General features: G+C 42.1%; 4 protein-coding genes and 2 long non-coding RNA genes across 10 annotated transcripts in view; 3 read left to right on the forward strand and 3 right to left on the reverse strand.

Annotated features, from left to right (window-relative positions):
- Positions 1-24,019: 24,019 nt before the first annotated feature.
- LOC120399089 lies at positions 24,020-33,826 on the reverse strand. The gene is made up of 4 exons (XR_005594954.1): positions 33,742-33,826; positions 33,091-33,197; positions 26,240-26,389; positions 24,020-24,142 (listed from the first exon to the last, which is right to left on the reverse strand). It is a non-coding gene; the product is annotated as an uncharacterized LOC120399089 (long non-coding RNA).
- Positions 33,827-41,507: 7,681 nt separating this feature from the next.
- On the reverse strand, positions 41,508-164,084 carry LGR5 (leucine rich repeat containing G protein-coupled receptor 5). Of its 4 annotated transcripts, none has more exons than XM_039500073.1 (18): positions 163,707-164,083; positions 108,003-108,074; positions 86,870-86,941; positions 84,659-84,730; positions 74,024-74,239; positions 69,888-69,959; positions 66,888-66,956; positions 63,794-63,865; positions 59,796-59,867; positions 59,621-59,689; positions 59,406-59,477; positions 56,454-56,519; positions 56,153-56,224; positions 55,353-55,424; positions 52,522-52,647; positions 46,670-46,815; positions 44,141-44,224; positions 41,508-42,633 (listed from the first exon to the last, which is right to left on the reverse strand). In XM_039500073.1, the coding sequence occupies exons 1-18, from the start codon at positions 163,922-163,924 to the stop codon at positions 41,543-41,545; spliced, it is 2,733 nt and encodes a 910-aa protein (XP_039356007.1). In that variant the 5' UTR covers positions 163,925-164,083; the 3' UTR covers positions 41,508-41,542. The 4 variants fall into 4 exon arrangements, with proteins under 4 accessions (XP_039356007.1, XP_039356018.1, XP_039356015.1 ...); XM_039500084.1 differs by lacking the exon at positions 163,707-164,083 and adding an exon at positions 120,423-120,450; XM_039500081.1 differs by lacking the exon at positions 66,888-66,956 and having other exon boundaries at positions 163,707-164,084.
- Positions 57,155-59,445, forward strand: LOC120381970. The gene is made up of 3 exons (XR_005588195.1): positions 57,155-57,218; positions 57,496-57,603; positions 58,994-59,445. It is a non-coding gene; the product is annotated as an uncharacterized LOC120381970 (long non-coding RNA).
- LOC120381960 (G2/mitotic-specific cyclin-B2-like) lies at positions 59,876-61,125 on the reverse strand. The gene has a single exon (XM_039500138.1). The coding sequence runs from the start codon at positions 60,857-60,859 to the stop codon at positions 60,353-60,355; it is 507 nt and encodes a 168-aa protein (XP_039356072.1). The 5' UTR covers positions 60,860-61,125; the 3' UTR covers positions 59,876-60,352.
- Positions 164,085-184,044: 19,960 nt separating the features above from the next.
- Positions 184,045-288,358, forward strand: part of TSPAN8 (tetraspanin 8) — a 133,139-nt gene continuing 28,825 nt past the window's right edge. The window contains exon 1 of one of the 2 annotated variants that reach the window (XM_039500122.1): positions 184,045-184,586. The gene's annotated coding sequence lies outside the window, so the exon portion shown is untranslated. Of the gene's footprint in view, positions 184,587-252,750; positions 252,779-288,358 lie in introns of those variants that run through there. The other variant, XM_039500130.1, reaches the window with a different exon arrangement.
- On the forward strand, positions 249,764-251,695 carry LOC120381930 (zinc finger MYM-type protein 1-like). The gene is made up of 2 exons (XM_039500104.1): positions 249,764-251,047; positions 251,327-251,695. Exon 1 carries the CDS (start codon positions 250,095-250,097, stop codon positions 250,821-250,823), a length of 729 nt encoding a protein of 242 aa, XP_039356038.1. The 5' UTR covers positions 249,764-250,094; the 3' UTR covers positions 250,824-251,047; positions 251,327-251,695.

Here is a 288,358-nt window from a genome sequence, read left to right on the forward strand (position 1 = left end):
TTAAACTTTATTAATGAATGATAGCATCCATGGCATTTCTATGTATGCCCTATTTCAGGGAAACACTACTAATGGGAGAATTCTGCGCCAAAAATTAAATTCTGTGCACAATATTTTAAAATTCTGCATAGTTTTTGTCAAAATAACACACTATAATCACGCTGGTTTCAATTATTTAGATAATTTTATTTAAACTACAATACAATGGATGGAGAATGGGAGTGGGGAACACTGGAGGATATCCCCAACCTCCCTTGCCTAATAGTAATGTAGCTAGGCTTGACCCTTTATTTCTACTTATTAGTCAACAAATATATGCAGCCATATATATATATGCTTAGTGTTACATCAGAGGCAACTGAAGAGCAAACGAGGGCCGGACGGGGAATAAAACACAATTTATATTGGCTATTGACCATCTCCAGAAAGGTCAGTAGCAAACAGTTCATGGAGCACATTTTGGTACATTTTTCAGTCCAAAAATTTAGACCAGTTCTAATGCCTAAAGCACCATAAGCATTTATAAGGCCATACTCTCCTTTACACCATTCTGGCCATGTAAAGGAGACTTAACATTTTTACACCCGTGTTGTACTCCTGGGGGAATTCACAAAGACAATGGGAACAATTCATTAAGCAGGCAGGCTGCTACATTTGGCTCTGTCTGAGGGGACAACCTGAACCATGCCTACCTTCTCAGGCATGCCCTGAAGCCCTGCCCCTCCACGCCGAGCGTGCCACAATAGCGAGAGGGAGTGTGTGTGTGTGTGTGATGCACACACACACGACTGCCCATGCCTTCACATACTGCTGGTGGTGATTTACGTCTCTACTGGCTGCTCCGGGTGCCTGAGTTGACCTTCCTGTCCTGCTGGGGAGGGGCATGACTGCTCTTGGGGGGGCTTCCCTTTACTCCCCCCCGCAGAAGTCATTTTTCTGTGGGAAGCAAAGAAGTCTGTGGGGGACATGAACATTTGTATCAATACATAATTCAGCACAATACCGCTACTCTCTAATCTTATTAAAAGTATTGTTCATTACTATGAAAGTTAGCGATTTTGGACTGTATGAGTGCTCATGTTCTTAGGCATGACAGATACTTATTGTCCGTGTTTTGTTACCTTTTTGATATCACACTTCTGTATCTGTGTAGCAGAAAGCCATTTGGCTCACTCTGAGTCCAAAGAAACTTTTTTTTAAGTTTTAAATCTTCCTCAGGAAATGATGTGCTCTGCCTTAAAGGTTTCTTTATATAGTTGGAGATAGGCTGCTTAAAGTTGACTGACTGTCTCCCTTCTGGTCGTCTGTAATTCTTATTTTAATCTATAGTGCTGGTGTATAAATTGCATCTTGGCCCGGTTCTAGTTGGCTGAACACACCTGTAACTTTAATTTTAATGAGAATTACTTGCTTAGAGAAGCAATGACAAAGAAGATGGATACCTTTTAGAGTAGCACAAGCTCATGTGAATTTTCTCTGGCCAGGCTCAAAGAAAAATGCATTGGGTGGTGGTGCTGAATTTCTCTCACTCTTGAAGGCTTCAATGTTTTCATTTGAAATTGAAATTCTAATGTCTTGTCCTGCTATATACATTAGTGTACTAAATAAAAAGTACCATTTAAACAATCACATTTAAGATCTAGTACTAGCTGATTTTAGTACTGCATTTTCCTCTTTTATGCACTATTTCATATTTGTAAGGGAAATATGAAAGGGTTGGTTAACTTCATAAAAGGACATCCTCTTTGCAACATCTCCTCCTCCCCTCCATTTTAAAACAATCACTTCAAATCATGGATTTATATGGCTGGATCATGAGAAAACCAAACTACTCAAAGTACACATTTTATTTATAGAAGCAATTTAAATTGAATAGGTCTAGTGTGTGTCCTGCTTCTTACAACACAGTATGTCTTATAGTGCCTGTACTATAGTTGAAGCTGTGTTAAAATAGCTTGTACTGGAGCAGTACTAACACTGTTAGTGAAGCACAGTGTATGCTGTGATTTCAGTATAACAGGGTTTAGAGATGTTATACTGTTAGTGACCCCTTTATAATGTGGGTAAGCATGGTCTCTACTGTGACTTCTGTAGCAAGGACTATTAAACATGATTCTAGGTAACATTGTTTTATCTCTGGTGTAAACAGGATCTAATTAGGCTCTTAAAATATACTACCTGAGTGAGTGAGATCTAATAACTACAGGGAATGGTCAAATGAATTGGAGAAACTTAATTTTACTTTAACAGGAATATATGTTGCTTAAGATATCTGCCCTTGCCTGCCAGCTGCATGGTCCATCTGTAAAAGTGACTGAAGGCTGATGGTGGTTGTACTAAGTGATTCCATTACATTTAGGCTGAAAAAGTTATAAAACATCATGAAAGAACACTGTTCAGTCTGCCACCCCTGAGAGAGTTATTCTATCAAAAACATATGCACCAATCACTGGACAGGACCTTCATCTCAGTCTCCTTCCTTTCAAAAAGGAAGGCTTCTGTCTGTCTTACCACTATTTTTATTGAAGACTTAAGGGAAGAGAGAGAAAACATTCTGGTTGTGGAGGTGGCATACTGCTCTAATTGCCTCCTTATACTAGGTAACCTTCCCTGTGCTATACTGAAGGCTCCCAGCCAGGTTCTGCTAGAGCTAGGTTCTTGCTGCACCACGCAGAAAGGTAAAGCTTGTACCACATCAAAGAAACAGGAGGGGGGAGTGGAGGGTTTTTTAGATCAGACTATATAACTCTCTTGAGGTAGATTGCTCAATGGCCTTTGGAGGGGAAGAAGAGTCCAAGGCTACCTCCTAAATAGAGCTTCAGCCAATATTTACACAGCTGCTCCTGACACAGTCTCTGTTCCATTAGATAATATCACACCTTTTTGATTCTGTTCCCTAAAGATAGGGCGATTAGCTAGCATGCTATGCTGGAACAGTCTCAGGAACCTAGCAGCCACGGGGGGAAGCCTCTTAACTCCCCTTCCTGAAGCAGGCCAAGTTTCCCTCTTACACTTACACTGTTTATCATGAATGCTTTCCAAACTTTTGTAACGCACACAATTTACGCAGCATTTTACAAAATAGAATGAGACGTGTTCCCTATCGAAGAGGTTACTATTTAGGATGAGATAAAGAACAAGTGCACTGCTTGCTGGTGTCGAGGAGGGTGTGGATGTAGGAGACTATTTCAGGGATAAGGAGCAGTATAAGCAATGTTGGGAAGCGGAGAGGAGATGAAACTGATAGTGGGGGAGAAGCATAAAACAAACTGGAGCACAAAAGTGCAATCTGTTTTTGAACGAGGGAGGAGCTTGTATTCAACCTGGGGATGTAGGAAGTGAAGGAGTGTAAGGGGCATGATGCTGATTGGGATAGATGGGAAAGCAGAGCATTACAGTAACTGAGGTGAGAATGGTTTTAACAATGAGCCCCTCTGGTTCCACTAGTGTAGTAGTTTTCAAACTTTTTTTGTGGCAACTCAATTGAAAATTGTTGATGCCCGTGTCCCAGTGGAGCTGGGGATGAGGAGTTTGGGGTGTAGGAAGGGCTCAGGGCTGGGGCAGAGATTAGGGGTTTGGGGTGCAGGAAGGGGCTCCAGGTTTGGGGGGTCAGGGCTGGGGCAGGATTTGGGGTGTGGGCTTACCTCAGGCAGCTCCCGGTCAGTGGCACAGCAGGGGTGCTAAGGCAGACTTCCTGCCTCTCTTGGCACCGCAGAGCTTGCTGTACCCCGGAAGTGGCCAGCAGCAGGTCTGGCTTCTAGCCGGAGGCGCACAAGTGCCTCTGCGTGGCTCTTGCCCCGCAGGCACTACCCTCCCCCGCTCCTATTGGCCAGTTCCCGGCCAATGGGAGTGCAAAGCCAGTGCTTGGGGTGGGGGCAGTGTGTAGAGTCCTGTGCCCCACCCTCCCCCAATCTAGGAGCCGGATGTGCTGCTGGCCACTTCCGGGATGCAGCGCAGTGTCAGAACAGGTAGGGACTAGCCTGCCTTAGCCGGGCAGCACAGCCGACGGGACTTTTAACAGCCCGGTTGGTGGTGCTGACCAGAGCCTCTGTGACCCAGTGCCTTCCATTCCGTGACCCAGTACTGGGTCGTGACCCACAGTTTGAAAACCACTGCACTAATGAGCTTCAGGGATGCTTATCAGGGCCTCCTATGGCCCCATGGGAGGCCTTAAGAGGCTTTTGGCTGCTTCCTCTCCTTCAATTTCATCCCCATCCCTTTATGTCTCTCATGCTGCCCCACCCCCTGTCCTTTTTTTAGGATGGGAGGAGGGGTCTTGAATCCACATGGCCCTGCTCACCTCCCCTCCCCTTAACAGGACAAAACATGATTGTTAGGGGCTCTCAAGCTTTTTAAGGCCTATGTTAGGTTGAGGACTCCTACTGACTTTGGGTCCTCAATGAGACCATGGCCCAGGAGAGTGGTGGTAGCCACCAGTTAGCAGCCCCCATAGTGAGTCTTAGGAGACTAAGTGTCACTGAGCATTTTGCCCTGATGTAGGCTTACAGGAAAGGGACAAAGGGAAACTTGATTGCCCCATGCCTTTTCTCTTGCTTCCCCCACCCCGTCCCCTGATGATCTCAGGTCTGCACAAAAAGGGCTACCTTTTCTGCAGCCCAGCATCTCCCACAGTTCTGACAGACAGGTTCTTCTTGCCTTTCCATTGCAGCATAGCCTGTGCTGGATACGCACCCTTGCCTGTGTTCAACCTCAACGTTTGCTCTCATGGCAGCAATAAGTGTTGCCGTATGTAGTTACTTTCCTTTGCCAGATTTATTTTCATTTTAATCTGGCATTTAATTTGGCATTTTGGGGAGTAGCCAAAGTTATGGCTGAGGGGTGAAAACATTATCTAAAGTTGTATCTATTTTTCTCTTCCAGCTTTGGATTGGGTAATTGGCAGCATGCTGGCCTTAGCCACCCATATCTGCTCCTGCAGTACCTCTTGTCTGGGACTCCTCTGCCTGCCCTCTTCCCTAAGCAATGACAGAGCTATCATGCAACTACTGGGCTAAATCAAAGCAATATTCTGTAAGCAAGGCAGCATTTATAGGCTGTACAGGAGGCAAATTATGCTCTGCCTGTTCACAGCCTCATGACCCTTACCCTGCCACGGCAGGGTGCTCAGAAGCCACATCTAAAAGGGGAAAAGGCTGTCAATAAAAATGGCTGCAAGAGACCCTCCCCCACCTTGGCCACAACCATGCATGGACCTTGCAAAACAGCCAAAAAAGCACAGGAAACACAAAAGGGAAAGAAAATAAAAAGATATTTCTCCTTGGACTCAGAGTCCACATCCTCTGAGGATGGTGAGCTTTCTGCTTCAGACTCAGAGCAGAACAAAGACAAAAAGCAGCAAAAGTTTTCCCCCCTCCTGCCACATTTGATATTGTGGAGGGAACTGGCTTCTACCTTGCAGCTCCATCCAGGTGGGGTCTTAGCCAACTCCCACCCTTCCTTTGAGGAAGTGAGTGGGGAGGAATGGGAATATCCTAACAAAGGAAAGTGTATAAATACACAGCTAAAATGCAAGGGGCAAAAAATGCCATTGCAGAAATTCCAAAGGTGGATTGTGTCGTGGGGTGTCATTAGCAAAGGGCATGATGATCTTATCCAAAAGAGCTTTCTTAAAGAGATAGCAGATAGAAAGGTGGAAGCCCTCAAAGATTTTGAAGCTTCCTCCGCCACTTTGTGGCCCTAGGTACCAGCTCCTTTTCATGAGTCACAATGTTATGGTTGGATGACCACAAGGCCCAGGATGACAAGGACCATCCAAGCCTCCAGTCTATCCTTTAGAAAATACCCTAATAACAGCTTTCGTTACAGATGCCTCAGTGGAAATGATGAGATTCTTGGCCAGTGCAATGACATGCAGCTCAGCAGCCAGGCAGTGTATCTACCAATGCCCTTTGGGCATCGCTTTGGTTGCCCACTCCAAACCCTGTGCTGATCAATATTCAGAGGTGCTCTCCTGTTTGGAGAGTGCGATAAGATAGTGGCAGATACTAGTGCACCCAGACCAAAGCAATCTTACCTGTCTCCAAACAGTGCCTCAAGAAGGGACTACTAGGCCAACAACAGGCAGAAACATAGGAACCTACTCTGTGGCTGCTCCAGAGCTCAAGCATTCACAGAGGCCAGATTAATCTTTTGTGGGCCCCAGCACCCAGATTGTGGCCCTATCCCCAGTTCTGCCCCAAGTCCCCACCCCTGCTCGGCCTCTTCCCCCAGAGGCCTTGCCTGCGCACTGCCCCAAGGCTTGCCTACCTGCCGCTCCGCCTCAAGGCCACACCAGCTTCTTGCACAGGGGGTGGGGGGCAGAGAGGAGCAAGCACCCACAGCCAGAAAAAAAATTATTTTGTCCATCCTCAACACAGAAGTACCAAAGGAAAGCAGGCCAGTATGTCAGGGGAAATCCTGGACGTGTGGATCAGGCAGCAAAACTAGAAGTGACAGCAACCTCTAAGAGCTCACTATGACAATGATGGTCTGGATCTTCAGCCTGATTTGCATGCAGAATGCAGACTAGCCCACTTCTCAATATACTGGTCTCTATTGACCCTGGACAAGTAGAATCATAGAAATGTAGGGCTGGAAGAATGGGCGGCGGGTGGAGCCCCCCTTCCTCCAGCACCCCTCCCTGCAGCCGGAGCCCTGAGACCTCTGCCCCCCCACACACCTGGAGGCGCCCCAAGCACATCCCCCCCTCAGCCAGAGACCAGAGACCCCCCAGAGACAAAGCCCTGAGCCTGGAGGAGCCCCAGTCCAGTTGAAGCCCTGAGACCCCCCCCACACACAGACACACCTTCCTGGAGGAGCCCCAGGCCAGTGCACTGTGCCTCCCCTCACCAGACCCAAAACGTCCCTGGGGCAAGACACTTTTGCTATGCCCCATGCAGGTTCCGAGGCGGCTGAGGAGGTGGTATTTGCTACTCAGCCTCCTGTGTTCCTCAGTAATCTCTCTGGAATCCAGGGAGATTATTGATGAACCCGGGCAGCTGAATAGCACATAGCACCTCCTCAGCCACCCTGGAACCTGCATGGGGCATAATAAAACAAAACTTGCCCCTTAAACTCTGCAACCAGGGATCCGGTGGCTGCGGCAGGAGCCTCCCCGCAGTGAGCGTCCCCTGGCCTATTATACGTGTTGCTCATGGCTGGAAGGGACTTCGAGAAATCATGCAGTCCAGCCCCCTGCACTGAGGCAGGAACAAGCATAGGCGGCAGGTTTGTATAATTTTTGGTGGTGCCCAAAATGGAGGTGCCCCCACCCACTCCCGCCCTGTAGGCCGGTATAAAATGAAGCTACAATGTGTCGGCACCACAAGATTACAAGGGTCAATTAAAAGTGGAAAGTCAGAAGCAGCACTTGCCTGCTTCAATATACGGTATTATATTTTGTTGCACCTGTTGTGACAAAGTGGGAATGTTCTTAATGTTTTCTCTGAATACTGTGTGGATGCCTCAGTTTCCCCTGCAAGGTGCCAACTGAAGGTATTGGAGACAAAGAGATCGGGTGGCCTCCTTGTCCAGAAGAGACACACAGGCCAGAGAAGGCAGTGTCAGTTTGGAGCTGGCTGGGGAAATGGGTAGAGGCCCAGAACTTGGGTCTAGGCTCCCCACCCTCCAAGATGGTCCTGACTGAGGAGTCCTGTTTTCTGTACCTACAAGCTCTGTTTTAGACTGTGTTCCTGTCGTCTAATAAACCTTCTGTTTTACCGGCTGGCTGAGAGTCACGTCTGACTGCAGAGTTGGGGTGCAGAGACCTCTGGTTGCCCCAGGACCTGCCTGGGCAGACTTGCTGCAGAAAGTGCACCGTGTGGAGGGGCATGCTGAATGCACCGAGGTCAGACCCAGGAAGGTGTAAGCTTCTTGCCCTGGAGACAGTCTGCTCAGAGAGAGGAGGCTTCCCCAGAGTCCTGACTGGCTTTGTATGGAGTAGTTCCAAAGCATCCCAGCATCCCCTTCCACACCATGCGCTTCCCGGAAGTCTGCACAGGCACTGACACTCCCTCCTCTGGCCTTTGTCTCTTTTCCAGGCATTAGGAGGCCTCCTGATCTCTTTGTTCTCCAACACCATCAGTTGGCACCTTGCAGAAGAGTGGCCCAGGCCATCAGTTGCCCGGAGACAGGGTTTCGGCCATTCTCTGTGCAAACGGCATCACACTGGCACTCTAGGGCTCTACAGCAATCACACACCCTTATCCCACCATCTAGATCCTTGAGAAATGCATAGGGGAAACTGAGGCACCCACACAGTATTCAGAGAAAACATTAAGAACATTCCTACTTTGTAATACCTATATACTTTAAAGGGTGTAAAATAATCAAGTATTGTGCTAAACATAATGATACTCCAAACTGACCACCAAATTTAAGTTGCACGTTTTCCCCCTCAAGTGAGGGCTCTGGGGTGGGGCTGGGGATGAGGGGTTCACAGTTCAGGAGGGTGCTCAGGGTTGGGGTGCTGGCTCTGGGGTGGGGCAGGGCTGGGGATAAGGAACTTGGGATGCAGACAGGCTACCCCAGGGCTAGGGCCAGAGAGGACCCCCCCCACCTTACTGGCAGCAGCAAGCTCCAGGGGAGGGACCCCTCCTCGCCCCCCTCCCCCTCGGCAGCACACTCACTCTGCACCACAGTCACTGCACATGCTCCTAGAGACTCTCTCAGGTCCAGAAAGCCCACTCGCCTCCCCTATGGTGGGTACCGGAGGGTGGAGGGGGTTGCCATCACTTGTGGCCTCCCCTGCTGCTGCCTGGGGGTGCCGGGATGGCGGGGGGAGAGAGCTCCCAAGCACGTGTGCGCCTCCTTCCCCCTCCTCTCTCCCTCTTCCCCTCTCCCGGTGCTCCAAGAGGCTGCCTGCCGCTGATCTCTATAGCCTTAGGCAGAAGCAGCACAAACAAGAGAGAGAGGCACTGGCTGTTTTCTTTCAGGCAGGGAAGTTCCAAGGCGGGGGGCAGGGCCAGCTCCAGGCAGGGCCAGGGGAGAAACCCAGCTCCAAATATTGGTGGAGCACAGCCCTCAGCCTTGAATATTCCTGGTGCTTGAGCACCTTGAGCCCATATAACCTGCCGCCCCTGGGAACAAGCATACCTAGACTATCCTTGACAGGTGTTTATCTGTGCTCTTCTTGATCGCCAATGATGGAGATTCCACAACCTATTCCAGTACTTAACCTTTCAAACTATAAGGACAGTTTTCCTCATGCCTAACCTAAATCTCCCTTGCTGCAGATTAAAACCATTACATCTTGTCCTACCTTCAATGAAGATGGAGAACAATTGTTCACCATCCTCTCTGTAACAGCCCTTGACTTATATGAATTGTTGTTAGTCTCTCAGTGCTCTTTTCTGAAAACTAAAGATGCCCAGGTTTTTTAAGGTGAGATTTTTTTATAAACCTTTTATCATTTTTGCTAAACCGCTTCTAAATTTTCTAAACCCTTTATCATTTTTTGCTATTTTTGCTGCTTTTCTCTGGACTCTCTTCAATTTGTCCATATCGTTCCTAAAGTATGGCACCCAAAACTGGACATGCTATTCCAGCTAAGGCCTTGCCAGTGCCAAGTAGAGTAACAATTATCTCCTCTATCTTACATGTGACACTCCTGTTAATATACCCCAGAATAGCATTAGCCTTTTTTCCAGCCGAGTCACATTGTTGGCTCATATTCCATTTGTGGTCCACTGAATCCCCCTCCCCCAGCTCTTTTTCAGAAGTAAGATTGTCTAGCCAGTTATTTCCCATTTTGTAGTTGTGCATTTGATTTTTCCTAAGTGCAGTACTTTGCACTCATCTTTATTGAATTTCATCTTAAATACAGATCAATTCTCCAGTGAATCAAGGTATTTTTGAATTCTAATCCTGACCTGCAAAGTGCTTGCAACCCCTCCCAGCTTGATGTCATCTGCAAATGTTTTGATCATACTCTCCACTCCATTAGCCAAATCTTTAATGAAAATATTGAATAGTACCAGACTCAGGACAAGCCCTGGGGGGACCCCACTAGATATATCCTCCCAGTTTGACCACAAGCTATTGATAACTACTCTGAGTTTTTCAACCAGTTATGCATCCACCTTATAGTAATTTCATCGCAACCACATTGCCCTCTGCTGATGAGACTGTCATGTGGGATGGTGTCAATAGCCTTGCTAAAATCAAGGTATGTCCACAGCAGGGGTCGGCAACCTTTCAGAAGTAGTGTACCGAGTCTTCATTTATTCACTCTAATTTAAGGTTTCGTGTGCCAGTAATACATTTTAACGTTTTTAGACGGTCTCTTTCTATAAGTCTATAATATATAACTAAACTATTGTTGTATGTAAAGTAAATAAGGTTTTTTTTAAAATGTTTAAGAAGCTTCATTTAAAATTAAATTAAAATGCAGAGCCCTCTGGAGCGGTGGCCAGGACCCAGGCAGTGTGAGTGCCACCGAAAATCAGCTTGTGTGCCGCCTTCGGCACGCGTGCCATAGGTTTCCTACGCCTGGTCTATAGCTTCCCCCATATCCACTAGGTTGTAATCCTATCAAATAAGGTTGGTTTGGCATGATTCGTTCTTGGCAAATTTATGTTGGCTATTCTTTATCAATCTATTATCCTCTGGTTGCTTACAGATTGGTTGGTTGACAATTTGTTCCAGTATCTTTCCAGGAATTGAAATTAGGCTGACTGAGCTGTGATTCCCCGAGTCCGCTTTGTTCCCCCTTTTAAAGAGAGGTACTAATCTTACTCTTCTCTAGTCCTCTGGAACCTCACCTGTCTTCCATGAGTTCTCAAAGATTATTACTAATGGATTTGAGCGCGCTTCAGATAATTCCTTACATACATCAGGGTGAATTTTGTCAGACCTTGCCAACTCGAATATATCTAACTTATTTAAATAATCTTTATGTTCTTCTGTCTTGTATTTCTTCCCCCTTGTTGCTAATACTAATTGTGTTGAGCAGCTGGTCAGAATTTACGTTTTTAGTGAAGACTGAAGCAAAATAAGTATTAAATACCTCAGCCGTTGTAGTATTATCTGTTATTACCTCCTCTTCCCTGCTAAGCAGTGCCTTTGTCTAAAATGCGCCTTTGTCTTTCTCTTGCTCCTGACATAGTTATAGACCTTCTTTTTATTGCCTTCTATGTCCCTTGTTAGGTATAATTCATTTTGTGCCTCAGTGTAACAGGGTCAGCATCCACCTCTTGTGAGCATCCCCCTGGTCAAGTGCATGTACCTGCAGTTTCTCAGTTTGCAGTAATGGGGTAGCATCCACCTCTCGTGACCCCGCCCCCCCAAACTGATGGCTTCTTCAGTGGGTCTGCAGTGACTCAGCCTTCCGTCACACACACTGTCTGTACATAAAACAGAACAAACAAACCCGTCTCAGGGTATACAGTCTTTACCTTCCGCCAAGGCTTCCTCCCTGGAGACACTGCCTGCTATAACAGTCCAACAGGGCCTATTGCAGTACCCTCCATTGGTGTGTCCTTTTCAGTATCCCCCCCCACCTCCCCACGCCCCTGGGGTTCAATCTTTAACCAGACCAACAGGGCCCATCACAGGACCCTCACTTGATCTGGCTAGGTTCTGGGCTCAGCTCTTGCTTGGTCCCCTCAACCAGCCTGGAGATCCTTCTTAACTCCCCTGATCTTCAGCTGCCCTCCCTGGGCTCAGCCCTGCCCACACTGAGCTATCCATGGTCCTGCCGCTCTTCCAGCCAACCAGGAACCCAGTCCTCTCTCTTCCAGCTTCAGGCAGCAACTTACTGCTCTCTCGCTGCTGCTTCTTTTTATATAGCCCTCCTGGCCTCTCATTAGCTGCTCTAGCAGTCCATCTAGGCTGCCTGGAGGACTTCTCCTCTGCTCTTTTCTGAGGTCAGGTGAGGCTGGGCCACGAAGCCTCCAGCAGGGGCCTCTGGACCTAATCCACCATCACACTTAGCATTTCTGATTTTATCCCTTGCATATGCTTTTGTACTCATCTTTTTCAATTTGCTCATGTTTGGCAGGATTCACTTTTGATTTTCAGGTGACTAAAGAGTTTCTGATGGAGCCATAATGGTTTCTTGCTTCTTCCTATCTTTCCTTTGCATCAGGGTAGTTGCTGCTGTGCCTTTACAATTGTCTGTTGAAGAAACTGCTGGCTCTCCTGAACTTCTTTTTCCCTTAGATTTTCTTTCTATGGGCCTTTACCTAGCAGTTCTCTGAGTGTCTTAAAGACTTCTTTTTTAAAGTCCATTGTCCTTATTTGTCTGCCCTCACTCCTTCCGTTCCTTAGAATCATGACATTTATCATTTCACAGTCACTTTTACCCAAGTAGTGAATTTCAGTTACTCCCTTGAACTTAGGGCTCCCCTCCTATTCCATCTTCATCCAATCACCCACCTCGAGCAACCCTATTAACCCCAAGCTGATGCTCAATGAGATCTCACACCTCCGGGATGGAGAAGGAATAGAATGATTTCCTCATAAGAAAGGGCTAAACTCCATATTCTTCATCATCCATAAGCATACGGGAGGGGGGGGTGTCTATGTCAGAGCCATCCTGGACTTCACATGGCTCAACAAATGGATGAAGAAAACAAGATTTCAGATGGAGACCCTGGACTCAGTGTAGCCTCTGTATCCTAAGGGGATTTCCTTACCTCAGCCTTACCTCAGTGACCTAGCAGTTTTTATCTACATATTCCCATACATCCATGTCATCATCATCTACTGATATTTGCATATGGCACGATGTGCTACCAGTACAAAACTCCTGTTCTTTGGCCTTTCAATCAGCTCCCAGAATCTTTACAATGTTTTGATTAAAGTCCCCAACCAAAAAAAAACAAAACAAAAAAACAAAAACCAACCTGCGCACAGTGCCACAATGCAGACACAGGGGTTGCTTCAAACATACAGGTTAGTAGTAAATACCAATAAAAACCTCCCTAAGCTAAAAGTATGGCCTGTGATGAACTATATAACTGACTAGGAGAACATGATCAGGCAGAGCAGGAATTTGAACCGCCACCTCTGGGCTGTTGGCTTTTTTGGGAGGGTGATTTCTCTCTGCTTTGCTGAAAAAAATTTCAAAAGGTGTCAGCTTCGTTCTAATGTTGAACAAAAACAATTGTCAAAACCTTGAATTTTTTCATGAAACGGACTTCCTGTTTTCCGGCCATCCCTAGTGACAAGCCTTCCTAGTAGCTGGCTTATACTTTGTTGTGTATATTGGTAAGAAATAACATTTGTTTACTGACTAAAGTATACCACCTACTGTCTAAGATTAGCAAGGCTGATATTTAAGTAGTAAATTCCTGTGTTTGTTTTCTAAACACCAATAGTCTGTATTTAACTATTTGAGGGCACCAAGCCCTATGGCCTTATTATTGGGCATCTGAACATGACCAGCTCGCCCAGCCACACCAGGTCACTGCATGAAATGAATGTTCCTGATATGATATACAGCAGTGAAATTGTTGCTATTGAAGACTTCATAATGGATTTCTCTGTGTTGGTGCTGGAAAGTCATGTCTTGCCTAGCAACTATTTTAGAAAGGACAACTTTCCCTGCTCTGTGGTGTGGCAGGAGTTGGGGGTGACTAGGGCTAGGAACTTGGAGGTTGCCAGAGCTAGGACTGAAGGAATTTGCAGGGGAAAAAGGCAGGATTCTTGAGGAGCAGAGAAGCCAATCAGCTGACTGGCCCCAGCAAAACTGGACTAGGAGATCAATTTGGTCAGAGGGCATGGGTTGGAAAGATCACAAGAGTTGAGCCAATGGGCTGACCTGGTTGAAGGGAGCAGATTGGCAGGCCTGGAAAAGAATGAAGTGGACAAAAAGGCCTTTTTGTTATGTAATTCTGAGTACTGGAGACCTGACAAGATAGTAAAGTCTGATCAGCTTTGCTGGACGTAATGGCTGACTCATAAGGCTATGTAAATGCATTGCCACTGATTTCCAGAAATCCTCATGTCACTTTTAGGTGCAGAAGGGTCAGTTAGGCTTCCAAGTCAGGATTCAATTGACCTGAACGTAAGCACACTTGTCTTGGTAGTTTGCATGGCAAAACAGCGCATTGGCTGTGCTATTTGTGTAATGAGGAGCACCAGATACGTCTCTTCCTTTAAATAATACTTAAATTCTAGACAACAAACATTGCAGAAAAATTCTAACTCCTCAGATTTTCTGTGCCAGAAGATCCTGTTGTCCCCAGTGACTAGATAAGCCAGCTGGCATTTCTCTAGCTATCTATAAGGTAACTTATCTACAGTAATGATTCCAAGGAACCCAAGATCAAAATTTGGCCTTAACAGGGTTGTAGACTTTAACTGCTACTTTTTCATTACCTTATATAATAAATTCATATAATGAAATTTGTTGCTGCTGTAAGTCATTTTAACTGTCTTACCTGACTACTTGGCAATAAAGTGGTATGCGTCTTGTAACTGAAAATGAGCCTTGTTAAGTTGCTGGCAATGAATTATCTGTGAGACTGTTTGCTTTCAGTTAAAGGGAGCATAAAACCTAATCATGAAATTGTCAGTGCTGCACCTGGAGGCCTGGAAGAAGTAACTTCATTGTGGCCCTGGCAAAGAGTTGGCTTAGTACCAGCTAAATGTGAATTTATGGTAAGGATGGGTGCCTAGTGCAGCAGATGACAACATTCTTGAGTGATTTGCTCAGCTTCAAGGTGCGTGAGCTGAGCAAATTGCTACATTTTCCATGTGAAGGCCACTGCATCTAGGAGTAGAGCCCTGCACGGATACAAAATTTGTATCCATATCCGATCCGCAAACATGGTCCGTGGATATCCGCAGATTTGCAGGGCTCTATCTATGAGGAGGGCAATCTCTCCACTTTGGCATGGAGTTCCCTGCTGACTTTTAGGCAGTATCCTCTTCCTCTGACACATGTAATGAGTTTGTCATGCCTTCATATTCTCTCTCTTGCCCTTTTGCAACCAGGCTGACATAATTTAGCTAATGAGAAAGCTGGGTGGGTGGACACTTGGGGAACTTCCAAGAGAGCATCTCAAGGGAATAGCCAGTTTCCTCCCTTGGACTAGACCAGGAAACTGTGCAGGGTTGGTATTTTGGAGGAAGTGAGTTAGTTATGTAGGGGCCATACTTTCTTCAATCCCTTCCTCATCTCCAGCCACCAGAAGTCTCCTGCAGCATGTCTACCTTTCCTGTGAGCTCTCACCACTACTGAGGCTCCTCTGCCACCCTGTTCAAGCTCTCAGCGAACTTCCTCTTCTAATTAAAAAGACAGCAATGTTAGTGCAGCCGTCACCATCCTGAGTGACTTGGCTACAGCAGGAATGTCATAGGCAAAGGGCCACCACCAGCACCCATATTGGTCACATGTCTGTAGGGGCAGCTCTGTAAGACAAAGCTCTTTGTCTTGGTGGCTCCTGTCAGGGCAGCTAGGAAGAGGAGATGAGAAGTCTTCACCAGCTCCTGAATTCCCCTGCTAGACAGCTTGTTATGGTTTTAAAGACACAGCATCAACAATTTGTACTACTGTAGGAATAATGCCATAGTCTCTTGGGCCTGGATGTGATAGAGTCAGTGGACTAGACCACATAGCTGGACCCAGGAGGTGGAGGCTGTAGACCGAAAGAGTTACTCAACCCATAGAGAGCGAGTGCTAACACATTCTATGTCAAAAGAGCTCCCAGAACAGGGAAAAGCTAGGGCTAAGCACCCATTATATGGATTAGGGCCTTAGGTCCCATACATTAGGTTTGGAACAGCTTTTCATAACTGCTTTAGTGTAGCAGAGCACTGGGGTTGGCCAGCTAGTGTGGGCTTTCCCCAATGTGTTTTTTATCCCCAGTTGGTAGCCTGCCATGGAGGGTCGCGCATGGAGTTCTTGTACACCATTGCAGTTCAGTTCCCATCAATCCACCCAGGCTGTGACGTCAACACATATTGCATTAATGAGCATCTCCTGTACTGAAGGTGCCCCCCCCCCTTTCACTTCTTAATTATCCCTAAGGCTCTGGGTATAACTTTGCTCCATCTTTGGTTAAAGGCCACTTCAATAAGGCTTTTAAGTGATTGATTTCAATAAAGAGGGGAAAACAAACCAAAAGTTTTAAGATTGGGTTATTGAGATCCCTACAGTATGGGTGTCTAATGGTAGCTGAAGGTCTTTCCTTGAATTATATGGTTCCTTCAGGACACTCCTGTGTAGGCTACTGCATGGCAGGATGCTCGTGAAGGCCGGTCTAGCTCACAAGGGAGGCAGTAGATTATATAAAATCCAACATAGACCCTACTGCTATAAATTCTCTCTAAAGGAGAGGTACAGTTATTTCTTCCAGCCATTTGTCTTTCTGCTTGATAGAAAGGCCTATTCACATTCCTTAAAGCATTTTTCAACCATGCAGCTGGCCTTTCAGCTCCAGCAAAATGATGTCAAATCTTCTGCTGAAATACCAGAGACTTTTGTGACAAACTTTGGAAGTGGTGCAAAGCCAAACACTGACTATGGGTATGCAAATGTTTACTCAGTCCTGCAAAGGACGTCCATTTCCCGTTTCGCATCAGGAGCAAAAATGCTGTTCTAGGGTCTGACTATTTTTCCCATTTGGTGGAAGGCAAAGGGTATCAGGCTGTTGCAATAAGGGCGGTGGGGGGGAGTACAAGACAGTGCTCATACAGCATGCTCATGCTAGCCCTATCAGTAGAGTAGCCTTGGCCGTAATACTAGAAAGATCCGGTCCAGTGTTTTTGTAGTTGTAAGATGCCATTGTAATCTGATCAAAAAGCTGTCAAACTCTCTGGTGGTGGTGGGGGGGGGGGGGGAATGGGAGAATTGCATTATAAATAGCATAACTTTGGATTTGTAATTACCTTACAGGAGCGGGAAAATGACTACTGGAATTAATCCAAAATGTAAACAGCCAACATATTTGTTTGCAGTTATCACAGGAGTGAGGCAATGACTATAAAATTCAAACAGACACATAAAATGCATGTTTACATCCTTTATTCAGGAAACTTCTCTAAGAGCACTATGTTCAGTAGTTTTTGAAGGCCTTGTGCCAGGGCTTATCAGATCAACTGAGATCAAAGTTTAGGTTAGATTATTGTATTTGTACATCTTTCTGGTTTTTTTCATCCCCTCGGATTAAATCTTCCACAGGCTTTACTTTGTGAACTAGAGTAGCGAAAAACATTTATTTCAGTTTGATTTACTCTGACCAATTGGAAAGAGGGGTGGAGTGTGCAGAGAGAGAGTGTGGGGGGGGCTGATTCTGATCTAAATTACATGGGTGTAAATCCAAAGTAATTTCACTGAATTCAGTGAATAAGCAGTAAAGTTTCTTGGTTTACAACAACGTAAATAAGATCAGAATTTGTGCACATGTATTTGTTTAGCGGATTGAGCATGGGATTTGGGGTCAGCAAACCTTGATTCTATTCCCACCGCTCCTGCTGACTTTCCATGTGACCTTGTACAAGTGATATTAGCCTCTCTGTGTTAACCCATCGGAAACCTAGGAATGAGAATATGTACTCACCAAAGTAAAATGCTTTGAGGTCTATGGGTGAAAAGTGCTGTGTTGTTATTGGATTTTAGCCTTCCTGACTCTTACCTCCTATTCAAAGCATTCACCTCTTTTGCTCCAGGGACTCTGAAACTGTCAGATATCAAATTAAACTTCAGCCATTTCAGAACTGTATTGATCAAAGAAGAAATGCACGAGCAGCTTTGTGGAGTGAGGGAGAAGGTATTTACCTAGTGAACAATCTATTTTATCATGTGGTAAGACAAACTGATGGAAACAGCAAATCCTCACCAAGGACCAGGTTCAACAGAGCACTTAACCATGTGCTTAACTTTCAGCATAGGCTTAAATCCTATTTACTTGAATGGACTGTAAGCATGTGCTTAAGTGCTTTGATGAAGAGGGATGGTTTGCTGAGTTGGGCCCCAAAAAGGAAAGCCCAAAATGGTTCATAATAGCATTAAAAGTATAGAGGGCCAGGTGGCGGCTCATGACTGGTCAAATAATGACTTCTTCCAGCCCGCCTAATTGGCCATGACCTTAGAATTACCTCTGTGGATTTCAAAAGCATGGCCATTGCAATATCAAGACAAGGTAAGAATGCTACATTTCTAATCAGATGTCTGGTAATACTCCCTCACAAGTGCCCTCTTATGTCTGTCATCTGTCATGCAAATTCTGTTTCTGGTCATATTACACCCCAAAAGTCCCACATGGGCAAATTTTCTCTTAATGACACCTCCCCCAACCGCCCCCCAAAACCAAACCAGAAAACCAAACAAAAATCCCACGTTCCCTTTCACTTATTACAAGGTCAGTAAACTACTTTTGTAAAAGTCTCATTTCATGTAAAAAGTTCTTTATTCATTATTTAAGTTGTGATGGTTTAATTTTAGAAAGGGTCCGTCTTCCAGATTCCACTGATCGCTGGCTAGGATCAGCATGGGCTGGGCTAAACTCTTGAGTCATAAATATGAAACTTTTAAATTTCTTCCTTATGACAAAGGTATTCAGGAGGGAAAACCTGAATGACATGAAAGTAGAAGTTTGCCAGGGAGCTCATGGGGTGAACTAGAGCTGAACAATCTTTTTCTAATTATCCTAACAAAGCTGCATTATCAGGCACTCTCAGTATTCCATTGGGAAAGAAAGTTATGTTAATAGAAAACAATAATATTTGATCTTCCGTACGTCAAAGCACTTTTATGACTCTGCTCTCTTTATGAAAGCTTTGTGGTGTAAAAATGTTAGTTTGTGGACAATGTATCTGTTACTTATTTATTTAAAAAGTCCTCTAGTGTATTTTATGAGGTTCTGGGTTTGACAAGATATGCTTTATTCTATCACACTTTAACAGCTTTTAAAAACTTTATAGTTCATTTCTTTCTAGAAATGCCAGAGATTCTATTGGGGGAAAAGCCCTCTGTACCACTTTATCCCTTGTGATGTGGGATGAAGGGCTTTGGACATGCCTTTTCCAGTGGAGTGAATTTCACCCTGTATGAATTCTATGTATTCTTCTTCTCGTCTTTTAATTAGGATCAGTTGTCTCTTGTTTTATACTTAAATGGTAAGCTGTCTAGGGGCAGGGACTGTCTTTTTGTCCTGTGTTTGTACAGCAAGTAGCACAACAGTGTACTGGAAAAGTGAGAGCCTTTAAAAATTGGAAGTCAAATCCGACTGAGGAAAACAGAAAAGAACAAAAATTTGAAGAGCAACTAGCAAAAGACAAACTAAACAGCAATTTTTAAAAGTACATCAAAAACAGGAAGCCTGCCAATCAGTGGGACCACTGGATGATCAAGGTGCTAAAGGAGGACTCTAGGGAGATAAGGCCATAGCAGAGAAGCTAAATGAATTCTTTGCACTGGTCTTTGTTGATGTAAGGCGATTCCCACACATGAGCCATTCTTTTTAGGACGGACCCATGCATCCGACGAAGTGGGTATTCACCCACGAAAGCTCATGCTCCAAAACATCTGTTAGTCTATAAGATGCCACAGGCCTCTGCCTCTTTTTAGGTGACAACTCTGAGGAACTGTCCCAGATTGAGGTGCCAATAAATGAGGCTAGGAACAAACTGATAAATTGAACACTAGTGAGTCACCAGGAGCAGATGGTATTCAAATATGAAATTGCAGAATTACTAACTTTGGCATGTAAGCTATTGCTTAACTCAGCCTCTGTACCAGTTGACTGGAGGATAACCAATGTAACATTGATTTTTAAAAAAGGCTCCAGGGATAATCGCTGCAATTACAATACAGTAAACCTAACTTCAGTACTAGGCAAATTGGTTGAAACTATAGTAAAGAACAAGCTCATCAGATACATAGTTGAACACAATACATTGGGGAAGAGTCAACATGGTTTTTATAAAGGGAAATCATGTCTCACCAATTATAATTCTTTGAGGGGGGTCAGCAAACATGTGGACAAGGGTGATCCAGTGGATATAGTGTACTTGGACTTTCAGAAAGCCATTGATAAGGACCCACACCAAAAGCTCTGAAGCAAAGTAAGCAGTTATGGGATAAGAGGGAAGGTCCTCTTATGGATCAATAACTGGTTAAAAAGATAGAAAGCAAAGGATCAGAATAATCAGTTTTCACAATGAAGAGGGGGTAAATAATGGGTTTCCCCAAGGACCTCCTCTACTGGGACCAGTGCTGTTCAACAGAGTCATAAATGCTCTGGAAAAGGAAATAAATAGTGGTATGGCAAAGTATACTGACCATACAAAATTACTCAAAATAGTTGAGTTCAGAGTTGACTGCAAACAGTTACAAAGGGATCTCACAAAACTGGGTGACTTGGCAACAGAATGGCAGATTAAATTCATTGCTGATAATTAAGACTACAATTTGGTCATGGAGGTTGCAGAAGTTACAGAATTCGGGACTTACGCAGACCTCCATGACTTCAGCCCGCCGCAGCTGGGAGCTGCACTGTACCCCCACCTCCCATGGTGGCCAGGAGCTGTGGGGACCCTGCCACTGGAGTGGTAGAGGTCCCCCGCAGCTCCCCAGTCCCCGTGTGTGCAGGGTGGAATCCCCCGGAGCTCCCCAGATGCTGCCGCTGGTGGTGGAGGAATCCCCCACAGCTTCCAGATTTCAAGCCTCCGCGGGGTGCGGGTGTGTGGAATCCCCTGAAGCTCCCCAGTCCCTGTGGGCAGGGGGAGAATCCCCCACAATTCCCCAGTCCTTGTGGATGTGGAGGATCCCTGCAGCTCCCTAGCTGCTGCAAGCTTCACAGCAACCTCTGCAGCCCCCGGGTGAGGGATCCCCCACAGCTCCCCAGCCACCACAGGCGGGGGTCCCTCCCAGCTCGCAGCCACAGCAGGGCAGGGCGCTCGACCCTCCTCCTTCCCCATTTTGTCATGCACAGTTTTAGTAAGAGTCAGGGACAGCTCACAGCTTTTGTGAATTTTTGTTAATTGCCCGTGACCCATCTGTGGCTTTTACTAAAAATAACCATGACAAAATTTTGTAGCCTTATTGATAAGTGAACAGTAATGCACAATGGAAAACAATCCCAGCTACACATACATTATTCTGTATTAGTTTTTACCACTCAAAGAGAGCTTGGAGTCACTGTGGATAATTTGCTGAAAACAGAGTGTTAGGAACCATTAGGAAAGGGATAGATAATAAGACAGAAAATATCATACTGCCACTATATAAATCCATGGTACCTTGAATACTGGCTGCTCCCCTCAAAAAAAGATATTAGAATTGGTAAAAGTACAGAGAAGGGCACGGGACAACTTCCAAATGAGGATATTTTAAAAACTGGGACTGTTCAGCTTAGAAAAGAGATGACCCAGGGGCAATATGACAGGTCTATAAAATCATAAATGCAGATGAGAAAAGTGTTATTTATCTCTTCATATAACACAAGAACCAGGGTTAGCCCAATGAAATTAACAGATAGCATGTTTAAAACAAACGTAAGAAAGGACTTCTTCCCACAAAGCACACTCAACCTGTGGGATTCATTTCCAAGGTCTGTTTTGAAGGCTAAAAGTATAACTGGGTGTAAAGGTATAAGTTCATGGTGGATTGGTCCATCAACCACTGTTAGCCAAAATGGTCACGGGTGCAACACCAGACTCTATGTATCGCTAACCCTCTGGTTACCAGAAGCTGGAACTGGTGACAGGCTACAGATGACGCATCTGGCCCAGCCACTGCTGGAAGACAGGATACTGGGCTAGACAGATCGTTGTTCTGACCCAGTATGGTCATTCTTCTGGTACCAAACTCATGGCAAACGAAAGAGGAACTTGCTACTGTCATAAGCTCTTCAGGGTCTGGAACTAGTGGTTTTATGTGTTTGTAAAGTGGTATACAAAGCAGTGGTGCTAAAAAATTCTGTCTCAGTAGGACAGGGTTTAAGCTTGTTTCTGAACCAAATGTTAGCCAATTCATAGGGGTGGAAAGGAAGAGATTAGGGAAATCTATTTGTGTGCCTCAGATTTTATATTTTAGCTACTATATTGGTGTAGACTGAAGCTGAGAGAATAGCATGTGGAATTTCTGAATTCTGAGTTGTTTTTCAGCTCATCCAGTTCCCATCCCTGCTCACTACATTTATGTAAAGGGGATTGTCTTTGCATAAATTCTTCATGTCATAGAAGATTAGGGTTGGAAGGGACCTCAGAAGGTCATCTAGTCCAACCCGCTGCTCAAAGCAGGACCAATCCCCAGACAGATTTTTACCCCAGTTCCCTAAATGGCCCCCTCAAGGATTGAACTCACAATCCTGGGTTTAGCAAGCCAGTGCTCAAACCACTGAGCTATCCCTCCCTGATGCTAACAAGAATATTGAAATGTGAATTTTCTTTGTGCTGGAAGTGCATGCCCTCTGTTCACAGAGCTTTGGTCATCCAGGCAGGGAGCAGAAACATATGATTTAGCGACCAATCACACACCAGGAATACAGACTAATCAAAGATATAGTTAAAGCAAATACTTCCTGAAAAACCCAGAGACCGTAATATGGTTGCATAAAGTATTTGAACCTTTATGAATACATTTGTAAAAAAAATCAAACTATGTTTGCACATACAACTCAAACAGAAAAAAGGATACATTGTTCAGTGTGAGTTCTCTCAGTTCTAGTTCAAACATGTTACTTATTTTATCTGTTTTTTCGGACATGAATGTGTAAAATTACAGAAATTAGAGAAAAGCCAGACTAGATCATCCAACCTCACCACTTATCAATGCAGGACTGTTCCCTGCTGTCAGTCCAGTACAGCATTAGACAATGCATTGTCAGCCTAGTTTCAAATATGCTTAGCTTGGGTACTTCCCTGGGAAAACTGTTTCACAGCCTAGCAGATCTCATTATCAGAAAGTGATTCTGCTATTTAGACTGAATAGGCAATGGGTTAATTTCATCCTACTGCTCCTGTCACTTATGGTCTCTCCTTGCTGTTTACACCTTTAAATCATTTGCAGAAGGTTATTGTGTTCCCTCTTAATCCATTGCTGATACATATTTAGTACATTTGATGTTTCTTCACAAGTTAGTCCCTCTGAACTCCTGATCCTGGTTGTTGCTGTTCTCTGAACTTCCACTAATTTGGCGCTCTTTCACATAATGAGGTGTCCCAAAACAAATGCAATATTGCAGAGGCAGTCACAGAAGAGCCATATCATAATCCCGCAATGGACAATTATCACTTAAGTTCCTAAATGGTACCCAGTATTATAGAACACCTCATATCCAGAATGTAACTATGCCTGCAGCCTCAAAATTTCAAAGGCCCTTTTTTTGGGCCAATACTTTATTGCATTATGAATGAATGCATATCTAACTTGGTGTCTTCACTATCAGTTTTACCTCTTTCAGAGATACCGTTTCCAGGTTTCTCCATTCAACAGAGTGTCTGCGCTTTGCATTACTTTTCCCACCCCCGATGCATTTATTTGCATTTTCCTTAAAATAATCTCACTGTTATTTTCTGGCAATACTTGTAATCTTACTATGTTCTTTTGCATATCATTTCCCTTGCTGAAGGTCTCCAAGGCTACCAACTATGGACTGCTTAGCCCGCTTGTCAAATAATGAATGGAGATTTTAAATGAGCGGATGTAACCTGTATCCTTGCAATACTCCCTTAATTACCTCTCCTAATACATAGGGTGCTGGTGCTAGGGGTGCTGCCGTGCACCTGGCTTGAAGTGGTTTCCATTCTATAGAGGGTTTACAGTGGCTCTCAGCACCCCCACTATAAATTGTTCCAGCTCCCTTGTCCTAATATGCATTTTAATATGGCTCAATGTAAATGTATACATCTAAGAACAAAGAATGCAGGCCATACTTACGGGGTGGGGGACTCTATCTTGGCAAGCAGTGACTCTGAAAAAAAGAATTGAGGGTCGTGGTGGATATCGTCAGAACATGCGCTCCCAGTGACAAAAAGAGCTAATGGGATCCTCGGATTTGTAAACAGGGTATTCTCAAGTAGCAATAGAGAAATTATTTTATCTCTGTATCTTCCAGCCCTGTGCTAAATACAGTTCCGGTGATCATAATTCAAGGATGTTGGTAGATCGGAGAGGGTTCAGAGAAGAGCCACGAGAATGATTATTGGATTAGAAAACCTGTCTTCCAGTGGTAGGCTCCGGGAGCTCCATCTGTTTAGTTTAACAAAGAGAAGGTTAAGGAGTGACTTGGTCACATTCTGTAAGTACCTACATGGGAAACACATTTGATAACGGGCTCTTTAATCTAGCAGAGACAAGAACAACATGGTCCAATGGCTGGAAGATGAAGCTAAATAAATTCAGACTAGAAACAAGGTGTACATTCTTAACAGTGAGAGTAATTAACCATTGGCAGGGCTGGCTCCAGGCACCAGCATTCCAAGCAGGTGCTTGGGGCAGCAATCTGCAAGGGGCGGCAGTCCGTATGTTTTTGCCCCCAAGCAGCGCGCCGAATTGCTGCCACAGACTTCGGGGGCAGTCCATGTGCCATTAGGGTGGCACGTGCGTTTCCGTGGCGGCGGCAATTCGGCTGCAGTTTCTATGTTCAGCTATCCCCGGTGGCGCAGCTTCTGTCTTCTGGCTGAAGACAGAAGCTGCTGCCGAATTGCCGCCACTGCGGAAACTCGCGTGCCGCCCTAACGGCGCATGGACTGCCCCCACCATCTGCGGCAGCAATTCGGCATGCTGCTTGGGGCAGCAAAAACAGTAGAGCCGGCCCTGACCATTGGAACAATTTACAAAGGGGGATGGTGAATTCTACAGTGCTGGCAAGTTTTAAATCCAGATTGGATGTTTTTCTAAAAAATGTGCTGTAGAAATATAGGGGAAGTCCGATAATCAGACTAGATAATCACAATGGTCCCTTCTAGCCTTGGAATCTATGCATTGGATAAGATGCTGTTCAGGGGCCCTTTTTATGGTCCTTCAGCCAGTTTTCGATCTATGTGATGGTTGTTATCCAATTTGATTAAATTCTGAAAGTCTGATTTTGTAAGATATTCCATCAAATGATTTGCTAACTGCCCAATAATATAGCTACCACATTCCGCCCATCCACTACTTTGTAATTCTATCAAAAAAACAAGCAAATTTCTCTAGTATAACTTGTCCTTTATAAGCTAATGATGATTACTGTTAATGGCTGTTATCCTCGTAGATGTGGAGTGATTTCTCCCCATATCTCTATTATGTGTTAGATTATGTTTCCATAAGCCTCATCTCTATGCCAGTAAAATAATTTCTGGGATCATGTTTGTTTCCTTGTCTATGAATTTGCCTTTCAAACCTCTTCCTGAGATCTATGTAAGGAGGGAAGCTTCCGGGAATTGATCTCATTCTTTGCTCGCAGAGGGAGGTCACCCTTCTCTGCAGTACCATCTCCTATGCTTGATCCCTATGGAAAGCCCTCTTAGGAGCTGAGGATTCAAAACTGTGCAGGAAATGGGCCAGTGGAAGAGTGGGGCAGAGGGAAAATGCACTATTCCATCTCCCCCCTGCCCCCAAAGATCTACAGGTACTTGGAACCAGCAGAAAATTAATTCAGCCTAAGCACATGGACTTTTCCAGCCTATGGGACTTTTCTTTTAAATCACTTAGGTGCTTTTGAAGATCCCAGGGGCAAATTCCAAAGGCACAAATGGCTATTGGGTGCCTAACTCGTACTGACCTCCAATGGGAGTTAGATGCCTAACTGCCATTTATGCCTTTGGAAGTATCACTCACATCCATAGCGCCTGATCTCTGTTAGCAGTTTCTCCTTCTCATAGTTCCTCTCTATTGCAAGAAATAGATCCAGGATGGCTTCTCCCAATTGGACACTCTACTCTGAAACATTGAATTGTCTCCCATGTAACTTTCATCTGATCCATGTTTGACTGTCTTTTGTAACCAATAGAGATCTGGGTAGTTAAGTGGGAATTAAAGTACGTATCCTACCTTTTCAAGTCAAGTGCCTCAAGAGTTGCTTCAGGAATATTTTCTGTTCACGCCTCTTTCACATCTGGTAGTCCGTAACAAATGTACACTGACAGTTTTTCCCCATTGTTTCCCATTAATTGTATCCTTAATTCAAAGAATTTCCTTTTTACACTCCCTATTGTCGTATTACTTATGGACATGTAACATCACTTCCTCTGTGTTTGTATTTTATACATTGCACCTATCTATATTATCATTCCAATTATGAGAATCATCCCAGCAGGTTTCAGTTGTGCCTATTAGATCACAGCCTCCATCAGTTAGTAATACCTTGTGTTCTTCTTGCTTGTTTCCCATACGTATGTTGGTAGACTCTTCTCATTCTTCACCCTATGTGTCAGAATAACTTCCCATCTTCTGTTTTATGTTGGAAGGATATGCTAGATACTTGAGCTAAGAAATTTCCCATTCTCCTCCTTCCTATCAAATTTAAATTACAACATTAAGGAAAAAAGAGCAATAATAAATAACAGTAGAGTATCCACTGCCCTTACTCTTGCTGCAATGTAGTATTGTGCACAATCTACTCTTTGTACTCCACAAACCACCATTGGTGGAGAACCCCTGGAAAATGTGGACCATTTTCCACACCTTGGCAGCCACCTCTCCCCAACAGCCAGCATTGACAGAAATTGAATACAGGATCTGCTCTGCCAGCACACCTTTTGGAAGACTACTGAAATGAGTCTTCAATGATAGGGATCTGCGAACAGGCACTAAGATCTTGACTTACAAGGCAGTTGTCATCCCCACCCTTCTCTATGGGTGAGAGCACTGGGTAACCTACAGGTGACATCTCAAGAGGCTAGAGTGGTTCTAGCAGCACTGCCCCAGGAGGATTCTCAGGATCAGCTGGGAAGACCCAACATACTAACATCAGCCTTCTCTCTGCAGCCAACATCAGCAGTATAGACGCACAGGTCATGAAACACCACTCTGCTGGGCTGTGTACATATGCCTGACACTTGCCTCCCAAAGCAAGTACTCTTCTCTCAGCTAAGTCAGGGAAAAAGGGATTGTGGAAGGCAGCAGAAGCACTTCAAAGACATACTGAAAGTACATCTTAAAAAGTGAGGCATTAACCCAACAAAGTGGGAGGACTCGGTGTGGAACAGAACACAGCGGCACCACACCATAGACCAAGCCACAGCTCACTTTGAGGAAAAAAGATGTGCTCATGAGACAGAGAAACAACAAAGGAGGAAAGAAAGGGCACAACAATCCAGCCAACAGCTGTGTGTCCTCCAAGATTACACCTGTCACTTCTGTGGGAAAATCTGCAGGGCAAGAATTGGGCTCCTCAGCCACTTAAAAACCCACCAATGAGAACCCCCCTTGGCAGACATCATCCTCCCATTGAGGGACAGCCAAAAGAAGAAGATACCCGATACCTTTGAAGGCAATATAAATAAAGGTAAATTAACCAGGGTGTACTAGTGAAAAATAGCTTAATACATCAGAGCCAAGATTTTCAAAGCTGGGTGTCTAAAGTTATGCTATTAACTCTATTTAAGCACCTAAATAAGTGGCATGATTTTCAATAGTACTGAGCAACCCTGCATCCACTGAAGTCACTGATGCATTGTCGCTAGTGGTGTTATCTCCAAAGATGTTCATTTGAAGCACAAATTGAATGTGAAGAGCGAGTGCAAAGACGACTTGAGTGAAGTGAATATGGCTGAAGTGAGCCCCACCTGTTTATACAGCTCTCATTTTCCTTTGCCGACTTCCTAGATATTGAGGCAAAACGCAATGATGGTATTAAGCTCTCTCTTTATCTCAGAGCACGGACAACTCAAAACTGAAAGCAAACTTCTGGTTTTGATTGTTACATGGATTTAGCTGCTTTTTTCCTGTTTTGGGTAAACTATCTTAAAGGATGTTGCCTTGTTTGTTGGTAGGCACTACCTTTAATATAAAGTGCATTGGGTAGAGGAAGTGACCCTGGTTCTGCTGTACCTCTGAAAGCCTTCTGTTCTTGCTGCCATACTGATTAACATGAGGGGGGAAAGGACACAGCGCCAGGCATTCTGACAGAGTAAAGGGCATGCAGATAGATAATTTCTCATCAAACAATACAGATGAAGCCTGTGAGATTCAAATTCTTTGTGAAATTAATGTTGGACCACTGGGACCTTAATCCCAGTGTGCTGACTGGTTGGCTAGCCATCCTTAAAACTCTCAGCTTGGTGGTGTAAACAATAAAAAAAGCCTCACCCTCAGAAACAGGAGAACAATTCTGTAAGGAATAGCTTACATGTATAGGGTTACGTTATATTAGCTGCATTAAATTACACGGAAGCTTGGTGATTAAGACTCCAATCGACTTTGCATAAGGGAACCCTACTGGCTGCAGTGGTGCTCTGTTTGGGCTCAGGGATCTGCAAGAGCAGAGCTTAATAGCTAGGGCCCTATCAAATTCATGGTCCATTTTTGTAAGTTTCACCATCATAACATTTACAATTTTTTGAATTTCATGGTTTCAGATATTTAAATCTTAAATTCCATAGCGTTTTAACAATGAATACACATTTTTATATTTTGCTGTTTTAAAAATAAGTCCTTAAGACTCAGCATTTCTCAAACTGGGGGTCTCAACCAAAAAGGGGGGTCACAAAGCTATTGTAGTGGGGGGTCACAGTATTGCCACCCTTACTTCTATGCTGCCTTCAGAGCTGGGCGGCCGGAGAGCTGCAGCTGCTGACCAGGCACCCAGCTCTGAAGGCTGCACCCCCACCAGCAGCAGTGCAGAGGTAAGGGTGGCATGGTATGGTGGCAGTAATATTGTCACCCTTACTTCTGCATTGCTGCTCATGGTGGCGCCGCCTTCAGAGCTGGATGCCTGGCAAGCAGCCACTGTGCTCCAGCTGCCCAGCTCTGAAGGATAGGGTAAAGTACACAAAAGACCAGATTTCATGGGGAGACTAGATTTCATGGTCCATGATGCATTTTTCAGGGCCATGAATTCGGCAGGGCCCTACTAATAGCTAAGCCATCATGAATGGTATCATTTGTACTATTACGCTGGGGATTTGGTGAAATCCTGTTAACCCTGGCGGATGTAATAGCTGCCCTTTATTCAGAATAAATGTAAAAACCAAACAATTAAGCCCCTTTATGAAATAGATAGCTGAAACAATAGAAGCCACCACGCAAAATACAGGGCACATGCAAGTCTACTCAGGAATTTGAGTGATGTGAGCAGAAGGATTTCACTGGGGACTGAGTTCAAATGGCAAGGACTGGGTATTGTTGGATGGAACTATGTATGTGAGAGAGAAGTGGCAAAAACCATGGAATCTCACAAAGAAGGCAGCAAGGAAGCAACAGAGGCAGCCAGAGAAGCACTTGTAATGTGATCCTGAGTGGAGTGGGGGGAGAGCTTTTAGGCAGAGTGCTGGCTGAAAAGAGGCTTGAATCTGTGAGCAAAGAAACTGTCTCTTGTTTGATTCCTTTTGTGTTGAGGGGAATAGGACTTTGTACATTAGCAGGACTAGAACAAAGAAAGAAATACCTGACTCCATTATCAATTTATCACCCTATTGGAAACAACCCGCAAGACCTGAATGTTGGCTAACTGCTGAGGTCAAAAGGGGAAACAGCACCCTTTAAACCAAGTTTTGGCCAACAAGAAAGTTATTACAGTGTGTAAACTATTTTGGGGAAGTTCTATGGCTTATGTTATACAGGAGGTTGGACTAGATCAGAATGTTCTTGTCTGGCCTTTGAATCTATGAATGCATGTATAAGCAGTGGCAGCATCATCTCCATATTAAAGTTGTAACTGACCTCCATTAACAGAGCTCTCTTTGCCTCCTTACAGCTTTAAGCTGGAAAATAGGTGAGGCCTCAAACTTGCTAGATTTACTCTCAAGGCTTTAGGGAATGTTCCTGCAAAGTTTGAAGAAAAAAAAAAAGTATGACAGTTTGAGCCACGGATTTTTAAAATTACCCTGATTTGAACTAAGCAGCAAAGAGTCCTGTGGCACTTTATAGACTAACAGATGTTTTGGAGCATGAGCTCCATGATACAACATGATGGGGGCTAATTTGAACTGTAGAAGCAGCAAAGAATCCTGTGGCACCTTATAGACTAACAGATGTTTTGCAGCATGAGCTTTCGTGGGTGAATACCCACTTCTTCGGATGCAAGCAGTGGAAATTTCCAGGGGCAGGTGTGTATATATAAGCAAGCAAGAAGCAAGCTAGAGATAACGAGGTTAGATCAATCAGGGAGGATGGGGCCCTGTTCCAGCAGCTGAGGTGTGAAAACCAAGATATTGGACTAGAAACTGGTTCTGAAATTGGCAAGCCATTCACAGTCTTTAGGGTTTAGTCCTAAACTGATGGTGTTCAATTTGCAAATGAATTGGAGCTCAGCAGTTTCTCTCTGGAGTCTGGTCCTAAAGTTTTTTTGATGGAGGATGGCCACCTTAAAATCATGATTGATGTGGCCAGGAGGTTGAAGTGTTCTCCTACAGGTTTTTGTATATTGCCATAATCCTAATGTCACCAAATGAAATTTGTGTCAGCATTTATCCTTTTTCTTAGAGACTGTCCAGTTTGGCCGATGTACATAGCAGAGGGGCATTGCTGGCATATGATGGCATATATTACATTGGTGGACGTGCAGGTGAATGAACCGGTGATGGTGTGGCTGATCTGGTTAGGTCCTGTGATGGTGTTGCTGGTGTAGATATGTGGGCAGAGTTGGCATCGAGGTTTGTTGCATGGGTTGGTTCCTGAGCTAGAGTTACTATGGTGCGGTGTGCGGTTGCTGGTGAGAATATGCTTCAGGTTGGCAGGTTGATTTGAACTGTTGGCTTTATCTGTATTTTGGGGCAGAGACTGTCACTGTGTATATAGTGCCTAGCAGAATGGGACAATAACCTGTCTGAGGACTCCAGGTACTATCACAGTATAAATATTATTAATGTTTCCTTGTACTCCTCCATTGGCCTGTCTGTATTCATCTGTTAGAGTGTAAGTCCTTTGGGGGTAGGGGGGCGGGCAGGGACCATCTTTTTGTTCTGTGTTTGTCCAGCCCCAAGCTCAATGGGGCCTTAGTCCATGAGTAGGGCTCCTAGGTGCTGTGATAATAGAAATAATAAACAGGATAATCATTTCCACACTGAGTACCTGACCCTCTCCACCTTCAACAGTTTAGAGACAGACTGTTAAGACCAAAGCAGATTGTGAAGAACTTCAAAAAGATCTCACAAAACTAAGTGATTGGGCAACAAAATGGCAAATGAAATTTAATGTGGATAAATGTAAAGTAATGCACATTGGAAAAAATAACCCCAACTATACATACAATATGATGGGGGCTAATTTAGCTACAACGAGTCAGGAAAAAGATCTTGAAGTCATTGTGGATAGTTCTCTGAAGACATCCATGCAGTGTGCAGAGGCGGTCAAAAAAAGCAAACAGGATGTTAAGAATAATTAAAAAGGGGATAGAGAATAAGACTGAATATCTTATTGCCCTTATATAAATCCATGGTACACCCACATCTCAAATACTGCTTACAGATGTGGTCTCCTCATCTCAAAAAAGATATACTGGCACTAGAAAAGGTTCAGAAAAGGGTAACTAAAATGATTAGCGGTTTGGAGAGGGTCCCATATGAGGAAAGATTAAAGAGGCTAAGACTCTTCAGCTTGGAAAAGAGAAGACTAAGGGGGGATATGATAGAGCAGGGGTCCCAACCCCGTCCCCGCCCGGGGCGGTCGTCCGCTGCCTTTAAAACTGGGGGGGGAACCCCGTGGAGCTTCCCGCAGGCGTGCCTGCGGGAGGAGGTCGAGGCGAGCCTCCCTCGCTCCTCCCTCTGCGGGCGGTCGTCGCTGCGGGCTGGTCGCGCTGCTCAGCTGCTGCTCTGCAGCGCTGCCTCCGAGCTGAAGTGTGGAGCTCGGTGACATGACTGTGGGCCGCATGGTGGACTGGCGCGCTGGTCGCTGCCTCCGCAGCTGCATGAGGCATGACTGCGGCAGAGTCCGCGGGGGGGGGGCCTGGGGGTCCTGGTCTAAACTGGTCCTAAAAGGTAAAAGGACCCCTGTGATAGAGATATATAAATTCATGAGAGATGTGGAGAAAGTGGATAAGGAAAAGTTATTTACTTTTTCCTATAATACAAGAACTAGGGGTCACCAAATGAAATTAATAGGCAGCAGGTTTAAAACAAATAAAAGGAAGTAGTTCTTCATGCAGCGCACAGTCAACTTGTGGAACTCCTTACCTGAGGAGGTTGTGAAGGCTAGGACTATAACAGCGTTTAAAAGGGAACTGGATAAACTCATGGTGGTTAAGTCCATAAATGGCTATTAGCCAGGATGGGTAAGGAATGGTGTCCCTAGCCTCTGTTTGTCAGAGGGTGGAGATGGATGGCAGGAGAGAGATCACTTGATCACTGCCTGTTAGGTTCACTCCCTCTGGGGCACCTGGCATTTGCCACTGTTGGTAGACAGGATACTGGGCTAGATGGACCTTTGGTCTGACCTGGTACGGCCATTCTTATGTAGACTTAAGCTGAAATTAAAATGGGAGGAAACATCATATGAAAAATTTAACAGACTTTTTACACCACTTGTCTCTGAAATGCTAAACTTTTCAGTTTCCCAACCAGCTGTAGCTGAAATACGATGTATAGCACATAATCTTCAGCAGATTTTCCCCTCATTTGGGAAATGATTTGGCTTGCCTTCCTTTTTGACTCTGCACACATCTTTCCCCATGATGACATTACATATTGGTTTATAAAAGTTCAGACATAAGATGTCACAGCGGATCAGCTGTCCCCACAATGCTGTTGCTACCCTTGTGGTTTGCAGTGGGCAGTTTCTTTGTAGAATATTTAATTGAGAGAAATCTGTCAGTATAAAGAGTCTGGGGCCTGGATAGGTAGTTCTGATTAGTATCTGGGAGTCTCCTGAAATCCAATCAGTCCCAAAATGTTGCTGTTTGGAGGCCCAAACCTACAAAGGGTTATGCGCCCTTAATATGGGCAGGGTCCTAGTGACACCTCCCCGCCCCATGAGTAATCAGTTCCTTCCACAGGTGTAACCCTTTGTAGATTTGAGGCATGGGACAGTTTCCTGTCACTGTGAAAGGGCCCACTCACCTCACATGGACACCCCTGCCAGCTGGGTGTGTCTCTGCACCTGCACTCCCTCTGCATTGCTGCATACAGTTAACCATCTCAGACAGGTTTTTCAGTGACTCAGCCCTCTGTATGTGAAACAAACACAAACCAGACCCCCTGCTGGAGTAAGTGATCTAATGGGGCCTATCACAGTACCTTGTTGACAGTGCTTTCATCTACAGAATGTCCTTAGGCTCAGGTTCTCAATCAATCCAACAGGACCTATCATAGTATCCTGGTTATTGCCCCTCCTGGGATAGCTTTCAAAGTGTCTCTTAACCCCTCCTGGGCTTGCTCAAGTATTGTTCCCTGCTCTGATATACAGCAGTGCCCTCAGAGTTTCCTCCCCAGAGACACTTCACTTGGTACCCCAGCTGGGGACACTATTTAAAGGTCAGTCCCCTTCCATTTGCAACTATGTTCAACAATTACTGACCATCTTCCAGGTTGTCAGCCCACCTCCAGGCTACTCTCTTGCTCAGTGTTTTAGCCACTCCAACTGTACTGACAGTGGGCACACCCAAGTCCCCCCCATTTCAAGTCCCAAACGAGAAATCCTTAAGTAGCAGCCCCTTGCTGCTTCTCTTTAACTATCTGCTACTGTTTTTTCCTTGGCCACATCCCCAGTACCTTCTTTACGGCCTGACTCCAGCCAGTACCAATCTGTCCAGCCCCACAGCCAGCCAGAAACACCATCCTTACTTCTCCAGCTCCAGCCAACAAGTGAACTGCTTTGTCCAGCAGCCTCTTTTTATATGAACCTGCTTGTCACTGATTGGCTGCTTCCCTGTAGCCTCTCTAGGCAGCTTGGAGGATTCACCTCTATTGCTCTTTCCTAGGACAGGGTGTGGTAGGACCTTGAGGCCTTTAGTAGGGCCTCAGGGCCAGTTACAGGCAAATATATCAAAATTTTGAAGTCAACTGATAGTGATCTTGCAGTGTAAAATAACTTAATAAGTATACATCCACCCCAGCACCTTTGTTTGGGTTGGGGTGCTGTGGTTTAGGGGTACATCTACACTGCAGCTGGAGGGATAATTTCTAGCTTAGGTAGCTTATAGGCACTAGCTTTGATGGAGCTAGTGTCCTAAGAAAAGCAGTGTAGGTGCATGGCACTTGCAGCAGCACAGGCTAGCTGACTGAATACATACCTAGTGTCTTAGATGGGATTGTACTCAGGTAGCTAGCCTGTGCCACCATTCCTGATATTTTTAGTCCACTATCTTGATCAAAGCTAGTGTGTGTATACAGGGCCTGCTTTATTAACTAAGGGGCCCAATTCGAATACCCGGCGGTGGTCTGGGGCTTTGGCAGCACTTCAACGGCGGGAGATCTGCTCCGGGTCTTCCACGGCACTGAAGGACCCCCTGCCACCGAAATGCCACCGAAGACCCCCAGAGCGGACCCCCCAGCCGCTGAAATGCCGCCAAAGACCCCAGAGTGGACCGCCACCGGGTGAGTAAAGAAAAAAAATTAAAAAGGTGCCTAAGGCATGGGGCCCCGGCGCAGGGCCCTCTTAGGCGCGGGGCCCAATTCCTGGGAATCGGGTGGAATTGTCCTAAAGCCGTCCCTGTGTGTATAGCTACCCAAACTCAAAAGTACACCTCCTGGCTGCAGTGTAGACATACCCTCAGATATGTTCTCACCATTCCAGCAGGGGGCATGAGCTCTTGATTGTCCTCTGTCCCTTTATGTGTTTGCCTACAGACTGATGGTTAAGTGCCAGGAGAAGAGTGGTGAAAGCTCCCTTTGGTAGCAGAGCTCTGCATTGAGCTGATTGATTCTTACCCTAGGATTGCTCACCCATATGAGACGTTGTGCATTTCTTTTACAAAGATGGTGGAAGGCAGGAGGCAGCCCATATCAAAGCTGAGAACACTGTATTACTAACCAAGGCTACAGCTTAAGTAAGTGAAACTTCTGCTTTTATTAGTGAAACCTCCCCAGTCACTGTGTAACTCTGTTAGGTAGAGGGAGGTTCATTTCTAGGGAAAAAGGTCATTTAATTAAATGGAAACACTGCAGATTGTTGCAGGAAAATCTATAGCCAGTCTTGAGAAGGCTGCTGAGATGCAGAGGATCCAATTAAAAACCATATGGGCAGCTGTCAAAACAATGATTACAGATAAATTCTGACTCCAGAGGAAAACTGAGAAGTTTGAAACTGCCTTCAAGTACTAATTATATAAGAGTCTTGAGAATTCCTAAACTGGTTGGAGAAGCTCCTCAGAACATGTATCCAAATTACATAGTGGAAGTCTTAATATTCACAGATGGACATTTTATCCCTTGTTAGTGAAGGCATATTTTTTGCTTGACAAGTGGAAAATGTTGCCACCTGTGAAATGATTATATGGGATTGTTAAGTGGACTCTTAGTCTGTTACTGAGATTTTTTAGAAATTCTGGCTTCAGGCCAGCTCTCAAGAGGAATACTCTTAATGTTTGTTTTTTCCTGTGACCGAGATTGGATCCTTAGATTATTTTGACAGTGCCACAACAAATTGTTTTATGGGGGAGAAGTGCTCATGTTTCCTCGATCTCTGGAGCCACTGAACCAGAAGACTGTGATTCTCGTTATGTGAACAAGATGTTCTTGATGTTGATACTATGTTTTCTCCCATGTATGCTTCCATCTGTTGGGTACATGAATGCTTCGATTTTATTTATTTTTTTAGCATGGATACATTGGCCTTCTTCTTTAAAAGGAGAGCTAATCTAACGCAGCTTGAGACTGCATCAGTCATTACTATTAGAGATTTGGATCAAATTCCTGAGCTTAGTTTAGATAATATAGAACTAGAGCTGAATTAGCTATTTGTTTTTTGAGATGTACTTCGAGAATGGAGGATTTGTTTCTTGAACCTTTGTGCAGATGATATATGTGTATCGCAGAAAGAACTCAGGGTGGTTGTTGCTGTTAGGAGAGATGTTGGCTCGGATCCTCAGCTGGAGTAAATGAGTGCACCTTTATTGAATTTAATGGAGCTATGTCCATTTACATCAGCTGAGGATCTGGGCCATCATTCAACCTGAATGAGGCTGGAAATAGGAACTTGTTTGTTATAGGCCTTGTTTCGTTTGGTTTTTTGTTCTGACTTTTCATGTGTCCTTTTCACTTTCCTGATCTGAAGACTATCTGATTTCTTATAACTGTCAACTATTGATATATTTCTGGCAACATCTACCCTTCAATATAAAATCTTAAACTGATGATTATATGTATGTGCCATACCGCCTTTGTCAGATATTGTTGTCCCAATACTCCAGACAACACAGAGAATATCACTGAACTACTCTCTGACATGTCAAATATTGTAAAGCCAAATGTTCAAAAACAAAAGAGGGATTGTGGATGGTTATAATATTTAGCACTTGCATGTGGTTAAGGGCTGTTTCACAGGATAATACATGTAGGCTACTTGGTTGCAGAATTCAGGATGGAAAGGTACTAGTAGGACAGTAGGAACAAAAATGTAACCAGAGCTTGAGATCAGGGCGGGCTGTAACACATCTTGATGTGCCAGACTCAGCCTAGGTAAGAGCTATGACTGACTTGTGAGTCCTGTGTTTGGGTTTCAATATTGAATCCCACGGTACTTTTCATGCAACATCTTTCTTGGAGCCTCTCCTCACCTTTTTTGTCCTCTCTATCAATGTCCTTTAGGCTCAGTCCTTGTCCCTCTCCTCCTTTCCATGGCTGACTACATCCTCTCTGATGGCTTTCCTTTCCATCTCTGTGCTGACTACCCCACTCTCTTTGTTCAGTCACACATTTGCAACTTTCTCTCAACTCTGCCTGGGTGTCCACCCACCAACTCAAACTTAATACAATCATATTGGGGCTTGAAGTCGGGGAGGCCTGTAGGGGCTACCACTGTATAAATGATTACTAATAATGTGATAAAACTGCAATTCCTCCCTATAATACCCTTTCCTTTGTTAAAACTTTCTTCCTCACTTGCTGAGCTGACCATTTTCATCCCCTCTCTAAATCACTATATTGCCTTCCAATCTCCTACATCAAATTCAAACTCCTCAGCCTCACCTAGGGTGACCAGATGTCCCAATTTTATAGGGATAATCCTGATATTCAGGGCTTTGTCTTATATGGGTGCCTTTTACCCCACATCCCCTGTCCCGATTTTTTTTACACTTGCTACCTGGTCACCCTAGCCTCACCTTCATACTCTGCACAACTCTGCTTCCACCTATGTCTTGTCCCTCGAAGCCCCCTCCTCCTTGGTTCATGCCCTTAGCTCTGCCACCTCAATCCACTTTGTCATGCCTCGGGTTTTTGGCTACTACAAACAATTCTACCTTTTTCTTGTGCCCCCTCCTTCCTGATCCTGTCCCCCACACAACCTGACTCTCTGCCTTCAAAATCCTCCTCAAGCTTCATTTCTCTGTTAGCTTTCCTGGCCAAACTCACTGACATTATCAACACTAGAGTTACTTTTCATTTTTCTATCATTTATGCCTAGCACCTGCAATTCTAAAATCTGATCTTTGTAGCTGCCTTGCACACGGGCCAAGTGCCTGCCAGAATATTCTCAAGCTCCCTAATTCTCTTACTCAGTGTTCTCTCTCTTCTGGTATGTTGGCTTCTTCTGTTCCTTCTTGTCTGTCCTCTTTTCGCTCTTCTGTCATTCTCCTTGTATATCTCTTCTTGCTGCCTGTATTCCACTTTTATTCAGCCCAACATCAATACACCTGAGAAGCCAAGTGTACCCAACTATTTGTGAAGTGGTTCCTAGTTAGAGCTTGGTGAATTAATGTACTTTTTGATATCTGCTGGCAGGTCTGAAAAAAAATCATTCGGAGTTTTTTTTTCTGAATTTTCAGTGAACCAAAAAATTGTTGTTGGAATAAATTGAAATTGACTATGAATTGCCACTATCATGAGAATGAACAGTCATTGAGGCAGGGAGGAGAAAAAGGAAGACTCTACAGTCTGGTAGTTAGGGCACTCACCTGGGATGTGGGTGACAAGTTCAACTCCCTGCCTCACTGTTTGTTTATACAAAGTGGAACAGCTTCAATAGAAGAGACTGTGGGAGCCCCCCCTTCTTATCAGACTATCCCATTGCTCAGTGCATGCTACTGAGAGGCAGGAGACCCCTGTTCAAATTCCAGTCTCAGATCAGGCAGAGGGGGCAATTGAACCTGGGGCTCCCACATCCTAGGTGAGCACCCTACCCACTCGGCTAAAGGTTGTAAAGGAAGTTTCTGCCACCTCCTTTCCCCTCAGCCATTTTGTGAATTCTCCTTGGCTTTTGACAGATGCCTGAAATAAGAATAAAACTCTGGGTCAAAACAAAATGTTTCCTTTTGATATTGCTGATGTTTTCATTTTTCAGTTCCGTCAAAACTTGAAGTTTTGGGCAGCTAAATTATTTGCCAATAATAATAATAAATAATCACCCAACACTGTTGCTAATCACTAGCGTGTGTCCCAGTGCTGGTACATCTTCTGGGGTCCTCCTCCTCCTCAATCAGCCTGACAGTGAATTCAGACGTGCTCTTTATACTGGGCTCTTAGTCCCTGCCACGGTCTCCCTCTTATTCAGTCGTCCGGGCTTTAACCTGCAATGTAACCTGGGCTGCTCAAACCTATGTTTTGTTATTGAAATAGGGGCGGGGTGTGTGTGCATAGTACAGAATAGCTTTGAGCTGTCCCATAGAGGAGAGAATGTAGATATAAGATAGTCCGGGTAAAAGGTTTCTGGCTTCAGCCTGATAGATAAGGGCAAATATTAGGTAAAGAGGCTCGGTCTGTGTTGAAATAAAATACTATTTTAGATTGGTGATGTTCTCCTGGACCCCTAACAAGATAGAAATACCTATAATTTAAGCTCTGGTTAGAACTTCAGGGTACGTGTACACTGCAGTTTTATAGCCCTACAGCCCGAGCCCCATAACCCTGAGACACACTGACACAGGCTAGCTGCGGGAGTTTTACTGCAGTGTAGCTGTACCTCAGAGATCTTATTCTGGTGAACTAGTGCAGACCCTGATTAAATGCCCTTTGGTTTAGTCACAAATTTTATTACAAATTACATATATTTGGAACAACCGATAGAAAAGAAAGTACATAATCTATTTACAATCGCTACACATTTACATATAATATATACAGATGGTGAATTTAGTAAAATATATGAGCAGACAATATAGAAAATATCAGTATGAAGCTGTACATGGCTTATTTTCATGCCCTTTAGTGTGGTTGTATTTTATTGTAGCAATAAATACAGTTCTATATTTACAATTTTTTTTAAAAAGCAAATTAATTTTAACAAGTTAAAATATCTGATCAAAATATTTCAAAAATCGCTTATAAAAATAAAAGACCCATAGTAGCCTTTTGTTTTAGACTTTCTGCAAGCTATGAAAGTTCTGATAAAAGTAACTTGAACTAGTCTTTTGAATTATAACATTATTTTGCTTCTCAAACCATTTTACAAACTTTTTAAATATAGCAAGCCAAGGAGAAATTTCACTGACATTAAACAGTGCAGCATAGAGGGACCCCAGTTAAAATAAAGCTAAATAAACATGATAATAAGTATTGTGCAGTGGTTGACTGATACTCTGTTTAATCCAAAGTGGTTTCAGGAATCATTCTCCAGCTGTATACTGTGCTGCTTCAAAAGCCACAAGAGATAGAGGATTAAGATAAAGCTGGCTGCATAGTTACCAGACATAATTTCTGCATTTGTTCATTTTTTTTTCCAGGATGCACATGTCAGCCAAAGTCAACCGATGCCATCTGTAACTTCAAAACTAAAAAATATTTTTTCTCCATTCACACTGGCATTTCTAGGTGTGTCCGCAGCTCACAACAGATTTTCATCATGAAAATCCATCCTTTGGGTGCCAGGAAGGTACATATGTAACATGAAAATCAGAGACCATCTGTAATTGATCATCTTAATTATTTGGGCTCATCTAAGGTAGGTAATTTTGTCGAAATGCAGTTTTATCCACCTGGAGAGCAGAGTGGCCTTTAAACTAAGAAGCAGGTACTGGACTATTAAACATTGTTGCTCAGAGAATATTAGAAAAAAAACCCAACAAAATCTGGATCCATGCATAGCAATGTCCTATTTGATCTGCTCATGAAAGGAAAAGTGACATCTATGAGAAAATGAGATTGAAAGAACTCCCAAATATAGTTAAGTCAAGGTAAGTGCTAGTCTCAGACGGAAACAATGGGAGCCCATTGCCTGGGACTCTTTAAAGTAGAGAGGGCAAATATCAGGGGGCTTTCCTCTCTAATTGTGATGGTTCTGAGATACACAACTTCATAGGCCTGGATTCAGCAAGGGATTAATAGATTCGCAGAATTTAAGACCAGAAGGGACCATTGTGGTCATCTAGTCTGACCTCCTCTGTAGTACATGCCACAAAACCTCCTGAATTAATTCCTGCTTCGAGTCCAATAATTGTAATTGAACTCAACCATCTCTTGTAGCAAATCATCCAATTATCATTTAATGATTTCCATTGATGGAGAATCCACCACAACCCTTGGTAAATTTTCAACACCCTTTTTGAACTGGACACAGTATTCCAATATTGGTCACATCAGTGCCAAATACAGAGGTAAGCTAACGTCTCTACTCCTACTTGATCCTCCCTTATTTATACATCCAAGGATTGCATTAGCTCTTTTGGCCACAGATATTTTTATGGTTCTAGTTTCATAATCAATATGTTGTGTAGTACCAAGTCAAATGCCTTACAAGAGTAAGTATATTACATCAACACTATTGTCTTTATCAACCAAACTTGCAAACGCATCAAAAATGGTATCAAATGACTTTGACAAGATCTATCTTCCATAAACTTTGTTGGACTTCAATGGGATTGCTCATGTGCTTTAAGTCAGGCACATGCTTAAATACCTTGCTGAATCAAAGCCATAGACAGGCACTTTTAAAAAACAATCATAGCATTAAAAAAGCCCTGAGGGAACTTGACCAACTCCATCTGGGGAGCAACCTGCTCCTAACATTTTAAATTCTGTACCTCAACAAGCTCAATTAATTAAAACAATGGCGATGCCTCCAAGAAAATTCACCTCTTCAATATACTATTTTTGCTCTTGACTGTCAGATGCCTTTTCTGACTGGCATCTCTTTGAGAGAACAACCGAACCAACTGTATACATGCTAGCAGCTTTCAGGCTTCCTCTTCATCCCAAACAAGATTGGTTTTGAGATTTCCTAAACAGGCTGACAGGGTTCATGTGTTGGGACTTCAGCCTGCTGCGTGTTTTCTTTGTTATTAGCTGGTTTGTTTAGATGTGTGTAACAGTAATCAAGAGCACCTTTGACCCCACTCTCCAGCACATGTACACACACCCACTCTTACATTTGGGCTTGAAAAATGTGTAAACATACATACATTTGTTTTTGCCCCTGAAACTAGTGACATGGAACAAATGCTACTGATGAAAGATTACAGCTTTCTGTCGTTTGATAAGGTGATGGCATTAGTGAGTTGCTGGTAGGCACGTCATACGATATGCTGGCACTTGCAAAGGTTACCAGGGCTTGTGTTGAGTCACAGGACTGTTTCTCTACATCGTCTGAATTAACAGAGATCAGACTTGTATGTTTTGATCTGCTCCATAACAAAGTTTGCTTTCTGAGACTTCCCAGATCTTCCTTAAAATGTGGATTGAAGAGGATATAAAGAAGTGGGTTTAGACATGCGGGCAGTGGGACAATCACTAGGAGTATTGATTTAATCACTTCTGGGCTAATAAAAGTGAGGTTTAGTAAGGAGGAAAAAGATAAGAAGGCCACAGGGCAATAGAGAATGCAATTAGTAAAAAGTAACAATGCTATATGCTTGATCATAGAACAGTCCCAAATATTGTCTAGTTCGCTCTTCTCCAAACTACAGTACAGTTTTGTATAGGCAACAGTCATCACCAGAAAGCAAAGAGAGTTTAATAAGACCAATGCTACCATGAAGCCCATAGAGCTGAGTTCCCCAAATGGCAAAGGTAAACAGAGCGGAGACACCCCATATTTGCTCTCACTGAGAAGTGGTAACACTGCAATTATCAAGGCCAACATAAAGCAAAAGAAAATGGCTATTTTCACACTAGCAAGAGAGGATTTTGTTTTAAACTTTGTAGCATACTTTACAGAGAACCCACGTTCGAGTGCTGCCAGGGTAAGGAGGAAAATGGAAGTCTCTGAAGCAAAAATGGACAGAAGGCCAGTGACTTGGCAACCAACTCCGCTTTCCCACCAAGCACCATATTGAGCAAAGCTGCCAAAGGTTAATGCATCCAGGCTGGCCAATACACCACTGGACAGACCCATTAGCATGTTTACAATGGCTATCAGTCCAATTAGAAGTTTTATAGAGGAAATATACAATGGAGATCTGAAGACTGTTGCAGTTAACAGTGCATTGCAAATAAATGCCAAACCCACTATGGTCCACACTCCAATTCTGATTAGCCAACTACCAAACAGATGGTCACATGGTTTGAAGGGGCCTGCAAGGACAAGAAAGAGAAATGGGAAGAGGAAATATGTGAGAGTGAACAAATACTTTGCAACATTTGAAACCCTGCCTAATTTTCATGTCTCTTCTCACCACAGGGAGAAGGAGCATTCACCTTCTCCAGCACCCACTGCTATGCAGTGGCTTCCAACTTTCTTTTGTTGGTGCTTCCCAACAGGGGCGGCTCCAGGCACCAGCGCTCCAAGCACGTGCCTGGGGTGGCAAGCCACGGGGGGCACCCTGCCGGTCTCTGTGAGGACGGCAGTTAGGCAGCTTTCGGCAGCATGCCTGCGGGAGGTCTGCTGGTCCCGCGGATTCAAGGAAAGCTGCTGAATCTGTGGGACCATGGACCTCCCGCAGGCAAGCCACCGAAGGCTGCCTGACGGCCATGCTTGGGGCGGCAAAAAAAGCTAGAGCCGCCCCTGCTTCCCAAAAAGACTGGAGGATGGCATTTCCTGTCTCCAATGTCCATCATGACGCAGAACACTCCGTCCCTTTTTAATGTCCATTCTCTCTCTCTCCCCCTCCCCTGTCTGTTTTCTTGGTGTATTTTTTTTCTTTTCAGTTCTTTTTGCTTTTATTTCCCCCCCACTTCATTTCCTCATGTGAGGAGGAGGCTTCCTGCTGTCTGGGGTGGGAGCTGTGGTGTTCACTAGGGATCTGTGGGTTTAGGCTACATGTGCTCTTCCTATGAGCTGGGTGTTCTGAGAGTAGCTAGGCTCTGAGAGAAGATAAGCCTGGGGTGCTACCTGGGCCTCCCACTATGTAGAGGTAAACTGTGTCCATGGCCAGATACGTTGGGTGCTGGCACTGGAGCAGGGAGAGACTTTCCAGGAGATACCTGCTGCTTTCCATGTAGCAAAGGAAGCATTTAATGGAAGTGTCATCATACAGTGTTTTTCTGTCTCCACTTCTCCTGTCTACAACACCTCAGGTTGGGAAACACTGTTCTAGAGAGGCAATGCTAATATTGAGGAATCATTTGGTAGAGAATGTCTATTCAGGGCAATATAAGTGATATTTGCCTCTGACGCAGACATTAGACCAAACTGCACTATTACAGTAGTTTAAAACTGGAGTAACTCAACTGGCTTCAATGGAATTATTCAAGATTTACACTAGAGTGCCTAAGCACAGAACCTGGTCTATCATCATCTTTTTCTTGATGGACACAGAGACCAATGACTTGAGATCACAGATCTGTTATACCAAAGGGAGGGATAAAACTTATCTGAGGAAACAGAGAGAAACTCTTGGTTTAGCAGTCACAGGAGCCAATGTATAATAGAGATACACTGTTATTGTAGTTAAACAGTTTCACGGGCTTCAATCTTATATTGTAGGCTAATGCAATTCTGTCCCACCAAAATTATTGCAAAATATGGTGCAATTTCATTGAAATGGATCTGAAGTTAATTCTAGGGACAGTTTAGCAGTTCTTTGTTTCAGACCTCAAGGGAAACTTTGTCAGGTCTCCTATTTGCCTGGCAGTTTCATACCTGGAGAGGGTGTGCATTGCACCGAATGATGAGCTTTCAAATCTTCTTCAAAGTCAAGCAGAAAATCCTCAAAGTCATGTTCATCTGTGGGAGAAAATCCCTGAGACTTTAGACTGAGACTAAGTTCCTTAGTGTGAATATAGGGAAATGGCTGTGATGAGTTACTTGAAGGCAGGGGTAGGCAACCTATCGATCGTGTGCCAAAGGCAGCACACGAGCTGATTTCCAGTGGCACTCACATTGCCCGGGTCCTGGTCACCAGTCTGGGCGGTTCTGCATTTTAATTTAATTTAAATGAAGTTTCTTAAACATTGTAAAAACCTTATTTACTTTACATACAACAATAGTTTAGTTATATATTATAGATTTATAGAAAGAGACCTTCTAAAAACGTTAAAATGTATTACTGGCACGGGAAACCTTAAATCAGAGTGAATAAATGAAGATTCGGCACACCACTTCTGAAAGGTTGCCGACCCCTGCTTTAAGGCCTGGTCTTGCTCTCTCTTTGCCTGCAAATTTCCAAGCAACAGCAGACATAGGCCCATTTGGTTTTGTATTACTTGGGGTGGATACATCAAATCACCACTTCTTTGAAAATTATTACAGTTAAAAAGGCATCCCCTTAATTACGTAATTTGCACTAGGATTGCCTGAAAAAATGTTAAATATCAGCTCCAGAGTTATGCCAATTCACTGACAAATAACCCTGGATGTTGTGTTTGTTGTGATCACCCCAACATGTGTCCAATTTGTGCCAGCTTCTGGCTCCATTCTTGTCAGTTTCAGTTCCTGCTGGCTCTAATCCTGGGGGCTTAGATGAAAAAAGATCTTGTCAGATTTGAGCCTTTTGCTTGCTCACAGGAATGGAGATGGGATGGACATCAGCAGGAGGGTGTAATATGCACACGTGTGTCTGCAGTGACAAACCCAGTGCAGCAGGGGAAAAGGGTACAATGAGTCTCTAACCCAGGGATTGGCAACCTTTGGCACGCGGCCCATCAGGGAAATCTGCTGGTGGGCCGGGACAGTTTGTTTACCTACAGCGTCCGCAGGTTCGGCCGATCGCAGCTCCCACTGGCCGCGGTTTGCCATTCCAGGCCAATGGGGGCTGCAGGAAGTGGCACGGGCTGAGGGATGTGCTGGCTTATCACAGCCATTTCCCATTTGAACCATGGCCAATGGAGCTGTGGGGGTGGTGCCTGTGGATGGGGGCCGTGCCTCTGCTTAGGAGCCAGAGGGACATGTTGCAGCTTCCGGAAGCCGCCCGAAGTAAGTGCCGCCCGGAGACTGCACCCCCTCCCCAACCCCATGCCTTAGCCTTGAGCCCCCTCCTGCACCCAAACTCCCTCCCAGAACCTGCATCCCATCCTGCATCCCAACCCCCAGCCCTGAGCCCCCCTGCACCCAAAATCCCTCCCAGACTCCCCTCCCTCCCACCCACAACCCCCTGCCCCCCCCCTCCCCCTCCTCCTCTGCCTCTGACCCCCGCCCCCCGACCCCCCCCGCCACCCCCCCCCGCCCCCCCCCCCCGCCCCCCCGCCCCCACCCCCCCGCCCCCACCGCCCCCCCCCACCCCCACCCCCCACCTCCCCCACCCTCCCCCCCCCAGCCCCTTCCAACCCCCCCCTTCCACCCCCCCCCCCCACCCCCCCGCCCCCCCCCCCCACCCCCCACCCCCCCCCCCCCCCACCCCCCCCCCCCCCCCCCCTCCCCCCCCTCCCTCCCCTCCCTCCCCCCCTCCCCTCCTTCCCCCTCCCCCCAGCCCCCTCCCCTGCAGACCCCCCCCCCAGCCCTCCCCCCTCCCCCCCCCACCCCCCCCCCCTCAACCCCCCCCCCCCCCTCCACCTGACCCCCCCCCCTCCCCCACCTCCTCCCCTCCCTCCCCCCCTGCCCCCCCCCCCCACCTCCCACCACTCCCTCCCCCATCCCCCACCCCTCCCCCGACCCCCCCCCTCGCCTGCCTCCCCACCCCCCCCACCCAGGAGCCTCCACTGCACCCACACTCCAGCCCCCACTCTCAGCTCCCTCCAAGGAGCGAGTGACAGAGGGACGGGGGATGGAGTGAGCGGGGGTCGGGATTCAGAGAAGGGGCGGGGCAAGGGCGTTTGGTTTTGTGCGATTAGAAAATTGGCAATGGCAACCCTTTCCCACTCCCAAGTATGTACTGCTGCTATGAGCAGGGCTTGGTAGCCCAGAACACATGTTGCTACTTTTAAGGCCAACAGCAACTTGTGACAGTCCAGCTCTGAACCATCTTGCTTTGCAAATGCAGGATATCTATTGTGTAGGATGACAGGCCAGCACCATGTCACCCCCTCTGAATTAAAAGGATGATTTTTGCCTCCAGTGTGAGGCTCCATCTTGACAGTGTCCCCTTAAAAGGATATTATAAACACATTCTTGTTTAGACTTTGAGAGCTACATCTCACTACCATAAAATTCAATGGCAAAATTCCCATTGATTTAAGGGAGGTGTCCTGGGTCCTAAAGTAGGTTCCAAAGCCAGAGTGACATTAAACTACTTACCTTGAATGTGTAACATTCCAGAATCTTTCTTATGAAAATCATCAGCACTGCTGTTCTCCTCTTTGTTCCACTGGCTGGAGATTTTGTAGTGGCTTTCACAAGTTCCAAATGCACAGCACTGGTAAGCATAAGGCATTTCTATGACCCTGCACATTAACAAACAAAATATGCAGTTACACTGGTTACAGTACTTTACTTAACGTATTATACCTCATCGCTAATGTTAATATTGAGAAAAATGAACTCAGATAACTGTAACTGAAAGGGAAAATAGCCACACATTTTAAAAAAACCAAAACCTTGTTAATGCAGAGTTTGGCATGCATAGTTAAAGTTACAAAATATTAGAAAATGCAAATGGTTCCGAGACCAATTTTAATTCAGACACATTGCACACATCCTATATATTTTGTTATGGAGATTTTACAACATATTCAGTAATATATTAAGCTGTAGATTTAATAAAGCAGGAACAGATGTGCAATGCAGTTGAATGAATGTTGCTGTCAGAACCATATTTTAATGTCCTGACTTCTAGTGATTTGAACTGTTTTAATTCACTGAGTTTTCTCCATGTAGTTTTCTTAGTTTTTTCTTTTAGAGAGAGAGATCCAAATACCAGAGCTGAATCCTACCTGCGTAACAGGCAAAACCCATATCTCAGTGCACAACCCCCACAAATTTGGGGGAAGTTAAGAGACTGAATTTTGGATGCAGATTAAAATTTCTCCCATCTCCACTGTAAAATAGCTGAAGGGGGTTCCTCTCTGGGCGGAGACCAGGAATGAAGAATTCTAAACTGAATGGTTAATGATTTGGAAAGTTAAGAACATTGTTACCATGGAAACTGTTTTGCTACCTTAATTATCATGCACACATCTGCACACTATCAAGGGGCACTGCCATCCATAACACCTTTCAGTGCACTGGTATTCCTGATATTTAACCAGGTTTTAGTCAATGGGTTTTTCATTCTTTTTACTGTTATACAAATTCCAGGTCTCTTGTACATTTTGAATTCTATTTTGTTTGGACATTCTAGGGCAAATTCTGAAAGGGGTTGAGAAAAACTGTAGGGCTTATACTGTATGGCCCACAAGTAGATGGATAATCTCTGCTAATTACACTGTTACCTTCTGATAGATAAATATTTGATCCAACTCAGTTTCCAGTTGTAACTGGTAATTAACACCTAACAATTAATAACAATAAAAACGTATCACTAAAAATTACTCTAATTAAACATAACATAAATGGAAATAAAATGGGTTCATATCAAATTATCAGGTAAATCTTATCAGATTAATCAAACAACTCAACAGAGCAAACAATTCCTATACAAACTCTAAATAGCAATCTGGGGAGGTGGCCATTTACAAAGCGATCAGCCCAAATCATAGGCCTTACGCCAATCAGAGCTAAACTTTCACTCTAGCCAAAGGCTTGGCAAAAAGGGGGGAACAAACCAAACCCCAAGCTAAAGCTAATATTTAAATTACAAATTAAATGCCAACTAATGAACTACTTGTTCAGATTTCCGTGGTGAGGTGAAAGCAATAGCAATCCTTAAGTCTGTCCCTAATATAAACATTTGCATAAGATATTTTAAAATACTCCAATAAAGTTCAGGATAATAAAGTTTTAATTGAGAACTTTATGTGAAGATAATGATTTCCTACGACTTAAACATAAAATCCCAACTCCATGAAATTTCCAAGTATGTGATCTTTTAAAAAGAGTGAGATTATCCAGTTAAGGCTGCCATTAAATGTTTGAGAAATGACTTCCTTAGGTGCTGTCCTCAACTAACCTCTGTGGGTTTGAACCACAGATACTTCTGCGTGGGCTCATGCATGGGTGCCTGCACACACCCACGCTCTTTCGCTCACTAGCAATCAGTCACCTAGTGGGGTTAAAAAAAGATGCAAGGCTATTGAGTCAGCCCAGAAGTGTCCCTCTGCTGACAAAAAATAGATATGTAAAATAAAAACTCCATCCTTTTGCCAAATGGCTGTTGTGATTCTTGTGGCTTCGTGCAGCTTTGGAAGAGGTTGAGCCTGCTACAGAAAGGATCAGCAGCTGACTAGGACACTTCCTTTATATGCTTGGTGGTGACAAGTCTTCAGATGTTGCTGGATTCCGGCCCCTCTGATGGCCAGTTATGGGGGAAAGACACATAGACCTCAAGCATTGCAATGTTCCATGGCTTCTAGATAAGGTGGCCCAAGCCTTATCAATTACCACTCTTTAAAGGGCATGGCTTCTGTTTCTCTTCCCCTTTGTAGGTCTTCCCAGAATCCCTTTGACAAATGTAAACAAGGCCCTATTTTCCAGAGTTACAATGAGTTTAGATTAACTAATCTCATAAAAATGAAGATCTTCCTCTTCCAATAAATGTTAGTCTGGAAAATCCTGTCCATTAAGCAATTTAAAAAGTACATGGCCAGACGGTCACTTAGTAGATCCAAAAATATTTTGTGACACAGCCAGGATCAATTTCTCCTGAGCTAATAGACAGCTTTTCCTGGTCACAAAGGAACCACTGACTTATCACCTTCTAATGAACCTTCTTCCAAAAACTGTCTAAAAAAAATTCAAAGATAACTCAAAAATGCAAAACAAACATAAACATTGGAACTGACCCACATTACACCACACCAAAAATTCAACTTTATGCTTCACAACAAACACCTGGACCCACTTCCTTTTACTTTAAAGGCAGAATGACTCCATTATGTTAATGGAGAACATAAATCTCTTTTACATCTTTGGGGTTTAGCTGCTGCTGGCAGTTTAACTTTAAACAGGTAAAAAGCTGGCTGAAGATGAGATTTAAACTGTCAAAATAAAATATTTGACTCTTAAAAATTCACAATTTTAGGCAGAATTTGTATACCGGGCCAATTTTGCTTACTGGATCCATGCTCATGGTAAGCCTCCTTTCCTCTGTGAATGGTTTAAGGAGCAGAGAGTCCTTGCAGGGAGAATTCGAGCTTTTCACATTATAAGGTGGGGGATGGTCATGGTCAGTGAATAGGAATGGTAAATTGTGAGTAGTCCAGGGGGGATGGCCAGGGAGTTGTGGGTAATGCCAAACCACTGAACCAAACCCCACAGTGACAGAGGGAAGGAGAAGCGGGCAACGTTTGTTTTCTCCCTGCTATAGTGAACTTGGCTAGGTGATAATTGTTGTGCCATTACTGGAAGTGGAGCTAAGGATTCCACCTCTCAGCCCCAAGATGTTTCTCTATATTCATGAGCAAATGGTCCATTTAGCTGAGCTGTGAGCTCTTTCCACGGATTTGGTCCTTAGCTTTGCAAATGATGTATAACACCACCATTCAGGAAACTTTGTGCTAGTTCTCTGTTCATGTTCAGTGCTTTGAAGAGTCACTTTAAAGCTCTCTGGTGAAATCCTGGCCCCACTGAAGTCAATGGCAAAACTCCAATGGATTTGAATGGGGCCAGGATTTCACCTCTGTTCTTTACTGGCTGCATGCACCTAACTCCTGTTAATGTCAATCAGAGTTAGATATGTTCACTGAAGGAAGAATAGACCCTTCTGGAACTGTTTTTGCAAAAAAAGGGATTATTTGGCACTTCCTCGTGAGTTTATTTAATTTTCATAGATAATTTAGTTGTATTTTCAGCAAAGTACTTGATTTTCATTTAGGAGGAGTGCATCATTTCTAATACACAAAACCATATTTAAAATGAATTAAGTACAGTTATGATTTCAATCAGTCCAGCAATCAGCTACATTAAGACCATTCCATGTCCTCTTTCTTATGTCAGCATGTCATGGCATATGCTGCATTTTCATAATAATCACAGGGTAATTCTGAATTAATGCTTCTATTATATTTAAGATATTTTTCAGAAGTTGGTCTGATCATTTTAGAGAGCTTACCTGTCCCTACATGGAGAAAGAGAGAGAATAAACACAAGGAGAGATGTGCATACACAGCACCCACAAAAGCTAGACAGTGGGCCTGCCCCTGCAAGATGCTGAGCACCTCTGTTGAGTTGAGAATAGTCCTGCAAGGTGCACACCCACTCCAGTGGGTGTTGAGAGCACTCAGCATCTTTTTAGACCTTCATAGATTTTACAGCCAGAAGGGACCATTAGCTCATCTAGTCTGACCACAGCATAGAATTTCACTCAGTTACCCCTGCACTGAGCCTAATAACTTGTCTTTGACTAAAGCATCTCTTCCAGAAAGACATCTAGGCTTGATCTGAAGACTTCAGGAGATGGGGAATCTGTCATTTCCCTTGGTAGTTTATTCCAATAGTTAAACAGGCCTCACTGATAAAATTGAGCCTAATTTGAAATTTCAATCTCTCTGGTTTCAGCCTCCAGCCACTGGTTCTTGTTATGCCTTTCTCCCTTAGACTAAAAAGCCTTTTAGTACCCCATATTTTCCTCACTTACATATTGTAATCAAGTCACATCTCCATTTTCTTTTTGATAAAATGAAGAGATTGAGTTCAAGTCTCCCCATGTAAGGCATTTTCTCCAGCCCTGGGATCATTTTTGTGTTTCTCTTCTGCTCCCTCTTCAATTTTTAAACAATTTGTAAAATATGGACACCAGAATTGTACACAGTATTCTAGTATCAGTCTCACCAATGCCGTATACAGAGGTAAAATCACCTCCTTACTCCTACTGTCTTGTTTATATATCTAAGAATCACATTAGCCCTTTTTGCTATAGCATCATGCTAGGAGCCTATCTTGATCTGCTCATCCACTATGACCCTTAAATCCTTTCCAGAGTCCCTGCTTTCCAAGATATAGTCCCCCTCCTGGAGGATGAAAATTTTGAAGGATGAATATAGTGATGACCTAACAACATACATGCTATTCAATGATTTCATTAAAGAAGAAATGGGACTCTGTATTGCAAATATTCACAGGTGTATAAAATAATAATAATTTATACTTAGTACCTTTCATCTGAGGAGGTCAAAAAACTTGAACATGAAGCAATTAGGCCTCAATCCTGCCAATACTTACACACATGCTTACATTTATTAAGTTCATTGAATAGTCCCAAATATAAGTACCCATGGTAGTAAAGTTAAGCAGGTGTGTAGGTTTTTTCAGGATCGAGCCATTGGCTTACAACATCCCTGTGTATATAATAATTATTACAGATGGGTAAACTGAGGCACAGAGTGAGTTAGGGCCTAATCCTAATCAAAATGAAGTCAGTGGCAAAATTCCCATTAACTTCAAAGGTACAGGATCACACTGTATGTGACTTACTCACCGTCATCCAGAGCTGTGAATAATCACTAAAAACCACTTCTTTCTTATATCACACAGTGTCCAGTCGAAAACATTCTACCAGAATTAAGGGGCTGAACAACAACAACAAATTATTTATTTGAACTTTAAGATTTAACCAAATGATTTGGGAGCAAACTGTTTATTGTTGCTTTAAGTGAGTATTGTCAAGTATTTTGGTACATTACAGAGCATATTTTCTCCTTAGCATCTACTTAGTTCCTATTAAATTTAATGGGAGTTATGTAACCACAGTCAGTGGAAGACGAGCATTAAACTGCTAGCAATATAATTTTAACAGCTTTTGAAATGTATCGCCAGGAAGCAGATGTGGATCATACTAAGCAGCTACTGGGGTTAATATTTCAAAGCCCATTGTAGTTTCTTCAGTTAAAAGTGAGTATAATAAAAGGAGTCTATCATATTTTTATCATATTTGTTTTAGTTTTAATACTGCAGATCAAAGTCTTCCAGTATGAAGCAATGTACATTACACAGTGACACACCTTATATTGCACATGAACACAAATGTGGCTTATTAGTCTTAATGACATACTCACTTGAGTTCTGGAAAATTTTCAGATGATATCAAACTTTGTAGGTCATGATTTCCTGTTAATTTTAAATGAGTTAAACCATGTAGCCCAGTCACAGGAAAAGAAGACAAAAGGTTGGATGACAGATCCCTGCATAATAGCAAATAAAAATCAGCTTACAGAGTTTTTTTTTCAGCACTAGAATTTTTTTTAAATCAATTAATTTAACCTCACCAAAGATTATTAAACCAAATAGGGCCCCAGTCTGCAGAGAAAATCTGCAGCATTTTCACAAATATACACCCATTTTCCCAGCAGAATACATGGCTGGACCATGGTAGCATTTTGCTCAGTAGTACCCACTGTGGGTTAATTATTACCAAGATCTGACTCTGTGCACTCATGGCACCAGTTTTAAAGAACAGGTAATCAATTAAAAATGAATCAACTGTTCTCTGGAACTGTACATTGCCAAGTGAGAGCTAGTTCCCAACTAGAACTAAAGGGAACTCTTTTTAACCCCTTTGAACAGGACCGACTGGTTACTAGGGATTATGAGAACACACGTACTTTTTCTTTAAAACCAAACCAAGCCATCGGAGATTCTAGGTAGAAGCTCCACATGAAGCAGAGAGCGAGTATGAGCTTTAGCAAGAACACTATTTTCTTTCTTCTAATAAACTACCTTGTTCTGTGTTAGAAAGTGAACCTGTGATTATTTACCATTGTCACATGAAAGAAGCTGTCTGGCAGCGATACCATAGACACGGTGTAGTACAGCCATGCGATAGTGCTACTGCAAGGTGCAGTACCTGCTGGTGCCACGGGGGAACTCTTGGTGTGGCTGGAGGACTTAGTGGTTGTAGTACAAACTGCTGGCCTGGGGAGATGGCTGTCAGCAAGGCTTCAGGCTGCAGAAAGGAGCCCATCAGTGTAGGGATTTCAACAGCTAATTCAGGTTATCCCCACAGAGGCAAGTTCTGTGGATTTCAGCACCTATACCAGCCCCATTCTGTCCCTGCTGCCTCTGCCCCTGCTTCTCCAGATCTAGCAATAGATGGGGATGGGTTTTGAGCGACACTGAGTGGGATGGAAAGGGTTAGGGTCTGAGACCAGTGAGATGGAGAGTGGTCTCTGTGGAGCCGGGGTGTGTATGTCTGTTGAGTCTGAGGCAAGTCGGGTGGGGGACAGGTTTGGAGCTACAGTGGGGAGTTCTGAGAGAGTGGTACGCCTGGGGAGGGGGAATGAGACCTGCAAGAGGTTTGAGTTGTGGGAAAGTTGGGGAGGACAGTGTGTGAATGTGAGGGAGTCTCAGCCGAGTGGGGTTAGGTGAGAGGATGGTGGAAGGGGGCTTCTGGGATGAGGGGGTGGGGTTAGAGAAAGAAACTGCGGGGCCTTGAAGAGAGGGGTTCTGAACTGAAGGGGGATGATTGGGGTTGGCAGAGTTGACTGTGGATAAGTGAAGTAATGCGGGGGTGAGTGGCTTGGGTAAGAAAGTAGGGAGGGTAGTAGCTGAACTGGAGTCAGAGAAGAGGCTGTGACTGCCCTTCATGGTACTGTGTCACAGATCTTCCTTTTTCTTCCCATTTCTCCACCATCCTCATTCATTCCCCCACAAATGTCCCTGTTTTTTTTAATTTGGACAACAGGCAGGAAGAAGAGTGGTGGGTCAGAAGCTCACGTAACTGCCGCCACTTTCAAGGATACACGGAATTGTTACTGTCCAGGTGGCTGCTTACTGGAATGTTAGTGGAGATGAGTAGCTCAGACAGAAGTACTGGGTACATGTTTAGCAATATGGGAGATGCCAGCAGCAACATATTTAAATACCAGGGGTGAAATCCTGGTTTTAGTCAAGTGAATGGCAAAACTTTCATTGATTTCAGTAGGGTCAGGATTTCGCTCCAAGTCTTCTGCTACTATTGAACCTCCATCTGACCGTGTTAAAGGACATTTTTCTCTAAGTCTCTCTGATTGTTTGGCAATGTACTGGCTAAAATTACTCAGTGGGATCCCTGATCCATTTCTCAGGCCTCGATCACGCTCTCTTGCCTGGGAAACCCTTAATTGCCAGTGAAAGATGGAGGGGATTGCCTGTAAAAGCAGTGGATCCTGGGAAACCCATGTGAGGCAGCCTTACGGAGGTGCAAGCACTTTGTCCCCAGTGCCCCTCATTATCTCGACTCCTGGGCAGTGTGGCTCCAATGTGGCCATGCTACTAGCACTTCCCTGGCAACCCATTGCCCTGGGGAGTCTCCTTAAAGAAGTATTCCAGGTGCAGTGGGAGGCAGGTGAAAGTCAATAAAGACTTGGAACTAATTGTGAGCGAGGACTGCAATCTGATGCTTAGACCACTAAGCTATTCTGGTGACAGTTACTAATAAAGCATACTTTTGCATCACATTAATATTGCTGAAACAAAGTTAGAGCAGTTAATAAGACAGTGCCCTGTTTAACTGTGATTCAAATTCCTTATTCCTGATGCTGCAAATATTCTAAAAATAACTGAAAACACTGCTGGTCTCAGCTACAAGGGATAAAACCACTAGCACACTGAAAAAAAAGAAAAGAAAAGTGGGGCATGCCGACATGCTCCAAACACCCAGCATCATTAGGGCTAGATAGTTTTCATATACAGTCATGAGTGGAAGTTATTTCCTATAAGATTTATGTGAATGGGGGAGATGTGAAAAAGCAAAAATCTAGAGAGAGTGTTCAGTAGCCCAGAACGATTAGGCCTAGAGTCACAGTCTGTAGAACCAGAATTTCTGCTGACCAGGCCCCCAAATTATAAATAGTGCATGCCTTTGCAACAAAAACTATGAAAAAAATTACTTAAATAAGTAAATACTCACAGTTTGATCAGGGATGGTAAAGAGGAGAATGCGCTGGGGTGAATAACTGCAATTTTGTTCCAAGCTAAATCCCTACAAGAAAAGTGAGTAGAGAATTACATACCCGCTGGATGTATTTGAAAGATTTCAGGCACTTGATTAGGATTCCTAAATATCAAAAAGGTATATGTTACATCCAAATACTTTCAATAGGTTGCTATATTTATTGGGATCATGCATATCTTATAGCGAAATGTCTTTCATCCTGTTTTAAATGTGTTAGAGTCAATTAATTATGAAAATAACACCAGTTTCAAAATGGGCTAATTGCAATCTATATTATAAACAATCTATGGGCTTGATCTTGCAAACATTTACATGAATGATCTGTGCTCAGAACACCACTCCTACTGACTTCAGTGGGAGTGCTCATGTGAGGAAGGACTACTTATGTGACTGAGAATTTGCAGGATTGGGATCAATTTTTTAATACTGTCTTCCATAGGGAAAAAAACACACAGCTTTCTACAGTTGACTGTTGTGTATACATGCAAATAGGTACTAGACCTGACTCAGTACTTTCCCACATCTTCAGAAATGTTTAAGAGTAGCAGCTATTACAGCTATACATTTACAGCTGTGAATTCATTGCTGGAAATGCTCAACTTCAAAATGTTTATTTTACTTTGGCAAATATAACTTAGTGAGCTGAATGATCAAAGTAGAGCAATGGAAACAAATGTTTAGGGGCAGGTACTGTGAAAGTGCAAGCTCCTATGTTTCTGAGAACCAAGGTAAATAGCTATGATGGCTGTACTCACAAAGAGCGCAGGGCAACCAGCTGCTGAAATGTGTCGGCCTTGATTTCATAGATTTCATTATGATGTAAGTCACTACAATGGAAATAAGACACTCATTGGCTTCAAAGAACATAACATTTGGAGAATTTTAGACAGTGTTTATGTGTGTTATGGATCCAGATTTTAAATCAGAAGACACACATGTTGAGGCTACGTCAGACATCACCAAATGTGTCAGCAATAACTGAATTAATGACCTCCAAGCTACTTTGTGTATTTAGATGTACCTTTATAGGCATTTTATGGTTTTTCGCATACTTACATTTTCTGAAGTTTTTTGCAAGCAGTAAAACAGGGTAAATCTTGTAGCAGATTGTAAGACAGATCTCTGCAATAGAGAGGGTATTAAAGAGGTAAAGCTCTATGGTGCTGTGATAAAAAATTAGCATTTTTTCCCATTTGCTATATTTGAGGATTCCCTGGCTCAAATGTAAACTTCTGAGTCTTTCAGAATAGAGATATTGGAAGTACATTTATCTATATTACTGGATTTAGATCACAGACTTAAATGTTCACCAATATTTAACTGTTATACTTATTTTAATTACTTAAAATAATCTACTAAATGAGACTATTTAGATTTTGACAGAGAAGACCCTAAACTTTCTAGTTATAATCATACTGAAATTTAATCAGCTTTCCAGACTACATTTTAAATTAAATAATCTTGCCTGTGACCCTTAGAGCTGCTATATCTTTAGCTGAGGGAAGTGGTTTTTTAAAAAAAAAAAAAAGAGAGAGAGAGAGAGAGAGAAAGAACTAACTTTGAAATCAATCACTACAAAGAAAAAAAAAGCTGAAAAAACTTGAGCCAAAACTCAACAAATTACAGAATAACTGAAACATCTGGACTGATTTATAGTATAATATAACTAATCAAAAACAAGCCAGGGTAATTTGCAGAAATTGTAAAAAGAAGAAAGAAAGAGTAATAGAGCCCCATCCTGTACTCCTTTGCTCAGGGGAAACACACATCAACCTCAGTAGCAGTTTCACCTGTGTAAAGAGTATGGGACTGGACCTATAGGTAGATACAAAACATGTCCTTTGTCTCTGTTTTCTAGCCCCAACCCTAACAATTAATGCAGTAATACATTTTTATGTCTGAGTCTAATTTTTAAAAATTGGGTCATCTCTATGCAATTGCAAATCTGTTTTGCTTTCTTAAAAGACATTTTAATTCTGTTTGCACTTGTTTTGAAGATGGAATTTCAACTATTCATTCTACGCTTGCTTTGTAAAAACAAGTTAAGTATAATGACAGCAGACTTTTGGTTTAGTATCTTACTCTTTACTTTGTGCAGAGGCTACCCTGAGTGTATGCATTCTGTTCTTGCGGGGAAGACAGCCTGAACATGCCCTGTTGACAGATCCTTTATTGTGCTAGTCACATATGCCAGAGGATGATTCAGGTGGGTTGAAGGCTTCTAAACTAATGTGAAGAACAAATGTGGGTATGGAAAAGTAATCTGTGCTTATGTATGTAAACATTATGCCTATCCTACCATATATTCACTTCAGTTTTCTCCTCTTAGAAGGACACTTGTCCTCTTAAAAGAGCACTTGTCAACTTGAATTTTTAAAAATAACTGAAAACATTCCAGTTTTGGATGGAGCACCACAAAACTGTTTCTGAAAAGTCTTTTAAAATGTTTATAAGGGTTTTTCTGTTCCTTTGCTGACATTTATAAGGGTCTTTTCAGCAAGGGAGAAACTGATGATGGTCATGATCCTGCACAGGCTTAGGTGTATGTTTAATTTTCTGCACTGTGATTAGTCCTATTGAGGCCAATCCTCTCAGTGTGGTAAGTTAAAGATGTGCATACGTCTTTGCAGAATCGGGGCCTAACTGATTATACAGCAAAAATAATGAAACTGACTACACACAAATTGCTGTTGAATGCAAAATAAATAAAAGAAAAGAGTGTTCCCTCACCCTCAACACCTTTCAATTATAGTAATCTGAGTAATACTTCTAACTACAAAAGCCACACAATTTTCAGACAGAAATTTTAAAGCATTTTTTTCAATGATTATCAATTTAAATATCACAGTTGCATGAAATTTTGGGTTTTATTTTTTTTTAATCTATTTAAATTGTCATAGTTGCAGGAAATTATGGGAATCTCAGACAATAATTATTTAATGACAGCCTCTAAAAAATTCGCAAGCAGCATTTTTCTCATTTTGCCTATCTGTAAATTTTGATTGTCAGTGGAAATATTTTTTTTCAGTTGCATGAAAATTGATTTTTCCTGACACTTATTGATAAAAAATGAATCATTTCAAGCTTATTTAGAGGTTAGTATGAGCCATACATTGACTGCAACCTATGTACAAAATTTCCATTGTCATCAGTGCAAGCTCTGTGTTTGGGCCTTAATGTTCTGGAAATGAATTTTATAGTCCATTAACTGAAAGTAATTTTTCTGGAAATGTTCACGAAATCCACAGGGGTACTCAAATAATGTGTTATTATTAGTGCTAGTTCACTGTTGGCCAAAAGAACTAATACCAAATACATTCATAGTGATGTAATACTTAAAGTGCTGTTGGCCGATTCACAAAGAAGTAGACAGATTACTTTTGTTAGTGATTAAGCTTACTCTGTGATATACCTGCATGATAAAATAACATATTGGTTTATTAGTATAAAAATTATGCCCCCACATAGCCCAAGAACAGACTGCTTCAAATTTCAGTCAAATAGATATGCCTGGTAGAGAAATAAACTAAAGAGATGTACATAATAAAGATGCATATCTGCAGTCCTTACTCATGTATCTCTCTCCTTCACTTCAGTGGGATATCTGCTTGAGTAATGAATCCAAGATTGGACCATTCTAAAGGAATCTATCATAGAAGAAATAATAAACGCAAATCAAGTCTCAAATCTGTCCTGGATGTCCCCTCTTTTGATGTTTTTAAGGAGTATCATGAGTTGTTTTATGCTTTCCTAAAAATGTATGATATAAAAAATGTTTGTCTCTTTCCTTCATGTAAGGGAAATCCTGATTGACATGTAGATTGTGGGTTACCTGGGGAAGGGACTGTCATCTTTTTACATGTCTGTAGATTATCCAGCACAATTCTACCAGTGGTACCATACAACTGCTAGTTAATCAAAAGTGGATTGTTCCAATATCACAAATCATTTAATTCAGCCCTTACACTCCTGCTTTAACATGGTGTTATCACCCTTACTGAAACGTACAGCACTTGAAGATTAGGTAGCTGATCACAAGCTACTTTGGGAAGAGAGGTGACTTGTGCTCCTGTAAGTGTCCTGTAAAAGTAAACAATACAAAGATTATTTTATTTTACTTAATGCTTACAAAATAAATACGTAATATAAGGATAGATCCTTAAAACAAGTCAAAATCTAAAAAGTATTACTGGGTTGAGTGGGGGTATTTGTCTAACACTTACAAACTTTCCAGACTTGTAGTTCCAGTCAGATCAGGAAACTCAGTTATTTGTGAAGCACTATTTAAAGTCCTAGAGTTAAAAACACGGTATCATTATTGAAAGGAAAGCACAGGACAATTTTAGAAGTGAAATAGTTATTCAAAGACAAAGAGATTTTAAAGAAGTAAAAACATACAGGGTTCTGAGTTCTGGTAAGTGTTGAAAAGCAGACCGTCCCACAAGCTGGATAGGGTTGTCATAGAAATGACTGCAAAAAAAGAAACAGGTATTTTAATATGCAAGATAATACTCTGAATAATTCTAAATAGGCAAAGCACACTACACATGTGGCGGTGAGTTCCATGTGATAAATTGTGTATTTCCTTCAGCTTTGAACATCTCATTTTCATTCTGCCCACTAATCCGTCTTCATCAAGACTATGTTCCAAATACCTAGGTATCTTCTAGCAGCCACCATTTTCTTGGTTTTAAAACTAACCTGCCACAAAAGTGTGTCCTTCTTTATCCCAAATGTAGCATTTGCCTCACAAATTTACACTGGCATGAGGTCCAAGATGACCACTATTCTGTTATGGACCATTGATAGGTTTAAGGTACTAGACTCCTAGAAAAGGGAATTTCATAGAATCATAGAAATGCAGGGCTGGAAGGGACCTCAAGATGCCATCTAGTCCTTCTCTCCATGCTGAGGCAGGACCAAGTATATCTAGACCATCCCAGACAGGTGTTTGCCTAATCTGTTCTTAAAAACATGTAAATATCTTTTACATAGTCACTACAGAGTTGAGGATTTTCCCAATCATCAGCATCAATATCCTCTATGTTGTTAAGCAGCACCTCAGAGAAAACTTGGCATAGGTCCTCTTCTTTCATGGATTCATCTATAGGGGTTGGAGACCGAATCTTTGGAACAATCTCTTCTTTGAGAGTTAAATTCAATGAAGCTGAAGGTTTAGGTTGTGCAGTTACATTTGCTGGTTTAGTAGCGCCTTTTGTAGTTTTTACAGGTACTTTGAAGTTCTCTGTTTTCTTGGCTGCATGTGTTCCTCTGGTTGTAACTTTCTTCCCAATCTTTTCCAAAGCAGCCCTTTTGTTAGTCACTTGACTTTTGGCTTTGTTGTTAAGTCCTGTCATAGCATTCTCCACCCCTCTAGTAATCGCAGCGTGCCAGACCAACGCCATGAGGACGGTAGCTCTTGACTGGTGCTGCACCCCCTGGTTTGAAGTGGTTTCCATCATATACAAAGTTTACAGTTTGGTTCAATGACTCTCAGCACCCCACTGTACAAATTGGTCCAGCACTCCTAACAGGACTCAGCAACCTCCCTCGGTAACCTGTTACAGGACTTAGCTATCTTTACAGTTAGAAAGTTTTTCCTAATATCTAACCTAAATCTCTTTTGCTGCATATTAAGCCTACCTTCAGTGGACATGGAGAACAATTGATCATCGTCCTCTGTAAAACCACCCTTAACAAATTTGAAGACTGTTGTTAGATTCTCCCTCACTCTTCTTTTCTCAAGAGTAAACATGCCCAGTTTTTTTAACCTGTCCTCATAGGTCAGGGTTTCCAAACTTTTTTATCATGTTTGTTACTTCCCTCTGGACTCTCTCCAATTTGTCTACATCTTTCTTAAGGTGCTGAGCCCCAAACTGGCTACAGTACTCCAGCTGAGGCCTCACCAGTACCAACTAGAGCAGAACAATTACCCACTGTCTTATGTACAAAACTCCTGTTACTACACCCTAGAATGATAGTAGCCTTTTTTGCAGCTGCATCACACTGGGGCTCATATTCATTTTGTGATCCACTATAACCTCCAGATCCTCTTCAGCAGTACCACCTCCTAGCCAGTTATTCCCCACTGTAGTTGTCCACTTGATTTTTCTTTCCTAACTGTACTACTTTGCACTTGCATTTACTGAATTTCATCTTGTTGATTTCAGACCAGTTCTCCAGTTTATCAAGGTCTTTTTGAATTCTGATCCTGTCCCCCCAGGTGCTTGCACTCCCCCCACCCCCCGGATGGTGTCAACCACACATTTTATAAATTGGAGAATTGGTAACTATAAGGATAGGTAAGTTCTGGAAAAGGCTTTCAAGGGAGGCTGTGGAATCCCTTTCATTGGAGGTTTTTCAGAACAGATTGTACAAACACTTGTCAGGCACACTCTGGGGTCCTGCCTCAGGAGAAGGGACTGGAGCTGATGACTTCAAGGTCCTTTCCAGCCCTACATTTCTATGACATTAGAGGCTTTACAAATATCTATAAATATAGATATACCTATACCTAGATATACATACACACATATGATAGTTTTACTTTCTTTTGTGATCTGTGCCATTGGACTCCTGATGCTAAGGGAGCCTGACTTTGCATGTGGAGATGTGATAGACCAATGGCTGGTCTGCTCTCATATAGCAATGAATAGGTTTCCATATCTTTCTATTTCAGAAGTCATGAACTGAAAGAATAACCTTCACCCTGTGGAAGTAGAGAAAGAACTGACAGGGATTTGAAGGGGATTTCAAATCCACACAGTCTCCTTATGTGAGCAAGAGTCAGGCTTGCTGTACCCAACCTGAGAGTGAGAAAACTGTTCTTCTCTGACAACCCGCTTCTTGTGTTTGATCTGTGATGGATAGCTGTGTCCAGATGTAGAAGTTATGAGCCAATATAACCTTCAACTATTCCAGATATCTTTCATCTTTATAGCTTGTTCAAAGAACTGTTTTAACTATTGACAAAATTGTCATTTTTTTAAAAAAGTACACATGGTCTCATAAGCTCTGTCCAATAACTTACTAACAAAAGGCATCTCTTAAGGTGAAGGAGGAAGTGTTTCTAGTAACAATGACTTAAATGATATTTGGGGCAAATGCAGATAGGTTTTTTTCTGGCTTGGTTTTGGAAATGATCTATAGGCAAACACAGGGCGAGACTTATAAATGAGGAAGTGTTTTTGTAAAAAAGTAGAGAGATCTGGGACTTAAACAACAGACTACAGGGCTTAGTGACCCCTTTCTGGTAGTTTGAGCTGTCAGACAGGAGAGGATTCTTTCTGCAATGCTATAATATATCAGTATTCTGCTGGTCCTGATAGAGCTTTCCTTAGTAAGCATCAAGGTGAGTATCTATTTTACTTTTTATTTCACAGTTTCTTCTCACTCTTTCTACAGTTGCTAATAAAATCTGTTTTTATTTATCTATCTTGGGTCTCCAGTAACTCCACAGAAGCTTTTTCTCCAGTCTGTCTCAGTTTATTAACAAAATATAGTGCAAATAATCCCTAACTAAAGTCCTCAAACATACTCCATATCAACTCCAGTTCACATAGTTCTTGTTCTCACCATACCCTAATGTCTTCTAGCACAGGCAAGCACCTTATCTGTTCTCTTCCAGCCCTCTACCAGGAACAGCCATCCCAGCCCTGCTTTCAGGGCAGCAGCTCTACTCATCCCATCAAGAATTCCCATGGCCTCTCTACTGTGAATACCCTGGCCAGGGGAGTACCCCTTACTCCCCTGGGCTCTCTCACATTTCTTTCAGGTTTAGTGCTCCAGCAATGAGATCTCAGTAGGTAAGCCCCTCTGCTACTCCCCCTTTCTTCAGCATTCTCTGGCCCTTGGCTCCAGCTTAGAACCAGCAGACATTCTCCTCATCTGTCTCTCCTGCCTTCAGTCCTCCAGCCCCTCAAGGATGCTAGCCAACAAACCCATCTTGCTGCTCTCCTACCTTCAGCTTTCACCCAGGAATCATCTTCTATCTCTGGTAGTTCTCATCTCCTGCCTTTACCCTGACTGACACCCAGAGTTTCTTTCTAACCAGGCCTCTTATAGCACCCAGGTGCTGCCCCCACCCTCTTAATTAGCCAGCTGGGAACACCTGGACTGGAAAAGGACACCTGATCCCAGTTTCATTTAATGGGTCAGCTACCCTGTTATAAGAAATAGCAGCCTGAGTAGAAGGTCAAGGACTATGGAAAGTTATGATTTCTCTCTTCAAGTAATGTGTGAGTACTAAGAGAACTGAATGATCTGAAAGGTAGGAAACCTAATGCACTCACATTATGCTCCTTTACATTGTAGATGAGTTAGAAAACCACACAGAAATACTGTATTTAATTCCACAATTGATATAAAAAGTACCAAAGTAAACTGCTTCCACTTACATGGTTATAAGTGATGGATTACCCACAAATGCATACTCAGGTATTGATTTGATGTTATTACTATGAAATCCCCTGGGGAAAAAAAACAATATTTTATACAATAACAAAAAGTGTGACTATAAGACCTGTGATACATTAAAAAACATTTATTATTTTTGGGCTATTTTCCACAGTAACATAGAACGATTACAATTAATCAAAAACCTCTGTAGCTGCAAGAAACAGTATCTTCAGCTTTCTAGTCAATGTGGCCATCACAATTAGTTGGATTAAGACTGAAAATGGAAAGCATTTCATTCCAATACTTATCCCATAGTATCCTTGTTTCTGGGATGATTTAGATTTATGTGAATGTATAGTGTATATATGAATTTACATGTTGTGTTTATGACATACCATGCATCGAACCTCCCACACTCCTTTCTTTATTGAAGTATGAGAAGAACAAGCTGTACAATGTACTTACTGCCTTCTAGAAAGGAGACAAATTCTTTGTCTCATAATTAATTATTACATTGTACTCATATGAGTAATTCTGCCATTGTTAAAAACAAACTAAGGTTTCAAAATGAACAATGATGATTTGTGTGAGAAACTTTAGTTAGTTCAATCATGAATTATGAAAAGGCTTCTCAGATTAAATTAAAACATTTAGAAAGCCTTGAATTGTTCACAGATGCAAGCACCCTCAGTCATTACTTGTACCAATACCAGATTATCAATTTCACTGAACTAATTGTCTTGCTTGTGTAACTGGGCTAGAAAATCAAGACTCTATACTCCTTTCTATATACCACATGCAATCAAAAATATGTGCCCGTAAACAGTTGGGCTCTAAGCAACAACCAAAACAAAAGACTATTTAATTCAAAACCAATATATAGATTGGCTGAGTGACCTAGACTCTACCAAGCAGGATTCCCCAGATCAATCCTTTGCTCCCTGCATGGCAAAAGTAGCTGAAGAAATGACATTACTACCTCCCAGGGAAAATACTAGTCCCTCATCAATATATAGGTATGTTTGTGTCGTTACCTTAACTCGCAGGGAGAACTACAAGGCAACTTTTGAAGCCCCAGTCCTGCAAGCACTTATGTAGGTGCTTAACTTCACTCCTGTGAGTGGTCCCTTTGATGTCAATGGGGCTACTCATGTGCTTAAAGTTAAGTATGTGCATAAGTATTTGCAGGATTGAGGCCTCAATGTTTGATCCTGTTAGGTGCTGAGCACCTTTAAATCAATGGGAGTTGAGGGTATTCAGTAACCACTCAGAGATACATTGCTGAGCTCTTGGGTCCCAATCCAGCAAAGCACCCAAACACATGCTTAAAGTGAATCAGAGCCTTGGTGCTGTACAATTTCATGCTCCAAACAGGCAGAGACTGAATTTAGGGGACTAAAACACCCTGGCTGAAGCCACACAGTGTGACATTAGGAGATCTGATGCAAAAGAGGCCAAAAATCTGAAGCAAAAAGATGCTACACAACACATATACAGTAAAACCCGCCAAGAGCAACCACTCATGGGAGTTAGCAAAAGTGGTCTTTTATCAGAGGTGGTCTCTCTTTAAAGGTTTGCACACCAGATAGCGGTGTTCCATGGCCTCTGTAAATAGTCACTTGTGACAGGTGGTCTCAGAGGTAGTCATTAAGGCAGGTTTTACTGAAGTTTGTTTCAAATACTTTCTAAGAAATTTACAATTTCAACTTTTTGATGTAGATTTTTATGCCCAGAGAATAATATATTGAAGGGACACCTTGATCATAAAAACTGTGCCCCAGATTCACAGGGCCAGCCAGGATTTGTTTACTGCACATCTGGATATCACCTTTGTGGCTACCCCATCCTGAAGTCAGCAGATGCCACTCCCCCGGAGTTATTGTATCTTATGTCAAGGGGCCATTATGGCAGCTGGGAATAAGGTAGATTAGTAGCCCATAGCCACAATGCCTTCTCTCTGGCCACGTTCCCTATGCCAGAACTGGAGTGTTGGCATAGAAGCTGCAGCGCTAACCCTACATTGCCTAGGGATTCTGAAGGATTTTCCAAGCAGCTTGTTAAATTGGCTTTATATCTGCTTTGTATAGCAACAGCAACCCGAAGCATTCTAAGGGTATGTCTACACTGCAATTAGACACCTGTGGCTGGCCCGTGCCAGCTGGCTTGGGCACAGGGGCTGTTTAATTGTGGTGTACATGTTAGGGCTCAGGCTGGAATCTGGATTCTAGGACCCTGCGACGTGGGAGAGTCCTAGCATACAGGCTCCAGCCTGAGCTGGAATGTCTACACCACAGTTAAACAGCCCCTTAGCCCATGCCCTGTGAGCCTCAGTCAGCTGGCACAGGCAAGCCGAGGGTTTTTAATTTCAGTGTAGACATACCCTTAGTGGCCCAGTGAATCTGTGATCATCTATGTTTTAAAAAATGCCTGCTGGTGCTATCTTTAACATCAAAGATCATTCAAACAGAAAGAATTTAAGAAATCTAATTGACTTGTAACTTCTAGCTGTTTGCTTATTTTGCAATTCAACTAGCTTGCACAATTAATCTAGGATGGTCAGTTTCACCTTTGATTTTAGTCTGTTTTACAAACCACGTCTACGCTTCCAGAAGTTTTCCAGTTTACAACACTGCACATGAATGTTTACACTGAAAAAAAAACCTGTTTAAAATATGGTTAAAAATGACTCCCCTATTTCCCCAAAGTGCATATGAGTGAAAAGAAATTCCTGCTTCTTTTTCCTAGCCCAGGCATTGCCCCTTTTGAAACAAGTCTCACATTTGAAGCTGAAACAGAATTGATAGTGTCCTTTTATTATTATGATATACTGCATTACAAGGGTATAGTTCCAAAAAAGAATGCTCTCTCATAAACTCTTTTCCATACAAAAGAGCATTTGTAACAAGTAAAAGTTATCAAAGGTAAATGTTCTAAATGAAATGCTGAAAATTTCCTTTTATATATGTTGGCATGTTTGCTAACTTTTCCAGGATATAGAAAGTTTTAAAGAGTACTGATAGAAATCATCAGCTTTTCTCAAATAAAAAACATTCTCCGAAGAATCCTCTCTATAAGGTAGAGTTCAGTACTTACAGTTCTTTTAAGTTTGTGAGTGTCCTGATAGCAGTGGGGAATTCATCCAGACTGTTGTAATTTAAATCTCTGCATAAAAACAGATCTCATAATTTAGGTTATACAATGTTTAAGGGATAACAGAATTTGTTGGGATTTGTAAGGATGTATCACCTTTCATGCATTAAATAAAGAAATAGGTCCAAAGGCTAGGGAATCCTCAAAATGTGATGTTTTCTAATAAATACCATCCAATGCGGATCATCATTTTTATTTTTGATCATGGTGCTATTTTTAATTGTTACCAATTTGGAAATGAGAAAATATGGACATTTACAAATGCTACTAAGCCACCTGCTATTTTGTGATCTCTCCTCCCCACCATTCATTTGTAAGCATGAAAGGAAAATCTATCCTTACCTAGGGACAATTTTGCAACTTTTACATATGAAAAATGCCCAAAATATTTCTCTTAAAACTGATTTTTAAAATAAATGCCTGTACTTGTACAGTGAATTGAATCTTACATAGTTCATATGTCACATTATTTAGGTTCAGTTTGCCTCTTTTCCAACTCCCATGTTTATCATGCTTTCATTTTCTTTTCTGACCTGTTTCTTGGCACAGTATGTGAGAACAAGAAAGATAAATATTCAGGAATAGCAAAGGAGAAATATCAATGGAAAAATAGTTATTGGGCGAAACCCCAGCCCCAATGAAGTCAATGGCAAAACTTCTATTGATTTCAATGGGGCAAGGATTTGACCTATTCTGAGATTTTAAGATTGCAGTAAGGTTGACAATATCAATATGGAGTAAAGGAGAAAGAACAACTCCTTACCACACACAAGTCGTAAAAATAATATTTTATTTAGGTTAGCAACCTGGTACTCCATTTTAAGAACTGCTTGTTAGTGAGACATTTCCTCATTTCAGCACGTTCACTAGCCACATGCTTATTCCTGGCCTGGGAAACCCATCCACATCATCTGATAGAAGAATTTGGCCCAAGTATGCAGTTGAAACTAAAATGAAGAAAGGTCTGTTTTGTCAAACTATGCAGCTCCATGAAGCACCGTAGAAGCTTCTGCTTTGTAGAGAATATATTTTTAACAATTTAAATAAGAGATAATTTGACTAAATTAAATAAAAACAATGATTCACATTGGACTTTAACAAAATATCATCATCCTTAATAACACAGGCAGGAAACTGCTGTTGGTAGTCAACAGGGCTTTTCTTCCTGTTTGTAAATCCCTTCAGGCCCTGTGCGTTGATTACACAGATAATGAGCATTTGTAATTTGGTTTGGCCCTCTAGCTGAGTTGGATCTGCCCAGACTGGAAAGAGGATAACCCTGTAACACCCAATGCAGGCCAGGCGATTGGCTATCTTGACGCTAGATTCCAAAACAGCCTCCCCACTGATGGTCGTGCCAACCAATGCAATAATAAACATGACTGTGGCAGGTACCATATTCTCCAAGTTCTCCTCCTCCTTTCCAGGGTCAAAGTTGACATTTATATCTTTTCCCTTTCACACCAGCTAGCCAGGGCTGGAAGGATAACTAAAATCTCTGCTTTTTCCCCCCATTTCAGGACAGTTGCATACTGTTGTGTGTATGTCTTCTTAAAGAACAATCACATTTTCCCTCTTCTGTTCTGGTATTTTATTGAGGGACTTTCTCTCTATGCACAGTGGGTAAAGGTCAAAGCTGTAACATTACAGGGTGCTCTTGACAATAGAAGACTCAAGTTCTAGTAGAGAGGATTAGTTTATCTGATCAAAATTTAAACCCTCAATCCTAGTGGAACTGGAAAGTGAGCACTGCATGGTTTTGTGGATTAAAAAGCAAACCAGCCACTAGGTTTTGATGATGTTTGTATGACATTTGGTTTATTCACTCTGCCTGTGGCACATAAAAGTCTAGTCTCCTGTGGGCAGGAATGCTTTGGTCCAATTTCAGTTGTTGGGTTTAGTGTGCTGGTGCTGTGTGGTTGTGGTGGCTTGTGATATACACCAGGTCAGATTAGATGATATATTGGTCCCTTCTGGCCTGAAACTCTGACTTCTGCATCAGCACCAAAGCCGTTGGGCCTCTTGAAGTGCCCTGGTTGGGTAAAGTTGGTTATGCTCTGTGGTTATGATCTTGGTTGTGGTATAGGAGAGGGAAGGGAATAGATATGCAAGGATTATTGTCCCTTAGGCATTAGTGGGCCAGGGCTCCAAAGCCAAACAGAGGTGGTGATAGCTTTATTTGTGCATGTCTGGAGCAAATTACTTTCCTTTAAACTTTGGAGTTGTTTTCCTGTTTAGTCTTCTTTTCCCAGAATTCTTTTTTTCTTATGCTATTCAGAGAAGCCTTGTGTTCACCTCCTGCACTTTACTGAACTATTGTAGGTGCTATGGTGACTTTATCCCTATAACACAGAAACTTTTCAAGCGAATCCTTTAAAGACTAACAACTGGAGCAATTTTTTAAAAAGAAGAACATGTTTGTACTTGATGCTACCTGGAGCTTTTCCTTTGTTCAAGAGGTCAAAGTATCTGACTGCTTCTGCAACCACACTATGTGGCAGATGCATTCTGCAAACTTAAAAGCTTTTTAGTTACAATGAATTTTTCCTTAACCTCTATCTTTCATCAGCAAAGCTAATTGACATAAACAAACAAATAGCACTATCAAAGCAAGAATAACTATCCCTGAATAGTCATTTGTTATTTTGCGCCTGGTACAGTTTTAAAATGTCATTAAATAATTTATTAATATATGCTGCCTACAAAAAAAGCAGTGTAGTTTTATAGTTGAGAAATAGGATCATTGTGCGCAATCACTGTGTACTGCAGTCATTGTAAACAATCATCCAGAGCCCGTAGCAATTAAGCAAGCCAAAACGCATGTTTGGCTTTTAGCAATTAAACAAGCCAAAAAGCATGTTTGGTATTTTTATTCTTTCAGAATATTAATGAAAACACTGAAAAAAAGGGGAGGGGGAGGAAACAAATAAGAGGTCAACTCACAAAGTCTCTAGGCTGTGGAGCCCATCAAAGCATTTCTTTCCCAGGGAGTAGATTCTATTGTTATGGAGATGTCTGCAGGGGAACATTAAGAGCACAGTCAGGAAAGCACATTGCACACAGTGGAGTTAAGCAAAACATGTTGATGGTTAAATCAAAAGAAACTTATTTTCAGGCATGCACTGATTATATGCAAGTCATGCTTTTTGCAAGAGCGTGTATAGGAGGGCATTTCCCCAACCTCTACCCCCCACTCGCCACCCACCCACCCACGCACCCAGGCTTTGATTTGGTTCCACAGAAAGGTTTTGCTTTTAAACTGCAGAGATTGTGATTCTTTCATTTAATGTATTTGTTTTCTGTCTTCATATTTGTTTTAAAAGTGCCTAGCCTGACGTTCTAATTTTAGACACATGGGGATTAAATGTTCTGAAACTTTAAAAATAGGGTCACTGGTGATTTTAAAAATATATATTTAAATTAGATACAAGGTCTTAAAGTGTTGTGTGGGTTTTGTTTCTGGGTAGGAGGAGTGGGCAGGATGGGAAGCAGGGAAGTGACATGAGGCCTGAGGAAATGTAGTAAGAAACAGATAAATTCACATGACCAAAAGTCAGAATTTCAGTGTGAGTTAGTAAATATAATTGACCTCACTGATGCTACAACTTGACTTCCTCTCTGTTAAACTAGAATAATCAACAAATAATTTCCAGTGGTATGTTATGTAATTTATAGGATTTTCAGTTTGACTTTTTTTGGTAGTGATTGGCTTGAAACAAACCTGCAGATCTGAAAGTTTGGGCCATTCAAAATTCAGCTTAGAATTTTGCTGCTTATGCCTATTTCTAAATGTTTAGATCTTAATAGAGAAATTGCTCTGTGTAGCTTATTAACATAGATGGATGTAACTTAGTGTAATTTCAATGCATTTTTTTAAGAGAATGCTTTTCCAGCTGACTTCTCTCTCCTATTTTACCTTCCTCACTCCTCCCTCATGGTATGAGAGAAACTGTGGGAGTTGTACATAAAAGAAGAGAAGGTCTGTGAATGTGAGAGTCAGACACTATTCTCATCCATGTCTTAACTAAAATACTTCTGTATAAAGCAATCAGAAGCTCTCAATAAATTTTTCAGAACCTACACAAACTGTATTCAGCTATTTATCAACTGACTCTAAAAGATAGAGATTCTGATGTACCAAAAAAAAATTTTTTTTTCTTCTCTAGGAAGAAACCTCAATCATTTTGATCTCAAATACTATATTGACCTTTTAGGCTATAGCAGTATGAAGAATTTGCCCCAAAACTCCAATTAGTTTTGCATCTTTAATGACCACAGGTCCAAGCCTGCTCCCATTGAAGCCAATGTGAGTTCTCCCACTGACTTAAGATTTGCAGAACTGGAGAGAGGGTAGTAAAATGTGTACAGAACCACACTAAGTGATTTGGAGAGACTGGAACAATGGGTGCTGCAGAGAGTTAGGGGTGATTAAATACTAGTAACTCTAAAGTCTTACACCCAGAAACAGGAGATAAACAGCAGATGCAAAACGAGGGGACCTAGCCAAGCAGCAGCACCTATTGCATCAAGTGAAGCTTATTTTCATCGTCTTCTTAATTGTCCGAATGTTACTGAAGTTTCAGCAGGGAGGTGGAGAAATGAGACTGGGAGGAGAGCTGGGGCATGAGAGGAACTCTACCTTAACAAGTGGTTGACAACATGATGAAAAATAACAGGGATCTGGAAGCTCAGCCAAATGACACATACCCATTCTTTTAAAGGTTAAAATCTCATACTGAAACTCAATCTGTACCCACCCAGGCAGAGAGCCAAGTCTGTCCACAAGGTGGTAGATGGAATTCCTTCTGCTTACCCTGTATGGCTTGTACCTTGTACAATTGTATTGCTCACATTCTGCACTTGCTAGAGGTGACAGATCAGCTTTTATGGTTGTGACACTCTGCACCCCATATTTATCATAGTGGTAGGATTATGATGTGATTATGACATAATAATGATGCATCGTGTACAAAATGTGTTATGTGAGGTGTTAATGGAAAATTATGGTTTACTGAATATGATTATCCTATTTGTATGAATGTCTCATGGAGTTATGAATATTGATTGTATCTGTATTTCAGATGTGCTTGCACCTGGGTAACACCCACAAAACTTTACATAAAGCCTAGCCAGCACATCATGAATGGCCTATTCAAGTTGAAAGGCCCATCAAAAAAGACAATGGGACATGGAAGAGGCTTATCCTCACCTGGGGATGCTTCAGTCAGCCTATGGATAATGGCTGCCATGACTCATTGGCGCATGCAAGGGGTCGTGACTAGATCACATGATACTGAACTGCATTTTGGTATCTGTATTTTTCCATAAACTGGGCTGGGAACTTGGCTTGGAATAAGCTATAAAAGGGGGAAATGACATCACCAAGAGGCCTCACTCCCTACACAACAGAACACCTGGAAACACAGACTGAACTGCGGGGAGTGCTGGTCCCAGGCGGGAAAGAAGGAATCTTTTCTGTGTATGGAAGCTTGGTGAACTGTTTGTACTAACAGGGTGAGACATTGCTTGATTCAAATCCTTACTAGTGTATAACACTTAGATTGCGTGTGGTTTGCTTGAAGTGTGTGGGGAATCTGCTCAGGAACAGGGGCTGGGGCATTGTTGTCTTCTCCACATCGAGGGAGGGGCGGACTTAGGGTTACCAGATAGCAATTGTGAAAAACAGGGTGGGGGTGGGGGGTAATAGGCGCCTATATAAGGAAAAGTCCCCCAAAATGGGACTGTCCCTTTAAAAATGGGACATCTGGTCACCCTAGGTGGACTGGGTAAAAAATGTATACTGGTCAGACTTTTGACCAGGGCAAGACGGTACAGCTCTGGGGTTATAGGTTGTGGAGCTGGGAGGGTGGGGGAGCTCACTGGAGTTGTTCCATTGTCATTTTATGAGTGGCTGAGGAGAAGCCTTCATGTAACTGCAGCTGGGTGTGTCAGTGTGAGTACAAGTCCTGGAGAGGACTGTAGCTTGTCACAGCATCACGGGGGGAGGGGGGAAGAGGGAGCCCAGGCTAGTGAGACAGAGGTCTCAGTGATACCCCAGTTCCAGGTTGTACCCCAGTGGGAGGAACCCATCACAATGGTAGCCTATAATAAAGTGCACTGAAATAATCCAATCATAGTGTCCCAAAGGCTTGCATCATGGCTATCGGATCAGCATGTTAGAATATGTTAAAATATATTTAATATCTTGCATGCAATGGTTTCGTGCTGCCTACAAACCATGAATGTCTTTAATAATGACCATGTTTCAGCATATCCTGAAATAAATCCTGAATAATTTTTCTAATAATAGAGCAGAAGTTTTTTCAATGTGGGATAGTCCCAGAAGATCTGAAGATGATTCCTCAGAAACTGGAATTTCTTCCAGGATTTTCTGTGAATTTTGTATCTGTTTTGTTTAGTAATACTGGTAAGGGAACATATCTACTGTTATGTAGATATCTACACAAACTGTCTGTGAAGGGAACTTTCTCAGCTCATACTTGTTAGCATTCTATCCTTCTAGTCCTTTAGAGATTTGAGTTAATTTCCTTTTCCCGCCCTAGCCTCATGTTGTCAATATTGCCCTATAATCTTAAGTAAAAATGTGTACACATGTAAACAGCCTTCCAGTACTATGATTTTATAAATAATAGCTAAGATACAAAAGTCCTTTTTTTTTCAACTTATCTCTTCACTGACATTCTGAAGAGAAGTTTATTTGCCACTAATTCTCTGCATCGTTATAAATAAACATATCTGCAAGTTAAATCTTTACATTATGTGGAGTGGAAAGGTCATTTAATAAGGTTGCAAAAGTTATAGCTTTAAACACAGTGCAAGAATAAAGGGCAAACTTCAGGTTTATAGCCCAAAATATGAATTTAATGCTAAAACTATAACATAAAACAATAGCCCATATTAACCAACCTCAAGGTTTACAGATCATTTCACATTTTTTGGGCAGTCTAGTTTTAAAGTATCTCTTACAAAGCTTAATTTAGACATTGCATCTTGAAATAATTTATTACAAAGAGGCCAAGGTCTTGCAAAAATCATTTTAAAAAATCAGTAAAACTTACAGAACTACCAAACTGGAGAGGTTTCCAAAAGCATAGTCTGGTATGTGATGTATTTTGTTCAATGCCAGTGTCATTGCCTGAAGTGCTGATAAACTCCTAAAAGCTTGCACAGGAATTTCTGTCAAAGAGTTGTCATCCAGCCACAAGTGTCTAAGAGAGACCAAGCCACTGAAGCAGTTGGGTGGCACGTAGTTGATGTGGTTGGCATCCAGACGTCTAAAAAACCAGAAATTTAGAATACTGACTCTGAGAAAAATGTAATGAATCAACACAAGAGACCTAAAAGGATATTTTCAAGTACAGTATGCTCCAAAGTGGGGGTGGGGGGAAGGTTATCACATCCCCTGTTGGTGCTCTGGAGATATCCACATTTTCTTCTACTTTACGTTCTGGTCCTTGAGGCCCCACACCATGGTCAACAGTCTTATGTGACTCCTTTTATGGACTGAAGGGGTCACTTTTGAATGGTGCAGGGCACTCCTCCATGGGCTGAGCAATGAGTTTATTTCTCCTTCTGAGCTCTCAGTCACCTTATGGGATTAAAAACTAGGTAAGAAACTCATTCAGAGAGACTTTCGTTATTTTTATGTCTATGGGTCATGGGATTGCTTCTGCATAACTGAAAGAAGCATTTGACTCTCCATCGTTTTCAGCACCATCTTAGAAGCCTGAAAAGAAAATTTTATTTCTGACTAATTGTATCTATTACATTTTGTGAAATATTGGTTCTTCCTGTGTTTCTAATGAAGGCTGAAGTTAATGTGTCATTTGCAAGGCAGAGATGACTTCCTTTTATTTTGCACCAGCATTACCAATGAGCTGGTTTCATCCATAGGAAAAACTAAAGCAATTTGGTTGCTGCAGAACCAACACAGGGAGAACAACTGCACAACAGACTATTTGTTTTTCTCTAGATTCTACAGGCCTCATTGTGATCTCACACCGGTGTAAATCAGGAATAATCAATGCAGTTTCAAGGGTATAAACAGGTCTGAGATAAGAATCAGGCCCTATATAATCAATGGTTTAAAATTATTTTTATTTTGTGCTCCTGGTAGAGCACAATTGAAAGAACACATCAATTTTCTGAAATGTCAGGGAACATATATGTGATCTGTATGCTTATCATAACTCTTCTATGCTTCTACTTACTTCTAATCTGCTTTAATGACTTTGCACACTTGTTTGCACTACAAAAGTAATTATTTAGCCCTTTTGTTCAGGCTGCCAGTTTACAGGATGTTATTAAAAGGAAGCAGTAGTGAATTTTCAAAAGCATGTTTGAAAACATTACAGAACAAACAGATGCACCCTGAGCGTAAGGAGGTAATCCTTCACAACCTGAACTGGGTCCATTTGAGAGAGGGGAATGAATACTCTTTGTGGCAAGCATACTAATCTCTTTATTAAAGTGCTTCCTCATTTACAGTCATGTAAAATGTCGGGTCCATTGTGTCTCCTAGTCCATAGTACTTCTACCTACTGCATGAGAACCAATAATGAATTCTAAGGCTCCGTGCCAGATTGGCAAATAACTGAGACAAGGTCAGTTGGAACAAATTTATAAAGTTCAGTGTCAAAGCCCTTATACAATTAAATTTTCACTATAATAACTGACATGGCAAGCAGCAGAGACAGAGCTTCCAAAATAACTCAAGGGTCTGTCAACAATGGGTGAGGCTGGAAATGTTTAGAAATACCCATGCTGTACCTCCCCCACTCCCGAGGCAACAACATACTTTGCCTGTGTTTTCAAATAAGGTATAATTTGAGTGAATAGATGGTGTTTCTTTGTGTTTGGTTAGAAGTAAATTTCTTGTCTGCATGATGTCTGTATGTAAACTAAGGAGTTATAGTTGCACTAGTTTGACAGTTACACTGATTAAAGAACGGAGGCTTTATTCAATTTAAATCTGTTACTGTATTGCAATTAACATCTTGTCTCATGTGGGGTCTCAGTTTGCAGCACATGTTGACTCCAAAGGGGCTACATGCACAAGGGTTGCAGGATAGAAGTTAGGTATAGTCAGTTGTTTTAGATGATACAGAAACTATGGATGAAATCCTGGCTGCACTGAAGTTAATGGCAATATTTTGATTTCAGTGGGATCAGGATTTCATCTTCCACATATTTTACAGAAAATTTAGAAATTGAGTTAGTTGAAAGTGTAAATTCCCAAATTTAAATGGTATTGTCCCCTGTATGTGTGTGTATGTAGTCATATTTAATTGTGATTCAAAGCTAGGTGAATTTATTGTTTCAATATATGGCAAAGCAAGAAGCTACTATGACTTATACAGTATGTAATGTAGTTGCAGGACTTACAAGTGCTCTTAAAATGTATGACCAACAAATGTTTCTTTGTCATCTAATCATTTTTTAAAATAAATTCCTGAGTACCATTTTCCTACTTGCAGATAATAAAACATTTCATTATGGTTATGTTTCCTGGCATTATATAAATAATTTATACTGATGTATAAAACATTGAGCAAAATCCTAGTTTTCAGCCAATTTTTTTACTCGTGTTGATCAAAGTTTTGGCACTCTCAAAACTAAACCCATTAACTCATAAACATGACCTTACTTATAATTTAAAATATATCGTTAACATGTGGGCAGTTTAAAAGATCTATTGTATTCCAAAGAAAGCCAACTTAGGGATACAAAAATATTTGATCTCTTCTGATAGGCAGCCTATAAAATGACATCTAGCATGATATTTATCACGAGCTCACTTAAAATGTCCAAAGTAAATGCTTAAATTATGCAGAATGTAGTCCACTGTAGTTGTTTGTACTGTGTATGCTCTGACCATATGTTTTGCAGCTCATGTAAAGCTACTATTCATGAAGAATTCTAAAAGTGGATAAAGTAAAAGAGCTGACTCTCAGATTTAAGAATAAAACACTAATTCCTTCCATAACTATTACTGGTATTCTGGACTATGGTCAGCGTATACAGGATCTGGGCTTAGGCATAGTTTGACTACTATATTTTGGGATGGAAGCTCCAGTCAGGCCAATTGACTGGGGGGGCAAATTCTGTGCCTGCCCAAGGATTGCTGTGGGAGGGGCAATGACTCCCTGGACCTCCCAAACTATGCCCAAGGATCTGGGACAAGATTATAATGGTGTTGGTCCATCACTATAGTTAAGGTTGTGTCACAACTTCTGTTTAAAGATTGACCTTTCTAAGTCCTCTAAAATAAATATGCTTAATTGGATTCCTTTGAAATTTGATATGCCTCAGAAGAGTGCAACTGAGGGGTAATGACCCAAATTTGGGGTAATTTGAGCTAGGGGTTGTAGAAATACAAGCCCCCCACAAAGTAGCCATTTTTTCAAAAAGTTTCTGCGTGGTTTTTGTTTTGTTTTGTTTTTGCACAGAGATAGAGATCACACTACTGATGTGATTTGGGTCAAAATGGTCTAATTCTGTCAAATTTTACCCAAGATAATGCATGGAACCTATAAATATTTGGGGGACCTAACCTGAGAATGGTATTTAAGAAAATGTACAGTTTTTACAATACACATGTGCCAATGCAGACAAATGGCTAGAGCAGTGTTTCTCAAACTGGGGTCCACAGGTCCCACTGATTAGCTCATTGAGAATGGTATCTAAGAACACGTTCACTTCTTCACTTGCATAAATGTAGAGTCTGGAAGAATCACTGTGCACTCGAGGGGGTTTCTCTGCAGTCACTTTATGGAATTGACAGTACACATACCTTGACCACTGAGGGAAAAGAAATGTGTGATGCCAGGATTGCCAATGTGTGGACTGTGGGTGATTCTTGCATCACAAGGTTGCAGAAGTTTGTGGGAGAGCCAGGGTCAAACCATGACATGGGGATTGCTGACTATGGACTGATTTGGGTGGAGATAGGTGGCCTGTGTTGGCATCTGAGTTTGCCCACTCTGCAACATCTAACCAGGGACTTAAGCGGCTGTGATCTGCCAGTCATGGTGGTGATTCACTTGGATGGAAATGATCTGGGCCTTAGGCCTAGTGTGCGGCTCGTACAATGTATGAGAGCAGATCTGGACCACGTCAGAGATTTGTGTCTAGAAGCTGTGATAGTTTTCTCTTCTTTGGCTGAGTGTCCAAAGAATTGCTACAGTGACAATATGAAAACTATTAATACATGTTGGAAGAACATAAATTAAGAAATTGGAAGGCTCATAGCTGACCAGCAAATGTGTACTGTATGGCATAGAAACATTACAGGCTGTTCTCAGGGGTACAGCTATTGGACCAGGGTCAGAGGATATTTCTCTTAAACATAAAACTGTCGTTATTGTGGAACAAAAACCCTGTCTGTGATTCTTCTCACTGGCTGTGCCACAAACTCCACATTGCATGTACCCACTAAAGGGACCAACAAAATCAGTTGCTTAATGGAGGTGGTTTTCCACTAAGGTGAAGCAGAACTACATTCAATGCGCCTGGATCTCTGATGCAATGCAATCTGGTCCTACAGTTGGCTGAACCTGCCCAGGGAGCATCCCCTAGAGTAACGGTGATCTTCCCGTGGCATGTAGCCAGCCTAAGGGTGCTCACATCAGTCTCCCTCCCTTCTGCTAGTGCATCAAAGAAAGGAGGGCTGGTTGGGATGGCCCTGTGCTAAGCGGATCCCTGTTTTATTCCAACCTCTTGTGACTGTCTGCAGCCCAGTGTAAGACAGAGTGATCCTTAGGCTGCTCTAACATTGCACTGGGGGGGCCAACCCAGCACAGACGTGGCAGAATGAGGGGAATGCAAAAGTGATCTTTAAGACAGCTTTGCACGTACACAAATAAGCTTCACCTCATAGACTCATAGACTTTAAGGTCAGAAGGGACCATTATGATAATCTAGTCTGACCTCCTGCACAATGCTGGCCACAGAATCTCACCCACCCACTCCTGTAACAAACCCCTAACCTATGTCTGAGTTATTGAAGTCCTCAAATTGCGGTTTGAAGACCTCAAGCTGCAGAGATTCCTCCAGCAAGTGACCCGTGCCCCACGCTGCAGAGGAAGGCAAAAAACCTCCAGGACCTCTGCCAATCTTCCTTGGAGGAAAATTCCTTCCTGACCCCAAATATGGCAATCAGTTAAACCCTGAGCATGTGGGCAAGACTCGCTAGCCAGCACCCAGGAAAGAATTCTCTGTAGTAACTCAGATCCCACCCCATCTAACATCCCATCACAGGCCATTGGGCATATTTACCTGCTAATAATCAAAGATCAATGAATTGCCAAAATTAGGCCATCCCATCATACCATCCCCTCCATAAACTTGTCAAGCTTAGTCTTCAAATCAGCTGCACGCCAGGATCAGGCTCAATGTGAATGTAGACAACTTTTAAGACTGCATGTTTCCTAGGAAGGATGATTACTTTACAAGTTTCACTGATTATTATATAGTGATAATGTGTCATGGTATGATGAGGAATAAAGTTTAATCATCATTAGATTGGGATCCCTCCTGAGTGGCAACATGGGTAGAGCTTTTCGCATAACATTTTTTCTTGTAGGAAAATGTGGCTTCATCTAAATAAACATTTTCACAAGAAAATGTTTATTTTTGACTACATTTTCCAGTTTTGCATTTGAAGGAATAAAAAATCGAGTTGATATTTCTAAACAATTTCATTTTTTTCCATTTCAAAATGCCAAATCAAACCTCTTTGGATTTTTTCCTTCTTTAAAATATTTCCTTTTTTTTGTTCCAATTCAGAATGGAAACTAATTCTGAAATGTCAAAATATCTGGGGGGATGAAAATTCCATTTCCCATCCAACTCTAGCCACAAATGAATTATAGAAAAAATCCCAGATAATTTCCACTTAAATTTTTATGTGACATCAAACCTGATGATAATGTACCCTGTATATACCAAATAGATAAAAGACAAATAAAAACTATTTAAGAAATGCTTTGGGCAACTTAAAAAAAAAATCTTATTGAAACCTTACTGGTACTATTTTCATATCCTGCATCCTGTAAAGTCAGGATGACTTACAACAATAAATTCAGGAGAGAAGTTTGTTCTGTTTAGTATAGGAACTATCTTTTTATCTTGATCCTCCTCCCACTGAAGACAATAGAAAAACTCCTGTTGAATTTTAGGGGAGCAGGCGTAAATGATCCATATTACCGGGAATGTGTTTCTTTGCTTGTTAATGTCCTTTTATGAATAGTGAGCTATGGGCAAGAAAGCACTGCCTACTATGTCATTGATTTTTTGGCTATTTCCATGGTGGCTGAGCAACCGTAAAGTTACTCATTAATAATGGTGTATAAACATGAGACTAAACAGAGCGTAAAGTTTCATCAAAGTTTCAGAACTTTGTATACAATGCTAAAATAATCAAAAAGTTTCTTCATTATGAATGTAAGATTTTCTTTCCTTTTAATTAATAACATTCATATAAGGAGGTCTGCAAATTCTTTAGTTGTACGTAAACATGTATATTATATCTTGCATTAACATTTTCAGAAACAATTCTTTTCTATTAAAATTTTCCACATCTAAAAATCTCTGGGGCATTAGAACATCTATGCTTATTCAACCCTGTTGAATACCTTTTTGACATCAAGGCAGATGGCAAGAATGGGGATGCCAGAGTCCTGAGCAGTATGCAAACAACTAAGAGCACCAGCTGATGCTCTGTTCTAAAGAAACTTCAGGGTGAATAAGGTAAGATAGACAGCACACAAGTGACGCTGGCAAACACTACAGACAAATATCTTAGTCCTGGCATATCAGTGATAATATTAGTTACATTTAGCCATGATACTTGAAAACAGATTTTCCTTTCTTGGGTGTAACAGAAATGAATGGCAATCTTATTGTTGGGATTAGTATTTCACATTATTTCCCTTCACTTCATACAGTACTTCAGATGAAAATGACAGTACGCTATAAGGCATGATTCTGTAGAATTCAGATGTGAATCCATTATGACTTGGGCACTTCCAGAATGAAAGTGCTTTGATTAGTTCCTTCAAACCCTCATGTGATTCAGAAACACTGAGTTTCACGTAATCATTTGGCTCAAACCTAGGGTAGTCAATGCCTTTAAGAACTGTTGAACTAGTACATCCTCATACTTGACAAGGGAGCTAGAGTCCCTTGTAAAACTGACGAGGATTTTAATATCCTGAGTTTTAAGGATTGTTTTATTTTTATCTTTAATTAAAGAAATAAGGTGTGCATTCTCCATTGGCTTCACATGACAGGTTAACAGTCTTACATTTTTCTCCCCAGATTTTTGTTGTTTAAGGTGAAATAAAGCATATCCTAGTTCTTCAGTATGTACAAACTATTTTGTGCGCTATTGTCAACATCTTATTTTCTAGGATTTTGTATTTTCTAAATATCTTGTGTTGCCTGCAAATATATATATATTTTGCAGGCATCACAAGATATTTACAAAATACAAATCCTAGAAAATAAGGGGTGTGTAATGTGTGTGTATAGCATAGCATTTGGGAAAGGTGAATATTATGATGTGAATATTTGTAACTCAAATTTCAAAAGAACTAAGGCTGCTTCCAATAAGAATGAGGCCAAGTAAGAGAGCAAAGCAATGACTCAGAGCTGAATTGGAACCTCAGTGAAATTACAGGAAAACCTTAGTGCTGGTTTGGGATAATCACAATTTAGGCCCTGATCCTGAAAGCTGCTCTGCAGGGACAGCGTTCTGTGCGTCAACAGAACCGCACTGATTTTAGTGAGGCTGCACATGAGCAGAGGACTCTGCCTCACGGAGCAGTACTTTTTCCAGCAAAGTAAGTCATAATCAGTTAAAGAATTAATTCATACAGTATGCAAGTACTGTGGACTGTACATTTTTAATCCCCTCACTAAATAAAAGTCTATGGTAACTGAAAGATAAAGTGCCACCACCAGCAGGAAAGAAGATCTGCAGAAGGCAACCGAGGCAATTCAGAGTTTAAACAGTAACAAATGCCAGTACCATCAGAAGTTGGATGAAAGTGTGGAAGAAATTGTTGCTTGATTCTCCAATACATTCATTCAGTTTTGGGGATTAAAACATATCTATACACCAGAGGATGGAGGAAAAGACTGTCCTATAATGTATATTTTTATGCATAAATAAATCAATTGCTATTAAACTGGTGCTATGAGTAAGCAGGGAAAAGTTGTAGCTTTTTGTACTAATAAAATGAATTTAGCATTGTCACGTGATCAGCTACACATCGTTTAAGGCAGCAATAGAATTAGCTTGGCTACCCACCCCTAAACATAATATTTTTAGGGTTAAAAAAAAAAAAGGGATGAGAGAGTTGGCACCAACATTCAGCAGTTCACAACTACTCTAGCCTAAGGACTGGGTTAATGAGGCTCACACAAATCATGCCAGACTATAAAGTTAAACATAAATAAATACTAAACCTGGCTATCCTAAAGAAAACTTTGCTTTGGTAAAAGGTTTCTAAGAGCTTTTAACCTTTTAATTACTCTTTTGATAGAACTTCTGTTATTCCAAGGGTTTCAAAAAGTAATTCCTATTGTAAATCAGAAACCAAAGCAAGAGTCACCTTCTGAACAGAAATTACTACACTCTCTGAAACAAAAAACTGAATCTCCGCACACCTTTATCTGACAGGCACAACCCAGTTGGAACAAACAAAAGAATCATGGTTTTCTTTTCCTCAGAGTTCACTCTTGCCAATGATCTTCTTTCAGCTGATAGTAGCTTTTCTGTACAAGCCCTTATCACTCCATCTTCTGTCTGCTACACAGCTGTTTAAAGTTCTTACTGGCCTCTGTCATTCTTTTTTTATTTTAATTCTGTCACCAGATACCAGTCTTTTACACAGACCACATAACCCTATGGTTTTCTTCTTCAGCTTCTTCCTTCCCACCTCAGGGAAAGACATTCTCAACAAAGAATGAGAGATACTGTCATTTTACTTAGAAACGGTGCTGAAAATTCCACAGTCTCTCTCAAAGCAACAAAAAAACCCTTGTTTGCCTGCCTTGTCGTGTTTTAGCCCCGAATACCTATAGAATAATGAGATTTAGCAAGATATGATTTTTATGTTTAGAAGGGGGAAAAATCAAATGTAGTCATTAGACCACAGTTTTCTCATGACTCGCATGAAAATCAAAGGAAAGAAGAATAACCTTAAAAGCATATGCTTGAGATATTTTACACTGTCTCTGGTCAATAAAGAAAAAGGTCGCTGAAGGAAGTAACAATTATTAGATTGCTTTACACTAGCATCTGTAATAAACTTTTTGAAAATACAGAAGCCAAATGTTGTCCAAGACAGACATAAGAATGCATGGGCAATAATATTGCCCAGGATTATGTATATATTATTGAAAGTCACAGAGATGTCATTTTATGTTTGAAATCATTACAAAAAATTTCAGTTTTTTTTTAAATTTTTGTCTGAATTTAGTGTATGCAAAAGATATTCGCTACACTGGAGTCTTCTCTTTATACACAGAACAAGGCTATAGCATAATGTGAGAGAGTTCAAGTTTTTCCACAATACCCCCATCAATATTCTCAACTCTGACCTAAGCCAGTCTATAGCATTGTCTATATGTCCTCCGAGTCCTCATCCTCTCTGCAGACTCCCAGGGAAGTTGCTAATTAGTGCAAACTGTGGTAATGGTTTTTGTGACACTAAATATTTGAATTTTTCTAGTGACTTCCACACGAGGACCTAAAAATTTTACAAAGATTAATTATGCCTCCACCACCGTTGTGAAGAGGATGGGCTTTACACCAATTCTGCAGATGGGAAAAACTGAAGCACTGAGAAGCTGCTGTCTGAATTTTCACATGTCCCCATATGTAAGGCACTTAAGATTTTGAGTGCCCAGCTCTGGCTATCTTGATGTCTTGAGTTCAGCACCCAAAATTAGTCAATACTTTTGAAACTTTAGACTCCAGTTCCTTGCCCAGGTCACAATGGATGTTTGCGGCTAATCTGGAAATAGAATGTTTATCTACTGACCCCCACTCCTGTGTTACCCACAAGACTATCCTTTCTTACTTGTCTACTGGGAACTACCGTAAGACAACTCATATCACTTCACACAAGCCACTAAACAGCCAGCTAACGGTAACTTTTGGTCTCTGGACCTGGGCAATAGTTCTGATAAAATGGAGGCTCACAGACAAGGCTAATATGGTACAGACAAATCATATAAGTGTGGGGACCTGTTTGCCTTGTGTGATTCAAGCATATTACACAAAAGGGAATTAATAGTGTTTTCAGTGTTGTAAAACAAAAATTAATTACAATGTCATTTAGAGATTTAAAAATATATTAAAGGTGTTCTTCAGGAAACCTTAATGATGAGAAAGATCAGCAGTGGTCATGAAAGCAATTTCTATTTCCAATTATACTTGACCGAACAGTAAGTATCACAGTGCAGTGCATCTTTGCTCAGACTTTGAACCATCTTAAGGTACTGTAAAGCAACTGTCACATGAAGTCACTTCTGATGTTTAATTGAAGTATTGGTAGCTGAAAATGAATTCAAAGGGAGTTGGGAAGAAAAAGTTGACCAAATATACTATTTGATAACAACATTACCTTATAAATTATACTACACTATATTACGTTGTTAATGTAACTATCAAGTATACTTACAGAGACTGAAGACTGCGCAAGTTCTGGAGTGCTTCAGTGGGAACCTGCTTTAACTGATTGTTCTGCAGCATTCTTCATTAAAATCCGGAAACAATGTAAGAAAAGGAAATTATTTTACTTTACATACTTTAGGCCAAATTTTGCTCTCTTTCACCCATGAAACTCCAGGAATGGGATTGTATGGGTATTATGGGGTGCAGATTTTGACCGTATCAAATTAAGATGTAATTTACACATCTAGCTAAAAATTACTAAACCACCTTTAAGACTCACATTTTTCATTCTTTCATTAGTGGATTTGTCTTCTCAAGGTGAGCAAATACCTGCAGCATGAACTAACTGTATTAATAGCAGGGCCGGCTCCAGGCACCAGCTTAGCAAGCAGGTGCTTGGGGCGGTCACTCCGGAGAGGTCAATAAAGAAAAAGGTATTTGGTGGCAATTCAGTGGAGGGTCCCTCACTCCCACTAGGAGTGAAGGACCAGCGAAGGACCTCTCGCTGAATTGCCGCAGATCGCGACTGCGGCTTTTTTTTTTTTTTTTTTTTTTTGGCTGCTTGGGGTGGCAAAACCCCTGGAGCCGGCCCTGATTGATAGTAGCATGCTAGCTAAGGGCTGGATTTTCAAAAGCATCAGAGGCAGTTCAGAATACAAAGTCTCACTAGCTTTCAATGGGACTTGTGCTCCTAACTCTTTTCAGGTGCTTATGAACCTGGGCCCCCCAAAAAAACTCAAGTCCCTTCCCATTTCTTACTCAGACAAAATTTCAAAGGTAATGGACCACCTCCTGAGATTCTTACTCAAGAAAACAGTTATTACAGCTAATTGGATTTTTTCTCAGTAAAGACTTTAAAATTTGACCCAGTTTTAAAAATTTAAAAGTTTTGCCTGAGAAAAGATTATAGAATTTGGCTTGGTGAGATTAGTTTTTTTTCCAAGTCTACAGAGGAAGTTGCTCCTTGTTGCACAAAAAAAGGCAATGACCTGAAAAACAATCCATTCTATCTGTCACATCGCCGCCTTCTCAGGGGCTGAAATGCACTTTTCATTTCTTTTGAATTTGATGAAACATTTGGGGCTAGGGTAGGAACAGAGAACTTCCAGAAAAAAACCAAGAAGTGCCAAAGCCAGAGGTCTATGCCTGGGTAAACTCCCACTGTGCAAAAGGGCTTTGCCTGAGTAAAAATGAAGGACTCTATTGTGCTGTTAATGCCCAGCCAACCAGTAAGGGAAAGTGCGGAGGGGAGTGTGACCCGCTCTCCTCTATGTCCAGCCAGAAGCTGAGCTGGTCACTGCAGAAGGGGTAGTGCGGCTTTGGCCCTGTTCCTTCTCGGTCCCCACTATCCCTTGGTAGCCCCAGAGCTCCCTGAGCCAAAGACTGCTATTGTGCCAACTCCTGAGTGGACAGTGGTGAGAGAGTCCTTGTTACCTTCTTCCCACTTACACGTCTTGCAGTGGCTGGGCATCTTCCTGAAGTGAATAGGATCTCTGGATTTGGCTGATACTGAATAGGTGGTTGGCATTTTATTCAAAAAGGGGTAAATTTTGACATCCTTACCCAGGCAAAACTTCCCCTGAAGTTGAGTTAAGTAAATAGAGTGGGATTTGGCTCATAATCCTACTTCTACAACTTTTATTACGTGAAGTATTATACTTCTCAAATGCACACGTTTTTAATAAAAAATAAACACAAAAAGGCAGATAATATTATTTAACTGGGTTTTTTATAGACCCCAGCTTATCCTGAACTGATTACACCCATGAGGATACAAGATTTAGATATGAACGGAGAGCTGTATTTAAATTATGCCTAGTTTGCAGTAATTAATCTATCCAGCTTGCCCCTCAAAAAGCTAAAAGAAAAATTATCCTCAATTTTATCCAACCATTAAAAAAGCCTCTGAAGCTTTTATAGGTGAAGTCGGAACTTTTGTGGACAGTTAAATGATTAACTGGAACAATTTTTGTCTTTGATATTGTACAGTGACATTTAGTTGATGAGCAGGCTGTTTTAGAACTATCTGTGTTTAGGACATTTTCCATATGATAAAGCAAAGATATACAAATGTTAATATGTATCTTCATTCCATCTGAATTGCACAAATGGTCTGATCAAAATATGGAATTTACTTGATCAAATCTTTACATGTTAATTAGTTTCCTGGAGCATTTAGGAAATCAGAAATATATCAACCACCACACAGTTTACTTACAGCACTTTAAGACTGAAAAGGCCAGCAAATGCTCCCCTGGGAATGTATGTCAAGCCATTTCCTGCAAGACGTCTGCAGGGTTTAAAAAAAAAAAAAAGAAAGGAAAAAAAAAGGTGGGGGGGTAAATACATTTCTCTTCATGTGGAATTAATTTGGTTGTTAAAAAGCAACATGAGTATGTTTGAACCACTGATGCCAAAGGCAGTTGTTTAGGAGCCTTGTTTTGTCATCATTAATATACTGTTAAAAAAAATCCTGTAACTGTGTATTCAATTTACTGGCAGCTGGGCTGCAGAGACAAATGCACTTTCACTATAAATCAAGTTTATGGTTTACAATGCACATCTAATTGTTCATACTGTTCTTTTTAAAGAGTAAACAATGTCTAATACTAAAATATAAATAGGCTGACTACCAGAGGTATTATGGAACATTCTAGCTCATATTTTTAGAACTGTGCATGCATAATTTGTGTTCATTTTAATGCAATTGTGCACACAATCACAGTACATGCACACATTAATGATCATGGCTCATTTACAATTGTGCACACAATCACAGTACATGCACACATTAATGATCATGGCTCATTTACCATGACTGCACATGAAGTAATGGGACATGCATCTTTTCCCCAGGCACACGTTTATAAAAATGTGGCCCTCAATGTAATTGCTAAAATTTCTTACAATACTTTCCATTTCTATAGCACCTTCCCTTTTTTGGGGGTGTGTGTGTGTGTATGATGTCTTACAAACTTAAATAAATAAACATCACAAATGCATTTGTCTGCTATTTTTCCAAAAGGAGATGCATTCTTCAGGATGTGCAGAAGAAAGATATCCCATATTTGATGTGAAATAATGGATCTATCATTCATATATGGCCCCCTGCAATATGGTGTCTTAGTATCTCATCATTTTTAAAGTATTTATCCCCACAACATCCCTGAGAGGTAAAAAGTACAGCTGGGCAACTGAGCCTTAAGATAGGCTAAGTATCTTGTCCGATATCACACACTGAGTTTGGGGGGGAGCAGGCATTTGAACACAGCTCTTCAAAGACTCAAGCTAGAGTCCTAACCCACTGGGCCACCCTTCCCCTCAACAGAGTAGGTAAAAGAGAACACTGTAACAAGGACTTGACGACCAATGTTGCAATAAAACTCCATACCAAAGACTCCCATCCAAAAAGGCTCTGCTGAGGTTCATATTTTCTGCGTGAAGTGGAATATTCCCTGTGGTAAAGCTTTAATTGGAAAACCACACCTGTTCAACAGCTCCTGAATAAGGATACCAGCTGTTCAGAGGAGGGAGGGGACAGTTAGTGAAAGATGGGCCATGCCTATTTCATTGGAACACTATGCACCTTTACGGTTGCATTTCAGTAGGATAGTACTTATTTTTCCAGATTCAGACCCTCATTAGACCTTTTTGTGGCAAATTGTACATTTAGTGTCTTGCACTATTTTGAAGTGTAGTAGTTTCAAAAAATGATTTTAAGCAAACAAAAACGTTTGGGATTATAATTCTATTAATATACATTTGTGCCTGTTTGGAGGAAATTAAGGGTGAGTTTAGCTGCTTTTTAGAATATATTTGAGTTGATTCTAATTGGCCCAAGATTTTCTCGGTCAAAGTTCTTTTTTTGCAGAATTCTCTCTGGGAGAAAATGTACCAGAGTAATTTGTCATTTTTCATACAAAGACTTCACGGCCAGCAGAATGAATATTTTAGTCTAATTTGACTTCCTAAGACAAAGAACTTCACCTAGTAATTTCTGCATCAGGACCATGATTTTTAGAAGAACATCTAGCCCTGACTTAAAAACAGCAAGGGAGAAAGAATCTACCACATCCCTAGGTAAATTTTTTCAATGATTAATTATCCTCACAGTTAAAAATGTGTACCTGTTTCTAGTCTGAATTTGTCTAACTTCAGCTTCCAACCACGAGATCACATGATACTTTTGTTCTTTTAGATCAGTGGTGGGCAGCCTGTGGGCTGCACACAGCCCGTCAGGGTAATCTACTGGTGGGCCACAAGACCAGTTTGTTTACATTGACCGTCTGCAGGCACGGCCACCTGCAGCTTCCAGTGGCTGCGGTTCACTGTTCGCCACTCCTGTGGCGCTTCCCGCAGCTCCCTTTGGCCAGGAACAGTGAACTGTGGCCACTGGGAGCTGTGGGCAGCCGTGCCTGCGGACGGTCAATGTAAACCAGCTGTCTTGTGGCCCGCCAGTGGATTACCCTGACAGGCCGTGTGCAGCCCGCGAGGCACAGGTTGCCCACCACTGTTCTAGATTAAACAGCTCTCAATATAGAAATATCTTCCTCATAAAGGAAGCTCCTTGTAGAGCCTGATCAAATCACCTCTTAACTGTGATAAATTAAATAGATTGGGCTTCTTTAGGCTCTCACTGTACAGCAGGTTTTCCAAACATCAAATAATTTTTGTAGCTCTTTTCTGAACCATTTCCAGTTTGTCAACTTCCTTTCTGAAGTGTGGACACGAGAAGTGGACTCAGGATGGTCTCATTAATGCTGTATACAGAGATAATACCACTTCCCTATTCCACCCTTGCTTCTGCAGCCAAGGATCACATTCATCTTATTTGCTACAACATCAGATGGGGAGCTCATATTCAACTGGTTATCTACCATAACCCCTAAATATTTTTCAAAGTCACTGCTTTCCAGAGGAGATACAGTCCTTTCTCTTATAATTGTGGTCTACATTCATTGTGCCTAAATGTGTATCCTTGCATTTGGTGGTGTTAAAATACATGTTTGTTCAAATGAGTATACCTTTCCAAGCAATCCAGGTCAGTTTGCATAATTGTCCCCATCATTATTTACCATTCCACTAATTTTTGTGTCCTCTGCAAACTTTACCAGCAATTATTTTATATTTTCTTTCAGATTATTGTTACAGATGTAGAAAAGCATTGGGTCAAGAATAGATCCCTCCAGAATCCCAATAGAAAGATCCCCCATTGCTTGAGGATTCTCCATTTAGAATTACTTTTTGAGATCTATCAGTTAACCAGTTTTAATCCATTTGATATGGGATGCACTGATTATGTATAGTGCTATTTTTAATCAGAATGTCACATGGGACCAACAGAAGTGTTAAGATTATTATGTCAGCACAGTTACTTTTATCAAGCAAACCTGTGATCACAGCGGTATAGTATATCAAGGTTGTTGGACAGTACTTATTTTTCATAAAAAGATGTTGATTGGAATTAATTATATTACCATCTTCTAATTTTTTACTGATTGTGTCTATACCAGTCTTTCCATGATTTTGCCATGGACTGATGTCAGGCTAACCGTCCTACAGTTTCCCAGGTCATCCCATTTATCCTTTTTAAATTTTGGCAAAACATTAGCTTTTTTTCCAGTCGTCTGGAACTTTCCTAGTGTTCCAAGATTTGTTTAAAATCAACAATACTGGTTCAGTGAGATCCTTGGCCAATTCTTTTAACACTCTTGGGTGAAAGTTATCTGGTCACTTCTGTAGGGCACACTGCAAATGTGGTTGCTCTATTCTTGACAGTTTTTTTTTAATGCTGTCATGTGTTTTTCTACCTGCTATTCCCATCCTACCCCAATCTGGGCACCAAAGGGAAATCAATTCTTTTGTTGCTATCACAGGTAGCTAATCTGTAGGATATTGGTTTTATTCTTCTCTCAGAATAATAAACATGGTCGTTCATGTTGTCTATGTTTAAATTTGAAAGGTTGTATGGTTTTTGATGCATGCATACTTTGCAATTTTAAATAACATATTGACTGCATTTGCACACTTAGGATATGTTTCTCAGACAGTCCACAATGAATTTCCCTGTGTAGTTAGAATTTTTTTTATGCTTCAGCACTGAAGCCAGTGAGTGCATTGTTTCTGGGGTTTTGTTTCCCATTACACTAAGTCATTCAAGTCATGACTTCAGTTGGACTTTGGATGGACTTTGATTAATGATCTGAAACTGGATGGGTAAATACCTCCCTCCCCTACAGAGCTGAGGATGGATGGATTGTCTGCCTCCATGGTGGTGCATTTAGTTAATGATTTCTGAAAGGGGAATGAATGAATTTGTTTATAGTCCTTATATAACCAAACATCTGGCCTCTGTTTGTATATGTTTTTAAATTTAAATTTCGGAAAAGTTGAATTTTTTTTTAGTTCCCACAGTTCCATGATTTGTTGTTTCAGAAATATTACACTAAACAAAAAGAAGACTGAAATATATGACTTCTCCATAATAAAAAGGCAATTAAAAGGAAACAGAGTTACTGCATTTGTTTATTTTTGGAGGCTATTGGTTTAGAATCCCATTTCAGAATCTCACAAATAAAGAACCAGTACTACAATAACTTACACCTCTGTGGCATAATTTCACTCAGATGAGTAGTCTCATACATCTCAATGGGGCTACTCACATAAGTAACCTTCTGCACGTGCTTGAATTTTTGTAGAAGCACAGGTTGAGCTTGTACACTCAGGGTATGTCTACACTGCAATCCCAGGTAGAAATGCTCACACTAGCATGGCAAAATATAGCAGTGTAGATGTGGTGGCAGGGGCTTCATTGCAGGTTGTACAAGTGCACTGGGGACCTACTCGTATTGCTGGAACCAGTGTGTTGACTGTGCACCGCTATTTTTAGTCATGCTAGAGGAGTTATGTCTGTCCAAGCTGCAGTCACACCTCAGATTGCAGTGTATATATATATACACCCTAAAACGCTGATTACTTTTTTAAAAAAAAGTAAAAATTATGTTAAAAAAAACGAAACACTAAGATGATAGAAATGTATATTCCTGCAATTCTGTACTGTTTCAGCACAGTTCTGCACAACTAGCAATCTCAGCTCAGGAAAGGAGTTATAGGGGAATAGGTGAGATAACGGCAGGTGAGGTTTAAGGTGTATTGTCAGAGCTACATAAAAAGACTTGTTTGGTATCTGCTTGGACTATTCCTTGTACATTTATCCTTTTGTACACTTCACTCTTTCTGCAGAGAAACAGCCATGGGAGATGGTGGTTACTGATGCTGGAGTGAGAATGTTCCAGGTTCTGAAAATTGGGTCTTTTTGCTTTTGTTTAACTGGTAACAGGGGCGGCTCTAGGAATTTTGCCGCCCCAAGCAGTCATACCTGCGGGAGGTGCACCGGTGCCGTGGGACCAGCGATCCGTCCGCAGTCATGCCTGAGGGAGGTCCGCTGGACTGGCTCCAGTGGATCTCCTGCAGGCATGACTGCGGAAGGTCCGCCGGAGCCGGCTGCCGCCCTGCCGGCAAAATGCCGTCCCAAGCGTGCGCTTGGCGCGCTGGGGTCTGGAGCCGGCCCTGATTGGTAAAACACTTCTGGAAACTTCAGTAAACAAATAGAAACATTTGCAGTTTTCTTCCCGTCTGTCACAGCTGATTGATGCTACAACTTTATTAAGAGCAAACAAAATTCAGTGTAATTATGCTGCTATTTCCAATATTTTGGCACAAGGTAGGGCCCTTTTATAGTTGAAGAATTTTGATCTCCCAGCACATCCTCAACTCTCTTTAGAGACAATGGAAGTTGAGGATGCTCATCACCTCTTGGAAGAGCTCAGTGCCATGCAGGACCAAGCCTTTGGAACAGAAGTAGAAGGAAAGGCAGTGATCTTTTTGTAAAGGAGCATTTACGCGACGCTAATATGGTAGATGATAACTGTGCATTTTGATAGGATTAGCACAGTGGAATCTTCTTGTATTGGAATGAACAAAGAGGTTCTGAAGGTGCCGAAATCACTAGGAATTAAGGGCACATAGAATTTTGTTGGACGTGCTCAACGCGCCTCAGGATCAAGCATTGTAAAAAGTGTTACTATTAAAGGAGTGAAGGTCCACTGAAATGCACTGAAGTAATTCTGGACTTTCAACTTGCCTCAGTGGAAGTGGAGGTCATTATAAGTCTGTTGTGTTGTTATTTGGCTGTTAAAATATAAGAGCAACAGTCAGACTGGATGTGTTTGTTCAGAGAAATGCCAGTGCATGTTCTTTTATACAGACCAGGCTACAGCTATTTTCATGAGATTTCTAGTAGCTTGCTTTGTACTGTATTTATTCAGTCCAGATTGTATTTGCATATACCATATTGCAACATAGTGTGGTATGCAAGCATATTTGCAACTTGCAATCCTTCTCTGGCTTTCCAAATATACTAGGAGATGGCTATAAATTGTGTTCCTTGAACTACTAGCACTGACTTTAGCTCTTTCCGACCCTGAATTTTAAATTCCATCTGCTAACTGATTTACTGACATCATCCAGGGGATAAGAGAGTAGGGAAGAACATGTGCCAAGGCTAGTGCTATCATGGATTAGGCCATATTTTTCTTTTAAAAAATGAAGAAGATGAACAGGTTACCAGAGTTAATGTCTCAGCTGAATCAGTTTTGAAAGCTATCCATCTTCTCTTGAGAAAGGTGGTTTGACTCCTTTGATGCTAAATTACATACTGTAACTAATACAATCTCCTGGATTGGTAACTGAGAGGAAATAGTAGAGAAGAACCTTAAGGCTTTTTGATTCTGTAAGCAAAAAGTATTAAATGCCCTGATTCGGCAAGGTATTTAAAACATGAACCTAACTTTAAGCATCGGAGCTGTTTCATGGATATCAGATACTGGCATGCCTAAGTAACATTAACAGTTATTCTAATTAATGGTAACTCCTTGCTATATACAAATATAAAATCTACAAAACTTTACTAAAGCATTGATAATCAGCATATTGGTCTGTCTCTCTGGTGTTTGGGACCAGAGGTAATGGAGAGTGTATAGGTAATACTTAATAAAGGTGCAGGGTGAAATTCTGGCCCCACTGAATTCAGTGAAAAAACTCCAATTGACTTCAATAGGGTCAGGATTTTATCTTCCTTATTTAAATCAATCAATTAATTCTCTCTTCTATTGATACCAACACTGAAACATTTATATTCTCTTGTAATACAAAACAGATGTTACAGTAGGACTGGGGGGGGAGGGAGTGTAAATATTAGGTATTACAGCAAAATTGAGATTCTAATTTGTTTTCTAAAATGACTGATTCTACATGTGTAAAAAAAAATTGTTCATACTTCAGGCAGAATTTGCTGATCTTGTTTTTTCTGCTTCTGTCTTGTTTCCTGCCAGCCTTAGGGTAATTAATCACCGAAGGCATTATATTTCTCTTTTTAACTATGATGATGCAAAACCATTTTTTGCTTCTCAAATCAAAGAAAGAAAGATAGCTCTGTCAATATGGATAACCAGTCTGATATTGATCGGACTATTAAATTGAGGCAGCTGCCTGTAATTTAATATCTATTTAATGATTATTCCTAGGCCAATCTCAGTAATAATATTTAATGTGTGAAATTAAAACCATATGGCTATTTGCTCTAAATTTGCTTTCCTTCAAGATGTTTTTGAGAACTTATCTTTCTAGACAAAGTTATGAATTGTTGATAATCATTATCATCATCTCTATTTCATTTTGTCTCATTATGAATTAATCACCTAATTATTATGAAATGATAGATAACATAAGAAAGGACAGTAATGTGGCCTGGAATTCTATGTCATCAAGAAGCTGATTTACACTGAGCTCCTGGAACATAATGTTTAAAACATGCTCTTTCCTTGCAAACAAGGGGCAAGAGTTAGTTGTGTTGCACACACATTTACAGCTACTGTGTTCTTTACTCCACTTACATTTTAGTTGAAAATTCAAATACAGCATGTTTCACTGTAGCAAAGGCCCCAAATGGCTTTTAAAATACACGTGCCAAATTCAAAGCTAGTGTAACTTGAGAAGATCCATTGACTTCAAGCAGTAGGGATGGGAGGAATACGTGATCAGAACACTACACAATCTTTGATCTTGATCTGGCCTTGATCATTGATGTCTGCCAGTTAAGAAACTGGCTCAAAATGTACTATTACTCCCTCCTTCTACAGAGGGGAGGGCATTTCTCTGCACCTGCAATGATAAGACCACTGAAGATAATGGTCTCATGTTTTGCTAAGCTGCCCAAGGCCAGTACTGAGGACAAACTCTGTTTTGCTTTTAACACTATAAAGCCCTGCTCTTTTCAGATGGCTCTAACTATGGCACTCTGCTAGAACAGAAGCCATGTAGCTTCCTCCAGAGCAGACAGCAAGACCAATTGTGAGGAGTACTTGAGTACTCTCAAGTAAGCATCATAATTCTTTCTACCCCAGACTCTAAACTCATCTCCTACATAAGATCCCACAGACCTAGGAAACAAGAGATTCAAGTTTACTTTTATATTTGGACAGTATTATCACTAAACCCCCAGGCCAGCCAATAATCTCTTATGAAACTTCTTATTCTAAGTTTAACACTTAGATGTAACTGGAACAATAAATGCTAGGTCAGACTGATCCAAATCCAGAGTTTTAGTTCTAATTTGTTGGGCTAGCCTTAAAGACTGTACTTCAGATTTCTGAGCACCTATTGTTTTCATCCCAGGTGGCAGTATCACCAGCAGGGGCGGCTCTACAAAGTAGGCTGCCCCAAGCAGCGCGGCCGCGCGCGCGCCGCTTCCCCCCCCCCCCCCGGCGGCCCCCCTCCGGCTCCGGCCCCTGGGGGAGCGGCGGGCGCGTGGGCTCGTGCCCGCCGCGGCCGGCAGCGGCACCGGAGCCCGGCGGGAGGAGCGGACCTGCCTGCGCGGCACCGCGGCAACGAGGGAGCGCGCCGGAGGGGACCCGCGCCCCGCAGCGACTGCGCGCACGGCTCCATCCCCGGCTCCGGCCGCTGCCGCGCATGGCGCGGCATGCGCACCGGAGCTCCCAGGCCCCGCTCCCGCCCCCCCGCCCGCGCCCCGCGCTGCGCCGGCGCCTGCCCCCGCCTGATCACCAGTAACGGAATAATGTATAATGTCAACAGTAGCATAAGTACATTGAAATGTGGTGTACTGTTAAGAAGATAGCTGGACAGAAAAGTGTGGCAATTGTTTTTGTCATTTCCATGCTATGCGCTAAACATGGTGACTGTGTAGGGGAGGGATAGCTCAGAGGTTTGAGCATTGGCCTGCTAAACCCAGAGTTGTGAGTTCAATCCTTGAGGGAGCTATTTGGGGATTGGCCCTGCTTTGAGCAGGGGGTTAGACTAGATGATCTCTTGAGGTACCTTCTAACCCTAATATTCTATGAAAATTCTGGTGCTATGTAGTTGCTATTGCACACTGATGAGTGGCAAAATGAAGCCACAGTGAGGGTATATTAGAGACCCTCCACAGGCACACTGCCAAAGGCAGCCTGCCTGCTGCCCTCACGGTGACCGGCAGAGCACCCCCAGTGGCTTGCCGCCTCAAGCATGTGCTTGGCGTGCTGATGCCTGGAGCCGCCCCTGGCACTGGCACTGCCTCCAGCAGGAATGGTGTGTATGCACTTGTGTTCTGAAGTTCAAAAAAAACTTGTGAAAAATGACTGTTTTTGGATGCCTTTTGCCAAATTTCCAGGCTTGTGAATGTGGGAGATATAAACATGATTTTGGCTGAATTAACAGATACACCTCTACCCCGATATAACACTGTCCTCGGGAGCCAAAAAATCTTACTGCGTTATAGGTGAAACCACATTATATCGAACTTGCTTTGATCCGTCGGAGTGCGCAGCCCCCCCCCCCACCCCCCGGAGCACTGCTTTACCGCATTATATCCAAATTCATGTTATATGAGGCCGCGTTATATCAGGGTAGCAGTGTAATTGTTTTACAGCTACAAGAAAGTAGAAAATTGCACTATTTAAGTATAAAAAATATTCACCTGCCACTGTGCATCCTAATCAGACAACAATCCTGCAGTCCACGTATCTAAACTCCCACTGACATAGAAGGAAGTTAGGTCTGTGAACACACTTAAGTACTGGGTCCGAAATGTGCAAGACTTTGGTTAATTAAATTCAGAGTGCCTCAGGATCTATAGCTGTATAGCTCAATTAACATTTTCCCCATTTATGCAGTGTTGTTGTAGCCATATTGGTCCCAGGATATGAGAGACAAGGTGGGTGAGATAATATCTGTTATTAGATATTATTGGAGCAACTTCTGTTGGTGAGAGAGATAAGCTCTCAAACTTGCACAGAGCTCTTCTTCAGGTCTGTGAAATGTACTTGGAGTGTGACAACTAAATACAAGGTGAATTAGATTGATTCCATTTGCTGTCAGTCCTCACTCTTTACCCATTCGGGTCCCCAGCCAACCCCCTGCTGGGACCTCATACTCCTTCCCCTCAAATGAGGGTTGAAGGGGGAGGGGTTATAAAGGAGGGTGGGGTTGGCTCCCTGCTATACTCGTCATAGGAGCGCTGAACCCCTGCTGTTTCTGCTTCTTTAAAGAATATCTCCTGTAAATCTTTACCAATCCATTTAATCTGATCTCTGTATCCCTTCCATAGAGTACCTGCACTGGACACCTAACCCATGCTTACATAGTGAGTTGCAACCTCATAGCCTCACCCCTCTTTCATATTCATACTAACTAAGCCCCAACCTGCTGTGGGGAAGGCAATCCCACCCCACTCCTCTTGTTGGCCAATCTGGTGGTGAGGGGAAAAAAATCCTTCCCAGAAAGGAGCAATTAGCATAATGCCCACAGCAGAGCAGGTCATAACTTGGTATTTAACTATATCCATGGGGGGCAGGGTGGGTGCTGTTCTATCTGGTCCAGATAAGAGGGCTTTTCCTGCACCTGCATGGACCTAAATAGTCTCCCTTCTTTTCCGGTCATGGGGAGGAGGGGGAATGGGGGGAAGGGTTTCAGCAGTGGGTCACTGTTTCTCTCTGGGGATCTAGGCCTTAAAGGGCCACATCCCTTTTCCTAAAAGCCAGACAATGTCCCTCACCTTTTAAACTACAGGTCATTATCTCTGTTGGTTGCAACATCTAAAAAGGTTTCCTTGTGGCTGATTACAGCCTCTATCTGTTAGTTCATATTGCAATCCACTTCTTTGTGACAATTTCTGGGTAACTGAAGCTGTTAAAGAAATCACATGTTCTGGATAGTAGTACTGACCGAATACCCAAAGTCTGACCGGTGCCAGTCCCTACTAAGCTGGAGGACGCCTACCTCCATTCTCAGATGAGTCCTTCCCTACTGGGGCAGAAGGGAGTGGGGAAAAGCAGCAAATGACAGAGGGTGGGGGGAGGAGTGAATGGGGGGGGGGCTTTGGGGGAAGAGGTGGAGAAGGAGTGGGGCGTTCGGGGGGTTTCTGGCACTCCTGTTGGAGTATCCGGTTTTTAAATATTACAAAGTTGGCAACCCCTAGTTCTAGAAACAGTTTACAAGCAAATATTTGAAACTACACTTTTGCATACGGAGAGGGAGAATATTGCTGCAGCACTAAAGTTGAAAAAAACCTGGAATTCCAAGCTTGTACCCTAAAACACCCAAATTATTACTTGCATCTCTCATCATTTTCTTTCTTACATTCTTGTTCTCTTTTCTTTAGTTATGCTACAGGTGCACAGCAGTACTAGAGTTAATTCTGTGGAATGCTATTTTAATTAACATTCCAACAACAGTGGCGTGTCAGTGTAGACTACTCCTGGAACAGTATGAGCCATTCTGATTTAGTCAGGCACTTGCTCCATTGTTTCTCTTTTTGTTTCCCGGCTTGTCACTGTCAATAGAATAGCCGAAAGGGCAGTTCTGAAGGTTGCCAGTCTGGCATGTCTATATGGAAGAATTTTTTTTTTATTGTTAAATTTTGGTGGTGTCATAGTGACACAGTATTTAGTGTGTGCATCTTCAGTGGCATGATGCAGTTCTTCTAGGCCACTGCTGAACCTAGTCAGCAGGCATTCATCGACAATGTGCGTTATCGTCTGCGTTGGGCCGCAGCTGCACGAAGGGCTGTCATATAGGCCCCACCAATACTGCTTGGCTGCACAGAGACCTTGCCCGGTCCGGAACCTGTTCAACAGGGACCATTGGCGATGGGGCAGGTCAAAACCAGGCGGGCAAATTGTGGGGGTGGCGATGAGGGACTGGTTGGGGATTATAACAAATATCCATTCCTCTCACCAGAGTGTTTCCACCTGAACATCCTGGTGTGGCAGATGAGATCATAATGGGCGACGTGACAGCAAACGTGCAGCTGGTGGTTTAAAAAGGTCATTGTGCAGCTGCAGGCCTGAGTTGGCACATACCATCTCCAGTAACTTGCCAGTGGCAACCTCTCAGCTGATAGAAAAGGAACAATATTGCTCAGCACTGGAAGTCATGGGAGTGGAGTCGGACGCAGGATGCCAGAGATGATACGCATGACAACATGTAACTGTGTATCCACCAGTTTGGTGTGTGATGATGGACTCCATGCTGGTGCACAGTAGAATACAGAATCATAGAATATTAGGATTGGAAGAGACCTCAGGAGGTCATCTAGTCCAATCCCCTGCTCAAAGCAGGACCAACACCAACTAAATCTCCCAGCCAGGGCTTTGTACTCCGCCACCGAATATGAGGTGGCAAGAGCCGACGTTCGCAGAGTTGGAGCACGGGCACCCCATGACGAGCCTGCAAGGTTGCTAAGAAGATTGTTACATATCTTAACTTTAGCTGCTGTCTTCTCCAGGTGGGCATGGTAACTCAGTGTGCGGTCTAAGGTCACACCTAGATAGACTGGTTCTACTTCATGCTTCACCTTCTGACCATTGGGATAAACATTCAGTTCTCAGGTTGCACTAGCGTGATGAAGATGGAACAAACTGGAGACTGTTTTTATGATGCTTGGCTGGAAGCGCCAAGTCTTACAGTAGTCAGCTAACTTCACCATGTCCCGGTTTAAAGTGGCATCAAGCTCATGAAACATCCATGACACAGTGGAAAATTACAACAATAGTAGGTTAGTTCTAGAATCATTAGGCCATCTTGATAGATTATGTGAATAGGAGTTAATATTTGCTTTTGTAGCTTTCATAATTATACTTTGATTGCATGATGTGAATCTTCATCTTATGGTTCATTATGAATAATGAACTAGCGCATTCATTTCTAGTGAGTCAGATTCAGTGCATGCATAAAAACTACCAAAAAAAAAATCGACCTCAATTTCTGCCAATTAGTCCACATTATTATTTGAGCCAATACCCCTCTACTACTTTTATTGAAGTATGGTTAATTTCAAAACGACTGTTGTGCTCTCCTGGGCAAGGACTTTTAGTGCCTCTTTGTCTGTATTAAAACAAGGTTGTGGAGACATTGCCCTGTGTTATCAACAAAGTCTGTCTTATGGAATTTACGATGTGTCACTGGCTGTTTGCCTGCCTGGTGGCAGATATGTCTCATCAATAAACATTTCAAATTAAACACAACAGTATATTCTAAACTGTTCACATCTTTCTATGTAGGGTTATTAAAAGTGAAATCAAATTCCCAGACTACAAGGAGTAGAGCATGTGATCATACATGCAGTGTTACAACTGTATATGAGACAATAAGTTATTTGCAATGAAAATTACTGAGAAACATATAGGCTGATAGAAATTACTCCTGCTTTACAGCAGCATAAGTAAGTCCATTGAAATCAGTGCTGTAAAAGCTGTAAAACCAACACATATGGGAGATCAGAACCAGAACAATATGATTTGAGACCTGTAGACTATATTTGTTCATTTTTTTTTCTCTTTTTGCTTGGCATATTGATTGCAGACTTTTTACACGTATGCCTGTAGTGTTTAAGTCTTCACAGATTCATATTGTGGAAAAGGTCTTTGGCATTTAGGGGCTTGTCCAAAGCTCACTGAAGTAAATGAAAAATAAACAGGGGTTACGTGCACTGTACTTTTATCTGCCAGGTAGTCCCAGATGTCTAATAATACAGTCCTTCTTTTGGTATAGCTGGACAATGACCTCCCTGCACTGAAAGCAGGGGGGCTGCTGTCCAGGCTTGCTGGAGGAAGGCAGTAGTGCTTTATGCCAGGGACGGGGGACAAGGTCAGAAATTGCTGCAAAAAGGTGGTGTTGGTCAGGTTTGCAGCACTGACTCCCCACCCTTGGAATGTAAGGCTGGGAGGCTTTAAAGGTGAAACCTCTGGCATTGGAAACCCCATTCTGCATGCAGCAGGCAAGGCAGCATCCACCCTCCTTACCCCTGAAGTGTGATTAGCAGGTGGGGTTTGAACCTGCTGTGGGCATTGTGCTAGTCACTTCTTTATGGGGGGATGGGAAATAATTTTTCCCCTCACCACCATATTGGTTTCGGTTGACTGTTTTTTTTTCTGCCTTCCCCACAGTGGGTGTTAGGGAACACCTATTACAGTGAGCACAAAAGGTGTAGCAGTCTATATGTCACACCTTATTTGGTAAGTGTGGGGCGGATGCCTCCATAGGGAAGGCATCTAATGACCAGATAAGTAGCCTTATAAAGGACTTAAAAAGGAGGTGCTGATCAATGGAATGGAACGGTGTGGGGTTTGGGACTCATATAATTGGAACAGTAGGGCGCCAACTCCCCTTTCTTATAGCCCACCTTACCCCTCCTACGAGGGGGGCGGGGATGCTAAGGTACTAGCAATGGATTTGCTGCAGGGACCTGGATGGAAAAAAAGCTGGTAAAAGCCCCCCAGATAATCATGGAATAAACATGGGGTTACCTGCAATGTCCACTTTTATCTGCCGGGTAGTCCCAGACCATCTAATAATAAAGTTGCAGCCTGATTAAATCCAAATCAAGTATCTCCTGTCCGTCTTTCGGTATAACTGGACAATGATGCTTTCCAGTTATTTAAATACAAGTAATTCTCAGTAGTGCCCACAATGGGCTTGGTCCTCTAATAGCAAGGGAGGGAAGCAGCATGGTGTAGTACAGTAGGCCCTACACTAGTAGTTAGGAGACCTAAGTTCTGTTCCTGGATCTGCTACTAAGTTTTTTTTTCCTTCTTCCAAGAAGGATGTTGATAAATTGGAGAGAGTTCTCTGGAGAGCCACAAGAATGATTAAAGTGTTAGGAAACTTGCCTCATAATGATAGATTCAAGGAGCTCAATCTATTTAGTTTAACAAAGAGAAGGTTAAGGGGTGACTTGATTGCAGTCTGTAAGTACCTACATGGAGAACAAATATTTAATAATGGGCTTTTCAATCTAGCAGAGAAAGTTATAACACAATCCAATGGCTGAAAGTTGAAGCTATACAAATTCAGACTGGAAATAAGGCATACGTATTTAATGGTGAGAGTAATTAACCACTGGAACAATTTACTAAGGGTCGTGGTGGGTTCTCCATCACTGACAATTTTAAAGTCAAGATTGGATATTTTTCTAAGAGATCCGCTCTCGGAATTATCTTGGGGAAGTTCTATGGCCTGTGCTATGCAGGAGGTCAGACTAGATGATCACAGTGGTCCCTTCTGGTCCTGGAATCTATGATTTTATGAAAAATTAAGCATGTCTGTCCCTACCCCAAAGAGTTTCTAATCCAGATTTTCAAAGGTATAAGGGTCAGGTAGGTGCCCAACTCCCACTCAAAGCCAATGGGAATTGGGCATCTAACTCCCATTTATACTTTTGAAAATCTCTCCCCCAAAAGACAAAACAAACAGAATGAGAGAAGAGAGGAAAGGGGAACAATAAACAAGATGAACAAGTGGTGATTGGTCATGTCCTTATAATTTAGGGTGTAATTTTCGTTTACACAAAGGTCCCTTTGCACCGCTCTGGCAGTGTGAAGGAGCCTTAAAGTAAATGAGAAGCAGGGTCCACATATGTTCCTGATTTTGTATTGTATTTGTGTAATTTTGTATTTCATTACAATATGTTTTTAAAGGCATTTGTGCCTGAAATCTCATGCTTTTCATTGTACATTTTGACTATCACGAAGACAAAATGTCTCAAAGCACACACAAAAGTCACACTCTAAATTCTTCAGTAATAGCTGTAATAATACAGTGGGCAACCTGAAAAACTTCAGAGATGATGGTAAGCCTCTTCAAGATTTTTTTTTTAAGTAATACAGGCTTCAATAAATCACTTTGCACCTGCATGCAGGTTAGAATTAAATGTAAGGTGCCTTTGTCATGTAATTTTGCAAATGGATGTTATTTGAAACTGTCTTACTCTGAAATCATTTTGTAAAAAAAAAAAAAAAAAAAAAAAAATAGAACATCCCTTGGGGTTTGTTTCCTCCGCCCCTGCCTGTTGTTTTGCTAAAAGCACCTGCCTTAAGTTGTACAATAATAGCAGTGTACTAAAAATCACTTGGACTTTTGCCTGTCTGCAGCTTACTTTGCTTAGGAAGAACAATTTTTTCAGTATATGAAAAGAAACTAGATAGGTCTCATTTAACAGTGTTCTATCTAGTTCTGCCATCACTACAGGCTTTCTTCCTTAGTCTTTATAGAGACATTCATTCAGTAAATAAAATAATTTCAGGCAGCATTTTGAAGTTTTGCTCACAATGTCCGTATTTACATACAGTTGTCCATTTTATCCCTTTAAGACACCTGCCTAGGTGGTAATGCACCTACAATTTCATGTTTTGGCCTAGCAACAGATATAATGTTCATACCTTTTTTACATCTTAAGGTAATGTATTGATACATTTATACTAATAGACATTCTGGAATAAATTTTGCCTCAGTTTACATTTTGTGCAACCCCACTGAGATCAGTAAGTGGGTCTCAGGTTACGTCTACGCTACAAGTTTGAGGTGTGATTCCCAGTTTGCATACACATACTTGTGGTAACTTGATAAGAGTGAGTGCAAATATAAATACTAGCATAGCTGCAATAGCACAAGCAGCAATTGCCGAGTACATACCCAGGTAATTCAGGTGGGTTTGTGCTTGGCATGGCTAAGCAGTGCCTCCACTGCCTCTGCTGCTGGGGCTACACTACTATTTGTACTCAGAATAGTTCTCATCAACTTGAGCTAGCATGAGTCTCGTCTACACAAGCAGGGAATCACCCTCCCCCAGATCACAGTGTAGATGTAGCCTCAGTTCTATAGGTGTAAATCCACAGTGTTATTCTGAATTTACACTGGTGTATCTGACATCTGCCTCATACATTTAAGCAAAAAATTAGGCCCAAACAGGCCCATTGTATGTGCAAAGAAATGAACCTTCTCAAAACTCAGCTTTCTGGACAGCATTGTACAGATCAGTTTTCAGAGAAAAACAATGCTTACAAACATTTTGGGGCACATTTCCCCTCCAGAATTTTCACACTTTAGTTAATCAAAACTCTGGGTTAATGAAAGAACCAATTATGTCCCTTAGGGCTGCACTGAAAGAAGATCTGCTCCTGCGGAGTTTCTAAGGGCTTGTCTATACTTACTGGGGGATTGATGAGCAGCGATCAATGCATCGGCCATCAGGTTAGTGGGTCTAGTGAAGACCCACTAAATTGACTGCAGATCACTCTCCTGTCGACTGTTGTACTCCACTGGATTGAGAAGAGTAAGGGGAGTTGACATGAGAGCCTCTTCCATCGATGTTATGTAGTGTGGACCCTGTGGGAAGTAGATCTAAACTATGTCAATTTGAGTTACACTAGTCACGTAACTCAAATTGCATAGCTTAGATAGAATTTCCCCTGTAGTGTAGCAAAGGCCTAAGCTCTGCTTTAGTGGAGAGTCAGGATCCAGCCCTGACGGACAAGGTGAATAATTAATAATAGAATGTACATTCATTCATAGGTCTTGGTTTTGGTTCTAATACAGTTGGTTTAATTTTCTTATTGAACAAAATCTCAACATATTTTGGGTGGTGATGTGTGAGGCAGGATTGCTCAGAACAAGAAACGTTGCAGAGTGGTGTGTTGGGTACGTGACACATACACCCTACCTACCATAACCTTAGCTTGTTGCAGCTCCTTTCCCTCTTCTTATCCAACAGCACACAGCAGGCTCCTCCTCTGCTGTATCCCCTGTCAAACACACACCCCCACACCTCTGGCACCTACAAAATGCTGCTGCTGCTTTCCCTACATCCTCATCTCTTTTTCTGCTTCCTGCCCTGCTGCAATACAGGACAGGCTCCATAATTTTTCTCCTTTTATGTCCCTTCTCTATGCAGACTCCTGCAATCCCAACACACTGTAACTTTCCTAATGACCAATGTCCCTTGCAGAGATCCATACTGACACGTACGTAAATAAAATCTCATTTGCTATCCCAGGCTGCAGATAAGAACTGCTTCTTTTTAATGCTATAAGGTCTACAGTAGCAGATGTCTCTGCTTTCTGCATCACTTCCTATGTGATGGGCAGCAGGGCTCTGTAAACATTCTTAGCTCTGTTTACAGGTTTCTCTAAAAAGACTCTTGTACTTATTTATTGAACAGTTGAAAGTGTTGAAAAGAACACTTTTTAAGCATAGTGAATTCCTATACATAGTGTCTAATCAAAAGCCTGCTGAAGTCAATGGAAAGACACCTACTGACTTCAATGAGCTTTGAATGAGGCTCATAATGAGGTATCCAGTATTAAAGTTTTCAGTGCCAAACAAATAATAAATAAATACATTTGATGACCTCAGTGCCACAATAGTAGGGTTTCAAACAGAGTGGGGCCATTATTGGGATATATTTTAATTTAATATAAATATTTAACTTTTTATAGCTTGGCTAAGAGAATCAGAAAATGATAATAGTATAAATAGCTGCACAGTGTTAGCAGCAAGGAGGAAGTAGAATTATTTAGTTTGGGACAAAGGGTAATAGTAAGAAATTAAGAAGGAAAATGTCAGAAAAGTCTCCTGACAATGTGTGAAATGCATTAATATTGCAGAATAATCTCCCAAAGAGTAATGGAAGCCCCAGTGTTCAGAGCATTGAAATTTAGACTGGAGTGGGAATAATCCTGTATTAGTAAGGAGATAAACTAGATGAGCTAATATGCCATTTACGTGTCTAACTTCTTTGATTCAATATCCTTCATACTGAATTGTCTTCCTAACCAGATATATTACAAGATGTTATTTTTATAACATGTTACTGTGAGACTCATGCAGGAGACTAGTTTTGCAAAGGATCCTTGAGAATTTTGATGTCCCAATGCTAATGAAAACTAGGGATATCTCAGAGGCAGTGTGCTTGGCCTCAGAAAAGGATAACAACTATGCCCCATATGCAGGGGCGGCTCCAGGCACCAGCATGCCAAGCGCATGCTTGGGGCGGCAAGCCGTGGGGGACGCTCTGCCAGTCGCCGCGAGGGTGGCAGGCAGGTTGCCTTCGGTGGCATGCCTGCGGAGGGTCTGCTGGTCCCACAGCTTCGGTGGACCTCCCGCAGGCATGCCGCTGAATCCATGGGAAAAAGAAAGGGCCCCAGAAAAACAAAGAGAATGGTCACCTTTCCACTGGAGTCGTATTCCTTGGTCTGTGATGGTATAAGTCAGTGAACACCCTAACCTGCTACATGGAGAGAATCAGCTTCTGTGTTTACAGGGAAAACGAAAACATTTATTTCTGAGGTGTCTGGAAAAAAGGAAAAGAGTTTGGGGCTGGGAACGGTTAGGAGGATTATGACAGTTTAGAGGAAGTTTGACAAACAGTAACTAAGACACAAAATCTTAAAACAGAGCTTTGGTGGCACAACCCACCTCCTATGTATTTGATATCATAATACTTTGCTGGTGGCAGCACATATGTAGGGGCCACATTATAGTATCATAGTTGATTATTACTTAAAACGGGCAATAAGTAGAAGGAGCAGATGAAGCTGAAAAGATATACTTTGTTTCCATGCAAATGTTACTGGGAAAAAAGCAGAAAACTATTTGTAAATGGAATAGTTTTCAAAGTGATTTACGAGGCGTGTTCTGTTCTTCTGAGCTTTCAGAGGGCAATTCCATTGACCATTAATGCGCACATTGTTTTGCTTTTTGAAAAGCCTGAAGGATGAGGTGGCAGCATATATCTGGCCATTAGTGAGGACACTAATAGTTCTGAAGTAATATTCTAGCTTAAAGGAGTCTGAAAATAGGGTTACTACTATACATTTCCTTTACCTTTAAAATGAATTTTTTTGTGTGGAGGTAACATCATAACTTCCCATTTGGATTTTGTGGTGTATTATCAGTTAAAATCAGTGAAAAAGATGGGGCCCTGGCTTTAGGGATTAATAAAGGAAGATGTCGGGGTAGTTAAGCACTGGCTTACCTAGACAAGTTGTGGAATCTCCATCATTGGAAGTTTTTAAGACTTAATACTTAGTCTTGCCTCAGTGCAGGGGATTGGACTAGATGGCCTGTCAAGGTCCCTTCCACTCCTATATTTCTATGTTTCATCAGGGGCCGATGCCTAAATAGTTCCTTTAATCAACTTTTTAGAGAATTCCTGTAATTGCAAGTGTCAGCCTCTTCCCACAGGGCATATGGTACATTAGCCATTGATTTTCCATCACAGTATGGAATGAGAGGTTGACAATGACTTTTAAGCATAGATCATAATACCCAAGGACATTGCCACATCCAGGTCTCCTGCACACAGGGTGACTTTCACTTATGGTTAGTCATCATCACTTCCAATCCCATTCCTCCTTTGAAGCTGTGTTTGATTAGCTAGTTTTTGCATTGTACATTGTTTTTTTCTTTTACAAAAAGTACTGGATGGCATAACTCTAAGATCTTTGTAGGATTTGGTATTTTACAGTCGGCCTTGAGGGATGCTAAATTTAAGAGTAAGGAAACCGTAATTAAAAGTGATTAGGACAAGAAGCCTTGATGCTATGAAATGTGGACTCAATTGTCCTTGACATAGGCAGAACCAGGCAGCAGGTTTTGATTATAGCTTTACTTGCTATTTTAATAAACATGAGCCAGTATTCAAACTTTTAATATCCTGCTGCTTAACTATTTCCAAAAAGCTATCCAGCTCTTTTACACAGCCCTTGTTTAAAATTTTTAATTTGTTTGGCTCTGTCTCTGCTTAGAGAAGTTGTAGCCTCCTGGTAACTCTCTTTTATAAGTTCATTTCCAGAATCACAAGCAATTGGTTTTTTCAACTAAGTGTTTCCGCATGTGCCAAAAGTGTCAGAGCTGACAGCTTTCCTGCACTGTTTTATCTGGTTCCCACAGTACGTATGAGAGACAAACACAGGAATGTGTCTGGTGCTGATTATGCCCATCAAGGATACAATGATACTTACAGCTCTTCCAGGAAGCGGAGATTGTGCAGGGGGTTTGAGGGCAGCTTAGTGATGTTGTTCATACTGAGATCACTGTAGGGGAAAACAGACAGAGCCTTAGTATGGCATGCCACAAGTGTGGTATCCAGCTGCTCATTCCACACATTTTTAAGTAGTACATTAACAAAAATTAGTTCCTCTGCCATGACTGATGAATCATTATCTAGTTAGCATTTTAAACATTTTTCTTTTTTAAGAAGACAGTTTTGTCAAACAAAATATATGCTGTAGCACATCCACTTTCCAAAGATTCAGGAATGTTTCATTGTGCTCTCTAAATAAGCTGGTGTGCTAAACAATCTTTTTAGTTGAAGTTACTTTAATAAACCACTATACCATATTACCATTTATTTGGAATAATAAAAGGAAAGGAAATACATTTGTTTTAAGACTGTAGCATATTCTTGGGTTACTAAAAGTAGAAAAACTAAGAAATAAGAAATTTGCATTTTTATTGACATTTCATGAATATGGAATATACTGCTTTTGTAATATAACATGATGTACAGTGCTATTGATTTTGTCCTAAGTTACTTTAGGTATCTTGTAAAAATAAATATTTTGATTAAAAGAAATGGAATAAAAAATACATTCCTCTTTTTAACATGCTCCTTTTACAGGTTCTCAAATTGCATTAAATAAGTGAAATGAACCATAAAACAAGAGTGTAATGTGATCCTGCTATGTAGCACACTTCCTGGTGGGGTTCCACAGTAGTTCCTGGCACAGGAAACCACTAGCCTTCTAAACTCTGGTCAGAACTCAATCAATTTCTGTTTTAGGCTAAGTTCCACGTAATTAAATTTTATTCTGTTTTTATTTGTATAGGTTTCTATCAGTCTTTCCCATACTTCTACAGTATCATCAGAGTTGGCATACCACAAGAGTAAATGTAGTAAAATAGACTGCATGATAGAATACAGTAGACAAGATAGGATGACATCCTAAATAGCATGGTTAAAATCAAAACATATTTCAGACCTGTGTATTATATGCAAGTATTTATGCTACCTATTAACCTCCCATTTTAAATAAGTTATTAAAAAGTGCCCCTAATAGTATCTAATTACTTTATATGATTTTTCAATGACTGACTTTTCTTTTCCAGCATCTGGGAGATCCTGAGATAAGCAAATGATCTGAATTTATGTATGTGGACATTTAAAATTCCTATTAATCACCCCCTGTTTCACATTATGGAATAAATGTTTTCAGCCATCAATCTTTTTAATTCAGTATTTGATCTACTGTATTGATGTTTCTCTGAAAATGTACAATTGAAAAATATAGTTGGAGTACAGAATCTAAAATAACAGGGAACTGTTAATATTTCACAACCATTATCAAATCACTCATAGAAGCAGGCCTCTGTGTATTCTCTTTAAAATCAAAGTGATTAATCAGGAAGCAGTTTAGTTATTAATTCACATTTTTACTGTAATATTTCATCACCTAATTCTTTCATGCCATTGGTAGGGGACTACCCTTTCATTCTGGCAAAGGAATAAAAGATTTATTTTGGCAAAGGAACAAAAATATAGATGCTGAAATCCCATCAGTCGAGTGAATTATAGGTTAACGAATAATAAGGTACAAAGCATTATGTTAAGCAAAATCAGTTGGTGCATGCATTTTCTACATAGGTCTTAATGGGATTTTGTAAATAAATATTCTTGCTCATATTTTATATTTTAAAGGCCAAATGCTGATGACACCTGAAAACAGGAGTAATGCATCCTGAAACAGGAGTGTCCATTGGGTATACTACAAAAACAGCTTTAATGTGAGCTCTGGCTAATACAGACCAAACCTAGCTCTCTTGACTAACTGATTCCTCTTAATAGTAGGATTAATCTGCACAGCAGGGATGATACATGTACCACCCCAAGGACCTCACCTATCCTAACTCCTAGGGTGCAGCTAGTAATACCTGTCACAAGCACCCTACAGACTGGCTCGTCTGCAACATCTTAGAGGGTCAGAATATAGGCAAACAGCTTTCATTCCTTGCTCCTGCTGTGGACTGTGGACATGCACCAGAACAGTACAAGTTGCTCCCAATATACACAAACTTTTAGAAATTTCTTTAAAACTACCAGTTAAATAAACATTTTATTCTCTCTCTTTCTGTGTGTATACACACCGCACTGCCCTTCCCTCTTTTCTTAGCTTCTTTGTTTTTACAACATAACACAAAACAAAAATATTTGTCTGCAACAGGACCACAAAATGTTATCCCTAAAATAAGTTTACCCATAGTTAATAGAACAACAGAAATGCATGCCTCATGGAAGCACATTACTTACATGCTTGCCCAATAAAGCCTTACATGGCCAATTTTTCAATAGAATGGAAGTGCTGGTGCCCATCGAAGTCTAGGTCTCTACTGGCATATGCAATTACCCATTTGCAGAGGCAGTTGTGTCTAGAAGCTGGTTACTCCTTTGGGACACTTATACCACTTGTCCAGCCATGCTGGAAGTCAGACAGGAGGCAATGGATGTGGTTTAACTAGGCCACAACTTTATTCACTTAAAATATCTGGGAGTATCTGGTAACAAATTGTACCCTGAAGGTCATCATCATTGCCACATAATCTCCAACCTGGTCCCTGCCATCCCATTCCTGTAATCCCTACTGTTCTGCCCTTGTATGAGGCGAAAGGGGGCTCAGCTCCCCACTGCTCCAGATGTAGAAGCCCCAAGACCCCCTTTTTTAACTCATTTAAAAAGGCTAAAGAAAAAAGAGGGGGTTGGCTCGCCGATGTACAGGATGTAAGAACCCAACCTCCCTTATTCAGCTCCCTTACAGGATGCTTTTCTTCAAATCCTTTTCCAGTCCATTTTATCAGATAATGATATCCCTTCCATATCAAGTACCCACACTGGACATCCACCATAAGTTTTACATACGAAGTTGTGACATTATAACCTAACCCCCCTGCCCACCTCACTGGGTCCCAGACTTACTGTGAAAAAATCCACCATGCCCAACCCAGCTGTTAGGGAAAAATTCCTTCCCAGCCTCCAAGAAAAAGGGCAATTACCATAATGCCCACAGTTGGTCATGAGGGAACTTGGTCCTTTTGCAAATTTCATGGGTGGGTGGGTGTTGCCAGCCTGATCCTGGTAAAAGAGGGCTTCTCTGGGGCTGCGTGGGGTATAAATGCTCCCCCACTCTTCTAGTCAGCAGGAAGGGCCAGTGACCCTCCCCTAAATTGAGCCCAGCTGCTTCCTGCCCTTCCTGTCCATCACTTTCCACTTCCTCCTCATCCCCCCCACACCATTGTAAGGGATGGCCCTTAACGGGGCAACAACTATTTTCCTCCAGCCAGCCGGACAAGGACTTCCATACATGGAGGCTGCGGTGAGCACATTTTGCACATGCACCAGAGCCTCTACACACTGAAAATGTCCCGTATAAAGTCAATATAAAGTCCAATTAGCCTGCTTGCCATTTGGGCTAATTCCTGCCATTATGTGTAGTGATTGCACAACCCTTACTCTTACTGGTGAGCACTTATGCATGAGAGAAGTCCTGTAAAGTCAAAGGGACTACTTATGTGAGTAACAGTTCCATAATTGGGCCTGTCGAGTTAACATAGGCAGCCACAGAAAGTCATATCAGCAATGCTGTAAACTCGTAGAGTTTGGGCAGCCAAACAGAAATTCTCGATAGTGCCCAAAGGGACGAATAAAGGAGGCTCCCAGTTAACCTGCCAGGCTTTGGATCATGTTCCAAGAGGAAATAGACTTCAGGACAAGGAGCATGTCTATCGGTTTAGATAACTGCATTCATGCTCCCTATCAGCACTAAGAGCTAGCTGGTGGACTGTGATCCTATGCATTGCTCCTATTGGGAAAAGTAGTAAAGAGTGTTTTGGATTGTCTTATGGAACTCTGGCCTACACTAGCAGGGTTCTTTTTTCAAAGTGTGCATTTTCTGCCCTCTTCTCCTACCAGTCTCTATGCTAGCTTGTCAGCACCAGGGCAGAATCTGGCTTTTGCGTGAAGAGAAGAGGGAATGGAGGATGCTTGTAAAATAGTATTTTCAATGTCATGATGAAACAAAACTTCAAATTAAAGGACCAAATCCTCAATTGACTTCAACAAAGCTATGGATCTGGCCCAAAATCTATAGCATTTTCCAATTCACACACTTGAAACAAAATAACTAAAGCCACAAGCATTTTTGTTCAAATTTAATAGGCTCTTGCTCGCCATAATGATAAATAAATCGCATAAAAACACACAGTTAAACTTACAAGTATTAGAATCCCACAATCCTTTTAACATATTTTTACAATAGGGAAATATAATGCCATGTATTACCATTAAAACACATGTGCAACTCCCTCTGACATCAGTGGGAATTCTGCCATGAAAATAACTGCTGAAGGCAGTATATGGCTCATAATGTGAATAAATATAACATCAGACAGAAACATTTTTAAATTAACGCACCACTAAATTATGCTAGAGTACTGCAAACGGCAAGAGGTAATTTGAGAGAGAGCGAGAAACAAACAAACAGCAGCAGCCCATCAGTCTGAATTCTCAAACCAGTTATCCAGGACTTGACTAGGAATAGTGACATGTCAGGGAACAAACAATGTCTTTGCAGAAAATACAAAGATTTGCATGAATAATTGCAGAGGCAATGGTACTCATTGCAATGATATCTTTCTTAATTATACCCTGTGCCAGTCTGCCACCAGTGTAGTAATTAAATTACTTCCAAACACATCTGATTTGCTAGGAGTCCCTATAGGCATTGAGTAACATTTTCTGTAGGAAATCCTTCTGAATACTAAGGGCTAAATTTTCAAAAAGGATAGCACTAGAAACCAAATTGTGGTGCAAGTTTGGGCATTTGAGCCTATAACTACCTGATTTGCACACGCAGCCTGGTAGCTGAGAGGCACATGTGCTCAGATATGAACCCATTTTGCAACTACAAAGAGGGAGACTGAGCCTTAGCTCAGCTCAAAATAGACTGCTGAGGATCACCAGGAATGGTAGTCAAATCTCAATCTAATTAATCTAAATTCAAGGGTTTCTTGCCCAGCAGGTGCACTTAAAGTATGAATACATTTTCCTCTTAAATTTTTGAAGACTGTCAGCATTCAAAATGAGCACCAAATTTTCACATGCAATTTCTGTCTCTGAACACTATCAAACAGGATAAATGCATGCTCAGTTAGGATTATTTTGCATGCATTTTGTAATTCAACTGCACAAAGAAACCTTTAAAAAGCTTAATCACAAGTCTGTGATCGCATTCAAAGGCAAACTCTTTCACTGTCACTTCTTTCCAAACTTATGAATTTTCTTTCACTTTTAAAAACTTTTCAGCATTCTCCATATAGCCATCCAAGTATTTGAGAGAAAGGGAAATCCAAATCCTTCCTTTGACTGCTCAGGGTATATCTATACTTTTGAGCTGGGGGTGTGATTCCTAGCTCAAGGAACTATACTTGTGCTAACTTTCATTGAGCTAGAGAGCTAGAGCGTAAATTCAGCAATGCAAGTGATAAAAGGGACTAGCTGCCCCAGCTACATGCCTGTCCAAGACCGTAGGCATGTACTCGGGCCAGCTAGCTCATCCCACCACACGTGCTGCCACAGCTACAGTCTTTTTTCGCACGCTAGCTTGATGAGAGCTAGTATGAGTGCATCTACTCAAGCTGGAAATTACACCTTCCAGCTCAAAGTGTAGGCATACCCTCTGTGTGTGAGTGTGCGCGCGTGCGCACACAGACACACACACGCACACACACAATATAAACTACATGATGCATGATGTGGTAAAAAGGTTTCATTAGCATATGTTTGGGATGGGCACAGTACTCACAGGTAGTGAAGCCATTAGTGAGTTATGAAAGTCACTCACAATGACTGTGGATTAGAATGTTTCTAGTCTACCACACCATCACATTATTGTACATAGGCCACATACTTTACAGCAAAGTTATTCAAGGTCTATTTGTGGTGTCCTTCTAAATCCAAGTGTCTTAGCCATTATTATTAAGTATTTGTAATTACAGTAGAGTCTAGAGGGTCTAGTGAAAAACAAAGTCCCATTGTGCTAGGCACTGTAGAAACACAAAGACATTCCTTGAGTTCAACTGAACGGTTCAGAAGCTGAGGAAAATCTACTATACATTTACAACATCTCTAACCATAATTTTTCTAGATATAAAAATGTCCTCAATTTATTGCCACTTTCAAAGATAGAAGCAAGTGCCATGTATCTTACTAGGAAGTTGAGAACCCACATATTCCATTAATATAAAGTTCCCATTTATAGCAGTGAAAGACCCAGAGTTGTTGTATGTTAGGCTGGTCACTGCTCCAGCACTGAATACATAGGTGCTGGAACTAAGGGTGCTGGGGATGCTGCTGCATCTCCTGGCTTGAAGGGGTTTCCATCATATACAGGGTTTACAGTTTGCTTCAATGGCTCTCAGCACTCCCACTATACAAATTGTTCCAGCGCCCCTGGCTGAATATTACCCATTCTGCATTTCTGGCTAGTAATTAGGGCTGCAGGGAGAGGAATTCCCTTTGTGGAAGGTTATTTTTGAAAAACAATAGCTATTTCAGACTGCACCATAGAAATGGTCAACTTGTCTGTTTAAAGATTCCAGCAGATCTTGAGTGTTCACCAAATCGTGCCATACCTGCAAACATTGCAAGAACAGGTATAGTCCAGGAGCATGGATAAAAATAAAAGTTTTTTTTCCCCCAGATTTCTTTATTTATCATCCCCCTTTAGGCACAATGAAGAATCTCCAGTTACCATACTTAAAACAAGTCGTACCAGAGAATTTAACTTTTTTGCTGGAGTCTGGGAGTTTAACTAGCTTTCAACATATGCTAGAGAAGTCTTTAGTTGGAGGCCAAGCTACTAGTCTATTATTACCTGATATTACTGGGGACAATTAATCTCTGAAGATTGCATTTTAGAAAATAATTTACGTCTATTAAATGAGGGCAAAAATCTATCCTGGGATATATGCATGGCTTCCACTGACTTTTGGAAAACTGTTCATCTGCCATTAGAATATATTTTTAAATGCAGAACATTACAAACTCTTTTTATCCATCACCAGGCTAGTCTAGCGAAACTCAGTATTACAGAGAAAATGCATTTAGCAACTTAGTGATTTTTTACATTTATATCCTGATAAACTTTTTAACAAGTTAAGCCAAAGCATAATTTATATAAATAGTCAAGAGGAAATACTGTTCTTGCTGTTAATTTTTTCCTTGGGCTTTCATTAGCTTAAGATAATGTACTAATGATTATTTTTATGGAAGTCTTTGAAAGATAAAACAGCCTCAGGTCAAAACACTGACAATAAGAGATGGAATACAAACAAGATACAACCCATTCTCAGTGACTAGGAACAGCTACCCAAGCAATCCACTCTCAATTAAATTGGACATTGCCTTATACATGGTAATGATGTTTCCAAGATATTCCCACCTTTTGAACACAGTATTGCTATACTTTTACTATGGGCAGACTATCTTAACAGCTACTTAATACTATGATGGAGTACTTTAATTTCTCAAAATATGCTGGTCTTTAATTCAAATCCATCATCACAGATATTAAAAGTAAGATTAAATATTGTTGTCCAAAGTATTTATTTTTGGTTTGCCAACACTATGGTAATAATACTTAGCTCTTACACAGCACTTTTCATTCATTGACCTCAAAGTGCTTTAAAAGACAGGGTAAGTATAATTATCATTTTGCAGAAGGGGAAACTGAGGCACAGTGGCACCATGCAGGCAGGTTAAAGGCAGGGTAAGAACAAAAGACAAGTCTTCTGTCACTGAGTCCACAGGGAAGGCAATATGCTCCAGTCATACTACACCTCTACCCTGATATAACGTGACCTGATATAACACGAATTCGGATATAACGTGGTAAAGCAGCGCTCTGGGGGGCGGGGCTGTGCGCTCCAGCGGATCAGGGCATCAGCGTGTCTGGCTCTGACACGCTGCTCTGAGCAGCATGTTAAGGGCGCTGGGCCGGGGCCGAGGGGTTGGATAAAGGGCAGAGGGTCTTGGGGGGGCCGTCAGGGGACACGGAGCAGGGGGGAGTCACAGCCTGAGGAGGGGAGCTGCAGTGCAGGGGAATGTCACACAGGCTCGAGCCAGAGCTGAGAAATTGGGGAAGACTGGTCCATGCAGGGAAGTTGCGGGAGAACTGCCCATCCTAGACGGCACCTTGTAGGTGCCCCTGTCCCAGCGCTGGAGGGCTCAGCACACAGCGGGTCCAGCTGGCAAGCTGCCCCCCGCTCACAGCAGCACCAGGCGGGCTCTCTGGGTCCATAACACGCCGCACTACCTGCCCACAGTCAGAGGCTCCATGCGCCCCGGCGGGCATCTAGCCGCAGCGTCCTTACCGGAGACAGGCGGCACGGGGCTCTGCAGAGGAGAAACGGGCTGAGCGCAGGCACACACGGCAGGAGCCATCCGCTGATGGCTCACCCTCCCCTGGCACCACATGGGCACGGGGCAGGGACCAGACGCACACGGGCATCTTGGGTGAGGCTGCCCGCCCTGCTCCCCCTCGCGGGCTCAGCGGCTGGGCTGGGCTGGGCGCGCTCTGTGGACAGGGCAGTGGCCGCCAGGCCAGTTCCCTCTGCCCTGCCCCCGCGGGGCTTGCCCCAGCTGATGTGGTAGAGCAGGTGTGAGCGCTTCCGTGCACCGGCTCCTCGGGTCCAATGCCCGTCCCAGTGCGGCGCATGGCTCGGCATGGGAGTCCTGGGAGTGATTAGGGATGTGGGGGGGTTCTGAGTGGTCAGTCGGAGGAAGAAGTAGGTGGGGGTCAGATAGGGGCAGGGCTATTTGCTGACTATTAATAACGGAGATGCTCAAGGTCAAAGCAAGTTCGATATAACGCAGTTTCACCTATAACACGGTAAGATTTTTTGGCTCTCGAGGACTGCGTTATATCGGGGTAGAGGTGTATTACCAACAGGCATTTAGAATGCAACCTCCCATCATCAATGATAGAGAATTTGGTAATAGTCTTATAGATTATTGACATAAATCTAGCATAACTCTTATTTTAATTACCTCTTTACAGTGTCTTCCAAAATGAGTATGCAAATAAGCAGTGATATTGTATTGCCAAATATTTAAGTACATAACCCCACAGAAGCATAGAAGCAGATCTGATCATATAAATAAGTGTTGTAAGAACTTCCTGACAATTAAATTATAGTATTTATTCTCACAGCTGACTTCACAGTATATCTGCAATGTTTACTGGGGTTCCATTGAAAATCTATGGTAAAAATGTGTTTTTCCACCAAAGGATTCAACCTTAGCATTTGGGAAAATCTTGTTCTAGAATTTAGCAGTTTTGCAGGGAGAAACATTTAATATAGAGATGCAGTACACATCTTGAATACATTGTCTACAGAGATTTTTAGAATAACTAGCAAATGGAAATAGCATAACTACTTCTGCCTTTCTCTACACTGGTAACAGAAACAATCTAAACAAAAAGCTAAATCTTTAAAAATTCAGCCACACTTGCAGTAACAACATTTCAGAATAACCAAAGATCGATAACTGAGCCCATTATATTAGTTTTTTTAATCAATGGAAGGAAGGATATGTAGCATAAGAAGTTGATTTTTTACAGAAGGCTGTTATTCAAGTATTTAAAATGCAAAGTTTGCACAAGAGTTTGCATTAAAATGTATGCTAAAAAGGTAAATGAGACTCGGTTGTTGCATTAGGACAGATCTCATAAGGAGGGATATGTGTGTGCGCCTAACAGGTGAGGGGGGATCTCAGCCTTTCATAGATTTATAGATTCCAAGGCCAGAAGGGGACTACTGTGAGCATACATTCTGACCTCTGTATAACACAGGCCATAGAACGTTCCCCAAATAATTCCTAGAGCAGATCTTTTAGAAAAATACTGAATGTTGATTTAAAAATTGCCACTGACCACAACCTGGGGTAAATTGTTCCAGTGGTTAATACCCCCACTGTTAAAAAATGATGCCTTATTTCTAGTCTGAATTTGCCTAGCTTCAACTTCTAAGGATAATTTAACACCTTTCTCTGCTAGATTGAAGAGCCTATTAGCAATTTTTTGTTTCCCAGGTAGGTACTTATAAGCTGTGATCAAGTCACTCCTCGTTTACCAATACTTTAATCATTATCATGGCTTTTCGCTGGACTCTCTCCAATTAATCAACATCCTTTTTGAACTGTGGACACCAGAACTGGACAAAGTATTCCAACAGCAGTTGCACCAGTGCCAAATACAGAGGTAAAATAACTTCTCTGATCCTACTTGGGATTGGCCTGTTAATGCATCCAAGGATCGCACTAGCACTTCTGGCCACACTGTTGCACACTGGGAACTCATGGTTAGCTGATTATCCACCATGACCCCTAAATATTTTTCAGAATCACTGATTCCCATTCTGTCAGTACAGCCCACAATCTTTATTCCTAGATGTATACACTTATATTTAGCCATATTAAAATGAACAGTGTTTGCTTGTTCCCTGCTTACTAGGTGATCCAGATCACTAAGTATCAGAGACTTGTCCTCTTCACTATGTACCACTCCCCTAATTTTTGTGTCATCTGCAAACTTAATTAGTGATGATTTTATGTTTGCTTCCAGACCATTAGAAATATGTTAAATAGCATAGGGTCAAGAACTGATCCCTGAGGGACCCCATTGGAAACATAGCTGCTTAATGATGATTCTCCATTTACAATTCTATTTTGAGACTTATCGGTTTGCCAGTTTTTAATCCATTTAATGAGTGTTAGGTTACTTTTATATTGTTCTAATTTTTTAATCAAAATGTTGTGTGGTACAAATGAAATGCCTTACAGAAGTCTAAATATATTACCTCAACATTATTACCTTTATCAGCAAAATGTGTAATTTTATCAGGACAAGAGATCAAATTAGTTTGACAGGATCTATTTTCCATAACCCCATTAATTTGCATTAATTATATTACCTTCCTTTAATCCTTCATTAATAGAGGCCTGTATCAGCCGCTACATTATCATTCCTGGGATCAATGTCAGACTGACAGGCCTGTAATTACCTGGGTTATTCCATTTTTAGTATTCCAAAACTTATTGAAAATCAGCATTAATGATCCTGCAAACTCCTCAGCCAGCTCTTTTAAAACACTTGGGTGCAGGTTATTTGGACTTGCTGATTTATACATGTCTAACTTTAGTAGCTGCTGTTTAACACCATCCTTGGGAAGCAGCATGTATTTCCCCGCTACCTGTCCCTGTTCCCAGGACCGGCTCTAGGCACCAGCAAACCAAGCAGTTGCTTGGGGCAGCACAATTCCAGGGGCGGCACTTGCACTCTCAGAGGGTTTTTTTTTTTTTTGCTTGGGGCGGTAAAAAACCTAGAGCCAGCCCTGCCTGTTCCCTCCAGAGATGCTATTTCCAGCAACATCACTTGCCTGGAGTAGATCATGGGCCACATCCTCAGGTAATGTAAATCATTGTAGCTCCATTGAAGCCAATGAGAAGGATCTGGCCCATTGTGGAGATTCTTCGGGAGGGGGGAAGCTACACGAGAAATGCTCTTTACACCCTTTCCCTTGCTTTGTGCCCTCACATAGGGCTAGGCACAGTTGAACCCATCATGTGAATACCACATAACTGATCCAGATAAACCATTCCTATCAAATCAGAACTGAATTTAACACAAAAAAACCCAGAGACAACAATGAGGAGTCTTTGTGGCACCTTAGAGACTAACACATTTATTTGGGCATAAGCTTTCATGGGCTAAAACCCACTTCATCAGATGCATGGAGTGAAAAATACAGTAAGCCCAGTATATATATTACAGCACATGCAAAGATGGGAGTTGCCTTACCAAGTGAGGGGTCAGTGCTAACGAGGCCAATTAAATCAAGGTGGAGGTGGCCTATTGTATTGAATAGGACTCGTTAGCAGTGACCCCCCACTTGGTAAGGCAACTCCCATCTTTTCATATGCTGTAATTTATATACTGCTTATTGTATTTTTCACTCCATGCATCTGATGAAGTGGGTTTTAGCCCACGAAAGCTTATGCCCAAATAAATTTGTTAGTCTCTAAGGTGCCACAAGGACTCCTCGTTGTTTTTGCTGATACAGACGAACACGGCTACCACTCTAAAAACAGAGATATTATAAAACACTTTGATCCAAATTCTGCTTTTCATTACACTCGTCAACAGAGTCGCTGAGGTGCATCCAAGAGCAAACTCTAATTGCAGAAGCTTTGCAATATAGTCATTTTAAACAGCACATATTCTTATACATTGTAGGCATTTTTCTCATATAAATGGGTATCAAAGACTTACTTAAATCTGGACTGTGGAACATTTGTAAAGCAAACACTTCATGCTTGATTAATCTTTTCAGGAAACAATTTTGCCATTCAGTTTAGCCAAGACTCCACTAGAGGGAGCAGAGCAGAACAAATAATTAGAGTAAAAAAGAAAGTAATGATCAAAGATCAGATAAAACACACAGAGTGCTGAATTGATTTGACAAGTACCCTGACATTTTATTTTAGGTGCCAAGATTCTAGCACTCTGCTTTTTCTAAGTATTGAATGCATGATGCTTACTGTCAAAAAATCATCAGTTTCTTTCAGATCTGCTACATGGCTGTTCACTTGACGTTGATAACTCAACGTGGTAAGCAATAATTAACAGGGTATGTTACAAAAATACCGTGGGGCGCAGGGGCGGCTCTATGTATTTTGCCGCCCCAAGCATGGCAGTCAGGTGGTTTTCGGCGGCATGCCTGCGGGAGGTCCGCTGGTAATGCAGATTTGGCGGCATGCCTGCAGGAAGTCTGCTGGTCCCGCGCCTTTGGCGTACCCGCTGCCGAATTGCTGCCGAAACCGCTAGACCGGCGGACCTCCTGCAGACAGGCTGCCAAAGGCAGCCTGACTGCCGTCCTCATGGCGACCAGCAGGCCACCCCCCGTGGCTTGCTGCCCCAAGCACGTGCTTGGTGTGCTGGTGCCTGGAGCCGCCCCTGGTGGGGTGTCAATCATTTATTGTACTTAGCTAATATATTACAAGGCTTAAACAAATAGTGGAATATTGTAACACACAGCAGCAGGCAGAGCTGATTAAGTGAGAAAAGAATGAGATTGGTTCCCAAGTATAATTAATATATATATTTTTTAAATAATATTTATATAATTTGTGTTTCTGCCTTTCTAATTAAAATATACTTCTCAAATAGCACAGAGTCCCTATTTCTCCTGTTCAAATGTATAAAGTGACCTCTAAGAACATAAGAGCATAAGAACAGCCATACTGGGTCAGACAAAAGGTCCATCTAACCCCGTATCCTGTCTTCCGACAGTGGCCAATGCCAGGTGCCCCAGAGGGAATGAACAGAACAGGTAATCATCAAGTGATCTATCCCCTGTTGCCCATTCCCAACTTCTGGCAAACAGAGGCTAGGGACACCATCTTGGCTAATAGCCATTGATGAACCTATCCTCCATGAATTTATCTAGTTCTTTTTGAACCCTGTTATAGTCTTGACCTTCACAACATCCTCTGGCAAAGAGTTCCACATTTTGACTATGCATTGTGTGAAAAAATACTTCCTTTTGTTTGTTTTAAACCTCCTGCCTATTGATTTCATTTGGTGGCCCCTAGTTCTTGTGTTATGTGAAGGAGTAAAAAACACTTCCTTATTTACTTTCTCCACACCAGCCATGATTTTATAGACCTCTATCATATTCCCCCTTAGTTGTCTCTTTTCCAAGCTGAAAAGTCCCAATCTTATTACTCTCTCCTCATACAGAAGCTGTTCCATAACCCTAACAATTTTTGTTGCCGTTTTCTGAACTTTTTAAAGTCCGATATATCTTTTTTGAGATCGGGCAACCACATCTGCATGCAATATTCAAGATGTGGGTGTACCATGGATTTATATACAGGCAATATGATATTTTCTCTCTTATTATCTATCCCTTTCTTAATGATGCCCAACATTCTGTTCGCTTTTTTGACTGCTGCTGCACATTGAGTGGATGATTTCAGAGAACTATCCACAATTACTCCAAGATCTCTTTCTTGAGTGGCAACAGTTAATTTATACCCCATCATTTTATATCTATAGTTGGGATTATGATTTCCAATGTGCATTACTTTGCATTTATCAACACTGAATTTCATCTGCTATTTTGTTGCCCAGTCACCCAGTTTTGAGACATCTCGTTGTAGCTCTTCTCAGTCTGCCTGGTTCTTAACTATCTTGAGTAGTTTTGTATCATCTGCTAATTTTGCCACCTCACTGTTTATCCCTTTTTCCAGATCATTTATGAATATGGTGAATAGGACTGGGCCCAGTACAGACCCCTGGGGGACACCACTATTTATCTCTCTCCATTCTGAAAACTGGCCATTTTATTCCTACCCTTTGTTTCCTATCTTTTAACCAGAACCAATCCATGGGCAGCAGGTGATGGATAGCTCAGTGGTTTGAGTATTGGCTTGCTAAACCCAGGGTTGTGAGCTCAATCCTTGAGGGAGCCATCTAGGGCAAAAATCAGTACTTAGTCCTGCTAGTGAAGGCAGGGGGCTGGCCTCAATGACCATTCAGAGTCCCTTCCAGCTCTATGAGATAGGTATATCTCCATACATTTTTAATTATATTTTATTCCCTATTATCTCATGACTGCTTACTTTGCTTGAGAGTCTTTGGTGAGGGACCTTGTTAAAGGCTTTCTGAAAATCTTAGTACACTGTATCCACTGGATCCCCCTTGTCCTCATGCTTGTTGACCCACTCAAAGAATTCTAGCAGATTGATGATGCATCATTTCCCTTTACAAAAATCATGTTAACTCTTCCCCAACAAATTATGTTCATCTATGGGTCTGACAATGTTCTTTACTATATTTTCAACCAGTTTACCCAGTACTGAAGTCAGGTTTACTGGCCTGTAATTGCTAGGGTTACCTCTGGAGCCCTTTTTTAAAATTTTCATCACATTAGCTATCCTCCAGTCATTTGCTACGGAAGCTGATTACGGATGGCAGTTAGTAGTTCTGCAATTTCACATTTGAGTTCCTTCAGAACTCTTGGTTGAATACCATCTGGTCCTGGTGACTTATTAATGTTTAGTTTATCATTTGTTCCAAAACCTCCTCTAATGACACCTCAATCTGGGACAGTTCCTCAGATTTGTCACCTAAAAAGAATGGCTCAGGTTTGGGAACCTTCCTCACATCCTCAACTGTGAAGACTGATGCAAATAATTCATTTAATTTCTCCACAATGGCCTTATCGTCCTTAAGTGCTCCTTTAGCATCTTGATTGTCCAGTGGTCCCACTGGTTGTTTAGCAGGCTTCCTGCTTCTGATGAATGTAAAAAAAAATTTGCTATTAGTTTTTGGAGTCTTTGGCTAGCTGTTCTTCAAATTCTTTTTTGGCCTCCCTAATTATATTTTTACACTTCATTTGCCAGAGTTTATGCTCCTGTCTATTTTCCTCATTAGAATTTAACCTGCCTCTCACTTCTTCTTTTACTTTGTTGTTTAGCCAGGGTGGCTCTTTTTTGGTTCTCTCATTATATTTTTTAATTTGGGGTACACATTTAAGTTAAGCCTCTATTATGGGGTCTTTAAAAAGATTCCATGTGGCTTGCAGAGATTTCACTTTTGGTGCTGTACCTTTTAATTTCTGTTTAACTAACCCCCTCATTTTTGTTAGGTCCCCTTTCTGAAATAAATGCTACAGTGTTGGTTTGCTGTGGTGTTTTCCCCGCCACAGGAATATTAAATTTAATTATATTATTGTCACTATTATCAAGCAGGAAAACAAATATCCTTTATTATAATGTATAAAGAAGGCTTGAATTTTTTTGTTTGTGTTTTGTGGCTCTTTTTGACATAAGAAATATCACGTCTTATATACTGTATTTTTGACAGGACTGGAGAAATAATAGGCATTCATAAGTGATGAGACAGAGTAAAAATGTATAGATTCTAAAGCCAGAAGGATCACTGTGATGATCTAGTCTGACCTCCTGCATGATACAGGACATAGAATTGTCACAAAATAATTCCTGTTTGAACTGAAGCATAAGTTTTAGAGAAACATCAAACCTTGATTTACAAATTGCCAGTGATGGAGAATCCAGCCACAGCCCTCTGTAAATTGTTTGAAGATTAATTCCCTGCACTATTTAAAAAAGTATGCATTATTTCCAGTCTGAATTTGTCCAGCTTAAACTTCCAGCCATTGTATTGTGTTATACCTTTGTTTGCTAGACTGAAGAGCCCATTATCAAATATTTGTTCATCATGTATGTACTTATAAACTGTAACCAAGTCAACTCTTAACCTTCTCTTTATTAAGCTAAATAAACTGTCTCTCTCACTGTAAGACACGTTTTCCATTTCTGTAATCATTCTTGTAGCTCTTCTCTCAATCCTCTCCAAGTTGTCAATATCTTCTTGAATTATGAGCACCAGAACTGGACCCACTCTTTCTGAAGCAGTTGCGCCAGTGCCAAATACAGAGATAATATTTCCTTCCGACTCCTACCTGAGTCCGCTAAAATTCCTTCCCCTCACAATTTCTCAGGTTTTCAGAAAGTTTAAAACTCTTTGTGTTTTGTTTATTTTTGTTAACATCCATTTCACTCAAGCTCCTGGCAAAGATTTGAGGAAAAAAATTCTTGTGAAAGAACCAACATCTTTGTCCACTTTAGAATCTACGGGCCCAACTCTTGTCTCACATCAAGTTTACAGCAGGTTGAGTCCACTGAATTAATTGGAGCTACTCCTAGTTTCTGCTGCTTTAAATGAGGAGAGAATCCAGCAAGGACAGAATATCTCACAGAATACAAACACTATGAGCTACCCAGAAGAGAATCCAAGATTTGTCTACAAATACCAGAAGGATCAAAACAAAGATCTAAAAGTTGTAAATGACTTGTTTCCTAAATTGCACATTATTGGCCCAATTAACTCTGTCTTCAGTTACACTGGTGACTGGGCCAAATACCAACTGCAAATTATGCACAACACAACTGCATAATATGAGCCAGATTTTGGCTTCAGTTACACCGATACATCCCCAATGACTTCATTGTGGTTGTATGGGTGTAACTGAGAGTAGAATTTGTCCAGCTTGTCTTAAATTAAAAATTAAATTAAATTCTACCTATCTGGCTTTCATGTTGCTATTGCAGCACAATCTGGAAAGCTAAAGAGGGAAATAATTTGGATGGCATTCACTATAGACAAACACATAAAAGTGACACTATCAGGTTTCCAAGCTGAAAGCGTTATCTACAACCTTTCCCCGCTTCAGATCAGGAATTCTAAGTTGGGTGAAATCCTGGTCCTTTTGAAGGCAATGGCAAAACTATCATTGACTTCAATAGGCTCAAGATTTCACCCCTTACATACATAATTCCTATTTTTCTATTTCAAAGGTGCTTTCAATATGATCTTGGCTAGTCTCATTTATATCCTTCCCTTCACCATACTTTCCCTTTTCTCTTATATTAAAACTTCATAATGGGTTTTGTTTAATTTTTAAGAGCTGTTTCTTATTATGTTTTTATTTTATTATATTGTACAGTGTCCTGTGAGTTTCAGCAGGGGGTAGGATGTTTTATATTGCAAACATTATCCTTGTATTCAGGATTATTCAGTTGGCCATCTTTACATAGTGGCTTTGCTGGAATAATTCTTTACACATTCTTCTCTTTATTTTGTGGTCAACTGAACATTTGAAACTTGCCTTCAGACTTATGGCGGCTCAGTCTTGCCATCACACTGCCTGAACAATTTCCACTGATGTCAGTGGATGCTTGTTCTGCTAAATTATGGTAGGCTGTAAGGATCGTCTAGTCTTATGCTGGCCAAGAGCCTATTCGAGCACCTTGTGTATAGGTCAGATGAATCAGAGGTTTTAATACACATCAGAACCAGATTCTTAATCTTACACTGAAAACATTTTAGGCCTTTTCTGCACAGTTTTTGTACCAGTATATCAGTTAGAGAGGTGAATTTTTTTAACCAATATAGTGATACCAGATACTAGTATGGATGCAGTTATTTCAGTATAAGAAACCTTTATATTGACATTGCCATACGAGGAGGGGAATAAGCTATCAGCTATAAAGGTATAGTTGAAGTGATAGAACTTTTGAGTGCAACAAAATACTCCTTAAGTATTCCTATTGAGATCAACAGCCTTGTGGAGTAAGCTGCTATTCAGTGTGAGTTAGGGTGGCAGAATCTGACTCTAAGGGTATGTTTACACAGCAAAGAAAAAACAGCAGCTGGCCTGTGCCAGCTGACGTGGGCTCGTGAGGCTCAGGCTGCAGGGTTGTTCCATGGCTGTGTAGACTTCTGGGCTCAGGGTGAAACCTGGGCTCTAGGACCCAGCTGGGTGGGAGGGTCTCTGAGCTTGGGTTCCAGCCCAAGCCTGAAAGTCTGCAGAGCAGTGAAACAGCGCTGCAAGCCCGAGTCGGCTGGGACTGGGCAGCTGCTGGCTTTTTCTTTACTGTGTAGACATACCCCCTAGGTCAATAGACTGTGTTTGTCTTCTCTTATGCACAGAGTTTATTTAACCCACTTTTTATCAACCTCATTCCTGTGGATGGCAAGCCACCACTTTTTGTGTGGTTCTTAAAATGATCAAAAGGAAAATCTTTCCAGACAGGTAATTAAATGCAGCTGTTCAGTCAAAGCCACCACTATGTCTTCGCTTCAGGTCATAAATATCAGCGTTGTGTCTAGAAACACCAATAGTTTGGTATTTAAGACAAACAAAAATATTTTGCAAATTAAAGCTGTCACTGCCAAATTTTCTATATACATTTACTACATGGCCTCTATGCATAAGCTTCAATTCCCTACTGCACCTGTCTGTTCCATTTCCTTGAACAAATAGTAAAGTGAAATTTCCAAGGCTCCTCCCTCTTCTTCATTTTAGCTGTTCAAAGTGCTTTAAAAATGTAGGTTAATCTCAATAGCCCCATTCTTTTGATGGGGAAACTGAGGCACAGAAACTTGCTACTTGTCACACAACAAGTCATTGTCAGAACTAGGAATAGAATGGAGGGTGAAATCCTAGCTCCTTTGAAGTCAAAGGTAAAACTACCATTGACTGCATTACGGCCAAGATTTCAGCTCAGGAGTCTTGACGCTCCATGCCATGCATTATCTACTGGTTTATATTTCGTCATGCTAAAACAGCAGTTTACAATCTGAGAATTTGTGTCCTAATACTTGTGTGCATCTGCAGATAACGCTATGTGACCTACTTAATGTAGCCTTGTAGAACTGTGTGGAGCCACTTTTTGACACATACTGGCAGCCCTTGTTGTTGTTTTAAATCACTGAGTTAAAGAAGGAATTCAGTTTCATTTTGGTCAGCTGGAGAATGAAAGTCAGGTGGAGCTGACAACATCAACTATTTGAAACTGAAGGCTAAACTCTGGCATGATTTGTGCCACACTGGTAACTAATAAAAGGCTTACCTATCCTTAGGTAAGGGCAGGTAGCACAAATGGGTGCACTAACACCTGACACAAATGCTGCTGACCCCAAAGTTGCCCAAACTAAAATTCTTTAATCAAAAGATAAAGTGATATTTAGTCCAGCAAATCTTTGTCTGAAACTTTTTCTAATTTAATCCGATAACACAGCCATTTTTGAAAGAAGGCTCTGGGGTTTGATGCTGAAATTCAATAATTCAGAGAAAGAGCCAAGGCATAAAAAAGTGTTTAAAAATGGGGTGTGGAAAGAAGGAGACAATTATTTTTAATTAAAAAAAATCTATTTTCAGATGTTTTTCTTTTTCACAAAACATAACATATCAGATAAGCAACCTTTTCACAGAAGCCAAAGTAAAAGAAGATGGATGCCTGCAGTATAAGTAAATGGTAAACAAGTCAGGGAATATTTTCTGGTCAATTTTTCAAATTCAATAAAATCAACAAACTTTTATTTTGCCATTTCCAGCTCCCATATTAAAAATCTATTAGCAGAAAGGCTATTGAAAGGCTGCCCATGAGCAAAAAGGCTTTTTCTGGAAACAGTTCTATTCAGTTCTCATGGCTGAACAAAAGCAGATTGGCACATTCAGTTATATTCAAAATGTCTTTTAAAGGGGCCCTTTTCCACAGCCACGCGTTTCAGGGTCCTATGTGCTGAAGAAAGCCAGTGAAAGATTTGAAGGGGGTAAAAAAAACAAAAACAAAACAACAACAGAGGCTACCATGGAGATCCTTCAAAGTCGTCTTCTTCTATAGTGGGAGGGTTTCCCTTTAAATCCTTTTCAATAGCATATTGATGGCTTTGAAAGCTTAAATGGCATTTGTCAACCATCTGTAAATCTTTAAAACTGTTTTTGCAAATAGCCCAGCTCTGAGTCTCAGCTTTTCCCATTAATCTGTACGTAAGGCAACTGAAGACTTTTTCAGAGCTTAGATAATGCGTGGCTTAAAAGGTCCATTCAGAAGGGAAAGCTTTAGCATTCACCTTGTGTACATAGCCATTTCACCAGTAGTATTCATGGGTTGTTATTTCAACTCTGCATTTGTCCTGCAAACAAGACATTTTGCCATGAAGGCTTGGTAGAGACATTCTTTAGTGAATTGCTGAAACCTAGCTCCTCTATTTGTCATGGCTTGTTATTTTTATCAAGTGTAATCAGTTCAAATAGGAACCCTAGACTGACAACTTTACAATTATGTTATTATAAAAGAGAAAGGTACATTTCTTTTAATGCAACAATGATGCTGATTAAAGTACAACTTGATTGCTTTACATAATGAAACACTGTCTTACATTTCCCTTACTCAGATGCCAGTGGACTGTTCTGTTTTATATTGAATGTAATTAAAAAACCTTTACAATAATCATCATTCATCCACATTTTCTCTTCTTGGCTTATTAAAAGGCAAAAGTCCATAGTATAGTTTAGACATTTACCAGGCTTAATATTTTATAACAGGTTGCATGATTTTTCTATTTTCCAATTTTTACACATCAGAGAAATACATTTTTCTTAAATTCCCACAATCCAAACAAACAGACAAACACCCCTCCTCCCTCTGCCACACACACACACACACACACACACACGCATCTATTAGGGTAGTTCTTACATCCCTTTAATGTTTGTGTTCTCCCCCTTCTCCCTTTCAGGTATTCAGGATTGGTTTCTCCTTCACCATATCTGATTTATCAAAATATTGTCCAGCCAGAGTCCAAAGGATAGTCCTTCAGTTTATTCTGGGGAACTCCATTCCTCTCCTACTCCGTGAACCCATTCTCATCTACAGACAGCCTCTGCCTTCACTGCAAAGGAGGGTGCGCAAGTCCACTCCCCTTGCCCACAGAGGACACTGGATTTCCAGGCAGGAGGCAATCATATGGAAAAAGTAGCTCTGAAGTCAGAGATCTGAGCTATCCCACTTGGAACCTAACATTTTATTAAGTTATAAGTTATTATTAGTTAAATATTGTATTAGAAATATTTATTCATATGAGAAAAGGAGATGAGAGGATGAAAAAAGGAGGAAGTAGAAAATTAAGAAAATGTCAGTGACAATGGGGAAATGGCTAGTGAAAAATGCATCAAACGATCTGAATACGCCAATAGATGACGTCTTTGACGTCGTAAGTTCAGCACCGCTATCGAATAGTAACAATGAGAATTATACAACTTCAGAAATTATTGTTACTATCGACCAGCAATTGGATTGTGAGGTTACAACTTCACCTTCACTATTGATTACTGACAATGATGAGACACTCAACACCTTCGATATCATGACTAAAACTAATGTGAACGGCTGCAATCAGCAACATAATTCCTCTGCAAGGCAAATCATTGAAATCAATTTTAATGATCCACCATCTTGGCCCTGTATAAATGATAAAATAAGATGCCATGAATCAACATCGTAAGATGGAAGAAAATTTTCAGGAGACTGGTTTTTTAAAAAGCTTTTTAATGGTGAAACCGTAGAGCGTAATTGGCTTATTTACTCGGAAACCAGTAAGTCTATTTTTTGTTTTCCATGCATGTTATTCAATCAGCGTTTTACCAAACCTAATATTGCAAATCAGAAAGTAGGATTTAATGATTGGAAAAATTTAAACCGTGTTGTGGAACACGAAAATTCTACCAATCATCATGAAAATTTCTGTAAATGGAAATCCTTACAAAAGAGATTACTAAGCAGAGAATGTGTCGATGATGCACCACAAAAAGCTATTGAAATTGATAAACAAAAATGGAGACAAATTCTAAAAATAATTCTTGATGCCATGATGTTTTGCGCCAAAAACCACTTAGAGAATCATGTAGCAGTATAGAAAACCCTAATTCAGGAATATTTCTTAATCAATTGGAATTTATAAGTCTTATGATGTTCAACTAAAACAGCATATTGTAACTCACAAAAAAGGTTCAGTGAGTTATTTTTTACCAGCTATACAAAATGAATTTATTGGCTTACTAGCAAACCAAGTTTGTAATGAAATTATATCCAAAATAAAAAAAGCTAAATATTATTCTATCCTTCTGGACTGCACATCAGACATATTTCATTGAGAGCAAATGTCCCAGATTGTGAAATATGTGAGAATCGATAACAGAATAGTATCTATAGAAGAAAGTTTCATAGACTTCATTGAAACCAAAGAAAAACCGGGAAGTGGATTAGCTGAAGAAAAAAAATAAAGAAGCTTGAAAATGATGGGTTTGATCTTCAAAATGTGAGAGGCCAAGGCTATGATAATGGCGCAAATATGTCAAGTGTGTACAAAGGTGTCAAAGCTGTCATTTTGCAAAAAAATAAATTCGCGAATTTTGTACCATGTTCAGCCCACTGTCTAAATTTAGTTGGAGTATGTGCAGCTTCCATAAATTCTACTATGGTTTCATTCTTTGCCACTGTGCAAAAGTTATACACATTTTTTTCCTCATTCAACTAGTCGCTGGGATATTTTAATGAGTATGTTAAAGGTATCACTAAAAGGTCATGCTGATACTGGATGGTCATCAAGAGCTAATGCAATTGAAGCCTTAAATTTGCAGATTACAGAAGTGACCAAGGCTCTAAAAAATGTCGCTGTTGCATCGAAATGTCCAGAAGCAGTATCAACAGCTAATAGCCTTCTTAAAAAAATTAATTATGAATTTTTGCGCATGTTATCCATATGGCGCAATATCCTAACACATATTGGCAGTGAATAAAGCCCTACAAGCAAAAGGCATCACTGTTTCTCAGGCTTCTAAAATGATCAACAGATTACCAAATATTTTACAGGAGATGCGTGAAAGTGATAACGATATGGTCAATATTTTTACAGATTGTAAAAAAAGGCTGAAAATATAGAAATACCAGCAGAATTTATTGAATCCAGAAAATGAAAAGTAAAAAGGCAGCAACTTTGAGTGTGCAGACAAATCTTCTAATTTAATCAGCTGAACAATCTTTCAAAGTACAAATAAAAAAACGTATTTGATACCATAATATCACTTAAATTGAGTTAAATTGGAGATATGAAACTTTAAATGAGATCTGATTTCGATTTTCTTTCGGGTGATTCGCTTGTTAAAATGGACACTACTAATCTTCAAAAAGCAGCAGTATATTTAAGTCTCAAATATGACAGCGATTTGAATGCCTCAGAAATTTCGTCAGAGATTCAGAGTTTTAAACATCAGGCATTAGCGTTGTTTCCAAATGTTTCATGCGCAACTAATTTGGACCTTCTCCAGTTAATTCATGAATATAATTTGGCCGAATCTTATCCAAATTTAGAAATTGCATTAAGAATATTTCTCTGCTTGCCAGTAACTGTGGCTTCTTGCGAAAGAAGCTTCGGTAAGCTCAAATTAATTAAAAACTACCTTCAAGAAACCATGGGTCAGGAGAGAATAACAAATATGTCCATCTTGTCAACAGAACATGAAGTAGCGAATAATATTAATTTTGATACAATTATCGATGAATTTGCCTCATTAAAAGCGTGAAAAGTACAATTTTGAAAAATAGTTAATTGTATCTGATATGGTTCTACAGCTAAATTTTATTTGTGATTATTTAAATAGTATGTTACATGCACTATGATGCACACCTTATATGTATTAGTTGATTTTGTACGCGGAACTTATGATTAAAATAAATAAATGTTCTATTATCATTATTATTCTTGTTTACATATTTTTCTTTTTTCTTTTACAAAGTAACCACTATGAAATTATATGGAGGGGGAAGGGCACAATTTTATATTCTTGCCTCGGGCGCAAAAATAGCTAGTTAAGGCTCTCGTGGGAAGGTTTCTTAATGTCAACATGTCAGTTCACTTTATTTGTGGTATGTGTTAAGGTATATTTGATGTCAGTGAGCGGCGAACAGTGGAGGCTAACAGAGGGAATTTGCCTGGGAGTTGGTCTGGGGAGAGCCCACTGAGGCTTTCATCTCGCGGGCTTCTGTGAGTTGCTGCAACAGCTGAGGAAGCTCTTAGAAGGAAGAAATTATGGAAGGTGAGCATTCAGCTGTTGTAACCTGCACAGGTTGTGCCATATTTGTCTTTCTTCCACAGGACAGAAGCGACTTTGTCTGTACAAAGTACAAGCTGGTCTCCATATTGGAAGAGAAGGTTCGAGGTCTGGAGAAACAAGTATCGACCCTGCGTTGCATACGAGAAAATGAAGATTTCCTGGACAGACGTCAGGATATGCTTCTACGGGCACAACGTTCTGAAGAACCGGAGCAGGCTGCGCAGAGGGGACTGAGGGACGATGAAGAAATTTGGCAGCATGTGACCTCCAGAAGAAGAAAGAGGAGCGTCCATGTACCAGCAATGGAGATACAGATGAGCAACCATTTTCATGTTCTCTCCACAGGTACTAATGCGGAGAGTGGACTGGATGATACATCTGAGGGAAGGGAGCAGAAGTAGACTCCACCGATTGGAAGGCATGAGATGCACTGTCCTAGGGATGGGGGTTCCACGACCATTGCTCCCAAAAGGAGGAGGAGGGTGGTGGTGGTTGGGGACTCAGTCATCTATCTGCCACCCCGACCGAGAAAACCGAGAGGTCTTATGCTTGCCAGGAGCTAGGATTCACAATGTGATGAAGAGGCTGCCGAGACTCATCAAGCCCTCGGATCGCTACTCCTTCCTGCTTCTCCATGTGGGCACCAATGATACTGCCAAGAATGACCTTGGGCAGATCACTGCAGACTACGTGGCTCTGGGAAGAAGGATAAAGGAGTTTGAGGCACAAGTGGTGTTCTCGTCCATCTTCCCTATGCAGGGAAAAGGCTTGAGTAGAGATTGAATTGTGGAAGTCAACGAATGGCTACGCAGGTGGTGTCAGAGAGAAGGCTGTGGAGTCTTCGACCATGGGATGGTGTTCCAAGAAGGAGGACTGCTAGGCAGAGACGAGCTCCACCTAACGAAGAGAGGGAAGAGCATCTTCGCAAGCAGGCTGGCTAACCTAGTGAGGAGGGCTTTAAACTAGGTTCACCGGGGGAAGGAGACCAAAGCCTTGAGGTAAGTGGGGAAATGGGATACCGGGAGCAGGAGAGTGCAAGAGGGGAGGACTCCTGTCTCAGACTGAGAAAGCAGGACAATCAGCGAGTTATCTTAAGTGCCTATACACAAATGCAAGAAGTCTTGGAAACAAGCAGGGAGAACTGGAAGTCCTGGCACAGTCAAGTAACTATGATGTGATTGGAATAACAGAGACTTGGTGGGATAACTCACATGACTGGAGTACTGTCATGGATGGATATGAACTGTTCAGGAAGGACAGGCAGGGCAGAAAAGGTGGGGGAGTTCCACCGTATGTAAGAGAGGAGTATGACTGCTCAGAGCTCTGGTTTGAAAATGCAGAAAAACCCGAGTCTCTGGATTAAGTTTAGAAGTGCGAGCAACAAGGGTGATGTCGTGGTGGGAGTCTGCTATAGACCACCAGACCAGGGGGATAAGGTGGACGAGGCTTTCTTCCAGCAACTAGCAGAAGTTACTAGATCGCAGGCCCTGGTTCTCATGGGAGACTTTAATCACCCCGATATCGGCTGGGAGAGCAATACAGTGGTGCACAGACAATCCAGGAAGTTTTTGGAAAATGTAGGGGACAATTTCCTGGTGCAAGTGCTGGAGGAACCAACTAGGGGCAGAGCTCTTCTAGACCTGCTGCTCACAAACTGGGAAGAATTAGTAGGGGAAGCAAAAGTGAATGGGAACCTGGGAGGCAGTGACCATGAGATGGTCGAGTTCAGGATCTTGACACAAAGAAGAAAGGAGAGCAGCAGAATACGGACCCTGGACTTCAGAAAAGCAGACTTTGACTCCCTCAGGGAACTGATGGGCAGGATCCCCTGGGAGAATAACATGAGGGGGAAAGGAGTCCAGGAGAGCTGGCTGTATTTTAAGGAATCCTTATTGATGTTGCAGGAACAAACCATCCCGATGTGTAGAAAGAATAGTAAATATGGCAGGCGACCAGCTTGGCTTAACAATGAAATCCTTGCTGATTTTAAATGCAAAAGAGAAGCTTACAAGAAGTGGAAGATTGAACAAATGACCAGGGAGGAGTATAAAAATATTGCTCAGGCATGCAGGAAATCAGGAAGGCCAAATCACACTTGGAGTTGCAGCTAGCAAGAGATGTTAGGAGTAACAAGAAGGGTTTCTTCAGGTATGTTAGCAACAAGAAGAAAGTCAAGGAAAGCGTGGGCCCCTTACTGAATGAGGGAAGCAACCTAGTAACAGAGGATGTGGAAAAAGCTAATGTACTCAATGGGATAAAAGGAAAGGTCCTTTCATGGATTGAGAACTGGTTAAAGGACAGGGAACAAAGGGTAGGAATTAATGGTAAATTCTCAGAATGGAGAGGGGTAACTAGTGGTGTTACCCAAGGGTCAGTCCTAAGACCAATCCTATTCAATTTATTCATAAATGATCTGGAGAAAGGGGTAAACAGTGAGGTGGCAAAGTTTGCAGATGATACTAAACTACTCAAGATAGTTAAGACCAAAGCAGATTGTGAAGAACTTCAAAAAGATCTCACAAAACTAAGTGATTGGGCAACAAAATGGCAAATGAAATTTAATGTGGATAAATGTAAAGTAATGCACATTGGAAAAAATAACCCCAGCTATACATACAACATGATGGGGGCTAATTTAGCTACAACAAGTCAGGAAAAAGATCTTGGAGTTATCGTGGATAGTTCTCTGAAGATGTCCACGCAGTGTGCAGAGGCGGTCAAAAAAGCAAACAGGATGTTAGGAATCATTAAAAAGGGGATAGAGAATAAGACTGAGAATATATTATTGCCCTTATATAAATCCATGGTACGCCCACATCTCGAATACTGTGTACAGATGTGGTCTCCTCACCTCAAAAAAGATATTCTAGCACTAGAAAAGGTTCAGAAAAGAGCAACTAAAATGATTAGGGGTTTAGAGAGGGTCCCATATGAGGAAAGATTAAAGAGGCTAGGACTCTTCAGTTTGGAAAAGAGAAGACTAAGGGGGGACATGATAGAGGTATATAAAATCATGAGTGATGTTGAGAAAGTGGATAAGGAAAAGTTATTTACTTATTCCCATAATACAAGAACTAGGGGTCACCAAATGAAATTAATAGGCAGCAGGTTTAAAACAAAGAAAAGGAAGTTCTTCTTCACGCAGCGCACAGTCAACTTGTGGAACTCCTTACCTGAGGAGGTTGTGAAGGCTAGGACTATAACAATGTTTAAAAGGGGACTGGATAAATTCATGGTGGCTAAGTCCATAAATGGCTATTAGCCAGGATGGGTAAGAATGGTGTCCCTAGCCTCTGTTCGTCAGAGGATGGAGATGGATGGCAGGAGAGAGATCACTTGATCATTGCCTGTTAGGTTCACTCCCTCAGGGGCACCTGGCATTGGCCACTGTCGGTAGACAGATACTGGGCTAGATGGACCTTTGGTCTGACCCAGTATGGCCTTTCTTATGTTCTTATGTTTTTTTGCCTCTGTCTTCACAAACAAGGTCAGCTCCCATACTGCTGCACTGGGCAGCACAGTATGGGGAGAAAGTGACCAGCCCTCTGTGGAGAAAGAAGTGGTTTGGGACTATTTAGAAAAACTGGACGAGCACAAGTCCCTGGGGCCAGATGCGCTGCCTCCAAGGGTGCTAAAGGAGTTGGCGGATGTGATTGCAGAGCCATTGGCCGTTATCTTTGAAAACTCATGGCGAACGGGGGAGGTCCCAGATGACTGGAAAAAGGCTAATGTGGTGTCCATCTTTAAAAAAGGGAAGAAGGAGGATCTGGGGAACTACAGGCCAGTCAGCCTCACCTCAGTCCCTGGAAAAATCATGGAGCAGGTCCTCAAGGAATCAATTCTGAAGCACTTAGAGGAGAGGAAAGTGATCAGGAACAGTCAGTATGGATTTGCCAAGGGCAAGTCATGCCTGACTAACCTAATTGCCTTCTATGAGGAGATAACTGGGTCTGTGGATGAGGGGAAAGCAGTGGATGTGTTATTCCTTGACTTTAGCAAAGCTTTTGATACGATCTCCCACAGTATTCTTGCTGGCAAGTAAAAGAAGTATGGGCTGGATGAATGGACTATAAGGTGGATAGAAAGCTGGCTAGATTGTCAGACTCAATGGGTAGTGATCAACGGCTCTGTGTCTAGTTGGCAGCCGGTTTCAAGCGGAGTGCCCCAAGAGTCGGTCCTGGGGCCGGTTTTGTTCAATATCTTCATTAATGATCTAGAGAATGGCATGGACTGCACTCTCAGCAAGTTTGCAGATTACACTAAACTGGGAGGAGTGGTAGATATGCTGAAGGGTAGGGATAGGATACAGAGGGACCTAGACAAATTAGAGGATTGGGCCAAAAGAAACCTGATGAGGTTCAACAAGGACAAGTGCAGAGTCCTGCACTTAGGATGGAAGAATCCCATTCACTGTTACAGACTAGGGACCGAATGGCTAGGAAGCAGTTCTGCAGAAAAAGACCTAGAGGTTACAGCGGACAAGAAGCTGGATATGAGTCAACAGTGTGCCCTTGTTGCCAAGAAGGCTAACCGCATTTTGGTCTGTATGAGCAGGGGCATTGCCAGAGGATCGAGGGATGTGAGGCCTATTCGACATTGGTGAGGCCTCATTTGGAGTACTGTGTCCAGTTTTGGGCCCCACACTACAAGAAGGATGTGGAAAAATTGGAAAGAGTCCAGCGGAGGGCAACAAAAGTGATTAGGGGGCTGGAGCACATGACTTATGAGGAGAGGCTGAGGGAACTGGGATTGTTTAGCCTGCAGAAGAGAAGAATGAGGGGGGATTTGATAGATGCTTTCAACTACCTGAAAGGGAGTTCCAAAGAGGATGGATCTAGACTGTTCTCAGTGGTACCTGATGACAGAACAAGGAGTAATGGTCTCAAGTTGCTGTGGGGGAGGTTTAGGTTGGATATTAAGAAAAACTTTTTCACGAGGAGGGTGGTGAAGCACTGGAATGGGTTACCTAGCGAGGTGGTGGAATCTCCTTCCTTAGAGGTTTTTAAGGTCAGGCTTGACAAAGCCCTGGCTGGGATGATTTAGTTGGGAATTGGTCCTGCTTTGAGCAGGGGGTTGGACTAGATGACCTCCTGAGGTCCCTTCCAACCCTGATATTCTATGATTCTAAGTTATCTTAGAGACACGGAATAGGCAGTAAGGACAAAATTTTCAAAAGTTCTTAAAATACCATTGAAAATTAATTGGATGTATGCATCTAAATCACTTAGACACGTTTTGAAAATTTTCCCCTCTGTACACTGGAAAAATGTAAGAGTCTCCTCTGTTGCAGATTATTTTCTAACGTGCAACTGTCATTGTTCCAGGTTTAATCCCATTTTGTTGTCAGAAACCTGAGTGAGTGGTTAGTGGAAATCCTGATTCTCAGATTCTATTCCCAACTCACACACTCACACTCATTCTGTGATCCTGGGTTCGCCTACTTGGCAAGCAGAAACCTGCAGCTAAGTGTGTCAAAGTGTGGACCTACAGACTCGGGATCATGGGGCTCAAGGTATGGTGATAAAAATAGCTGTGTAAATGTTTGAGCTTGGACTGGAGCTTGGGCTTTGGACCGGAGCTCTAGCTGCCATGTAGATGTACCCATGGTGTCTTTCTTTACCCATCAAATCAAGAACACTGGTCTAGTAATATTTATTTCTCAGTGGTGTTGTGAGATGTGTGTCAAACACTGAGATCCACAACGGAATAGCACTATAGAAGTATAAAATACCATTACTAAGGTTGCATTATTGCACAGCCATTACAGGACATGGATTTCTGGATTGACATGAGAGTGTTTTCCTTTCTTTTATATATCCATGGACTTTTAACATTTGGGATTTTTGTTTGTGGGTAGGTGATAGCAGCGGCTGAACCAGTTTTGCTGAAAGCGACAAAGAGTCCTGTGGCACCTTATAGACTAACAGACGTACTGGAGCATAAGCTTTCGTGGGTGAATACTCACTTCATCAGATGCATCTGACGAAGTGAGTATTCACCCACGAAAGCTTATGCTCCAGTACGTCTGTTAGTCTATAAGGTGCCATAGGACTCTTTGTCGCTTTTTACAGATCCAGACTAACACGGCTACCCACCTGACAGTTTTGTTAAGAAACTTGAGAGCTGCTTGGTTGAAACTTGGGGCTGGATGGAAGGAGGCTAAGAGTAAATAGGAACTCTCATAATTAGGGCGAATGTGTTGTTGTTGGGATAGTTACGAATCCTGTAATTTCTCTGTTTTCTAGAAGAAAAATCCTGGGTATAGAAAGCTGGTTTAAAAGGGGTCCATGCCACGCTGAAAGAGAGACAACTGAAGCTCTCTCCCTTCCCTCTTGGGTTTGAGTATCCACAGTTGTGGAGACCCAGGCCAGATCCTTGTCCTGTCTCCCAGTGCTATGGCAAATCGGGTGAAAAGTTAATTTAGCTCAAAGCTGCAGCATACAGCAGCTGTATCTTCCTCAGGGAATATCAAGGAACAATCTTGCACTCCCCAACAGAACAATTAGGGGGGAAACTCTGTGAGGGGAAACTTGTGGAACTTTCTTCCCTTCCCATAGCTGGAGCTTTTGATCTGGCACAAAGTAATTACGCTCAAATCAACTCTTCTTTCTTTAATAATACAGTCGAACCCATTTATCTCGACCTCGGTTAACTTGCCAATCGTATTAAGTCGACGTTTTAGAAGTGGAATCGCCAAACTCCCTCTTTGTCTTATCGGTTTCTCATCAGTTATGTCGATTCTTTAATCTCGCCGAACCCTAATATCTCGAGTACAGAAGAGCGCCGAATTTGCCACTTACTGGTAAACTACTAACTCCGGCGGTGGCCCTGCCCGGCTCCTGCCGCATCCCTCCCCGGCCACGCGACTCCTGCCCTGTCCCCGCGTCCCCAGCCGCGCGACTCCTGCCCTGGCCCCGCGTCCCCGGCCGCCCGGCTCCCGCCCCGCGTCCCCGGCCACCTGGCTCCCCGCGTCCCCGACCCCCCGGCTCCCCAGCCCCAGCCGCCCAGCTTCCCGCGTCCCCAGCCGCCCGCTCACCGGCCGCCCCGCCCTGCGTCCCCAGCCGCCGGCCCCCCGGCCCCCGCTCCCCGCGGCCCTGCCCCACCGGGTCCCCAGCCGCCCGCTCCCCGCGTCCCCAGCCGCCCGGCTCCTCGCCCCTCGCCGCCGCCCGCCCGCCCCGCTTCCCGGTCCCGCCCGCCTGGCCGGCCCGCTGCCGCCCGCCTGCCCCGCTTCCCGGTCCCGCCGCGCCCGCCCATCCGCCCGGCCCGCTTCCCGGTCCCGCCGCCCGCCCGGCCCCACATACCCGGTCCCCGCCGCCTCCCGCCCGGCCCCGCTTCCCCGGTCCCCGGTATCTCAATCATCAGTTATCTCGACGCTTTTTGGCAAACCCCTAGGCCGGCGACATAACAGGGTTCAACTGTAATCATAATATTTTGCCCTTATATAGTGCTTTTTGTCCATAGATCTCAAAACACTTTTAAAAAGGAGGTAAGTATCATTATATAAGTGGAGAAACAGAGGCAAAGCGACTTGCCCAAGGATACCTAGCAGAGCAGTGGCAGAGCTGGAAACACAATCAGGTCTCCTGAGTCCCAGTCCAGTGTGCTCCCCACTAGGTTACACTTATTTATGATTAATGCAAACAATAAGTAAACCCAGGTTTAACACAGATCACTGTGGCATCCTAGTGGAGACTTCACCTTTCCTTTATAGCTTTTCAGTTAGTTTTCACCTCCTGTGACCATGCTCTCATACTGAAGCTAACATAGTTTTGGCAGCTGACATAAATGTGTGTATATTAGGACTGTTGATTAATCACAGTTAACTCACGCGATTAACTCAAAAAATTAATCATGATTAAAAAAATTAATCTTAGTTTTAATCGCACTGTTAAGTAATAGAATACCAAGTGAAATGTATTAGATATTTTGGATGTTTTTCTACATTTTCAAATATATTTATTTCAATTACAACATATAAAACAGAGTACAGTGCCCACTTTATTATTATTTTTGATTATCATTTTTAGAGTGCAAATATTAGTAAACAAAAGAAATAGTATTTTTCAATTCACCTCATACAAGTACTGTAGTGCAATCTCTTTATCGTGAAAGTGCAATTTACAAAATAGATTTTTTTTGTTACATAACTGCACTCAAAAACAAAACAATGTAAAACTGTAGAACCTACAAATCCACTCAGTCCTACTTCTTGTTCAGCCAATCACGAAGACAAACAAGTTTGTTTACATTTACGGGACATAATGCTGCCTGCTTATTACTTACAATGTAACTTGAAAGTGAGAACAGGCTTTCACATGGCACTTTTGTATCCGGCATTATAGGGTATTTATGTGCCAGATATGCTAAACATTCGTGCTTCGGCCATCATTCCAGAAGACATGCTTCCATCCAATGCTCATTTTAAAAAACAACAACACATGTTAATTAAATTTTTGACTGAACTCTTTCGAGAACTATATGTCTTCTGCTCTGTTTTACCCACATTCTGCCATATATTTCATGTTATAACAGTCTCAGATGATGACCAGCACCTGTTTGTTTTAAGAACACATTCACTGCAGATTTGACAAAACTCAAAGAAGGTACCAATGTGAGATTTCTAAAGATAGCTACAATACTCGACCCAAGGGCTAAGAATCTGAAGTGTCTTCCAAAATCTGAGAAGGATGAGGTGTGGAGCATGTTTTCAGAAGTCTTAAAAGAGCAACACTCCAATGCAGAAACTACAGAACCCGAACTATCAAAAAAGAAAATCAACCTTTTGCTGGTGGCATCTATCTCAGATGATGAAAATGAACATGCGGTCTGCACTGCTTTGGACCGTTATTGAGCAGAACCTGTCATCAGCATGGACACATGTCTTCTGGAATGGTGGTTGAAGCATGAAGGGACATATGAATCTTTAGGGCATTTGGCATGTAAATATCTTGTGACGCTGGCTACAACAGTGCCACGGGAATGCCTGTTCTCACTTTCAGGTGACATTGTAAACAAGAAGCTGGCAGCATTATGTCCCGTAAATGTAAACGAACTTGTTTGTCTTTGCGATTGGCTGAACAAGAAGTAGGACTGAGTGGACTTGTAGGTTCTAAAGTTTTACATTGTTTTGTTTTTGAGTGCAGGTTTTTTTACATAATTCTGCATTTGTAAATTCAACTTTCATGATAAAGAGATTGCACTACAGTACTTGCAGTGGGGGAATTGAAAAATACTATTTCTTTTGTTTTTTACAGTCCAAATATTGGTAATAAAAATTAATATAAACTGCACACTGTATACTTTGTTCTGTGTTGTAACTGACATCAATATATTTGAAAATGTAGAAAACATCCAAAAATATTTAAATAAATATAACAAATGTTAAAATCTCAAATCTCCATATTTGAGGAGATAGAAACAAGACTGGAGAATCTGTTGTCTGATAGACTTCAAGGTCAGAAAGGACCATCATGATCATCTAGTCAGACCTCCTGCACATTGCAGGCCCCAGAACCTTATCCAACCACTCCTGTAATAGACCCCTAACTAATCTTTGGCTGAGTTACTGAAGTCCTCCAGTCAGAGGATGATATCATACTGGAACATATTTTTCCAATATGTCTTGCTAGCAGGGGAAATTTATTCTGCAAACTCTGTCAGTGCTTGAAAGTTTTTATTTTTGGAGAGCAATGTCTGTGATATAGAGCATATGCTCCTTTCTATGCATCCACACCATAAAATATTTTTCCACCTATCTATAATGGCTGCTTTTTCCACCCCCCCACAGGGGCATTCTCTGTATAGTCTAGCTCTCGATTTTAACAGTTCCTAGGACAAGGTAACTCCAATCCTGATTAGAGCCCCCTGCTTCAATATAACCACAGTATAAATAATGAATACAGCCCTTACAGTTATTTGATTTTTTAAATATGATCTTCTCTTTACAAAACTTGCTGAATGTCTATCTGCTTTTTAAAAGCCAATTATATAACAACATTTTCTTATTTATGAACACTAGGTAAAAGAAAAAAAACCTACAAAAATACACTCTAGCAAATATTTTTATAACCAATTTCATACTACTCAGCTTTCAATATATATAGTTCAGATGTAATTATTTTCTGCACGTACACACACACACACATTCACTTTGGTTGGCTCCTGTTGAAGTCACTGACCAAACTCCTGCTGATTTCAAACAGCATACTGGGCTTTGTGTGCATGTTTTTTTTTTCCATTTTCAATAGCTGAGGAAAATTATCTAATTTTAATGAAATCCCCAATGAAGTCCATAAAAATTCCTGGTGAATTCCAAAAGAACCTCAGGTGCTGTAGGAAACGGTGACAGATAATCTTCCCTGGGCAGTAAAGTGCTATTGGAAGAACTGTGTTTCAGAGGGAATGTAACTTTTGTTCAAAGTTCTCATGACCTTTATGAAAAGAATAGCGATGTTAAGCCTGTGTCCTGTGGAACATTTCAATTTGGCTACTTATATTCTACCTACTAAAAATGCTCTGTGTCCATTGTCCTAAAATGTTGGTGTAGTGTCTCAGATTTCATTCATTTTGTTTATTATTAGTAAATCAGTTTTTAAAGTGCTTTTGGATTCTTCTGGATGAAAGGTACTATCTAAAGCATAGTTTAAACTGGACATCAGTTTAAACTGATTCAAATGTATATATTAATTTACCAAGTATAGTGAGAATAAAGGTTGTGGAGTAAGGAAGTTACCCTTGTTAAACATTCACCATTCAATTTCATGTCCTGATTGCATATTATTATTAGTAGTAGTTTCACATTAATACCTAATAGTCCCCACTGATATCAGTACAGTATTACTGTACTGTATTATCAGTACTAATTACTATACAAAACAGTAAAAGACAGACCCTGCTCCAAAGAGCTTAGCTAAGTAGACAAAGGGAAGTGAAGTCACTCATCCAAAATCACACAGCAAATCAATGGCATGGCTGAGATTAAAACCAAGGTCTCCTGCATCCCAGTCTAGTGCACCATCCACTAGAGCACAGTACCTCACCTTGGAAATACCCTCTCTACAATGGGCCTTCATAAATCATGTTTAAGGAAATTATGATTAAAAACCATACCAACCAATACAGGAATTTCCACTAAAAGTACAAATCAGAGACTGCTTGCCTTTGATAACAGCTGTATAATCAGTGGCAGCATATGCTCAACATATCATTGACAGAGTACTAATCAATTGTGACCAAACATCAAAAATGACATGACCAAATATCTATTAAAGGCAAAATGTAAAAGCTACTTAATTTTAAACTGTTTAGGGTGGCAAATAAATAATAGCAAATACATTTCTCTTTTAAATGCAAGCTTTTTTAAAAAAAAATTAGGGCCTGATCCTGCATCCTTTACTCATGCTAGTTATGGGATTTATGTGAGAATTATTTGCATACTTATGGGTTGCAGGATTGTGTCCTAGCAATTTATCATATATCTACAATTTAATGAGTTTATAGTGAAATAATATCTTGTACTTCAAAACCTCTCACCCAAACCATATAAGCTCATGGCTAAATAGGCGGTTGGAGGGGTCAAGGAAAAAAGAAATAACTGTTCCCAAAGGGCATACTTGAGGCTTCATCCTATAGTGCAAACATTTGAGTGTTTTAAGTCAGATGTCTACTCAGATAGTTCATTATACAGCTTGTACACTATAGAGCAACAAGTTAGTTGTGTCCAACAATGATGGCCATGTACACTTACAACTTATGTATGTATGACTTATTGGCAAATTCCAATTAACAAATTAATTATCCAAAAGAATCTATGATGAACAACACTGAACTACCATTAGGAAAATTAAACAAAAAAAAATACCTCTGCATGTTATGTTATGTAAAGCTAAAGTATGCTTTCTCCATAAACAAGAACAGAACCTGAATACGCTAAAACAGATGATAAATTACTCTTCAGAAACTTTGTTTTATTTGCATAGTATTCTAGATCATGCTTTACAATAGCAACCCAAACACATGGAACTACCTTTAGTCAGGGCCTCTCTTCTATGTAACCATCCTATTTTCAACTAACAATGCACTCAGATGAGTCAAAAACATGTACTTTGCTCCCACCATTACAATTCCTACTCTCCTTTTCTTTACCCTTTTCAAAAACATGAAAGCATTGGATTGCTAATTACTTTTATCCAGCCTATAGGAAAATTAGTTTATCTTCTTGATCAAAGCAAATTAGGCAGATCATGGCTGATTAGAATGCAACAGTAAAATCTCCATACTTTCTATTCCACCCCCTTTACTCTCAGAAATAGGGCCTGTGTCAAATATGTAGGTATTTCCCACGGCCAGTCTGGACTCTGTTTCCAACAGGCACTGGGGCTGGGACAATGGTTCTTATACAGACACTAAAGTTCTTTAGTTCAGTCATTGTGCAAGAAAAGAACTGGTAACCCCTTAGCTAGCATTTGATGAAACATCTAGATTTACATATTTTCCTAATTGCATTTTTTGAATGTGAGTGAGATTTATCTGACCAGAGTTAAATGCCTCCTTTATTCCACTATCCAAGGCAAAATACAAGTCCATGCGCTGAAAAAAAAAATGCATGCAGAATGATCTCAGCATTACAATTTTGGTTTTCAATAATGTGGGGGAGGGGAGAGGTTAGAGTATGAAAGGAGGAAACATATACCTTCACTTCTCAAAGCATAAACATTGTTTTCCATAGAATGACTTGCTAAGCTGCTTCCAAGGTACTCTTTTGATTTTAATGCTGAAAACTGCTCCTTGTCATTAAGTTCTATAATCAACATTTTCTATTACCAAAATGCTGCAAAATTAGTTCCTTGTCCCTCATAATTCATTTTCCCTAAAATTTGTGTCCTATGGCTATAACAGATTAAAGTTAGGCCATCCTACTACTTTATTTATAATCAATTACTATAAATTAACAGTAAATCTTACATTTAGCTCCATTTAAACTTCACTGTGCAGCTGCCCATTTGAAAATAAAATGGTTGCCTTCTTTCACTTCAGTGGGCACAATACAAAACATCCATTGAGCTTTTCCTTTATTGCAGCTGCCAATGCCCAGCCGACTTTTAACAAACCAACCAAGCGGAATAACAATGCAGCTGCAACATTTTATGGTATTTCAGTTAGTTCTCTTTTGAGACTGAAGGTGTTAATTAGGAATCAAAGAATACAACCCTGCCAGCTTTCTTTCACAAACTATACACTGGCCACTGCAGTTTTCAGAAAAAAAAAATAAATCTAATAAAGGGACAAAAATGTTGTTTGTCACACCAGTAACATGTACTTAAGACCCTTTGATCATGAGCTTTTTATGTAGTCTTGTCAGACAGGCCGAAAATATTTTTTCCTCCCTTTTCTTTTTTCTGCAGACTTTTCTGAATACTGATTCTAAAGGCTGTCTGAAAAGGTAAAAAACCCAATACCAGTGAAATGCTTTACAGGTGAAAAATAGCCTTCCTGAGCAACCCAGTTTTGTTAAAATCATATCAATAGTCCACATTTTCCATTAAAACATAAGATATTCGGAAATACTTTGTATGTGTCTTTACTATATGATTTAATATTCCAAGTATTCCAACATTTGCAGGTATTTCAATATAAAGTATTATTTAAATTACAAAGCTGCTCATTATTGTGTGGAATCATATTTTGCATGAATGTAAAAATAATGATGTAGGAGTTTACTTTCTGTTGTATAATATTAATTACATATTCATAGTTACATATATACTATCCAATGTATATTTGCTATTTTTATGTATACTTATTAAGCATGACTGTATTAGAGTGCCGTATATTCAAAGGTAACAGCATGAAGTCATTACCTTTAATCTTCAGTCAAAATTAAAAGCTTAAAATAAGTTTATGAAGTTAGCACTGCTGGGAATTAGTCAAGCTTGCTAGCTTTCCCAGCAAGAGCTTTTACTGCTAGATGCACAAATCATGCCAAAATCCATTAATCCTCCCACAGAAAGGCAGAAAGAAGCTCTGGTTGTTGATTTAATGTTAATGAATTGAATGGCCTTCTAAGACTACCTGCAGAGTTTTCTAAACTGTAAAACAAATAAAGTCATTTTAAGTAACAGTCCAGAAACATAAATAACTCTATTCATCTTAGAAAGAGAGTGTATGAACTATGAAGTTATGAGATATATTGGTAACCACTCCACTTACCTTAGAATACTTTATAAGTAAAACCTAATAATTATATATTATACAAAGAAATTATGAAAATAATGGTACTTATAGTGGGGTTCAGTTATTTGGAAGCTCAGGTGTAGTAGACTGGATATTCAGGAGAATGTTAAAACACAGATCTTTGTGATGAGACTAGATTTTAATCAGCATTGACATTACGCACAGCACTATGTCTCATGAACAGTGAAATCTATCATTGGCTTTTATAGCAGATATAAGCATAACAAAATGGTTCATCAGAAAGGGTTCTATTTATACTAACAACATCATGAATTTTTCCCCTCAATGCCTTAAGCCTATTATTAGCATAATTTCATACACTACTAAAAATCAGTAAGCGTGATGGAGAAATGCTTAAACTTAAAAATCGCCTCAAACATTTATGCACAGCATTAAATTCTCATAAAGTATTTTCTGGAGTCCTGGGACTCAGGGCTTCTGCACTGCGGTGGGGGAGGGGTGCTGGGACTCAGGACTTCTGCCCCGCAGGTTTGAAAATATTCACCAGAACTCTGCTCCGGACAGCTCCGGCTGAATTTAAGTCGTGTTTATGCATAATTGTTATTTTTAGTGACGTTTAAATGGTTTATTATTATAAAGCTACTAAAGTATATTTTGGCCCGTTTCCCTTCTTTTTTTCCTAAAAGACATCTTAGGACCAAACTCTGGCTTTTAATACATTTGCATGGTTCCCTGTGACTTCACCGCGAGCTGGCCATGCATGTCAAAGATCAGAATTTGGCTTGATTAAAAAAAAAGATACACAAACAATTTTACAGGGATGTTGTCTCTGTAGATTAAACCTTTTTTATACATGGAATAAGGTTAAAACAGCACATACACTTTAAATTGGCTACTGTAGTTACTTGCCATAACTTTTATTCTGTTATAACATCATATTGGTGTTGCAATGTAAAAAATAAATGAAAATATACCTATGAAGGAGGCAAATGTATAAAGAATACATTACTGTATTAAGACATTCATAAAGTAAATTTAATTCAAGCCTTGGAGATAAAAATTTGTTGTGCTTTTATTTAGGATTATATATATGCAGTTATGTTAGTTATTCCATAACTAGCTGTACGACCTTTTCTATTATAAGCGCAAATTTGATGGGGCGCTCGTAAAAATGCTCTTGTGGATAGGCAGAAGATAAATTAAATTTTGTGGAAGTTTGGCATTAAATGGACAAAGTGTTTTTTACATGTGGTGCATTAAGGGGAGGGAGAGGTGTTTTTCCTTTTTTTTTCAGAAATACTTTTTAGTCATAGTTCAAAAATGGCTTGATGTTTAAAGTCAACTTTTCTTTGATTCACAAGTCTAAGAAGAACTAGTGAGTGGGATTATTTTTATAGCCATGGGTGGAAATCTTGCATTTACTTGTTATTAAAACTTAAACCCCCAAGAGTTGGCAGAATTTCTAAACTCCACTGTCATAGGCTGTGAAATTTACATGTAAGCACTTATTGTAAGCCCTTACGGTGGGATTTTTAAAAATGGTCAGTGGTGACCTAACTCTGCTCCCAGAGAAATCAATGGGAGTTTTACCGTTGCCTTCAATAGAAGCTGAGTTAAGCCAACGTAGCGTGCTTTTGAAAACCCCATCTCCTAGGCTTAAGGGTCTCCAAGGTTATGTCTATGCTGAAATCAAACACCCACGGCTGGTCCATGTCATCTGACTTGGGCTCATGGGGCTTGGGCTACAAGGCTGTTAAACTGCAGTGTTGATATTCGGGCTTGGGCTAGAGCACAAGCTATGGGATCCCACAAGTAAGCGTGACTTCTACACTGCAATTTTATGCATTGCGAGCCCAAGTCAGCTGACACGGGTCAGTCGCAGGTGTTTAATTGCAGTGTAGACATATCCCAAAGCTTCACATAAACACTTGACTGAATCTAAATGTTCTGAGAGCCAGGTAGTTCCAGTTCAGTGGAATGAGAAGCTCTGCTGGCAAAGATAACCCAAATAGCTCCTGCTCACAGAATTTAGCTACCTATCTTAGCTACATGAAACACCATCACTCTCCCTGTGTTGTGCCAGGGCAGTTGATATCAGTGGATGTGCTTGAGCCAAAACAAATGGTGGATTCTATCTTGGCACTTTCAATGGAGAGCCTTTGCTTCTAAATTCTATTCCCTCTTTGGTCTAGCAGGTTCCATATCTGTTTACTTTCAGGACAGGGTTTAAATGCCATTTGGTTTCGCAGGTTTTTGTCTAAGGACACAAAGTCAGATACTCTGTTGATGGGGACCATACCAGAACCTGTGCAGATAGGACAGTGTTAGTGCAAAAGTTGTCTCCAATTCTGGGGATTTTATTTATTTTCATTTAATGTTGGGTAACCAATTTTGCAGAGTTTTTTTTTTAAATGTATGTGCTTCAGAGACAATTGTGATGGGCACAGTTTTACAAGTCAGAAAATAAATATACAGATCAGACTTGTCTCTCCCTTGACTCATTTTCTCACTAGGTTAACAGTTCACAATATTTCATGTCTTATCCTCCACATATAATCCACAAACAATACCCTGAAAACCAGAGCCCAATAGGAGCCAGCCCCCCTCATTCTGCTGCTCTTTCAATCACATGCATCATTATAAAGTTTCTGCAGACCAAATTAGGCTAACACCTGTGCAATCCCACTGTGTTAAGCTTATGCCCTCAGTGATGCCCATGCAACTCCATTGACTTGAAGGATGTGCTCAGGTGCAATTGTACTTTAATAAACAATTCCATTGATGGAATGGAATCTGCCTCTCATTCAAGTTTCTCTGTATTGTCTCTGTGAAGGTAACACAAGAAAAAAGCATTAAAAACATTTTTGTCACTGTCATCAGTGTATATAAATGAATGCACACAGGCAGTAGGTTTAGGACTAAAATATGACACTGTGTCAACATGGCACATACAGCATATCATACTATTTTTGTAGCTGCTGACCAATAATTATATCTATATTCATTCTTTATAGAATCCTTTCAGATAACTATTATTGCTGCAAAGTTAGAGAAAGTATTGTACACAAGTCTTGACAAACCAAGAGTTTATATGTTGCATCTCCATTCCTAGCAAGACAAACGCAGTGAGGAGACAGATTCTACAATCAACAAAGAAACTGTTAAATTTATCAAACTTCTTTTGCAGAATTAATTTCCATATGAAACTACACTCCAAGGAGTTTGCTATCTGTCTTTCTTCCTTCTCAGAGAGCAATCAACATCTTACTCATGTACTTATTTACAGAAAACTAATGTGACCATCATCTTAATGTAAAGTATGCATGTATAGTTCCAAAATATATTGTTCTTTTCAACAAAATTGTTAAAGATGAACATTTGACCTAAAACAGGTGAGCATATTTAAAATCTATATCGTTTCTTGAACAATGATCTTATTACAATAAAATTATTATTGGAAACAAAGCAGGTAAGATATTTCTCATTTTCACTGTATACATGAAACCCATCTCATATATATTATAGGTAATTAGTTCAATAAAATGTACAACCATTCACTGAGACTTTTGGGAGGCTCGCTAATAACTGCCAAGCTCTTTAGATCTGATGACGCTTAGAAGGTCTGGTAATTTAAGAATAGCAACAGGAGTACAACCATTTTCAGGACTACCTGTATCCATTAAATTCTGCTCTCAGTTACCCTGGTAGTAAATCTATTGCTCTGAATTCATGCTTCTAGACGTCTAAACCCTTTTGAATGCAAACATCTAAATAGATTTTAAAATCTGACTTGAAGAGCTTCTGAAGAAAGAAATATATCCATAAACTTATTTAAAAAATTTACCTTTATAAAGTCATATTGAAAAATTCAGACACTAAAAAAAAATATCCTTCAGGACTTTTGCTCTTTTCTATTTCATAATTTTAATAATTATAACTACAATATAAATAATATATATGATCATCACTGCAGTTGAAATAATCAGCTCTTGTCTGTTCTTATATTGAAAGACCTCAGCTGTTGAGATTTCAAGAGTCTGTCATGTGGAGGAGATCTCACCATGCATTTGGAGACTTCATCTAGTTCAAGTTGATGGTTGTTTAAATCCTACTTTGAAACTGCCCTTTAAGAAGGAGCAGGGCCAGTGTACTTGTGCCACATCATCTGTCCCTACTGAGCTTTAAAAGAGGGTACCTGGGCCTAGAAAAGGAGAGACCCAGAGTCCTCTCAAAGGGGAGTCAGTGACAGCCTGAGAAGTGAAGGTGTAAAATCCCCTGGGGATTATTGTTCAGGGTGAGCTGAAGAACTGTTGTTTGTTTGACCTCTGCTGAGAAATAAAAGTGCCTAAAAGAATTTGTGGCATGACAGAAGGGCTTCTGCAGGTTGGGGAGAAGCCCTGCCATGTTACATTGTGTTTATCAGATATATCATGCTATCTATGGACAAGGCTACTTTGAAGCTGCAGCAGACTAGAAAATCTCTGCAGTAGCTTCAGGTATATTCAACAACTGAGGTTTTTACTGAATATGAAAATAAATATTGTCATATTAAATTCATTTTACTCTGCCCCTGAATTTTTGTACTACTTAGGCCAGCATGGTGTGACACTCTTTCTCCATCTGGTGGTGGCTAGGCCACATAAAGGTTGATGAGCGTGCTACAGCCTTGGGTGAAAGAGCGAGGTCTTTTTGCTCAGGAAGTAGAGGTTCATGCATTACAATCCATTGGTATATATTTTTGGACTGACAATATAAAACTGCATCAGGAAAGTTAACAGGGGAAGCTGGAGTTTTGGCAGCTGGGCAGAAAACATTTGGGACTTTCATCAGTTGAAAAGGCTTTGGACACATTTTGGGATTGTGGGATAAACATATTAACTGGATGGTTCTGTTCAAAAGATAAATGTACACTGCCAGGTCTGTAGTAGGAGGAGTACTGGCTGCACCTGGTTAACAGGTACAGTACTTTTATGGGGATGGGTGTGACAGAAACCCAAAAATAAATAACAGTGTATGGAGACCCCAGCTTAACAAGCTTTCCTCTGAGTTTCTGATGGCATTATGTCTTGCAAAAGCCTCCAAGGAATGAGTGGTTCTCTACTGCCCTTTGAACAGTGTACCCTCTCCTCCCCAGGGCTGCTAAGCCTACACGAGGGCACAGCTGATACTTTGGCCCAGATTCTGGCTCCTGTGTGCCATTCCTGTGGTATAAAGGGGTCATAAAGAGGTTGGAATGATGTTCCCTCCCTCCTGAATGGCTAGAGTGTGCTCTGCTTGATGGTTCTGAGCAGTGGAACAGGCCATAGGAAGCCATGGGGAGGTCCACTGGCTGCTCTGACTTACTCAGGAGCTGTGCTGGCTTGTGAAGCAGCTCAGAATCTGGGAGTTTCAAATGGCTAAAAGCCACCTTTGCCCTCCTGATGCCCTAGCTTGCATGTTAGGTACTGCACAGAATCTGGCCCCATGTTCCTTAGGAAATTGTTGTTTTTGATTGTGTACCTTTTAACTTACTTGCACATATGTTTTTTTCATGCCAATTTCCTTTCCTCCAAAGTGTATTTTGGCTATTTCACAATCTCATACCAATTTCAGAATATCAAGCAGTTTCATCTAAGACCTCACAGATGGTCATCTCAAAATAAGTGCATTGTCAGTGCATGTCTATCCTGAATTGAATTCTGTTATTTTTCACTTTCAAACTAAAATACTATGTCACTGCAGCTTGGCACATCCCTGGTTCATACAGTTTTTGAAAACATAATTCAGTACTATCAGATCCATATTCCATTTACCTGGTTTGATAATTAGATGCTACAGTTTTCAGATCTTGCAAGAACAAAGTTATGCACCATTACTACATTTAGTGCAGTCTGAAACAGGTGCGGACTGCTACCTATATAGTTTATTAGTATCAGAAATAAAAATCCTGATTTTATTTGTGTTGTTGCATTAACTAATCTGATGCATTTTATGTTGACCACCAAGGCAAGACTGGAAAAAGTATTTAGTGAATGCTGTATTTTTTTCCCAATCTTTGCATCTCCATGCTGAGATCAATCTTGGAATATAATCAAAAAATTATTTGGTGCCTTCCTTAGTATATGAATGGCTATGCTATAAAAACTGACATTTACAACCTTTTTTAACTAAAAGAGAAAAAGCACATGTTTATTATATTATACAGTTAAAACATTTATTCAAGAATATCATGGTCTGATCAACACTGCAAAACCATTTTAGCAGTGTGAAACTCCAAAGTCTCTCTGTAACTCTCTTGAGAAACTCCACCTCACATTTCATCTTCATCAGTAACGATGCCATGGAGCATAAATGAGAATTTCCTGGACCCTTTGTTCCACATCATCCTCCACACCTGGTGCAACCTTGAGCTGTTTCTTTCAGGTCAGCTTACATGATCTTGAGCCATGTATTCCTGGGGTGAACTCCAGGTAATTTCCAGCCAGTGGACAGTAGCAACATGTCTGTTCTAATTGCAGGTGAGTGGATGGATTCAGGAGTTTGGCTGTCTTACTGTTTGGAGGACTTAGTTTGACTAATAGGCTGGCAGCTGCTCACTGAGTTAGACAGTATACTCATAAGTATATGAGTTACTTTGTCAGACCATTCTGTTCTAAGGATTCATACTAAACAGCATTGGTAGAAGGCATGTAGGCATCTATTGTTATCATTCCCTGTGGTGGTTTTGCTGGCATAGAGGAGCACTAAGGTCAGCAGTTTGGCCTGGAAATAAATGTTAATTTGACAAATGCAGCTACTGGAACAGGGCCGCCCAGAGGATTCCGGGGACCTGGGGTCTTCGGCGGCGGGGGGCCCTCGCTTCGGCGGTAATTCGGCGGCGGGGGGCCCTTTTGTTCCGGGACCCGCCGCCGAAGTGCCCCGAAGACCCGCTGCGGGGGCCCCCTGCCGCCGAAGTGCAGCCGGGTCTTTGGTGGTAATTCAGCGGCGGGGGGCTCCTGCCGCGGGTCTTCGGGGCACTTCGGCAGCAGGTCCCGGAATGGAAGGGCCCCCCACCGCCGAATTACCGCCGAAGACCCGGCTGCATTTCGGTGGCAGGTCCCACTTCGGCGGTAATTCGCTGGCGGGGGGGTCCTTCCGCCCCGGAGCGGAAGGACCCCCCCGCCGGCGAAGACCGGGAGCGGAAGAAGCTCCGGGGGCCCGGGCCCCGCAAGAGTTTTCCGGGCCCCCCGGAACGAGTGAAGGACCCTGCTCCAGGGGCCCCAAAAAACTCTCGTGGGGGTCCCGGTGGGACCCGGGGCCTGGGGCAAATTGTCCCTCTTGCCCTCCCCCCGGGCGGCCCTGTACTGGAATCCCACGCAATAACACATTATGCTACCCTTAAAAGAGGAGTAGATGGATGAGGTATATTCTATACATAATTTTAACTTGGTTTCACTCTGTTATAGCTAAGAGATATATTCCATGTAACTGATGTAAAGAGTGCTCTTATAAGATGAGGGAATGGAGACATGATGTTTTGCTAGGAAAGAGGTTTTTCCTTTATGAGCCCTCATTATTATTCTCTTGTGTTTTCCATATATAACAGATACCTCATTTATCAAAATATTATTGTCACATGACAATACAAAGACTGGTTTAATATATTAACTTAAACAATTAAAGTATGTTTTGTACACATGCCTTAATGCCCTCTTTTAAAAACTCTGAACACTTTTAATGCAGGAGCTGTGTATTCTGAGATAATCAAAACTGTTAATGAATATTATTTATAATTACTGTCATCATGTACTTAAGCAATTACTCATTCACCAAATCTGTTTGTGTACTCAGCAGATGGTGTTGTTTGGATAAAGAATGAATCATTTCCCCTAGAATAGGCACACAATGGCCCAACAACAAGCTCTGCAATGAAACTAATTGTGATGTATCAGGAGTCTGACCCTCCATGAATAAAGTCAATGGAGTTTTGTTCTTCATTTCACTGGAAGCTAAATTGGCTCTTAATCAATCAGTTACCATACTTTTATCAGAACAGATTAAACTAACAGTATGTTGAGAGCATGAAGTGTTTTACTATCTGTTATGTTTTTCATATAGGGATATGACATTGTGCATAATACCATCCAGTGAATCTCAATATTACAAAATCCTTGTGAAATCTGATGCTTTTGTAGCAGTACCCTATGGCCAGACATGTAGGAACATAGAACAACATGACTGTAAGATGAGATATTAATCGATCAACAATAAATGGAGACAACAGATTACATCTAACTCCAAGTTTACATGATTTGACACAGATTGTCTATAGACTGCCATGGAAGGCAAGACAACTGAGCCACTAATGTGAGAAGAAATGTGACTCTGATAATTCTATTGGGCTCAGTACACCAGTTTATGATGCTATGTATAGTGCACCTATCACAATGGTATTTAAGTGTCATCCATAAAAACCTGCTGAATTTTTCATTAACACCACCAAGAAAAAGTCACCATCAAATACAAAACAAAGTCCCATCTGCCTCCACTTAACTGATAATCTGCATAGATAGCCACAAACATTTGTGTTGATACAGCACAACAGTTTTATGGCAGAAGCCTGCATCCTGACACAAATAGCTTGAGGAGAGAAGACTGATACTTGGCTGTATGTTTAAGATCTTCTCAAGAACGAATCTGACTTTTGCATTGCCTCAGAAAAACATACATTCTGCACAGGAATGTATAAGTAGCTTACTCCCTCTTTAATGGCACATTTTACTCTATAAAGTAGCAGATGTTACTAACTTTATTTTTTATATTGTGTTTTAAAGCTTTTCTGTCATTCAGTATTCCAGGGCTGTACATAGACTGTACTAATTGTTGTGAACTTTTTTTGTCTTTGTGTTTTAGCAATACCAATTTTGCACAACAAAGTTTGTTCCTTTAGTATAAGCATAGAACAAAGGAACAAAGTCTGACCTGGTGTAACTCCACTGAATTCCATGGAGGCCACATCCCTCAGTGCCCCCAGCCACTGGATCTGTACCCCTCCATTAGTCTGCTCCCAAATCCTCCTTCTGCTGCAACTGTTTCAGGGCCAGTGCAATAGGTGCTGCCACAATGCACTAGGGGTGTGGCGTCACAAGCAGGACGAGGGTGGTCAGACCTAGTAGTCAGAGCAGGAGTTCGGAGTCAGGCCGAGTCTAAGGCAGGCCAGAGAGTGAACTGAGAGTCAGGTGTCAATCAGGTTATCAGGAGATGAGGGTTGTGCACCAGGTTACAGACAGCAATTGAATAGCAAAGTCAAGGATAAACCAGGATCAGAAACCAGAGTCTAGAATCTCTCACAAGTAGGATCTGAAGCAGAGGAAGGTTATTGCTCAGACAGCGTCCCTTCATGGCTTCCTGGTTTAAGGACTGGTATTGGCCAGTCAGCGGGTTGTGAGGTGCTGCCACTCAGGTCCTGCTGGGTGATACTTCTAGCCTATCTCCATGCCCCTCCCACTCCCGAAATGCTCCCTGGACCAAATCCACTGGCTACTTGCGGATGGTTTCGAACTCCTTTGCAGTGCCTGAATAACACAAAGGGAGCAGAGACAGGTGGTGTCTCAGACTACTCTAATACTTGTTAAGGGATTAAATAGTAGGGGCCAAAGTTTAGACTCCGATTCCTCCATAATGCGGAACCATTTCATTGCCCACTTGCTTGCAGAAGTTACACAAATCCTGATGAAGAAGGTTCCCTTCTGAGGTGGCTTTATAATGGATATAAGTGGAAGCCAGTCCCTAGGGGTGACATTCAGAGAGGTGCTACAGATGCTCAGTGTCCCCTTACTGCTTTCTCCTCCAGTCCAGTGCCAATGTTCCTCTCTGACAATCAGCCAGGTGGGATTTCAGAGGGGTCTTCAGGCCAAGAAAGGATCTCTTGGTTAACAGCTTACAGCAGAACTAAGGAATGGTCCTCCCAGGCAAACATGGGAGGAAGGCAAGAGAGAGAGAGAAGGAGGGTGGGGGAAATCAATAGGGAGATTTGGAGGCAATTATACTCACCCACTGATACAGAGTGTTTGCCCTCCATTTGTTACTATGAGTTGCAATTTAAGAGTGGTGAGACTACTAGCTTTCAGTATGACCTTTTTATTTTCAAGTGGTGTATAGCTAGGAGATTGAAATTTTTTCTTTCCAATATGGAACACAGTGCTGTGATATTTGCCTTTGTCATCTCACGATTAGATTACCACAACACACTGTATCAGGGGCTTCTTCTTAAATTCATTTGGAAGCTGATGGAGAAGGTGGCAAGTCACTTCTTAAATGGGTATCTAACTGCGTGCATATTATACCAATACTCTGTGATCTGTATTGGCTGCCTGTTCATCTCTGGGTGGAGTTCCAGGTGTTAGTTTTGACCTACAAAGCTCTAGCTGGCCTGGGACCTGACTGCTTGAGAGATTGCCCCTCTCTCTGTGCCAGACAGTCACTGCTACAATCAGTGGATGTGCTCAAGTGGAAGCTTTCTTAATATAAAAGGAAAGGGGGTTGTGACAGGGCATTCTCTATGAGAGCCCCATTGCTTTGGAACTTGCTCCCTGCTCTCTGGTCCAAAATCATCCAGGTTTGTTGCCATTCTTTTTACTGGGCTTTCGGGAAGGGAGGTGTTGCTCGAGGGGGGTATTTAGGGAATGCGGGGTATTTGCTGGGAGAGCTAATTAGCTACTGTCACACATGTGGAAGTTGTTGCTGGTTTGTCTTTCTGTGGTTGAGTTTAAAAATAATTGTCAAGGAAAAACAGAGATTAGGATAGGTGTCTTTTGTCTGTGGTTATCATCCCGATTCATAAATAAATAATGTTAGGTCCCTTTGGCAAAGGGGGCATTTATTTCTATTCTAAACCCTATGGGCCTTATCCTCCTACTGCCTGCTTAGTGGAATTGCACAGAGGTTACTCCTGCCTGGTATGTAAACTGGACAGAACATTTAATGTAAGGCTTTGTCCAGTGAGATGTTAATCCTCTAAGAGGGGATAAGAACGTTTTGAAGATGTCCCTTCGTTCTGAAGGAGCCATTATTTCTTCTATAGCTGAAGACTATGATTAATGAATTTGATAGGCCAAAAACATTGCACCAAATTCTGGTCTCAGTTACATTAGTCAGAGCCAAAGGAGCAACTCTATATTTGCAATAATGTAACCGAGAAGAATCTGACCCACTGGAAGGAACAACCAACCTTAAATTGTATGTAAATGATCTGTAAAGAATTCAGAAAGCAGTGCATGTGAATGAAGAATTCTTTTTGGCGAATAGACAAGTAAAAAAGAAAGCATTTTGGCTGCAAAATTGGGTAGCGGTTTTAAGCATTTGAAAGACAAATGACATTGGAGAAAAGACTGGGTTAACAAGGGAACACTTGAAGAAAGTCTAATCTTAGCTGGCATGCTGACTAGGAAGGTCAGCCCAGTGCACGCGTTCTCAGCTGGAGTTGGGCTCCCTCTGCCAGGCCAATTGTCCTCTGCACTTCAGATACCAAACTAAACTGAAGGTGCCTTCACCCTGCCAGCTCCTTATATTCTAGCAGCTTAAAGAGAGTTTCCTTTTTCCTGTCAACTTATGTATAATTTCCTTACGCTACAAAGAAGGGAGGTTGTGTGTGTGAGTGCCTTTTTTTCCCCCTCTGAATAGCACAAGGCTCTTTAGAAAGCAGTGTAAAGACTCATTCTTTAATACTGTGTTCCCAGCCAGTAAGAGTGACAGTCAGTCACTTTTTAAAAGAAGCTTTAATTTGTATTTTGTTGATTTTCATACTCATCCTTCTGTAAACATGAAGAATGTAATTATGATCTACCGGTTTATATTTTAAAACTAAAAATATTCCTATTAGGACATATAAAACATTTGTGATTTAAAATACACGGTGAAAAATTCCAATTTGTACACACTTCTAATTTATATATGTACATATAAATGTCATGAGCAAAATTTACATAGGGGAAAAGAATTTGAACAATTTTCTTTTCAGAGTAGGTATTTAGGGCTAGATTCTAATCCTGATTTCACTGCTGTAAATCCAGAGTAACTCCAGAATCTGGTCCTCAGTCTATTGAAACAGTGAAATTAAATTAGCCACCTTTCTGGGCCAACTTTCCAATTATCAGTTTAAATCATATAGTAGCCATTTATTTTATTTCAGCTAGAGGACAGCAAGAATTGTTTAGAATGTTTGAAATCTGTAAACAAGTATTTCCTAAAGATAAGGCAGGTATTTTACTAGCCATGCCACACCTGCACATTGTCAATTGATCTGGAGGTTGCAAGAAGACTTATAAAGGCTTGCTCTGGCCTGAGACACTACTCTGCTATTTGATCTCCTTGATAAACTGAAATCACTTCCAAGATATCTCAGACCATGAGGCACACAGGACTGAGTTTGTATCATAGGGTGGGGAAAAGATAAACAGAAAAATGTGTAAGCTTATTCAAAGATTGTAGTGTGAGGAGGGGGTTTTAGGTATTCTTGCAGTAAATATTACCGTAGCTCTTTTCTTGTAAATGTCTCAGCAGTTCACTTTGTTTCTGGGAACAGAATTCTACTTTTTAAAATAGTGAAATCTTTAACTTTCAAATATTCTAATTCAGTCCTTGAAAATTTTCCATGTGCTTAATAGCACATATTGAATATATTGTTGTGGAAAATGAAAGAAGGCGATCAGAATTTGTTTAAATGAGACTATGTTGTAACCACTGAAAAGATTTTGTGATCTGTTTTTCATATATTTTACCAGCACAAATAAATTTTATCTTAATTTCAAAATTAGTTTGCTTTAACATCAGATGGCACTTCTGTGAAACACTATGCAAATCAAACTTCTAATTGACATATGCCTAAACAAATTTAAAATTTATTCACAGTTCAATCTTTATTTATGCAAATAAAACTTAACATAAATGAATGTATGAAGCAAATCATAAAGGAACAAAACAAACAAATCATACTGCTGCTATCTATATCTAAAATACAAAATTATGAAAACAGTAAAAGGCCTGTGCCTGCATTTCTCTTGCACTCACACCTCTCCACTGAATTAATTGAGAGTTTAGGTGTGCAAGAAATGCAGGATTTGTGCTGGTTGGGTAGAATTGCTATTTCTAATAATTTAATCTATCTCCACAGTGGAGACAGATTACCAAAAACATGTAACTTCTTATAATTTAAAATCGCATCACATACGTTTAAAAAGCAGCTCTTCAGTCAGCGTATTAATAAAACAATTCTAAAACTTTGAAGTTGGCCAGATTTTATTTTTTAGAATATCAGTTATTTTGGAGATGATGGGTGGTTGCATGATTGAAACATAGAACTGGGAATCAGGAGTTCTGGCTTCAGTTCCTAGCTCTTTCACAAACTTTCACCTTGATGTTGGGCAAACCACTTTCTGCCTCGATCTTCCTTTTCATCATAAAAATTCAGGATAATACTTCACTAGCTCACAGTATTGGAATGAGGCTTAATGGGAGTTCCACGTGTGAAGGACTTACAGATCCTGGCTCTTAAGTGTTCACTGTAGTACATTGATAAGAAGTGACATACTGTATTCTTAACTTGCAACTGAAGTCCCTATGCTGCCCTCTATCAACACATGGAATTCACATTAATGTCAATAGGAATTGTGTACATGCATTTAGCAGATTATGTGGGCTTAAGTAAGAAAAATATAAATTGAACTTAAAAAAAAATCAAATAGCATGTGATAGCAAATATACAACTTTGAACAACAACAACAAAATATTTTTATAAGAGAGGGGAGAATTGCTATGTAAGTGGGAAATGCTGAATTTTCTAGCTGGGTCCTTCCGTAGACTTCATTAGCTATACGGCCATAGCGCAGTGTGCTCTGACTTCAGTCATTACAAGAGATCATGATAAACTAACTCATCTCCTGTATCTCAAAATACAAAGCTCAGGATATCTGAACAACCTTTTTCTGTCCATTTTTAATTTCCATTTTCCAATTTCTGATTCTCATCAGGAAGCCACTCTCTCTCTCGCTTTTTCTCCATCAGGCAAACTATTCAGATAAGATATGAGAGGGTGGAAATATGACAAAATAAAAACTTACAGTAGATAGTACTCCTGATTATGTCTACCACCAGGTCAAATAGGTACAGGAAAGGGTCTAATAATAACTCAGGTTTCATAGGAGGGGGAGTTAGTGTAAGGATTTGGACTCAAGCACTCAGCCTGTTTTGGGAGAAGAATTATTGTAATTAGTGAGAGTAAACATCTCTGTTTTTCAGCAAAAGAACTATGAAACATAAAATCTGGTTGGCAACTACCAAATGAAAAACACTTTTGTAGCAAATACACATTTTAAAATTGGTCATTGCTTATCCAACTAAAGAAAATGAGACATGACAGTTCTTTGTTTACACAGGGCTGGAGGTACTCCACTGCATAGTTAGACAATGTTTTATCAATCAAATGATGATAGTCCTGAACAAATGATAAGGAATAGTGTCACATTCTCATTAATGACTTTCTACAGGACAACTGGAATAATGCATATAGATTGTCTTGGTCCTTTAAAATTCCTCCTTTCCTGCAGTGGATTTTCTACCCTTCAGGATGTATTCCATTAAATAACAGTGGATTCATGAAAAAAATCTTAAGAGACCCTTTCTGCAAGACATGAGGAATTTTAGAGGGCCAGAACTGCATAAAGGGTAGCACCATTCTTCAAGAAACAGATCAGTAGAAGGATATTTCTTTTAAACAGCAGCAGCCCACAGTACCAGCATCATGCTCAGCTATACTTTCCTTTTTTACAAATTAGTTAAGAAACAGGCCCTCAAGAAATGGGACACTTTCCAGTTTTAGCATTTATCCCATCAAGTTAAGTATTTTATTTCTGTCTTTACTACATTCAGAATAGTTACTCCAATTATGACTCTTCAAAGCACACAGTAAGCATCAAAAGCTGTTTCTCGCTTATACTTCGAGCCCCAGCCTGCTCCTTTTGAAGTCAATGGCAAAATTCCCATTTGGCTTCAAGACTATACCCTTATTCAATATTTTATTGTGTATGTGAAAAGTTCTGTTTTATTATAGAGTATAAACTATCATTCATTAACAACTATCCTTGTTTCTTAGAGTAAGTTTAGACTTTTCAGAGTGAATTGCCAAATTTTAAGTAGTATAATAAACTAAAATGAAATGATCATAATAAGTAATGATCTTAATAAATAAGAATCTTAATATAAGGCAACTTAACTGATGTAGTGAGCAACACTCTAATAGGCTAGCAAGCCTCAGCTGGTAGAAAATAGTAATATTCACATTTTCTAATTATTTCAGTGTCAGAGCAATTTTAAAAACTTGTGTATTCCTGTCAAGTTACATTTAGGAAACACAATAATTGAACAAAATCTGTTTTACCATTACTTGAGAATATATCACCAAATTTAAATTATAGCCATAGCTCCGAACAACATACATTTAATACGCATATTCTTCTTGTCAAATAAACAATTTTGTTTATTTTATCAAAGCTATTTTCATTCAGTTTAGCTCCTTCTCAATATATGTTTAATACTTAGAGTTTATTATTCACACAGCAGCTCTACCTTTTTTGTGTTACCAAGCTTCATGACCATAGGTGAAGGGGAAAATGAATTCAGAATGGGTTTTTTCCCCACTTGAAATTTGGATTGGTAATCCTATCACAGCATCTTTATGGTAACTGTTGCAACAAGTATGTCAACAGAAAAAAAAAAAGCAGGGATAAACACATTCAGCATCAGCTATACTGTATGTAGATACAGAGAACTTGGACTCCTCTGCGAAAGTGTACACAATCAGAAATAAAGACAAGTTATAGTGTCAGTAAAATTAATGCCTGGTACTAATAGTTTCAAAAGAAAAACCAGGACAAGCAAATCAGTGACACACACACACACACACGGTTTTTTCTTTCAGAATTTTCACTTGTACCAACTCCTATCCTCAAGCCCAACACAACTCAACACATACAACAGAAAGTGTACAGTCTTTGAATTAACTGCAAGCAATTCAACAGAGACTCAGCTGAAATGTTCAAATCACGCGAGTATCTCTGTCATAAGAAAGACCAGGCTAGAGGGTCTGACATAACAATTATCTGACAATCTGACATATGAACAGCTCTTGTACTTCCAACCACCTGTTTCAGCACGGGGCTAGTTTGATCAGGAACACGTTTTAACTCCTGTTTTCTCCGCATGTTCTGGATGACGGATTTACGTGTTCTGAATGACAAAAAGCAGCAGCGCTGTATTTGACTGTTAGCGCTGCATTTTACCCGCTCTCGCTTCTTTATTCTATTGCCTTTCAAACCCCTAGACAGATCAGTTAAAGATTAAATCAGCAGCAGTTCAAAGCCTTGTCCGGGAAGCAAAGGTAAAGATAACGTACGTGTAGCTCTAATCCAGGTTGCCTCACTTTTAATTACCCAATAAATGGCTCATCATACAGCAATCCTGTAAATATATCAGCCCGTCTGGTTTGGGTAACGCTCGGGCAGCCCGACGTCTCTAAACGCTTTATAACCAATGTCTCGATTAAAAGGCGATTAGGCACTTGCTGAAGTAGTGGATGTGGAAGTGGATTGAAACTAGTCAGCCCTTGAGCAAGATAGTGATCGGGCGCATTGCCTATGCAGGCGGCTGTCATCTGGGGTTAGCGCAGAGAGAACAGGCACATCTGGCCTTTCGCAGCGCTCTCCCTTCGGCGCAGCTGGAGCGGAGCCCGCGCTCGGCAGTCTCCCCAGGTGCACGATCGGCCTCCACCTCGCGGGCAACTCCCGGGTGGTGCCTCGCTCCCCACCCTTGCAGCCAGGGGCCTAGCACCAGCTGCCGGTCCCCACCCCCCACTCCCCACTTACAGGTAGGAGGTGAAGAGGCTGAGGTTGGTGGGCACCGCTGTGAGCCCCCGGTCGGAGCAGTCCGCCCTGAGGAGCATCCCGTCCTGCTCACACTGGCACAGGGCCGGGCAGCCCCTCTGCCGCCTCCCGGCGGGGCTCGCCAAGCCCCCGCTGCTAGCCCCAGGCAGCCCGAGGAAGCAGAGCAGGAGCAGCGCGCCGGCCGGGCAGGAGGTGTCCATGGTGCCAGCGGGCGCTGGTAGCCGCGGGGCTCTGCACCGCTGTCCTGTAGGGCGCTGTTTTCACCCCGCCGCCCGGCTCAGCCGGAGCCTGGGAAAGAAGCTGCCGCAGCCCCAGCTGCTGATGCTGCAAAGAAGCTGCCCGCCCTGGCGCGGGGAGCTGCTGCTGCTCTTGCAGCCGGAGCCTGGCCTGGAGCGCGAGCTGCTGGAGCCGGAGCCGGAGCGGGAGCCCGAGCTGCGGCCGGCGCGCTGCGCTCTGGAGCAGCATCTCAGTTTACAGGCTGTTTTAAAGAGCCGCAGCCTGCCCCGCGCGCCCACTGACGCCGCCCAAGCTTTGCCCGCGGCCGCGCTCCTGGGTCCTGCCAGCGCCTCTGGGAGTTCCAGGAGCGGGAGGGGGGAGGCCGGGAAGGGGGCGTTCTTGGCCTCTACCTGCAGCGCGTGCTGCCTGTGGAGCGCGGCGGGCGGTGCACAGAGCAGGGCCAGCCCTGGGGCGAGGCGGCGGAGGCGGGCTGGGGCTTGGAGCGCCAAGGGGTGCGGGGCAGGCCCTGCCGGCTCAGCCCAAAGGCGAGAAAACGGAGCAGGGCAGGGAGCTGCTTGCAAACCAGGCAGTGCCGCCAGGTTCTTCCTGGGTGCCATGTGCCGCCTGTGCAGCGAGCTCCCCCAGCCTCAGCTGGAAGGCACGGGCTGAGAGCACGGGGGCAGCACTGGGAGCCCATGTTCCCAAAGTGACTAAGCCGTTTTGGCTCCTTTGAAGTTTTTACCCTTAGGTTTTATCCAGTATTAAGATGAGATCACACAAGGGAGGCTTCTTGGGAAGTTTAATTTCACATGTAGTTGGCCTTGTAGTAAAAAGCACATTTGAGGACAGTTTGACTGGCCTCTGAAATGTTTTCAAGTCAAATGCCACCACATGGCTCCAGCTTCTGGCAGCACATGGGACCCTCCTGGTCAGAAGTCAGACAATCCTACACAACTGGGGACAAGTTATGTCCTTAGGAGACAAGCAGCCTGTATGTATGATTATTATTGACTGATACCATTATACCTCTGCTTCATGGGTTAGCACTGCAGAGAGAAGTAATTTTCAAACAAAAATGATATAGTGTCTGGGCTGTGTAGAAATGTGGCACATATTGGGCTTGAAATGAAAGACATTTCTCATTCTGGGAGACAGTTTAGTGGCATGTCTGACCTGAACAGACCAGCTGAAGTAACACTATACTTACAGATAGAACAGGCAGTTGGGCACTTTAGTATCTGATTAATTTGAGTGGCTACAGGCTTTGAGGGATGTTCATTTTCCAGTTGTCATAGGACAGGAAAGCTTGTTGCATCAGCCTGTAAACCAGCATCACCTTTACTCCGGTAAAATGCAACACCAAAGCTCTTTCTTTGCAAGAGTAGAAAATTCCTGTAACATTTGCTGCTTTCACATTTTGAAAAACAAGCTCTAACATGATATGCATAATGATTTTGTACTGATCTCACAGATATACAGTATTTATTTAGGGTTAGAGCAATATAAAAAGGGATCATCGTTTTAAAATATATTTCAAAAGCTAAAGGAAATTAGGGGCAAACTTCTATTGTCTTTCTATGAGAGCTGGGTGCGTGACTCCCATTTGTGCCTTTGGAAATCTCTACCTAAGTTAATAAGGGTTGGATCTGCAGCTGGTGTAAATTGGTGTAGTTCCATTGACTTCAGTGAAGTGGTGCCAATTTATATCAGCTATGAATCTGTTCCTAAATTTCTGTAAATCTTAATAGATCTTTAGGGGTGAGACTTTTATTTCTCAAGCTCAATTAGACATGAGTTTAGGTAGTAAATGTGTCCTTATGGTACATTAAGCTGTATCTATTGGCATAAAGCAATTCAAAATTACATTTTCAGTTTTATGAGGCCAATCCTAAATTTTGATTGATGGTCAGGGATTCCTGTCATGAACAAGGAGAACCTTGCCCATGGTAGCAATCCCCAGCCTTTTTCTGCACCTTAGATGGAACAAAAGATGGATTTTGGCTGTGGGAGGCATACAGGCAACCTTGTAAGACAGATAATGAAGTTCATCTCTCAAGCATCATAATGCATTGTGCACCAGTCACGAGCCTCATATTTGTGTTTGGTTGCCAGTTTACTAATCCAAGTCCCACTCCTGTCCCCACTGAAGTCACTAGCAAAACTTGCATTCACTACAATGGGAGTAGGATTGTGCTGTTTGTGACCAACTGGTAGATCAGACTACCTGGGTATTGGAGAGCATTCATGAAAGGGTTATGGGCCTGATGAATCCAGAGAATAGTCCAAAATAATGGCCTAATGAGAAGTCCAGGAAGATAGCATATAAATGGATATATCTAGCTTGTAATTATTGTTCCCCACCTCTGCACCATCATTTGATGTAATATGAGCTGCATAGGTGGCCTTACACTGGAGCAGAAATGCTTTATTTAAAATAAATAAAAATAGCTTCTACTTTCCTGTTGTGTAAATCCATGTCCACCAGAGCACTGAGAGACTCCTCTGCAAACACCCTTTCATGTGCTCATGATAACAATGTCTGGAAGTACAAGGGACACGTAAGGCATAAATGGATGGGGAGAAAAACTGTGCAGGATACAGTGTTTACTCTGTGCAACCACTGAGACACCTTGGCACCTGCCGTAGAGAGCAGTTTCCCTGTTTGACCGTTTTGAGTACTGCTTACCCCGTGCAGGATCAATACCTTTGTTTCTGAATTATGTGATTTCAGAGTAATCCCTCACTGAATACCGTTGAATAGGTTCATGCTTGTGGGCTTGACAGATATCTGAATACTTTACTTTCATCTATGTCAAAATGGCCACTTAAAAAACATGCATTGCATGCCACTAGAATGTTTAATATACTTTGCCAAAAGATGCCAGAATAACTTTAGTTAATAAGTAGATATTTTTTCATAAGAATAGTGAAATCATATTTACACAACTTGGTGGGCTATTATAGACTTATGTAATTTGTTCTAAAAGGTAGAGTCCATTGTTTACCCTGCTCATTTCATGTTGAGGATATAATCAGTATTACGCTGGATATCTACTTCCTTCAGATAAACATAGTTTAATTAATTAGGAGGGGTAGAGAAAGGTTTAACTATATATTTAATTTAGGTATTATTTATTTTGCATGAATACTTTTGTTCAGCTAATACATGACTTTGAAATATTAAAAAATAAAACATACCTTTATTTAATTATACCTAATATAAACACAAACTTTTAAGAGAAGACTGTTTTTAAAAAACTCATTAAAAGCAGGATGTGGTGGGACGGGGGTGCTCTGTATGACTGAATTTAAGTCAGACCATTATAGTATTTGTTTTAGTATTTCTTATATGTAAAGTCCCTTGTTTCCCCATAAGGAGGAAAAAAACCACAAAATTTGTCATTTGAAATAATGCATGAGTAAGGCCCTACCAAATTCATGGCCATGAAAAAAAATCACAGACCATGAAATCTGGTCTTTTGTGTGCTTTTTACCCTATACTATAAAGATTTCATGGGGGAGACTAGCATTTATTAAATTGGGGGTCCTGACCCAAAAGAGAGTTGCAGGGGAGTCACAAGGTTACTTCTGTGTTGCCTTCAGAGCCCGGGGCGGCTCTATGTATTTTGCTGCCCCAAGCATGGCAGTCAGGCAGCCTTGGGCAGCATGCCTGTGGGAGGTCCGCCGGTCCCTCACCTTCGGCATACCCGCCACCGAATTGCAGCCGAAACCACGGGACTGGCGGACCTCCCGCAGGCATGCTGCCGAAGGCTGCCTGACTGCGACCCACAGCGACCAGCAGGCCTCCCCCCGCGGCTTGCCGCCCCAGGCACACGCTTGCTGCACTGGTGCCTGGAGCTGCCCCTGTTCAGAGCTGGGTGACTGGATAGCGATGGCTGTTGGCCAGGCACCCAGCTCTGAAGGCAGCACCCCGCCAGAAGCAGTGCAGAAATAAGGGTGGCAATACCACACCATACCATACCACCCTTACTTCTGCACTGCTGCTTTTAGAGCTGGGCAGCTGGAGAGTGGCGGCTGCTGACTGAAGGTCCAGCTCTGCAGGCAGCAGTTCTGCCTTCAGAGCTGGGCTCCCATCCAGCAGCCACTGCTCTCCAGCTACTAGCTCCAAAGGCAGCATCGCCACCACCAGCAGCATAGAAATAAGGGTAGTAGTATCGCAACCCACACTCCTTTTTGAGTCAGGACCCCTACAATTACAATACTGAAATTTCAGATTTAAGTAGCTGAAATAATGAAATTTATTATTTTTAAAATCCCATGATCATGAAATTGACCAAAATGGACTGTGAATTTGGTAGCCCTATGCATGAGTTGCTGTTATTGGTCCAAAGGGATATAAATGGTACCCTTACAATTCTTGAGGGGAGATTACAGTTTCTTCCGGAATGATCCTTCAGAGCAAATGTGTTTCTAACATCTAAGCATATTCTACTGTCACTACAATCCTGGCCCCATTGATATCAATGGCAAAGTTCTTATTGACTCCAGTGGAGCCAGAAATACACCCTTGTTTCACAGATGATAAACACAGGTGATAATTGCAGCTGATAAACAGCACTATCTCTTAGCTATTTTAATAGATTGGGGAGTCTTTAATGTGATTTGCAAGTATAAAAGACTTCCAGCTCATTTAAAAATGATACATAAAACGATGTACCTATATTTATGGTTTATTGGTACAGTGCACCATGTTGACAGAATTTTGTGTATTTACAGTATTAAATGCTGGATTATATACATGTTATCAGTGCACACAAAAATATAACCATTCTTAATGTTAATTTAAGTAATTTATTAAACCTGGATATGTCAGACATATCATGGATTAACAGCCTGCAAAATTACAGGTTTACACAGAATATATAAAATCATGAGTGGTGTGGAGAAAGTGAATAAGGAAAAGTTATTTACTTGTTCCCATAATATAAGAACTAGGGGCCACCAAATGAAATTAATGGGCAGCAGGTTTAAAACAAATAAAAGGAAGTTCTTTTTCACACAGCGCACAGTCAACCTGTGGAACTCCTTGCCTGAAGAGGTTGTGAAGGCTAAGACTATAACAGGGTTTAAAAGAGAACTAGATAAATTCATGGAGGTTAAGTCCATTAATGAGTATTTTCCAGGATGAGTAAGGAATGGTGTCCCTAGTCTCTGTTTGTCAGCGGGTGGAGATGGACAGCAGGAGAGAGATCACTTGATCATTACCTGTTAGGTTCACTCCCTCTGAGGCACCTGGCATTGGCCACTGTCAGCACACAGGATACTGGGCTGGATGGACATTTGATCTCACTCAGTATGGCCATTCTTATGTAGAAGCTGCTTTCTAAAATACAGGAGTATAAAAGAACATTGGGGACCACCAAACTTCTAATATTATTTCTCTTCTACAGCTTAGAATGATTGAAAAGATTTTAAAAATTGTGGCTAAAAACAGCTCCCAGGATGAGAATATAAGTTTCAGCCATATAAAATTCTAACACCACCATCTCACAACAGTTGCCACAGCCAAAATAGGGTTTAAAACAGAAGTATCAACAGAGTACAGCAGCCACTGCTTAAATGTTAAAGAATTTTCAATTCAGTGACAAACTAAAAAAATATGATAGCAAAGGAGGAAGTGGAATTACAGATGCTTGGTGTACAGTAGGGTTGCCAACCCTCCAGGATTGTCCCGGAGTCTCCAGGAATTAAAGATTAATCTTTAATTAAAGAGTATGTCATGTGATGAAACCTCCAGGAATTCGTCCAACCATAATTGGCGATCCTAGTGTGCAGTTTAATTATTTTAAGAGAAAACCTTCTTCCCTCCTCACCCAGATGGGTTGAGCACCCTGAATGCAACAAACTGTGTGGTTAAACTGCAGGTGGCCTGCATCCTTTGCCCACCATGGAGCTGAGCTCTGCATGATTCTCCCAAGTTATCACGTGGTTTAATCAGAGAGAGGATTCAGTGGGACTGTGCAGTTCCATTAATACTTGGGCTGCCCAATGGCTGCAGAGCAATACTGCTACTGTCCTGTGACCCTAACAGGAAGATTTCTTTCCCTGTGATCCCTGCAGAACAACTCTACCCTGCCAGTGCTCTCTGAGATGGCCTCAGCACCAGGATTTGCCTTTTATTTTTATCTTGATTTAGGAGATTTGTCTTTACCTGAGAAAGTCAAATATCTATAACACAAATCTCTCTCTCTCCACTCACTAGCTGTATATCTTTCATCCCAGGATCTCAAACCCAGGGGCGGGGCTGGCAGATCACCCTCAGAAACGACACCGAAGGCCACCTGACTGCCATGGTTGGGGTGGCACAAAACATAGAGCCGCCCCTGCTCAAACCATTGTACAAAGATCAATTTATTTAGCTACACAACACACTTATGACCTAAGTAAGTAACATTGTGTCCATATTACATGTAAGCCCTGTTGCCTGAAGTCTTCAAGAGAAGAGAGCTCTGCTGTCTCCTGTTGGGTAAGGGAGCTTGGATCAAGCTAGAAAAGGGAAGGAGATAGGGGAAAACTCTTCTGTTTATTGCAGACAGTGTTTTTTTCTGGGTGTGTGTGTGAGGAATATCAAGGGTTCTGGATACTACTGATCTCTTTCCAAAACTGAGCTGAGATTGCTGAACAGGGAGTAGTACAGAATGATGGCAGGTGGTACAGAGAAGCAGCAGCTTCAAGGTGATGGATGGCATAGAGTGGGGGCTGTAGCAGCTGCAGGTTCTCTACAATTATGGATGGCACAGTGATGGTGGCACCTTGAAGATGATGGACAGCCCAGAGTGGTAGCAGATCAAGTCAGCTTGAGCTGAAGCCATGGAGAGAGTGGCAGCATTACCAAGGCATTCTGGTACAGGCCTGCTTACCCAGCAACTAAAGCTGAAATCACTCTAGCTGGGTTAGGTAGGAGAGTCCCCAAAGCAGCACAGGTGGCACCAACCTGGTAGAATCCTTGGACCTTTCCAGCCCACCACAGCTATCTGTGAGTGGGAAACTGGGGAGGAGGGAAGTGGCCAGAACACATCAGCCACTAACAACAGCCACAGGAGGACTGAGGTTGGGACTACTGTTGGGACAGGATGTGGGAAGAGAGTCTGACATCATAGAATTTGTTAATTGATGGTCTTCACAAATTCATGCTGTTGTCTTCTTCCTCTCTTCCCCCTAGTAAAGTTTTCTTTGTTGCAACCCCTGGACTCAGTGCTTGTGAGTGGGGAAGAATTGCCCAGCATGGGTGCCAAGGGTCCTAGGCTTCCGGGTCGGGTTTTGGGCTTGTGTTATTTATATCTTTAAGGACACCCGTAGAAAATTGAACTGGGCTGTTTTGTTGCCATCAACATCTGACAAAAGGCTTACACACTTACACCTCTACCTCGATATAATGCTGTCCTCGGGAGCCGTGTTATAGGTGAAACCGTGTTATATCGAACTTGCTTTGATCCACCGGAGTGTGCAGCCCCAGCCCCCAAGAGCACTGCTTTACTGTGTTATATGTGAATTCGTGTTATATTGGGTCGCATTATATTGGGGTAGAGATGTATACATAAATACAGAAACATTAAGTGATCCATGTCCAAATCTTCAAAGTTATTTAGGCACCTAACTCCCATTGAAACTGTATGCTGTTTAAATAGCTATCCACTTTTCTCATATATTGTTTTTTATATTAACCCCTTTAGTCCTGGTTTACCATCTGTTATAGGGTATTCTGTCCCTTTAAGGGAAGTGGGATCAGGCCATGCATCTAGCATGGCCCTTTAAGATTCTGGGTGGTCTGGTGTATGCAAGGACCTAGGAAATAGGAGATATTGGAAGAGAGGAAGCCATCCCAGGGAATAAGTAGGGTTTTTTGGGGGTGGGGGGAACTGTTACTATTTCTTTAAGGGCATGGGACTAGGAGCCTGGCAGAGTGGGCAGGGCAAGGCTCCCTTCTCTTCCAGCCAATTGGGTTTGGGAAATGGACCAGCATAAATACTGCCTCCTCCCTCATAGCAGGGGGTTTGCTTGCTGAGCCTTCCAAGCTAAAGGCGGATGGAAGTGAGGGGGGAAGGTCTAGCTGGAGGACAAGCTGGCTGAGGCTCTGCAGCTGGCCTGAATTACAACCAACTCCAGGAGGAGGACTTGGGACTCCTGTCTTAAAGAGAGCATTAATGATGGAAAATGCATCTCAACTCCACAAGGAGAGCTGGGGGCTCCTTCCTTAAGGAGAGAGAAAGTGATTCTCTGAAGTATAACTCAGCACTAGGAGGAGGTCTGGGGACTCCTAAATGTAGGGAAAAGAAAATCGAGCTGGATTCTCATATGGACCCAGAGTGGGTGTGAACTAGAGAGACTAGAAATAGTTTGTACTCAGTAAAAAGAATTAATAAAGCAGACCTCATGAAGAGAGTATTTCTCTGACATAATCTGGTCTGGGTGATTGATTGAAAGAACCTGAGTGGGTACTGAGGGCAATGCACCTGCAGGGCCACAAGGAACGTGCTTGAGAGCAGCGTGGGGTCACATCACCACTTAGCTGCGGTCTTCCCTGATGGTTCTCTTATAATCAGTGTGAAAGGACACAGCTGGAGCATTTGACAAGTGAGTTTTCCTGCATTTACCTGGAATGATCAGCTGCCATCAAGTGGTTTATATATGTAAGCAAGATCAAATGAAGGAAAAGTATCCTTGTTTTAAATCAATGCAAAAAAACCTATTTATTTTCCGTTATCACTTCTCCTGCAGAAAATTATGTCCTAACACTGATGTTGACTCCAATGTAAAAAACACGTAGTAGAAGTGGATGAGAGATTTGGTGGAAAAAGTCAGGTTTACACATGCCTGTTCTAATAGTAATGGGGGGGGGGAGGAAAATTGAAAATATATAAAATACGGTTTTACTGCATATTATTTATTTGTGAGAGAAGGTAGGTTCTGTGAGAGAATGAATGTGGAGAAGCTAATCTCCACAAGAGTTGGTCTGTTTCTAATAAACACCCTGTATTAGAGTGAATACAGTCTATTTAAGCATGAAGATGTAGAAACAAGCAATTCAGGAAGAACTCCCTAATACAGTAAAAGCTTTGTTATCTGGCATGTTGGATGATTCAGAAGGCACTTCAGAATCTTGCAGTGCCTCAGGGTCATCATTATTAACATCAATTATCATTGTAGATGTAGAAGGTGTAGGAGATTGGGCTGAATCTGAAATGACCCTATGACATACCATGGAAGCTGCTTTTCTGAATAAATCCCTGATATCAACTTGCTTACTTGTCTTCTGCCTCTTTTGCATAAAAGTAGAGTGCAGAATATGCAATTGCATAACCTCCTGGGCAGTATACTAGTCCTGGTTAATAGATTGAAGGTTTGTATTGGGAGATATCAGAAATGCTGGTTAATAGAGCTTTCCAGTTGATAAAGTGCCAGATAACACAGCTTTTACTGTAGTAAATTGTAGTGAAAGTGACATCATTTAGGATATTTAAAACTAGACTAGACAAAGCTCTAGTAAAGGTACAATATGCCTTGGACTGACATAGAGATGAACTATGTGTTTTTAATTAGTCTTTTCTATCTTTAGCTCTTACTATTCTCTGATCCATCTTAGATCTATACACCCCTCATCATGTGCTCTAATGCACAAAGGACCAGGGGGCAAGAACAAGAATATGGATAGGGAAGCAGTGTGCAAAGGTGTACAAAGGACAATGAGGTAGATCAAAATGCTTTGATATCACACTATCTGAATGTCTTTGTCTAGGTATTTATGTTATGCTTTTCATTGTATTTTGTCAACACAGAATGACGGTGACAAAATTAGGGCTGGGTGAGCTAATTTTGCCAGTTCTGAAATATACATAAACATCCTGGGTTCATAGATTCCAAGGCCAGAAAGAATCATCATGATCACCTAGTGTGATCTTTTGTGTAATGCAGGCCTTCATTAGCTCTTTTGGCCATAGCATTGACTGGGAGCTCATGTGCAGACGATTATCCACCATGACCCCCAAATCTTTGGTTTGATAGTTTTCTTGAACTCAATTGTTACTTGGTTCAAATTCTCCTTAAAGTTAACTGAAAAATGGGCCCAAGAAGGGTCTGAATTTTGGAGGTCTGTACAGAAATGAAGCACTTGGGCTATTTCAGGACTTGCCGTATGGAACTGGGGCACAGGTGGTCTGGCCTAATGGTCACAGCTGGGCTGAGGTTGCTCACCAGGGACAATAGTTGCTGGGCAGGAGTTGGAGGAATTGCAAGAGCCAGGTTCTGTAAGCAAGAGTCAAGGTCAGAGTCAGGCTGGAGTCAGAGATCAAGTAAAGTCTGGCATTGCTGCAGGCCAAAGTCTGTTGTGATTACCCAGACACCTTCCTCTGGCAAACTCTAGGGTTAAATAGGGTGCTTGGCCAACCAGAGGGCTGCAGGGTATCATCACTCTGGATTTCTTGGTCGACAGGTCCTCTGGCACCTTCTCTTCACAGTGCATGTTAGCTGTCCCCCTGCATGGCCTCCCAGTGGCCCCGTGGGAATACCAGCAGTCTCAGGCTCAGCAGACCTAGCTCATTACCCCTGTACAGTCTGTGTATTGTCCTTCCTTACAGGTATTAATGGGCAATAGTTCTGTGTAGTTGCAGATGAATTATCTTTGCTCTTAAAACTGCATGTTGAAGCCTTCATGATGCTGAGCTCTGTGGTGTATAGGGGGCATGACCCCAGGGAGGCTCTCAAAACGTTGTTCACCTCATGCTGCAGAAGTGCTAACAGGTCCGCTAAAAGCAGAACCCTCCACTTCTGCGATGGAGCCCCCAGAAGTCTCATATATTGCATAGCCCCTTTTAAGCCTTCTATTGATGTCTTGAGAAGAATAGAGGGGGGGGCTTCGTGTGGGCCCTTTGTGCTATGATGAATTTCACCCTTTCTGAGATGGGGAGAGGAATTGGCACATAGGGCAGATATGAATAAAAGGACTACTACTTTAGCAGCCTATTAGGAATTATATCTTTTTACTTACTTCCTTCTCATAATTTTTCCCTGTGACAAACTCATTGGGGTTACTGTAGTTCGTGATGTGTTTGCATGGCCTTTTATAATTGCTTGAAGCATGTGATGTAATACTGAGGTGGTTCTGAGGGGGCTTAGTAATGGCTCTTTTTTTAGTGCAGATGTAATAGGAGAAGATCTTGTTTTAGCAATTTTGGAATCAGTTAGTGTATGAGAGGACGAGGTGTATGATAAGCTAGCAGAAGAAAAGAAAATAATTGTGACAGGCATCATAGTTTAAATAATGTAACATCAGTTTTCCTTTAAACCCCATTATATATAATAAAACTTCTGTTGTGCTAGCACCAAAAAATTGATTTCTGTTGTCTTACAAAGTATGGAAGTCAAGAGCATTTCTTGGTTGAATTGGGCCCTAAAAAGTTGCTAACATCTCTAACATAGTGGGGATATTCTTCTTCTAGTATGAGTCCTTTTGCTCTTCTTGACCAGGATGTTAGAACAATCAAAGAAGAGAATGCCTCATGGCGACAGAGTAGGTTTTACACTGAACCTAGTGTGTATGGGACTTTGGAAGTTTATTTGCGGATTTTGGGATACCCATACTGGGTAAGTGTGATCAATTTAGCTCATAGTTAGCTACCTAACTATTGTCTCTCAGAAGTTGGTGCAGTGTCTTCTGTCTCTTTGGCTCATCTATTAGGACTGGTAACGCATACTTTGTCCTCAGAGTGTGCTGTTGCACTGTGCTTTCAGTTGGCACCCTTTACTGTTGCTGCCTCTCATCTGAATGCCTGTAGAATCAAATCCACGTGTACTTCTGCAAGACACACCAAGTGGATGGGGAGGAAAAGGCATGGCCATGGACTTCAACACACACATGCATACTGGTCATTGGAGCTACCTGGAGCACTGTAGGAATGCACAGAACCCTGTGAATGGATGCAGAAGCACCAGGGCCGACTCCAGGGTTTTTGCTGCCCTAAGCAGCACAAAGGAAAAAAAAAAGCGAAAAAAAAGCCGCGATCGTGATCTGCAGCTCTGCAGCTTCAGTCTTTGGTGGCAATTCAGCGGCAGGTCCTTCGCTCCCAGAGGGACTGAGGGACCCGCCCCCAAATTGCCGCTGAAGACCCGGACGTGCCGCCCCTCACCGTTGGCCGCCCCAAGCAGCTGCTTGCTGGGCTGATGCCTGGAGCTGGCCCTGAGAAGCACACACATTTCTCTTGCATGCTGGAGAATTCCAGGAGAAAATTGTCTTCTGATGCTTCCTTGGAACAGTGGAGATTCACATTACCCCTAGTGTGGGACTGTGCTTTAATGACAACATTGAGCTGTACTGAATTTGCATTCTTTCAAAGGGCATGATACCCTCTTCCCCATCTTCTGTATCCTTTTCATGTGGTGTTTACTATTGTGCACTTTTTTGTGCAACTGGAGATAATGAGGCCCTTTGGCTTTAACTTTCTCCCCTAGAGCCACATGCTTATGAGAACTTTCAGTTCATCTACAAGCATATTTTCAAAATCCAGCAACATCTTGCACTGTGCAGTATTAACAATATTCTGCTCAGACAACTTGTTATGTAAGATAACTGAATTTGTAATTAACAGAATCAAGTACACCATGGGTGAAATCTTGGCCCTATTGAAGTCAATGAGAATTTTCCAATTGACTTCACTGGGGCTTGGATTTCACCCCATGGCTTTAAAACTGCCATCTGATATTGTACATGCTCCACCATGCACAAATACTGCACCCTTTGGGCTTGATACTGATATGCAATAAACTGATATGTAAGAATCAACATTTGTATGAAATGCTTTTGAAAGATATAAAACAGCACACACCTTCAGATCTGATATATGAAGCAGGCTCTTAAAATAGTGCCTAAGATTAATTAGGTTACGCTAAATCCATGAAACATTTAAGTGGCATCACATATCTCATTCCCCTCCAGCGTTGGAGAGCTGGCAACAGAACTATTCTAGGGAGTATCCGCCTTAAATGCCAGCAATTCATTTAAAAGTTTTGTAGTTACAAACCGCAGTAGGGTGCTTTGAACATATAATAATATTTTAATAACTCATAATGTTTGCTTGCTTGAGAGAAGACCAGTCATTAGCACTAAAGTATTTCCAAAGATGTAGCTGCCATAGAACCTGTTTTTAAAAACAAAATCAAAGAGATATGAAGATTTATAGTTTATAGACCAGATTCTAATCTCAGTTAAACAGCTGTAAATCCAGTAGGTTAATATGTATTTACATTTAACAGATGAGAAGGCCTGATTCTCAATTGGTGTACATCAGAATAGTTCCATGGAAGCCAATGCAGCTACATTAATTTATACCACTTAAGAATTTGGTCCTCTGAGAATTTGGCTACATTTCTTTAATACGTAATATGTATCTACTATAGGTACATGAATTACCTCAGCACATAAAATAACTATTGGATATCAAATATAATATTCTGCACTACAGTTTCACTAAAGCTACTCTTAGAAAGCTACAGCGTATAGCAGCGGTGACGAAAGTTTGGCAAACAAGGACTAATCTGAAAACCATAGGTTTATTTTTCTGTTTACATATTAGGTCTGCATGTGACTCATCTTGCTTAAAGATGAGTTTATATGAGCTCTTGAGATAGACGAAAAAGAGGGTCACCAGGAAATCATCACTGCTTTAGTGCCACTTGGGATCTGTCAGAAGAAGCAGCAGTGATATTGGAATAAGCACTTGAATTTTTCTATGAAATATTTATGTGAATTAGGCTAATAACAGCTGGGTGTTAGAATATGTTGAAAAGAGAAAGATGGCAAAAGAAGAAAGTGATGTTTTTATTTATTAGGAAAATAGCTAAAGTCATGGTAATTTCAGATAGTTGGTGGGGCACTAAGCAGAGAACTTGCCCTGGAATGAACAGCAGGAACTTCCTGTTTATTTTCATCTTACTATAGATTGTAAACTCTTCTTTGCAAGGAATCCATCTCTATCTGTATAGTAAAATGCCATGTGTATTTAAGGTACTATAATAAATACTAAGAGTATACATTTTCATAATTCATATTATGGAAAGAAATGAGAAGTTTTGCGTTTCTCAGATCATAAGAATATTGGAATATTAATAATAAAAGTGTCTCTCCTTTGGATAGGTAATTCAGCAAAGCTAAGATTAATTTTACCTATAGAAGAGTATTTTTTGGCTGTTGTCACTGAACATGTGGCTTGCAATATGGAATTCAGATATTCAAGGGGGTTAATGTTTTGTCTCCTCATTGAGCTCCACTTCAACTCACTTTTGTGACTCAGAGGGTAATCTGCCCCTCTCTGGGTAATGTTGTTTTAGTATAAGAAATTTATACTGGATGTTAAGGTGATGAACTATACTCACCCTTTCACTTAATGAGAATCCCACCCAGAGCTGAATTTAATTCAATATATTAAAGCAAAGTTTCCTCTGTATTAAAGTTCATTTTATACAGAAAGCCTCAAAATTAGACATTTACACTCATTTGCAGTCAAATTTTCAAAATGGCCATTGATCCTGGACACCTTAGGTTTTAAGATCTCAATTTGAGACACATTAAGATATTTCAAGACGCGCACCTAAAATAAGTAACCACGTTTGAAAACTTTATACTGTATTATCATGGTGATTGGATGCTTCATAAATAGGAGGAAGATATACCTAATCTAATCTTTAATGCTTAGGTTTTACTTCAGTTTTACAGCTGCCCAGCAGTATGTTGCAGAGAGCAGAGGTTCACTTTTTTCCAATGAGTTTCTTCAGAAAGGCCTCCTATTGAAGTAGGAATTCTCAATGGTTATTTCTTGAATATGCATCTAGTAGGCAGAATCAAGTGTGTTCAGTTTTCACTACATTCTTTTTAGATCCAGAAGTTTAGGATGATTTTTATCTTAAAGAGCTACTCAACCTGATGGGTCTTTCCAAGTTCTTCCAGCTCTAATATTGCTGTCTGACAACTTACAGCAGAGGATTTGTTACTCAAGGCGTAGGGACTTTTGCAGTGGTTTCATTACATCTGATATGTTAGACCATTAATGAATATTTGTTTCTGGTATCTGGCAGGACTAGTAACTATCAAGTTTGGAATTGTAAACATCTAGAGAAAATTCTGTAAATACCATATCTATAACACTTTTAAAATATCAAACACTTAGTACACTTTACTATTTGTGTCCAATTAAGAGGCTTTAATTATTTCAGAACCATTAAAAATCATTTGCAATATATATTAGAAAGATACAAATTATACAGTCAATACTTCTGGCTCTTCCACTTTTACGGTCAATACCTCTGGCTTTTCCAATGAATGGTACAATCTATATATTTCTATATATTTTCTATATATTTCTCTTTATATTTGTGACAAAGTGGGGATTTTCCTTTGTCATGTTGTATGTGAGCCTATGTGAGTCTTACTGTTTTTCATGAATGCTGTGTGTGCCTCAGTTTTCCTGTGTATTGCATCAATGTCTAGGTGGTGGGAATAAGCGTGTGTGACTTTTGTGGGGGCTGATCCAGCTGCCTGCATGGATGCCATGGCCGCCCCTTAATAACCTGAGACCCAGGAGGGGAATGGGACCAGGTGACGCTTGGCCTGGGAAATGAGACAAAGGCCGGAGGAGGAGCAACAGGCAGGGCAGGGGCCAGGCAGCTGGAAGCGAGTCAGGCTTGGGAAGTAGGGGGAGGACCAGAGCCCTGACTCTGGGCTTCCGTCCCCCAAGATGGACTTGGCTGAAAGTCACTGATTTCTGTGCTAACAAGTTCTGTTCTACGCAGGGCCAGCTCTAGGCACCAGCAAACCAAGCATGTGCTTGGGGTGGCACATTTTCAAGGGTGGCATTCTGGACATCTTTTTTTTCTTTTTTTGCTTCAGGTGGCAAAAGCCTAGAGCTGGCCCTGGCAGCAGCAGCGCGTCATGCACGGGGGCGCCCTGGGGCCACTGCGGTTTGCGCCGTGGGAGAGCAGCACCGCACCTTGTGGCTGGGCCGGGCAGATCCGAGCAGGGGACACTCGGGCTGGGGGCTGCCCTGTGGGGTACACGGAGCTGCTGGCACATGCCACAGCGCCACAGCCGGGGCTGAGCAAAGTTGCCCGAACCACCCAGGGACTGCAGCAGGGCAGCCAGAAGCAGCAGCAGCAGTGGGGCCATAGAGGGCGGGGCGCTGCCGTGCGGGGCCCATGTCCCACTCTCTGGGGCTACCCTGCCCTGGCTCCTCAGCCCCCTGCTGGGGCAGTCCCCTGGCTCTGCCCTCCTGGGTCCCGGCCGGTCCTGGAGGCGGGAGCCCTGGCTGGAGGGACCCTGGGCTGACGCACGGCCTGGGAGCCCCACTGCTTACCCTGACCCTGCCAGTGCTGGACCAGCTGGAGGTGGGGGGGCGAGCGGGCAGAGTCAGCACTGGTCATGGGGAGCCCAGGGCTGGGGCGGCAGCAGCTGCGGTGGGGGGGAAGAGAGAGCCCAGCACTGGGGCGGCAGGGGATGCGGGTGGGGTGGAGAGCCCAACGCTGGGGTGGCAGGGGGTGCAGGTGGGGTGGAGAGCCCAGCGCTGGGGTGGCAGGGGATGCGGGGGGGGGGGAGGAAGAGAGAGCCCAGGGGTGGGGTGGCAGGGGTGCGGGGAAGGAAGAGAGCCCAGGGCTGGGGTGGCAGGGGCTGTGGGGGGAAGGAAGAGAGCCCAGGGCTGGGGTGGCAGGGGGTGCAGGGGGAAGGAAGAGAGAGCCCAGGGCTTGGGTGGCAGGGGCTGGGGGGGGAAGGACGAGAGAGCCCAGGGCTGGGGTGGCAGGGGGTGCGGGTGGGGTGGAGAGCCCAGCGCTGGGGTGGCAGGGGGTGCGGGGGGAAGGAAGAGAGAGCCCAGGGCTGGGGTGGCAGAGGGTGCAGGGGGAAGGAAGAGAGAGCCCAGGGCTGGGGTGGCAGGGGGTGCGGGGGGAAGGAAGAGAGAGCCCAGGGCTGGGGTGGCAGGGGGTGCGGGGGGAAGGACGAGAGAGCCCATGGCTGGGGTGGCAGGTGTTGCTGGGGGAAGGAAGAGAGAGCCCAGGGCTGGGGTGGCAGGGGTGCGGGGAAGAGAGAGCCCAGGGCTGGGGTGGCAGGGGGTGCGGGGGGAAGGAAGACAGAGCCCAGGGCTGGGGTGGCAGGGGGTGGGGTGGGGGCAGCCAAATTTTTTTTGCTTGGGACGGCAAAAAAAACTAGAGCTGGCCCTGGTTTTACGCTGTGTTCCTGTCAACGAATAAACCTTCTGTTTTACCGGCTGGCTGAGAGTCACGTCTGACTGGGGAGTTGCCCGGGCGAACTCACTGAGGGAAGCGCACAGCATGGAAAGGGATCCTGAATACTCTGAGGTCAGACCCAGGAAGGTGAAAGCTGTGTAAGCTTCTTGCCCTGGAGACAGTATGCTCAGAGAGAGGAGGCATACTCCCCCAGAGTGCTGACTGGTTTCGTATGGAGTAGTTCCAGAGCAACGCCCCAGTGATCCTGTGACAATATTATCCAACTAATATTGAGACTGCTCCCTTGAGCAAAGTCAAGCACATGTATAAGTGTAGGACTAGAACCAAAAGTTATATGTATCACCTCGAAGCATTATTTTGACTACTTCAGTGGTTACAGACAAAAAGAAATATGAGGCAATAGGGTAATTTAAAGGGTTCTGGTTGTATCTAAAAGGTGGTCTCAAGCAGAGAAGTTAGACTAATTCCCAAATCATTTTCTCTGATTATCAGTGGTGGGTATGCATTTTGCTTATTGTATTGCCAAAAGCTCCTGAGAGAGATGTGAAGTGTTAAATATATGTTGGAAATTTTTACTTGCATACATAAATACAGAAGCGGATGGGATTTTTTTTAGCACTAATTTTTTACCTTGCCTTTTCCATCTTCATCTTACTGATTTGAATAAGGAAGAAAAGGAGTTAAAACTAAAAGCATGGGCTCCCTCTGCTGGCTACTAGTGTCCCTCTGTCAAGTGAATTAGCAGGGACTCCAAACAATATTAAGATTGAGAAGACAGGACTGCAGCCTGCTTTTAATGGTAATATCATGGGACAAAATATAATGTGGGTGTTGAAAATAGGTTTAATCTTACTTTTAAAATATGTTTGTTATGTATTGATTTGCTCTTGAAATAGTGGAGATGATGATGTAGTACTATCTTACATGAGTGCTGTTACAGCAGAACAATCATACATGGAAGGAAGATACTAGGCAGGACCAAGTTTTCCCCAACGTTCATCAATCTCTGCAATTTAAGGAAAGTGATACCATCACTTGATCCTAATGCATGATGCATGAGAACAGGATTAAAATTCGAAATGATCTGGACAAACCAGAGAAATGGTCTGAAGTAAATAGGATGAAATTCAATAAGGACAAAATGCAAAGTACTCCATTTAGGAAAGAACAATCAGTCACACACATACAAAATGGGAAATGACTGCCTAGGAAGGAGTACTGTGGAAAGGGATCTGGGGATCATAGTGGACCACAAGCTAAATATGAGTCAGCAGAGTAACGCTGTTGCAAAAAAAGCAAACATCCTTCTGGGATATATTAGCAGGAGTGTTGTAAGTAAGACATGAGAAGTAATTCTTCCACTCTACTCCGCACTGATTAGGCCTCAACTGGAGTATTGTGTCCAGTTCTGGGTGCTACATTTCAGGAAGGATGTGGACAAATTGGAGGGAGTCCAGAGAAGAGTGACAAAAATGATTAAAGGTCTAGAAAACATGACCTATGACAGAAGATTGAAAAAAAATGAAAAGTGAGTTCCCCACTCTGGCCACCTCCAAGATCTCTGGGGAAAATGCTATAGGAAAAATTTCCTTCAAGACCCCAATGTGGTAGTTAGTTTCAACTTGTGCATACAAATAAGAATTCGCTCTAATTCAGCATCTTGTCCCATTTATACCCTGAGATACTGTGGATGTCCAATCATACAATGGTGGGTGCAGGGATCCATTTCTTCCTTCTCCACACCCAGCAAACCTTTGCAAGGAGAAAAGTATAGGACAGACTAAAGTGTGAGGCTAGCTAGCTCTGTGGCCCCAGTGGAAACAGCCAGAGGCCTAGTCTACTGCACCTGCTAATGTCTGGCAGCAGATGCTTGAGGAAACCAGGCTGGTTTGTTTACCTGCCGTGTCTGCAGGTTTGGCTGATCATGGCTCTCACTGGCCACAGTTTGCTGTTCCAGGCCAATGGGGGCTGCGAGAAGCTGCGGCCAGCACACCCCTCGGCCTGCGCTGCTTCTTGCAGCCTCCATTGGCCTGCAACGGTAAACCGTGGCCAGTGGGAGCTGCGGTCGGTCGAACCTGCAGATGCAGCAGGTAAACAAACCGGCCTGGCCCACCAGGGGCCTTACCCTGGCGAGGAACGTGCTGAAGGTTGCTGATCCCTGAATAAAGAGTGCTATGTCCCCCTCAGCACTCAGTGATCAACTGGCAATGCCTTACATGCCTACAGAATGAAGAAAAGGGTGTGTGTGTGTAAAGCACTATCCTTGTTCCCACGTTACAGGTCATGGTTTCCAGAGGCCACTGCTCTCCCTCCCATGCAGGTGAGAAGGGAATGGTTGGACAGAGGCAGGGAGTGAGTGGAGACATGACTCCATTCCCAGGCTCCCACAGACATTTTCGAGCACATCTAAATAGGCATGAGAGGAGAAGTAAGCTGTACCAGGCTAAAGGTTGATATAGCTTTTTTTCTCACCCTCATTCCCTCCCTACCTGAGAAGGGAGAACTGGGAGTGAAGTGTGACTCTCTGTTCCTGTACAAATTCTGGGTGACACAAACTCAATTCACATCTGAAGAGTTTCAGTGATTAGTGAAGAGAAATGGTATCAAACACATCAGCTTCTCAGTGCAACATCCTGGGTCTTGAACCCAGGCCTGGGAGTCCCTAGAGAACTGCTGTATTCTGGTCACCATCCAATATCTACTGAAATGTAGTAGGCTGAGAATCTACTAGGACTATAGCCTCAGACAAGGCACAACCCACAGCAGCCTTGATTGGCAGTTCACCTGGCTCCACTGATTAGTCCAGCTATGCTATTTAAACCAGAAGGAGGCACAGGAAGTTTTTCTGAGCAACAAAGTGATTTTCTGTTGTGGCTGTATTGAATTGTGCTTGTGCCTGCCACCTGCATGTAATACTGTTCCTGATTCCTGCTCTACTCCTCCACCCAACACTATTCCTAATTCCTGCCTCAGCTTCTGTTCCCCCTGTGCTCCTCCTCCAGGCTTAATCCTTGCTTCTCCTCCAGTTGCTGCCCTTATGCCTCGCCCCTGATCCTCATTTACCAGTCCTGGCTCTGACCCCAGCCTCCAATTTATGACTCTGGCTTGACCCTTGTCTCTGGCATTTGGTATCTGACCTTGGCTCTGACTTTCAGCTTCAATTCCTGGCTCTGGTCTCACCCTTGGCTCTGGTAACTGGTAGTTGACTCTGGTGCTGACCCTTGGCTTTGTTCCCTAACCTGGATGCCTGCTCCACCACTAGACCTGACTCCTGCTCTGACTGCTAGACAAGACCACCTGCCTCCTGGTCCATAACACTCATCATCTTGCCACAAATGGATTAATGGAAAGGCTTATCCAGACATTCAAGCAAGCGATTTGCGCTATGGTAGTTCACAGCACAAGGTAGCAGTTTTTCTTTTGGCTGTACATGTTACTACATATCAGACATAAGTGATGTTGTTTATGGGATGTAATTTAATGTCAAATCTGGCCTTGTTAAAGCCCAATCTGCAGAGGGATTTTCTTAAGAAACAGTGCAATCAAATGACCACAAATAGTAATTCTTGACTGTACAGTTTTCAAGGGAGGAAAAGTCTTAGTAAGAGATTAGTGGCCCACTCTGTCTTCTGTATTTCAAAAGCCACTAGAACCCTGCCAGAGCAGCTGTGTTCATATGTAGCTAGATGTTTCATGTGATACATGTTTAGTAAACATTGTTATTTGCCCCCTATTGTGTCCAGGGGGTTCCTTCATATTACACATGTTGTGTAAAAAGCAAAAGACACAACCCCTGTTATAAAGTGAATTATCATGTACCTCTGCTCAACTCACCTGTACTCTGCTCTCTAAAGCAATAGTGCCCAAACTTTTCCTGTTGCACCCCTTCTTACTAGTAATGGATTCTGTCCATGTCCCCCTCCATTACTGCACAGCCTAGGTTTCCTCAGCAGAGGAGCTTGGGCTGAAGGTAGAGCAAGGGATGTGGGGAGGAGCTGGGGCTAGAGATAGAGCTGGCCTGGGAGCAGAGAGGGAATGAGGGCAGAGCCAGGCTGGGGCTGGAACTGGAGCCAGAGCTGGGCTTGGGGCAGAGTAGGGCTGGGTGGTGCTCCCCCGCCATGGGAACTGTCCCGGGTCCCACTCTGCACTGTCCCCTTCCTCACCCCAGAATGTTCCTCCATGCCCCACAGTTAGGGGACTACTGCTCTAAAGGCGTTGACACCTTGATGGCTTTTAACTCTCTCTAAACTTCTGAGCAGCTTCAAATCTAAAGTGCAAACAAACAGAGCAAAACAGCTCACCAGATAAATGTTTGTCTCCTGTGCTCAGATTTGGAATTTGCGACACCCTCAGCCCTTTACACAGCTTTGAGGAGCAGGATGGATAATATAATTTAAGGTGTAATGTTTCTTGACCCTACAGGGCTAGAAACAGGGAGCCAGTTTCTCTGCGGCTAAAACTCCACTAACTTGAATTGGGTTCAGATGGATTTCCATGAGCCACAGGATCTGCCCAGGTGGAACTCACTGTAGGATGAGGCACGTTTTACTGTGTATGACAGAAGGATTTAACACCACTACTATAAGGCCTGATCTTCTAATTCTTACTCTGACCTTATTCATTCAACATTTGAAATCAATGGGAGTTTTGATTGACTAAGGATTGAAGCCCCAATTTGGCAAAGCACTTAAGCATGTATTTAAATGCTTTGCTGAATATAGATGGTTTGCTGGATCAGGACCGGAGTAAGGAAGAGAGGACTGGGTTCTACATCTGTACATGTTTTATTTCTTTGTACAGCTACAGTCTGTGGCAGAGCAGATTATTCTGCTAATCTGAGTGTCTGAATTTTTAAAAAGTGAGTTAAAAAAATATGCAGAGGATTTCCAGTGCTGTGTGAGTGTTAGCCCATTCGATCCTATCATACAGTAAATAAAATTAAAGTGTTTTCCTTTTTAATCTTCTACATACTTCCTGCAAAAATCTCATGGGAGCCATATATTTATTAAACATCTGTGTGTATTTTATGAAAGTTAAAAATTGTAATTATTTTTCTTTTCAATGTCTCTCTGTTTTATACAAATTCTAATATTTTTGAAAACAAGTTTGTCATACTAAATATTGTGGGAAAGTGTCTGTGTAAAGATATGGCATCTGAGGTCCGTGACTTGTGCCTTTACATTCATTGTGTAGATCAGTGATACTCAGACTGAGGCTCGAGAGCCACAAGTGGCTCTTTAATGTGTCTCCTGCGGCTCTTTGCAGCACATGATATTCAAACATGGTGTGATTTTAATTATTAACCACTCTAAGTTGTTAACCAATCAGGATACTTTAACTACGTTATTAACCAATTGTAGCTGATAAAATAATAATACTTGGTCAGTCATTTTGCTGTGAGAATAATTATATAGTAAATGAAACAATTAATTCACATTACTGTGAATCTTTTGGGTAATGTTGATTGCTAATTTGGCTCCTGAACCAGTGAAGTCTGAGTATTCTGATGAAGATTTTCCAAATTGTCAATCTGGAATCTAGCAGGTGGACCAGCATCTTTGGCTTTCTTAGGTTACTTCTGAGAGATCTTTTGAAGAAAAGACTGAAGGATCGGTTTTGGAGCTTGCAAGGGTACATTTTACACGTTAGCCAAGACCAAGGGACAGGCAACCAATATCTGAGACCTCTTGGTCAAATTATTTAAATAGGAAGACAAAGAAAATCTTCTTACACTGTAGCAGTGTGGATAAAGTTACTTATTGGTAAAGGGATTGTATCATTCTTTCCATATGTAAGTTATGAAACACAGAAATGGCAGTTAGCATTTGGGGCCATTAACGAGGAGAATAACTCAAGATTTATTGAGGCTCATAGTACTCACTCAGATGAGAAAGAAAGATTGGGACAGGACAGATAGGGGTCGAGTCAGAGTCTATAATAGATGGGTATAGTGCCAAGACATGCAGCATGAGTAGGATGGTTGATGAAAGTGCCACCTGAAAGTAATAGCATTTGGACTTGGACAGTATGATTAAAAAAGGATCTTTCCTGGGTGTGACGGGGCGGGACAGCCCCGCACTGGTACAGCAGGGGTTAACCCTTCCTTGCTAGCAGAGGAAGCCACGCCCAGGAAGTTCTGCTGGGCATGCTCTAACTGGCAGACAGGTATAAAAGGCTGCAGGTCTGCTCAGTCTGGGCTGACCACCGGGGGAGAAGGACGCAGACCGTCAGCTCCTGCGGGAGGAGAGCCAGGGAGCCTGGACCGGGACGTCAGCCGGGCAGAGGCCGTACCGGAGACCCCGGAGAGGGACGCCGGCCGGAGGGGACCTACGGGGGAACCGCTCCCACAACGCCAACGTCCAACTAGACGGGGTAGGAAGTGACCCAGGGGACTTTAGAAACTGACAGCCTTAAAGCTGCAGCACCGCTCGGCGTGTTGCGGGCGGATCCCCGCCGAGCGGGTGGCAAGGAGAGCTTGCCACAATCAGGGCCCTGGGTCGGGACTCGGAGGAGAGGGCGGGCCCGAGTCCCCCTACCCCACCCCGTGATACCCCACCCCGAGGGGGGGGGGATTTATGGACTCCGGCCTCTAGGCCGCGCTACCCCGCCCCGAAGGGGGCGCTTATGGACTCCGGCCGTTAGGCCACGCTACCCCACCCCGAAGGGGTGTTTATGGACTCCGGCCGTTAGGCCACGCTACCCCACCCCGAAGGGGGCGCTTATGGACTCCGGCCGCTAGGCCGCGCTACCCCACCCGAAGTGTTTATGAACTCCGGCCGCTGGGCGCTACCCTGCCCGAAGGCGCTTATGGACTCCGGCCGCTGGGCGCTACCCCACCCCGTGTGAACTCGGCCGCTGGGTGTGTATGGACTCCGGCCGCTAGGCCGCGCTACCTCGCCCCGAGAGGGGGCGCTTGCGGACTCCGACCGCTAGGCCGTGCTACTCTACCCCGGAGGGGGTGTCCATAGACTCTGGCCGCTAGGCCGTAATACGCCGGCTACCAGAGACGGACCGAAAGACAAGCGAGTGGTGCAGTGCTAGACCCCACCCCGCCCCTGCCGCGAGGGGGCGCTGGGGCACCTGGCCCATCACACTGGGGAAAAAAACAACTATGTCAAATGGGTAATTATTTTATGCATTTAATAAAATATGGATGTAATCTGGGTCCCATTAAAGTAAACAGCAAGCTTCCATTGACTTCAGCTGGAGCAGATTCAGGCTATGTAGTCCCAATTAGAGATAAGGATGAAATTACCAAAATAACTTCACTTTCGATCTACAACTGCCTTACAATGAGGTCTCTTGATGCACTGAATGAGGTACACCACATGTTCCGATAGGCATGTGTGAAAGATGGATCTTGAAAGATCTGTTGTGGAGGGTACTTATCATTGTAGAAGTGGTGATATGTCTACAGATTTTGCAGGTCTTGTTTGAATTGCAGGCTCTGGTCTGTGAGGATCTTGCTTCTGATGATGAATTTGTTGAGATTGGGAGGTTGTTTGAAAGCCAGAAAGGGGGGATGGGGGGTCAGGAAAGATTTGTTTCAGGACATGGTTCCCATCAAGTATGGGTTGTAATTGTTTGATACCCCATAGAGGTGCCAGCAGGTGGTAGGTACAGTCAGTTGGTGTGTGTTTTGTTTTTTCTTTTTCATACTGAAGCAGGTTCTCGGTCCATTCCATGATGCAAACTACTTCCCTGGTGGAATGTCCTTGTTTGGTGAAGATGGTTTTAAGTGTGTTAAAGTGTGTGTCCCAGACTTTCTCCTCAGAGCATATTCTGTGGTATTTGAGTGCTTGGCTGTGGATAACAGGTTTCTTGGGCATATGGGGTGGTTACTGGATTTGTGGAGGCAAATGTGCTGATCCTAGGGTTTCTTGTATATAGGTGTCTATAGAGTTTCATTGCTGAAGCTGATTGGTGTGTCCATTGTTGATGCTGGTGTGGGAGTGTTCTAGAGAGAGTTTGATGGAAGAGTGGTGGTTGTTGAAGTTGTGGTTGAAATCTGAGGGAACTTAGGTCACTTGTCTAGAGTCATCAATGTATATTGGTTTCATAGTGAATTTTTCCAGAAACTTTTCCTTGAGGTGGCCCCTGAAGAGGTTAGCATATGGGGGAGCCATCCTAATACCTATGGCTGTTAAATGTAAAGCTATGTGTGAGGATGAAATGGATGAGTCTGATATGTTTGGGATGGATATCTGAGGTGTTGTCCATTGTTTAGATATCTGAGGCACACAATGATGCTATCATGAACGGTGAGGTAAGGCATGTTGGTTTACAGGGAGATGACATCTGTAGTGACAGAAATGGTGTTCTGATGGAGGTTGTTAATGTGGTGGAGTTTTTGGAGGAAGTTAGCTGTGTCCTGAGAGAAATTGTCCCTTTGTCCAGTGAGTGGTTTGAGGATGGTTTTGATGAGTCCTGATATTACATCAGTAAGAGTTCCATGGCTTGGGTCTTCCTGGGTTCCCTTGTTTGTGTCTCTTGGGAAGCATGTAGAATAGTGGTTCTCAAACTTTTATACTGGTGACCCCTTTCAAATAGCAAGCCTGAGTATGACCGCCCCCACCATTATAAATTAAAAACACTTTTATATATTTAACACCATTATAAATGCTGGATGCAAAGTGGGGTTTGGGGTGGAGGCTGACATCTTGTGACCCCCACCCCATGTAATAACCTCATGACCCCCTGAGGGGTCCCGACCCCCAGTTTGAGAAACCTTGATGTAGAAGGTCCCTGGGGTGGGTTCATGGGGAATGCAGTTAGTTTCTCTTGGACTTGTTTGGGGAAGAATTTTATATCCTTAAATTCCTGTGTGAATTTGTGGTGTGAGGTCTCTTTTGAGTTCTTTATAGTAGGTGGTGTGATAAAAGACAATGCCCTATCACCCATGGGTGATCATTTTTTCCCAAGCTGATCACTCCATATTTGATCTCTTAGTTCTCATCCTCAAAAAAACCCTGCATGACACCTTAAAAAGACAAACCTGGGAAATTAAAATCATAATTCAGTTAGATGCTAAAAAAATCACTCAGCAGAGATACTGGTTTTAAGGCTCATAACAATTGGTAACCCTCCTTTGTTCTATAGCTACAGAGGTGTTAATTGCCCACCTCATTTTAAGTGGTTTCCTGCAATATATGTCAACCCCTTAGCAATCTGTCCCACCCTATATTTAGCTGTGACACTGATTCCGTTTTTCTAGACTTGAAGAAGAGCTCTGTGAAGCTTGAAAGCTTGTTTCTTCCACCAACAGAAGTTGGTCCAAAGATATTAACACACCCACCTTTTCTCTCGCAATTTTATGGAGTTGTCTTTTGAATATAACTGCCCTATAAGGTACGTCCTACTCCATGTATTCCCTCAGGACACCATCTGCTTGTATCTTGCTAAGCCTCTTTCTCACTAGGGAACATTTCAGGACTGATTCTTCTGTCAAGCTGCACTTAAATCTCCCATTAAGTTCAAAGGAGTGCCACATGTGGAACTGATGAACTAAATGATAAGACCCTCATTAAATGATCTCTACTAAAGTTATCCAGCTCTTAAACTTTGTCCCTTGTTTTTGCACATAAATTTCTATGAAGGCAGATTTTTGTCTGTAAATGGATGCAGTCAAATGGGTAGGTGATGCATATAGTTTACTTAACCAAAGTAAAAGTTTCACAAGCAGAATTTATTTTGGCTTATCTTTACCCTGACAGTATTACTGTCTTAAAAATATTTAAGCAAAAAGCACAATCTGCAGATCACACGAAGACATCAGGAACTTTACCAATACATCACACAAATGGGGAATAAACCAATTAATTCATATTATTTCAACAGCTATAACAGCTACATTAATAAAACAAGTATCGGGGGTAGCTGTGTTAGTCTGTATCCACAAAAACAACTGCATCTGAAAAAGTGAGGTTTTTTACCCACGAAAGCTTATGCCCAAATAAATCTGTTAGTCTTTAAGGCGCCACCAGACTCCTCGTTATTTTTATTAATAAAACAAGCCACTTTACAGACTCTTTATTATATCCTAAATATGGGACCAGATTTTCATAAAATGAGGTCAAAGATCCAGACACACTTGTCTTTGTACCGTTGCAAGTTTGTTTTCTGCAACTGCATACAGAAATTGTTCATAATTTTTATGTAAATAGAAATTTATAAAGTCCATTGAAGCCAATAGAAAGGCTCCCATTGATATCAGCAGTAAGGTATTTATATGATGATGAGCTATCTATCTTCTGTGTTGTATGTGTTTTAAGAAATACCTAATTTGATGGTGTATTTCCTGGTGTAAAAATTAGGCATGTAAAATGTGTGTGGATATCAGTGTTCACCTTTTGTAAATCTGGCAAACAATGCAGAGAAATTAAAAAATGCCTTTCATTGCTTTTCTCTTTGTGATTGAAAGATGACTACACACAATTCATTACTGCATCATGCACTTTTGAGCATACAGTCCTACAAAAGTCATGATTAAAAAGTGCATTGCTGTACTCATAATTCTTTGCATCCATCTTGAAAATGAATCCCAACAGACACTCTGGTCAACCTATAACATAAATATGTAGACTTCGGCTCTCCACTGAACACCTTCAGATGTCAAGTCTAATGATCATAACACTTCTATAAACTGAATTAAATCTTTATGTATGAACAGTTGTTTTTTTTTTTGCTCACATAAACATTGCTTGAGCCAGATTCTTGGCTGGTATAAATAAGTGTAGCTTCATTGAAGTCAAAGCTCCTCTGAACTCAGTGGGAAAGCTCCCCACTGCAGTGAGCTCTGGATTTCACCTATTAGCTTTATGCCAATTAATATTAGCTGCAGAACTGACCCTGAGTCTTTATTTTTCCACCTGAAATAATTTTTTTTTGGCTGACAGAAGTAGACTAACATTGATTGCATATAATTTGATGAATCTTTCATAAAGTATTCAGAAATGAAGTTCTGCCTTAAAGCAGAGATGCTTGGTAAAGGAAATAAGATGACTAGTCCAAACATACTGAATATTTTAAAATATCCAGATAAATCAAATGCTACTCAGATCTCAAGGAATGAGTTTGTTACAAGGACACTGTCTGTCTTTTTATGTAGACAAGGCTCCCTTCCGGAAAGTCAATTTGTTTAAATTGAATTCATAGCTAGAGCTGGGCAGGAAACAGTTTTTCCATCCCAGATTTTTTTTTTTTTGAGATTTCAGAAATTTTCCCCATTCCAAATCAGGATGAAAAGTGAAAATCTCAATTTTGTGAACCAACAATCTGGAAAATAAATTGGGTCAATCAGAATATTTTGTTTCAGTAACTTTGGAACATTTAGTTTTGATTTTGACCTTTTAAATTTTATAAAAAATGAGGACAGCAATTTTTTTTAAAATTGTTCTGAGCCAAAGCACTAGAATTTTTTGGCTTGAAAATGTTGAATGTTATCAAATAATTTCTTAAGTTATTCAAATATATTTTTGTATAATAGCTGCAGTATAACTGTCACGTTGGTTTGAACACTTGGGCCTGAGTCTCCTCTTACTTCCGTTAGTGTAATTAATTCTGATTATTTGAATAGAGTTAACCAGTGTATACCCAGTGTAAATGAGATCAGAAGTGGGTTTCTTCTTATTTACTTCAGAGGAAATTGGCTATAATGCACATAAAGCAGGCTCCAAAGTCTAGAAGAATTTTAGGAGGTAGGGACTTACATGTGATTAATAGGCAATGTGAGCTGCACAAAGAAGAAAAAGTATATATATCAAAATGGAATATCTTTTATTTTACATTTTCTGAATGAATTCCCTAGAAAACAAAATGCATAACTGAATCAGAAATTATTTATTGCTCATAACCACCTATCTTTCTCAAAATGTTGAACATTGTACTACTTGGAGAAATACTACTCCTCACATTTTCCACACAAAGTTCCATTAAGTAAAACTTTTCTGAAGCTGGGGAAGTTTGTCTTCATTCCTGAACACAGAATAATGGAACTGTGGTATTATATCATTTTGCTATGCTTGGTCCACAACCATCAGATTTTTTTTCTAATATTTTGGGAACATGCAGACATGCAAACCAATGTCTGCCTGGCCCAGCAGGAGATAGTAAAATACTTTTCAAACACCAGATGGGATTTTACAATATATGTAAAATATAAAATGCTTGAAGTGTTCTCTGCAAACCTCAAACCCAACATGTTTAATTTCCTTATATGCCTTTTTAATTCTCTTGGTGAACTTTTATAAATTAAAGGATTGTCAAAAGCCAGAGGTCAGATGCATTTAAAATGTTCCTAAAATTAAACTCTGTAGACTGATATCTATCTATATATAGATATGATACGTATGATATTAGTATAATAATATATAATTATATTCCTATAAAAACTAGATATCAGGAAATACTAGAATTCTACAGCTTATTTCCAATCTCATTTTAAATAACTAAAACTTTTTTTTCCACATTTCAACATTCTACAACTTTTTATCACTGCATTACAAGTTATACTCAAACAAAGCAGAACATTTATCCAATATCAGTTTGAAAGTAATGACAATTAATCCCTCAAGGGGCTGTGAATAGAGCTGATGTGCAATTTTTTGAATTATGTAGTTTACTGGAAAACGCTGATTTGTAGAAACCAATGCTTCACGGGAAAGGTTCTTGGTTTTAACAAAATTCACATTTTAAATAAGTTTTGAAATTGTGTTGTAGTAAGCACCTTGGAAAACCTTTCCTAAGTTCACTGATAATTCAAAGAAAATATGGGTACATTGCCAAATCAGATACAATAGCGGACAAACATATACGTGTAAATCTTTACTGATCATTTTCCAAGGTGCAATGGTCCTGCCATTTTTGTACTAGATGGACTTGTGCTCTCCTTTTCCATAGACACTTGTGTCTATAAGCTAGTAAATGAATGGGAGGCCTCAAGTATTAAATTATAGAACCTCATGCTTCATGCTTTTGGCTATGTTTGTGCTTTTATTTTCTCAGAGGACAGATTTCCAGTGGAAGAATAAATCTTGTTGCTTTCTCTCTTCCTGTATGTTTTGAATCCTCCATTCTAGCATGATTTGAACATTAAGGGACAAATTTCCACCAATTGAAAGCTCAGAAGTAGGTAGGTGCATGCATTTACATGGTTCCACACATTCTCCTGGTTTCCATAGACAAATTGGTTAATAGGAGCTTGTGAATACATGTTCCCACTTACATGCAAAATTAGCTTTTGTGAAGCACATCCTCCAATTTTTGAAAATTTTTACCCTTGTCCCTCCAAACCAGGCTCTAGATGGCTTATATTGTTGTCATATATTTGTTTACAACTCTAAAGAAGAAAGGGTCATCTAATTTATGCCAATGACATTTGTCTAATAAAGAGAGAGAGTAAAAAAAACAGCATAATGTCCATCTTTTCACTCCTTAAAATAATATTTTAACTTGTATTTTCAGGTAAACCCCAATTATTTGAATGCCAGAAAGTCACCTGAAACACTGTGATAATCAGAGTTTTGGATAAATGAAATTTGTTTCTGTATATATTTCAATTTGGGGTACAACTTAAAAATTCAGATCACTTGAATGTGATAACTGGAGTTTACATGTAGCAGCAAATGCAGGGGAAACCTATTGGTCTCCCCTACACTCTGGGTTTTTTTCTCTTCTCCTCTAAGCAGCTCTCATAGAAGGATTTATTTGCCTTTTAGTTTCACTTACAAATAATAAAATAGGAGCGTTTAATAGGTTTCAATTTCACTTTTCTAAAAGAAGCTACAAGTTAAAAACAACTATATTGGCAGGAAAGTCAATTATAGGCACAGGTATGTGCTGGCCAGGGAGGGAACAACACTGTGGGAGAAACATGTCATCTGGAAACGTGACCAGTGAACCCATTCATTGGTTTTGCCTTTGATTCTGCTTCAGGTTTGTGCTCAGCAGCACTTTTAGTGACTCTAATAATGATGTTTGTATTGGAAAATCTATAGGGAGAGCCATCAGCTGGCAATCAGATCCTCCACAGTGATTATCCTTAGTAGTAGGCAGTTGTAGAAATAGAGCTATTCTTATTTTTAAAACTCTCTGCCTAGTAATTAACTCTTCTAGAGGAAGAATTTTAGTCTAAACTTTGACCTCCCTTGTGACTCCTATTGCTTCAAAACTATTTTGTTGAATGATGTATTTCTGGGGCGGGGGGGTTATTCATTATCCATTCCATTCCTGTTACCTTCCTCCACAAACAACATATGGTAACACTTACCCTACATCATGTATTTCCATTAGCTCTTTTAGATGCTGTATTTATTTTCATGTTAATTGCTGAAGCCAAATTATATTGTTCAATTTGATTTGGGTTCCAAGGTAGACTAAAGCTATTTCAAGATGGAAGAACACTTGAACTAATGGAGACTGAATGACTGGCCTCAGTGAGATGTATTTATTATTTAATATGTTTGGCTTGCTGTTTGCTTGGAAATTGATTTGACTGTCTCCAAACCTATCATAAGGGCTGTGTGAGCCAGAATGCTGTTTCATGTAGAGCTCAATCCCCGTAGCCATTTCTCTGAATATGATTCTTTTGCACAGTTACTTGTACAATCTATCTAGGAACTTATATGCCCCCTATCACTGAAATATCTGAGAGCTTCTGAAGTAGCTTCAAACCAGAAATAGCAATAACAATATATCTTTCTTTCTTTCTTTCTTCCCAGAAGGTAGAAGAAGTAGCTTAATTTATTTTGTGTGTCTGTGAAAAGAGCATAAGAGGGAAAGCTAGGTCAAAAGAAATGAGTTTGGGATTTAGTTCTGAAAGTGGTGACGCTTGTGATCATTCTTATCTCTTGCAGGAGTGAGCCCCTTGATTTAGGTCCGGCTATTTAAGGTTAATTCGTTCATGTTGGATTACTTGGATAGAAGGCACTACATAAGTACAACATTATTTTGTAATAGTGTGGGAGAAACACGTCACCTGGAATGTGACCAATGAGCCCATTCATTGGTTTTGCCTTTGATTCTGCTTCAGGTTTGTGCTCAGCAGCACTTTTAGTGACTCTAATAATGATGTTTGTATTGGAAAATCTATAGGGAGAGCCATCAGCTGGCAATCAGTACCAATGTTACTAATAATGATTCTTCTTTTACTCTAATTGGCAAAGGACTGGGTTTATAGACCTGATGGACATGGGTACCATACCTGCTTTTCTACCAGGCAGCTGTTTGTAGGGAGTAGCTAGTGACTGAAGTCTGTGTGGCCACAGATTCTCTGCAGCTTGAGGTCTTCAAACCACAATTAGAGGACTTCATTAACTCAGACATAGGTTAGGGGTTTGTTATTGAAGTGGATGGGTGAGATTCTGTGGCCTGCATTGTGCAGGAGGTCAGACTAGATGATCATAATGGTCCCTTCTGACCCTAAAGTCTATGAGTCTATTACATCTTCCTACTGTTGTGTTTCCCAAACTTTTGAAATCTGAGTCCCCTTCAGGAAAATGAAACCAATAAATACCACCCCTTTTCCCCACCTTTCAGCCCTGGTATGTGTGTACATTTTATATTTATACATCTTCTCCATCTTCCTTCAGCTAGTCCGTCACACTTCCCCCTCACCCTCCACTTCAGGAAATGCTGGTATAAATCTTACTGCTCCTTTCTTACATGTTTTGAGCAGTGAAGTAGTTTAAGCTCGCACCTCAGAGCTATAGTTTCTGGCTTTTTGTAAACTCAGACATCTCTCCCTCAGTTGGGCTTAGTCTACAGTACAAAGTTTTGCCAGCTACGTTGGCTAGGAGTGTGAAAAATCAACCCCTCTAGCAAATGTAGGTATGCTGGCAAAAGCTCCAATGTAGACACAACTATGGCAACAGCACAGTGTTTGTTAGCAGACCTAATGTTCAGGTAGGTGGTAAAGCTATGCCAGCAAAATAACTCCTATTGGTTTACGCTGCTGGGGGACTCTGCAGGCATCACAATACCAGCAAAGGCTCTGTAGTGTAGACAAGGCCTTATGCTCATTTTCATGCTGTGAAGGCTTTTTTCAGAGCCATAACATCTAGAGACTTTCTTAGCTTTCATTATTACAAAAAAAAAAAAAGTTTGTATTGAGAGGTCCATCCTTCATGCCTTCCCGCCCCACAGGGGATGTCCCACTCATTTGGAAATATGATCTTACTGTAACAGTGACACAGGAAACAGCGGAAAGCTCTTTTCCTACAAAGGCTATCCATTTTGATGCCGGTCCTTTTTATGTTGATATAAATACTTCAGATTGTGAAGCTGGAGTGCAGATCAGTGCTGAAATTAGGCAATAGTAGGTGCCTAATAATTCAAGATAGAGCCCCAGACCTCAGTAAACCTAAAGATCCTTTCCAGTGTAAAGGCCTTTGTGAATGGAATAATTCTACAGTAGCACAAGGTGTCCTGTATACATTAATGATTCTACAAACATGAACATTTTTTCACTAAATGCTTTAGATATGCTGTATTTTTTATCTATTTTTCATTATGCTTTTAAGTTATGACAAAGTGGGATGTTGATATCTCATTACAGGGGCATGAATTACTGGTCCCTTCTGGTTATATTTCCATGATTCGTGGGAGAAAAGATTATATGCACGTGGCAATCAGTGCACCAGAAGACTTATGTTTCCACAGTAAAATAAGGCTGGCAATAGTAGGGTGAGTGGAAGTCCTCTTGTCTGATAGATTTCATTTAATTAGACTTGTAGCTCCAAAGACAGTGTGGTTTTTTTGTTTTTGTTTTTTTGTTATGGGGAGATTAGCTAACTAAACAGATGTCCTTAATGATTTTGGTTTGCAAACAGGTTCCAGTTTTATAATTTTGAATGTATTTATAAATATTTCTGTACTATGGCAATTGTATTTGAGTGCCTTGCCTACATTTATGAACACAACACCTTCGTCGGGTAGGTATGTATTACTATCCCCATTTTACAGATGGGGAAACTGTGGCACAGAAACTCGTCTGTAACTTGCTCAGGGTCACACAGTGATTCTTCTATGGTAGAGCTTGGAACAGACTGTGTCCTGGACATCTTCCTTGCTGCTGAGAATTTTATCCTGACTGAATGCAAATTATGGCAACACAGTATGCAGTATCTTTCCACTGCTTTACATCCTTTTACCGAATTCCACTTGTCTGGTCAGCTAATTATGGGGTAAATCTTGAATCCTGCATGCATCTTGAGTAAATGAGCTGTGTTTAGGAGTTAACGGAAGGACTCTTCCTCTCCCGGACCCCTTTACTTCCTCTCAGCTGGGTAGTTTCCTCCCCGATGAGTGCAGATCAGTTCATGGGTGGGCTGGTTGGTTGACTTGTGCCCAGAGCGGCTTGGATCTATGCCATACCACTGCCCCATCCTCCAAACGTTCTTATGGCAAAATGAGCCAGCATGCTGAGGATGTATATTCTCTATGGTACCTCTGGAGGCTTCTATGTCTGCAGAGAGAAGGCAGAATTTCCCCCGTCAGTAACTACAGTACAGATCAGATTTAATTTAACCAATACTTCATTTTCAAGCAGTTGGCTCAATGATATGTTAGACAATGTGAATGGTGAACATTTTTAAATTGCTTTCACAGAAGTGGTTAACAAGTTGTACCACTAATTATGTGATTACAGGGGAGCTATTTTTCAATTTTCTTTTATTGGGACTATTTATTTTGGATTTATGCTATGAGCTGTGCTGAAACCGAGCCCCTCACAGAAGGAAACTGTTAGTAGTGGCTTGTTTATAGAGTTTTTGTGCCCAACAAAAATACCTCAGAATCATTGAAGGCCAAACAAGAGGTTTTATAAAAGGTCTCCTAACTCCACACACAACGTTAATTAACATTCCCCTCCCCCACCCCCGGCCAGAGATTCATGAGATTTTTCATCCTTAAATATTTGTCTTTCTTAAATTTGGACTTCATCTCATTAATGCTCTGATAGGTGATGGCATGAACAAGAAGTGTGGGGAGCCATTATGCTCTTGTTCCAAATATTTCTGTCAATGCATCTCACTCCTAACATGCAACAACCCTGCTGTTTGCTTTTTGGATTGTTACTAAGCAAAGATTTTCAATTTTGCTGAAATACTCCAGAATGTGCTGTTTTTTGTGATATAGACAGATGTTCACTGGGATAGAGCAATACACCGAATCAGCAGTATTTCATAGCTCTAAAGCAGAGGTCCCCAAACTGTGGAGAGTGCCCCACTGGGGGGTATGGAGGAACAGTTGTGGGGGTGCAGTGGGCCAGGGCCAGCCCTCATGGGGGAGGGAGCCCCCAGCTCTGTTCCTGCCCCACTCACAGCCATGGCCCCAGCTCCTGGCCCTGAGTCTGGCCCAATCCCCAGCCTTGGCATGGCTCGGAATCTGGCCAGGGGTTCAGCTACTGGCCCCCACCATGGCCTGGCTGCAGCTCCACTCCTGGCTCCCAGCCTTGGCCCCTAGCCACGGCTCTGTTCCTGGTCTAGGGCCGAGGCTGGGGGAAGGGATGGGGCTGGGAGTGGAGCTGCACCTGGCCGCTGGGCTCAGCTTTTGGCCCCGGCTGCTGGCCCGCACTGCAGCCCGCTGCAGCTCCACCACTGCCCCCAGCCTTGGCCCCTGGTCGCAGCTCCTGGCCCCACCCCTACCCCCAGCTGTGGCCCCCTTACTCCATCTGTGTCCCTGCCCCAGGCCGCATCCCTGCTCCCAGCCCTGGTTCTGGGTGTGTGTGTGTGTGTGTGAACAGGGGTAAGGGCTAAGGGTGTGACCTTCAAAAGTTTGGGGACCACTGATCTAAAGCATGGTTCTACATAAGGACTTTATATGGCTCTAGATGTGCTGGTAGAACATTATTGGTGCCATAGGGAATTCTGCATAATAGATGAAATATAATTATCTCTACCCCAAGCCTGAGTTGTCAATGGGAAGGGGCTGTTCCCATGGGTAAGCACTGCTTGTGTGCATAAGAATTTAGAGCACTGTGTGGGAGTATGCAAGAAACTTTCCCTCCCTCATTGTGCACGACATGCACAGGCCCATCACAATCCCGCTCTTTGCATCTGGGACAATTATGGGACAGCTCCTTCTGTGCACTCCTGGGAGCACATCTCTTCCCAAAGAAGGCAGAGAGGAGGTAGGACTGTAGCTGCCCCCAGAATCGCACTGGTTTGGGAAGAGTGTTGAGTGCATCAAGAGGGAGCAGGCTGCTAAAAGATGGTACTGTACAGCTTTCAACTGTTCTAAACACTAGGGGTGGGATTGTGCCTCTTGAGTTCCTTTTGGGGGAGTGCAAATCCATCTCACTCCAAAGGCAGGGCTGTGCACAAAGTGATGCGTGGTTATTACTGCCCTGATTTTTTGGGGGGGTGATACGCACCTGTAAAAATGAAGCCATGTGTCTGGAAAGAAGTGGGGGTTCTGAGGCTTGAAGAAGGGCACTTGACACACAGGGAATGGAAGGCTGTTCATGAAGAAGGATGAGCAAAAGAACGTACTTGCAGTGCATTACGTTTAGTTTCCTTAAATGCATAATCCAACCTCACCATTTTTAACAAGACAGCAATCCGTTGTAATGTACATTTATGTAAATGTTATATTATCATATTTTTCCTTCATTATTTACTGCTAGTCCGATAGCGCTGAGTTCATATTAGGCAAAAGATTTGGTTTACATTTATACAGCACATATAAGAGTATAAGTAACTTTTCATAGATCCCTTTTCTTTTAAGGGTAAATATTTTATTATAAACACACGCATGCCTAGGAATACCAAAAATGGTGATACTGTGGATGAGGCCAGGGGCTAGCTGCCAGGCACTCCAGGGCTGGGGGCGCTTGGGCTGGGGCCACTCCGCTCAGCACTGTGGGGTTGGGGGCACCTGCCTGATGCTCCGGGACTGGGGAGCGGATCAGCGCTCCAGTGCTTCAGGACTGGGGGCACTCAGGTTGCCCAGGGCTGGCGGAGGGAAAAGGGGACTCAGGGCTCTGGCAGTGGAGGGGGGGCAGAAAGGGCAAGGGAGAGGTGTGTGTGTGGGGGGTGGGGGTGGGCTAACCTCCCTGAATGGACTATTCACACACTGCCCGTGCTCTTCTGCCTTCTCCAAAGTTAGTTCTTGGAGAGCCCATACAGAACTAAATAAAGTTAGTTTTAGGGGTGTGTTTTTAAGTGTTGTCCTTATAATCCTTGTAAGCCAAAACTAGTAAATCGATTTTAATATGCATTACTTTAGGTTTCTGCAACCTAATTACCTATTATAATCTAAAATCAGTATATCCAACCCCCTGACTTGTTTTGGCATATATATATGGGCACTAAGTGCACTGAAAAGAAAGAGTCATGCTAGGAAACTTTTAGTGTGCAGTCGTAGGGTCAATGTGGCCTGTTAGTGTGCGTCAGGTTAGTGAGCTGTAGATTTACACCGCGGCTTGCTGCACACTAAGTCCCTGTATAGACAAGCCCTTAGAGGCTGATTCCTTTAGAAGTGTTCTTTTCCTACCCTGTAGAAGTGCACTGCAGCCCAGTGCTGTGTGGTGTGAGTGTGACACTCTGTGGTAAGAAGGGAGAATTTCAACATATTAACCCTATAATTTCATTGTTTTCCCCCCTTCTCCCTGATCCTTCTGGAATGTTAGAAATGAGAACTTAAAAGCAGTGAATCGGTTCAGAACATAAGAACATAAGAAAGGCCGTACCGGGTAAGACCAAAGGTCCATCTAGCCCAGTATCTGTCTACCGACAGTGGCCAATGCCAGGTGCCCCTGAGGGAGTGAACCTAACAGGCAATGATCAAGTGATCTCTCTCCTGCCATCCATCTCCATCCTCTGATGAACAGAGGCTAGGGACACCATTCTTACCCATCCTGGCTAATAGCCATTTATGGACTTAGCCACCATGAATTTATCCAGTCCCCTTTTAAACATTGTTATAGTCCTAGCCTTCACAACCTCCTCAGGTAAGGAGTTCCACAAGTTGACTGTGAAGAAGAACTTCCTTTTATTTGTTTTAAACCTGCTGCCTATTAATTTCATTTGGTGACCCCTAGTTCTTGTATTATGGGAATAAGTAAATAACTTTTCCTTATCCACTTTCTCAACATCACTCATGATTTTATATACCTCTATCATGTCCCCCCTTAGTCTCCTCTTTTCCAAACTGAAGAGTCCTAGCCTCTTTAATCTTTCCTCATATGGGACCCTCTCTAAACCCCTAATCATTTTAGTTGCTCTTTTCTGAACCTTTTCTAGTGCTAGAATATCTTTTTGAGGTGAGGAGACCACATCTGTACACAGTATTCGAGATGTGGGCGTACCATGGATTTATATAAGGGCAATAATATATTCTCAGTCTTATTCTCTATCCCCTTTAATGATTCCTAACATCCTGTTTGCTTTTTTGACCGCCTCTGCACACTGCGTGGACATCTTCAGAGAACTATCCACGATAACTCCAAGATCTTTTTCCTGACTCGTTGTAGCTAAATTAGCCCCCATCATGTTGTATGTATAGTTGGGGTTATTTTTTCCAATGTGCATTACTTTACATTTATCCACATTAAATTTCATTTGCCATTTTGTTGCCCAATCACTTAGTTTTGTGAGATCTTTTTGAAGTTCTTCACAATCTGCTTTGGTCTTAACTATCTTGAGTAGTTTAGTGTCATCTGCAAACTTTGCCACCTCACTGTTTACCCCTTTCTCCAGATCATTTATGAATAAATTGAATAGGATTGGTCCTAGGACTGACCCTTGGGAACACCACTAGTTACCCCTCTCCATTCTGAGAATTTACCATTAATTCCTACCCTTTGTTCCCTGTCCTTTAACCAGTTCTCAATCCATGAAAGGACCTTCCCTTTTATCCCATGACAGCTTAATTTACGTAAGAGCCTTTGGTGAGGACCTTGTCAAAGGCTTTCTGGAAATCTAAGTACACTATGTCTACCGGATCCCCCTTGTCCACATGTTTGTTGACCTCTTCAAAGAACTCTAATAGATTAGTAAGACACGATTTCCCTTTACAGAAACCATGTTGACTATTGCTCAAGAGTTTATGTTTTTCTATGTGTCTGACAATTTTATTCTTTACTATTGTTTCAACTAATTTGGTTAGACTTACCGGTCTGTAATTGCCAGGATCACCCCTAGAGCCCTTTTTAAATATTGGCGTTACATTAGCTAACTTCCAGTCATTGGGTACCGATTTAAAGGACAGGTTACAAACCTTGGTTAATAGTTCTTCACATTTGAGTTCTTTCAGAACTCTTGGGTGAATGCCATCTGGTCCTGGTGACTTGTTAATGTTGAGTTTATCAATTAATTCCAAAACCTCCTCTAGTGACACTTCAATCTGTGACAGTTCCTCAGATTTGTCACCTACAAAAGCCAGCTCAGGTTTGGGAATCTCCCTAACATCCTCAGCCGTGAAGACTGAAGCAAAGAATCCATTTAGTTTCTCCGCAATGACTTTATCATCTTTAAGCGCTCCTTTTGTATTTTCATCGTCAAGGGGCCCCACTGGTTGTTTAGCAGGCTTCCTGCTTCTGATGTACTTAAAAAACATTTTGTTATTACCTTTGGAGTTTTTGGCTAGCCGTTCTTCAAACTCCTCTTTGGCTTTTCTTATTACACTCTTGCACTTAAGTTGGCAGTGTTTGTGCTCCTTTCTATTTGCCTCACTGGGATTTGACTTCCACTTTTTAAAGGAAGTCTTTTATCTCTCACTGCTTCTTTTACATGGTTGTTAAGCCACGGTGGCTCTTTTTTAGTTCTTTTACTGTTTTTCTTAATTTGGGGTATACATTGAAGTTGGGCCTCTATTATGGTGTCTTTAAAAAGGGCCCATGCAACTTGCAGGGATTTCACTTTAGTCACTGTACCTTTTAACTTTTGTCTAACTAACCCCCTCATTTCTGTATAGTTCCCCTTTTGAAATTAAAGGCCACAGTGTTGGGCAGTTGAGATGTTCTTCCCACCACAGGGATGTTGAATGCTATTGTATTATGGTCACTATTTCCAAGCGGTCCTGCTATAGTTACCTCTTGGACCAGCTCCTGCGCTCCACTCAGGATTAAATCTCGAGTCGCCTCTCCTTGTGGGTTCCAGCTGCTCCATGAAGCAGTCATTTAAAGTATCGAGAAATTTTATCTCTGCATTTCGTCCTGAAGTGAAGTGTTCCCAGTCAATATGGGGATAATTGAAATCCCCACTCTTATTGGGTTCTTAATTTTGATAGCCTCTCTAATTTCCCTTAGCATTTCATCATCACTATTACTGTCCTGGTCAGGTGGTCGATAATAGATCCCTACTGTTATATTTTTACTAGAGCATGAAATTTCTATCCATAGAGACTCTATGGAACCTGTGGATTCGCCTAAGATTTTTACTTCATTTGAATCTACACTTTCTTTAACATATAGTGCCACTCCTCCCCCTGCACGGCCTGTTCTGTCCTTCCGTTATATTTTGTAACCCGGAATGATTGTGTCCCATTGATTGGTCTCAGTCCACCAGGTTTCTGTGATGCCTATTATATCTATATCCTCCTTTATCACAAGGCACTCTAGTTCACCCATCTTATTATTTAGACTTCTGGCATTTGTGTACAAGCACTTTAAAAACTTGTCCCTGTTTATTAGCCTGCCTTTTTCTGATGTGCCAGATTCTTTTTTATGTGATTGTTTATCATCTGATCCGGCCCTTACATTATAGTTCTCATTCCTCTGCTCCTGACTATAACCTGGAGATTCTCTATCATCAGACTCTCCCCTAAGAGAAGTCTGTGTCCGATCCACGCTCCTCTGCAGCAGTCGGCTTTCCCCATCTCCTAGTTTAAAAACTGCTCTACAACCTTTTAATGTTTAGTGCCAGCAGTCTGGTTCCACTTTGGTTTAGGTGGAGCCCATCTCTCCTGTATAGGCTCCTCCCATCCCAGAAGTTTCCCCAGTTCCTAATGAACGTGAACCCCTCCTCTCTACACCATCGTCTCATCCACGCATTGAGACTCTGCAGCTCTGCCTGCCTACCTGGCCCTGCGAACTGGGAGCATTTCTGAAAATGCCACCATAGAGGTCCTGGATTTCAGTCTCTTCCCTAGCAGCCTAAATTTGGCTTCCAGGACATCTCTCCTACCCTTCCCTATGTCATTGGTACCTACATGTACCACGACCACCGGCTCCTCCCCGGCACTACACATAAGTCTATCTAGATGCCTCGAGAGATCCGCAACCTTCGCACCAGGCAGGCAAGTCACCATACGGTTCTCCCGGTCATCACAGACCCAGCTATCTACATTTCTAATAATCGAATCTCCCATTACTAACACCTGCCTTTTCCTAGAAACTGGAGTTCCCTCCCCCGGAGAGGCAACCTCAGTGCGAGAGGCAACCCCAGAACCATCTGGAAGGAGGGTCCCAACTATGGGAAGGTTTCCCTCTGCTCCCATTGACTGCTCTACTTCCCTGGGCCCTTCTTCCTCCTCAACAGCACAGGAGCTGTCTAAGCGGAGGTGGGACAATTCTACAGTGTCCCGGAAGGCCTCATCAACATACCTCTCTGCCTCTCTCAGCTCCTCCAGTTCCGCCACCCTGGCCTCCAAAGTCCGTACATGGTCTCTGAGGGTCAGGAGCTCCTTGCACCGACTGCACACATACGCCACCCGGCCACAGGGCAGGTAATCATACATGCGACAGTCAGTGCAATAAACTGGATAGCCCCCACTCTGCTGCTGGGCTTCTGCCTGCATTGTCTCCTAGTTAGTGAACGGGTGGTTTAAAGGAAGAGGTTTTGAATGTAGTTTGGTTTATAGGTTTTAGGGGGGGGGCACGGGGAAGGGGTTAGGGCTGGCGAGGGGCTCCCAAACTCCCTTGCGAAACTCCCTGTTAGCAGCCCCTGTTCGCAAAGCTCCCTGGTCGCTTGTGCGCGGCTTTATAAAGCCCTGGCCTGGCCTGAGTGAATGCCCCGCCCACTGATTAAGGCTCAGCCAATTACCAGAGGCTTCGAGCTTTCAAACCTGCCTCCAACTGCCAGCCAGAGCACACGGTCCCTCAAACAACCAAACAAACAAACAGACTGACAAACACAAGCTCAGCACACAGCAAGTAACCCCCAAACACAAACAAACACACACTACAGACAGTCACTTACCCCACAGATGCTGTATTAGCTCCTCCTTCACCTGGAGAACTAACTCCCTGTTAGCAGCCCCTGTTCGCAAAGCTCCTGGTCGCTTGTGCGGCTTTATAAAGCCCTGGCCTGGCCTGAGTGAATGCCCCGCCCACTGATTAAGGCTCAGCCAATTACCAGAGGCTTCGAGCCAAACCTGCCTCCAACTGCCAGCCAGAGCACACGGTCCCTCAAACAACCAAACAAACAAACAGACTGACAAACACAAGCTCAGCACACAGCAAGTAACCCCCAAACACAAACAAACACACACTACAGACAGTCACTTACCCCACAGATGCTGTATTAGCTCCTCCTTCACCTGGAGAACTCCCTTGCGAAACTCCCTGTTAGCAGCCCCTGTTCGCAAAGCTCCCTGGTCGCTTGTGCGCGGCTTCAGGACTTGCTTCTCCCCAGCCATTCCAGACCCTATAACAGGGGTTCTCAAACTTCAGTGCACCGTGACCCCCTTCTGAAAACAAAACTTGCTACACAGCCCCAGGAAGTGGGACTGAAGCCTAAGCCCACCCGAGCCCTACTGCTCCGGGTTCTCGGGCTAAATCCAAAGCTTGAGTCCCACTGCCCGGGGTGGATGCGGGGGCCTTCAGCCCCAGGCAGGGGGCCTGTAACCTGAGCCCCACTGTCCAGGGCCAAAACCAGCGCCTGGCTCCAGCAAATCTAAGCCAGCCCTGGCAACCCCATTAAAACAAGGTCAGGACCTACTTTGGTGTCCCGATCCACAGTTTGAGAACCTGCTGCCCTATAATCATCCTTCCTTCCTGATTTTCTAGTCAATACTATTAATTAGGGTGTTAACAGACTAAAAAAATTAATTGCAATTAATCGCACTGTTAATAATAAACTAGCATTTATTTAAATATTTTTGGATATTTCCTACATTTTCATATATATTGATTTAAATTATAACACAATGCAAAGTGTACAGTGCTCACTTTATATTTTTTATTACAAATATTTGCACTGTAAAATAACAAAAATCATATTTTTTCAATTCACCCAATACAAGTACTGTAAATGCAATCTCTTTATCATGAAAATTGAACTTACAAATGTAGAATTATGTACAAAAAACTGCATTCAAAAATAAAACAATGTAAAACTTTAGAGCCTACAAGTCCTCTCAGTCCTATTTCTTGTTCAGCCAATCGCTCAGACAAACAAGTTTGTTTACATTTTCAGGAGATAATACTGCCCGCTTCTTGTTCACAATGTCACCTGAAAGTGAGAATGGTTGTTCTCATGGCACTGTTGTAGCCAGCGTTGCAAGATTTTTTTTTAAACTATGTGATTAAAACTGCAATTAATCGACAGCCTATTAATGGTTACTATTAATGGTAACAGAAAATTGTGGTTTTAGGTAAATGCCTGCTCACCAACGAAGTCTTACTAAACTTCACTGACACTAATCTAATTCCTTTGTGGGGATCAGCTATTGCTGCTGTTTCAGTCCATAGAGACAATCTGGAATAGTAGTTTCAGAGCATCTGTGTTGCATCTGTGCTGTTCGAGAGTAAATTCTGTCTTCCACTATGGCATCTTTACTGTGACTTTGAGGAAATTGCTATAATGTAATTCACTTTGGCTTTCTATACCTTTCTACATGAAAATAACCATCCCTAAGTTTTTCTAAACTTTTAATTATTCCCCATTGTCTTATTTATGGACAATTTTAGTTTCTCTCAAATACTGCAAAAAATATGTCTCTCTTGATATAAACTGAATGATGTATCAATTTAAAAATCAACAGATATTCTATTGTTTAGTAGTAATTAGAATAGTAGTAAACTGGTTAAATAACAGGTATCATAGTAATATTTCATTTTAATCTTGCTAGAACTGCAGTTTTAACTGAGTTAGTAAGTTCCTCAGAACTGTTTTTACCAGGAAAAACTAATGATGCAACTGGGTTTTCATAGAGTAGAAAACTAAATGAATATTCAGAACTGTTTGGGTTCTTAGACTCTAAAGCCACAATTATATGACTATTGTAAATCAAACTTTGATTTTGAAGCAAACCCAAGACAATTTGCAGTATTTTTGAATCTTCTCTTTTTGTTCCGCTTCTATGTAAATAATCAGACTGGGAAAATTTACTTGCAAAAATCCAAGAACCAAGAGGTGCAGAAGATGTGTCTGATGTGTATCTGGGATGGGGCTGGGCTGCAAAGCTGGATCTGAACCTTCTCAAAATTTGGGAGTGTTTGGATCTGGGTATTTGGTTTGAGTCAGTCTCTAGTTCTTTGAGACCCTTACATGAAAGATATGGTATAAATGTAAAGGGACAAATACTACTTTTAGTTACACCAGGTCAGTCACTGATACCAATGTGGTTGCATGCTGTATCTGAGCGGAAAATTTGGCCTAGAGTGTTTGTTATAAGTAGCATTTAAAAAGGGAAAACCTGCTGAAGTGGAGAAATGCAAAATTGTAAATGGTCAGGCAGCTGCCCACCTACCAGCTTTACTTGCCAGACTAATGATTTACTCCTGCATTAACATCTTCTATAGTTAAGCCAAATTCACTATAAAAATATTTTATTGCCACAACCCTACTTCCCCACCCCTTCACTTTTTCCAGGAGATTGTAGGGAACACACAAACTGTTAAATGAACTGAAATAATTTCACTATCTTTGTTCAATATCCCACTGCTTTTCTTTTACTGCACAAAGAACAAAGAAAAACAGCCAAATGTTTTAAGAGGATGGAGAAGTTTTATTCGTGAGTTATCAAGGATTTTTTTTTGGTAGATTTATGGAACCATGCTTCACATTTCTAATAGCAAATAATATAAGTGAAAAAGGAAGGGTTTGATGCATTAACTAGGGGCTGTGGTGCTTGTACTTTGTCTGGTATGGTATGTAAATCAGGCATACCATACCAGCCAAAGTACAAAAAGGTGGAAAGTCAAATAGTCATGTCAAATTAAACCCCTTTTTGTTTAGGTTTTCAAAGTGATTAATTTAGCTGGTTGGCATTGATTCAACTGATAGCTAACAATAGGTCATTTATTTAATGTAGCTTTTATTAGCCCGTAGCCACTCTACTGTATCGGTGCTTATCTTCTGTTCTTCTCTTTGAGCTGTGACGGTAGGGCAGGAAACAATAGTAGGTCAGGTGTAAAAGAGGCTGCAGCACGTACAGTGTGAGTGCTTGTGTTTTATAAACAATGGAGTTGGGAAGAGTTTACCCTTTTCAAGAACATTTAGAGTGTAGCTAATCTGAAAAATGACTACAAATGGCAAAATGAGGTTTCACATTTGCTGTGTCTCAGCAATTCCAGAACAAAAAGCACAATTTAGAAGAGGGGAAAAAAGGTGTCCTGAGTGCCAGCCCAGTAAAACTCTCTCAGAGGACAAACAATGGAACTGAGTTCTTTCCTTATATTTTATCACAGTTATAAAGAAACTGCAGTTAGGCCTTTAGTGTATTTTCTTCAATGGGTTTGCAAAGATTAGCAGAGTAAAGCTTAGTAAACAATTCTATCGATCACGCACAAGAAGGAATAGAATCCAGCTCACAAGCACTTAGCAGTATTGGTGCTATTGCCTCTAACAGAAGTAAGATGCAGTAAAAACTTATTTTTGTCAATAAAACCGGCAGATATGTTTCTGAATATACAGAGGAAAATGTTTACTATGCATGTGTGCGGTGATATTCAAGCTATAGTGTTTCATTAGAACATTGTGTGAGTGTTTCATGCTGTTTGGTTAAGGAGGTATGGTACAGGACAGTCACGCAGTGAAAACAAGTATGGTTTATATTTCTCTGGTGTTCTGTAATCAGAAATCATACAGTAAAACTATACATAAAAACATTACAGTTAGGAAAAGACCTGAGCTGCCTAGTCATGGAAATTATAGACTTAAATACAGTAGCATATTTTTTAATGGCTGGATAATTATTTGTAGTTAGAATATTAAAATTGTGTTTTTAAAACTTGCTCCTTTCAATATCCCATCCATTTGATTTTACTGCATAGCATCTTACATTAATTCAAATACAATAAAAGCACAAGTAAGCTCCTTTTAAAATGAATCTAGATTAAACCAAATAAGGGGGCCAGTACAAAAAATTGACAGAGACAGGAGAACAGGTTTCATATGCTAGTGCTCTCTACAGCGAAAGCATGGTCACTCTGACAGCTCAGAAGCAAGGGTGGGATCTCTAGAAAGACCACTGGTACCAAAGCAGAGATAACCAGGAGGTATCAAATATAATGATGGCCCACACTAGACTGAGGGCTTTAAAAACCAGCACAGAAAATGTAAAATCAGTCCAGAATTTTAGAGAGAGGTAATGTAAAGAACACAGGGCAGGCATAATATTAGTGTTTTTTCTTAATGTGTTTGTATTGCATCAGCAATGTTGTCCATGCTTTACAGATAGGAATTTTGTTTATATACCTCTGCCAGAAGTTTACAATATAAATACATATGTGGAGAAAAAGAAAAACCACACAGGAAGGGAGGTAACATGATTGTTCGAGCCAGTGCAAAAATGACCTGTTGCATGCTGTGCTGGTAGTGCTGGCATGGGGCTCCCAGGACATAGTATACTGTTGAAATGTATGCTTTGAAAATATAATCCATGGAGTAAAATCTAGTAGTGAAATCCTGTCCCCATTGAAGTCAGGGGTAGTTTTGTCATTTAATTCAAAGGGACCAGGATTTCACCCAGGCAGATAATTCGGAGAAACTACCAAGAATATATGTCTGGGTAGACTATCGATTAAGACCCAAAAGACAAGTAATAAAATGTTCACTATGAATTTTCTTGATAATCTGTTTAGCTGGAGATGGGAAGTATTTATAATTTTGGAAGAGGCAGGATCTATTGATTGGATTTCATTTAAGAACAGTTGCCTTACTGTCTGCTGACAGGAGGAGGCAGAGAAAGTGTTGTCAGCTGTGAGACTGAAAGAACTTCTGGGTTGCTTTTTTTTTAAATGAGGTGTGTGTGACTGAGGGGTGGAGGAGAGGTCATCATTGCAAGCCAGAGTGTTGGTCCAAAGAATGAGATCACTTCTGAGTAAGAGCTTTAATGGGTCAAACCCTTATTGGTTTTTTTCCCTCTGTACAAATTGGTGCCTTCAGAGAGGGCCCCCCTGCTTTTTTTGTTTGCTGGGATTAGGGCCTCCTCTACCCTTGGTCTTTCTTCACCTGTGGGCTCCCTCCTGAAGTTTATGCCCCAAACCCTGGGTTTCAAACCCTGCCAAGTCCTTCCCCCTGAGTGAGGTCATTCCAGCTGCCTCAAAGAGTCCCACATTCTGTTGAAGTGCAGGGTCTGCTCTGGCTTCAAGAGCAGATTCAGGAAACTGAGGGAGGACAGGCTGAAGCTGTACCTTATGGAGAGTTCCCTGAGATCTGCAGGGTCAAACTCTCTTCCCCGCATTCATCGGCCTCAGCCTCCCAGAACTCTTCAACTCCTTCAGCTTCAGTTCCATTAAGTAAACACTGAATGCATTGAGGCCTCAACCCATTAAAGATGAAAACGTTAATCCTCTGGCCAAGAGTCTAAACATAAGGAAAAGTTGTTCTAAAGCCCAGGGGACTAAGGGGACATCACATCCCACTGCTGAGGCTCCTCCTGTACCACCAAAAGAGACTTCCAAGCAACCCTGTTCTGGACCATTGTTGGTACTTTCTCAGCCCTAGGTACTTCTCAAAGAAATCACCACTGGTCCCAACTCTGACACCCTCAGAGGGCCACAGATATAAGGAGCATATGGACTGTTGTATTAATTTAGATGAAACAAATGGGCTAAAGGTATTAACGTAGCTCAGTGACTGTTGAATATTAAACAGTGTTAAAGTCTGGGGCTTGGTATACAGAAAGCTCAGCCTGCTTAGCATTATGGCAAAGATGTCATTAAACATCTTTTTACCCTTTTATTAAAGATGCAGGAAAGAAGGAAAAACAGTTAAAACATTTGAAATGTAAAGCATTAAATAAGGCTGTCATTTTAATCACATCCCTTGTTCCTTTTCTCTTTAGCCGTAGACAATTTTTAGAAGGAAAACCTCGCTGCTGTTTGACAATATCTTAGATGGTACTAAGATGGTAATAACTATGATCCCAGGTGGCATCTGGGATTCAGCTGGAGCTAGTGTGGGTGGCCATGTCATCTGAATCCCTCTCTCTAGCTCATTCTAGTCAGTATCAGAATGATTAAGGCCCAGGAAATGGGGGCAGAGGAGAGAGTGTGTGGCAGCCATGACCGTGAAGCTTGCTCCACTAACCTCTGTCTATTCTTTCTGTCTGTTCTTTTTGTTCTTTACCCATCAACATTTGTTGTTATAGGTTGTTGTAAAGTCTTATGAACTTTTATGTACTTTTTACAGTTGAGCTCACAATTTGGATACATCTGTAGGCCCAATTGTCGCAGTAAGACCACACATCCTGATACTGCACGAGTCACCTCAACTTGAGTACTGCTCTGGATCACCAGAACAGACCACATTCCTCTCTCATGAGGCTCTCTGACTGATAGTGGCTGCATCCCCATATTGAGACATACAGAGGGTGTTCCTGCTGGTACCAACATACCCACCTGCACCAACTTACCAACCATTGCCGCTGCACCCTCCCACAAAAACCTGGTTGCCTGTTTTGATGTGGATGTCAGTGTTCACTTAACTGCTGGTACCAACTCAGCTGCTGGTACTGACACCCTAGCCTTCAACTCAGGAGATGATACATGCTTGGAATCAGAGATCTCCATCCAAGATTCAACCACCTTCTCATTAGTTTCCCTCCTCTTATACTAGTTAACACATAACCCACCAACCCTGGCAGGATGCCCTTGTGATCCATCTTCTTTTCTGTACACCCCACCACACTGGGATTTCTAGAACCCTTGGGCCTTCATGAAAGAGGACCCATCAAGAGGAGCAGCCACCAGTATGCAAGAATCCTCTTCCCTGGGAAGCCCCTTTTCCCCAGGGAGATCTTCTACCTCCTTCCAATAAATCCTCTTCCTTCCCAGATGAGGAAGTTACAGGGCCTCTGTCATCCTACGTGGATTATTTCAAGGTTTTCCAAGAATTAATGGTAAGGATGGTCAAGACATTACAAATTCCCCTAGAGGAGATACAGGAACCACAGTGCTCCTTGGTTGATATTCTGCATGCTATATCTCAAGGCAAGATAGCCTTGCCAATTAATGATGCCCTCTTGACACCTGTTTTTACCATATGGCAGACATGTGCTACCATCTCACCTATGTGCAATAGGGCTGACAAAAGTATTAGATGCAGGCCCAGGGTTTAGAATACTTTTATCATCCGACCCCTAACTTCCTGGTGGTCAACACAGTTAATGAAAGAAACAGACAACACTGAGATCTACTCCTCATGATAAAGAACTTAAGTGGTTGGGCCTTCTTGGCCACAAGAGCTACTCTTTGCTTGTACTACTATTCAGGGTCACCATCTATCTAGGTGTGTAAAGAATCCTTGCCTTCTATCTTGACAGGATTAAACCCTTCAGAACCTCCCCTACACTCTTGGTCTCTATTGCAGAGAGAAGGAAGGGAGCTCCTCTTTCTACTCAAAGGTAATCTGAATGGGTTTCAGGAGACATCTTAGCATGTTGTGAAGCTTCTGAGGTGCACCCTTCACCTAGGGCAGTGGCCCATCCACCAGGGCTCAATCCACCTCTGTAGTCTTACTTAAGAACATACCAACTGCAGACATTTCCAAAGCTGCAACCTGATCATTATGCATCCAATTTTCCAGGCACTGTGCTATACTTCACGCTTCCAGACCTGACACAGCCTTTGGCAAGGCTCTTCTTCAAACTGTTCTGAACCGCTCTGCTCCTCAGCACCCTCCTCCATACTACTCAAGAGTCACCTGAAGTGGAGCACCCATATGCATGATAACTTGGAAAGGTTACTTTTCTGTACAGTAATTGGAGTTTTTTGAGATGTTTTGTCCCTATGGGTCCTCCACTGCCTACCTTCCTTTCCGCTCTGTTTTGGAGTCCTTGTCTTTCAACATCATGGTTGAGATGGAACTGAAGTGGCAATGGGTCTACCCTCTCTCCATATATCCTCAGTCCAGAGCACAAGGCGGGGTGATGTGCAGGCGCCCACTGACACTGCTGACAAAAAGTTTCCAATCAAAGGTGTATGGGCTCACACAGCTAAAGTGGAGCCCCTGTAGGGACAAAACATCTTGAAGAATTACAGCTACTGCATAGGTAAGTAACCTCTCATTTTTGTATAGCAATAATTTAAAAAAAGATTTTTAACTTTATGCATTAGTCACCTGTATAAAAATAAATTATGTATAAGAGTTTGCTGGATCAGGGCCATAGCCACTGAACATTGAAGACCTTCATTCTCAGACTTTACACTGACTTTATACCACTGCCAGTGTAAACAGGTCTTAAAGGAGCATTACTATATATCAGAATCAAGTCCTGTTTATTAGTACCTTCCCAGTACTGTGTTTGTTAAATCTCAAAAAATAGTTTGATATTCAATAGGAACTTAATAAAAATAATTACAGCAACTAGAAAGACTTAAAAAGGATCAATTATATGTGAATTGAGTACCAGCAGTATCATGTGTATTGGAGGCTTAATAGCTATGTACCACTTTACTAGTATACTCTTTCTCATTGCCATCAAATAAAGCATGTTCCTTGTCTAACCTTCTCATTTGGCAAGTGTGGTAATATTGGGCAGGACAATGTGGAGATACAATACATAAAGAGATCTAGGCACTTCACTTTTAGCAATGTAATGAACTTTCTCTTTTTTCCTCCAAGAAACCAGTTCCAGAAAAATAGTTTCCTCCTTAGTTTAAATGAAAAACAGACACAATAAAGACTTAACTTCAGAATAATAGGTTCACTGGCATCAGGTACTATAGGAATTATACATTAGGCAGACAACTAAAAAATTGGCTGTGTTAATCAGGTGGTGTCCAAAAGTACTCTAGTAGTTTTTTATTTAACATGGACTATAATTTCCAAACAATTTTACTGTTAAGTCATTTAGCATAGACATCCTTCATTTAAATGAAATTCTCTTCAGGGACATATCTGTGGCAAAAATACATGTGAGCTATTCATTTTTGATCGTTTCAGTAAAATCAGTGCTACAGGAACACACATGGAACTTTCCGTTGACCTTTGCTTTCCCACCACCTCACTGATCTTTATATGTTATGGCTAATGGTTCTTAGGTAGAGAAACTGGATATAACATTATGGCTGTAATTAGATTATATTGATTGATCACTGGAAATTCTCTTGCTTTTTCTTGCATTGCTTTATTCATCTTCCATTGTCTGAGTTTGCCCTCGGTTTCTGACAGTCTCTATTTCCCATCCTTCCATATACTTTGAAGTTCAGGTTAGGGGTGGAGATTATTTACTATGTGTTTGACAAAATTATCATGGATAATTAATCCTTGCTTTTCATTCAAAAATGTCCTCTTTAACAAAACAGAAGCAACCTGAGATTATTTATAGTGGGCCATATTCTGCCAGCCTAATTCATGAGTAATGCAAGTAATGGTCACCGAATCTGAGCTACTGTAAACTTCTTGGGCCAGGGACTATGTCTTCCTTGATTTCACATGAACTATACTATAATAATGAGTAGCTAGTAATGGTAAATAAAAAGTATTTTTGGTGGATTGCAGCTGTTACCTAACCTTTCCTAAATTAAACTACTTTGTGATTTAAAAGAATTTCACTCTGGCCTCCAAACTTGTGCCTGCAGTTTTGCACATGTAGTTCTTATGTGCCAAGCCTTGAGATCCTTACTTGATTTTTCCCTCTGTTTTCAGGCAATCTGATTGAGGATTTCATAGTGTAGCTCTGTTTTTAAACTTCCTGCATATACATATGCATAAATTATACTCTGTATACAATGGAGCAGTTAGACATAACACCATAAACTTCTCATGCACAAATGAAGGTCAGAATGAGATCCATTTGAAAATGTACCTGTAAGCATATTTTATATGACCAATTTTTTCAAAATAGGAACCTATACTTACTCAGTGTCTGAGTGGGCATAAACACAAATGACCAGATTCTTGAGTATGGCAGACGAATACTAAGGGCTTCTGAGGAAAGGTGACTGTGCAAAGCCACTGTCCTTAAACCCCTTTGTGCCTAGTCTTTGGGCCACTCTGGACTGAGAGAGTCTCTTGGCCCAAGTAGTCTCCTCTGCCATTGTTTAATTTTATGAACTATCAAATAAACAAAAAATTTAACACAACTAATTTAGTGAGACAGAGTAAATTACATATATTTAGTCTATAGATCATATCTGTTAGGAGGAAGCTAATGAGGACCTATTTTATAACATAATTCAAATGCTAAGATAATTCAACTATGGATGTCTACATATTTTTTATTCCTTCTTCATATGGGGCATCTCGAGCACTGGAGGTTCGCAACCATGATAGCCCATTCTATACAATCCTCTGCTAATCTTTTGGTGTATAAATAGTTCTTTTGATCCACCCAGAATACCACATCATCCATCCATGATCATCATCTTTTTTTGCCTTGTGTTCTTCTGCTATCAACTTTTTCTTCCAGTGCCTGTGAGCATGCGTCACTTGCTGAATCCCTTAAATGGGCCCTGAAAATCACATCTTTCTTTTCATAAGATCTCTGACTAACAGTTGCTGAATTCCAATTATCTCCAATACTTTTTAATGGGTGCACGATATATTTGTGATATTTTCAGAATTCTATAACACCATAACTAGAGTTTCTTTATGGTTTGAATGTCTGTGTTTCACAGCTGTAATTTAACACTTACCAAATGTAAGTATTTAAGAGTTGGAATTTAGCCTTCAGATTTATATCTGCTCTCATCAGATGTTTATTTTTTTACTATCTTTTTAGATAACATCTTCCAATTTATTAACTATATCAAGAAATATTTTGTTCTGGAACTAGCAAGAAGTGTAAAACAATTTCTGTAAGTATTTCATTTGCAGCTCTAAGCCAGTTGAATGTAGCCGTATTTGCTTTCTGCAAACATTTATGCAAGTGAGTTTAATCTACATTAATGTTCACAATGCAAATTTTAAAATCAGTGAAGGATAGCAAGTTTTATAGCTTTTTTTCCTGTCAGTATTTATACTAGAAACCTTATGAGTTACTCATGAAATCAGGGAACAAAGATAATACCATGGGACTAACGTATCCAATCACAACTAAGCAACAGAGCAGAATTTCAGTTTTTGAATTTCAGATAACAGAACACAGACTGAATGAAACTTGAAGCAAAATGGCCAACTAATGAAAACATTAGCAAAAACTGATCTATCTAGACAGTCTGTGAACAGAAAGAAGCAAAAATCATCCAATAAATGATATGCTGAATTATTTGCTCAATTCTGATTATTTCCATAGTTTTTTAGTGTTAATTTATGTTTCTCTTATTCCTTACTAACAACATTATAATGGGAAAACCAGGGAATAAAAACCATAGTCCCTCGTGGTCGTCTACTATAATTCTACTTGTAGGCACTCTTCAATTGCTAATAATATCCCCAGCAATCCTAAACAATATATCAAGTTTTCTTTCTGCAGAAATAGAGCTTAGAATATGCACATCCTTCCCTGAGGCAAATTCAACCCTAACCACATGTGCTAAACCATTTATCCTCAACTCTCAACAGCCTCTTCAGCTGAAACAACTGAACTAACCTTTTATTTGCCCAGAACTAACCGCTGGAGCCCCAATTCACTAAAGCACTTAAGTACACACTGAATTTTAAGTACATGAATAATCCTGTCCATGTTTAACAAAGCAGATAAGCCTCATTTCAACACAACACTGAAGCACATGCTTAAGTACTGTGATAAATAGAGATAATTTTGACAGATGGTTAAAATTAAGCACATACTTAAGTATTTGCTATATTAGGACCTTAATCATGTGTTTAAATCCCATTTAAGTCAATGGGACTTAAGTATCTGCTAAAGTGCTCTGATGAACCAGAGCTTTAGGGCTTGACTACACTTGCAGTTGTAGAGTGCTTTGGGTTAAACCAGCCTTCGGAGAGCGCACCAGGGAAAGCGCTGTCCACACTGACAGCTGCAAGCACACTGGTGTGGCCACATTTGCGGCACTTGAAGCAGCATTTGGAGTGCATTATGGGCAGCACAGCTATCCCACATAGCACCTCTTCCCATTCTGGCGCTGTGGCTTGTGGGAAGGGGCCATAGGGTGCAGGGCATTCTGGATCCTGTCCTAAAGCCCCATGAAGTATCGCTTCACATCCAAGCAATCCCTGTGTTTCCGTCCACATTTGGTGCCATCTTTCAATGGTTTCTGTGCAGAGCATGCTTTGTCTTCCCTTTCGGTCTGTGGGAATGGAGCCCGAACTGCTGCGGAACATGCTGACAAGTCTCGCCAGCACATCTTGTTTGGCAGTCGAGTTACTGCTTAAGATCCAAAGTGACAGTGAGGAGTCCGACGATGATATCGAGTTGCGTAACGCATACGACACGAAATTGCTGGTCTCATTCACGGACATGATCTCCACCATGGAACACCGCTTTTGGTCTCAGGAAACAAGCACTGAGTGGTGGGATCACATCGTCCTGCAAGTCTGGGGTGACGAGCAGTGGCTGAAGAACTTTCGGATGAGAAAAGCCACTTTCATGGGACTGTGTATTGAGCTTTCCCCCACCCTGTGGCGCAAGGACACGAGATTGAGAGCTGCTTAGCCGGTGGAGAAGTGGGTGGCTATTGCAGTCTGGAAGCTGGAAACTCCAGACAGCTACTGATCGGTTGCTAACCAGTCTGGAGTGGGAAAGTCGACTGTTGGAATTGTGTTGATGCAAGTTTGCAGGGCCATTAATCACATCCTGCTTAGAAGAACTGTGACTCTGGGTAACGAGCATGACATTGTGGCTGGCTTTGAACAAATGGGTTTCCCTAACTGCGGAGGAGCGATAGATGGGACACACATTCCTATTCTGGCACTAGCCCACCTAGCCTCCGAATATGTTAACTGAAAGGAGTATTTCTCCATGGTTCTCCAGGCACTTGTGGATCACTGTGGGCATTTCATTGACATTAACATAGGCTGGCCCAGAAGGGTGCATTCGGAACACTGGCCTGTTAAAGAAGCTGCAAGCTGGGACTTTTTTCCCAGACCAGAGGATCACCGTAGGGGAAGTCAAAATGCCCATTGTGATCCTTGGAGACCCTGCTTACCCTTTAATGCCGTGGCTCATGAAACCCTACACAGGGAGCCTGGACAGCAGCCAGGAACGGTTCAACTACAGGCTGAGTCAGCGCAGAATGACTGTGGAGTGTGCTTTTGGCCATTTGAAGGGCTGCTGGCGCTCTCTGTATGGGAAGCTGGACTTGGCCGAAGACAGCATCCCTGCGGTTATATCCACGTGCTGTACCCTCCATAATATTTGTGAAGGGAAGGGTGAAAGCTTCACTCAGGCATGGGCCTCGGAGGTTCAACATCTAGAGGCTCAATTTGCACAGCCAGAGAGCAGGGCTATTAGAGGGGCCCAGCATGGGGCTGCAAGCATTAGGGATGCCTTGAGGGAGCAATTTGAGGCTGAAAGCCACCGGTAATATCTGGTGCTCTGCATGGAAGTTAAGTGCAGTGACTGTGTTTGGTACACTGACTTGCAGTGATTGTTGCTTTCCTGGGCTAAGGTATATTTTGCCTTATGCACTAATAAAGTATGTTTCCAAAGTAAAAAACTCCATTTATTGAAAAGAAAATTCATTTATTGAAAAAAACCCCAAAGTAACCCAGAAATACCAAAAGGGCAAGGGGGTGGGGTGGGGACCGGTTCACTCATAGGCTTGAGTATGTCCTGATTTCATACTCTTGAATCCCGTCTGGAGTGCTGTGCACTGAGTGCTGCACTTCAGGATGGATATAAGGCATGTTGAGGGCGGTTGAGTGCAGTGGATAAGGGTTGTAGTTTTCATAGGTGGGTTGGTGGGTGGTGAAGCTACGGGTGTAGGAGGCAGCTGGGAGCGGTAAGAACCCAGATGTTGGGGAAAGTGGGTTGGAGAGAACCTGGGGGCACAAGGGGAAGAGCTTTGGGACAAGGGCTGCAGGGTGTGTGTGAGTGCGGTAGTGTTCTGCCTGCATGGTGACCAGCGCCTGGATAGAGTCTGCTTGGCGCTCCATTATGCTAATCAGCTGTTCTGTGCTTTGCCGCCGGTGCATCACGTTTTCCTGGCGGATCCTCCTTTCACTCTCCCTCCACTTCTGTGCCTTTCGATTCTCGTTTACAGACTGCTGCATGACTTCATGCAGCATGTCTTCTTTACTTTTACGTGGCCTCTTCCAGAGTCTTCTCAGTCTGTCGGCCAGTGATAAGAATGACGGCTGAGATCTCAAGATTGCACCTAGACAGGCAAAATGCAACTCTTAACAGATGGAGCAATGATTCCCCCCCACTTAAGGAGGGCATTCACAAAAACCATACTTTGCCTGTCCCAAAGCAAGTGCACATAACCCACGGGAGCCCCAGAAATGGTGAGTAGAGCACAGGGTCCATGGGAACTGATTGTTTCATGGCTGTACTGTCCTCTGGGTTTCTGTGCCTTGGGGAGAGCCAACAGCTGCAGGGGGCACCTACCCTGAACACTGTCCCAACATTCTCCACAGGAGTTCATCCTGGAAGGTATCTCGCTGCTGAGGGTGACCTGGGAAGCAGGCGAGGGTCTTCTCCTACAATGCGGCTTCCGCCCTGGCCCATAGATGTGCAGGTGAATGAGCCCCTGATGGCATGGCTGATGTGATTCGGTCCTATGATGGTGTCACTTGAATAGATATGTGGACAGAGTTGGTATCGGGCTTTGTTGCAAGGATAGGTTCCTGGGTTAGTGTTTATGTTGTATGGTGTGCGATTGCTGGTGAGTATTTGCTTCAGGTTGGGAGGCTGTCTGTAAGCGAGGACTGGTCTGTCTCCCAAGATCTGTGAGAGTGAGGGGATCATCTTTCAGGATAGGTTGTAGATCTTTGATAATGCGCTGCAGAGGTTTTACTTGGGGGTTGAAGGTGACGGCTAGTGGCGTTCTGTTATTTTCTTTGTTAGGCCTGTCCTGTAGTAGGTGACTTCTGGGTACTCTTCTGGCTCTGTCAATATACAGCAAATCAATCTGTGTGAACATAAATGTAGGCAGAAAATTATATACAGAGGGAAGTGGTGAATGTCCTACCACAGGGCACTATCTCAAATATTGTTCATATATAGTCAGTGTGATGGGTTCTCTGTGGGTTGCCACCTGGAACTAGGGTACCACTGAGCCCTCTGACCCATCATCCTGAGCTCCCTTTCACACTGTGCTGCTGTGACAAGCTATGGACCTGCTCCCGGTCCTACACTTCCTCCAGCATTCACACAGGTAGGGACGCACCCAGCTGCAGTTACATGCAGGCTCTCTGACCAGCCACTGCATGAAACAACAATAGAGAGGCTACATCCAAAATAACCACCAGCTTCCCAGCCTAGGACTCCCCACTGCTGGAGTATAAACCCAGAATTATACCATCTTGCACTGCACAGGGATTTGTACAGTATAAGCTCATAGAGTTTGCCCCCCCTCCCCCAATGTGGAGAGGAATATGCAACAACCTTTGCCCCTTGAGCTATGATTTCCCATGCATGTCACTCAAACTCACTGGTTTAGATAAAACAAAACCAAGTTTATTAACTATAGAAGATGGAATTTAAGTGATCATAGGTGATAGCAAACAGATCAAATCAGATTACCTAGTAAATAAACAAAAATGCAAACTAAGTCTATAATACTAGGAAGATAGAATATGAATTAACAAATTTTCACCCTGGCTGATGATACAAGCAGGCTACAGATTCTTAAGACACAGGCTACACTTGCTTTGCAGCTTGGAGTCCCCAGGAAGAATTTAAAAGACTCCTATTAACCACGCAATGTTACATTCATATTAGGAGATGGTTCACTGGTTCAATCTCTTAAGGGGGGAGGGATAGCTCAGTGGTTTGAGCATTGGCCTGCTAAACCCAGCGTTGTGAGTTCAATCCTTGAGAGGGCCACTTAGGGATCTGGGGCAAAATCAGTACTTGGTCCTGCTAGTGAAGGCAGAGGGCTGGACTCAATGACCTTTCAGGGTACCTTCTAGTTCTATGAGATAGGTATATCTCAAATTATTTATAAATTAAATGTATTAAACCTAGATATCAGAATAAACTGAGCACTGGGTCTGACTACATCCTGACAGAGTGGTCACAGTTGTTATTTAAGGTTAATGTGATCAGCACTGTGCAGTGCATAAAAACCAAGTACTATCCCAAAAGGCTTACAATTTAAAATAAAAACACAGGGAAGGTGGGTATTACTGGTAGGGATAGGGCGGAGAACTTGTGTGTTTTCCCTCCTTTCTCTTCTTTATACAAATAACTTCTGAACGGTATAGAGTTTTAAAGGGAATTTGAGTGGCAAGAAGATAGAGGTGTGGTAAATTGGGATGGGCAGGAAATTGGAATGGAGGTTAATTAGGAATTAAACTTAAAGACACATCTTTGTTCAAATGCATCTGGCTCAGTTGGTGTAGCTAACTTTATTTGCATATCTATATATATTATAATTTTAAATTATTGACGACTCAGGGCCAAATCCTGATCATCTTATTCTCCCACTGACTTCAGCAGATGCTTTCAATTGTTGGTAGAAGAACTCAGATTTGTTCGAATAAATAATACCAATATAGTTTTGAAATTTGCACACTCTGGCCCAAATTCTGCTTGTTTTTCTCATGCTAGTAAAGTCAGTTCATTTACACTGTGGTTGACTTTGGTCCATTCTGTTTTTACAAGAATGCCAAGAGGGTGCAAGATAGCCATATGCAATGCAAACGCCAGTCACATTTTGAAAGGGCTTATTGTGTTCCTTATTCATTCATAACACAATACGTCTCATTCCACAATGGGGCTTGGAATTCACCCACTGCATATACTGACCCCAATTATGCCCTGATTGATACTCCATTCAATCCCAGGGCAGTCAGTGGAGTGGAGAGGGCAGGTAGATTAGAACAGAATTTGGCCCATATTTTAAAAGTTTGCTAAACTTAGTGATTCATGAGCCATTTATCACTGCTGGGTAGATGGTCAGTTCAAAATTGTTCAGCTCTGAGAGGTGCTCAGCGCCTGAAGCTCCCTTCAGATGCACTGTGAAATGTGAGCGCTCAGCATCTTTAAGGATAAGGTTCTTCAAATAGGCTTGTTATATAGCTCTTTTCTCATGTTCAGAGATCTCAGGGGCTGAACATATCTCCCTATGTGCCTACATTGCTTCAATGACATCTGCATTCAGAATCTAGTCCTATCTGATTGCAAGGCCCTCCGGGGTTTCTAGAAAAGTCCTGTTTGACATGGGCATTAAAGATTACAGTCCTTGTTCTCCATTCTGTCACACCGGTTTTATTCTGGTGTAACTCCATTAGAGTCAGGCATAAAGTGACATAATGGAGTAGAGAATCAGGCCCATATCTAAAAGGTGAACAATAGTGGCCCTGTGGATAGTTACTTCAGCCAAATTTCACTTTTTTAAAATTAGTATTTTCTCTGTTTCTTAAAAATGGAAACAAATCCATTAATAAAGCGCGTGGATGCCAGTCCATGGAAGGTATAGGTCATTTCCATTATGTTTCTCACTCAAAGACCTGATATTGCAATAGCTGTGGCATTGGGAGTTTTACTGAGTTCACAACAGTTGCAGGATTGACCCCATGTCTGTCTGTCTCACTGTTGTAGCAGGAGAGTGGAAAAAAAATGCTAGATTGAGTTGTTGTTGCCATCTTGGTAATGAATCCATCATGTACATTCCTTCAAATGTAGCCTCAGTTATACTGCACAACTGTTTCTCCTTACTTGCAGATTGTCACAATTTAGAGCAGCAAGTGTCCAGGAAAATATACTCACTGGAAAGAAGCCATCACAGCCTGTACCTTTCACCATCAGCTGTAGCTTATTTCACTCATCCCAGAAAACTAGCAGTTGAAAATGGAAACTACATGGGTGGCTTACTCGTTACCAGGGGCGGCTCTAGACATTTCGCCACCCCAAGCAGGGCAGCATGCCGCGGGGGGTGCTCTGCCGGTCGCCGGGAGGGTGGCAGGCTGCTCCGGTGGACCTCCCGCAGGCGTGCCTGCGGAGGGTCCGCTGGTCCCACGGTCTGCTGGTCCCGCGGCTTGGGTGGACCACGCCTGCGGGAGGTCCACTGGAGCCGCCTGCCGCCCTCCCGGCGACCGGCAGAGCGCCCCCCGCGGCATGCCACCCCAAGCACGTGCTTGGCGTGCTGGGGCCTGGAGCCGCCCCTGCTCGTTACTCAGCATTAGGCTCAAAGTGCATCATAAGAACCCTCACTGATCCAACCATGCTAGCAAAAGATACTAATAATTTCCCTTCTCCATAGTGTCCTAAATTAGATTCCCCACTGCCTTGCACTTCATTTGCCCCTTTGCAAAGTAAGAGCAAAGTATGTATAAAATGCTAACACATCAGAATGGTAGTACCTGATTCTTATGTTCACTAAGTCTTCATTACACCATTCTGCCCATTTAAAGAGCCCATAAAATGGGATACAATTATATTGAATCTGATTTAAGGTCCCTTTACATGACCAGAGTGGTGCACAGTGGCCTTAGGGTAAATAAGAATCAAATTCATAGTGTTTTACACCTACTTTGCATTCACTGTGCAGAGATATAAATAATGAGACAAGCTGCATTTCAGTTTTCCAAGCGAAATCCTATTTTTTGTTTTTCCATGAAAGGTACCAGCTTGACAGAATTGGAGAATAAAGTACTCTGTCAACCCAGCAACCACAAACAGTATTAGCTTCCCCACACTGTCTTGCCAATGCAGCTCAGTATGCTTCAACTCTTACTAGGAGGGATCCTCTTCCAGGAGTGAGAGGATAGTTCAGTCTTTAGACCTATTCAGACCTTGATCACTGTGAAAACTGACATCAAGAGTTTATGGAAACTGCTTAGTCATTGGGAACAAAACCCAGACCATCAAAATCATTTTCACATTGGCCACTAAACAGATGTTAGAAGCTTTTTAGCTACCACTGACGTGGGCTGAATTCAAACAGGTGAAGTACCGGTGAAAGCTGTGACAGATCTACTTGTGCACCCCTTGTCGGACACTCACCAGACTTCTGTGAGGAGCTTTATCTACTGAATCTGCATGTATTGTAAGCACCCAGAGTCTGAACAGAGTGCACCTGGTTTGGGGACTCTAGGCAGGCATCGGGGCACAGAACCTCTGTCTAGTACCCCCTTCTGAGAGCTGAGATTTCATGGTCCAGCTACCTGTGTGTCTAGAAATTTTCTCTCTACATTCCTTTTTGAGGTGACATTTACCCAATAAATAAGAAGATAGTTGAAATCCCCCATTATTGTTGCATTTACTGCCTTTGCAGTCTCCTAAATCTCCCTGAACATTGCACAATCACTATCACCATCCTGATCAGGCAGTCGATACTATATTCTAAATATTCAAGCATGGAATTTCTATCCATAGAGATTCTATGGTACAGTTTGAGTCATTTAAGATATTTACTAAACTCGATTCTATGCTTTCTTTCAAATATAGTGCCACTCCTTCATCAGTGCAACCTACTCTGTCATTCCTATACATTTAGTACCCTGGTATTGCCATGTCCAAGAACATAAGAACGACCATATTGGGTCAGACCAAAGGTCCATCTAGCCCAGTATCCTGTCTTCCAACAGTGGCCAATGCCAGGTGCCCCAGAGGGAATGAACAGAACAGGTAATCATCAAGTGATCCATCCCCTGTCTCCCATTCTCAGCTTTTGGGAAACAGAAGCAAGGGACACCATCCCTGCCCTTCCTGTCCAATTGATTATGCTCATTCCACCAAGTTTCCATGTTGTCCATTATATCAATATCCTCATTTAATGCCAGCACTCTAGTTCATCTGTCTAGCATTTGTATATAAGCACTTGTACATTTTGTCAATATTCAGCTGCTTGCCTTCATGTGTTATATTTAAATAGAACTGTTTGACTATTCCTCACTAGTTTCTACGTGTACTTTACTAACTTCTTTCCTATCCTCTTTACAAAGATAGAGTTCCCCCTCTAATAAATTCATCCCTAAGGGGTATCTCTGCCTGAACCTTGTGGTCCTCTGCACCTGTCAGCTTTCCCCCAGTCCTTAATTTAAAATATCCTCTACAACCTTTTTAATTTTACATAATAGGAGTCTGGCTCCATTTTGGTTTAGGTGGAGCCCATCCTTCCTGCATAGGTGTCTCCTTTCCCAAAAGGTTCCCTAGTTCCCAATAAACCTAAAACTCTCCTCCCTACAACACCATCTGATCCATGCATTGAGACCCTGTTGTTCTGCCAGTGTTTCTGGCCCTGCATGTAGAACTGGAAGCATTTCAGAAAATGCTACCATGGAGGTTGGGGACTTTAATCTTTTACCTAGCAGCCTATATCTGGCTTCCAGGCTTCTCTCCTACCTTTCCCTTTATCATTGGTACATCCATGTATCATGGCCATTGGCTTCTCCCCAGTACTGCACATAAATCTGTCTGAATGTCTCATGAGATCTGCAATCTTCACATCTGGCAGGCAATTCACCCTGCTGTTCTCCTGGTCATCACAAACTCCACTATCTAGATTTCTAATGATCAAATCTCCCATTACTTTTACCTGGCTCTTCTTAGTAACTGGGGTTCCCTCCGCAGAAGAGGTGTCGTCAGTGTGAGAGGATACCATGACATCATCTGGAAAGAGGGTCCCAACTATGGGATTGTTTCCCAATGCTCCAGCGTGATGTTCTCCTTCCCCAAGACTTCATCTTCCTTAACAGCACAGAGGCTGTCAGCCTGGGGGTGGGAACTCTCTACTGTGTCCCTGAAAGTCTTGTCTGCGTACCTCTATTTCTCCCTTAGCTCTTCCAGTTCAGCCTCAAGACCATACTGTCCCTCTGAGGGCCTTGAGCTGCTTGCACCATATGTGCACATATGCCACCCTGTCCATGAGGCAGGTGTTCACACATGCTACATTCAGTGCAATAAGCTAGATAGACCCCACTCTGCTGCTGGACTTCTGCATGCATTAATTTATTCTTGCAGGGTTTTTTTTATTATTATCCTAAGTTTACAGTATGTTTGTTAGGTGTATCTGACTCTCTCACTACCTCAAAAAAATTCCTGGTTGCTTGGAGATGGCTTTTTAAACTCCTGTTCTCCCTGAGTTACTTTAGTCCTGTCCCCTTGTCAAGGGATCCTAACCAGGTTAGGGATTAAAAGAATAGCTGGCTAGAACTTGTTAGCGAGCTCTCAGGCTATGTTGGGAAGAAACAACAAAAGATAGATTCTTCAAATTGTCACGAAAGGCATTATATCTTACTAGTAGCAGAAAGCCTCTTGAGCTAAGTAATTCACCATCTGTACAGTCTTCCTTATACAACCAATGAATTCGTTAAATGAAAATTAGCTGGAGACTAACGGCAATGATGGTTTGTTACATCTGATATCACAATAGTCGAAAACTCTTGATTGAACCTGGTGAAATTCTAAACAAAAAGCTATGCTTGTAGCTGTTTCTTTTGCTTTACACTGACTCAACAGACATTCCAGGCTTCAGAGCGACACACAGAACAGAGGTGGGAAAACTACAGCCTGAGGGCCACATCCGGCCTGCGGGACATCCTGCCCGGTCCTTGAGCTCCTGGCCAGGGAGGCTAGCCCCTGGCCCCTCCCCAGCAGCCTCAGCTCGCCATGCCGCCAATGCTCAGAATGGCGGGGCTGCGAGGTCCTGCCAGGCAGCGCGTCTGCAAGAGCCGCTGGGTGTAGCTTATTAAATTTCTCCCCATAGGAATGCGCTACTTGCGAAGCACCAGAACTGGCAGCCATAAGTAGTACACGGTGAGTAGCACATTCCTACGGGGAGAAATTTAATACACTACACCTGGGTAGGGAAGGCTGTGCCTTCCCAAACAGCCTGACCCCCGCCCCCATCTGCTCCCTCCCTCTCCCAACCTATCCCACCCCTGCGCTCCTTGTCCCTTGACTGCCCTCTCCTGGGACCCCCACTCCAGACTGCCCCCCAAGAACCTCTGCCCATCTAACTGCCCCTGTTCCCTGTCCCCTGACTGCCCCCCGGGACCTCCTGCCCCTTATCCAACTCCCCTGCTCCCTTACCATGCTGCTCAGGGCACCAGGACTGGCAACTGTAAATAGTACACCATAAGTAGCATGTTCCTATGGGGAGCAATTTAATACAGTTTTGGAACCCCGATGTGGCCCTCAGGCCAAAAAGTTTGCCCACCCCTTGCACAGAGTGACAATCCTGGAATCTTATTATATAGATAATAATTACAGGTTCCTGAGCATTGAGTCCCCTACAGTTATCATTTCTTAATGTTCTGCCTTGTTAATCTGACCTTTTATCTATCATTCTACAAACAAGAGAAGGAGAACCAAAAAAGAAAAAAAAAAAAAAAAAAAGGAAAGCAAGGTTGAAAATCCCTACATGTTAAAAATAAAGGTTGGGAAAACAATGTATCTGATTTTTAGTGAATTTAACTTATTCTAGTAGAATATCTACTTCAGAATGCAGCTACATTGAGTTATACCAGCTGAAGATAAAGTCCCTAAGGTCTAATACAGTTTAAAACTAAACTGTTACATCTGACTGAGGAGAAAAGTTTAATTTTTAAAAAACAATCAGAATATTTTTCTCTTTAAAAAGACTATTTGTCTTATTGTCGCTATGTCTACATATATACCGCACATCACTGGCAGCGGTGAGTAGGGTATGTGTAGCTACATGCCTCAGTGAAAAGAAAGCTGCATCCACACTGTGGTGTGCAGCTACATGCATCAGTGGAGGGCTCTGGCAGGGAAAAAGCAGCAGGGAAAGTCTCCCGTAGCAGGGGTGCCAGATCCTTTCCCTGCTGCCAAAGTCTTTCACTGCACTGAGGCATGACACCAGTATCAGGGAGGTGTGGGAGGCAGTGCTTGGGCATGTAGAGAGCCATGGAGGGTACATACCCACAGGGTTCAGGCATGTGCCTCACCATCCACACTGCTATTTATACCCATGCTAGGGAGTAGAGTGCCAGAAGGAGTGTGCCATAAGTAGTGTACAGTACTATGTAGATGTACCCTTAGGCCTGGTCTACACTAGGGTGAGGGGTCAAACTAAGGTACGCGACTTCAGCTACGCGAATAGCGTAGCTGAAGTCGAACTACCTTAGTTCAAACTTCTTACCTGTCCAGACGCTGCGGGATCGAAGTCCGCGGCTCCCCCCGTCGACTCCGCCACTGCCGTTCGCGGTGGTGGAGTTCCGGAGTCGACGGGAGCGCGTTCGGAGTTCGAACTATCGCGTCTAGATTAGACGCGATAGTTCGAACTCCGAGAAGTCAAACGCTACGTGTCGACCCGGCAGGTAAGTATAGACCTACCCTAAGTCAAAGGGGCCAGTAAATACAAGAGAAGGAACTATTTAAAAAAATCATCTGCCTAATAAAAACATAGGCAAATAGAGCCCTGACTAGTACCCTGTAGAATCCCTTTGACTTCATTGGAATTATGCAGGTTGTCCTGTAACTCAAATGGCCCACTAACTACTTAGTCCAAAACAAACATTTTAGATGTATTTGTGTTTTATATTTTTGAATATATCAATGGAAGGAAACTTGTAACTTAAATTAACTGAATGTAGGCTGTCATAGTAAAATAGCCATACTTTTCAGGTGCTGGACATGAGAGGCAGATGTTTACTGAAGTCAATAAAGCTATGACAGTTTACACCAGATGAGCCTGCGCCCCTCAGTTTTCTGTCTTATACCAAACTCACACCACACCTGATTGCTCAGCTCCAGCACTTTGCTTCTATAAATTATTTAAGGCAGGATTGTCACTTGCTGTATGGGCCTGCATAGGGGAGTAAGGGGGTGTAAGGTTCTTTCTTACTCCCCCTGCAAGAAGGTTGTGGTAAGCAGGCTCTCGGGTGTATTTCCTCCCCCACTCTGATGTGTGGGTGGGCATGGGCAAGGAATGGATGCATCTTTGGTTTCACATCCACACTGCCAATATGCTGGTCAGAGGAGATGATATAGGCCAATAGCAGATGACATCACCCCCAGGACAAGGGGAAACAAGGACGGAATTATCATTATCCGAGTCACACATCCTTTCTGGACTTCTCCTGGGGCAGCGCAACTGCTTATCCTCTGCTATGGTCTAGGAGCAATGTCTCCTTCACATAGTTTTGTTCAGGTGTAGATTTTTTTTTTAGTTGATATGTTTTCATGAGTTTATTTTGCACAGATTTGCAAGCTATCCAATATGATAGGTAGGATAAAAATGTTGTATGCCTTGGGCATGATGCCAACAATAACTTGTAATTCACAGTTGCTATTTCACACCAAATAATTATAACTTTTACTTCCCCAGGAAAAAAATCTTTTACTTATGAAATTAAGAGTGTTTCTTTCAGTAACATTTACCTATCCATTACCAAATGGTCATTAAGTTTCCTTGAGGAAGGGAAGGAGCCTAACTGTGCCTTTCTTGTACATTGCAAGCTTCCACTGACCTACTTGAGAATTTTGACTATGCAAGAAATATAGTATTAGGACCAAGGGCGCTGGAACAGGGAGTTACCAGGGGGCTATGGCCCCCCATTTTTAAAAGTGGGAAAGCTATTCCTGCCTACTTTTTATTGGCTTTAAGGGCAAGCGATGAGGGGAGGGGCAGAGAGAAGTGAGCTGGGGGCGGGGTCTTGGGGGCAAGAGACGATGTAGGAGCTAGGCCTTGGGAGAAGGGTCGGTGCAGGGGCAAGGGGTCATGCAGGGGGTCAGGGCCCCAGTTTGGGCACTGGTGGCCTCCCCACTTTTAGGGACCTTCCTCTGCTCCTGATTAGAACCTAGGTTAGCAAAGTTCACTGCAAAAATCCTGCACCCGTTTCTGATAATACATGCAAACACCTGGTGCATTGTGTCTGAATTGTATAGTTTATTTAGATCATAAGAAGGGATACGATTATGTTACAGAAGTCACAGAACTCACGAATTCCGTGACTTGTGGAAACATCCGTGACATTTTCTACCTCAGCCCCGGGGCAGCAGGACAGAGCTGTCAGACGGCAGGGGCCACGGAGCTCTCAGCCGCTAGATCTGGAGCTCTGAGCTGCCGCATTGGTGGGAGGCCTGTAGAGCTATGAACTGGCTTGGGCAGTGGGGACCCTGGACCTGTCAGCCGCCACGGGTGGTGGGGACCCCAGAGCCATCAGCCACCATGGGCAGCAGAGACCCCACAGCTCTGAGTTGCTGGGGCTGCGGTAGGTGTCCTGGAGCCACCATGGCAACAGGTGCCGGATCCACCCTCTTCCCACAGCGGGGCTCAGGCTTTCTTCCCCCCGCTACAGGGCTCAGGCTTCAATCATCCCACGTCAACCACTCCTCCATTATTTTTAGTAAAAGTCACAGCCAGAGCATGGGCTTCTATGAATTTCTGTTTATTGCTCATGACCTGTCCATGACTTTTACTAAAAATAACAGAGACCAAATCTTAACCTTAATCATAAGGTCCCTTGGGCATAGCTGTCTCTCTGCTTTGGACTTTCAGGATGCAAACTCTCAAATGACAATTTTACCTAGCCACAGAAAGTTCCTTCGGTTCTTTGAGGGGGAACACCACTTTCAATACACAGCGCTTCTATTCGGCCTCTCTTCCGCCCCCCAAGTTTTTACCAAATGCACGGGCTTTATGGAATATCTCAGGAAGCAGGGAATACACATTTTCCTATACCTCCATGACTGGTTACTGAGGGGCAGAGAGAGAGAGAAAGTTCTTGCTTACATCAGTACCATACTGCACTTGCTTGCCCATCTGGGTCTCATTCTAAACAGCAGAAAGTCAACCTTGGCTCCTACTCAAAAAATTGAGTTCACTGGGGCCCTGTTAGATTCCATGATGTTGAGAGCATTCCTGCTGACCATTTTCAGACAATTCAATGTCTTTCCCTTTGTCTGCAATCTCAGCCTTGCATGACAGTTCGAATGTGTCTGAGATTACTGGGCCACATATCCGCTTGCATGCAGGTGGTCCAGTTTGCAAGGTTGTGCCTTTGCCCCCTTCAAATGTGGCTCATAATGGTCTGTCCTACCCTTCATCCTCTGGACAGACTGGTTCATCTCTCTTCACTGGTCCTAGACTTCTTGCAGTGGTGGATGTCTACAGAATGTTTGCCAGAGTACATGGCATTCACCAGCCAAGTCAATTGTTACCAATACCTTCCTGATGGGTTGGGATGGGGGTACACCTGAGGTCGCTGAAGATACAGGGACTGTGGTTGGAGCAGGAGGCTTCACTCCATATCAGTGTGCTGGAGCTTCAGGACATCTACAATGCATGTTGTACCTTAAGGGTCCATATCAGAGACTCATTGGTACACATACTTACTGATAAATACCACAACAAGGTACTATGTGAACAAACAAGGGGGAACACACTCCAGATTGCTCTGCCTAGAGGCGATTAGGCTGTGGCAGTTCTTCATCAATGAGAACATTACTTCGATAGCTGTTCACTTGCCCAGAGTTCAGAATCATCTCGTGGACCATCTCAGCAGGTATTTTTTCCTGAGTCACGAGGTCCCTGAAGGCAAGTGTCCTCCGGATCATCTTCACAGCATTGGAAATTCTCATGATCGACCTGTTTGTTACGAGGGAGAACAGGAATGTTGCCTGTTCTGCTCTCGATGTGGCTTCAATCTGGCTTCCTCTCCAATGCCTTTCATCGCAGTTGGCAGTTGACTCTCTGTGACGCTCTGTACCTTGGGGGAACACCCTACACCCCTATTTCTGTCTTTATAAAATGATTGTGTGGTATCCAATGCAAAGTTTGTCATGTTGGGTGTCTTCAGAAGGCTCATGATGCACTGAGCATGGTTGTTATAGTGATGTTATAGTAATTGTTACAGTAATGTTATAGTAACGTTATAGGTTATAATTTCATGTATATAGTAATGGGGCTGAAAATGTGTCCTGATGGCTTAAAGCAAGCCCAGGCCAAAACTCTCCAAGAACAGAGAGGCAGTTCACACTTCATCAGGGCATGTATGGGACAAGCCCAGCCCAGCCTCACAGGAACAAAGGACGCTGGCCTAGGCAACAACAAAAGGATCTGTTAGACTCTCGAATGAGTCACCTCCCTTCCTTTGGTCAGTTTGGAACTGTAATGAGGTAATGCTCACCTGACCAAGAGAGAAGAAAGGACATGATAAAAGGGAGAGACATTTGCCATGCTCTTCCTCTCTCTTCCATATACATCTATAGACACCACACCAAGCAACTGAAGCGCTGATCAAAGGGGAGAGCCTCACTGAAGAGCAACCAGCCAGCCTGTGGTGAGAAGCATCTAAGTTTGTCAGGGCATTGAAAGTGTTAAGATCAGCTTAAATGCGTTTTGCTTTTCTTTCATTTGACCAATTCTGACTTCTTGTGCTTTGACTTATAATCACTTAAAATCTATCTTTATAGTTAATAAATCTGTTTGTTTATTCTACCTGAAGCAGTGCGTTTAGTTTGAAGTGTGTCAGACACACCCCACCCCTTGGGATAACAAGGCTGGTACATATCAATTTCTTTGTTAAATTGATGAACTCCATATAAGCTTGCAGCATCCAGCAGGTATAATTGGACACTGCAAGATGGAGGTTGTGTCTGGGACCAGAGATATTGGCTAGTGTCATTCAGTTGCAAGTAGCTGGGAGCAGCTTACATGCCAGAAGCTGTGCGTGAACAGCCCAGGAGTGGGGGTTCTCACAGCAGAGCAGGATAAGGCTGGCTCCCAGAGTCAAGGATTGGAGTGACCTAGCAGATCACTGGTCTGGAAAACACCAGAGGGGAATGTCACACTCTCCTCTATGCCTTTCCTCCTGTCCCAATCATCCCACAGGTCATCCTCAAGCTCAAAGTGGATCGGGGCAAACTCATTCTCATTTGCCCTGGATTGTCCTGGTATTACCAAGACATTGCTGGTTCGCCAACCTTCTCCTGCTGTCAAATCAGTCTGCCATATTGCTTCCTCTCAATTCCAACCTGCTCCCTCAGGATCACAGCCGCATCTTGCATCTCATGGTGTGGCTGCTGCATGGCTGAATGAAAAGGAAGAGCAGTGTTTGGTGGGTGTCCAACAAGTCCTGCTCAACAGTAGGAAGTCCTCTACCAGAATGGCCTACATGACGAAATGGAAGAGGTTTTCAGTGTGTTCATTGGCCCCTGCTACACTTTCAGATGTTGAGGCTTGTGCTTAGTTCATTGAGAGGGCATCTGGCAGCAATATTGGCATTTCATCCCCCTGTTCAGGGAAAATCATCTTCTCTAATGCCATGGTGATGAGATTCCCAAAAAGGGCTTCTCTGACTACAGCCTCCGGTTCCCGTGTGGGACCTAAACATGCTCCTGGTGGGGTTCCTCCATTTGAGCCCCTAGCATCTTGTCTATTGTCCCTCTTGTGGCAGAAAACTGCTTTCCTGGTAGCTATTATGTCCACAATGATGGTGTGTGAGTTACAGGCTATTCCTGGGGGAATTCTGCACCAAAATATTAAAAATTCTGGGCACAATATTTTAAAATTCCACAAAATTCTGCATATATTGTTTGTCAAAATAACACAATATAATCATGTCAGTTTCAATTATTTTGGTAATTTATTTCAAAATACCCATCAACAAGTATGTCTGTAACAATACAGACAACAAAAACCTTCAGGAAATGTTTTTTGACAAATAGATTTCTTACTAGGGATATTAATACAGAACTTTGAGTAATGATTCATTTAAACTACAATACAGAAAAGTATTTCCTGCACCCCTCAGAAGAAGTGCAAAGGCTTGGGGGAATCTGGGGGAATGGAGAAGCTAAGGGAGAAGGAAGTAATTGCTGGGAAGGAGCCTGAGTGTGAACTTATGGTTGTTGGGTGTGGGTGGGAGAAGTATGGAATAGTTATTTTGGTGGGGATTGTTAGGGAGGTGGGGAGCCTTCCCCTTGCAAACCCTGGCTGAGCCCTAGCCTTAGCCTTTCCCATTGTCAGGCACATCTGCCCCTGTCCCCATATGTCCCTGAAACCCCATTCAGCTACCCCTCCTCCCAGGTGTCCCTGCACCCCCACTCAGCAAGCCCCCACCCCCAGGCACCCCCTGTCCCCATGTAGCCCTGGACCCCCACTCCCATTCAGCCCTTGCTCCAGTCTTCTCCCCTACTAGCCCTTCTGAACCCCAGTCTATGTGACCCCCCAGCAGACCTGTGTGCACCACTCTGTCTTTCCCTCCCCATATCCTGTGTCTCCTGATCTGACCCTGTGGCCAGGGTACTGTGAGGGATGCAGCCTTCTCTTCCTTCCTTCCTTCAGCCGTAGCTCGCTGCTATGGCTGGTGAGCCGGCTACCCTCTGTTCTGGTGACACAGAAGCCACTGGTGGGCAAAAGGCATAACTGCAGTGCCTCTCTGGCAGAATATATTTTCTGCAGAGAAAAAAGCAATCTTCAGGGGACATTAATTCTGTGCATGCGCAGTGGTGCAGAATTCCCTATGGAGTAGGTGGCTGAGCCTCCTTATATGAAATTATCCAAAGACCAGATAACTTTACCACTCCTAAAATTTTTGTCTAAAGCAATCTCTCAATTTCATTTGAACCAGGAGGTATATATTACCTGTGGTTCCCCCCCCAAGCTTCATTCATCTCCGGAGAAGTAGCATGTCCAGGTGCTGTCTAACCTTCTATCTGGAGAGGTCTAAATCATTTTGTGCTTGGCCTTGCCTGTTTGTGTCATATTCAGACTACGTGAAAGGTCAAGCGGTCTCTTTGCAGACCATCTCTAAATGGATAACATCCTATATGAAGGCTGCATGTGAGATAGCTTTGGCTACACCCCCTCAGTGGGTATGGGCTCATTCAACAAGAGTGCAATGTCAATAGCATTTCTCAGAGACATTTCCATATTGGATATTTGCAAGGCTGCTAAATGATCATCCCTATGTACATTTACGAACCAGTATGTCATTTCTGCATCTTCCAGAGCAGAAGCAAACTTCGGAAGGGCGGTCCCAAGATTCTTTATTTAGATAGATTCTGAGTCCCACCTCCCTGAAGGGTACTGCTTGTGAGACACCTAGGTGGAATACACAGCTGCAGCTATTCAAAGAAGAAGAAATGGTTACTTACTGTAACTGTGGTTCTTCAAGATGTGATCCAGACATGTATTCCATGACTCACCCTCCATCCTCTCTGCACGGGAGCCTTCTCTCATGGGTGTTTGGTCTGAGGGAACAGAGAGGATTAGGGGTCAGGGTAGGGCTGCCTCATATAGCCAGGGGAGGGACCACAGCTATGAGGCTTGAACACTGCCCCTCTCTGGATACTGCTAGGCAATTTCTCTGGCTCCGGTGCACTGGGTGAACACAAAGCTAAGTGGAATACACGTCTGCATCACATCTCAAAGAACCACAGTTACTGTAGGTAATCACTTCTTTAGGCACCAGCCTGTCTTCTCCAAAGTGCTGAGCACCCAGCAGCTCCCAGTGGAGCTGTAGGATACTCACTCAGCATTTTGGAAAGTCAGGCCAGTGCCTAAACATAGACTAAGGGTATGTCCACACTGCTGTTTTAAAACTTGTGGCAGTATGTCTGAAAGCCCAGAGCTTGCACTACAGTGCTAAAAACAGCTGTGTAGATGCTTGGGCTTGGGCTGGAGCTCAGGCTCTGAAACCTGGAATAGGGGGTCGATTTCTGTGCCTGTGCTCCAGCCCAAGCAGCTATGTCTACATTGCTGTTTTTAGCACTGTAGCATGAGCCATGCAAAGCTGCCTCTGCAGCCTCAGGCTCTGAGACTAGCTGCCATGGGCTTTAAAATGCAGTGTAGTGGTACCCTTAGAAACCTATCTTTAGCTTCTTTTTGAAAATCTTGGTCTCTTATTTAACAGTTTATTTACTTTGATTTTATACATCTGTTGGAGAACATCTTGTATGCTCACCGTGCTATATAAATGGGTGTGTGGGGGGAAATACTCCTCCTGCTCCTACTTGCAGTCCTTATCTCTGAGGTAAGGACTGCTAGTCAATGAGTGAGAACATTGGAACTCAGGTCATAGAATCATAGAATCTCAGGGCTGGAAGGGACCTCAGGAGGTCATCTAGTCCAACCCCCTGCTCAAAGCAGGACCAAACCCAACTAAATCATCCCAGCCAGGGCTTTGTCAAGCCTGACCTTAAAAACCTCTAAGGAAGGCGATTCCACCACCTCCCTAGGTAACCCATTCCAGTTCTGGTCCCAATGTTGTAATATTTTTATCTAATAATTAATACAAATACGTAGCTTTTTTCATCAGGAGGTCAGTATCATTTATTCCCTTATCATTTATCATTTTACAGATGGGATAACTGAGGCACAGGGTAGTGAAGTAACTTGCCCAAAAGTCACCCAACAGGCAAATGGCCGAGCCAGGAGCACAGCCTAGATCTGCTGGGTCCCAGTCTAGTGTTCTTGTTTGACTTCTGTTGAGGGGCAATATTTAAAAAAATCAGGACTTGCCATGGTACACTGCTTGGGCTAGATCCTCAGCTGTAAATGTCAAAAATCCACTGAATTCAGTGGAGCTACACCAGTTCACACCAGGTGAGAATCTGCCCCTTTGACAGAACTTGCAGTATTCCTGTACTTAAAATGGCTAGTAATGTGGTCCTCTTAAATACCAGTAAAAACTGGTTTAAACTTAAATCCTGATCAGTGGTGGTGGTTTTTTTTTTAAATGATACCCTCTCTAGTACAAAGAATATAGTGGTATCACGTTTTAGAGTCTACATTGTAAATCTCTGTGTAATGAAGATACTTCAACAAAAGTGGATTTATGACCATACAATACTTGAACTTTATATTATGTGATACAGCATGGCCAGAGGGCAGCAGGAGAGGGTTAGAAGGGAGCCTTATTCTCTGTAGCGGGAAGAAAGTTTGCTATAGATCAGGGGTCGGGAACCTTTCAGCAGTGGTGTACTGAGTCTTCATGTATACACTCTAATTTAAGGCTTCGTGTGCCGGTAATACATTTGAACGTTTTTTAGAAGGTCTCTCTATAAGTCTATAATATATAACCAAACTACTGTTACAAGTAAAGTAAACAAGGTTTTCAAAATGTTTCAGAAGCTTTATTTAAAATTAAATTAAAATTCAGATCTTATTAGTTTAGTGTGATCCTTGCCCTTGCTTTTCCTTGCTGAGTTTTCCAATGTCTGGTGGCACCTATTTAGATACTTTAAGCTGCACACAGGCTTCGGAGTTATAAGTTGATAACTGGCTGGCAGGAGGTCAGCGGCTGGAACCCATGATCCGCAGCTGAGGTGAGTGGAGCTGGCGGCTGGTAGGGCAGAGCAGGGCCGGAAGCCTGGACCCTGTCCGGCGGGGGGCCTGCGCTGGAACTCCTAACTGGAAGCAAGGTGAGTGGGGCAGCAGTGGGGACTCCAGCTGGTAAGGGGTTCCTTCCCCCAGGCCAGCAGCGGGTTCCATCCCCCAGGCCAGCAGCTGGGCTGAGTGGGACTGGTAGCAGGACCGCGGCTGGCAGGAGCCAGTGGTGGAAACCCCAGAGCGGTGGTGGGCTGAGCAGCTTAGCCCGCCACCACTCTGGGGTTTTGGCTACTGGCTTCTGCCAGCTGGGGTCTCAGCCTGCCGCCAGCCTGGGATTCCTTCCCCCAGGCCAGCAGCAGGTGCTGAGTGGGACCGGCGGCAGGACCCCAGCTGGCAAGGGGCCAGCAGCGGGAACCTCAGAGCAGTGGTGGGCTGAGTGGCTCAGCCTGCCCTGTGTGCCATCAAAAATCAGCTCTTATGCCACCTTTGGCACGTATGCCATAGGTTGCCGACCCCTGCTATAGATTAATTAGAGCACCTGAAGCCAATTAGAGCACCTGAAGCCAACTAGAGCACCTGAAGTCAGTCACCTGATAAAACCCCCCTGCTTCAATCAGACAAGTGGAAGTGTTGGAGCAGAGAGCAGTTTGGAGGAGTTGGAGCAGAGTGGATTGGTGTTAGAGCAGAGAACAGTTTGAAGAGAAGCAGAGGACTGTTTGGAGGAGTGCTGTGGTGGGCTAAGAAGACCCAGAGCCTAGGTAAAGGGGCACCTGGCTTGTGCAGAGGAAGAGCAGGAAGCCCCCACAAGCTTAAAGGCAGGAGAGGGAAGTAGCCCAGGGGAAGGAACCGCTAGTTCAAGTGGTTTACCGCTATCCCTAGGGCCCCTGGGCTGGGACCCGAAGTAAAGGGTGGGCCCAGGTCCCTCCCTCTCCACTCCCTCCTCTAGGACACTAGTGGGGCAGTTAATATCCCAGTTCAGAGGCAAGAAATGGTGCCCTGAACCCCTCCTCCCCCCAGAAGAGAAAGCGTGAGACCCATCATAGTAGTGCTGGCAATTTGTTACAATTATTACACAGGGCAGATTCTCTGCTGATTGAAATCACTCTAGCTCCTTGGAAGTCAGTGGAGTTATGCTGATTAACTCCTGCTGAAAATCTGGCTCTGAATCTTCAGATAATTTGTAATCGGGCATTTTTCATCTTTGTTTTCAAACTAACCCTGCAGCGCTAACTCAGGCAAAGCTCCTAGTGAAGTTAACAGGAATTATGTCTGAGTAAAGAGTACAATATTTGGCCCACAGAGCATATTGACTAAGTTTTGTTATTAAATAAGAGCTGTTTTTGAAGAACTGGACCACATATGAGCACAAACACGCGTCTCACACTGGCAAGCCTCCATTTTTAATTCTATTATTTTATCACATCCAAATGGATTTTCGTGGCAGTTAGTAAAAACAGAATATACTTCTAAACTACAACCATAGAAGCCAGTTTTTAGACATGAGTGAATTTTTCTGGCTGAGTTTTAAATCTCTGAAAACCAAAAATTTATAACTGAAGCCATTGACAAAGCCTTTAACTATAGAATCATGATAGATGTTAGGAGAGAGGTAATAGCACTTGCATCAGAAAACTTAATAAAGTTGTTGCTACAATCCAAGAAAAAGATCTTAAAGAAGAAACACCCACAGAAAAAATTCCACTCATCACACCAATATGTGTCCTGTGAATGCAGACTTTCAAGCATGAAAACACTGGATACAGGTAAGGGGCCAAATTTGCAGGCATAGGCATATTCGCTTGTACACAAACAATTGGACATGCCTAAGGTATGCACACAGATACCTTGGGCTAGATTTTTCAGTCTGCTAAGTCCATTTTGCACTGCTCAAGCAGCACCGAGTGGACTTAGACCAGTGAGAGATGGTCAGCAGAGGGTTTCCCTTGTGTAGGGGAGCTCTCTGGTGGCAGAAAGATGACAGAGGCAGTAGAGCTAGCTCTTGGACCATCAATCTCTCCATCCTTGATGTAACTGAGGGGGCATACTAGGAGTGGGCTGGGGTGGGGAGGGGTTTGGGGAAGCAGACCTACAGCTGATCCTACACAGTGGTCAGGTCACTGGAGATCCTTATGCCAGTGCTGCTCCTCAGGCTGGGGCTAGTTGCCATGGGGTTATGGAGCTGCAATCAGCTCTGTGCCATCCCTCTTTCCATTGCATCCAACTGAATCTCAGGTGGGATGGAAAGTCCAGCCCCTATTGTAAACATATTCAGTGCACAAATTGGTAGTTGTACTTATAATGGTAGGCTAAGCATCTCACATGCTGCCTTGGGCCATTTAAGTGCACATGGTCAGTTGAATATCTATTTGTGTGCAGGAATTTGTGCAGGGTCATACACCTAGTTTTAAAATCTTGATCATTTCATATAAATACACACAGACATCCACACTACACCTATACTGTACCTACAACAACACTGAAACCAGGAATGAACCAATTGCAGCTAAAAAAAGAAGCCTGAAACTCTATAAATTTATCAGGATTCTAAACAGAAATGCCACAAACTGTAAATTAATAAATGGAAATTGTATATTAGATAATCTCAAATGTATCTGTATTAACCACAAGAAGATTTAGCAAAGTATAGAAAAATCCCTTTTCAATGTTTAGCTTTGTCCCTTTTAAAAATTATTTCTCTAATAATTGTTCGTTATGAATATATCTGACTACATGTACCTTCTCTCCCACTGTGCTAATGGCAAAAAACATACATTCAGATGGCCGAACAGTTTTGTTGTTATATCATAATTAAAATTACTACCTGAACAATCTTGCCCTTTGCTTGGCACCCACACAGGGTTCTTTCTTAACCAAACAAACAAAGCCAGGATAATAACATGCGGCTGCAAGATGAAAATAAAAATAAACTAAAGATTTGTTTGTTAATCTGTGGTTGTGTTTTCCATCAATGTTTGCTCCATCATTGATATGACACAACTACATTAGAGCAGATTTAGGGACAAATCCTACAGTCATTTTCTTCTTTCATCTTGCCGCTTTCGTTCTTATAAAATCTACTGCCTCTTTAATCCACTTCACCTGAACTCTTCCCTTCCCCAGCCCCAGATTGTAACAAAGGTGCCTACAAAGGAGCAAGATCATACCAGAGAATCTGGTCCTCGATTTTCTATATGAATTTCTATATTGATCTTTGGGAAAAATCAACAAAATAATTATTTTTTAAATTGTAGTTCCAGTATCTACATGCTGTAAAGGTAACGATGATCAGAGTCAACACAACTGGAGTAAAATGGCAAGGCAGAATGAGAGCAGGAAGGGTAAATGTCTGCAGAATAAGTGGCCTGATTCTGCAGCAGCAAGAAAGCCGTACAAAGGGGGAGGTTGGTGAGGAGATAAGGTGAGGGCATGGAAAAGTTTGTGAGGATCAGAATAGATATTAAGATCCAGTGGGTCCAGTAGCAAACCCTTTCTTTTGTTGAAACAGTTACTGTCTGGAGGTCCTGATCTCTCCCCAAGTCCAAAATATTTAGGCTGTACCAAATCTTCCTGAAAATACTGCAAGCACTTCAGAGATGTCCTCAGGGCTTACCCACACCTCTTCTGCCTTTGCCCCAGAATCTCTCGTTCCAGTGGTGCAGACAGTCCAGTGGTTCATCACTCCCTCTTTATCTATTGCAGTTGCAGCTTTTAAAGCTTATTTTGAGGCATCAGTAAGCAAAAACTTTCCCTTCTCTCTCCCTCCGCTCCCTTAGGGACTGAAATTTCTGGATATCTTTGGATCAAGGGTTTCCGATACTCCATAGTACCTTGCATTTAAACAGCATTTTAATGATAGTATTTAGGGGTGCTATCATTTAAAAAAATACTTTGAAGCATTAGGGGCTACCCACACCTTGTTGACCAAGTTAGCCAAAAGTAGCTGGGGATGCCAATGCTCATTTAGTCAGTTCCAGTTGGGTCTCCCACACAAAACAAAAGGGTGGAGAATTCTAGATTTACTGTGATTCAGGATAGCCAAGAGCTCTCCAAGTTTCCATGGAAAATATTTGTTTTTCATCTTTATAAGTCATTCCACAAGAAATAGCCCATCCCCTTTGCCATAAACTCAGGAGAGAGAAAGAGCGAGATGGCCCAACAGCTAGTGGGGAAATTCTGTGTCGGCATCACACTTGATGGGGACCGTATCCTGACATCAATGTTTAAGCAGAAATCCATGCTGATTTCAGTAGGGAGTTCTGCTTAAAACGAATGGCATGATGTGATGCAGAGTGTTTTCTCTGGTTACACTCCTAGCTGTGTGTTAAAATGTAGTAGTAGTATGCAGATTTGCAAACCAGTTGGACTCTTTTACTGGAGCAGAGTTGAAAAATGAACCTGAACGTAGGTGGCAGGTCTACAGAACACAGTAAATGCCATCTCTTTGCTGAAATTGTGTCCTAGTCTGACCTCTATAATGACAGTGAAACATCAAATTAAAGTGCCTCCTTGCTCATTTGTTGACATATGTATGCACAAGAAAGAGCTGCTCACAGATATTGTGTAAAAAGGCAAACACTGTGAGTCACCTTCCTGTCCTGCCTGCACAACAGGCTTTGAGAGTCAAGCACATACCTGAACCTCAGCTCATGGTTGTGTGTATTTGGCAGATATGATCTAAGGCAATTTAGGCACCTGCTTTCATACCCTGCCACAACTGGCTTTCCTCATTTGCCTGCAAAAACTCCCTGAGTAAGCCCCAGGACCACTTCCTCTTACCAGAGATGTCTTTGTGGGGCATAGCTTAGGACTTCCAAGTTTTTCTGGGAGCATAGAACGAGACTCTATTGGAGGAATCATTGTGGATAGTTCTCTGAAAACATCCACTCAGTGTGCAGCGGCAGTCAAAAAAGCGAACAGAATGTTAGGAATCATTAGGAAAGGGATAGATAATATGACAGAAAATATCATATTGCCTCTATATAAATCCATGGTACGCCCACATCTTGAATACTGTGTGCAGATATGTTGCCCCATCTCAAAAAAGATATATGGTGTCAGGGTTCCCTCCCCACTCTGAACTCTGCGGTACAAATGTGGGGACCAGCGTGAAACCCCCCCAAGCTTATTTTTACCAGCTTACGTTTAAAACTTCCCCAAGGCACGAATTCCTTCCTCGCCCTTGGTATCGCTGCCACCACCAAGTGATTTAAACAAACATTCAGGGAGGGCCACTTGGAGCCCTACCTCCCCCAACATATCCCCCCAAGTCCCTACACCCCCTTTCCTGGGAAGGCTTGAGAATAATATCCTAACCAATTGGTTACAAAGTGAGTACAGATCAACCCCCCTGGGTCTTTAGGACACTGAAAAACAATCAGGTTCTTAAAAGAAGTTTATTTAAAAAAAATAAAAGAATCACCTCTGTAAAATCAGGATGGAAGATAACTTTGCAGGGTAACAAAAGGATTCAAAACACAGAGGATTTCCCCTCTAGCACAGTGAAAATTCACAAGCTAAACCAAAAGATAATCTAATGCATTTCCTTGCTATTACTTATTATTTCTGTAATATTAGATGCTTAGGTCAGATATGGCTTAGGGAGATGTATTTTCCCTGCCCTGTTTCCTCGCTGATCCAGGGAGAACAAAGGAACACAAAAACAAAAACTTTCCACCACCGATTTGAAAGTATCTTCCTCCCTTATTGGTCCCTTTGTCAGGTGCCAACCAGGTTATCTGAGCTTCTTAACCCTTTACAGGTAAAGGAGGGATTTTATGCTACCCTTAGCTGTATGTTTATGACATATGGGAATTGTAAAAGGTTCAGAAAAGGGCAACAAAAATGGTTAGGGGTATGGAAGGGCTGCCATATAAGGAGAGATTGATAAGCCTGGGACTTTTCAGCTTGGAAAAGAGACGACTAAGGGGGAGATATGATAGAGATCTATAAAATCATGACTGGTGTGGCAAAAGTAAATAAAGAAGTGTTATTTACTCCTTCCCATAACACACAAACTAGGGGTCACCAAATGAAATTAATAGGAAGCAGGTTTAAAACAAACAATAGGAAGTGGTTTTTCACGCAACTCACAGTCAACCTGTGGAAGTCTTTGCCAGAGGATGTTGTGAAGACTATCGGTTTTACGCGTAAAAACGATTTATTTAACACAACAACCCACACTGCAATCTGAGCTCGGTGCAGTGGGCCAGGTAGACAGAAAAAGCCCGCGAAAACTTTTGAAATATCCTGTTTGCCGCGTGGAGCTCCAGCATCAGTGGCGGCGCGGCGCTCCCGCATGGACCCATGCGGATGTGATCGCTAAGGGCAATCAGCGCTCCGTTACAGAAGAAAAATTCAAAATCATTTTTAAAATCTCCAGACAGACGCCATAGCAGGGCTCAGCGCGCGCTGCGTGACAAACGCACGAAAGCCCCAAGAATCAAATGATGGGCGCATGGACTGACCCGATGCGCAGCACTGAACCCCAACATCCTTGCGCCCCCCCCATGGGTCTGTTAGGTCGATCAAGGGTGCCTGGTCCTAATTTTCATGGTAGATGGTGCAATATGCTGATAACCCATCATCGTCTAGAAACAGGGGCTGAGCTCCATCAGCCCCCCCCACCCTTCATGTAAAAGAGGATGCTGGGCTCCTCTCTACACACTCCTTTACTGTCCTGTCTGACTCATCATAGCAGCTGGAGGCTGCCTTCCTTCATCCTCACCTGACACAGAGCAGCTGTGCTCTCTGTTTCTCTGACAGTGGTTCTCTCTTAGTACACTGCATATTCTAGGCATTTAGATACCAAAAGGAGGGATTGACTCAGGAGTCATTCCCAATTTTTTTTTTAGCCCTGGCTAAGAGCAGCAGGGGCACCTTATGACAAGCAAGCAAGAACAGTGCAAAAGGACTGGTGCACAATCATCTTATTACCAATTTTATGTATGGTAGATGGTGCAATATGGAAAGCAAAAGCATGCTGCTGTGTAGCGCTGCTGAATCGCGCCTCTGTGCGGCATCTAGTCCACATACGGTGACAGTCACAAAGGCTACACTATGTCAGGGTTCAGAAAAGAATTAGATAAATTCATGGTGGATAGGTCCATCAATAGCTATTAAGCAGGATGGGCAGGGATGGTGTCCCTAGTGTCTGTTTGCCAGAAGCTGAGAATGGATGACAGTGAGTGGATCACTCACTGATTACATGTTCTGTTCATTCCCTTTGGGGCACCTGGCATTGGCCATTGTCGGTAGACAGGATACTGAGCTAGATGGACCTTTGGTATGACCCAGTATGGCTGTTCTTATGAGGTAGCAGATTGGGCCGCTTAGGGGTTTGAATTAATCAGACTCGAACTTCCATGTGGTCCTCTACCTCATTTCTGAACACTGGTAACTATATTGCAGGGTATAGCCCTGTTGCTGGTCTACTGTGTTCCTAACCAGTTTTGTTAGGACAACAGTTGAGAAAAGATTAGGCAAAAAGAAATATCTATTTTTATTTTCCATAAATCACTTAGCTTATTAGAGATCAGCTACAGCTGTACATTGGAAAGTGAAACATCCATTTCAGAATTCACTTTAACTTTTAATTGAGAATTATGATGGGATTATTAATTTAAGGAGGTCAATGGAAGATCATTTTATTACCGTACATAAGAGAATCGAGATCTAGGGTGGGATTCTTTAGCCTGCAAAGAGGGAAAGGGAAAGAAAGATCTTTAATTTTATCTTACAAAACATTACTTTAAGTGGGTTGTGATTCTGTTGCTTGGAAAGAAAGAAATGCAAAGGGAGAACACTATTTTTTAGGTCTGTTGCTTTAAATTCTGCCCCTTCCAATTCAGTGTTGTAACACACCATGCACAGTATAAATATGGATTCTTTCAGCAGTGTGATGACATTTTGTTGGAATACACAGACATGCTTTTTGCAGATTTGTGATCTGCAAGAATTCCATCTGTGCCAGTGCATTGGAGATTGTGCCATGGATCACGGTTCAAACTTGCCAGTACACTCTATTTATTTACCTGGTTTAGTAGAAACAAAAGAATCTGAAACTGCAATTAAACTGAAGTTGGAAAAGGATTTATGAAGCCTTGTCAATTGTGTTATTCAATACAATGCCATTTGTGGGGAAATCAGATTGTTCACTTAGAATATGTTGAAACCATAAATGAAATCACCTTAAAAATATTTTCCTCCTTGAATGGATAACATCTGACAGACAAGAAAACAATATCTTGCCAGCTATTAACCATTACCAGGCAAACTGTACAGTTAATTAACATGGCATTACCCATAATACTTGGAAAACTATTACTTTCTGGCTGTCACCCAAAGTTAGTTCAGTGTAAGATCATTACTCCACAAAGCTTGCTCAGTCTTTTTCCCAAAAGAGGAGATAGAATGTGAAAGAACCCCAGTGAGAGTGAAACACGTATTGCCGCTTTAGCCTTGGGAGACCAATTATGATCCCTTTAGCTGGCAGCTGTTGTCATGTCTAGTTAACTGTCCTGGTGTTCTGCATCAGTTTTCAAAACATAACTTTATGTTAAAAACAACAAAAAAATCACTATTACTTTTTTGGCAGCCACCTAAACTTAATTAAGAACTAACCCAGACCTGTGCATTTTTTGAGAACACATCACTGGATTGTAATAATCTTGCCAGAGTTATGGACTTGTATAAGGTTGACTGAGGGTTTATCTCTTTCCTTCTGGGAGTGTGCATTTGAATCTGCATGAATGTATCTGATTATTTGTAAGCTGATGAAGGACTGTCTTATAATTATTTTTTATTATATATCTATATCTTCTTGCAATAAGGCCCTAATCCCTGACTGCAGGTACCATCACAGTAGAAATGGGATAACAATAATTGTATAGAATTGCTCTCCTTTAGGCTATTTTTTAGTATGTAGCTTTTTTCTATCTTATGCTGTCTTCTAATTCCTCATTTTTACCCATTCCTTGCCACCCCTACTCCTGTTTCCTTTTCTCCTGACACATGGCTTTTTATCTTGTTATGAATTCTCTAAAAGGATGGTCCAGTAGTATTGCTCTGCATAGTTAGGCAGGAGATCTTGGTTTGAACTCTGGACCCTAACCAAATATGCTTCTTGAGATGAAAGAAGCTGGAATTTCTGTGGTAGCAGCACACTCTGCTCCTCAAAAGAAGATGTGCCTTAATCAACAATGACCTAACGTGATAACGAAGAAAGTGAGTTGGGGCCTTCAGGCATCATTGCTCCCCTGTGGGTAGCCAGTGAGTACATTGCAAAGCACTGAGGTGAGCTCTGGGGTGGGCATATCTCAAGTACAGTGGACATTCTCAGATCCTTTAATTCACACAATTTGAGAATAGCCCAATATGTGTAGCAGCACCAGAGCAGTTTAAACTGTAAAGGAAAAGGAGAAAAAGGATCTAAGGGGTTCTCTTCTTTTTAGCCATGTAGTTGGATCATTTTTGATTGATACCAGGCACTTTCTTGTTTTAATCATTGATTTTTTTTTTTTTTTTTTTAGTGACAACGCAGGAAAAAAAACAGCAATGCAGGAGGGAAACTGGCTAGGACCGTTAAAAACTGGACAGGTAGCAACCCTAAGCCCAAACTGGGCTGCAGGGCTGGATTTAGGGGCAGGTGACCCAGGCGACTGCTTGGGATACCAGGCTTGGGAGGGCACTGGGTTTGGGGTGCTGTTTTTGTTGTTAGCGACAAAAGGGAAAATAGAATGTTTGAAGTTACCGGGTATTCCATATGTGGATTCATTTTTCACTAATCTCCTAGAATGTTCTGGACCTTTGTAGAATCTCATGGAACCTTCCAGACTTTCTGAGAACTACATTTTCCTCAACCTCCCTGTATGTTGTCAGACATACCCTCGCAGGTATATAAGGGGCCGGGTGTTGCCAGTCAGTCAGTGAGATATAAGAACAAACTGAAGTGAAGTGAGAGCCCAGCTGTGATATGGTGAACCTTGTTTTATTGTGTTATTGTGAAAGTGTACTTGTGTTTTAATACTTGAAAAGTGTAAGTAGCAAATAATAAAGGACATATTTAATGAGATGCCAGAAATATCTATCGAACCCCTATCTACGCTTCTATATAAAAGAAATACTGTTAATTCTTTTGCCATGCTTAACATGTAATGTTTGATGACTTTCTAAGATCACGGAACATAGATTTTTGCTCTTCCTAATACTGTCTGTTTTCCCCCAGAGAAAATAAAAGATGCCCCCGAAGAAGCCTTCCAGAGTTCAGTATAGGAAGCAAAAAGCTCAGTTGCAGTCTAGTTTTCAACAAGGGGCAAATTTGATGGGAAAATATCAGAAACAGAAAAACATAGACTGGGCTTTAGGCAGTAGCAATCATCCCAAAACAGAAGAAATTGAGGAGCAAAACATAAATGATGGAAGTCCTATTACTAAATAATTAGCTGATTTACCTGAAGATAAGGAGTGGAAATGTGAGGAAAGTGATGGAGAATTGTCTAGTTTTTCTGATGGCGTAAAGGAGAGTGATGATAAAGAAGAATGTGGCTCACATGAAAAGGGAGAGTAATGATAAAGAAAAATCTGGTTTACATGAAAAGGAGAGAAATGATAAAGAAGAATCAGCATCACATGATGACAGAAACATCACTGAGAAAAATTGCACCCCACAAATTGATACATCAGATCCTGCATTATGGCCAGCTATCCTAAACTCTGCCATTATTGATCGTACAATTTTGAATAGCCCACACAAAATCGAGGCTCTGACGTTTCCAGTAAATGAGCAGAAGTGACATCTGTCAAAGTCACACTGCAAAAGAGGGCTCAAGGATGGCAAGAAACTGAATCAGCGTTGGCTGGTTTACTCAAAATCAACTGACAAAATGTTCTGGTTTTGTTGCAGAATATTTGAAAAGAGTGCCAAATAGTTGCCTGTGCTTTCTGGGTACAATTACTGGTATAACTTAGCTGATGCTCTGAAGCAACATGAAAAGTCACCTGGCCATTTTACAGCCACTCCAAATGGATGTAAGTCGAGTCCAGGCTCAAGCTGAATAAATGCCTAGACACAGAAAATCAGTGCATTATTAATGTGGAAACTGATCACTGGAGGAACATGCTTGAGTGTCTGATCTCAATTACCCTCTTCCTTGCAAATAATAATTTGACTTTCCGGGGCTCACTGGATAAGTTTTTCACTGAACATAATGGTAATTTCCTCGGTTTGGTAGAGCTCCTTGGGAAATACAACAATGTCACGCGTGAGTATCTATGTCGAGTAGTTCATACAGAAGCTATGGACCATTACTACAGCAAAACAATTTAAAAAAATGATTGACCTTATGTCAAGGAAGGTGCTTGATAACATATTGAGGCAGCTTGGCAAAGCAAAGTACAAACCCATAATAATGGACTGCACTCCTGACATTAGTCACAGTGAAATGATGTCATTGACAGTAAGATTTGTTGACTACAAGGATGGCTGTATCCAAGGAAAGGAACACTTTATCTGTTTCTGGTCTGTGGACTCTCCTGGAAAAGGCCTAACAGCACTATTTATGAAAATTTTGAATGAGAATAAAATAAAGCTTCAGGGCTGCCACAGCCAAGGCTATGACAATGGCGCTAACATGAAGGGAAGAAACAGTGGTGCCCAGGCAAAGATCCTTGCTCTGATTCCAAGAGCTTTCTTCATACCTTGTGGCTGCCATTTCCTCAACCTGGTTGTGTCACATGTAGTGTCATCTTCAGTGTTCGGAGTACTGCAAAGGATATACGTCCTGTTTTCAGCATCAACTATCAGGTGGAAGATCCTCACAGACAACGTTACAAATCTGACCATAAAGCTGCTAAGTGACACTAACTGGGATAGCCGCATTGGCAGTGTGATGCCAGTGAGGTATCGAGTGACTGAGGTTTACAGTGCCTTGCTGGAATTGGCACAGTTGAGTAAAGTCCAGGCTGAATCCAGCATGAGGCGCAAAGCCTGGCAAACCAGATCACTGACTTCAGATTTCTGGTCTCAATTGCAGTTTGGCACGATATCTTGTTCCAAGTAAACATTGTAAGAAAGGCATTACAAACTCAGTCGATGGACAGTGCAATCGCTATTTCTTTGATGAGAAGCTGCCTTGATTTCGTTGTGGCCTACAGAGACAACAGATTTGAAGATGCCATCACTGCTGCCAAAGAAATGGCAGAAACTGTAGGAGTTGAGCCTATCTTCCAGGAAACTCATGTTCATCAGAAGAAGAGACAGTTTGGTTATGAGAGCAGAGATGAGGTGATTGGAAGCTTGGAAGAAAAATTCAAGAGGGAGGTTTTTTTGATTGCTCATTGACACCACTCGAGCATCCATAGAAGAAAGGTTTGAACAAATGAAGCACCACAAAAAGACCAGGGGGGGTTCGTATGACCTTAGTAAGCTGCTGGCAGACAGAAAAACACTCTTGAACAATTGTACAGACCTTCACTGGATGCTGACACATGGGGAATGTTCAGATGTCGATGATAAAGTCCTCTGTGTTGAATTGGACAACATCCTTTCCATTTTGCCACACAGGAAGCACTCTCCACTCCAAGTTCTCCAATTCATTCATGATGCAGGCCTGAAGGACACTTTTCCTAATGTGTGGATAGCTTTCAGGATTCTGCTCACGCTGCCGGTCACAAGTGCAAATGGTGAGCGTAGCTTTTTGAAGCTCAGTTTCATTAAAACATCTCTTTGATTGATGATGGCCAATGAGAGACTGACATCACTTGCTATTTTATCATTTGAAAATGCTATTGGTCAGTGTTTGCATAGCTGACGCTGTGCTTAGGTTCACCAGGGCAAAGGCGAGAAAAGCACCTTTTGAACTAAATCATCAGGGTTAACATTCTAAGGCTGTCACCTACTGTAACACTATTTAATACTGGTCCATCCAGTGTTGGTGCATAGTTCAATTTCTTGATGTTAGTACATTTCAGTTATTCTTAAATTTAAAAAGTGTCTATAAGCTTAGAGGAAACTAATTTCTTTATTTGCTTATATATGGCATGAATAAATATAGATTTACGGATCCTAGTTGCAAATTTATTGTCATACATGACAGGGATAAATTATGCATGCAAATCAGGCATCAAAGCCATGAAATGGGCTACAATTGCAGTAAAAAATAAGGTATTCAAAAGTTTAACAAATGAAGGGTGGGGAGGTACCAAAGATGCTCCTCATCTGGGACACCATTTAGTCTAGGGCTGGCCCTGCCTGACTGGGTTCCTCTCTGAGATCAGGAGTTGTGTGCAAGTGCACGGAGTGTACATTGGTTAATCTGGGTCTGAAGATTAGGTCCTAAATTCAAACACTTGGGAGAAGAAAGAAGCCCATCCCATCCCTATAGTCAAACATGTATCTATCTATCTATCTATATACACACACACAACCAGTCTGCCCATTGCTCTCAGTTAGTGAGAACTAGAGAAGAGTTGTCTTAATGTTGGTGTTGGGTTAGTCATAAGCTAATTAAAGGGCTAAAACTGCTATTTGTTCAAGGGATTTTATTTTGTTAGTAAATGTAGTTTTCTTATTAATTTTGTTTTACTGAATATGAACAAAACTTGAGATTTGTATAGAGTGCTAGGTCTCTGGTGTGCGAAACGGGTGTTCTGGAACCATTGTTCTCATCATGCAGGTGGCGATGTCATGAACCTGTGGTTGGCTCTGGCCAACTTTTTCTTGTAAGTGCTTCCTATTTTCATGAGGCTGTAGTCTTAAGATTCTGAGCTTTGTGCCAGATTCTCTCTCACATTTTTCCTTCCTGTTCTTTCTAGGACTAGTCTCAGGCAGCACAGACCTCAGAATATCTGTTAGGAAACATAACAGTTAAAAGTGGTGCTTCACATCTTTTTTAGACTCAAACAAGTTAATTTCTCCTATTCCCTAACTAGTGAGAACAGAGAACAGAACAAATCAACTTTCAAGGAAAATAAACGAAAACAGTGTTTCCTGGGTGCTTCTCTGGCAGGAGTGGGGGTGAGTGGAGGGGGAATGTAATTTCCCAGTGGCTTCAAAATTAGTATATTTTAAGTTAAGTCATGACTTCTGGCATATTTCTCTTCTCCTTGTTCTTTATTCTTTAGTCTCCCAGACATGCCCTATTAGGAATACAATAATTTACAGTGATGGTTAAAATTTTCAGCTCCTTTACATCACACACATTGATCATGGTTCTTTATTGCCCTGGATCCTGCAAATTGAATATAAAATGCTCCAGATCAGAATGGTAGTTTTTTACAGCCTCTTTTGCACTCACTTTCCACAGGTATAAATGACTATGGCCCTGATCCAAAAAAAAGTACTTAGGCACATACTTAACTTTAAGCATCCAGAGGTTTAAATCAAAAGAGGAGGTTCATTGTATTGTGTGGTGTATAAATATAAAATAAAACGCTGCTGTGACGGTGGCAGCCAACTAAAGCCACAGGGCTATTTACTTGTGGTGAATGTCAAAGAAATGTTAAAAGGCCATCGTGTGTTCAAGCCAATTCACTGGTTAGTATAGATCAAAGGAAAATGTTGATGATACTGTCTTCATTTATCTGTAACTTGTTAATTTACATTATGTGTATCCCCGATAGTTAGTTAGCCCTAGATCAAAAGGGTGTTAGTATTCGGATGAGAATTTACTTAATGTGTAAAACTGCATGCAAACTAATGAAAGGTTGTCTGGATGGCTGTAACTAAATGCATTATGTGTGGCTCTGTAATTACATTTCCTATCAAACAGGATTGAAGCCTTAGAACTGTAAATGAAGAAGCATGCTAACTTCATAGCATGAGTCATTGTGTTCAACAATGGGAAATCTACAGACCTGCGTTGTGATGAGAATACTGGCTAGACTGCTTTCTGGGGAAAACAGCTATAAGAATGAACCCTGGGAGCGATGCTGTGTCTCTGGACTGATGGATTCTGACTGGGGGAGGGGGACGAGGGAGATTCTGAACAAGTGGACAGAGATCCCCAAAGTTATTTTGGGTAACCCTGAAAGACTTATGGAAATCTAGGAGATCACTACATCTCTGCTATCATTTTGAACTTGCAAACTTTGACTCACCTGTTCATGTATTTTGCCTACTTTAACCTCTCAACAATTCTAATTTCTTTTTCTTAGCTAATAAACCTTTCATTAGTTTATTAGAGAAATTGGCTTCCAGCATTGTCTTTGGTGTGAGATCCAGGATATCCATTGACCTGGGGTAAGTGACCAGCCCTGTGGGGTTTGTAGTAATCTAATGTGAGGTGATTTTTTTGGTTTTAATAACCTTCCATCAGGGGCGCTGGAAGAATTTGTATAGTGGGGGTTCTGAGAGCCATTGAACCAAACTGCAAACCCTGTATATAATGGAAACCACTTCAAGCCAGGGAGTGCGGCAGCACCCCTAGTTCCAGCACATATGCCCTTCATCACAAACTCCAGTTTGTCTGGGTCGTAAAGAGGGGCTGCAGAGCCTAAGGGGACTGTCTGTGGCTCCATGGTAAGACTAATATAGTAATCCAAGAGCGCCCATGTGTTACTGGCATGGTGAAATCTAATTATAGAATATACCACCAGCCTGGGGTGTCTGCCCTCTTCTCTGGCAGTCTGACCTGAGATTGGCACTCTCAGTTGTAAGCCATATCAGACAGCACCTGCACCTAATCTCTTAAAATAAAAATAAATGTAATATAGAGGATCTCATGAAATGTTACATGAAATTAATTCAAATTATCTGGGATTGGAACAATCACATATTTAAAACTAGCTAAAAGACTATAAATAGCAAGTATATAGTGATGTATTGTGTTGCGGTAAGTGTCTAGTGAGGATTGATGTAAGGTTTGATTTTATTTAACATCTTCATTAATGCTCTGGGAGAGTGAGTAAATAGTATCCTGGCAGAGCCTTTGAAACACTATAGTTAAGGTTGAAGCCTGTTTTGCACTTAAAGTGGAAATTTGATCTTTTGCTTTCAGTATGAAAAACAGTGTCTCTGTTCCAAATTCTGGGCACATCATCTCAGAGTAAAGCCTGAATTTTCTAGGGAGTTTCAAGAAGTTCTAATCAGTCAAAAGTGGTCCGAAAAAAAAAATTCACATTCTGAGTCTTGTGATTTTTTTTTTGCAGGGGGGAGGGGTTGGCCCCCGTTAGCTTAAAAAACTATAGACTGGATAAAGGCCTCATGAATGAATCTGATTTTCCAGAATGGGGAGAAGTCTGGGGGAAGTCTAATATGTTTGTGGTGATGGGGAGCTTGAGTGGGCACGATACTGGAAGGCTGGCATCCCTACAGGGCAAAGTTAAGATTGTGAAGTGGAGTCTGTGATGTATGCTGGTGGTCTCTGGATGGAGGAAATTTGCAAATGATAGTTAATTGGGATCTGTTGTGAACATCAACTAGGAAAATAAAGGCAATCTACTTGGCTTTGATAAAGGAACTCATGAAACTTTACATAGAGTTAATTGAAATTGGCTGGGATAGGAACACTCGTATTTAAAGACAAAAAGAAACAACAAAAGGGACTGAAAAATTATGAATGCACAGGAAATAACAAAAAAAGTTCAGTTCAAAAAAATACAAGTTAATATATTTAATATGTGGGAGTGGGTGTGTATAAATAACCCCAAACCATGACATACTCAATGGGAGAAAGAAGCCCGGGGAGCAAATATACTGAACATGAACCATGATAGGAACCTTAGGCTATGTCTACAGCAACTAGATACCCACAGCTGGCCCATGCCAGCCGACTTGGGCTCGTGGAGCTTTGGCTGTGGGGCTATTTCATTGCTGTGTAGACTTCCAGGCATGGGCTAGAGCCCGAGCTCTGGGACCTACTCACCTTACAGGGTCCTAGAGACCAGGCTGGGGAGCCTGAGCCTGGAAGTCTACACAGCAATGAAACAGCCCCACAGCCCAATCCCTGCCAACCCAAGTCAGCTGGCATGGGCCAGCTGCAGGTGTCTAGTTGCTGTGTAGACATACCGTTAGAGCACAAGAAACTAGACATACATTTGCAATGCAATCTGACAATAATAAAAGCCAATGAAATTTTGGGCTGCATACACAAGGAGCGTTACATCACAGAGTAGTGAGGTAACAATTCCCTATCAGGTTCTAATGGGAATACCCCTGGAATATTTGTTCAGTTTGGGGTACTACATTACATCATAGGTATTGATGACCTGGAGGGAATTCAGAGAAGAGTAACCAATTCTACAACTGGAGGAATCAATTTGTGAGGAAATATTAAAAGAGCTACATATGCGTAGCTTGGCTATAAGGTGACAAAGCATGGACAGGTCCACAGTTTGCAAATATTTGAAAGATGTAACTGTCAGGGTTGGAGAGGAAAGTGTTAGGTGCTATACAGATATGGCACAAAAAGGTAATCCTTGCCCCAAAATGCTCACTGACTAGGTTATGACAAGATGCAGTAGGTGGATGGGACAACCAGCGGGCGACGGGGGAGAGGAGATGGGTAGAGGACGAAGTAACTGTAAAGGGCCCAATTCAATCCCATTAGTCAATAGAAAAATGCCCATTGACTGCAACGGGAGCTGTATCAAGCCCAACATGCACAAGCTATCATGTGGTACGCAAAAGTCTCAGCTGATCACTTGCCTAGCCATTGTATTTAGCATAACATATGGGGGTAAAACTAAAAGCAATGGGCTTAAGAAAGGAAAAAATGGGTTGAATAGTAGGAAAGGTTTCCTGACAATGGGAGTCATTAGGCTGTAGAACAGTCTTCCAAGGGAAGAGTAGAAGCTCTGTGACTTAAGATTTTAAAAATAAGATGAGACAAAAGACTACAAAATATACTGTAGGACAGTGGTGCTCAACCTTATTTCACAGGAAGGCCATATAAATCTAAGAACAAGCTTGTGTGGCCAAACAGATTATACATATTTTAATAAGATATAAAGTCACTTATATTGATTTATATTTTAAGTTCAGTTTGTTAGATTTAGATACGTTGTTTCTATGTACAGTATTGTCTGTTTAAAAACAAATAAAGAAATCAGTGCCTGAAACGTGTCAGAATTATAGCAAACAAGAAAAGTCGGCTGTTAGTATATGGTGTTGAAGTAGGCCACGGGCCTTATGAAATGCTCTGGTTGGGTACCCTACACGGGCTGTAGGTTGGGTACCCGTGCTGGAGGGAATAATGCTGTCCTGAAAGAGGGATGAAGTGAAGAACTAATAGTGTAGGTCTTTTTGCTAACTTCTGTCATGCTATATTGCTTTGATTAACCTGTTGTGAATTTCCTTACTTTGACTGTAAGAACCCAATGCCCTTTTACTATAGTTTTTTTTTCTGAGGCCAGTGACACGGTTGTAATCTCTGCCAATATTTTCAGAATGTGTAAAGTACGTTTTAAATTCACCTTCCCGGACCAGAGATATTATTCTTATCTTGGCTCCCTTCATGAGTTCAGATGGAGAAATATAACTGAGTTTTGGAGACCCTTTTCATGAGATCCAGCTGTGTTCTGTACACAAAGCCCCCTTCAAAGATAGCATTTGGGGCCAAGTGCTTCATTTTGTAGTCAGGCACAACTCCCATTGACGTCAATGGGAGTTTTGCTTTCGTAAAGCATTGGGACTCAGGATTTGGCCCAGAGGTCTCCTTATGTCGGGTCCTCCTAAAACAGTGCCAATATTCTGAAGATCAGTGAGTGAGCAGCAGAACTCTGGAGTTGCAAAGTGATCAACATGTCCTCGTCATGGTGCAAAAGGAAAAGGTGGGAGAACTAACTCACTAGTTCTTTTCAGTACTAAACCGGCACACACTCCAGGGGTAGGTATCTCCACAAAGTTGATTCATGTGGGTAGCAGATATTGTGAATCTCATTTTCTAGAAATGGACTGTAAATCAGACATCTGGTAACAGCTTGTAAACAATAGAAATGTTCATAAAAGCATAATATTCAAGTGTATCCACAATGTGAAAACCTTACTCCAACTCAAGCCTAGAGAAAGTAAATGTTATCCATTTTCACATACATTTTTTTTGCCAAACTCTTTTAAGCATTTAACTTTACAACTTTCATTTAAAAAGGGCATTTAAAAGATGAAAAATGTGTTTTGCAATGAATCTGCCACTGATATGAGTGTTCAATTAAATGGACCATGCAAGAAAGGAGGAAAGATTTGCTACTGGGATGTTGCCAATGATATCCTTTGACACTTCTATAGTCTCATGTGTTCTTGATCAAGCAGCAGAGAGCTCTGGAAAATCCCAAAACAATAAGTCTGAAACCAGAGTAGTCTGCACACACTTGATACGCAGTCAGAAGAGGTTGATTTGACTGGCACTATATTATGGCATTATATTAAAGCACCCTAAAATAAACCACTTCTGCCCTTTTGCTGAAATAGAACTTCACTAGCTGTATTTATACGTTGGCCAGTCAAGTGTTTTTGCTATAGATAATGGAATCAAACTGGACGTTCTTAGGGGCAGGCCACAGAACCTCACCCACTTCTGAAATAGACCCCTAACCTCTGTCTGAGGGTAAGTCCATACTTACACCGCGACGTTTGAGAGTTGAGTTTACTTTTCTCAAGTTCGAACGTCTAATCAAAGACAAGAGTTCGAACTCCTCCCACGCGCCTGTGCTTCCTCCACACACCGCCGACCACCGCGGCGCGGAGTCCGGGCGGAGCGCGGAGTTCGACCGAGTTCGACGCCTGGTGGTCAAGTCAGTAAGTCGAAGTCAGAACTCAACTTCAGCTCAGCAGCCTGCTATTAGTACGCTAGACCGACCTCCGCCCCCCGACCCCCCCGTAGTGTAGACCTGACTGAAGTTATTTTTGCTATAGATAATGGAATCAAACTGGACATTCGTAGACCCCTAACCTCTGGCTGAGTTACTGAAGTCCTCAAATCATGGTTTAAAGATTTCAAGTGACAGCGAATCCACCATTTACACTAGTTTAAACCTGTAAGTGAGCCAGGCCCTATGCTGCAGAGGACGGCAATTCCTCCCCACCCTGGGGTCTCTGCCAATGTGATCTGGGGGGAAATTCCTTTCCTACGTGCTTAGTTAGACCCTGAGCATGTGGGCAAGACCCACCAGGCAGATACCTGGGAAAGAATTCTCTGTAGTAACTCAGAGCCTTCCCCATCTAGTGTCCTGTCTCCAGCAATTGGAGATTTTTGCTACTGGTAGTCATCAATGGGCCACATGCCATCGTAGACAGTCCCATCATACCACCCCCTCCATAAACTTATCAAGCTCAGTCTTGAAGCTAGTTAGGTTTTATTGCCCTCCACTGCTTCCCTTGGAAAGCTGTTCCAGAATTTCACCCCTCTGGTTAGAAATCTTCGCCTAAGTTCAAGCCTAAACTCGTTGATTGCCATTTTATAGCCATTTGTTCCTGTGTCCATATTGACACTTAACTTAAATAATTCCTCTTCTACCCTGGTATTTATTCCTCTGCTGTATTTATAGAGCGCAATCCTATCTCCCCTCAACCTTCTTTTGTTTAGACTCTCCTTTCATAAGGTAGGTTTTCCATTCCTCACATCATCTTAGTAGCCCATCTCTGCACTTGTTCCAGTTTGAATTCACATGGTAGTCCATTTCATTTTTTTAAAGCTTCTCTTTTGGGCACATTCAATATTCAGACTTCTGTGAAATCTAAATACAAAATTTGATAATTTACCATTGACCTAAAGTCTCCTGAGAAATATGTTGCTGGTTGTCCAGTTCTAATTGCCATGAATTTTGTTCATATCACAAAAGCTTCTTTACTCTTGACACAACTTAGCATTGTTGTTTTCAGTTTAAGGGCCGAATTCACTGGGTGATGCAGAGCAATTGTAGAGACAAGAGTACCAGCTTTGTCGTTTGGGCCCCTTTGCCTGATGCCTTTCCTTCTATTGGGGAGGAGCTATGTGGCGGCGCTGGGGGCCAGAGGGTGTGTGGTGGAGCCTGGAAGGATATCCACACTTCACTGCTCTGCTCTGCCAACAAAGTTGTGGAGTGTTCAGCAGATAAATGAACACTGACACTCTCAGCATTAACTTAGAGTTTGTCTACAGGGTGCAGGAATGCAACCAGTGGGTTGTGAAGTCTAATGCACACCAATGTGCTGCGCACTAACTGGCCCAAGGCCACTCTGCTGGGTGTGCACTAAAATTTCCTTAGTGCTCTTAACTGTTTGAAATAGTCTTATGTTAATGCACATTGTGGAAATTTTAGTACACAGCAGTAGAGCCTACACAACCTAGTCAGGGTGTAACACATTGGTGTGCATTAGAATTCAAACCCCACTGGTGAGCATTACTGCACCATGTAGACAAACCCTTAGTCACTTTCCTCCTCCATGCTGTGAAACCCCATGAGAAGGGTTCAGGGAGTGTTCCAGGGACGTCCCCTCACAACACAGTGCCTGCAGCAGCTAAGGAGCCCTAAGAGGAGGAGGGAGCTAGTGTGGAGTCGACCTTTCTGCAGACGGCTCATGCTACCCCTGAAAACCTGAGACTGAGAGATCCATTGGGTTGGGAAAATCAACCCTCGTTGATACTTCTCACTGGGACAAATCACACCCTTTCCTGACTCCATGAATAGGAACTTATGAAGTGTTCACCCCCTATTCATGGGATGAGCCCATGTAAGGTAAAACAGAACTTTCTGCAAAGAGGCAGAGAAAGAAAAGGCGCACAGAGAAAAGGCACATTGTTTGTCTTAGAGGTGGTCCCTTTGGGTAAGTTTTGAAATACAGCATGAGGAGATTTGCACTGCTGCCCCCCAGGCTGTACCTTCTATAAAAAAGATGGCCTCGCTGGCCCGTATTGTAAATCTGGCAACCTCAAGAAGCATTACATTCACTTTTAAAAAAGGAAAAACAAATAAATGTAGTTCACTATGTCCAGGGAATACATGAGCTACTAGAAGAAGGATTTGTGCCAAGTCAATACAAATTAACACAGAGAACATGCCAGTCTTCAGGACAAAGAAATCAAGGAAAAATTAGCTCTATACTATCTATCTGATCCATCTGCATTTCTGATGCACCGAGTGTACTACTCTGTAGGCACCAACTACACAATTAAGAATCATACTTATTTTTTGTGTGCAAAGGGTCCTACTCTCCACCACTTCAAGATTCATTTGCTGTCACTTCATGGAGTGATTATTAGTTTTCTTTTCCGTGAGGCAGGAAGTGTCATTTTTAAAATGAAGGACGGTTTGTACAAAGAGATTGGGTGGCACTGCATCCGCAATGAACATGGCTGTCTCAATGGGTGGTGGATGGAGAGGTAGACTCTAAAATAGCTAAGCCCTAACCCAAATTGGTGTTAAAGATTAGGACTGACACTGAGTTGGTCTGGAATTGGATGAGAGTGAGTGGAACTCACATATTTCAGTGTGAAATGCTCTCATTGGTCTTTCTGTCTTAAATGGTCATCTTCTGAGTATTGTTCCATGCTTGAAATGAGGAAAGTGACATATCAGTATCCCTATATATAGGTTAACTGAGGATAGAGAAAGATCTGCCAAGCACAGTTTAGTACACCATTTAGCAAATAAACCTGGTTCCTTACAAATGTGAAGAAATATATCTCTAATCTCCCTACTTTCCTTCCATAACTCTGATCCCTTATCTAACTATGAACAATTTATGGCAGCTTCCACAAAATGACCTTAATTGAAATGGAACTGGGACTAATTCCAGTGGAATACTTGCCTTCTGCTAGCCAATGACTTCAATACTATGAGTCATCTTAATTGCATCAGAAGTATCCATAAAATCTTCTCTTTTATTGATCTGTTGGAAAAGCAAGGGGATTCTATGGGTTAAATTCTCTTTGTTTCCTTTCTTGTTAGAATATGTGTGTTTCAGTATGGAATTGTCAAAATCCCTGGGTAGGACAATGCATTGAACATCGATATTCAGAACAAAACATGGAGACTGACAATCACATAGACAGTTCCAAAATAGTGCATCACGATACACACAATTTACATTAAGATCAGAAAAGAAAACTTTGTATTTTGCATGTCATTATATAAAACACTCATAGAACCTAGAACTTACACATCCCTGTTCAGGCTGAGTGATGTTAATAAAAAGAGAAAGAAAAGAAAGCGAGAAATTAAAAAGAGGGTCTATTAAACAACTATCCATATATGAGACTATTTTTTTTAATTATTGCTGATTTCTCATCTATTGTCTCACAAATTTCATTAGAGAAACAAATACATAATAATGTAATATAATTTATGTAATTTCATGGTTCCAGTTCCCCCTATTGTGAAATGTATGAAAAATTATTTGGGATCGTGGTTGCAGTGCTTTTTTGGCAAATATTTAATTGTAGAATAGTTTCTTCAACAATTGACTTACCAGCACAATGAAAACATGGAGAAGCAGGAGGAAGAATTCTCCACTTTTCTTATGATGGAGCATTAACATAAATCATGAAAACGGAATTGTATATTCAGCCGTCCTGTTCAATAGTCAAAACTCAATAGTCTAATCAAAAAGTAGCATTTGCATTTTAATAAGTATATTTTTACATCTGCTGTGGTTTGTTTTTATGTGGATTTGTCTTGACATTTTCCAATTTTGTTAAAGAATGTTGTTGGATAAATAATTTAAAACTGTTACTAGCCTTTGCAAGTACTGGGTTTTAAGATCTCTAGAAGAACCCCAAGGAGGGACTCTACCCAGAGCAGGGCCAAAGTGTAACCTGAAATCATGCTCAGAGAAGAATAGTCTTTTTAGGAAATCACTTTGATGGTTTTGGTTTTGGGGACAAATAATTGAGGTGAAATTCACCCATGTGCAGTAAGCTTGCACAATGCCTGCCTATCTCTTAAGTCCCACTTTTGCCCTATTTGACTTAATTGATGCACAGGGGTCAGTTTCCTCTTAAAATGGAGCTACTGTACAGCATTTTGTTTACTTTTCAGTAGAGTTATTGAGAAAACTGCCGCTGAGTAACCAGAATTGGAGGAGGGTGGAAATCCCCATATCCTATAACTACACTCGGAGACTCAAAGACTCTGGGCTAGATCTAAAGCCCATTGAAGTTAATTGGAACCTTTCAGTGAACTTCAGTGGACTTTGGATCAGACTCAGAGAGCAGTGAAGTGCAATGCAGATACATTCTTGTGCTTTTTAAACTGGTTTGAATTCAGTAAGAACAGACCTGAACTCTCACCCAGAACCTGAACTGAACCAAACCTTTTTCTGAGGACTGGAAAAGTTTGATTAATTGTATAATTTTCACATTCCCCATCATTTCCATTTCCAGCCAGGAGCAAAAGTGTACAAGAAACAATTCTTGTGGTATTTTTACTGGCCTCACTGTAACCAAGAGGTATGAGAGGTAATCTCTTCAAGGAAGTTTGATCTTGCAAGGTTTCCAACTGATTTCCAGAGCCAAGAGATGCAGATATGTTCAGAAAAACTTTGGATAAACATCCCAAAAACAACAGAGTTACTGGACTGCAATGATAATTCATTAATAAAAGTAAGTAGCTGCAAAAATAACCTCAAAATACAACAGAAAGTACGTTATGAAAATAGTTCAGCTTACACACAAGCTTCAACTTCATTGGGAAGTAAGAATGAGATGGCACAGAAAATAATTAACTTGTCAGAACAGCGATGTTTCAAAAAAGCACAATGGGAGCACAAGATGTTGCCCTATACACTCAAATAAATCAGAAAGCTGTGAATTGTTTAAAAGATTTATTGATTTAATTACCACCCCTAACACAATGTGTTTGTGCTCAGATAATCCTGTAAAAAGGCTAAGCACAATGTATTTATGTGACTCCTGGACAGAAAAGCAGGTTCTTTGAAACTGGTTACTTATACACTCATCCATCTGCTAGGCAAAGCTTCTAGAAAGTTTCTAGAAAGAGTAGCAGCATTGACAGAGAATGTTGACAGTGATTCTACAGGAATATTATAGAAATCCCAATAAAGTTATTTTTGATCTCAGATGAGATGGCTGTTTCCCTCTGTTTTTACTATTTCTCTCTCTATAAAAATGCTGTTATTGAAATCTGCTTAAGCAGCAAAATAGCATGCTGACCAGGAAAATGATTTGAGATTTATTGTGGAAAAATCTTTGAAACTTTCAGGCTTATTCATGGCATCATTTAAAAAACAACAACCCTTCAAACCCTGTATAAATAGAGAGAGCAAGAAAGAGGGAAAGAATACAAAGAAATATAGTCTCATCAGATATTCAAGTATTTGCTAGTGTTTGGATAGAATAAATCAGTTAAGCACATGTTTAATCACTTGCTAGATCACAGCCTGTGTCTACGCAGCATCTAGCAAACTGTGGGTAATACTGGAACACAAATAAATACTATTACTAATATAATATTGGATAATGAGCAAAAGAACAAATAGACACAAAGAAGTGGAAAAGAAAGAATGAATTTATTGTTATGCCACTTGTCCTTCCCTCAGTGTCGGTGCAATAGTGGTGGTCACATACTTTTGATGTCCCAACATTTGATTGAACTCAGTGAATGTGGTGAAGCATCTGGCACATGGAAAGTAAGTATCATTACCTCCATTTTACAGACAGGGAAGCTCAGAGGTGAAGTGACATGCCCAAGGTCACCTTATGACAAAATCAAGAGAGAATCCAGGTCTTGAGTCCTAGTCCTGTGCCCTATCTATGATGTGCATCAGCCAAGAAATTAAACACAAACAACTTTTTTGTGCTGAATCAGTTATTCCACACTGTTCACTGCCAAATTAACCTCAAAACAGGCCTTGAATTTAGTCCTGCCTGATTTGTATTGGGCCTGTAGGAATAACAGCTAAAAACATCTAAAATGGTTTAATCTACATCTCCCTCAGAGAAGGAATAAACAGAAATTTTAACAATCTATGAAATTTTATGAGTGACTGAGCTTCAGTCAGCAGTGTTTGATCGGGATTCTTAAAAACATCAAAAGAACACGAATAAAAACATAACACCATTTCACTTCAGTGGCTTGGAGTTAATAAAGTTAAAAACTTCTTCCATACTCCCCTCTAGTTATAATGGGACTCCTGCCAAGAATACACACCAGTGACAGATGCAAAGTCATGTATGAACAATGGCTGAACAGATGTAATTTCATGGAGCCAAATAGTTCAGATAGGCGCTGTTAAAAATGGGAGGTCATTGTAGCCCATGACTATAACAGGCCTCCCCATATTCTGCAAATATATAACAATGAGAGTGGCAATTAATAATCATTAGCTGTCTCACTGCAACCAATACCAAGACATACCAGGCCAACTCTGGTTCCTAAGACCTACGTAGGCATGCAGTAATATTAACAACTTGGCATCTGGGAGGAATACCTTTTCTCAGAAAAAACAGTCAGTCCGGTGCTCGGATCTCTGACCAGACCATTAGCTCAAAGACGGAACATGAGCATGGCTAATGAACCATGGTAGTGGCAAAGTTCATACCCAAAAGGGGCATGAATCGATCCCTTTTCATACATTGTTATTGGACCAAGTGACCTAGGGTCTAGCAGATGACAAGCCATTTGGATCCATGGCATCTGCCAACCCACTTGCTTGTGTGCTCAATGAATTATACCATGGCCATAGACACTGCTATTGTTTGGAGACAACAGGAAGGCATTCTGTGTTCTACAGAAGAAAATGAGAGGAGAAAGCAGAGGTAGAGAACGTAAGGTAGAGAACACTGGAAAAGAGCGGAGAAAGCGCAAGCTAATCTGTCCAGAATTTGGAGAGTACAGCAACTCTGATTCAGGATGTTCCCTGAGATTCAATCTCATTTGGCTGTAGCTATGTATGATTGATGCCTAAAAATAGATACCTAAGTCCATATTGAGGCACTTATTAAAAATGACTTGATTTGCATGAGTGCAGTCCCCATTGAAACCAATAACAGTTAGTGCTCAGCAGCTCTGAAAATCAGATGGTGATAATGATTTTGATTAGTAGTAGCCCCTAGGCACCTCAGTCAAAGATCAGCATCCCAATGTGCTAGGCACTGTGCATTGTACAAGCAAATAACAAAGAAGACAAATCCTGCCCTGGGATGTAGTGGAAACTTGTTAAAATGACAAGCTATCCCTGTAAGGGTGAGAAGTTTCCTGGTGCTACATGCAGGCAGAGAGACTCTGTAGGGAAGCATGCAATCTGGGTCTTTTGCAGTCAGTCTGCAGAGAACAAGCCTAAAGTAAGGTGGGGTAATTGTGCCTCTCTGCCTTAGGAAGCAGCCTGCTTTCTCTGTACATTTTGGTCCTTTGCGTTAAGGTTCTGGATTTTAAGAAATTAAAGTTGCAACCGTTCAGAAGAAATGTTCTAGTTTTTCTCTAACTTCTCTGTTTTCATGTGACGAATATAACATGCCCAAAGGGCTCGCAATCTACTTGTCAGTAGGGACATAATGGGTGGATGAAATGAACAAATGGGGTGGAAGGTAAGTTGGGAGGAAAAGGCAAGAATAAAGCAAACATAACAGACAAGCGGAAGTCCCAGTGCAAAATGGGAGTCGATAGATAAGGCAGGGTTAAATGGTGAAGGCCCTAAAGGCAAAAACAGGCTGCTTGTGTTTGATGGTGTCAGTCCGTGGAAGGATGCAAAGAGCAAGGTGATGTGGTCATAGTGATGAGCCAGGAAGATGCTCCTAGCAGCAGTGTTTTGATTGGGCTTGAAGGAAGCATTGTGGCTGGCATCAAGGCTAAATAGCAGGTTATAATAAACAAGGTACAAGTTGACGAGGGCCTGAATAAGAGCCTTGACAGGCTGGAGAGACAGAAGAGGCTGAATCTGTGAAATATTATGGAGGACAAAGCCTGGAGGTGAGGGTTTAGTCGAAGATGACTCCCCAGACTGTGGGCTTGATTTAGTGGGAGGATGGTGGTGTTGTCCGCAGTGATGGAAAAATTGTGGATAGGAGAGGAGATCAAGACCTCAGTTTTAGCCATCTTGAGTTTAAGTTGCCAGTTGTACAAAGAGGTATCACAGAGACAGACTGAGATACCGAGATTGGATAGAGGGAGGCAGGTCTTTAGTGGAAAGATAGGTTAGTAAGTCATTGCGTGTAGATGGTGTTTGAACGGGTGCTTTAAGATAAACAGACCTGGAGATAAGTGGTAGAGAGAGAAGAGCAGGGGGCCAAGGCTTGGGGTATGCCCACTGAAAGAGGATGTGAGGAAGAGGAGGAGCTACCAAAGGAGCAATCAGAGTGATAACCAGGAGGGGAGGGTGTGATGCTGGCAGACCAGGGGCCAGGTCATGCCAAAGCCCAGGGCCCCAGTGAACACTGACAAATGCATAGCCAGAAACCAGCCTGGCTTTCTTGTGAGGTAGCATAATTAAAATAGATTATAAGAATGTGTTTAGTGTTTAGACTGTATGGAATGCTTGTAGGATGCTGCATGCATTAATCCTACTTATAATATCTGTATCCCAGGGGATAAAGTTACATTGAGTGTTTACATTGTAAACCTCTATAATTGTGTAACTCACCAAACAGGAAAAGAAGCATTAATTAAGGTAAAATGCTCATCCTGCTTGCAAGACAGCCCATTGAAGGCAAATGAGGCATTGTGCAGCATCGAAGGACAGAGACCTTGTTGATTGCATTCCTCATTCCCTCCAGGAAGGGCCAGCCTGTCCATGAGCTCATCCCACCAGCTTGGATTCTGGATTGAAGGGGATAAAAATATCTGACAAGGAGAAACTGGGATCTTTATACTGTCTGGAGTCTGAGGGGCAAAGTTTCCTAAATATAAGCAAGAGATTGCCATGCTGTTTGGCATGGGATAACCCTAACGGACCTATTTATTATAGATGCTTATATTACCTTTTTATATCTAAGACTGTCACTCGTGTGTGTGTGTGTGTGTTTCCTGTTTTAACCTATTAAATAACTCTCATTTCTTTTCTTAGTTAAAAAATCTTTAGTTAGTTTATTACAGGATTGGCTACTGGCATCGTCTTTGATTTGAGATCTGAGTACAATTGACCTGGGGTAAGTGACTGGTCCTTTGGGACTGGGAGTAACCTGAATATTGTGGTGATTTTGTTGTAAAGTGACCATCTATCATATAGTCCATTTTGCCTGGATGGCAAGATAGACTGCAATACCCAAGCGGACTGTCTGTGACTCCATGATAAGACTGTTACAATGCTTTGGGAGTTCACACTTGTTATTGGGTTGGTGAAATCTAATTGTAGAACATAGCATCAGTTTGGGGTTTCTGCTCTGCTTTTTGAGAGTCTGCCCTGAGCTAATCACTCAGAGTCATGAGCCACTCCAGACAACATGACAGAGGGCACCTCAAAAGCCAGTGGAGGACAGGATTTCAAGAAACAGTGAGTGGGTGAGGGCATCAAAAGGCACTGAAAGGTCAAAAAGGATCAGGAGAGTTGATAGGCTCTGGGATTTGGTGAGAGCAGTTTCAGTGAAGGGTAGAGGGAATAAAATAGATTGGAGATAGAACTGGAGGAAAAGAACTCAAGGCAGTGATTGTAGATGGCCCTTTCAGTAAGTCTGGAGGTGAACAGGAGAAGGGAGATGGGACAGTAGTTGGAGAGGCAATTGGGTTAAGGATGGGACATTTCATGATGAGAGAGTTTAAAGCATGTTTGTATTGCCTGGAGAAGGAGCATCAACAGAGAGATAACCTGAGAAGAAGAAGGGAGGAGTGGTTCATGAGGGAGGAAGGGAGGTTATATCAGATTTTGTCAATTTTCTTTTTGAAAAAGAAAGCGAGATCCTAAGTGGATGGAATTAGGGGAAATGGGGAGCGCTACAGGGGGGAATCAAAGGTGGCAAATACATGCTGGGATGGTGACATTGGCATTCAATCATTCTTGTTTAGGTGCATAAATATGGAGTTAGGGGCCTAACTTTAGGCATCCATCTTTGAACATTTTGGCCAGGATATTTAATATACTGTTATAATGAGTTACAGTGAATGTTTTGTTTAAATGCATACTGTGCTTAAACCTGCTGGTAATAGGCACCTTAGAAGTACCTAAGACAGACAAGTAAAACTGCAGCAGTAGTAAATAGGGCTGGTTGGAAAACAGAATTCCACATCACAAAAAGCTTTGCTTTTCACAAATCAGCATAAAAATTTGAATCTGTCAAAAAAATTCCAGACTATGGAGGCAGAGCTGGCAGACACTATGTCCACGCCCTTCCTATCTAAGCCATCTGCTCACCAGCTGAATTGGAATCCGTCAATACAGGACCCTAGGCAAACCATGTCACAGAGACATCCTATAGGCCCACTCCTGCATCCTACCCCTATGCCACGGTTCTGCCCTTGTGGGAGTGATGGTGGCAGGGGCTTCCAGAGAAGCAAGGACAGCAGCATCATGCGGCCCTCTTCTGCTCCCAAGCAGTGGCAACAGGTTCTCCCCACTTCCCTTAGGAGAGCAGAAGCAAGGGGCTTATGCCTTCTATAAAGGCAGAAGTGGTAGCAGGGGGAGTCTGCACAGTACTTACCCCAGTCAGTATCTACCTGGATGGTTCAGCTGGGCGTGCTGCACTCTTCTCCTCCTGCCATACACACAGTTCTCTGGTGGTGCGGGTGGAGAGGTGCTCACTACAACACAAGTCTTGGAGTTAACACCTCATTGGGATGTATGGGCAGTTCTCCTCTCTCTGAGCCCTTGTTTCATGCTGTCTGCAGACTCAGGCAGACATCTCTGCATTGGTTACATTTGGTCACGTTCTGGAGATTTTCTTTGCAACCATAAGGGAAATTATTGGGATTTTAAAATTAGATTCTGTTGGGACCACATAACTCAGGGAGCTGAGACCCCCTAGACACAGGCCTATAGTGCCTGTGCCTTAATTCTGCCCTGCTCCCCAGAAGTCAAGGCAGTGCTCAGTCTCAGGGTTCTATCATTGCTTCTGGACACCCAGATAAGAAGAGTTGCTGAAATCCTTTGCCTGGCAAGCAGAGTTGGTTATTGATTTTTGTCATTTTACATACAAGGGTTTCAGGGCAAGAGGCAAGTGACTGTGCTTTATTCTTTCATTCCCTTCACAATAGACTACTGCAGTATTTTTCTACCTGAGACTACATGAGACTGAGGTAGCACAGGAATTGCTGCTGGCCCAGCATGCGATGGCTAGCCTACGACATGGAACAGACCTCAAAAAGCACAGCATACTGGTGCTCTGCAGCCTGCAATAGCTTCCTGCTTCACTGCAGATCCAGTTCAGCCTTTCTAAAGTTTTCAAGGAAACTTATCTAGAGTACATCTCCCATCTTGACCTGCCACAGCAGCTGCTAGAGACAGGGCATTTTAATTAGCAGGGGGAAACTCGCACAAGTGGGGCCAGAGCATTCTTGGTAGAAAGTCATAGGCTGTGTCATTCACTGCCACTGGAGGTCAGGGTGAGCCCACATTTTGCTAGGTTCAGAACATGCTGCAAGACCTATGCCCTTACATAGATTTTACTTCAGTAAAGGAGTGGCAGTAATGTCCCAGCAACATTCTCCTGAGTAACAGAAGCCAACAAACAAGGAAAGGGCGATGATTTGGACAGATATGTGTGATTCTGTCTTCTTACTAATCCTTGTAACTGGTGCCTAGATAGGACAACAAGGGGTGCATTAGAAGTGCTGATGGTAGGTAATAAATGGAATGTCTTACAGCTCATTTTAGTATAAGAGAAAAAGAAAAGCAGCAAGTATTTGTATTCTTGAAATTATTAACAGTGTTCATTACAAAGAGACCAAACTTGTTCAGCTTGTTTTACGGTAAACATTTCTGGGGGTCGGGCAGGAGACGGGGAAATCACACACATCCTTTTTGCAATCTGGTTGGAGAGCTGGCTAGAGCATGTGGAAATGAATCAAAACCACACATGTGCACATAAAAGGGCATCATCAAGGCGTTTCAGAGCTTTATTGTTCTTTAATCTGCATTATTTTAATCCCCTCTTTGGAAGCTTAAAACCACTATTTATTTTCCTCGTTCTCTTTCTACTTGTCAAATGTTTTTGTTTTGCTTTGTTTTGAATGCAGATGAAATTAACATGGCAGTTCTTATTTAAAAACACAAACAACTTCAATTTGTACAGCATGTTTGCAAGCCAAATCTAGGGAGGGGCAGAGATGGATGGGAAATAAAGTGGTCAAATGTTCTTTTCCAGATTTGTAAATTTAGGACAGTAGTGGCATCTGTGATGCTGGTTTCTGGCATTTCACCATTGCATTTCACTGTTTCCTTTCATGGCCACCTATGCATGAATGGGAAGACAGACATGCATGTAGAGGGTCAGCCACCGTGAAAAATCTGTATACTCATTTGTTGCCTATTCCTGGGTGATGCATGAGAGAAATGATGATTTAAAAAAAAACAATGGACCTTATTCTCATTTACACTCAGTCCCCTTTATACCACTCTGACAGAGTAAAGGAGCCTGAGTATAAGTGAGAATCAGGCCCAATATTTTTAGTCCTTCTTGCTGTGCTGCCCAGTGGATATTAACCTGATGTCCTGACACAGCTCATCACAAAGATCCCTCTGTGCCACATGCAGTGCTGTCTTTTCAGTTGGTGAGAGGATGTGGTACATATGTGGTGCAAGGAGCAGGCTCAGCACTGCACTCCAGGTGGATGGACAGGTAGGAGCAGCACAGTGGGAGAAATTAAAAACATCTTAAAACAATAGAAGTCTTGCCCTTCTTTAATTTTCTAGACTATACCTGGGAAAGGAGAGGTGTAGAGCAGGATCAGCCAGGAGGAAAGAAGGAGCCAACATTGGGGTTAAGGATCAGCTAGCTCAGTTCTGAATTTTCTGACTAGAGTATGAGAAGGAGCAGAGTGTATCTGGGGGTGATTATGGGAAGTGGGAGAGCAGAAATTCAGGAGTTTGTTTATTTGTATTACAGTTTTGTTCAGGAGGCTACAGATACTGTTAGGAGATATACCTAGATACCACTCTCATTTTTGCAATTGTCCTATTCCAGCACAATTCAGTTCTGAGGTTCAACAATCAGATCAGGTGGCTCAGTTCATCCTCGCATGCTTGTCCCCATGCAGAAATTCCTCTTTCCAGTTCCATGTGTGATTTCACCCACATTTTCAGGAAAACAAAGCATTGTTGACTTTGATAACTTTAGTTAACATACCACTAAAACGAATGGGTTCACACCTTTCTTGGTGTTTTCATTCTTTCTTTTGGCAAACTCCACCATGCACCCAGGAAGTGTCCCCAGCATGCAAACTGACTCTTGTAAAAACAGAAAGGAAGATAAACTCTTTTAATGAAAAACAGATTTGGAGGACTATGGAATAATCTGCTCAGACGTCCTAAATTTGGGGTTTCACTCACGTTTCTGAGAATGTAGAAGATCAATGTCCCTTGGGATGATGAATATTGAAAGGTTAACAAAAGTGTAGCATCCAAAACTAGCAATACCCCATGACTATGAAAAAACTGTAAAATAAGGTGAAAGGACACATTCACAGCCAGCCTGGTAGTAGATAAAGTTTAATGTTCTAGGGCTGAGTTCAGCGTAAACTCCAGAAATATTGGTATCCCAGACACACAATGAAAACAGTTTAAAACAACTAGATGAAAAGATAAAATCACATATAGGTCAGAATTAGCTGCTTCTTCCTTTCAGCCCAGTGCATCTCAGCAATAGCTGAACACCTGTTCTGTTTCGTAATATTATTTCAGTGTTTTCTTCTGCCATCTGTTGCATCGTTGCAGTACTGCGGGTCAATTTAACAGATGAACTATTCTATTGTACACCCGTTTCTTCGCCTCTCAGTAGTGTCTGGGCTCCCACCCAAAGGCAGAAGGTTTGATTATAGTCACCCCCTGGGATGTACCTGAAAATCCAACATGTGTCTAATAGTAATTGATATATATTTAAATTACACTCTAAAATGCTCTATAAATAGCCTACAGTTTGCAATCTAACTGAACACATCAAGATAAAGGAGTGGTGACAAAAGCAATACGCCACTATTTTCCATGGTCATTTTCACTGTCCGATGTTTTCTTCTTAGTATTTTATGTAACACCTCCCCACATCCGAGGCTCTCAATGTGTGTTGTCAAGAAAAGCAATTGTAGCCTCTCAACAGCCCTACAAGAAGGTACACTGAGGAAGGTTACCTCCTCTGAGACACCCAAAATGGTAGACAAACAAGGAGGTGGAATCCTAATGCAGCAACACATACTCCCCAGTGATTGGATTAGGGGGCTCTCTCCCACTTGGGTTGCATTTTGTTCTTCTTCTCCCTGAAGAAGCTGGTGGCATGTAGACCCCTCTCCAACATCAAGGCTGCCTCTGTCTGGTAGGACTATCCTTCTGACAGGGGTGGCCTTCTGGTAGCTCTGACTGCCCACATACTGAAAGCATCTCCTTCCTATTCACTGATTTTAGGTAGGGCATGTCTTCCATGGCTACTGTAGAAGAGGACAAGTAAATGAATTAATTGCTAGGGTTGTGTAGTTGTCCAGTGGAGTTTAAAAAGAGATACAAAGCACCCTCTCTTTTTGCACCTGAGCAAAGGGTAACTTCAGTCTGTGCCCTAGCACTCTCAGACTGCAAGATGACTGGACTCTAGTGAAAGACACCTCCCCAAAGAGCTGGGATGATGCCATAGTCAACAGGGTTAGCACTGCGGGAGTGCCCACTGCCCTCTCCCCCCTACAAAGGCTGTCAAAATGTGTTGAAGTGCCTATTCCAGCATACACTCCCTCTGTGCTCCTGAGGGCTTCTGTCTGAGTCAACCAGAAAGTCCTTTGGTGTTTGTCCCTGGCTCAGAGCACCCCTGCAACCCTGTCACGGCTGGCTCTGGTATAAATATTTGGAAAGACTTTGACTATGCAAAATGCTACAGCTTTTGCATTCATGTAGCAAACTGTCAGCTGTTCTGCACTGAACCATACTTTGCACTGGCATTCTGGTCATTTTTATTTTCTTGTTGGCTAAGAGATCACTTTTTCAGTTCTTCTGAATGGCTCAGCTACAAATTGTATATATAGGATAGGGCACTCGTTGGCACTTGAAGAAACAATAACAGGCAGGCTACCAATTTTTGTTCCTATTCTTTGGCTTAAGCCAGTGGTTCTCAACCAGGAGTCCGGGGCCCCCTTGGGGGCTGTGAACAGGTTTCAGGGGGTCCAAGCGGGGCCAGTGTTATATTCACTGAGGCCTGGGGCAGAAAGCCGAAGCCCCACCGCGTGGGGCTGAAGCCCAGGTCCCTGAGCCCTGCCATCCAGGGCTGAAGCCAAAGCATGAGCAATGTAGCTTTGTGGGGGGGCTGTGGCACAGGGCCCCAGGCAGTTGCCCTGCTTGCTACCCCTTCACACTGGTGCTGGCTTTTATATGCAGAAAACCAGTTATTGTGGCACAGGTGGGCCATGACGTTTTTATAGCATGTTGGGGGGGGGGAGGGGCTCAGAAAGAGAAAAGTTGAGAACCCCTGGTTTAAGCTATTGTTCTACATGAGGAGGTAGAAGGAGCTCTAGTATTATATGCATTTCATAATAAGTTGGTGTAAAGGTTCCCAAACAGCTTTCTTCATCTCCTTTTGGCCCTTTGAGTCGCCTTCCTCTATTTATAAATATTGCATTAGAAACATGAAAACAAGAGTGGACACCTTGATCACTTCTTGACCTGCTGTGTCTTGTCCCATATAATTCTGTTGTGCTTTCATGGGGATTGCTGCTAGTCATTCTCCTCCACCCCCTTTTGTACATGTTTGTTTCTGCTGCATCACCCAGGGAGTAGTAACTCATGTTTTCTAGGCTCCTACTTTCTCTTACCTGCCACTTGTCCTTATTTCTTTTTTTTTGGTGGGGTGGGAGGCAGGAGGAATGAATCCCTTTCTGTTAGGCCTCTCCAGTTAGGCTGCCTTTTACATTTTCAAAACGATAATGACTTTCACTGAGTGCTGCATATTTGTGTCTGATTTTGCAGTGCAAAAGTTCTCCATAAAATTCCTTGAGATTTTACTCTCACCACAAAAATTTAGTTAAGCACAAAACGGACATTTTTTCTAGCGTGGCTAAGGATTATTTTTATGTGTTGTTGTGCATATCTAATCAACATTTTTATTTTGGCAGAACTATTTTTGCAATAAAAGTGGAGACAATAAAAGCTGAATAATCTTTGTCTAGTATCTCAAAATACAGAGGATGTCTTACTAAAGAGGTTGTTTATTTTGAATGGAAAAGGATTTTCCCCACTAATACTTTTCAGACATTCTGAACCAGTGAGGTTTGTTTCCTTGCTCAAGAGCACAAAATTTCTCCACACCAATTGTTAGCTGCTATTTCCATGGGCTAGATTGTCTCTTTAGGCACAGCCCTGAGCCAGGGGTAATATATAAGATGTACCACCCCAGAAGCAGCCGAAGGCAGCAGTGGGCCTCCAAGAAACTCCTCTGGACCACTATTCCTTCCCTGCTTCTGCCTTGTTCTGGTGGGAGGAGGCAGGGGTATTAATTCTGACCTCTTTAGGGCCAGGATTTCACCCATGATTCTGAACATTAGACAGCCACAGGTGCTGCAAGGCTGTTTGTGCCTCTTTATGCCTTGTTTTCCCCCCTCACACTTTATCTGCCTAGTCTGTTTACACTGTAGGCTTTTGGGGGGCAAGAATTGTCTCTTACTGTGTTTGTATAGCCCCAAGCACAATGGGTCTCTGATCTCAGCTGTGGCCTCTAAGGCCTGGTCTACACTGGGGGGGATCTAAGATACGCAACTTTAGCTATGAGAATAGTGTAGCTGAAGTCGACATATCTTAGATAGACTTACCTCTCATCCTCACGGCACGGGATCGACGGCCGCGGCTCCCGCATCAACTCTGCTTCTGCCTCTCGCCCTGGTGGAGTTCCGGAGTAGACGGCAGAGCGTTCGGGGATCAATTTATCACATCTAGATGAGATGCAATAAATCGATCCCCGATAGATCGATCACTACCCGCCAATCCGGCGGGTAGTGTGGATATACCCTAAGTGCTACTATAATATAAATACATAAATTAATATTAGTGCTGTTTGGAAAATAGCTGTTTTTTCCTTAGAAAATGTTGACAAAAATAAAAGAAGAGTTTTTCAGCAAAAACTCTTCTCTTTTCAATAAAAAATCAAAACCCACAATAGTTTGGCCACAACCTGAAATATTTCCACTCAGAAATGCTGCCACAATCTCTCATGGAATCATAGTTAAGGAAATTTGGGTGACTCTTGCTCCCATTTTCCTCTAAAAGTCAGGATGCTTGGTCAGAATAAATCTCCCATGATGCATCAGGGTCTCCTCTCTTAGTGGCTGACATCATTGCATCATGGGATACCTATGGCTGTAGTGCACCATTGACGATGAAGTCTGGCTGGGAAGCCCAGCCCATAGAAGAGAATGGGGAGGTGAGAAAACCATGCTATGAGACACTATGATGGCAATTCCAAATTGAAATATTTTGCTTTTAGCTTCAAACTGAAAAGGTTTACATTTTTGTGCATTCGTTTTTTAAAAGAAAAATCAAAATTTTCCATGGAAAACAAACTCTACAACTTTTTTTGTTTAATTAAAAACCCAATTTTCTGCTGAAAAACAGTTTAGAGGGAAGATTTTTGCCTATACGTAAATAAGGCTGTATCATATATAACATAATGTTATGTAAGTTGTACCTTTGGCTGACTTACATGCTATAGAAATGTTTATGGAGGAATATTGTATCTGCCAGGGTGTTCTTTTTTTCCTCCTTGTTCCTTCATCAAATATAACCAGATTTTTCCTTATCAATAACGTACCAACTACTGAAGGGGACACAGTCACCATACCCGCACATGCTTATCAGCTCTCAAGGTGTGTTTGTAGATACAGCTCTCCATCAGAACAAGAATCATACATAGCAATGAATTGTTATCTGAGCAAATTATTTGTTAACAGAGCAAGGTGTGGGGAAGACTGAACATAGTTTCAAACTAGGACTTCCGTTTTTGAACCTTCCGAATGCATTGCCCACACACTAAGAGAGATGTGCATGAGGCCAGGCCTTAGCACATACCTGTTTTAATTAATTGTTCTATTACTAAGTCTGATTTGAGCATTTTCAGCACAGGATACTGTATATTTCTGTTTAGGCTGATGTATAAGAGTACATAACAGAAGGTGATGGGTATGTGGAGACTTGTGTGGGGCAGTATAAAATATGTTTTACATGTTCTGTTGTTGGGGATAGTATGCCAGCCTAGGGGACTCTGGGATATGCTGCTGGATTAGCATACGCTGAGTAGAGAACAGAGTGGGAGTACAGAGGCTTCTGGGAGCTTCAGGATAGAATCCTGAAAGGCCTGGGAGTGACCCAATGAGGAGGCAAATGAATGAACTTGAGACCTTGATTTTGAACATTTTGTTAATTTAATAAACCGGAACCTGAGAAGAGCTGTGACTGGACAAAAGAATTTATGAATGATTGAAGAAGCCCCTTGACTGGTGAAACAAAGGCAAGGGCTGCTTGAAGAGTGCCCTGAGGCCATGATGGCATGCGTGGGAGGCAGATACACATTGATGGCATGGAAATATGAATATGTTATTCAGGAATTTTGTTGTTAAATAATAAAAATAAAAATAATTGGAGATATACCAATCTCCTAGAACTGGAAGGGACCTTGAAAGGTCATTGAGTCCAGCCCCCTGCTTTCACTAGTAGGACCAATTTTTGCCCCAGATCCCTCAGTGGCCCCCTCAAGGATTGAACTCACAACCCTGGGTTTAGCAGGTCAATGCTCAAACCACTGAGCTATCCCTCCCCCATGTTAGACATATGTGACTTTTTTGTTAACTTCCATAAACATGTGTCTTTAAGATATAATGGGTGAGAGTCTCAATTCCAGACAAACTTTGCTCAGTGCAGGTCCTGAGGGGACAAAGTTGGTTGTATGTCCCCAGTGACCTTGGGACTCGACATTCAGTATAGAGCAATGTCAAAGCTGCTCTAATTTGTGCCTCGTTGCACAGTTCCAGTTGGGGATTGCTGGAGCCCAGAAGCATTCCAGCCACGGTCCCTTTCCATTTCCATTGGCCATGCTATGACACACTTCCTGTGCCAGAAACTATGATGAAGGTGATGTAGAGGTGGCTATGCCAACTCTACATAATTGGAGGATTTCTCTGTGCAAAGGAGATCTTCAGCTGACCACTTAAACAAACTTTAAGTTTTCTCAATTGAGCTAGAATGGCACAAAAGATATTTAGCGTGGTCAAGTAACTGGTCCAATGATCTCACATCTCCACAACATCAGAAGACTCATAAGCACATTGTTAACCTATGTGCTATGTTGTCATAATTTGGGAGGCGCATCACTTCATATTTGCACATGAATGGCTAGTTTGATGGTGAAAGAGCTCAACCAGATTTGTGCACCAGTAATCCAAATAATATTGTTGCAACAGCAATTAGTGGAAGGTTGTCTTCATGTAGCTGTTGAGTTTTCAGTTGGAGGCATGTCTGGGAAATGTGCATGGGCACACAGATGCCTGTATTAAATGGCACTTTTCCAAGGCATGGGTCTTGTTGCGATGGAGGATGCTATTTAGATACATTTTTATTTCCCAAAAGGCACTTATCTCTGACGTGTATTTGACATTTTGCAAATGGATGTGAACTGTTACTTATGAAAAATGGGCCAATTATCAGTAACACAGCTTTTGTTTCTTGTACAAATGTACAAGATTGGGGTTTGAGTGAAGGCTTGTGACCTTGATAATCCTCCTCTGTTGCCTTTGTTGACATGCTTTTTGAGGAAATAGTTCACATAGATTCTCTAGGGAGGTTTTAGAGTAAACATCCTACATATATCCATATCCGATGTTTTTCCCCGTGAGTCGTTTTAGGATTGGCTAACGGATCATGGTGTTTTTATACTGCAATATTTAGTCTTTGGGCCAGATGCACCTGTAGTGTAAAACATCATAGCTACACTGAAGTCAATGAAGCTGTGCAAATTTACACCCAATGAGAATTTGGCCCTTTATTGTCTATGATTGGCATTCCCAGACTTAACAAGATGGGCAAATATTTAGCATGGAATACAAAAGGTAGGAAAGCAAGCATTGGACCTACAACTTGGGAAAGTCAAGGGACTCTAATTTTCTTAGTGAATAATGTATATAACACATCAGTTTATTCCTATCAGTAAATGCTCTGGAGCACAGATTTTCTCTTACTACTCTTGCTATACACATGAAGTATCAGGTACAATGCCCCCCGCATCTTGACTGGGACATCTGTGTGTCATCATAACATAAATATTAAATAATAATACAATATGGATCATAAATTTTATTTGGGTCCTGTACATTGATGATAGCAGGGATGGATCTAAACAACAACGTTCAAAGCTTATTAGAGATCTGAACTTCCCCAAAAGTGTGGGTGGTGGTCAGATCCGGGATTTTAGTTTGCCTCATTTTAGAGCCAGGGACCAGCCATAAAGGTCACATCTTTGTATCTGATTTTCAATATAGATGGAGGGTGTTTGGATCCATAGCTTTTGTTCAGGCTCATCTCTGGATATAGTATATATATGGAAACCCTGACCACAGATATAGATGATCTTGGCACAGTTTTGGGAAGCTGGAATAGTGTGCTTGGGTGGATGTTCCACACTATAGGACACAGTTTCAGGACAAACACTGTTCTTTATTGTTTGTTTCTTTGTCATGAGGAGGTAGTGCCAAAAAAATCATTCACTTTGATGGGACAGTAACAAATGATTTAGCATAGAGAGGCACAAAGGTCAACTGCATGCTGATGTGGAGCCTACAGTCTCAATGGGAAAAGCATCCTTTGTTATCCTAACTGTTGAAAATCAAAGCAATTATGCTCAAAGGAGGCATGAAATGGAAACATTCAGGTTTCATTTGTTCCCATGATGATTTCACGCTGTTGTTCCTTTCAGCATTATTGCCTTCTTTTTGAAATATTCTCTGTCAAAAAGAATTATTTCTGTTTAGATTTAAGCTATAAATTGATCATCTACATGCTTTACAGTTCCTTCTCCCCATATGTATTCACTGCGCACACCAGAAGCAGTTTAGATGATTCCTGAAATGTTGGCTTTGGTGTGGACAAATGCTTTAGCATGGGGACAGATTTCTAATAGCAGTTCTGGTGACAAAAATATTAACATATCCTTATTTTGGCCTGGCTTATCTCCACTGCCCACAGTAAAGGGCAGAGTACTACCTCATGGGACCCTTCCTGCTCCCTGTTTGGGCCAACAGGAACCCCTCTGGAACTCTGGATATTTGCAGGAGCTGGGGGCAGGGAGAAAAGTGTAGACAGCTGGAGGGACAGGTGCACTACACACATTGTCTCATATCAGTTCTTTAGGGAAGGCTTTAAAAAGTGAATATAGCCTAAAGTTATGTTAACTTTTCAGCAGAGCAGTGAACTGCACACTTTAGTGAAGGTTTCATGTATGGTGGCATCAGGGAGTACCTATTAGTTGATTGCGAATTGAATTGCACTGCCCAGTCCAGATTGGACCAGGGTGCCCCAGAGCAGTGGAAGAAGCCCTGGGTCTGTGAATGGATGACTTGGTCTCCAGGCTGATCTGTGGATTCTGAACCTCCTGTTTCTTCGAGAGAGGTAATCTCCTTCTACCATTTCAACAGAACAATCTACTGGAAACTCTTGCAGGTGAAATGAAGAGAACCACCAGGGTTTTTCTTCCCCTTATCTGTCAGTCTAAGGCACCTATCACTGTGCTACCTAGTCCCCTGTCTACCCATAGGTTTGTCTGTGCAGGTGGGAATGATCCCAAAATATTTGTGGTAAGCTGAAACAGTGATGTTATTTTTATAGTGGAAGTCAAAATACTGGGGCCAATCCTGCCTGGTGCTGAGATCCTTCTGAAAGTTGTTGATCACCCTCTACTCCCATTTAAGTCAGTGGAGGCTGAGGGGGCTTAGCAGCAAGCATGAGCTACTCAGCATCTCACAGGCTCAGACTCTTTATAGAGTCTTTCTTCTATGACTTCAATAGGAAACAAGCTCTCAATACTGATGTGAATTACACATGTGCAATTTAGGCCTGCTCTACACTACAAACTTAGTTTGATGAAAGCCACCTTACATCAGCCTAATAACGTATGAGTCTACACTACCAGGTCCCTTCTGCTGACCTAACTCATCTGTTACATTGACTTAATTACTCCACCTCTATGAGAGACATAGGGCTTAATTCGATGTTGATGCATCGACAGACAGACAGCATAGACACAGCATTGTGTAAGTCAACTGAACTGGCCTTCAAGAGATGTGACCACTCTGGTGATTGTTTTCAACTTTAACTCCACTGCACAGCCGCCAGGTACACAGGAAGCAGCCCCTCCCCTCTTAAAGCCCCGGGAACTTTTGAATTCCCATTTCCTGTTTGATCAGCATGGAGAGCTTGCCAGCCCAACTGATCATGGTGACTCAACGACCCAAACAGACTCCAGCCTGGAGTACACAGGAGGTCATGGGTTGGTCTGTGAGGAGAAGAGTCTGTGCAGACACAGCTTCGATCCAGACCAAGAAACATAGACATATATTAAAAAATCATGCAGGGCCTGGGGAAGGAGGACTGCACCAGGTGTGATGCCAGGGAAGGAACCTCTGGTGAGTAAGCAATTCCAATCAAACTGTAGAGGTTACATGCTCTTATACTTTGTTTATTATGAAGAAAAAGTGAGGTGTGGTAGGTATCTGCTTCCCAGTGGCAGCTCCAGATACCCAGAGGGTGCCTCCCTCTTCCCCAGAAAAGACTGTTCATGTGCACAGGTATGGCCTGGGAATCCTCCATGAAGATCTCCAGGAAACTTTCACAGAGGTACTCTGCAATTCTTTGCAGAAGGTTTCTGTGGAAGGCTGCCTAATTTCTTCCATCACGGTAGGACACTTTCCTATGCCACTCCAGTATTAACTCTGTTGGCATTATTGCAGCACACAGCATTGCAGCATAAGGACCAGGTCTGTATGCAGACTCTTGCAGCATCTGCTCCCTTGCCGTCTCTGTTACCCTCAGGAGACTGATATCACTTAGGGTCACCTAGAGGAGATAGTGGAAGTTTTCATTCCAAGTGCTCGTACTGTAGACAATAGAGCATGTGATCCTCCACCCATGGTGATTTATGGGTCCCTCAGTCATGGTTTCCCTAACATGCCAGTGGTTTGGATGGCAGGGATCAGCATTGACCTCAGAATCTGCAAGCCCAGGGTGATGTCTACCAGCAGCATTAAGGGAAGGGGGTGGGTGGCTTTCCTGTGTTATCTCATGGACACAAAACCCCCCTCCCCTGGAGCAACCTCGGACAAAGACTGGACTTGGGGAGGCTTACTGCTGGTCCACAGTCTCCAAGCACCGTCCATTTTGCCCACAAGTTGCTACAAGGCCCATCACCCATGCCCTTGGGCCATACTCACCATGGCTAGAACAGCAAACTGGTTCATTGAATAGCTAGGGATACTGATTATGTTCTGGTTTGCACCTGAATGGAAAAAGGAGAGTGATTTTTAAATAACAACTTTTGTACTAGACCCAGGGTATGCACTGACAATGGTTGCCTTGAGCTTTGCATGCATTGCAATGGAAAGCTTGGCCTTCAGCGCAGCCTCAACACCTGCGGAGAGGCTCTAGCAGATTAGAAGACGGAAAGAGAGTATGCATGATGACCTGTTCAGTGAGATAACAAATGCTTCTTGGACAGCAGATACGGAGCTCAGAGCCTGGAGGATTTCATTGTCTGAAAAACTGGACATGGACATGGAGAGCAGGAGAGCAGCCCACGAGCATGAGCATGCCACGCAGGATAAGCTGCTGCAGATTGTGAGGGACCAATCCGACAGGTTGAGGCATCTGGTTGAGCTTCAAAAAAATAGCTTGAGACTAGACTCCCACAGCAGCCCCTGAAGAACAGCCTGCAAACATCACTGTATTCCCAATCCCCTTCCCCCAAATGTTCCAGGAGGTTGGGGAGAGGGGGAGGAGGAGAAGGTGCAGTATCTCTTCCTCTCAACACCCGGGGTGGGTACAAAGAACAAAACACGGCCATTCCAAGGTCTTTGATGGGCAAGACTTCTGTGCTTACAGACAAGCTGACTTGGTTTCTCCCCTCCCAATTTTATCCCACAGTTTGCGCAAGGTTAAGTTATTTCTCTGGTCTTTCAGTTTCTTTATGTTTGTGTAATGGCTACTTACAGTCTGTGTTCAAATCACCCCTTAACATTCTCGTTGTTATGATGAATAGATGGAGCTCACTGAATCTTTTGGTATAAGAAATGTTTTCCAATCCTTTACTAATTCTCATGGCTTTTCTCTGAACCCTCTCCAGTTTTCCAACATCCTTCTTTATTTGTGGAGGCCAGAATTGAATTGGACACAGTATTCCAGAAGTGGTTACCTCAGTGCCAAATACAGAAGTAATATTACTTCTCTAGTCCAATTCTACATTATCCTGTTTATATGTCTCAGGATGGCGTTAGCTCTTTTGGCTACAGTGTTGCATTAGGAACTCACATGATTATTCACCATGACCCTCAAGTCTTTTTCAGAGTCATTACTTCCCAGGATAGAGTCCCCACCCTGTAAGTTCGGCCTATATTCTGTGTTCCTGGACTTTACCTTCAGCCACATTGAAATACAGTGTTTGATTGTGCCCAGCGTATGAACTGATCCAGATTGCTCTGTATCAGTGACTTGTCTTCATTATTTACCGCACCCAAATCTTTGTGTCATCTGCAAACTTGATCAGTAACGATTTAATGTTTTCTTCCAGGTCATTTGATTAAAAAAAAGTGAAGTAGCATAGGGCTAAGAACTAATACCTGTGGGATCCCATTAGAAACACACCTGCTCAATGAGGTTAGCCAGTTTTTAATCTATTTAATGTGTGCCATGTTAATTTTCTATTGTTCTAGTTTCTTAGAATGTTGTGTAGTACCAAGTCAAATGCCTTATGCCGGCCTGAATAAGATCTTCCCTGCACTTTGTAATCAATTGCCCTGTTGAATGAATGAGGTGTGATTGAGGAAGGCATGGAAGGCAGGCACCTCAGACAGCTGCGGATGGGAGCCAGACCAGATCAGTAGACCAGGTTCTATTTTCCATAAACCCACACTGATTGGCATTATAGTACCCTCATTTAATTTTTTATTACAAAAGTCTCATATCAGCCATTCCATTATTTTGCCTGGGGCTCGTTTCAGGCTGACAAGCTTATAATTACCCAGGTCATCCCTTTTACTCTTTCTAAGTATTGCGCAACATTAACTTTCTTCCAGTCTTCTGGAATTTTTCCAGTGATCCAAAAGCTATTGAAAATCAACATTGACCATCCAGGGAGCTCCTCCATTAATTCTTTAAAAATTCTTGGATGCAAGTTATCTGGACCTGCTGATTCAAAAATGTCCAACTTCAGCAGCTGCATTCAACATCCTCCTGAGTTACTGTTTGAATGGAAAGTATTTCATCAACATCATCTGATATGAATTCACCAGGCTTTTTCCCAAATCCAGACTAGAAATATTTATTGAACATTTCTGCCTTATTGAAAATTCGCCCATTCCCATTTCTGTCTAGTAATGGGCTGATACTATTGTTAGGATTCCTGTTCATAATATACTTAAAAACACCTCTTCTTATTCTTATTAACTCTGCTAGCTATAGATAGCTCCTTGTCTTCATTTGTGTCCTTTAACATTGTCTACAATTGCTAGCTCTTAGCTGATAGTCATTCATTTATATAACTACCCCTTTTTCTATTGGTTATATATTTTTTTATTTTTATAGATGATTTTACTTCCCTTCTAAATGAGGTTGGTTTTTAACCAGTATAGCCTTCTTTCTTGATTGTGTGATGGTGGTTTTGGGGAATCTGAGAAAATATTCTTAAATAGTTTCCAATTTCCATTCACATTTTTTCTGTTTAAATTCTTTCTCCCAATTGACTTGGCTCATAGCTGTTTCCAAGTTTGTGAAACTGGTGCTTTTAAACTTCCAAGTATAATATTACAGGCTTGGATTTTATTCTGTTTGTACACAACACGTGATCAATTCATGATCACTTGCAGCAAAGCAACTACTAATTTTTAGTGGTGTGATCAGTTCCTCTTTTTTTGTCAAGGTAAGGTCTGATATAGAATTCTCCCATGTTGGATGCAATGCATTCTCATCTATACTATTTAGAAATTCTGAGACTTTTGAGGCCTCCAGCATATGTCACTCAGATTGAAGTCCCTGATAATAATGCAGCTTTTCCCCCTACACATTATAGATAAGTGCTTACGGTGCTGGTATCCTGTTTCACAGTGAGATTTGGTGGTCTGTAGCAGAAAACAACTAGTACCCCATTTTGGGCTTTATCTGTTATTACATTGTTCCAAAAGCATTAAAGATCATTTTCTTCTAAGTTGTCAGTGACTTTAAACTATGTAGTGCCACTCCTGTTTTGCCTATTTGGTTCTTCCTAAATAGATTATAGATTATAACCATTACTTTAACATTCCAATCATGCAAATCTTCCCACCAGTTTGAGTAACACCAACTAGGTCAAATTTATGTTCATAAATGAGCAATTCCAATTTCTCTTGAAAGAGATAGAAAATATCATAATGCTACTATCTAAATCCACAGTGTGCTCACACCTTGAATACCGTGTCCAGTTCTGGTCACCTCATCTCCAAAAGAATACAGTAGAATTGGAAAAGGTTCAGAGAAGAGCAACAAAGATGATCAAGGTTATGGAACAGCTTCTATATGAGGAGAGACTAAAAAGATTACAGCTGTTCATCTTAGAAAAGAGATGACTAAGGGGAGATATGATAAAGGTTTATCAAATTATGAATGGTGTGGAAAGGAAATAAAGAAGTGTTCTTTACCTGATGAATTAATAGGCAGCAGGTTTAATACAAACCAGAGGAAACACTCTTGCACACAATGCACAACTAACCCATGTAACTCAAGGCCATGGGGTGTTGTGATGGCCAAAAAGTATAACTGGGTTCAAAAAAGACCTAGCTAAGTTCACAGAGAATAGGTCCATCAATGTCTATTAGCCAAGATGGTCAGGGATGCAACCCCATGCTTGGGATGATCATAAACCTCTGACTGTCAGAAGCTGGGAGGAGAAGACAGGGATGGATCAGTCCAAAATTGCCTTATTCTGTTCATGACCGGCTCCAGACCCCAGCGCGCCAAGCGCGCGCTTGGGGCGGCATTTTGCCGGCAGGGCGGCAGCCGGCTCCGGCAGACCTTCCGCAGTCATGCCTGCGGGAGGTCCACCGGAGCCGCGAGACCAGCGGACCTCCCACAGGCATGACTGCAGAGGGTCCGCTCGTCCCGCGGCTCCAGTCGACCTCCCACAGGCATGACTGCGGACGGATCGCTGGTCCCGCGGCTCGGGTGGACCTCCCGCAGGCATGACTGAGGATGCTCCACCGGAGCCATGGACCAGCGAACCCTCCGCAGCTGCGGGAGGTCCACTGGAGCCGCGGGACCAGCGATCCGTCCGCCGTCATGCCTGCGGGAGGTCTGCTGTTCCCGCGCTCCAGTGCACCTCCCACAGGCATGACTGCTTGGGGCGGCCAAATTCCTAGAGCCGCCCCTGATTCTGTTCAATCCCCCTGAAGCTATGGTTCTGGCCACTGCCTGAGACAGGATACTTGTCTAGATGGACTATTGTTCTGACCCATTATGGCAATTCTTATGTTCTTATAAACCCAGAATCCTAGCATTGGTGTATAAGAAATTAAAGAATTAGATACATGACTCCACATACTGTTAATCAAAGTTTGGAGTGAGACCAAGTGGGAGAGCTGCCAGGTTGTCTCTTTTTCTTTCTTATCAAGTCCCTTCTCTTTAGTTTCCAACCATTAGGAAGATCAAATAAAAGAAAGAGTGCCTATCAAAGTAGAGTAGCATACTAAGATATGAGTAATATCCACTTTCTCCTTTAACTGTACTCTTTTCAAGTCTCCTCAGTATGACTCCATCTTCCTTTCATTAACTCTTGTCCAAGCCAGACACTGATAACCAAAATAATTCATTATGCATGTGCAGAGAGTAGGAATGTTGAGGGAAGAGTTCTGCTGCTCCTTATTTGTGGAGCCTCAGAGCCATAGACTGAGTTGGAACATCTCCTTATGGGCTTCTCTACACCAGATAACTACGCAGTGTTAATTAACTAACATAGTATGAAACACTCAGGCCCAGATTCTCATTTACGTTATAGCCCCTTTTAAACCATTTTTGCAGTGTAAAGGGACCTAAAGTGGGACATAATGAGATTTACACTCATGAAGACCCTTTACATTGCCAGAATCATATAAAGGATAATCTGACCTTCAGTATAGACAGGGCTTTTGTATTAACATTAAATCAGCTAGTCAGTCTTAGGGTGGATTCTACAGTTTACAACCAGCTAACACTGTATTACACATGGCAGTCCTTATCTACACAAAGAGTTTAACACCATATTAGCAGTATTGCCAACACTAAGCCCTCAAGACTCATGAGTCAGATCAGAAAAAATGACAAGTTTTTTTAAAATGCCAATACATTTTTGTTCTTTTTATTTATCTCCTGGTTTTTGAGCCTTTAAGGAGCATTCATGTCATGTTTTCTAGCTTCCTGCTGCAATCTCGAGGGGTAGAAACATAGTTTATTTTAAAATGAAAGCTGAGATTCTCACATAATCACTCAATTCTAGTAGTTGAGGATAAACTTGTGAGATTTGGCAACACCATATGTGTTCTAACACAATGTATTTTTCCAGTGAATAAAGACTAAAAAGGGACTGTGGTGGTGTCTCAAATTACAGAGAACTATTCTTCTGGCCATTTTTCTAGTGGCTTCTCCCCTCCCCCAACCATGCTACATTGTGGTGAACAGAAACAACCACCTTGTTCCTCCCCACCACATATCTGAGGCCACATAGTCTAGCGATGCACATTGTCTAGCATGCATCTTTTGCATAGCTGTGCTTTCAAAGGAATGAATGAGTCACAACAGACAGGAAATCCCAATACAGTTCTCAGATTTTGAACATGTACATTCAGTAATCAAATAGACGGGAATATCTCTGCAATACCAAGCCTATTCTATTATGTAGCTTTAATCATATTGGGCAAAAAGTTCATACTGTATTTCATCCTTTTCACCTTGCCATTGACTTAAAACTGTAGTCCAGTGAGCCTGCATTTGAAACAGCACCTTAACTGGTTCTTGGCTAAAATGGCAGTGACTGATTTCCAGTTTAAGTATTATTATTACTACTAATAATAATCTAATAATATCTCACATTTGTTTTAGATGGACCCAATCCAAAATCCCAGATCCAACATCCATGAAATATTGTAGGTGATTGAAATCTGAACACAGATCTAAATGTTGCAAATTACTCCATCTTTATAACCAAAATTGTGGATCCAAATTCCCACACACTTTGGGGAGTTTGCAATTCAGATATGAATTTGAAACCCATTTTAATCTATCTTTTATCTTTCTTGATGGACCTCAAAGTGCATTCAGCACTGACTATATACAGGAATCATTTCACCCATACTCAGGGGC

Source organism: Mauremys reevesii, linkage group 1 (genome assembly GCF_016161935.1).
Source record: "Mauremys reevesii isolate NIE-2019 linkage group 1, ASM1616193v1, whole genome shotgun sequence".
In the NCBI taxonomy this organism is placed as follows: Eukaryota; Metazoa; Chordata; order Testudines; family Geoemydidae; genus Mauremys; species Mauremys reevesii.

Coding starts and splice junctions, on each gene's coding strand:
- LOC120381960 (XM_039500138.1), bottom strand. CDS start 60,859: ATGATGGAAACCACTTCAAACCAGGGGGTGCAGCACCAGTCAAGAGCT.
- LOC120381930 (XM_039500104.1), top strand. CDS start 250,095: ATGATTGACCTTATGTCAAGGAAGGTGCTTGATAACATATTGAGGCAG.
- LGR5 (XM_039500073.1), bottom strand. CDS start 163,924: ATGGACACCTCCTGCCCGGCCGGCGCGCTGCTCCTGCTCTGCTTCCTC. Junction 84,731..86,869: donor CTTTTCAGTCTTAAAGTGCT/GTAAGTAAACTG, acceptor ATTTTAATGAAG/AATGCTGCAGAACAATCAGT. Junction 42,634..44,140: donor GCAATGCACACCCTCTCCAG/GTATGAAACTGC, acceptor TTGTCCTTGCAG/GCCCCTTCAAACCATGTGAC.